The sequence below is a fragment of the Trichosurus vulpecula genome, chromosome 2, assembly GCF_011100635.1.
Source record: "Trichosurus vulpecula isolate mTriVul1 chromosome 2, mTriVul1.pri, whole genome shotgun sequence".
Taxonomy (NCBI): Eukaryota; Metazoa; Chordata; class Mammalia; order Diprotodontia; family Phalangeridae; genus Trichosurus; species Trichosurus vulpecula.
The window spans coordinates 308,208,093-308,496,450 of record NC_050574.1 but is presented as its reverse complement, the minus strand read 5'-3'; the positions used below and the strand labels follow the sequence as shown (position 1 = coordinate 308,496,450).

The following is a 288,358-nucleotide window of genomic DNA, read 5'->3' as shown; positions in this document are numbered from 1 at the left end:
CAATAACTTCATTCAAAAGATTTCAATAATGAGACAACATAGCAAAACTTATGGGATGTGACAAAAGTGGTTCTTAGGAGAAGTTTTATATTCTAAATGGTTACATTAATAAAACAGAAAAAGGAGATCAATGAATTGGCATTCAGCTAAAAAAGCTAGAAAAAATAATGTACAATCCTGAATTGAATACCAAATTAGAAATTCTGAAAACCAAAGGAGAGATTAATAAAATTGAATTAAGAAAACTATTGAACTAATAAATAAAACTAAGAGCTGGTTTTATGAAAAAAAAAACAATAAAAGAGATAAGCGTTTGGTCAATTTGATTTAAAAAAGAAGAGAAGAAAACAAAATTAGCAGTATCAAAAATGAAAAGGTTGAATTCACAACCAATGAAGAAGAAAGTAAAACAATAATTAGGAACTATTTTGCTTAACTGTACGCCAATAAATTTGATAATCTTAATGAAATGGATGAATATTTGCCAAAAATTTAACTTGCCCAGTCTAATGGAAGAGGCAATAAAATAGTTAAATAACCACATTTCAGAAAAAAAGAAATTGAACAAGCCCTCAATGAGCTCCCTAAAAAAAAAACCTCAAAGGCCAGATGGATTTACAAATGAATTCTACCCCAAAATGAAAGAACCAATAATTCCAATACTATATAAACTATTTGGGAACATAGGCAATGAAGGAGTCCTACAAAATTCTTTTTATAATGTAAATACAGTACTGATACCTAAACCTGGAAGAGCCAAAATAGAGAAAGAAAATTATACACCAATTTTCTTAACAAATACAGATGCAAAAATTTTAAATAAAATATTAGCAAAGAGATTATAGCAACTTGTCTTGAGGATAATAAACTCTAACCAGGTAAGATTTATGCCAGGAATGTAGGACTGGTTGAATATGAGAAAAAGTATCAGCATAACTGACCATATCAAGGACAAAACTAGCAGAAATCATACGATTATCTCAGTAGGTGTATAAAAAGCTTTTGAAACCACACAGCACCCGTTCCTATTAAAAACTCTAGAGAGCATAGGAATAAATGGGGTCCTCCTTAAAATGAAAAGTAGCATCTATGTAATACCATTAGCAAGCATTATATGTAATAGGGATAAGCTAGAAACAATTCCAATAACATCTGAGTGAAATAAGCTTGTCCATTATCACCCCTATTATTGAATTTGGCAATAGACATGTCAGCTTTAGCCATAACAGAAGAAAAAAGAAATTGAAGGAATTAGAGTAGGTAAAGAAGAAACTAAGTTATCACTTTTTGGAGATGATATGATGATTTACTTAGAAAATCCCAGAGAATCAAGTAAAAACTACTTGAAATAATTAAAAACTTTAGCAAAGTTGCAGGATATAAAATAAACCCACATAAATCCTTGGCATTACTATATGTTACTAAGGAAACCCTACAGCAAGAGAAAGAAAGAGAAATTCCATTTAAAGTTATTGAAAACACTAAAATACTTGGGAGTCCACCTGTCAAGACAAACCCAGGGCCTATATGAACATAATTATTAAACACTTTTCACACAAATAAGATCTAAATAAATAAAAAAAAATCAGTTGCTCATGGTTAGGCTGAGCTAATATAATAAAAATTACAATTTTACCTAAATTGATTTACTTATTTAGTGCCATACCAATCAAACTACCAAAAAATTATTTTACAGAGCTAGATAAAATAACAACAAAATTCATCTCGAAAACAAATGGTTCAGAATATCAAGGGAATTAACGAAAAGAAATGCTAGGGAAGGTGGTGTAGCCTTACCAGATACTAAACTGTACTATAAAGCATCAGTCATCAAAACTTCTTGGTACTGGCTAAGAAACAGAGTGGTGAATCAGTGGAATTGGTTACATACACAAGGCACAGTAGTCAATGACTATAGCAATCTACTCTTTGATAAACCCAAAGAATCCAGCTTCTGTACTAATTAGAATTCACTATTTCACAAACACTGCTGGGAAAATTGGAAAATGTTATGGCAGAAACTGGGCACAGGCTGATTGCTTACACCATATACCAAAATAAAGTCAAAATGGGTTCATTATTTAGGAATAAAGGCTGATACTAGAAGCAATTTGGGACAGCAAGGAATAGTTTACCTGCCAGATTTATAGTCTTTCACAGTATGAATATTATGGAAGTGTTTTGCATAATGATACATGTGCATCCGATGTTGAATTGCTTGACTTCTAAAGGTGGGTGGGTGGGGAGGGAAGAAGGGAGAGAATTTGGAACTCAAAGTCCTAAACACAAATGCTCAAAGAAAAGTTGTTTTTATATGCAACTGGGAAATAAGATATACAAGCAATGGTTTATAGAAATCTGTCTTGCCCTACCAGAAAGAAAGGGGAAAGGGAATGGGGGTTGGGTGCGAGTGGGGTGATAGAAGGGAAGGCAGACTGGGGAAAGAGGCAATCAGAATTTTTGCCATCTTAGGGTAGAGGGAGGGTAGAAAAGTGGAGAAAATTTCTAACTCAAAATCATGTGGAAATCAATGTTGCAAACAAAAAAATTAAATTAAAATCAATTAATTAATTAGAATAAAGAAATAGAAAGAGAAATCCCTTTTTAAGGTACTGTAGACATTATAAAATATTTGGGGGTCTACCTGCCAAAACAAACCCAGGAACTATATGAACACATTTATAAAACACTTTTTACACAAATAAAGTCAGATCTAAATAATTGGAAAAGTATCAGTTGCTCATGGGTAGGCTGGCCTAATATAATAAAAATGACAATTCTACCTAAATTAATTTATTCAGTGCCATATCAATCTACCAATTTATAGAGCTATAAAAACAATTAGAAAATTCATCTGGAAGAACAAAATCTTCAGAATATCAAGGGAATCAATGAAAAGAAATGTAAGGGAAGGTGGCTTACCCATATCAGATCTTAAATTGTATTAGAAAGCAACAATCCTCAAAACTACTTAGTACTGGCTAAGAAATAGAGTGGTGGATCAGTGGAATAGCTTAGGTACACAAGACACAATAGTCAATGAACACAGTAAAATCTTCTATTTGATAAATGCAAAGACTCCACCTTCTGGGGTAAGACCTCACTACTTAACAAAAACTGCTGGGAAAAGTGGAAAATGGCATGGTGGAAAGTAGGCATAGCCCAACATCTTATAACGCATAACAAAATAAAATCAAGATACGTACAATATTTAGATATAAAGGCTGATACTATAAGTAAACTAGAAGAGTAAAGAATAGGCTACCTGTCAAATTTATGGAGAAGGGAAGAATTTATGATCAAACAAGGGACAGAGAGCATTATGAAATGCAAAATGGATAATTTTGATGACATTAAATTTAAAAAGTTTTTGCACAAAATAAAGCCAATGCAACCAAGTTTAGAAAAGAAGCAGGAACTGGGGAAATAATTTTTACAACCAGTGTCTCTGTTAAAGGCCTCATTTGTAAAATACATGAAGAAATGAGTCAAATTTTTAAGAATACAATTCATTCCCTAATGGATAAATGGTCACAGGATATGAATAAGCTGTTTTCACAGGAAGAAATGAAGGCTATCTATAGTCATATGAAAAAATGCTCTAAATCACTATTGATTAGAGAAATTCAAATCAAAACAACTCTGAGGTACCATATCACACCTACGACATTGGCTAATATGACAAAACAGGAAAATGGTATATGTTAGAGAAGATGTAGTAAAAATTGGAACGCTAATGCATTGTTGGTGGAGTTGTGAACTGACCCAAATATTCTAGAGAGCAATTTGGAATTATGCCCATAGGGGTATCTAACTGTGCATACCCCTTGACCCAGCAATACCACTTCTAGAGCTGTATCCCAAAGAGATCATAAAAGGGGAAAAGGACACACATGTACAAAAATATCTATAGCAGCTCTTTTTGTGGTAACCAAGAATTAGAAAGTGCAGGAATGGGGGGCAGAGCCAAGATGGTGGCTGAAAAGCAGGGACCAGAGTGAGCTCCCCAACAAGTCCCTCCAAAAACCTATAAAAAATGGCTCTGAACCAATTCTAGAATGGCAGAACCCACAAAAAAGCAGAGGGAAGCAGGGCTCCCGCCCAGGACAGCCTGGATGGTCTCTGGGTGAAGTCCATCCCACACAGAGCTCGTAGTGGAGTGGAGCAGAGCAGAGCCCAGCGTGGGCAGCATGGACCAACCAGACCAGGAGCCAGGTGGAGCGTGCCCTAGCACCCTGGATCAGTGACCTGCAGCAGTTACCAGACTTCTCAACCCACAAACAACAAAGACAACAGAGAAGGTTAGTGGGAAAAGCTGCAGGAGTGGAAAGAGTTCACAGTTTGGCTACTGCCCTGGGGGCAGCAAAGGTGGGGCAGCTACAGAACTACAGCTGCAGTTGCTTTCAGCCCCAGGCCCACGTGGTGGGAGGAATTAAGTGGTGGATCAGAGCAGGAGTGAAGAGCCTGCTGAAGATCTAAGTCCAGTCTGGGTTGGGGGTTCTTGGGGAAGGAGGAGTGCTGGTGTGGCAAAGCTGGCACATCTCCCCAAGCTTGGAACATAGAACTCTTTAGTCTACAAGCAGTCATACCCCACTGAAAAACTCAAGGGTCAAGTTAGTTGGTTGGGAATATGGCCAGGCAGCGAAAATGCACTCAGATTCAGTCTCAGACTTTGGAATCTTACTTTGGTGACAAAGAAGACCAAAATATACAGCCAGAAGAAGTCAACAAAGTCAAAGAGCCTACAACAAAAGTCTCAAAGAAAAACATGAACTGGTCTCAGGCCATGGAAGAGCTCAAAAAAGATTTGGAAAAGCAAGTTAGAGAAGTAGAGGAAAAATTGGGAAGAGAAATGAGAATGATGAGAGAAAACCATGAAAAACAAGTCAATGACTTGCTAAAGGAGACCCAAAAAAATGCTGAAAAATACACAGAAGAAAACAACACCTTAAAAATAGACTAACACAAACGGCAAAAGAGCTCCAAAAAGCCAATGAGGAGAAGAATGCCTTGAAAGGCAGAATTAGTCAAATGGAAAAGGAGGTCCAAAAGACCACTGAAGAAAATACTACCTTAAAAATTAGATTGGAGCAAGTGGAAGCTAGTGACTTGATGAGAAATCAAGATATTATAAAACAGAACCAAAGAAATGAAAAAGTGAAAGACAATGTAAAATGTCTCATTGGAAAGACCACTGACCTGGAAAATAGATCCAGGAGAGATAATTTTAAAATTATTGGACTACCTGAAAGCCATGATCAAAAAAAGAGCCTAGATAACATCTTTCAAGAAATTATCAAGGAGAACTGCCCTGATATTCTAGCGCCACAGGGCAAAATAGAAATTGAAAGAATCCAACAATCGCCTCCTCAAATAGATCCCCAAAAGAAATCTCCTAGGAATATTGTTGCCAAATTCCAGAGCTCCCAGATCAAGGAGAAAATACTGCAAACAGCCAGAAAGAAACAATTTGAGTATTGTGGAAACCCAATCAGAATAACCCGAGATCTGGCAGCTTCAACATTAAGAGATCAAAGGGCTTGGAATATGATATTCCGGAGGTCAATGGAGCTAGGATTGAAACAAAGAATCACCTACCCAGCAAAACTGATGATCATGCTCCAAGGCAAAATATGGATTTTCAATAAAATAGAGGCCTTTCAAGCTTTGTCAGTGAAAAGACCAGAGCTGAATAGAAAATTTGACTTTCAAACAGAAGAATCAAGAGAAGCATGAAAAGGTAATCAAGAAAAAGAAATTGCCGGGGACTTACTAAAGTTGAACTGTTTTGTTTACATTCCTACATGGAAAGATGATGTGTATGATTCATGAGACCTCAGTATTAGGGTAGCTGAAGGGAATATTCATATATACATATGTATATACATATATATATATAGTATGTACATATGTATATACATATATATACACATATATATGTTCATGTATAAATATGTATATGTGAGTGTGTATGTATGTATATATGTCTGTGTATATACATATATATATAGAGAGAGAGACAGAGTGGGCACAGGGTGAGTTTTTGATGAAGGGAAGATATTTAAAGAAATAAAATAAAATTAAGGGATGAGAGAGGAATATATTGAGAGAGGGAGATAGGGAGAGATAGAATAGGGAAAATTATCTAGTATAAAAGTGGCAAGAAAAAGCAGTTCTGTAGGAAGGGAAGAGAAGTCAGGTGATGGGGAATGAGTGAATCTTGCTCTCATCAGATTTGACCTGAGGAGGGAACACCATACATACTCAATTGGGAAAGTTACCCCACAGGAAAAAAGGAGGAAAAAGAAGATAAAAAAGGGAGGATGATAGAAGGGAGGGCAGATGGGGTGGAGGTAATCAAAACCAAACACTTTTGAAAGGGGACAGGGGCAAGGGAGAAAATTCAATAAAGGGAGATAGGTTAGGAAGGAGTAAAATATAGTGAGTGTTTCACAACACAAGCATTGTGGAAGTGTTATACATAATGATACTCATGTGGCCTATGTTGAATTGCTTGCCTTCTTAAGGAGTGTGGGTGGTAAGGGAAGAGGGGAGAGAATTTGGAACTCAAAATTTTAAAAACAGATGTTCAAAAACAACAAAAAAAGTTTTTGCATGCAACTAGAAAATAAGATACACAGGCAATGGGGCATAGAAATTTATCTTGCCCTTCAAGAAAGGAATGGAAAAGGGGATGGGAGGGGAGTAGGGCAACAGAAGGGAGGGCTGACTGGGGAACAGAGCAACCAGAATATATGCCATCTTGGAGTGGGAGGGAGGGTAGAAATGGGGAGAAAATTTGTAATTCAAACTCTTGTGAAAATCAGTGCTGAAAACCAAATATGTTAAATAAATAAATTAAAATAAAAAGGACTACCTTCATGGGAGAAAATTCAATAAAGCAGGATAGGATAGGAAGGAGCAAAGCATAGTTAGTCTTTCACAACATGAGTATTGTGGAAGAGTTTTACATAATAATATGCATGTGGCCTATTTTGAATTGCTTGCCTTCTTAGGGAGGATGGGTGGGGAAGGAAGAGGGGAGAGAATTTGGAACCCAAAGTTTTAAAAATAGACATCAAAAACAAAAAGAAAGTTTTTGCTTGCAACTAGGAAATAAGACACACAGGCATAGAAATTTATCTTGCTCTACAAGAAAGAAAGGGAAAAGGGGTTGGGAGGGGAGTGGAGTGACAGAAGGGAGGGCTGACTTGGGAACAAGGCAGCAAGAATATATGCCATTTTGGAGTGGGCGGGAGGGTAGAAACGGGGAGAAAATTCATAATTCAAATTCTTGTGAAAATCAATGCTGAAAACTAAATATATTAAATAAATTAAATAAATAAAATTTAAAAAAAAGAAATTGCAGGAATGTCCATTAATTGGGAATGGCTGAAGATGTTGTGGTATATGAATGGAATGGAATACTATCATGCTATAAGAAAAGATGTGCAGGCTGACTTCAGAAAAAAGGAAAACACAAAAATTTACATGAACTGATGGTGAGTAAAGTGAGCAGAACCAGGAGAACATTTTACACAGGAACAGTAACGTTGTGCAATTACTGACTTTGATAGACTTAGCTCTTCTAGACAATGAAAAGATCCAAGACAGGTACAAAATGGTCATGATGGAAAATGCTATCCAAATCCAGAGAAAGAATTATGAAGTCTGAATGCAGATCAAAGCACACTATTTGCTCTCTCTCTCTCTCTTGGTCAAGATCTAAGATTCATCCTGCTTCTCTCCCTCCCTCCCTGCCCCCGTCAATTTGTCTGTCTCTCTGTCTGTGTCTCTGTCTCTCTGTCTGTCTGTCTCTCTCTTTTTGCTTCTTCTTTCTCATGTTTCCTCCCATTGGTTCTAATTCTTCTTTGCAACATGACTGATATGAAAGTATGTTTAATATGAATGTATGAATAGAGCCTATATCAGATTGTACACAATCTTCAAGAGGGAGAAGGGAAGAAAAGAAGAAAATATAAATTCAATGTCTTGTGGAAGTAAATGTTGAAAAGTAAAAATTAATTAATTAATTTTAAAAATCTCTTTGGGATGCAGAGCCTGAGTCAAAGGATATGTGCAATTGTTTAATCCTTTGGGCATAGTTGCAAATTGTTCTCCAGAGTGGACAAATCAGTTCACAACTCCACAAATGGTTTATTCATCTCTATTTTTCCACATTCCCTCTAACATTTTCATTTTCTTTTTCTGTTGTATTAGCTAATCTGATAGGTATGAAATGGAACCCAGAATTGTTTAATTGGTATTTCTCTACTCAATCATTATTTAGAGCATTTTTTCATGACTGCTGATAGCTTTGATTACTTTATATGAAAACTGTCTCTTCATATGCTTTGATCATTTTTTTCAGTTGGGAATAGCTCTTATTTTTATACATTTGATTCAGTTCTCCATATATTTGAGAAATGAGGCTTATATCAAATAAGCTTGTAAAACAAATTTTACAGCTATGATTATTGTGTATTTTCCTTCATTTTATGCCCCCATTTATCCCACTCATTCCTTTTTTTTCACCACATCCATCCTCAAAAGGGCTTTGCATCTGACTATTGATTCCCCCATTCCTCCCTCCCTTCTATCACTCCCCCCAACTCTTATCCTGTTACCCTTCTACTTTCTTCTAGAGAAGGATAGATTTCTATAGTAAACTGAGTATGTATGTTATTCCTACATTGAGATAAGTCTAATGAGAGTAAGGTTCAAATGCTTCCCCCCACCTCACTGTAACAGCAATGTCACTAGCAGCTGCTGTAGAGGTATAAGACCAACAACAGCAAACAGGAGGGCTGCTAGCACAGCTTCTTTGATCTGCTTTTCTGAAGGAAAGTAACTTAAAGGAGTTTACAATATCACTTTAATTAAACATACATACATCATTCACTTAGTTCCGGGGAGAAAGCACCCTGGACTTCAGAGAAAACACAAACAGAAATTACAAGAAAAATTATATAAACTTAGCAAATAACACAAATCAGCAGACAGGGCTTCTAACTGTCTGTCCATAGCAATACATACATAGTTGTCAGAGAGAGAAGCACCAACACCTGGGTTTTCAAAGCCAGGGGGCTCCTTAATGGATATCCAGAGTCTCCTCTGGCCAAATCCCACAAATACTTTTCCAATGAGTGAACCCCAAAGTAAAATAATAACCTTAGAGTATATATACACTTCTTCAGGGTCAGACAGTATCACAACCATGTGACTCAAACTCATTTGACTTAGGCTTTCTTGTGGCTTAAGCAGGTCATGAAAGACCATTGATTCAATCAAAGGCAAGACTCAATGAAAGGCACTTGAATGCTTTAGTGCTGAGAAGCACTCCAAAAGAAAAAGACAGCAAAAAGTCTCACTTTACTTGCTGTGACGCTCACTCATCTTCTCCACAGTAAAAACTCTTTCATGTTTCTTTTATGAGATAACTTATTCCATTCTACCTCTCCTGTTCCACTTCTCCTAGTGCATTCTGCTTTCTCATCTCTTAATTTTGTTTTATTTGCTCTCACCCTCTCTCATTCAACCCACTATGTATACTCCTTTTAATGACCCAATAATGAGTCTTCCCATGTAGTAATGTAAAAATTCATCCTTATTTAATCCTTTATTATGTTTCTTTCCCATTTATCTTTTTATGCTTCTCTCAAGTCATATTTGAAAGTCAGATTTTCTACTCAGCTCTGAATTTATCATCAAGAATGACTGAAAGGCTTCTCTTTCATTGAATATTCGCTTTTTCTCCTGAAAGATTACACTCAATTTTACTGATTCTTGGGTGTAATTCTAGCTCTTTTGCCCTTCCAAATATCATATTCCATGCCCTCTGATCCTTTAATATAGAAACTGCTAAATCTTGTGTTACCCTGACTGTGGTTCACAGCACATTAATTGTTTCTTTTTGGCTGCTTCCAATATTTTCTCATTGACCAGGGAGCTCTGGAATTTGGCTTTAATATCTCTTGTAGTTTTCATTTTGGTATCTCTTTCAGGAGGTCATCAGTAGATTGTTTCAATGTGTATTTTGCCCTCTGGTTCTAGAATATTAAGGCAGTTTTCCTTTATAATTTCTTGAAAGATGATGTAGGCTCTATTTTTATCATTGTTTTCAAATAGTCCAATAATTCTTAAATCATCTCTCCTTTATCTATTTTTGTCAGTTGTTTTTACAATAAGATATTTCACATTTTCTTCAATTTTTCATTCTTTTGATTTTGTTTTATTATTTTGTGATACCTCATGGAGACATTAACTTCCATTTGCCAATCTGAATTTCTCAGAAATGAGTTTCTTTGGTGAACTTTTGAATCACCTTTTCCATTCAGCCAATTCTACTTTTTAGTATTCTCTACCATGTGGCTAATTTTTCTTTTTAAGGAGTTGTTCTCTTTATTGATTTTAATATGCATTCCCATTTGATCAATTATGCTTTTTATGGCATTCTTCTCTTCTTTAAATTTTTGGCAATCTTTCCCCATTTGGTCTATTCTTTTTTTAAGGTTCTATTTTCTTCATTGATTTGTGTTCTTTCTTTTTTTAAAAAAAATCTTGTTTAATATTTTGTTTTTTTGACAATTGCATGTAAAAACCATTTTAAAATTTTTTTCAAAAATTGAGTTTGAAATTTTCTCCTTCTCTCACCTCACACTCCACCCCCACTGAGAAGACAATCAACTTGACATAGGTTATACATGTTTAGTTATGCAAAACACATTTCTTTCTGAGTCATTCTGTGAATGAAAATACAGACAAAAAACCCAAAGAAAAATAAAGTAAAGAAATTGTATCTGTAATTCAGGCTCTACCAGTTCTTTCTTTGGATATTGACAGCACCTTTCACCGTAAGTCCTACAGAATTGTCTTCGTTCTCTGTTTTTCTGAGAATTGCTAAGCTGTTCGTAATAGATCATCATGTAATATTGCTGTTACTATGGACAGTATTCTCTTGGTTCTGCTCATTTCGTTTCACTTTGCATCAGTTTATGTAAGTCTTTCCATGTTTTTCTGAGAGCATCCTGCTCACGATTTCTTAAAGCACAGTAGTATTCTATGATAATCATATACAACAACTCGTTCAACCATTTCCTCATTAATAGACATACCCTAAATTTCCAATTCTTTTCTGTCATTAAAATAGTTGCTATAAATAATTTTGTATATGCAGGTCCTTTTGCTTTTCGTTTTTTATCTCTTTGGGATACAGACCTAGTAGTGGCATTGCTTGGCCAAAGGGTATGCATGGCTTTATGGCCTTTTGGGCATAGTTCCAAATTGCTCTCCAGAATATTTGAGTCAGTATACAACATTACATATACAACATTACAAAATGAGTGTTTTCATTTTTCCCATATCCAATCCCATATTTATCATTTTCCCTTTCTGTCATATTGGCCAATATTACATGTATGAGGTAGTAGCTCAGAGTTGTGTTTAATTTGTATTTCTTATCAATAGCAATTTAGAAAACTTTTTCATATGACTACAGATAGCTTTGATTACTTTGTCTGAAAACTGCTTGTTCATATCCTTTAACCATTTATCAGTTGAGGAATGGCTCTTGTTTCTACAAATTTGACTCAGTTTTCTTTATGTTTGAGAAATGGAGTCTTATCAGAGAAACTCGTGGATTATTTTTACAGTAATGATTACCAGCTATGTAATTCCTTCCATTCTATTTTCTCCCTGCTTATCCTACTCTCTTTCTCCTTTTACCTTATCCATTCTGAAAAGTGCTTTGGCTCTGACTTTTACCTCCCTCATACTGCCCTCCCTTCTATCTTCTCTCACCCCACCTCATTCTCTTAACCTCTTCCCTTCCTACTTTCCCATATGGTAAGACAGATTTCTACACCCAACTGAGTGTGTATATTAATCCTTCTTTGAGCCAATTCTGGTGAGAATAATGTTCATCTGCTACCCTCCCTGCTTCCCCTATTTTCTCCTCCTCTGTAAAATCTCTCTCAGGCCTCTTTTGTGTCAGATCATTTATCCTATTCTACCTCTCCCTTTCCCCTTCTCCCTATGCAGTCTCTGTTCTCATCCTCTAATTTTATTTTTTTTAGATAATCATATCATCTCATTCAACTCACACCTCTACTTTCTGTCTGTGTTTACTCCTTCTAACTGCCCCAGTAATGAGAAAGATTTTAGAAGTTAAAAATATCATTTTCCCATGTAGTAATACAAATACATTAACTTTATTGAATCCTTTATGATTTCTCTTTCCTGCTTTCCTTTTTATGCTTCTTTTACATCTTGTGTTTGAAAGCCAAGTTTTCTATTCAACAATTGTTGTTTCATTAGAAGTGCTTGAAAGTCCTGTATTTCAAGGAATATCCTTTTGTTTCTCCAGATGGATTACACTCAATTTTACTGGGTAGGTGATTCTTGGGTGTAATTCTAGCTCTTTTGGCTCTTCAAATATCGTATTCCATTCCCTCTGATCCTTGAATGTAGAAGCTGCTAAATCTTATGTTATCCTGACTGTGGCTCCACAATATTTGATCTGTTTCTTTTTGCTACTTGTTCTTAGACTTTGTGCCTTGACCTTTCTTGCTACTTTATACATACCATCTCATTTGAATAAAGTATAATAACTCACAGTTTTATTGTTGTCCACTGGGGGCTTTGGCAAGGACAGTAACCAGAATGTCACAAGTTCTATTTTGACTATTTTGGATATATCCAAATAAATGCATTTTGGTTAATTTTAAAAAATGGCTATAACCTGGATGAAAACTTTATTCCAGGACAGTAAATTAAATTGCTAACATGATTGGTTGACTACTATAGCTAATTTATAAGATCTATGGTGAGGAAGAGAGGTGCTTTGGGATGAATTTTCAGAAAGGGAAGGCAGGAAGAAATTTAATGCCATATGCCAATGTGTTTGATATTGATAGGGTAAACTTCCAGAATAGATTATTACAGGTATCTGCTAGGTGATGCAGTGCATAGAGTTTTGGGCCTGGAGTCAGGTGGACACACATTTAAATGCATCCTCATACACTTACTAGCTATATGATCCTGGACCAATCACTTAAACCTGCTTGTTTGAATCCTTTCATCTGTTAAAAAAAAGCTGGAGGAGGAAATGGCAAACCGCTCCCTTGTCTTTGCCAAGAAAACCCCAAATGGGGTCAGAGTAGGTCAGACACAACTGAAATTACTCAAGAACAACAAAAATCAATGGGTGAACACTTAGGAAGAGCATGATTTTTGCTACTAAGATTTGGTTCATTAGGATCGCCCAAGGTCACACAACTAGTAAGTTTGGCAAGTGTCTGAGGCCAAATTTGAACTCAGGTCCCCCTGACTCCAAGGCCGGTGCTCTACTTACTATACCACCTAGCAGTACGGAGGCAACAGTATTGTTGATCAATATATAAACCTCAGTCTGAAGACAATATATGATATCCAGAAGTCTTAATACAGTTTTAAATTACCAAAGCTTAAAATTCCACTTTGATTTTTTGAATGCCTTTAAAATGTATGAACACTAGATCTGAATAGGAAATATCTAGGTTTAAATCCTATCTCTGTTCCAATATGTATGAGTGGTCTGAGGACAAAAGATGTGCAGTGTTTTGCCCTAGGTCATAATGTCAGAATTGAGTTTCACACTCATGATAATCCTCATAATGCCTTTATGATACTAAATTTCATAGTGCTTCAACTTCAGCTTCCTTTTCACACTTCTCACATTGCCTACCACTATTTAAATGAAGGCATATAGGGCACACTTATTAAATTGATTGATGACATGAAGCTTGGGAAAAAAATAACAATGGTTGTGGAATATCACATTGGCAATACAGATTGAACTCATTTAGATCGATGAATGTGGCTAAAAGAAGACAAGTTCAAATCTGGACTCAGATGTGGGATAACAATAAAACCTACTTCCAAGTTTTTGTGAGAATCAAATTAGATCATTGTAACATGCTTTGCAAACCTTAAAACACTATATAAATGCTAGTAGTTATTGTCAATATTAATGACAAATCTCACCTCAACCCCTTACTAACAATTCGACCAAAGGTAAGTCATTTAACCTCTCCGTATGATAATTTTTTCATTTACAAAAAGTTGAGAATTAACTCGAATTACCTCTATCACAGGATTTCTATAAGTCTCAAAGGTGTTGATATGTTGCTTTGCAAACTTGAAAGCTATATCGTCATCATCATCACCTTCATCCCCATTATCTCTACAGAAAACAACAGAAAGTATGATGAATCTGAAAATATGTAAAGGGGACCAATTTAAAATCTTCCACTTGGATTAAAGCAAGCAGTTATATGTATGTACATATGTGTTAATCCATTATAGAGGTAGATAAGTATATATACGCACAACACTTACATGCATTCATATGTGAATGAATGAATATATATATATGTATATATATATATATATATATATATATATATATATATATATATATATATATACATATACTAGAAATGCCGAAAAGTCATTTAGTTGAAAAAGATGTGGGGATCCTAGAGTCTTAGAAGCTCGATGTGAATTGGTGATATTATTTGGCTCCGAAAAGCAGTAATATGATCTTAGAAGGGACATCAATGAGATAGATTAGTTTCTGAAGAGAATGGTCAGGTACAATGGTAGGGAGACTCAATACCATATCATATGACCCCCACATGCCCCAAATGCTCCTGAATGAATATTATAACTGTATACTCACATGGAGCCTCTCATGGCTAAACTGTCTCAAAATAATTCATTATTTGTTTCTCTTTTGCCTGACACATAGTAGGTCTTTAAATCATTATTGCCTGAAATAGAGGTGGACTGCTTGAAAAAGTAGAGATATTTTTCTTGGAAAATAGAGAACTGGGGAAAAAAATTAATATCTAAAAATTCCCCCCAAAATAAGGTTATAGGTGAGAAAATGATTGGTTTCTTATTATATTAATAACCAATTTTGTACAGGACCCAAAAATCTTTTTTTGCTATTAATAACCAATTGTGAGTAGGTCAGTTATTAGCAGGGTTTTTTTTTTTCTCTTTTAACTTCCTTGTGAAGGACAGAGGTGACAATGATACATTTTCATCAGTCTTGGGTAGGATCCCACTGAACTGGGAGAACTTACTTCTGATTGAAGGGTAAAGACAATTTAATGTCAGTGAATTCTAGCCCGTTTTATTCAGGTAAAACTTGTGAAGAATAGATCTTTTTGTCTGGATTGGACGCGGGAGTGGTATGACTAGAGATGAGTCTATTTGTCCAAGAGTACTGAAATGTCCACCAGGCCCTCATTAAACAAGGCCCACCTCTCACTACAATATTCATTCTGTCATTAATTGTTAACCGATCAGAGTTGATTTTCACCATCAGGGAAAACTTCCTATCAAAAGGTACTTAAACATTCAAGTGGTTCCATGTAGGATCTTTGGTTTCCAAAAGAACCAATGACCTCAATTTATTAATTATCTGCTAATCTAATTAATCAATTGATTATTAATTACCTAGAAACTATCTCAAACTTGTCATTTCTCTCATAAGATTTTATATAGTTTTATCTATCCATATTTTTATCTATCCATCCATTATCAATAAGAATCTTATTCAGTCCTTTTAACAACCCATTTTTGAAATGAGAAAACTGAGGCTGAGTAAAGTTAAGTGATCTATCCAAAGACATGCGGCTAGTAAGCATCTAAGGCAGGATGTGAAATCAGGTTTTCCTTACTCCAAGATCAGCATACACTATGTCATAAGGCTGCTTAATGACAGTCTTGACCTAATTAAGTCCTTGTTGCCAGGGCAAAACTAAACAACAATGAATATACATTATAGGGAGGCAGATTGTAGAGCAGGATAAAGAACAAAAAAGCTTATTAGAACTTCAGATTATGCAGATGTGAACTCTATTGACTTGGTTGCTATTGTGTTCTTTCATTGAAGGCTACCACTAAAAGAAAGGGTAATTTAATCATAGGGGTAGGGGAGTACAGAGATGCCATATGAGGTTTTGTCCAATTCTAAGACTATATACTTCTATGATGTTAAAGTGAATATTAAGAAAGCTTGTTTAGAATGACACTATTTGAATAGTGCCATATTTATACTTCCTTAATGTTCTTTCACTCAGCTGGAAATCCCCTTACTTTTCCTATCTAATTCCTACCGCTTCTTTTTGAGACAACTTATTTTCTGTTTTTTTTTTCCAACTCCTCTTCAGAGTACTGTCCCTGTGTCTCTCTGACTCTCTCTCTCTCTCTCTCTCTCTCTCTCCCTCTCTTTCTGTGTGTGTGTGTGTGTCTCACTGTCTGTGTCTGTGTCTGTGTCTGTCTCTGTCTGTCTGTCTGTCTCTCTCTCTGTCTGTCTCTCTGTCTCTGTCTCTGTCTCTCTCCTATTCACGTTTTTGATTTCCTATTATTATCTAGCTTTTTAGCCTCATTTTCCCCAAAAAGATTTGAAGTGTCTTAAGGTGCTACTCAGTTACAAAATTATTGAAAGAGTTAAATGAGGTAGCATATGTGAGTGTGTGTAAAGCTTGTTATTATTATTGTCAAACATCTCTTGACTATTTATGTGTTTCCTGCAGCACCTCTCACAATGTTTCACACATGGTAGACACCCAATAAGCATGTGGTGAATGCATGAATAAATTAATGAATGGAGAAGTTAAATCACCATGGTTTAAGGAAGAAAAGTATCACCATTGTCCCTGAGGACACTTAGGTTTTTTGATACAACTTAGAATCCACTTTGACTTTTTGCTGATATTTAACTCATAATGAATGTGCATGCAGCCTCTTTATCTCTCAAAATCCTACCCAGCTGCCCCATGTAACATTTTGGCTAGCCGACTCATAGCCATCATTTAATATGCACTGAGCACATAGAGGACTTTCTATTGCTGCATAGGTCGTAAAAAAAGATTGCCCCAGCCTTCTAAAGAGGACTTTCTTGCCCGTGGAATTTTCTTTTTCAAATCTCCTGGGAAAGAGTTTAGAAGTGGTTTGACTGCAGTTGGAACAGAGTCAATCTATATAAATTACTTAAGACCTTTTAATATAATATTGTTATTACTTAACCTTTAGTGAATGGCAGCATACCAACTACTGTCTTGAACTTGTTCTGATTCTAGAAGAACTGGGAATGGAAACTAGATCTTTATATTCTTAAACCATTTTCAAGCTCAGCTGCCTTTGTCCTTGAACTCTGTTACTCAAAGGATTTTAGATTTGAATAGAAACTTAAAAATCTTCTTAACCAACTCTCTCCTTTCATAGATGAATATATTGAGGCTCAAAAAGGTGAATCAGCTTTCCCCAAAATAGCTAGTTAATAATTGCTGGAGCCAAAATTTTAACCCATGCCTTTTGAATCAGAATTTTGGTGTGATTTTTTTTTCCAAACATGCAACACTGAACATCTAGTTACTTTCTGAAGTCATGGGATTATTTAGATATCTTATTTCATCCAAAGCCAGATTTTCATTCAGGAGAAACCTCCAGAAAGAAATAAAGAAAAAAAAATAAGGACACCAGACCGATCTGGATATTGATAGTGTGGGATGAGTGTGACAACATATTGCCAATTGCTTTCATTCTGTATTGAAATGTCAGTCCTTGGAAAATCAAAAACTAAGTTAGACTTAAGAAGTCCAGACCTTTAATAATGTGGCAAGGCTGTTTGAAGGAAGAAAAAATTGATTAGAGACAGTGTCTAAGAGTAGTATATCTCTTATTTCCTTAATAGTATTTTATATTTTCCATTTACATGTAAAGATAGTTTTCAGCATTCTTTTGGTAAAATTTTGAGTTCCAAATTTTTCTCCCTCCCTTCTCTCCTCCCTTCCCAAGATAGAAAGCAATCTGATATAGGTTATACACATACAATCATGTTAAACATATTTCCACATTAATCACATTGTGAAAGAAGAATCAGAACAAAAGGGAAAAAATGTGGGAAAGAAAAAAACAAAAAAAGTGAAAATCGTGTGTTTTGATCTGCATTTGGACTCCATAGTTCTTTCTGTGAATGTGGTTAGCATTTTTCCATCATGAGTTTTTTGGAATTTTCTTGGATCATTGTATGGTGAAGAAGAGCTAAGTCTATCATAGTTAAAAGTAGTACAATGCTACTATTGCTATGTACAATATTCTGGTTCTGCTCATTTCACTCAGCATCAGTTCATGTAAGTTTTTCTATGTTTTTGAAATCCGCCTGCTCATTTCTTATAGCAAAATAGTATCGCGTTACATTCATATACCACAACTTGTTCAGCCATTCCCCAATTGACGGATATCCCCTTAATTTCCAATTTTTTGCCACTACAAAAAGAGCTGCAATGAATAGTGTTGTCCATTTGGGTCTTTTTCTCTTTTTATGATCTCTTTGGGATTCGGATATAGTAGTGCTATTTCTGTATCAAAGGGTATACACAGATTTATAGCTCTTTGGGCACAGTTCCAAATTGCTCTCCAGCATGGTTGGATCAGTTCAAAACTCCACCAGAAATGAATTAATGTTCCGATTTTCCCATATCTTCTCCAACATTTATCATTTTCCTTCTCTGTCATGTTAGCCAATCTGATAGGTGTGAGGTGAAACCTCAGAGTTGTTTTAATTTGAATTTCTCTAATCAATAGTGATTTGAAGGATTTTTTTTTTCATATGATTATAGACAGTTTTAATTTCTCCATCTGAAAACTACCTGCCTATATTTGACCATTTATCAAATAGGGAATGATGTGGAATGACTTGTATTCTTATAAATTTTACTCAGTTTTCCATATATTTTAGAAATGATGCCTCTATCAGAAACATTGTCTATAAATATTATTTCCCAGCTTTCTGCTTTCCTTCTAGTCTCAGTTGCATTGGTTTTGTTAGTGCAAAAACATCTTAATTTACTGTAATCAAAATTATCCATTTTGTACTTCATAATTGTTCTCTGTCTCTTGTCTGGTCTATAACAGCAAGCATGGTGTGACTTTTCACTGTTTTTTCTTTTGGAGTGCTTCTCAGCACAGGAAATCAAGTGCCTTGGATTGACTCTTGCCTTTCTTTCAATCAAGAGTCTTTGATTGAATCAAGAGTCTTTGATGACTTGCTTAGGTCACAAGAAAGCCTTAATCACATGAGCTGGAGTCCCATGGTTGTTCTGTCCTCTGTGGGCTGACCAGGAAGAAGTGTATCTATATTCTGAGGTCAGCATTTTGCTTTGACAATTCACTCATTGGAAGAGCGTCCCTGTGATTTCACTAGATGATACTCCGTGTAGTCATTAAGGAACCACCCAGCTTTGAAAACCCAGATGTTGTTCCCCTCTCTGTGATGACTGTGCATACATTGTTACGCTGACACAGTTAGAAGCCTGTCTGTTGATTTGTGTTTATTCGTTCTGTTTATATAATTTCTGCTTGTAATTTCTTCTTGTGTTTTCTCTGAAGTTCAGGGTGCTGACTTTTCCCCCGAACTAGGTGAATGATATATATGTTTAATTAAAGAGAGATTATAAACTCCTTAAAATTGCTTTCCTTAGAAAAGCAGATCAAATAATCTGTGCTAGCAGCCTTCTTTTCTTCTGCTGTTATTGGCCTTACACAGTCACAGTAGCTGCAAGTAACATTGTTACAAAAAGTAACATTGTTGTTACATTGTCATAAATTCTTCCCTTCTCTATGAATCTGACAGCTAAACTATTTCTTGCTCTCCTAATTTGCTTTAGGAATCATCCCTTATGTCTAAATCATGTACCCATTTCAATCTTATCTTGTTTTAGGATGTAAGATATTGGTCTATGCCTAGTTTCTGCCATACTGTTTCCAGTTTTTTCAGCATTTTTTGTCAAATACTGAATTCTTATCAGAAACAGGAGTCTTTGGGTTTATTAAGGGTAGAATATCTTGCTTCTTATACTGTACCTAGAGTCTAAGAAAACCAATGAGCATTGTCAGTATTAGTCCTGGTTTACTTCAAGTCCAATTAGAGTAATGCCGTTGCCACTTTATGCATGTATTAATTCATACTCTGTACCAATCACTTTCCTCCCCAGGTCATGATACATGAACACAAATTCTCTTTGCAGCCTCAGTCTTCTAAGTTTCTACTTGTGTTTGGAGTTCAGCATAATGAGCTCATTATGGGAATTGACTGTCAATTGTTAAGGGGCAGTTGCCTACACCTTGGAATGGTGAGTCTTTGTAAATATGTATCATGAATTATCAGACACTCAAATAATAATAGTAAAAGGAAAAACCAAGAAAGCATATATCTCTTAACATATGCATAAAAATCTTTCTATTTGTACTGTTAGCCAGCAACTAACATTTGTTAAGTGTCTACTAGGTGTGAGGCACTTTGCTAAGCCCTAGAGATGCAAAGAAAGGCAAAAAATACCCAGAACTGGGGACAGGTAATCTTAGAGGGTAGGCAATAAGATTATGAAGAACTGGGAAAAGCTTTTTGTAGAATATGGGACTTTGGCTGAGACTTGAAGGAAATCGGTGAAGCTAAGAGATGGAGAGGAGAGAGAGCATCACATGCATGGGGGTACAGCAGTAAAAATGCTCAGTATTGAAAGATACAGTATTGTGTGTGAGAAGAAAAATAAGGAGGCCAGAGTTATTGGCTCAAAGAGTAGGTGAAGGAGAGGAGTAAGAAAGAGTAAGAAAACTGGAAAGGCCAAATGGAGGATTTTACATTTGATCATGGAGTTAATAGGGATCCCCAGCATTTTACTGAGTAAGGAGAAAGGAAGGTGATGTTGACAGATCTGTATTTTAGCAAGGTCAATTTAACAGCTGAGTGGAGGATATGATTGGAGACCAAAGAGACTAGAGACTGGTTACTGCAATAGTCTAAGTGGAAGATTATAAATGCCTACACTAGGGTAGCTCTAGTGTGAAAGGAAATGAGGGGGCATAGAAGAGGTCTTAGCGAGGTAGAAATGATAGGATTTGATCATGGATTGGATATGGAGGACAAAAGTTTGGAATCAAGGGCAGCTGACGTAATTGGAAGGATTGTGGCACCCTCAACAGCAAGGGGGAAGTTAGAAAAATGTGATAGGTTTGGGTGGGAAAAATAATGAGTTCAGTCTAGATTTAGTTTAACTGTTTTCAAGATGTCCAATAGAGAGTTGACGATGCAAAATTGAAGCTAGGGAGAGAGATTAGGCCAGGGCAGCTAGATTTGAAAATCATCTGCACCAAAATGATCATCAAATTAATAAAAATGATCCATATTGTTAATACTCCTTTAGAAGAAAACATATCAGGTCAAGTTACTTCTGTCTTTTCTAACAAACAAAACAATGAAAACATTAGATGGTAATTACAAAAAAATTAAGTTTGAAGTGTGAAAAGCAGAGTAAGGCAATTGTATGAGTTTTCACTTGGAAGGAGATTTTTTTCCAATGTTTATTGGGTTTTTTTTGTTTGCTTGTTTGTTTTTTTTTTTTTGCTTTCAAAGAAGACCAATAAAATAATATTCACTGGAGAGTGAATTGAACTTAAGTGAGGCAGAGTTGCACAAAGTCATCAATCTCATACTTTCTTCCAGAATCATTGAAATTTAGTGGCACAGAAAAAGTCAAGATGACTGGTGATGGTCTGGGACAAAATGGATGACCTTGGCATCTTTAATGTCTGTTCAAGCTCCACACCACCTACTTTAGCCACCTTCATGGCCTTAGGAATAAATTGTTCTCATCCACACATTCTGCCAGGGGAAGTCTTTACAAGCTTAGAGTAGACATCCTCTTAAGTCTGGGCTTACTCAGGCACACTTTTGCTGACATAGATAGAGTGAATCTGGCAATTTGCTAATAAGCAGGGTTACGTGTAAATAAGCAGTTTCTCATAGCATATAAAATTTGTTTTATTGACAAGAATATCCATCACAATTTGGAAACCTGATGTCTATCTAATATTTGTATTTTTGAATTATTTCTTTAGTATTTTTAACTTTTTTTCTTCTAAAAAAGGATTCAAGTGACCAATACAACTGAATACTACAAAACAAATAAGAAAAAGAGCATAATAATCGATATTACTAGGTGCCTGAGTTGCAATAGCTATAACTGGACACTAAATTTAGCTTTCAGTTTCCTAGCAGCTAAGGCAAAATGAGATACACATTCAATTATACAGTTCTCCTTGTCTAATATAAGACATACTCTTGTTAGTCAAATTATGATATTGTAGGGTTGCTGGATAAGACTTGATACCTTAAAAAATAATGTCCCTCCGTCCCCAATTATGCTACTTAATTTATGAGATTTTCAGGCAATAACTAGCTGAATAGATTATATCTTCCCTTGTCATTGACAAAGTTTGGCTTCGGTTTTCCCTTTATACCCTCAATTTTTAGGGGGGAAAAAGGTATTTGCACATAGTAGGCGCTTAAGATGTTTGTTAAATTAAATTCTATATACTATTTAGAGAAAAATTCCATGAAAATGCTAGCAATTTTGACTTTATTTTAGACAGGGGAAAAAAGTCTTTGCACTCAAATGAGTCTGATTGAATACTTGTCTTGTGAAATTTCTTGAATATATGGTGTTTCCTGTGGCTAAATCAATACCCTGAGTTCATAAGAGAGAACAGCTACACTCTTTGGGAAGAAATCATCTGTCCTGTTTAATGTATGTGTAAAGTATTTTTCTATTGTAAAACTATACTGATAAAATTCTGGAAATCCATTACTGGGGAATGGGAGCTGCTGGGTGCTAGGTACAGGAGAATACGCTATGAGAAAAAGGATAAGAAAAAGGAAGGGAAAGACAGAATTGCAAGACAGCCGAGGTATATCATTAGAAAGAACCTAGGGAGGTGAGGGAAATTCAGGTAGAAATGATGAAACGTTTTACTGAGCTGAGTTCTGGTACTTAAATATTCTGAATCTGGGCAATTCACTTAACCTCTCTGGGCCATGATTCCCTCACTTGTAAATTAAAAGGATAGTGATGACCTCAAAGGATGAATAGATGACCTCTGAGGTCCTTTACAATGCGAAATCTAACAGCAAACTTTGTTGTCATTCATTTATGTTCTGTATGACTTGAGAGCTAAAATTGGCTACATTCAAAAACTTGAAAGAAAGTTCAGTGGGGAATCTCAGTATTAAAGAAAGAAATAAGACACTAACAATTTTATTTTAGCCTTTGAAGTGTATTGACACACATGTGACAAGATCAGCAAAGATATATTTGTTTAACACATGTATTTTGTCAACCACCACCACCACCTTTTTCCTTCCATTGTATGAGACACTGAAATCACATAAGGCAGCTAGAGAGGTTATGCCCAGATCATAGGTATGCCCAGATTGTAAGTCAGGTATGCAAACCTGTAATGGCACATCTGAAGGAGAGTGGTGGTGATCATGATCATTGGTCTTTATTTTCCTTAGAAATATGGCCAAATAGCGATACTCACCCAAGGCTTTGCCATACTCTATGCATGCCTTTGGATGACATGCTAGCATAGAACAATAGCTGAACATAACCTGTGCTTAGGTATAGAATTGGCATTGACAAATACATGAAGATTATTTCATCTAAAATAGGAGAAAATCCAAAAAATTCATATAGAGGCAAAATTAATATACTATATTAACAGATTGAGAGGCAGCTTGGGAGAATAGATAGCATATGGGCCTAAAGAACTAGGTTCAAATCCTACCTCTGATGCATACTGTATATATGGCCCTAGGCAAGCTATTTATCCTTTCAGTGTCCCTCAGGAAGCTCATTAAGAGCAGATCTACATTGGCATGTGGAATTCCTGACCTCAAGCCTAGATGCCACTGAAATCACAGGTCCATATTAAACACATGCACACACACACACGCACACACACACACACACCATGGTGCAGATCATGGTTCCTTCTTAAATCTGTTCTGATGGGTATACCCATGTAACACAAGTGGAAGTGACTTCTAGGTATGTATATGTTAAGTTCTGAAGAACTTTGGAAGGATCTCACCCACAACAACGAGGGCAGAGAAATGCATAATAGGACACTGACCTGGGAGGTCTTTTGACAAGATGTCTGACCTCCTTACAATCTGTGAGCTCAAATGTCAGGAAACCACCACTGCTGCCACTGATTTAGTCATCCCCCAAAGCCTACTTCCGGTTTTTGCTGTGGGTAGGCATGTGTTGTACTGCACTCCACTTTCACCCTGGTGCAATGGAACTTTCCTGCCAACTTTCTAATTGTCTTGGGCTGCAAAATTGTTTTACCCTGTCCTTTTGTGTGTTCTGCCTGCCCAATTTGTTTTGAGACATTATTTAAAGTTGTTTGGAAGGTTTGGGGGAGAACTCAGTCAAGTCCCTGCTCTCACCATCTTAGCTCTACACCTCCCTGGTGGTCTTCATGGTAAGTCTCATCCACTACCCCTGTTAAGTGGTATTTGACAACTGTGAAGCCTGAAGCCCAGAAGAGAAAAACAGAGTTGGAAACAGTCCTTATCATATAGGAAATGAGAACTTAGGTTTGATAGACTGTACTGTTAGAAATGATAAATTAGATGATCTTAGAATAACTTGGATAGACTTGCATGAAATAATGAAGAGTAAAATGAGCAGAACCAAGAGAACCTTGTATACAGTAACAATATGGTTTTAAGAACAACTTTGAGTGAATAAGTAATTTTGACTATTATAAATACCCAAATTAACTACAAAGGACAAATGAAGAAAGATCTTATCTGTATCCAGAGAAAGAACAGATAAATAGAAGTTTGTATAGAATGGTTTTACACACACACACACGCACAGACACACACACACACACAGTGTCTAATGATAGCCATTTGTAGGTTTGGGGTAGGGAAGAAAAAATTAAATTTACATGATACTTTATCCTATATTCAAAGGGAATAGCAAGTTTTACATAATAAATTTTCAGTTACATTTGCAATCACTTTTTTTCTATTCTACTATGTAACTGAAATGCTTGTTTTGCTTCTCAAATTCAGAATTAAATTTTTTTTTTAAAAAAGAATCTAAGGCCAATCACAGATTGGAAACAGCTACACAGCATTTAAGTTATACAAGATAATACATCTATCTTTTGTAAGTTCATCTATTTATACTATTTTTGTATTTTTTTTCTTTTAGTCTTTTTAATATAATTTCTTTAAAACAGTTCATCTCATTTTAGTTAAAATAAGGGAAAATCAAAGATTTATATGTAAGATCATCAATACAGTGGAAATTAGGATGTTCTTAGAAACTAGATGTAAGGAAAATATTAAGTAATGGGAAAAGCCCTGAACTTGCAGGCCAAAGACTTGGGTTTGAATCACAACTATGTCACCAACTCTTTGACTTTGGGGAAATCATTTCATCTCTCTTTGTCCTCATTTATAGATTTATAATATAAGGAGTTTGGATGATTTTTCTAAGTCCTCTGAAGACTGATAATTCTATTTTTTATACTATCATCATAGTAGGAGCAGTTGTTTCTATTCCTTTGAAAAAGAAAATGAACCCAGGGAAGGTAGAAAGATTACAGTGAAGGAAAATGAGGACCAGGCACCAGGAACCAACCAAGAAGTTTTCATATCCAGTCCCTCAAAGTGAAGATTATGACTTGGGGTTTAGCCACTGGATTATTAAGCCTTGATTTCATCCTTGATCAAAGGACTTATCACTGTACCACTAGAAATCAAATAATTTACTTATGCCACTCTCTGTGGTTAGGCCTTGAAAATAACTATACCTTGCTTGATAGAAAATAAAAACAATCCCTCAATCCATTGATTTGTGAACGGTGCCAAGTAACCAGATTTTTGTTGGGGAGGGTAAGATTGTTGTTAGTTGTTGTCATTTTTGTTACCCCCCCAATGGAATTAATTAGGTAGTTGTTTAGAAATCATATTAACACAAACAAAATGCTCTGCCCATCTGGATTTAGAGCTCTACAGTGATTTAAAAAAGAAAAACAACAACCTGACAGGGATAGAATCCTATCAACCATCATTGGCAGCACTCAGACTCAAAAGTTTGAGGGATTTTATTTTCCTGTTACACTGACTTTTCCCTGAATCTGTACTCTTGTATCAGCTTCCAGACCATCTATAGGACAGGTAGCTTATTCTCCATCAAATAAAATAATGAGAGGGATGGAGCCAAGATGGTGGCTAGAAAGCAGGGACGTGCCTAAAGCTCTCCCCCAGGACTCTCCAAACACCTATAAAAATGTCTCTGAACAAATTCTAGAACTGCAGAACCCACAAAATAGCAAAGGTATCAGGGCTCCAGCCCAGGACAGCCTGGATGGTTGCTGGGTAAGGCCTATCACGCACAGAGCTGGGAGTGGAGTGGAGCAGAGCCCAGCGTGGGCAGCAGCAGTACCAACCAGACTGGGAGCCAGGTGGAACAGGCCCTAGTGCCCTGAATCAGTGAGCTTTGGCAGTTATCAGAATTCTTAACCCACAAACACCAAAGACAACAGAGAAGTTTAGTGGGAAAAAACTGCGGGGATAGAATGAAAGGAGTTTTGAGGTTTGGCCACCTCCTTGGGGGCAGCGGAGGTGGTACACCTACAGAATTACAACTGCAGTAGCTTCCATCCTCATGCCCACCTGGTGGGAGGAATTAAGTGGTGGATCAGAGCAGGAGTGTAGAGCCTGCTCAGATCTGAGTCGCAGTCTAGGTTGGTGGTTCTTGGGGGAGGATGAGCACTGGTATGGCAGAGCTTGCTGTGTAAAACAATATATTGTTATGGTAATTAAGGTGGGACATTTTTTACTGCTTTCTCCTTTGGGATGCTGAGGTTATCAAGTACCTTTGATGAGTTTTGCTTTTCAAATGCAATGACAAGCAAAGTGAACTTTTTGTTGTCTGTTTTGGAGTGCTTCTCAGCACTAAGGAATTTTTGATTGAATCTGGAGTCTTTGATGACTTGCTTACATCAAGAGAAGACCTAATTCACATGGTTTTGAGTCACATGGTTGTGACCCTCAGCAAGCATTTAAGTCACAAGAAGACCTAAGTCATGTGGGTCTGAGTTGCATGGTTGTGACGCCCTTTGATCCTGAAGGTTATATAAACTCAGAGGCTGGCGTTTTGCCTTTGGGGGCACACTCATCGAAAGGGTGTTGGTGAGGAGACTCTGGGTAGACATGGAAGCAACCCCCCCAGCTTTGAAAACCCAGACAGCTAGAAGCCTATCTATTGATTTGTGTTGTTTGATCTGTTTATCTTTTCTGTTTGCGTTTGCTCTGAAGTTCAGGGTGCTGGCTTTCCCCCTGAACTAAGTGAATGGTATATGTATGTTTAATTAGAGTAAGATTGTTAACCCCTTAAAGTTGCTTTCATTAGAAAAGCAGATCAAAGAACCTATGCTAGCAGCCCTCCTGTGTGCTGGTGTTGTTGATCTTTCACCTCCACAGCAGCCGCTGGCAACATTGTTGTTACATATATCCATGGTGTTTCTTTGTGTTTACTGTACCCTTATATTTTGGTGAATTAGAATTCCCTATTGGGTAGTATTTAGATGACTGAAATATCCACCCGAGCCATCAGAAGTTCCCCTGGCAACTGGAGTTTTTAGTTAAGTCCACCACAGAGATAGTGGTTGTTAATAGTGAAAATGAAATTGTGGTGGAAAGATGGTTCTCTCAGGTGGTAACTTCAGACATCACAGCCTCTTATAATGGACATATGCTAGTTATAACTCTAAAACAGAACCAGTCCCCAGAGTCAAGTAGAGAACTACATATAAGTAGAAGCTTGTGAGGACTCTACAAAATGAGGAAAGCATTTCAGGGACCAGGAGTCAGTAGGTACTTTTGTCCACACGCACCTCCTTATTTTTGTACTTTTAGGGGAATTGGTGTGTATAAGAGGAGATACTCCTGATGGGAGAGGACTTTTTGATCACTACTATTATTGCTACATCATCTCAAGAAAACCCCTTTTCTAAAAGTTAATTTAGTTCTATAAAGAGATTGATAATGGAGAGCACACTGGGTAGGTATTGATGAGAGACTGATGAAAGCCCCAAACCTCAGGTTATGCCTAGAACCCTGAGGGGTGAGATAGTCATTGCCCTCTGGGGCTCAAATTTGAAAGTGTGATTGCTCATTTGGGAAAGTGAGATGAAGAGGAGGTGTCACATATTTATATCTATCTATATAAATACAGATTGATGAAAGATAGATGCAAATTGTAAGTTTGAATTGAGCCAAGTGAGGGTGCTATTTAGCTGGTTACACAAATATATATTAATGAGAAAGACAGAAATAAACAAATATATAAGATATATATATATATGTATATATATGTGAAATCATTGTTCATCTACATTTTATATTCATTAATGGATATATTAATGGTCCATTTCTATTTCTTATCCATCCAATTGCAGATCATAGCCTAGCCCAGTGGTGTCAAATTAAAATAGAAATGAGGGCTACTAAACTACACATAAGGAATCTGATCGGCCACATATTTACTTAGTTTTAAAATGTAAGGTTACCTATGTTTTATGGTAGTTGATTTATTTTGCTAAATGTTTCCAAATTACATTTATTCTAGTTTGGGCCACACTGGGCATCCACTGGGCCACATGTTTGACATCTTCTGTATATGAAATAGTGGGTAGTTAAAGAAAAATATTTTGAATTATTTTTAATTTTATTTAGGAAGTTCTTCAGTTTTTAAAGTTTGATATATCAATACCAAATCATCTGCAAATAGGAGTACCTACAAGTAGAATGTTACCTTCTACTAGGTATCATTTCCCTCATTCAATCTTCTCATGTGCACAGAAGAAAATAAGAGAGGATTCAAAACATAGAAATAAATTCATTTCAAAAAAGCCTATATGAAAAATAATACATGTGTTCAGAATTATCCATCTTTTCTTTGCTTCCTTGTAAGTTTTCTTTTGTTCTCTGCTGTGCACTTTTTTACTTTGTTCTCCCTGCCCCCCCATCTACAATTAAGTTTGGATATGTTTCTCTATGACTGTAGATCTATACATACACATATACACATATACATACATATATAGACATATACTTACCCAAACAAATTCTACTCCTGATCTTTGTTTTAATGTTTGTGCATATCTATTGTTTCCTATCCCTCCTGCTTCCTTTACTTTACTTCTACCCACTACCTTGCCCTCCTATTATCTGCCTGCCCCCCTCCAAGGATCCCTCCCTTATCCTCCCATTCCCATAAATCTAAACATCTTTCTATACCCCCCTTTTACCTATTCTGTCACCTTCCCCTCTAAAGACCCCTCCCTTGTCCTCTCCCCCCTTTCTATATCCCTACTGTTCTATTTCTTCTGAATTTAGAAGACTTTCATACTCTTCTAAATATATATGTATTGTTGCCTCTTAAACCCATTCCCGATGACAGTAAATTACCAGAACTACCAGCCCTCATTCTTTCTCTTGCATCCCATTTGTATAAAATAATTACTCATTTTAACTATCCTCAGATGATTTTACTTTTTTATTAAAATTTATTTTTAGTTTACCACATACGTTTCTACATAATTTTGAGTTCCAGATTTTCTCCCCTCCCTCCCCAAGACGGCATGGAATCTCATGTATCTACCATGTATAACTTCACATTGAATTAATTTATACAATCAAGTTGTGAAGAAGAATTACGACCAATAGAATGAATCATGAGAAAGAAGAGACAGAACCAAAAAAAAACCCCAAAAACAAAAACAAAAGAGAAGAAAAAAGGTAAGCATGTAGTGCCCCTCAATCTGTATTCAAACTTCACAGTTCTTTCTCTGGATAAAGATAGCATTCTCCATCGTGAGTCCCCTGGAGTTGTCCTTGCATCTTACGTTGCTGAGAAGAGCGAAGTATGTCAGGGTTGGTCCTCACGGAATCCATATATCTGTGATTGTGTACAATGTTCTCCTGGCTCTGCTCCGCTCACTCAGCATTATGTCGTGTAGGTTTTTCCAGGTTGTTATGAAGTCTGCATCATCCCCATTTCTTATGGCACAATAGTATTCCATTACCTTCATATACCACAGCTTGTTCAGCCATTCCCCAATTGATGGGCATCCCTTTGATTTCCAATTCTTGGCTACCACAAAAAGAGCCGCTATAAATATCCTTGTACATATGGATCCTTTTCCCGCTTGTGTGATTTCTTTGGGATACAACCCAAGAAGTAGTATTGCTGGGTCAAAGGGTATGAACATTTTTATAGCCCTTTGGGCGTAGTTCCAAATTGCTCTCCAAAATGGCTGGATCAGCTCACAACTCCACCAGCAATGTAACAATGTTCCAATTTCCCCACATCCTCTCCCGCATTTATCATTATCTTGTTTTGTCATTTTAGCCAATCTGACAGGAGAGATGATTTTACTTTTTAAATTCATATCATACTCAATGTCAATCTTTCTTGTGAGCTACCCAATTATTAATAAGAATCTTAGACTTACATTTTACATTTTACATATATAAAAAGTAAATAGTCAATCCTTATTGAATCCCTTACAATCAGTGTTTGATATGTACCTTATATTTCTCTTGGCTCTTGTATGTCAAATCGTACATTAAGTTCAGGGTTTGTTTCTTTTTATTTTTTTAACAAAGTCTTGAAAATCTGAGAGTTGATCAAATGTCCATCTTTTTTATTCAGGATTATGCTTAACTTTGCTGGGTATGATATTTTTGGCCAGAGCCCCAGTTTTTTTGCTTTTTGATATATAGTGTTCCAAGACCTGCAGTCCTTTGATGTCTCCACTGCTAGGTCTTGTACAAATCTAATTGTGGCAGCATTATATTTAAATTATTTTATTTTTGTGGCTTTTAATATTTTATCCTTGAGCTAGAGAGGTTTCAGAATTTGACTCTGATACTCCTATGAGTTTTCCTCATGGGAAAAATGGTGATAAATGGATTTTTTTTTCTATTTCTACTTTCCCCTTCTGTTCTAATGCTTCAGAACAATTTTATTTAATTCTTGTGTTGTATCAAAATTCTTTTTTATCATAACTTTCAGTTAGACTGGCTATTTTTAAGTTTCTCTTCTTAATCTGTTCTCCAACTCTGTTTATTTTTTCCTATGTTTCACTTTCTCTTCTTTTTTTATTATTTATATTTTGTCTAATTATTTCTTGAACTCTTATAATTTCACTGGCTTCACGTTGCCCAATTCTAATTTTCAAGGTTTCATTTTTCTGTATCCCTTTTTATAATTGGTTGACTTTCCTTTCATAATCTTCTTTTTCTTGGATTTCTCTTTATTTTTTTTAAGTTTTTCCTCCATCACTGTCCTTTGATTTTTAAAGTCTTTTTTAAAAGATCATCTATGAATTCTTTTTGGGCAGGCGACCATTTGACATTACTCTTTGGGGATTTCTTTATTTCAACATCCTCCTCTAAAGATGAACCCCAGTCTCCTCAATTGCCATAATAGTTTTCTATGCTTGGATTCTTTCTCCTTTGCCAGTGCATTTTTTGTGGTAATAGCTTAATTTTTGTAATCATCTTTAACTCTGGGGTATGGGGGATGGTGTCTCTTCAGCCAGATCTTCAATTCTCCCCTCTAGCCTGGAACCAGCGCCAAACCTCCAACCTCCTATAAGTGCCCACAGCCAGGGGCTTTCTGTCCTACAGCTTCTGCACTCACTCGGCATGTGCTGATTCCTTATTGCCCCCACAACTTTTAGTAGCACAGCTGGGTCTGACATTCCTTGTCATCAGGGGTTCCCTTGATCTCCCCAGGGGCTCAGAAGTCCAACTCTGCTCATTACATTAGGTGTAAAAGTTCTTGTGGCTGGGGCTGAGGCAGCCTCTCAAATCAACTAACCCCAGGGCTTGCTGTTATTGTCTAAGTGGCTTGTTAAGGAAACCTTAGCCTTGAGGTGTTTACTCTTTACCTGGACCAAACCTCATCTTGGGATTTTTCTTCTGATCTTCTCAAATTGTCTCTGGAAGACCCTTCTCATTCTCCTATTGTTATTTATTTTTACCCACACTTTGTTTACCCTAAAGTGCTATTTTATCTCTTTGGTGGGGGAAAGTCTTGAGAGCTTGGAATTTTCTGACCTACTCCACCATCTTCCCAGAAGTCTCTCCAATCCTGTACTACACATGCCAGGATGATAGAAAACATTATTTTAGGGTCATAAAATAATTGAAGTAACAAAAAAATTTCTTGTTAGGGTATTCAAGGTATTTAGTATGATTTTAAAATCTGCATTTCCATCTGCCTAGGAGGAGAACCTTTAAGATGATATTGTCTTCTACCAAATCAATGGCATTTTATAGTTAGTAAACAATACCTTTAATGGGATCCTCTAAGGGCTTCACCTTTCTTTCACTTCTGTGACTATTGACAAATATTGTATGTGAATTCCTACCTTCTTTCTGTATTTATTGGCTCAGAGAAATTAATGTGTAGAAGATATCAGATGTCAGATAATCTAAAACCCTTATTTTATAAATGAGGAAACTGAGGTTCAAGAATATAAGAAAACTTGCTCAAGGTGACACAAACAGATTAATAGAGGAGGCATTTGAACACAGACTCTGTGATTACAAATGCAGCACAGTTTCTCTTGTACCTTTTTGATGGTACATTTAAACTATCCTCAACAAGATGGGATTGGAAAGTGGTCTATTAGTTGATATATTAATATTTTTGAAGTCTCTTATTGATTAATATTTGTGATTTTTATTATTTGCTCTCTCTTTTTGTTTTGTTTTGTTTCATTTTGTTTCTTCTTTCTCATGGTTCATTCCATTGGTTACAATTCTTCTTCACAACATAACTAAAGTGAAAATAGCCTTAATATGAATGTGTATGTAGAGCCTATTTCAGACTGCATGCTGTCTTGGCAGGGGGCGAAGTGGGGGGCGGGGAGAAAATTTAACACTCAAAAGCTTGTGGAACTGAATGTTGTGAACTAAAAATAAATAGATTTTAAAAATTTTAAAAACAATATCTTTGAATTTTTACAATCATCTGATATCTGTTCCCTTCTAAATAGCATGAGAATATTTTCAAAATTGTTCTAACCACAGCACAGACTTCCTCTATGAAGACTTGATCTAGTCCAGCTAGTTTATCTTTTCTTTAGAGCCATTTCTACTTGTTGGTCCACCTATTGAGGGATTTCTAATGTTGGAATCCAAATGTGGCGGCTTCACTGAAATTGATGAATAAAACAATTTTTAGTAACATGTTAATGAATTAAATTGTACAAATCTGAAAATTAGAGATTTATGTCAGAGCCTGGTCAAAAAAACATTTGGCTTACTCCCTTTAATTCTGGGTACAACTTAACAGGTGTGTTGTCGAATTGAAACATACTAAAGGAGAGTGATCATCAGAGTAAATAGATTCAAATAGGTGTCATGTGATTAATAGTTTAGAAAACTGGAGAGGTTTAGTCTATACAAAGTCTATTAAGACTATTAAGTCTATTAAGAGGTTTAGTCTATACTAAAGGAGACATTTTACATGTCTTAAAATATTATTAATTTATAATGTGGAAGACAGTTCAGTCTTAAGCAATATGTAACTGAGAGGCAGAACTAGGACTAGGAAAATACAGAGAAACTGATTTGTCTTTGATAAAAATAATTCCATTTTATTCAATAAGCATTTTAAATGCCTGCCAGCTTGTAACGATGCAAAGACAAAAATGATGCCATCATTGATTTCAAAGAGTTCACAATTCATTGGAAGGATGAAACTTTTTTTTTTTCTAATTTGGAGGCAATTGGGGTTAAGTGATTTGCCCAGGGTCACAGAGATAGTATCTGAGCCAGAATTGAACTCAGGTCCTTCTGACTCCAGAGCCAGTGCTCTATCCACTGTACCACCTAACTGCCTGGGAAGGATGGACTTTCTAACAATTAGAGGTATCTAATGATAATTAAATTACTGTAAAAAATAGAGGTATGTTCAACACTGCAGGGTAGATATCCCTCAGGGATGCTGTACTGCTCCTTGGGGGCATATTTTTGACTTTCTTCATATACACAGTGTTTAACACAGTCCCTGTCATATAGTAATGGCTTACTATATACTTGTTGAATGACTCCCCAACCTCTACACCAAGTAGAATGTGAGCTTCTTTATGGTACAGTATGTTTCACTTTGACTTTTGTATCCTATTTCCTAGCACATAGAAGGCACTTAATAAATATTTGTTGTATCAACATACTTTGGATAAGTCATTGTGCTTGGTTTGATGAAATTATTTCTGGTTATCTCCAGTAATATAGCATCTTTTAAACATACGCTTTTGCCTATATCATTCCTCTTGCTATTTACATAACCACCAAAATCTCTCCTTACATCTGATTCATCTTCAAGGATCAGCTCAAGTCCCATCTCTTTCACAGAGTCTTACATTACCACTTTCATTCATAAGCTTTGCATTCCCTAAACTCCTCTTGCCATATATACTTAATATATGTACACATATATATGCATATATACATATATATGTGATATAAATTCTTTGTGTATACATACACATGTGTATGTGTGCATATGTATAATTTCTTGTTAATAATTATTTCTTTTCCTTTCAAATAAAGTGTACATTTCTTGAGGATTTTCTTTGAGTATCCAACACCTAGTTCAATCCTCTGTCAATGGTGAGATAACCTACAATTGATTAATTGATTCAGATCCCCTTCATATAGCTATTTTATATTGAAGATTTATTGAAATTGAAACATACAGTCCTGGAGCTCCTTTTTGTTATGGGTTCTCCTTTGCTATATTTGATCATCGCTTTCTGAATGTATGGTTCTTCCTGGAACATTTGGTATTTTTCCCTATTTTTTTTCAGAATGTCCTTGGTCCCAAGGTCTATTCATGTAAACACTGTCAGCCTGTATAACACTGAACTAGTTCTAACAATAGCACAGAGGGACCTCTTTTCCCCTTTTGGAGCTGTGCTTCTCTTTTATCTTGTTTTTGTGAAAGTCTGTCCATAAACAAGGTTAGTGGAATAATCTCCTCTTCAGAGCCAGTCGGTATGAAATAGGAACCTTTTTATTCCTGCCCTTGCACACTGATCCTTAAAAGTTGCATTGTTGCAACTTTCTTTGCCACCTTTGTCCAGAAATATGGAAGATTTCTGGGGAGTTGACAGAATATCTTGACTTTTTACATATTTCTAGAAATAGGATTCTAAAATGAAATAAAGTTGCTCTTTTACTCTAAGATAGATACTTTCAGGTCAAGTCTTTGAACATGAGGATTATGACCTGGGGTTTAGCCACTGAATTATTAAGCCTTGATTTCGTCCTTGATCAAAGGAGTCATCACTGCACCACTAGAAATCAAATAAATTACTTATGCCACTCTCTGTGGTTAGATCTTGAAAAGCACTAGATACCTTGCTTGATAGAGAATAAAAACAATCCTTTAATCCATTGATTTGTGAACAGTGCCAAGTAACCAGATTTTTGTGGGGGAGGGTAAGCTTATTGTCATTTGTGGTCAACCTCCCCCTCAATGGAACTAATTAGGCAGTTGTTTAGAAATCATGTTAACATAAACAGAATGTTTCTGCCCATCTGGATCTAGAGGCCTGCAGTGATAAAAAACAACCTGACAGGGATTGAATGCCATCAACCATCATTGGCAGCACACGGATTCAAAAGTTTGAAGGAATTTTTTTTTTCTTTTATACTGACTTTTCTCTGAATCTGTACTCTTGTATCAGCTTCCAGACCATCTATAGGACAGGTAGCTTATTCTCTTACTAAATAAGACAATGAAATAGCATATGTTTAAAGGGTAAAGCACTACACAGATCTATTAGTGTTAGTAATTGTCTTTCCTAACATACTGCACTGATGTCAACTTATGAACTTGGAAGTGACTATAGGCTCTTAAAGGCTGTGTTAAAGGATTACCAATTTTGATAGGTCCTTGTATGTTGAAAGACTACATGGTATTGGAGGATCGATGTCACTTATTTTGCCTAGATTCATCAACAAAAATTTGACTATAAGGCAACTCACTTTCTAAGCATAGTAACGCATGAAGATAGATAAGAATATATGGAGTGTTTATGATCATGGTTATTGCTTTCTGCCTCGTTTTGTATCCCCAGTGCGCAGGGCAGTTTTGGTACTTAATTGATACTTAATAAATGTTTATCAAATTGAATTGATGGAGAGAGTCACCATATTAATATTATGAATCTTGAAGATATTGAAAATATGGAATATTACTACTTTCATAATAGTAATTGTGATAATAGCTGTATTCATAGTTGCAAAAGTTATAATAGTTTAATTAGTAGGGATGGTGATGGTAGAAGTGACCCAATGGAATATAGTACCACTTGAGGTACTCACACCTGTGATATTCAAGTACAATGGTCCCTAATTTGCTGAGCATCACTTACTAACAAAGGTCCATATTGTAAAAACTGTGGCTTTTCCAGCAGCAATATATGGCTTTGAGAGTTGGACTATAAGGAAAGCTGAGCACCACAGAATTGATGCTTTCAAATTGTGGTGCTGGAGAAGACTTTCAAGAGTCCCTTATACAGCAAGGAGATCAACTCAGTTAATACTTAAAGAAATTAATTCAGGCTATTCACTGGAAGGTCAAATACTGAAGCTGAAGCTGTGAATACTTTGGTTGAATAATGAGAAGATAGATCCATTGGAAAAGTCCTTGATGTTGAGAAAGATTGAATGCAAAAGGAAAATGGAATGACAGAGGATGAGATGGATAGATGGTGTCATGAAAACAATAAACATGAACTTAGACTTTGAGAGACTGCAGAAGACAGAAGGGCCTGGTGTGCTTTGGTCTATGGGGTCATGAAGAGTCAGGTATTACTCTATGGCTAAAGAAAAAAAAAGGAAATCTTACAAAGAATTGAAATACTTTCAAACTTAAAACACTTTTTAAAAATTCTAATTCTTTTGTATAAGAACTTATTTAAAATGTGTCCTTTAATAGTTCAAGCTGAATTTAATTATCAATTGCTCCTTGAGCTAACATAGCAGTTTGTACCTCCTTTTTGTTTTTCTTTTTCTCCATTATAGTTCCCTTATGGTCATTGAATAATATTTGTGTATGTACCTCATACCTCTACCCCTACTAGATTGTAAATTTCATGAAGATATGATTCCAATCAATCTTTTCTCTCTTCCAGTTCCTAGTATGGTGCTTTGTACAAAATAGCCTCTAAATATGTAGATTAATAAATTCAGCTTGTTCTTTCTGATTTTAGATAATTATTATGGACTTCAATAACAAGTCATTTTTGATATTTCTGAGTCTGTTTCCTCCTTTGTAAAATCAGGATAAAAACAGAAATTATAGGGTTAATGTGAGTTTCAATGAAATGAGATCATATATGTAAATCAGTCTGTAAATTTTAAAGTTCTATGTGAATAGTGGCAGCTATTATTAGTGTTATGTTATTGTTATTCTAATTGTTATGACTTAGAGGACAGAGAGCCAGCTTCAGAATCAGAATTCAAGTGCAATATTTAATACTCACTGTTTGCCTTTAGGCAAGTCACTTCAGCTCTCAGTGCACACAGACCACTAACATTCAAGGATTTGTCTTCTAGAACACTAGCTGATCTGTATTGGAAAAGAGAACATGCTCAGTGAGAGTTTTGCCTATGACAATGAAATTAGAGTGATGAACCAAATTCATACAATCAATATATATGAATGAATATATTTATATAAATGTGTGTTTGTGTGTGTATAGACACATGCATATAAGACAGTTATATTACTTGTATTGCTGTTGTTTTTGGTACATGATTGACTCTGGCTCCGCTCTCTTAGGGCCAAGACTGCTACCTCATTCCTCAGGGTTTTATGGTAGACTAAAGGGTTTGAAGTTTTTCTTTTTTCTACCATAGACTGAAGCTTCTTAGGACTGGGTTGCCTCCACTTTAGAGGGCCAGTGACTAGCACCCCCATTCCACTTAACCACTTAATATGGATTAATACATTTTTACAAAGGGATACTTGCTTCACAGATATAGTAAGAGCAAACATAAATATATTCCCCTCAAAGACATAATCCTCCCTACACTACTTCAGTCTCTGGGTGTGGGGAGTAGGCACTAGGATCACAAGTTAACCTAGTTCCTATATAGCCTTGGTCCTAACAAGTTCTTTTCTGAAGATGACATTGTTATCAGCTTCTATTGAACTGGGGTCCTGAACCTATGATCCTCAGAGTACTGATGCTCAATTAGATACAATACCCTACCTATAATTCTGGTCATCTATTTCCCCATAGCATACACTCCTGGTCCAAATCAGATATTCTACTCTCTGCACCTAAAACAGAAAAGTACAAATAAAAAGACTGATGATTTCAGGTCTATTTTGAGGTGCAAGCATATGGCCTTGGCAGGGAGCAGGGAGAAGAACCCACAGCCCCCGTCATTACTTTGTGGTTCTCTCTAAGCTATTAGTGGAGTCATTTCACTGAATCAAGTCCTGTTTAAATATAATAACAGGTCTGGCCACACAGCCAATGGAAAAAAGGGGTCCTCCCAGTTATGTAGTAGGCCAATAGGAACCAGTCAAACAATATGCATGCAGACTTGAGGCTTTGTGATTCTTCTGGAAGCAGCTCTGTAGCTTTGTTCACTTGGATGATTCCATCTTAGCAAACTAATGGGTTCTGTACGTATAACAGACAGTAATACAACACCATTATCATCATCAATAGCCATCTTAAACTCATTATGTTTAAAATAACCAATCTTACCCCCCACCCAAATCCTCAATCCCACCTACTATGCCTATTATTATAGAAGGCAACATTATTCTCCCATTCCCTGAAGTTTACAACTTAGGAGTTATAATGGATTTTTCACTATCTCTCAACCACCTCCCCCCAACATAATCTGTTGCCAAAGCTTATTGATTTCACCTTTACAGTATCTTTCAAATATTCCCCCTTCCCTCTTCTCATGCTGCCATCACTCAGGTGCAAGATCTCATTATCTCATATCTGGATTATTGCAACAGCCTGCTAGTGTGTCAACCTGCCTCAAGTCTCTCCCCACTCCAATCCGCCACCAATTCAGTAATTATAAAGTGATCTTCCTAAAATGCAGCTTTGATCAAGTTACCCCCGCCACCAACACATGCACATACTTAATAAACTCTAGTGTTTTCTTATTGCTTCTAGGAACAAATACAAAAGGTTGTATTGGGCATCCAAAGCCCTTCATGACCTAGGCCCCTCCTACCTTGTCAGTCTTACACATTACTCTCTGTCACATATTCTTCAGTCCAGTGATATTGTGAATGAAATACTTCATCTCTCCATTCTAGATCTTCTCTAGCTGTTCCCCATGCCTAGAATGCTTTCCTTCCTCTGCTCTAACTACTGACCTCCCTGGTTTCCTTTAAGTTTCAGCTAAAATCTTACTTCCTATAGGAAGCCTTCCCTAACCCCTCTTAATTCTGGTGCCTTTTCTGTAATATCCCCCCCTCCCCGTTTATCTTGTATATGGTCTGTTTTGTTTATATTTTTTTTTCTTTTTTCCCACTTAATAGAATTTTTTTTTCCAATAACATGTAAAGATAGTTTTTAACATTCACTTTTATAAGATTTTGAGTTCCATTATTTTTCTTCCCTCCCTCCCCTCTTCTGTCCCCAAGACATTATGCAATTAGATATGGGCTATACATGGACAATCCTGTTAGATATATTTCCACATTACTCATGTTGTGAAGATAGAAACTTCTAGAATAAAAGGGAAAAGCCACAAGGTCTTTCTCTCCATCCTATGCCCCCATTTATTTATTCTGTTCTCTCTCTTCTTTCATCCTGTCTCTCCTCTAATGTGTTTGGCTTCTGACTATTCTCTCCCCCAATCTGCCCTCCCTTCTATCATGCCCTGCTTCTCTTATCCTCTTTCCCACCTACTTTCATTCAGGTTAAGATAGCTTCCTATGCCCGATGCATGTGTATGCTATTCCCTCTTTAAGCCAATTATGATGAGGGTAAGGTTTACTCACTCATATCACCTCCCCCCTCTTATCTTCCACTGTAAAAGTTTTTTCTTACCTTTTTTTGTGTGGCATAATTTACCCCAATCTACCTCCCCTTTTCTCTTTCTCCCACTGTATTTTTCTCTCAATCCTTAATTTTATTTTTTAGATATCATCCCTTTATATTCAACTCACAGTTTTGCCCTCTGTCTATATATATATATATATATATACTTCTCCTAACTGCCCTATTACTCTGGTATTTTCATCAAGAATGCTTGGAAGTCCTCTATCTTATTGAATATCCATTTTATATCCCCTGAAGGTTTATACCCAATATTACTGGGTAGAAGATTCTTGGATGTAATCATAGCTCCTTGCCCTCTAGAATATCATATTCCAAGCACTCTGATCCTTTAATATAGAAGCAGCTAAATCTTGTGTTATCCTGACTGGGGCTCCACTGTTTTTGAATTGTTTCTTTCTGGCTCCTTGCAATATTTTCTCCTTGAACTGGGAACTCTGGAATTTGGATATAATATTCATGGGAGTTTTCATTTGGGTATCTCTTTCAGGAGGTGATCAATGAATTCTTCCCATTTTGACTTTATTCTCTGGTTCTGGAATATCAGGGCAGTTTCCCTTGATAATTTCTTAAAAATGATATCTAGGCTCTTTTTTTGATCATGGCTTTCAGGTAGTCCAATAATTTTGATATTATTTCTCCTGGATCTATTTTCCAGGTCAATTGTTTTCCAATGAAATATTTCAAATTGTCTTCTATTTCCTCATTCTTGTGGTTTTATTTTATTGCTTTATGATTTATCATAAAGTCATTAGTTTCCATTTGCTCCATTCTAACTTTTAAGGAATTATTTTCTTCAGTGAGCTTTTGGACCTCCTTTTCTATTTGGCCAATTTTGCTTTTTAAGGTGTTCTTTTCCTGATTGGCTTCTTGGACCTCTTTTACCATTTGGCCTAGTCTGTTCTAAGGTGTTATTTTCTTCAGCATTTTTTGTGTCTCCTTTACCTAGATATTGACTCATTTTTTCATGATTTTCTTGCATTATTCTCATTTCTCATCCCAACTTTTCCTCTACCTCTCTTACTTGATTTTTGAAATCCTTTTTGAGCTCTTCCATGGCCTGAGATCAATTCACATTTTTTCTTAGAGGCTTTGGATGTAGGAGCTTTGACTTGGTTGTCTTCTGAGTGTGTGCTTTGATCTTCTTTGTCACCATAATAACTTTCTATAGTCAGAGTTTCTTTTTCACCCATTGTTTGCTCATTTTACCATCTTATTACTTGACTGTTAGCTGCTTGTTAAAGTAGGACTCTGCTTCAAGGGTGGAGGGTGCAGCATCTCAATCTTTAGGGAGTTTGTGCAGGTGTTTTCAGAGACACTTCTAGGAACCTGTAAGTTTTCTGTTCTTCCAAGGGGTAACATCTAAGAAGTGGTGTTTACTCCTCTTCTGATTTGTGCTCTGGTTTGTAAGTGACCAGAAGCATACTTTTCTGCCCTGGAACTTTGAGGAAGATCCCTGCCTCCACTGTGATGACAAGCTGTGCTCTTAGTACTCTGCTATGTTACTGCTCCTGTTTGTCCTGGGACTGCCACCCAGGACTGTGACCGAGACTCAAGTATGAGTAAAGCAACAGAGTCCTGCCTCAGTGCTAGCCAAAAGACCCCTGTAATCTCCTTCTGACCAGTTATTCAACTCCCTTACTGTTTGTGGGCTGAGAGCTCCACTCCATTGCTGATTCAGTCACTCTCAAGGCTTGCTCCTAGTTTGCTGTGGCTGGGGTTCTGCTGGGGTAGCCTGTACTGGACATTTTTCCACTCTCACCCAGGTGCCACAGACCTTTTCTGCTTACCTTCTAAGTTGTCTTTGGTGTTTGTGGGCTGAGAGGTCTGGAAACTACCAATGCTATCAGTGATTTGGTTGCCTCAAGGCCTGCTCCAGGTTTGCTGGGGTGAGGTCTGCTCTGGAGTGGTTGGTGCTGGACTGTATTCCTCTCTCACCTTGGTGCAACAGACTTTTCCTGTCAACCTTCTAAGTTGTCCTGGACTGGAAATTTGTTTGGCTCCATCTTTTTGTGGGTTCTGCTGCTCTAGTATTTGTTTAGATTCATTATTTAAAGGTATTTGGAGGGGGTTGGGGGAAAGCTCAGGCAAGTCCCCACCTTTACCATCGTGGCTATGCCTCCACTTATATTTGTTTGGTGTTTTTTTCCCCTTTAGACTGCAAGTTTCTTGAGGTCAATGACAAACTTTTCCCTCTTTTTGTATCCCCATCACTTAGCATAGTACCTAGCATATAGTAGGTGCTTAATAAATGTTTCTTTATTGATTATTGATCATTAGTGATCACCATCACCTATCATTATTAATTATTATAATAGAAAGCAGCAAGGTGGTTTAGTCAATAGACTGCTAGGCCTGGGGTCATGAAGACTTGAGGATAAATTTGACCTGAGACACTCACTAACTGTGTCAACCTGGGCAAGTCATTTAATACACTAGAAAAGGAAATGGTAAACTCCAGTGGCCAGTATTGGCATGCTATGGTCCACAGGATCACAAAGAGTCAGACATAGCCAAATGACTAAACAACAACAATATAAACTCTGAGCTGTTTATGAGGTATTAAGGGCTGTTTATACCTATGATTGATGATCATGAAGGTTTTTTAATGGATTCTGTATATTCTTCATTGTTAGGCATATAGCTACCACTGTCTATATCTATACTTATATCTATATCTATATCAACCTACATGTATGTATGCATACATCTACATATAGACATAATGACATATGTAGTTCAGTATGCATATATAATTATTATAGTATTAAATATTTATATTAATATTGTATTTATATTATATACAAATATATTTATCTTTAGCATGTTTCCTCCATATCACCAGTCTCCACCACCACCAACTTATTTTTTTCTAATGTAAAATAGCCTGGAAAAAACAGGTAGTCAAAATTATTAAAAATGTGCCAAAATTAGAGTCAATAGGCCATGAATAAAAGAGACTGAGAGAATAATCTTGTAGAAGTGCATGTTAATTGCCAAACTAAATGAATAAACAAACTCATACTGATCTTCCATAAAAGAAATATTTTGGTGTTTCAAATGTCTTTTGATTTTGTGTTTAAATTATATTACAGAAACATAAAGATGTTTTGTGAATTTCGTTTCCTGTTCTTTAGCAAACTAACTCCCATTTTGCCTTAATTTATTAGGTCATATTTTAAAATCAATGCCACTTTTTTCCCTCCATAACTGAATAGTTCAGTCAAATATATTTCAAATGCTTGTTTGACATCATGCAGTCTGAGCAATTGACTCAAGGTTGATAACACTATTTGTTGTCTTAGTTACACAATCAATGAATTAATATTTATTAAGAACCCAGATTTGTACTCAGCATTGTTCTAGGTACTGTGGGGCATAAAAAAGAAGTAATGTAGCCCTTGATTTCAGAGAGCTTACAATTTTATGGTAAACAATTTTAATGAAGTGCTAGAATATTTCCAGAAGTGCCACAGCCATTTGAAGAAGGGGGAGAGCACTATGAGACAGAGTGTATAGGGAAATATTCTGGATGAGATGAAAGTTTAATATGGAACTTAAAGGGGGGAATGACATAAAATGCTGGAGACAGACATGGACCTTGATTTCCTAGAATATATTTTCTTCTGCAAAACACGGTAATGGTAAGCCAATCTGATTCTATTTCAATGTAACTCAAATTTATTGAGCAAGGCATAGTTTCCAAACACAAGAAAGTTACTCTCATATTGAGCTATGAGTAGTGACGAAGGTACATACAAATAATTATAATGCAAAGGCAAATATAATAGTTTAAAGGAGAAGTTCCATTAAAATTTTATTAGAAATTTAAGGAAAGACTACTTTGAGGTTAGAGAAAATGAACCATCAGTGCATTTAATTCAAATGAACAAATATTGATTGGGCAACTAATATGTGTCAGGCTCCATGTGAGGTACTGCTGATACAGAAACAATAACAAAAACACAAAGTCCTGCCTCTCAAGGAATTTACCTTTTACTGAATTTTATGAATCTGAAATGCAGAAATGAAGGAGAGGACATTCCATAGGGGCAAAAATAGCATAAACTCTAATTTATTCCATTGGTATCCTATAGAGATAGCCTAAGTTATGGCATCTATTTCCCTATAATCTAGTAGACTAGACATCAGCAAGTACCCTTCAGTTAAGAATTCCTTGAAGAGGGGTGGAGTCAAGATGGCAGCTGGAAAGCAGGGACTTGCATAAGCTCCCTGCCAGGTCCCTCCAAAAACCTATAAAAAATGGCTCTGAACAAATTCTAGAACTGCAGAACACACAAAATAGCAGAGGGAAGCAGGGATCCAGCCCAGGACAGCCTGGATGGTCGCTGGATGAGGTCTATCGCACACAGAGTGGAGGGGAACAGAGCCCAGCGTGGGTGGCGGCAGGACTAACTAGACCAGGAGCCGGGCAGAACAGGCCCTAGTGCCCTGAATCAGTGAGCTGTGGCAGATACCAGACTTCTCAACCCACAAATACCAAAGACAACAAAGAAGGTTAGCGGGAAAAGCTGCAGGGTGACAGAAAGTTTGTGGTTTGGCCACCGCTGGGGGAAAGCAGGGGTGGTGCAGCTACAGAACTACAGCTGCAGTTGCTTCCAGTCCCAGGCCGACCTGGTGGGAGGAATTAAGTGGTGGATCAGAGCAGGAGTGCAGTGCCTGCATAAGATTTCCTTCAGGTCAGGGTTAGTGGTTCTTGGGGAAGGAGGACTGCTGGTGTGGCAGAGTTGGCTGTATAGAAATAGCTCTGAAATCAATGGTGCACCCCCCTCAAGCTTGGAACAAAGTACTCTTTGGTCTACAAGCAGTCATACCCTGCTGAAAAACTCAAGGGTCAAGTAAGATGGCTGGGAACATGGCCAGGCAGCAAAAACAGACACAGATTCAGTCTCAGACTTTGGAATCTTTATTTGGTGACAAAGAAGACCAAAACATATAGCCAGAAGAAGTCAACAAAGTCAAAGAGCCTACACCAAAAGCCTCCAAGAAAAACATGAACTGGTCTCAGGCCATGGAAGAGCTCAAAAAGGATTTGGAAAAGCAAGTTAGACAAGTAGAGGAAAAATTGGGAAGAGAAATGAGAAGGATGTGAGAAAACCATGAAAAACAAATCAATGACTTGCTAAAGGAGACCCAAAAAATTACTGAAAAAAATATTGAAGAAAACAACATCTTAAAACATAGACTAATTCAAATGTCAAAAGAGCTCCAAAGAGCCAATGAGGAGAAGAATGCCTTGAAAGGCAGAATTAGCCAAATGGAAAAGGAGGTCCAAAAGATGACTGAAGAAAATATTACCTTAAAAATTAGATTGGAGCAAGTGGAAGCTAGTGACTTGATGAGAAATCAAGATATTATAAAAACAGAACCAAAGGAATGAAAAAGTGGAAGACAACATGAAATATCTCATTGGCAAAACCACTGACCTAGAAAATAGATCCAGGAGAGATAATGTAAAAATTATTGGACTACCTGAAAGCCATGTTCAAAAAAAGAGCCTAGATATCATCTTTCAAGAAATTATCAAGGAGAACTGCCCTGATATTCTAGAGCACAGGGTAAAATAGAAATTGAAAGAATCTACAGATCACATCCTCAAAAAGATCCCAAAAAGAAAACTCCTAGGAACATTGTGGCCAAATTCCAGAACTCCCAGGTCAAGGAGAAAATACTGCAAGCAGCCAGAAAGAAACAATTTGAGTATTGTGGAAAAATAATCAGGTTAATACAAGATCTAGCAGCTTCCACATTAAGGGATCGAAGGGCTTGGAATATGATATTCTGGAGGTCAATGGAGATAGGATTAAAACCAAGAATCACCTACCCAGCAAAACTGAGTATCATGTTCCAAGGCAAAATATGGATTTTCAATAAAATAGAGGACTTTCAAGCTTTCTCAGTGAAAAGACCAGAGCTGAATAGAAAATTTGACTTTCAAACACAAGAATCAAGAGAAGCATGAAAAGGTAAACAAAAAAGAGAAATCATAAGGGACTTACTAAAGTTGAACTGTTTTGTTTACATTCCTACATGGAAAGATGATGTGTATGATTCATGAGACCTCAGTGTCATAGTAGCTGAAAGGAATATGCATATATGTGTGTATGTATGTATATATACATATGTGTGTGTCTATGTATGTATATGTGTAGGCATATGTATATATATAACTTCTCCACTAAGAATTTGGATGCTATACCAATTAGTGCATATATGTTTAATATTTGTATTAACTCAATGTCCATGGTATCTTTTAGCAAGATGTCATTTCCTTCCTTATCTCTTTTAATTAGATCTATTTTTGCTTTTGCTTTGTCTGAGATCAGAATTGCTACCCCTAATTTTTTTTTAACTTCAGATAAAGCATACTATATTCTACTTTAGCCTTTTACCTTTATTCTGTGGTATCTCTCTGATTCAAATGTGTTTCTAGTAAAAAACATATTTTAGGATTATGGTTTTTAATCCACTTTGCTATCTTCTTCCGTTTCATGGAAGAGTTCAGACCATTCACTTTCCCAGTTATGATTACTAACTGTCTATGTTCCTCATTCTTTTTTCCCTATTTATACTTATCTCTCGCCTCTTACCCAATCCCTCCTTACCAATTTTTTTCTTCTAACCACCACCTGCTCCATCAGCCCTACTCTCTATCAACCCTCTAATTCTTTAATGTAAAAGCTACTAAATCCTATGTAATCCTGACTGTGGCTCCTTTATTTTTTGCTGCTTGAAGTATTTTCTCCTTGACTTGATAATTCTGGAATTTGGCTACAATGTCCCTTGCAGTTTTCATTTTGGGATCTCTTTCAGGAAGTGATCAGTAGATTAATTCAATGACTATTTTACCCTCTAGTCCTAGGATATCAGAGCAGTTTTCCTTGACAATTTCTTCAAAGATGTTTTCCAGGCTCTTTTTTTAAATCATGTCCTTCAGGTCATCCAGTCCTGGATTTATTTTGTTGCTTTACCAGTGAGGTATTTTGCATTTTCTTCCATTTTGAAAACTGTTGATTTTGCTTGACTGATCCTTGATATTTTATAGTCACTAGCTTCCACTTGCCCCAGTTCTACTCTTTAAAAATTTGTTTTCTTCAATTAGTACCTCCTTTTTCATTTGGCCAAGTCTACTTTTTAGTAAGTTGCTTTCTTCAGTGGATTTTTCCCCATGTTGGTCAATTGTATTTTCTAAGGAATTATTTTCCTCAGTCAATTTTTGTCCTTACTTTTTCCAAGCTGTTGACTCTCTCTTGTATAACTCTTCTTTACCAAAATATTTCTTTGTTATTATTATTATTTATTTAATATTTTAGTTTTCAGCATTGATTTCCACAAGATATTGAATTACAAATTTTCTCCCCATTTCTATCCCCCCCCCACTCCAAGATGGCATATAATCTGATTGCCCCGATCCCCAATCAGCTTCCCTATCTCATTTTCCATTACTTTCTTGTAGGGCAACATAGATCTCTATGCCCCATTGCCTGTATATCTTATTTTGCAGCTGTGTGCAAAAACAACTTTTTTTAACATCTGCTTTTAAAACTTTGAGTTTCAAATTCTCTCCCCTCTTCCCTCACCACCCACCCTCCCTAAGAAGACAAGCAATTCAACATAGGTCACATGTGTATCATTATGCAAAACCCTTCCACAATACTCATGATGTGAAAGACTATATTTTACTCCCTCCTATCCAGTCCCCCATTATTCAATATTTTTCCCTTGACCTTGTCACTTTTCAAAAGTGTTTGTTTTTGATTGCCTCTTCCCCCAACTGCCCTCCCTTCTATCATACCCCTTTTTTATCTTCTTCCTCCTTCTTTCCTGTGGGTTAAGATACCAAATTGACTGTGATGTTATTCCCTCCTCAACTCAAATCCAACAAGAGCAAGGTTCACTCATTCCCCCTCACCTTCCCCCTCTTCCCTTCCAACAAACTGCTTTTTCTTGCTACTTTTATGGGAGATAATTTACCCCATTCTGTCTCTCCATTTCTCCCTCTCTCAATATATTCCTCTCTCATCCCTTAATTTGATTTTTTTTAGATATCATCCCTTCATATTCAATTCATCCTGTGCCCTCTGTCTATATATATGTATGTATATGTATATATATATGTATATATATATATATATATGAATGTATGTATGTATATTGCCTTCAGCTACCCTAATACTGAGGTCTCATGAATCATACACATCATCTTTCCATGTAGGAATGTAAACACAACCATTCAACTTGAGTAAGTCCCTTACGATTTCTCTTTCTTGTTTACCTTTTCATGCTTCTCTTGATTCTTGTGTTTGAAAATCAGATTTTTTTATTCAGCTATGGTCTTTTCACTGAGAAAGCTTGAAAGTCCTCTATTTTATTGAAAATCCATATATTGCCTTGAAGCATTATACTCAGTTTTGATGGGTAGGTGATTCTTGGTTTTAAACCTAGCTCCATTGACCTCCAGAATATCATATTCCAAGTCGTTCGATCCCTTAATGTAGAAGCTGCTAGATCTTGTGTTATCCTGATTATGTTTCCACAATACTCAAATTGTTTCTTTCTGGCTGCTTGCAGTATTTTCTCCTTGATCTGGGAACTCTGGAATTTGGTGAGAATATTCCTAGGAGTTTTCTTTTGGGGATCTTTTTCAGGAGGTGGTTGGTGGATTCTTTCAATTTCTATTCTATCCTCTGGCTCTAGAATATCAGGGCAGTTCTCCTTGATAATTTCTTGAAAGAAGATATCTAGGCTCTTTTTTTTTTTTGATCATGGATTTCAGGTAGTCCAATAATTTTTAAATTATCTCTCTTGGATCTATTTCCAAGTCAGTGGTTTTTCCAGTGAGATATTTCACATTGTCTTCTACTTTTTCATTCCTTTGGTTCTGTTTTTATAATATCTTGATTTCTCGTAAAGTCACTAGCTTCCACTTGCTCCAATTTAATTATTAAGGAAATAGTTTCTTCAGTGCTCTTTTGTACCTCCTTTTCCATTTGGCAAATTCTACCTTTCAATGTATTCTTTTCCTCATTGGCTCTTTGGAACTCTTTTGCCATTTGAGTTAGTCCATTTTATGTTTTAAGGTGTTATCTTCTTCAGTTTTTTTGGGGGGGAGTCTCCTTTAGCAAGTCATTGATTTGTTTTTCATGGTTTTCTCGCATCCTTCTCATTTCTCTTCCAAATTTTTCCTCTACTTCTCTAATTTGCTTTTCCAAATCCTTTCTGAGCTCTTCCATCACCTGAGACCAATTCATATTTTTCTTGGAGGCTCTTGATGTAGGCTCTTTGGCTTTGTTGACTTCTTCTGGCTATATGTTTTGATCTTCTTTGTCACAAAAAAAAAAAAAGATTCCAAAGTCTGAGTCTGAATCTGAGACCGTTTTTGCTGTTTGCCCATGTTCCCAGCTAACTACTTGAACCTTCAGTTTTTTATCAGGGTATGACTACTTGTAGAGTAGAGAGTACTTTGTCCCAAGTTTGAGGGGTTGTGCTTTTTTTTCAGAGCTACTTCTACACAGCAAGCTGTGCCACACCAGCACTCCTCCCCCAGGAACCGCCAACCAGTATTGCAGCCCAGATCTAGGCAAGGCAAAGCAGGATTTGTACTCCTGCTCTAATCCACCCTTTAATTCCTCCCAACAGGTGGTCCTGGGGCCAGAAGCAACTGTAGCTGTAGCTCTGGAAGCAGCCTCAGAGCTGCACCACCTTCGCCACCCCCAAGGCAGTGGCCAACTGTGAATTCCTTTCACTCTGTCCCAGCTGCTTTTCCCACTAACATCCTCTGTTGTCTCTGGTATGTGTGGGTTGAGAAGTCTGGTAACCTCCACAGCTCACTGATTCAGGGTGCTATGCCTGTTCTGCCCGGCTCCTGGTCTGGTTGGTCCTGGCATGGCTCATGCTGGGCTCTGCTCCACTCCCCTCCCAGCTCCATTCGATAGAGCCTTTCCAGCGACCATCCTGGCTGGCCTGGGCTGAAGCCAGGCTATTTTGTGGATTCTGCAGCTCTAGAATTTGTTCAGAGTCATTTTTTTGGTGTTTGGAGGGACCTGGGGTGGATCCTAAGCAAGTCCCTGCTTTCCAGCCACCATCTTGTCTCCACCCCTCCCAAATATTTCTTTTGCCTCTATTATTTAATTTCTGAAATCCTTTGTGTGTTCTTCCAAGAGGACTTTTTGGGCTTCACAACAATTCATATTTCCATTTGAAGATTTGTGTGTAGGAGTTTTGACATTGTTGTTGTCTTCTGAGTTTGCATTTTGATCTTACTTTTCACCATAGTAGCTTTCAATCATGGATCTTTTTACTTTTTTCGCTCATTCCCTAGCCTACTTTGTGGCTTTTAAAGTTTGGTTCTACTCTTGGGACACAAGGACCACTGTCCTGACCTTCTTGTGCTGGGGTTAGGAGCTTGGTTACTGGCTTTATGTTCTAGGGCCTCATGCTCTGGTAGCTTGCTCACTGAGCTTGGTGGTTGGGCCAAACAGTGCCTGTTGTGTCAGGGATTCTGGGGCTGGCAGTTTGCACTCTGTGCTGGGGCCTCACAGCTGACCTGCTGTGCTGCTGGCCAGCTGAGCCAGAACCAAAGGGTCTCATTTGCTGATCTGTGCTGTGGCTAAAAGCCTCCCACTGGCTTGCTGAAACACAATCTGTGCTAGGTTGTGTTTCCCTTTTAGCCAGTGAGACAGACATTTCCGGTAGTCCTTCTAAGTTATTTTAAGCTAGAAAAATTCCACTCTATCTTTTTGTTGCTTCTATTGCTCCATAATCCATTTAGAGTCTCAGTTTAATGTTGCTTCCAAGGGAAAATGGGGAGAGGGCAACTTTATGGCTTTTCTCCACCATCTTGGCTCCACCTCTATTCTCTTTTTTAAGGAATTATTATCTTCAGTATTTTTTCTGTGTGCATCTCCTTTACCAATCTGTTGACTCTTTTTTTATGATTTTCTTGCATCACTTTCATTTTTCTTCCCAATTTTTCCTCTACCTCTCTTATTTGGTTTTAAAAATCCTTTTTGAACTCTTCTAAGGCCTAGAGCTAAGTTGTGTTTTTCTTTGAGGCTTTGGATGTTGGAGTCTTGCCTTTGTTTTCTTCTGTGTTTGTTTTGATCATCCTTATTACCTTAGTAACTTTTGGCAGTCAGAATTTTTTCCACAGTTTAATCATTTTCCAGTCTATTTCTTGATTGGTAACTCTATGCTAAAGTGCAGCTCTGCTTTTGGTGCTTTGGGAGTGAAGGATGTATGGTTCTAAGCTTCAGGTTTTATGTGAAGCTGTTTTCAGAGATAATTCTGGGCATCTGTAAGTTTGGGAGAGGTGTGTTTACATTTCTGGCCTGTGCTCTAATCTTTGCAAGACTAAAATCACTCTTTTCTACCCTGGAACTATGACCAGTGTCCCAAGTCTCCTGCTGCTGCAAGCTCTAGTGTGCTAGTACTCCCCCTCACCCTGGGACCGAGCCCAATGACTGTGACCCATATACAATTATGGACAATGTAATGGAGTCCTCTCCTCAGTGCCAGCAGAAACATCCTTTCAACGTCCCTCTAACCAGTTGTCTGACCCCTTACCTTCTGTGGACTGAGTGTTCTGGAAACTTCTAACTTAGCCACTCATTCAGGCCCCTGTTTTTCTGGGGCCTAGTCTGTGCTGGGATGGCCTGTGCTCGACTGTGTTCTACTCTCATCCTGGTATATCAGACCTTTCCTGCTGACCTTCCAAGCTTTCTTGGGCTGGAAAATTTTTTCACCCCATCTTTTGTGGGTTCTTCTATTCTAGAATTTGTTTTCAGGCATTATTTAAACGTATTTGGAGGGGTTTCAAGGAGAGCTTGGTTGAGTCTTTGCTTTTTCTCCACCATCTTGTCTCCTCCTCCCATATAGAAATTTCATAGATTTTCCATTCTGGAAGCTAGATTAAGGGTTTTCTAGTCCAACAAATGAGGCCATCCCAGACCACAAAAAGTTTATAAAAATACATAACACATACACTATTATGCACTAATAGAATTTAGTAAATATAGAAGACTATTTAAAAAGTTTAGATTCTTAGGAAGTTATAGGGACATAGTATATTCTCAGTCTATAAGGTGGATGTCATTTTTGAAGTTACCAATAAACTCTCTTTTCTAACTGCTTGCCCATGTAGAATACTTACTTCAGTGGAGCATTAGTCAAAGGTAATACACTATTCTTTAGGTTCAAATATTTTATCCATTTTTTGTGGATGTAATAATGTGAAAATCCATCAAAATATGATTTTATGTTGTTCTTGAGTCCCACCTGATTGACAATAAGACATAAATATGTATGGGTATCCTGCTTCAGAGGTTTTTTTTTTTTTAATTTATCATCCTAGAATCATAGAATAATAGAACCAGAATTTAAATTAAAGATTTTCTGGTGTAGATTCCTCATTTTATAAATATAGTAGCTGGTGAACCAAAAAATGAAGTGGCTTGCTCATTTTCACAAAGGGAATTAGTGGTAAAGCAGGTTTTCCTTTTAATCCAGGTGGTTTTTAGTTGTGACTCATTACTTCTCCAAGTAATGATTATTCTAACAATACTTCTTAAAGTGTAAGAGAATCAGAATCCTTAATCTAGTTCCTAGAGGATATTAATGTTTTTGTAGCTTTCTATTGAATCCTTATCCCCTTCGCTCTTAAATGCAAAAGAAAGACAATTGCAGATTGATTAGAAAATATGTTTATTATAGGGGCAGCTAGGTGGCGCAGTCAGTAGAGCACCGGCCCTGGAGTCAGGAGGACTTGAGTTCAAATCCAGCCTCAGACACTTGACACATGCACTAGCTGTGTGACCTTGGGCAAGTCACTTAACCCCAATTGCCCTGCCAAAAAGCAAAAAAAAAAAAAGAGAGAGAGAAAATGTGTTTATCAATTAGGTTGTGTTGCTTCTTAAATAAGCTTCCTGTTCGTAGAATCCTCTCTGGAACATATTGCCTCATGTGCCTATCCTATAGTCAAAACATGGTATTTTTAAAAACAACTAGATGGTGCTACAATAAATGTTAAAAATAGTTAATGTAACTTCAGTCAAACAGAAAATATATATTGGTTGTGTACCAATTTTTGTTATCTGTCTATTTATAAAACAACCTAAGAGATATACTTGCCAGTCAGATTCAGAATGCCCATTTTAAAAATCCATAGGCATTCAGGCCAATAATTATTGAGATTTCAAATAATATAGGAACAACTACATCTTAAGTGGGGAGAAAGTTAAGAGAAATTAGTAATAATTCTTTCCTTTTGCCTACTGCAATATTATATAAGTGTCAGTCTCTATGAAAGTGGACATTTGAAAATAGAGTGTCACATCTAAAAGTGCTTAGAGAAAATGTTTCTCTTTAAGCTTCGTCCATAAGAAATTATTCAAACTTAGTTAAGTCTCCATAACCTCGACCACCAGAGAATGGCAGCATTGGTTGAGATCCTTGTTGTATAAGTCTTTATGTTTCTCTTCTCTTTTTTATTTTTCCTGGTACAAAAATTCAAAGTAAAGAAATCAGGGGAGCAGGTTGCTGGTTCTGAATTTTCCTTTTCCTTATGTATTTTTAAGAAAAACAACAACAACAGCAAAACTCACAAAGCATTCTTGAAAATGGGATTCCAAATCAGTATACCAAATGATAGCAATCAAACAATGACAAAATAATTCCTTTTTGACAAAAAATATATTATTTTAACCAATTATATTTAATTCACAATTTGGTGAGTAAAAAATGGTATTTTAAAAGATTGCAAACTCATAAAGAGGGTGGTTTATTATATATTCATTGATTTTAAAATACACCAGTATTAATGAAGTAATCATTTCCTTTACATTTATGAAAATGTCATTTGCTAAGCACATTCACACACTTATTTTCAAATAGACTGGTTTGTCCACATGGTCCTCAATGTATCTACTACATTAGGATTAATTTGGATTTCACTTTCTTTTCCAGCATTATCATGTTTTTGGTCCTTCATATATTTCATATTTTGATCTCGTGTACTATATTCTATTCACTATCTGGCAAATGAACATTCTTTAATTTTTAATTATTTCTCCCAATTTCAGACTTAGCCATTAAATCTATCCAAATATACTTAATCAAGGTATTCATTCATTCATACTTAATATTATTCTTGTTTTTGAATGCTCATTTAGGTACTGAATTCCATACATATATACTTCAATTCATCAGTGGCCATTCCCTTCACTGGTGCAGATTTTATCCCAACACCCTTTTTTTCATCATGTGTTGCTCTTATCCATATAAGAGTGCATGAAGTTATAACAGCAATGCTGCTAGTAGCTGCCGTGGAAGTGTAAGGCCAATAACAGCAGCACAGAGGAGGGCTGCTAGCACAGCTTCTTTGATCTGCTTTTCTAAGGAAAGAAACTTTAAAGGGTTTACAATCACACTTTAATTAAACAGAATATATCATTCACTTAGTTCAGGGGGAAAAGTCAGCACCCTGAACTTCAGAGAAAACACAAACAAATTACAAGCAGAAATTATATAAACAGAGCAAATAACACAAATCAGCAGACAGGACTTATGTCTGTTCATAGCAATACATACATAGTTAGCAAAGAGAGAAGTACCAATATCTGGGTTTTCAAAACTGGGGAGGCTCCTTAATGGCTACCCAGAATCTTGTCTGGCAAAATCACAGGAAGACTCTTCCAATGAATGAGCCTCCAAAGCAAAATGCTAACCTCAAAGTATACACACACACACACACACACACACACACACGCACACACACACATATCTTCAGGGTCAGGGAGTGTCACAACCCTGTGACTCAAACTCATGTGACTTAAGCTTTCTTGTGACTTAAACAGGTCATCAAAGACCCTTGATTCAGTCAAAGACTCTTGCTCAAAGCAAAGACAAGTCTCAATCAAAGGCACTTGATTGCCTTAGTGCTGAGAAGAACTAGAACTCCAAAAGAAAAAAGAGCAAAACAAAAAGTCTTCCTTTGCTTGCCATTACAAAAGTATCTATGGTATACCAGGTATGGAGAACCCCCATTGTGAGACGTCCTTTCCACTTGGACTTAATAGATGAGTCCTAGGTAGTTCTTTGATGCACATGGACAGGAAAAGAAACTTCCTCAAGGTGACACAACTGGTAATTATTTCCTAACTCCAAATGCAACACTCTATCCAGGACTCCATCATACAACTAAGACTCTTACCTATTTATTCCTATAAATCCTTTCCATGAGGTCCAACTCAAATGATAGGAGACTTTCTCTCAATTTCTTGATATCACCTAGATATCAATGGAGTACATGGTCTATTGATAGGTTATTTCCCCCCTCCATGATATGACTGTAAAGCTTCTTCAAAAATAATAATACACTGTTCTGATGACATCCTTTCTGCCATGTCTCCTGTATAAACTTCATGGATAAAATATTGTATCATATTAACTCCTACCATAGTCCTCTCCCTTGACCTTTGGATTATGCAAAATTTTAATTCTTCTTAAAATATGCTATTTTATTAGTCACCAATATTCTAATAAACATCCCACAACTGATGAGCAAACTCTCTCTGCCACCACAGAAAGAGACATTACAAATATTTTTTCTGCATATGGTCCTTTTCCTTTTCCTTTGTTCTTCTTGGGCTATAGCCAAGCATTCCGGATGGAAACAAACAAATAAAGCTGGTGCAAACTTTAAAATGCAAACAGAACAGTTGAGAAATCTAAAAAGTAAAATGTGATCAAAGAATCTTAGGGAACTAAGCAAGGAAAAATCTGCTTACATTCTAATATGGGGAAATAATACATGCATTCCCCCTGAACTCTCTCATCTTCAGAGATCACAATTAAACAAAATCTGGGAATGATTCAGAGGAGTAAAGTAGTGCCTTGAAAATTCTACTCCAATAACTTCAACTACAGCCCCTCCGATATATACATCAAAAAATGTACAAGATTTTTTGAATAGGAAAACCGAGAGAATTTTGTTCACTGACCTGAGCATGATAAAGCATAAAATAAAAAGAAACCACTTACCAACAATATTCACCACCTTCATGAGGTGCCATGGAGAATTCTAGTGGAAGATGGTAAAGTTCTAAAGATGCTACACTTCACAGGTGACATTTTACTGGTTGAATTACATCTAGAATGTTGCAGAACTTTCTGAATGAGTTTCAGAACCACTAAAAAGACTTTGATTTAACAATTCACAGCTGAAAAAAGACAAAGTGGAAAAAGACTGCCTAATGTTTAGATTGTCACCTACAGCTAGATGGGGAGGTTGTTCCTTTAATGGTAGATTGGAGGTTAGACAATAAGATTGTTTTAAAATTATAAACACAATTCATTTTCCATTACCAATGTACAGAAAAATCTCGGTCTGGACTTATGATTTAATTAATTTAGGGAATTGCTAGATGAAGGAAATCTACCATTATAAGTCTTTAAACAATCAGCCGTGTACATTCTTTAAAGTGTTGCATAAACATGTTATTGCAAACAAGCTTTATTTGTTTCATATTTTTCTTTGGGGGGGGCGATGGAAGCCAATGAGAACATCAAAATTAATATTACCTTGAATTTCTACTGTATTGATTCTGCAATTTAATTGATTTTATGCTGTATTGATTTTTATACTTGAGCCTACATCTGCCTAAAGCCACTTTTCTATGTCCTTGAGTTGAGCTCAGGAATTATATTTCCCTCTAAGCTAATTTGTAGCTATAATTAATGGGGAAAATTGTTATCTACCACACCTTCACCTCCTAGGAAAATACCCAGACATCTAGTGCTATCTTCAGTCCTCAAGCTACTTATAAGAGATACAGTGACCCTGAACTGTCCTTGCACCATTAAAGAAAGCCTTTATCTCTTTAACAAACATTTATAGGTACCAGGTAGTCTGCTAACTCATGTGCACTAACAAGGTCTGCAATATAGATAGATCTCATAAATAAATCAGCATTCATTAATGACAAATAGAAATGGTTACTAGCCCCATGGACATACTCAGCTGCTTTCCTTTATGTAATTAATCACACCCTTATGCCCATCCTTATGATGCTGTTTGCCATGTAAGCAATTGCATTGTCTTCCAAACCTACTCAACTCCTTTCTTTGTTCTTTTGTGCTTCCTAAAACTTCATGAAGGCTAGTAAGCCCTACTTCAGAGTCTTTGGTTATTGAAATAGGCCATTGACCCAAATTATTAGTTGCTGTTAGCCTAATTAATTGATCACACTCAGGAACCTTGTCTTTCTGTTTACCTTAATTTTCAAACATAACACCAATCCTTCTTCAATGGTGTCTCCAGGCCTAAATTTCAGGTCAATTGTATATTTTAAAAAATAAATGGCTCACCCATTCTTCCAATTTTGCCATCTTTTATTTTTACTCCATCATTTTTTTGTTATATGATTGAAATTTGAAGTTAAATTTCATCCATCCTAGTTTTTTTCAGGTTGCCCAATGTTTTCTTAATATTTCCCAGCATTTATTCTAAACCACATACTATATGTTTCATTAAGACTTTTGATTTCACTCCTTTTCTCTTCCTTGAATTCTTTCTTTCCTTGAATCTTTCCCAACTTTTGAAGGGTTCTTTTGGACATTTCACTATATTTTCTTAATTTCTGGCTATATTTATTTCAGAATCATTCCCTTTTCCCCAAATTTCCAATTGCATTTCTTTTAGTCTTTATTATTGCTTTACATCATATTATTGTAATATCTTTGCTTGATTATTCAGTCTTTGTGGGGTTTTTTAATCCCACACAAGGGGATTTCTATACATCATTTTAAGTATCATTATTTTTTTAAACTTCTTTTGTAAATTTCTACCTGTTTTGAAATGGTGAGAAGGAATTAAATTTATACACAATTTCTTACTAGCCATGGTATTATAAGTGTCTTCACATCATTTTAGCCTTAGTGAGTAAATGTGAACTCTATACTATAATATTTTTTCTAATGAGGACCCAGAATAACTACTCATATTTTCCATGTTTGCCATCTTTTTTAAAAAATGGATTCCTGAATAATTTTGATTTTTAAAAACTTCTACTATAATGTCATTATACTTATATTAATATTTTGCTTTGTTCATCTCTGATTTCCAGTTCATTTTTATTGTTGTCCTGCCCAGAAATCTTTCACTATTCTATATTTCCTTTTCCCCATCCCCCTAAATTTATTACTTCACCCATATGCTTAATGGTTTTAGTCCTGTATAGTACAGTCTTTTTCTCAAGTCATTTTAATGAACATTTCTTCTTTTTGATAATTATTAATTGAACCCATCAAATGGAGCACAATTTTTATAAAGCTTGTCTTCATTGTTTCTTATAGGTCAGTGAAAGAGAATTGACCCACTTCAAGCTTAGTGTGTGCTTCCAGCTTAATGTGAGCTAATTTTAGCTGTCTGATATTTTAAATCTTCATGTTACACCTATATACTACCACTAAGATTACACTGTCTTAGCTTGCAAAGGAGAGTGTCTTGTGAGGTAGAGGCAATGGGAATTCTTATTAAAATCAAAATAGACTATATTTTTGCCCCTATTGTCCTATAGCCCATTCATGGAAAACTTAAATTACTCTGGAATTATTTCGACTTTACAAAGCTAAGTTGACTATTACAGGGTATCTTGAACTCTTGTAGGAGACTGCACACTGACGTTCTTTTGGATTTTCCTGAGGTTTTATCAGTGATCCATGTGAAACTCACTGGCCTAAAGTTTCTGGAGTAAATCTATTTCAACTTCAAAGTCATCTTGGAAAAGCTACCACATTCATCCTCTTTACTTGCTTTGGACATGTTACAATCTCTACCCTAAGAATTTCAAATGCTTTATATTATCTACAGGAGCAAGTCTAAACTCTTTTTCTTGATATTCAAGGCTGTCTATGCTTTAGCGTAAGCATTTTTTTTTTCAGCATTGTCTTTTTATGACTTTTAAATGAACCTTTTACTCAAGTCAGATTGGTCTTCTTAGATCCCTCCCCAACCCTCTAATACAGTTTCGGTTTTCTTGCATCTATACATTTTTTTTCAGGCCATTCTTCTACTCACTCAGCATTCCCTTCTAGCTAATCAAGTCCTATCTCCTCCTTGAAACATTTTTTTCTCTTCCATCCACATCTGTTTTTCTTTTTATTAATGTAGAGAATGTGTTGTCTTTACCAGTAATTTGCAATTATTAATAAACTTATGATATATTTTGTTTTGTACTTTGAGAAAAAAAACTTGTTATTTAAGTTTTCAAGTTGACATACATACATACATTCCTGCAAATACATTTATGTGCACATTGAGGATCATCTCACATAATTGAGGAATGCAAGTAGATGTATATAAAAACAAAGAGAAAGCTGTGGAGAGTATGGTTGGCATTTATAACCTCACTCTAATCTCAACTGATTAAAAGAAAGAAGCACACTGAAAGACACACACATACACACATGAAAATAAGATAGAGGAAATTTAGCTCTAAATTTTATTGATATAATTAGAAATAATAGTGTGTATACATCTGTGCGTGTCTGTGTGTAGACTACTAACCAAGGTGCTTGAAAGTAGGGGCTATAACTTATTTCATCTTTGAATTCAAAGTACCTAGCACATTTTAGATATTTAGCAAATATTTATTAAATTATTATAATAATACATAGTAATAATAACTGTAAGACAAAAATAGAGAGAATTTTAGGGATTTTTATTTTTTAATTTTATTTTAATTGAAATTTAATTTAATTTAATTTTAATTCTTCCTCACTTCAATATCATCCCCATTGTGAAAGAAAAACACAACTCTTATTACAAATAACATATTTGTAATATAATACAAATAATATTACAAATAATACAAAAGCCCTTATTACATTATGAAATCAAGGAAAACAAATTTCTGTATTGGTGATGTTTTCCCCACCCCCCAAAAATTCTTATTTTGCACTCTAAATACTTCTTGCTTCTATCACTGCTTCATTTTCTGGGGAAGGATGTAGCATGTTTCATCATGAATTCTCTTGAACTGTGGTTGGTAATTTTCCCCAACATTACTTTTATTTTTCCTCTTCCTCCACACTTCATCCCTCTTCTTTTTCCATTCTTCTTTTAATGTCATCAAGACTTCACAGGACCAAACTCAGAGCTTCTTACTAATCTGACTATCTCTAAGACCCTTAATGATGCTAAAGTTTGGAGTAAACAGGTATCATTCCTCCATATTACAATGCAAGCAGTTTATCCCTGTTTAATCACATAATTTTTCATTCATGTTTACATTTTTGTTATTTTCTTGACTTCTGTGTGTATGAAATTTGAATGTAGCTATGAACTTTTCATCATAAACTCTTGGAAGTCATCTATTTCATTGAAGGTCTGTTCACCACACTGCTTCCACCAATCCACTCCCAACTACAAGGTCAATAGAGAAAATACATTTTTCCTTTATCTTCAGTTCTGTAGTATTAATGTGATTAAAGATCTTCCCCACCCATTCAATAGGCCTCAGGTAGGCCTAGGTGGGAAAGCTTGATTATATCTTTGTTTATAAGTAGGCCTAAAGCCCCTACTTACTAGGTGCTAAATGATGTGGGTGTGAAGCCCTCAGGACCCTAAGGGGAGTTGCTAAGATGAGAGCCAGTGGTATGTGCACTGAGTTCTAGTCAATCATTAATTCAGCCAATCAGAGACTTGAGTTCTAGTCAATCAGATGCTGGCGAGGACTGTATAAAAGGAGAGCTGAGAAATGGAGAGGAGCAGAATTGAAAAGGAAGAGAATTGAAGAGGAACAGAACTGAGAACAGTAGAGCTGAGAGCAGCAGAACTAAGAGCAGCAGAACTGAGAGCAGCAGGACTGAGAGGAATCCACTGAGGCAGCAGACATCAAGAGGGTGCTGAAGAACAGATGTTGAGAAAACCAGCATTGGCAGAGCTGCAGAAGAGAGTTCTGAGTGGAGAGTTAGGATTTGTGAGTGAATCTTTACAGGAAGGCCGGGGGTAGGGGTGGTGAGAGGTTACAGGATGGCTTGGTTCCTTGCTATAATACTGTGTTATAATTTCCTTGTTACTCCATTGAGGTGGGCTTACTTGTTTTGGAATATAATTGCTACTATATCTAATTGGGGGGTATTGGTTCTCGGATTTGATCCTCTGGAGTCTAAATAAATGTTATACTTCTTCTGCCTTCTACATAGAGTGTTTTTCATACTTTGTGATTCCGGACGATTTAGGCATGTTCATGGTCATCCTCGAGGTCATGAATCTTGCCTTAATGATATAAGTTAGGGACATATAAAATGATAGCAAGTCACTGACTCCAGGCACTGTTCTCTACCCACTGTGTCACCTAGCTGACCAGATTATTCTCCTATTAATCTTAGCACCTTTCCCAAACCTTTTCATACTTCTTCATACTTCCCACAGTTATTCTTCCTTATGTATGCCCTGTTAGCTGAAAACATTGCTTCTAATTTCAGTATAAAAATTGAGGTCATTCAAAAATAATGCCCTCTTCTTCACCTCCTCCTTTTATCATACTAGTCAGATAGTTTCTATCATTGTTGCTTCTTTCATACCTGCTTCATATGAAGAGTAGCCCTTTTCTTTACCAAGACAGACTGTTCACATCACAGGAAAACTCATTCTAAATCTGTTGTCTCCAGTGGATTTCCTCCTCTATCATACTCATGTCTTCACCATACCCCAAAATTATTCATTTCATCCATTTGTCCCCTTGAACTATCATTCTCTATCTCTCCATTGTGACTGAATTCCTTGAAAAGGAAAAGGTTTTTTCCAATTGGTGCATCCATATCCTTTCCTCTTACTTCTCTTGACTTCAGTCTAGCTTCTGACTTCATCATTCAATGAAAACTGCTTTCTTGACAGTTGCTAATGAGGTTGTAATTGTCAAATATGATTGGTTTTTTTTTATCAGTGTAAATCCTTCTCAATGTCTTTCTAACATTTGACATAATCTATCAGCCTCTTCTTTGAACTCCCTTTTCTCTAAATTTGTATGACAATATTGTCTCCTGATTCTCTTCCCACCTTATTGATTTCTCCTCAGTTTCCTTTGCTGGATCTTTATACAGGTCATATCTACTTTATCCATTTATTCCCATGATTCCCTCCCCCTCTCTGAACACTCTGTTTTGGACTCTCTTCTCTTCTCCATCCATACTATTTTCCTCAGTGATTTCATTAGTTCCCATTGATTCAATTAGAATCTTTATGCATACAAGTCTCAGAACTCTTTATTCAGCCCTAACCTCTCTCCTGATCTCCAGTGTCACATATCCAATTTCCTATTGAATATCTTGAACTGGATTCCCATAGACATCTTAAACTTATGTTGAAAACTGAAATGATTATCTTTCCCCCTAACCTTCCCTCATTCTTAACTTTACTATTACTCTCAAGGACACTATCACCTCTTAGTCTCCCAGCCTAACAACCTCTGTGCCACTCTTTGCTCCTCCTTCTTACATCGCACAAATCCAATTAGTTGACAAGTTATGTTTTGTCTACTTTCACAATACTCTTCTTATATATGCTTCTCTCTCCTCTGATACTGCCAGTATCCTGGTACACTCCTTTATTGCCTCATGCCAGAACTTATGACAAAGGCCTGCTGGTTGCCTCAGGAGTCTTCCCATTCAAATTCAGCCTCTACTCAAGTATCAAATTGTACTTCCTATAAGGCAGATCTAACCACTTCACCCCTCTAAATCAGTTAACTTCAGTGGTTTCCTACTACCTCCAGGTTAAATATAGATTTCAAAGTCCTTCACAACCTGGCCCTCTCCTACCTTCCAATCTTCTAATACCATAATTTCATCATGTCACTGTTCCAGCCACACTGTCCTCTTTACTGTTCCATCACCACAACATTCCATTTCACAATTTCATGTATTTTTATTGTATGTTTTCCAAGCCAGGAACTTTCCCCCCAGTCATCTCCATCTCCCGGGTTCCATGGTTTCCTTTAAGTTTCAGTTCTTGATCCACCTTAAAGCTAGTGCCTTTCCTCTATCAGTTATTTTCAATCTATTCTGGCTATAACTTGTTTACAAAGAGTTCTTGGATTTCATCTCCCTGTGAGATCCTAGAGCAGGAACTATTTTTTTAATCCCCAATAGATCCCCAATAAATGTTTATTGCCTTGACTTGAAAAGACAGGAGCTATCTCAATTTTGTCTGTTTTGTTGTTATTCAGTCATTTCAGTCATATCTAACTCTCTGTGACCTCCTCTGGGGTTTTCTTGGCAAGTATACTGGAGTTGTTTGTTATTTCCTTTTCCAGTTTATTTTACAGATGAGAAACAGAGGCAAACAAGATTAAGTGACTTGCCCACAGTCACACAGATAGTAAGTGACTGAGGCTAGATTTGAACTCAGGTCTACTTGACTCCAAGGCCAGCACTCCATCCAATGAGTCACATAGCCTCCTCACTTTTGTCTGTATCTCAAATATATATTAAGTTACTAATGAATTTGTGTTGATTGTTTTCCAGGGATTAAATGAAGTCAGTCATATAGTACCTTAAGGTTTACAAGTATCTGTATCTCCCTTAATCTTCATCACAACCTTTGCAATTATTATCCCCAAATTAGATAAGGAAAATGAGTCATAGAAGATTTAAATGACTTCTCTAGGGGCCCTCAGCTAGGGTCTGAGATGGGCTCTGAATTCAGGTCTTCCCTGAATCCAGGTTCAGTATACCCCACTTTATTATAATCTCTGTACCTGTCTCTCTTACTTTTGCTGTCTCACTGTCTCTGTCTCTGTGTCTCTCTCTGTCTCCCTCTGTCTGTTTCTGTCTGTCTGCCTCTCTGTTTAAACCTTAGGTATGATTGTATTGGTAAAGGGAAACCCTCAAAGTGTTATAGTTCTTTACTCACCTTTTTTTTCCCTCCTATTTATAAAGAGACTGTGCTTCTGGTTCATGCAGCAAAAGGCAGAGTTGTAGTGGCACTTGAAGCAAAGAATAGGAGATCTCAAAAATCTCCGAAATTGAATATCCTGAATTCTAGAATTATGAGTTTTCTTTATGTCTGTTACCTTTGGAATGCTAACATAAGGCCATTATTCCTTTTGCACCAGGTACCCTAGTAGACAAGAGAAAGTTGCTTTATTCCCATGGGGTAGAGAATCAGACAGGAGAGAGGCAGGCTAAAGGAGAGCTGTTTGTTTGCATCTTTCCATGGCAAGTGTCCTAGCATTCATGTAACTAGATGGCAATTCTCCCACACCCTAGCAAAAGCCATTTTCAAAGACAAGGCCTAATTCTCTCAGTCCTTTTCAAAACAGGCTTTCAGCTCCTAAGAGAGTGATGGCTAAGTCTGAGCTGCTGTTTTTCCCAGTCAGAGCTGTCATTAACTTTCCCATTCCCTTCTCTATAACCCCTCCCTTTCTGTCTGCTACAGATGGATTTTACATCCATAGACCTCTAGCTTGGCAGTTAGCAGCCACAGTAGGATGGTGTCAGAACTATACTTATCCATGACTTTGATTCATTCATTCAACATTCTTTTCAACCCAGTCTGAGCCAGATTTATGGAAGCTGAATAATCCTTTACTGGATCAAATGAAAGCATGTCGGTTGGCATTCTTTCTCTCTGGGCTAACAAAAAAAAAATAAAATCCATCCCTATGCATTAAGAAAATCTAGTGTCACTGGTTTCTATTTTTTATGCCATGTATCTGCACAAATCAAAGGTAATATTATCCTCTCACATCCCTATGCCTGATACCAAATACAGATGTGAAAAGAAAGATGTTAACTTATATGTAAAGTTGGTTATATTCACCTTAGTACTTAATTATACCTTGTCATTAATTCTCTTATATTTTTCATATCTCTCCAAAGGGTTTTATAGCACCTGAAGAGGCAGAAAGTTTTTGTTAAGATCATCGAATGAATTGCGTTGAAAGGACCAGTAGAAATTATATAATTCAATTCCACTTTATAAATGAGGAAACTAAAGCCTGGAGAGGCAAGTCATTTGACTTACTCAAGGTCACATGCTTAGTTAGTAATAGAAATAGAACTGAGCCTTGTATTATTTCTCCTACAAGAGAGGATCAAATAGGTATAGATTTAGATTGGAAAGGAATCTAAGAGGTCCCCTAGTACAGGCCAACTCATTAAAAAAGGAAACTGAGGCACAGAGAGATTAAGCCCAAAGTAATGCAGTCAGTGACAGAGCTGGAAATTGAACCCAAGTTGCTTGACCACCAAATCTGCATTCCTCCTGCACCATCATTCTTCCTGCATTCTCTACATCCCTGAGACTCTGATAGGTACCCACTAGAGAACCAATACAAAGGACCTGAACTGAACAGTATTTAAATCATTTGTACTTATTTTCTCTCTAAATCCATACCATCAAAACAAGGAGCAAGACAAATAGAGTCTGAAAGCTGACTAATATGAATGTGAACTGAAGAGGTCATTTAGAAAAGGCATTGGGCATTATGAGAGGAGTTTTGTAATCAGAACAACACGGGAGAGCATACGTAGACTTTTTTTTTATCAAACTGACACATTGGGAAGCAGGTGCTCCAGACCAAGATTAATCAACCAAGTGATGAGAGATCTTGTGACAGCACTTTTAGCCATGTTCAAAATCAATAAACTCAAGGAGTGGGAGTTTCATGTTTTACCAGAAGCCCCATAGGTCATGTTGTCTGGGAATTAACAGTCTAAAGGAATGAAAATGAGAGTTGTGGGATTAATAGCTTGGCTGTTCATTAACCTAAGAAAACACAGCAGGACACAGATGTCTTCCACACAAAATCATACAAAAGTCTCTCTTTATTAAATATACATTATTTACAGTTTAAGTCTTTCTCCTGTACAACAATAACCATAGAAAACAAAAGAAGCTAAGGCTAACCTTTTTTCCCCATACAGTGTATTAAGACATGTTACATGGTCTACAAAACTGACTCAGATTGAGGCAACATCCCTTGGGACTGTTAAAAAAAATCCAGACAGTGGAAATAAAATCTAGACCTTCACAAAGGACTTGGGCAAGGGTACAAGGAGAGGTGAAGCTTATTTATTTATTCATCAGTTCATCTATATTTATTCATTTTTACTGTAACTGAGACTTTTTTAACTTTTTTTTTTCTTCCCCACTGATTGAAAATGACTTTTCTTCTCTAATTCCTAGAAGTCAAGGGATCCTACATGATGGTGGAGATGAATTCCCTGACTAAAAATGTCATTTACACAGTGAGGACTTATTGTTCATACCTCATCTGATAAGGCAATGTTTCTTTGGAGGCTTTCAATACCTGTACCTGCTAATAACGTGGGTACCTAATCTAGGGGCTAAGAAGAAGAGAATTCAGCCAGGTACAGCAGGCAAAGGGAATCATTTGGAAATAGTGTCCCCAGATCCACAATGAAAATGTTTCTCATTCTGATACCTCAGTAAATAAGGAAGCTGTCCCTGCACCCTTGTTAAGTCACTTCGAGTGAGGTTTACTGTTTCCCTGAAGGCAGATTTGAGGCAGAATGAGGTTACAAAAGTTGAGACTCTGCTGTCATTCAAAGGGAAGAGATTGTGTTAATATTTCATTTTAAACTTTCAAAGGATATTTTTCTTGTCAGCATGTATGACAAAGCAAACTCACTTAGCCTTATTATCCCTTTAAGACATATCGAAAAGGACCACATTCACGTGAGGTGCCAGCAAATATAATGTGATGCTTATGTTGTATACTGCATGCCTTTCTTTTTCTTCCCGCCTCTCCCTCTCTGATTATACTATTAGAGTCTAAGCCTTGTTAGAGCATTGCAATGAGAAGAACAAGGTCATGAGCTTAGTTCCCATATAGGCCAGCTTAGTTCATATAATTCTGTATACAGAGTCTGTACCCCAACCCTATCTGGCTATTTGGGCCAGTGTGCCCTAGATCCCTGACAGGATTGGGTGTTAGAGTATAAACAGATTAATGCAAATCCATCACCACTTCTAGAAAACCAATTCAAAGAACATCCCTCTCACCCCCATCCCTTACTTAATTAGAGTAGGGAAGACAATCCTTAAAGAGGAAAGCCGATATATCATCTTTATGCTACTGGAGATAGCAGCACCCATAGAAAGGGAGAAACTATCACACTAAATTGGCCTGAAACACCATTGGATATGACAATATTATTCTGATTCAGTACAATAAGCCCAGGGAATAAAATGTGAAGGCTGTCCAGTTTTGTAAACACAAAGCAATAAAATTTCATTTACAATTAACTTTGGTAAAGATGGACTTCAATTTAGATACTTTACATGACAAGGGTCTTATGTAACAGCAGTTAACTTGACTAAATAAAGTATTCAGCTGACATATAGGAGGAGGATGGCTCAGGTTGGATTCTAAGAATGTCATGCAGAAGTGAATAAATAATTCCCCATGCAAAGCCCTTGGTGTTTACTAAGATATAATACGATTATTCTAAAGGGCTACAGACACTCCCTAATGCATGGGGCATTTTGTAATGGGGATGGCTACCACTAGCATGATAGAAAGAAAGCCCTGTCCATGTCTGATCCTTCCAACACTAGCCCAAGTATTCAAGAAATATGTCTGATGTGTCTAAATAGTTGCCTTAGTCCTTACTTAGATCTGCTCAGCCATTTGTAGACTCCAAACATTACAAAAGACAGACAACCAGATTACAAAGTACAATATTTTCACTGAAAAGTGTGCTTTTGTTCCTCCTCAGAGTACCTTAATAGGGAAAAAAGGAGGGGAAAGAAGAAAAAAGGGAGAAAGGGAGAGAGAGAGAGGGAGTTGGAGAGGGAGAGGGAGAGGAAGAGAGAGAGACAGAGAGAGACAGAGAGGGAGGGAGAGAGAATAGAGAGAAAGAGGGAGGGAGAGAGAGGGAGGGAGGTAGAGAGGGAGAGGGGGAGAGAGAGAGAGAGAGCGAGAGAGAAAGAGAGAGAGAGAGAGAGAGAGAGAGAGAGAGAGAGAGAGAGAGACAGCGCCAAGGGGAGGGGAGGAGAGGAGGAAGAAAATTGTAAAAATAAAAACTGGATTTCCAAACTTTATTTGCATGTAGGACTAGTCCAAAGTCCTAGCAAATTGGTCATAGTTCCAGTCACCAGGAGTAAGGACCATTTCAAATCTTGAAAAAAAAAATTATAAGTCTTAACAGAACAAAGACAATTTTGCTCAGAGGTCTAACACTGCTAGGGCCACTCCTATAGATTTGAAAAAAAATGTATTTTTAATGTTTAAGGTGATATTGAATTTCATGAACTAAATAGGAAAAAAGTGCAGTATTTCTTGTAGAAAACTTAAATAAAAAGCTTAAAACTTGAGTTTTTTTTTCTTTCTCTTTCCCAGTGCATTCAACAACTTTGAATTAGTGAAAACATATTTGAGAGTCAGAGAAAAATGAAAAATAAAAATAAAGTTTAAGCCTGATAACTGTGAAAGAGTTTTTGGGGTTTTTTTTGCATTTTTTTTGTAAAGGGGTGGGGACTTAACAGCACCTGGAAATAATTTATACCACTTATCATTTCAAGGAAAATATCACCAAAATTGCATGAAAAACCTGAACCAGCACTCAGTTGCTTTTCAGATATTTAAATTTAATATTGGATTTACCCATGATTCCTTCTATTGGTCGTTATTTAATCATCTTTTTTTAACATTTTTTTTTTGGTGAGGGGAAGATCTAAAGTGACCTGCAGAAGACAAGAGAGACAGAGGAATAAAAACACATACTTTTAGGTAATGAAAAGAAGTGACAAAAATATATTGTCCAAATGCCCCACAGTTAGCCAGGACTATTATTTGGATTTATCTTAATAAAAGGACATGCAAGGAAAAGCAGGACTGACAAGAGGTCAAATTGTCAAGCTTGTGGGGAGGAAAGACAGAGCATGAATCCATGTGACCTCATGTCTTTCATCCTATGTGATAGACAGCTCTTTCTTGCATGTTACACTCCTTCATTGAAAAATACCCAACTGCCAAGGCAGGACACCTGTGGACCACTAGATAGTAAAGGATTGTTTCCGGATGTTACCTTGCTTTGTGAAAATTCACTTCGTGAGACAGGTCCCGCTAGGACTGTTACTAAAGAATATTTTCTGTGTGGTACTCAAGGGCTATCTCAAATTAGTCTTCTACTGAGGGGTGGAGGAAAAATGGAAGAATAATAATAATACATCAGGAAATAAATCAAATTCATTCCATCTATGTCTCTAGCATTCTTTGCCATTGTAGGAACATTGGTAAAAGGCCAGAATAACAAAAATAGAAATTGCACCACATTAGCAGAAAAGAGAACTCCACAGTGAAGAGAGAACAAAGGGGTTATAAGTTCTGAAAAGTATTATGCATGGATGGAAATTTATGCAGGTGGAAGGAAAAGAGGTCAGAGAGGAGGACATGGCATCTGAAACAGTGTTCCCAGGACTTCAGTTTTATGTTCAGTTATATAAGTTCAGATTTATAAGTAGGAGTATTTTGGAGAATCATGTAATGACTTCCACAATTTGTATCTGCCCAGGTAAAACAAAGCAGAGAAAAGAGAAAAAATGCTCAAAATAATTCAGACTCCAAAGCATGCTGTAGATTCATGGAGGATCCAGACTGACTATTCATAATAATTAGATCTGTCACATAGTTTGTCAATGACTCTCTCCAAGAACTTGTATTCATATATAAGGCATTAATTGCCTAAAATAGATGATTATAAGATGATAAGAAGTGGGTTAGCTGACATAAAAAGTGACCAATTGGTATTAATGCAGAAAATAATCCTTAAATCTTCATTGTGAAACTTGTAAGAAGTAATGGACCTCAGATATGTTACTTAACTTTTTATTTTATTTTTACCTCTGATGCTAATCATAGGTATAGGGTAGTAGATCTGATATTGCAGAAGGGAAGGAGTTGTTAGGTTACTTTTTTTTGCCTGTAAAAACATAGATGTGGATATAATTCATGAAGCAGTTTCTCCTAAAGTGAATGCCCAAAATACATGTGATAAAGAATACAGGCATCTAAAATATCTGTACAATAGGCTTTTGGAAAAGGTCCCTTGTCGTTATTCTAGATGGAACTCTCATAGTAAACTTGGAAGTATAACCTGAGTAAATGATGCATGGTACAGTGAATATTAAAAATACTCCTAGGGTAAGCGAAATACACTACAACTTGGTGTGGACTAAGAAAATCGGAGATTTATTTGGTCAGAATAATATTAGTGATAGAGCTTCTTTTAAATGTGAAATGATACAAGTTTTTTTTATTAATTTTGTCTATTTTTGGTTTTGCTGTAAAGTGACAGTATTTATATTTTTTTGTAAAGTAATTACTATGGACTAAGGGTCTAAATGGAAGGCTGAGGTGACTCACAGAACCTCATTATGCAGTTAGGAAATCTATCTATTGGGCAAGAGGGAAGAGTGGGATAAATATAGGATTATATGATATCCTACAGACTGTACATGTGTTTCTAGGGATTGTGTTTAATTACCCAAGGGATGCAACAGTCTTGAACTTTAACAACTGCATGAAACAGCAGGGATGTATCCTTCCAAAGAGAAAGTACAGGGGTGAATCAGTGCTCACTTCTTTCCACTGTGAATCCCATTTGACTTTAAAGAGCGTAGCTTACTTATTTGCTATTCAATTAGATCCACTGAAAGATAGCTCTCCACAATTAGATCAATGAGATTTCAAGTACTCTCTTAACAAACTTGATTTTGCCCTAAGTCTCACCTGGCATGAGTGACACAGTGACAGTGCTGTGTGCATGAACCTGTCTTTAATCCAGGGTATATATGATGTACATCTGGTGTCTGCAGATGCCCTGATGTGTGTACATGCACAAGTGTATATGTGCTAGTGATATAGCCATGTTGGTGTTCAATCTCTATAGCTCCTTTAATACATACAGAAGTAGGTGAGAAAATCAAATTGTTCTACTTTGGCTTTCATGGGACTTTCATTTTTTTTTCATCTAAGCCATGTCAGCAAAAAAAGCAGCCTCCTCATCCAGAAGCTTGAATAATGAAGAAATTCAGCTTTATTACTCACACACTCCCTTTTCTTTCCATTTCATTATTGGAGATGCTTCAGGCTAGACTTCCTATTCTTTATTTGTGTCTTTTATTTCAGGAAAAGAAGAGTATGTAGCCTAGCAGAAAACTGATTTATGCTACATTTTTAGAATTAGAAAATTCAAAACTGACAGTCTGTGGGGGTTGGTAGATGGGGAAAACATACAATTAAAACAACGTTTTGTTCATTAAACTCAATTAATTTCAGACGAGGAAAGAAATCTTGCATCCTTATAAGAATCGCTTAAAAAATATTTACTAGGGCAAAGACATAGTGAAAACAATGAGGTGCTAGAGGAGTTCACAGACATTGAAAAATAAGAATAATCTTATTCTTTAGTATAAGACCCCAAAGCAGAGAAACCCAAATGAAAGAAAGATCATTTTTTCTATGATTTCAGTCAAGAAAAGTAAAGAAAACTCTGAAATGAATGGAGCTAATGAGCTCAACATTGGGAGTCCTGTCACGCAAAGGGAGCATTAAATAATCAAATGTAACATAAACACTGAGGACAAGATGGAGCGTCTGCTAACTGTCAGGGCCTAGAAGCAGCAAAGCGGTAACTGTTTTCAAAATCAAGTTTGTCTTGTAAACAGAATCAGTAAATGCCATCCACATCTGTGGATCATTCCATTGGTATTTGGTGGGGAGGTCCCCCCACTCCCTCCTTTCCTTTTCTCGATGTTGGTCAAGGGGCAAAAGGTTACAGGCTTTTTTTTTTTTCTTCAGTGTGATTAATATAAGAATAAAACAAATGAAAAGAACCACCAATAAGAATTTACAAACAACTGCTTCCTCTGGAGGCTCTAACCCTTGGCTTACACACAGGTCTATCTTTGGGACTTTGTGACAAGGAAGGTACAACATATTTTAAGGTGTATATAGTTCTCATCTCATATGAAAACCACTAAGTCAGAAAGATTTCCAATCTACACTTCCCCAATGATATCAGCATAACCAACTCATCTAATTATAAACAGTATTTTGAAAGTGGTCAGGATAAGTGTACATTTCGAATGAAATTGAATCTATCTACCCAAAATGGTTAATGCAATTTAATCCTTGCTTTACTCCAATCTTAAGTATTTATTTTCTTTCATGCAGTTCTTCAAGTTATGTAGTGAAGGTATGCTGTTTCATGATGCTGAGTATTTTAGAAATTTTACCTGGATTTTCTTACGCCATCACTTCTTGGACCTCTGACACCAATAGGCAGTAGCCTAGCTAACATTTCATATAAAATTGAAAAGAGGCATCAGTGCAGTTACAGAAAATCTAATTTTAGCAGCTTTCTTTTATTTTTCCCTTTTAATTTCAAGCTACTATTTTTTCCCATGCTTCACCTAGATTTATACTATTGTATGCTGTTCTAAATGATCAACACCACAAGAGGGTGTTGAGTGAGGTGCACATTAATTTCTTTGTACCTGTTGCTACTATCAGTAATCCTATATTTGCAAATTTTCAGAGCCTAAAAGTTACAGTAAAAAGGGGAGGGGATTGGGGAAGGAGCTGCTTATGGTAAGTTAACAACAACAACAAACAAAAATCTCTCTTGGACCTTTTAAGGTGCCACAGAAATAAATCAGGAATCCAGGATTTCTCTCTTGTCTCTACTCCACAAACAGAAGCATGGGGGTCAAGAAGAGGTTTCTAAATGAACTTCTATATCACTAACCACATAGTGCAGATGCAGATCTGTGAGACTAAGTAGATGTGGAACATAAGAAAGTACTTCAGAAACTGTGGAAATAGAAAAACCTCAATAGGCAACCATGCACATATGTGGCTCTTATTCGATCTAAAGTAGTATAGCAGGTCTCTTGAGTGGTCGTTGTCACCAGGACAGGCTTGTGCAGAGGAGGTGGTGTAATAGTTGTTGGGAGTCTCTTCAGGTTGTGGTAAGGGGGAGGGTAGGGTCTTCTCAAAAGAAAAAAGTAAAATAAATCAGGAGGAAGGAGAAAACAGAAAGAAAGGGGAAAAAATAATTTGTGGGGACCATTTAGTCCATCAGATGAAATACTCCCGTTTACACTCGCTTACTGTGTTCTGCAAGTCAATGTCATTTCTAAAGGAATTGTCCAAATTTTCTGGGTATTCTTTCTCCTTCATCTGGTTAGTTCGATGTGAGTGTTTATGTTGGTAAAGGAATCGAGTCATGATACCAATGATGCAGAAGATGATGAATATCACCACTGCTATTACACCTAGAAAGAATCAGGAGAGAAACACATTAAAAATCACACCTTATTCATCAAGCAGAGAGTTTGAAGGGTCATGGGGCAGAAAAAGAATTTGCAGTCAGAGGACCTGGGTTCCAGTGAAAGCTTTGTTACTTCATACCTTTGTGACTTTGGGCAAATCATTTAACCTCACTGGGCCTTAGTTTACTTGTCTAAAAGTAAATGTTTCATTAAAGGCCTTCTGCGGATACATCTAGCTCTAAATATATGATTCAATGATATCTAACCTCCCTCTTGCCTCCTCATCCAATAAAAATCCAGTTAAGGGATCAAGAAAAGTTTCATGAAGAAGAGAACTTTTGATTTAGACTCTACAGTGTACATGGGATATCAGCTATTAGATGTGGGAATGGGGAATGAAGAAATTAACGTCAAATAAAGGGAAGGAGGTAGGAAATAGAAAAGAGTATTTAGAGAATCAATAGTAGGCCAGTTTACTTTTATTTTCAGGGGAGTGGTAGGTGAAAGTCTAGGAAAAAAATATGTTGGGGCTAGAGTAGAGAAAGTCTTGAATAGCAGGCTCTGATAGTCTAACATAATTTAGTAGGCATTAAGAAGGCATTGTTAGATTACAAAATGGCAGATTAGGGGCCTCCAACTAGCTGAATTCTCCCAAAAGTCCCATCTAAACAACCTTAAAATGATACCTCAAATCAAATTTTGGAGCACCCGATCCAAGAAAAGGTCACAGTGAGACACGTTTTTGGCCTAAGAAACCTTGATGTTGGCAGAAATCTGTGGCATAGGGATTGAGGCTTGTCTGGAACTCAGTTGCTACAGCAGCAGCTTTAGGAGCTCTCAGACTAGAGACGATAAGGGGATCAGATGACTAGTCAGAAAAAGATTACAGTGGACCCATTGCAGGGACTGGTACAGTTGGCTCTTCTGGCAAACCCATTGCCCATACTCAGTTCTGGGTCTCATTTCCAAGGCTGAGAGCCATGCTGGTGGTCAGTCACAAGGGAGCAGGTCCTTGGTCACAGTTCCAAAGCAAGAAAAACCACGAGCAATTGCCACTGCAGAGGAACAGAGTCCCTTCCATAGGAAATACCAGATGGCAGACCAAGAAAGCAGTAACTACATGTCTCCTATGATCACACAACCTTGGAAGCACCAAAAACTTGCAGACCCCTAGAACTAGCTCTGAAAAAAGAAGTATGAAAAAGTCTGAACCTTGGACAGTTTTTGCCTAACCCCAGGTGAGCAGAATTCAATTTTAAGATAAACTAAAAAGCCAAAAAATAGGCTGAAAAACAACAACAACAACAACAAAAAGAATTTGACCATCAAAGACTAACACAGTGAAGTGAAAACAGCTACAAAAAGCCTCAAAGAATAATGCTAGTTGGACTCAAATCCAACAAGAATTCCTGAAAGAGTTAAAGAAAGAGGTGAGTCATGGAGGAAAAATTAGGAAATGAAATGAGAGTGATACAAAAAAAGTCATTCAACAGTGTGGTAAATGAGGCACAAAAAACACTGAAGAAAATAAGACCTTAAAAACAGAGTTATAGGGAAACTAGGTGCTGCAGAGGATAGAATACTGTCTCAGAATCAGGAGGACCTGAATTCACATCCATCTCAGACATTTACTAGCTAGGAGAACTGGGGCAAATCATTTAGCCTCAATTGCCAAAACAAACGAAAACAAAAGCAAATAAACAAAGCCAGAGTTGGTTAAATGGTGAAAGAGGAACAAAACAATCCACTGATGAAAACTCCTTAAGAAGCAGAATTGGTTGCATGGACAAAGTGGTACAACATCTCAGTGAAAAAAATAATTCCTTCAAAATTCAAATTGGACAGGTGAAAGTTACCGACTCTATAATTCATCAAGAAACAATAAAATAGGGGCAGCTAGGTATAAGCTTGGTATAAGTCTGGTATTATGTTAGAATGATCTCCAAAAATAAAATGATAAAATGAAAGGGTAAGAAAGAGGGATGCGCTGAATGAACAGGGAAGGTAGAGGTAGAAAGGAGATCTATTTCTCATAAAAGAGGCAAGCAAGAAAGAGCAATGGAGGGGAAAACGGGGGTGGTGGTGGCAGGCAACACTTGAACCTCATTCTCATTGGAATTGATTCAAAGAGAGAAGAAATATATATATATATATATATATATATATATATATATATATATATATATATATATATTACTTAGGTATAAAAAAATTATCCAATAGAGAAATAGGAAAGGAAGGGGATAAGACTAAGGGGTGGAGGAATAATAAAAGAGATAGCAGATTAATGGAGGCAGTGCTTAGAAGCAAAATAGACTTTTGAGGAGGGACAGGATAAAAAGAGTGAGAGAAAGGTAAATAGAAGAAAATAAGATGTACGGTAATGAACTGTTAGCAATCATAACTGTGAATGTGAATGAGATGAGCTGATCCATAAAATAAAACCAGACAACAAAATGGATTAGAAATCAGAATCCACCAATACACTGTTTATAAGGGACACACTTGAAACAAAAAGACACACAGGGTTAAGACAAAGGGTTGGAGCAAAATCTAACATGCTTTAGCTTAAGTTTTAAAAAAAAAAGCAGGAATAGCAATAATGATCTCAGAGAAAGCAAAAGCAAAAATAGACCTCCTTGAGATAAATAGGGAAACAATATTATGCTAAAAAGTCCCAGAGACAATGAAGTAATATAAAAAATATGTTTCTCTGATAAAGGCCTCATTTCTCAAATACGTACTGAACATAGGACTGAGCCAAATTTATAAAAACAATAGCCATTCCCCAATTAATAAATGGTCAAAGGATATGAACATGAAGTTTTCAGAAGAAGAAATCAAAGCTATCTATAGTCATATGAAAAATGCTGTAAATATCTATTGATTACAGAAATGCAAATTAAAACAACTGTGAGATACCACCTGGCAACTATAAGAAATGACAAATACTCAAGGGGATGAAGGAGAAATAGGTACAGTAAAGCAATACTAGTGGAGTACTAAATAGGTACAACTACTTTGGAGAACAATTTGGAACTACAGACAAAGGGCTATAGAACTGTATATACTCTCTGATCCAGCAACATTACTACTCGATTTGTATCCCAAAGAGATCAAATAAAAAGTATGTATATGTATAAAAATATTTAGAGCAGCTTTTTTGTGACAGCAAAGAACTGGCAATCAAGTGGATTCTCATCAATTGGGGAACGGCTGAACGAGTTGTGGCATAATGATCATGATGGACTACTGTTGTGCTATAACAAATGATGTGAGGGCTGGCTTCAGAAAAGCACAGCAAGATCTATATGAACTGATGCAAAATGACATGAGAAGAACTGGGAGATCATTGTGCACAGTAACAGCAACATTGTAATGATGATCAGCTGTAAAAGACTTGGTTACCCTGATCAATATAGTTATTCAACACAATTCCAAAGGACTCATGATAAAAAAAAATGCTATCTAACCTCAAGAGAGAGAACTGGAGTGAAAACTGTGATGTGCAAATTGAAGTATAATGTTCTCACCTAATTTTTCTTGCTTTTTTTTGAAATATGATTAATATTGAAATATGTTTTGAATGATTTCACATGTATAATTGAAATCATTTTGCTTACCTTCCAAAGGGGTAGGCAATGGTAAGAGAAAGAGGGAGAGAATTTGGAACTCAAAGTTTAAAAAGAAAAGAATGTTAAAATAAATAAATTAAAGTGTTAAGAAAAATATATTAACATAAAATTAGATAATTTTAATGATGACAATTCACATTTATATAGTGCCTTACATTTTTGAGCAATAGCTTAGCATGTTCAGAACTGTACTTTAGTAAGATGACCCCTGTAGTAGAATGTGAAATACCTTGAAAGTAAAGAGGAAAGTGGCAGAGGTTAGTTAGGAGACTAAAAATAAGGCAACCCACACAAGGAATAAAGACCTGACATATTGTGATAGTCCTGAGGTTGAACTGAATGCATGGAGATGACGGAGGACCTAAAGAATTTTTATGTCCGGGTAAATGGAAGAAATAATGGGAAAGAGCTGGTTTGAAGGAAAATATGAAGGTAAATTTCCTGAAGGCTCACTGTTTCAGGGCTGCTTCACCATCACAATAAGAAGAGGTATTTAGTGAAGAACTGATGGATCAGATTTCACGGGTATCATGTCAAGCAAATGTGTATGTGACTGAATGAGGTATTTGATTAAACTCCTGCCTTGCATATGTATGTGCTGTTTTGAATGTTCTTCCTTTACTAGTTGAGAGTTAAATGCCTTACTTCTCTCCTTTAGGGAGACAGTACTAACAGTAGAGTGAAGAGTGGGACCTACCAGAACCCTTTGTCAGATTCCTAACTCAAAATGTTTCACTGATGGTGGTTTGTAATAAAAAGTGAGTATATAGCTTGAAATGACAAGATACAAACTCTTAAAACACTTTTAGGTGAAATACTCCATAGGAAAGAAATATTCTGGGAAGCTAGATGGAAACGTTAGAACAGCACCCAATATATTCCTTATCATAGAAGATGTTATGGCCAGGAATACTCACAAAGAGAGTGGAAGGTTGCATATAGGGTTCTTCTATTCTAGATGATGTTATGCTTTTAAACATATATATTATTTGATGTTTAATAGGGAGACTGGTCAATGAGATCAAGACTTTAAACATGCACAGTTTTGCCTTCCTTGAGAGTTAGATAGATGGAGTATTCACTATGTTCTCGGTCTGATTTCAATCCAATAAAATACAGGCCTGATTATTCTGCTTCTAGTAATAAGTGATTAAGGGGCTGGTGCTATGGAAATGAAATTGACCAAGGTAAAAGAGCTGATGTTCAATTTAAAAAAAAAATGTGAAAACTGTTTCTCACTTTTTTCCCTGGTGGTTTTCAAATGAAAAGAATTTTGTGAGCTTCTGGGGAGGGGGAGGGGAACAGGATGGCAAGAGAAGGGCATACTGCAAGCTACTCCTCTCATCTCACCCAGATGCTATGTATTTAAAAATGCATCTAACCTGTTTCATTTCTATGTATTCGTTTTTTAAGTTAAATAAAGATAGATATTTAGAAATGTAATGAAGAAGGTAACATCCTTGTTAGTTTCAAAATATTGGAAGAGCTATGAGAGCTCCCCTCAGCAAACAGAGTCAGTAGTAGAGACCACCAGAACTGGTAGCATCTATAGCTGAGTTTGTCAAGGAGTTTAACCTGAGGAACAACCTTCTTGACTCAGCCCAATCATCAATTAATTCAACTGCCAAGATGGTTGATCTTTTAAGAAGTTTGCCCAGCAGAGTAAGAGAGTGATGAGTCCATCAGTGACACTATATGCAAAAACAAACTTGGTGGTGATTCCATGAGGGAAAGAAAAGATTCCCAAAGCAAAGAGCCATGAGGAACAAAATACCCATGTACCTGTGTACCTGACCAACTTCATATTAAAATGGTTGAACCCACTATCCCCAGGAATTAGATGTATGTAGAGGGTAAACTACATGGTTGGTATAGCATGTTTTGTAATTTGTGAACTTGCCATAACTTCTATAATTTTTATCCATATCTATTTAACTCAGTAAGTTTTATATGTCTGAGAAGAAAAACTCCATGACAACAACAAAATTATTTTTGGAATATGATCTCTTGATTGTGCCTCAGCTGAAAAGCTTTTATGTTCAGATCCATTAATATTTTATTTTATTTAATAAAGAATCATTTAGAGAATCAAACACCTATTGCATGAATAGTCTCATAGAGTAGCATGTAAAAATCAGGACCTTAAACAACTAAAATTGGTCTTTTCTAGGACTTGGCTCTCTGCATTTGATAAATCAGAGGGACAGATTCTTCCAATAAATCTAGTAGAGAAAGATGATGTGGTTAAGGGAGAGTGACATCAAACACAAGTTGCTGGTGAGCTTCCAGGCCTAGGCTTAATATTCAGTACAAGTCAAGCAGAGAATCTTACACTAACTTCAAAGATAGGGTATTTTTTCTCCCTGTACCACTTGGGCATGAACTTTCACCAGTGGGCAGGAAAAAGAAATCAAACAAATCATTCACCGAGGAGTTAAAATGAAAAATTTCTCTTGAAAGAGATGTGGATCACCCTCTGAAAGACTTTTAAGAACAGGAGAAACCCATCTGGCATGGATTGGTTATTCTAATCTAGCCAAAGGCGGGGGTCCATTTTCAGGGTTATGATTTCTTATGTAAAAGAACTTAATTTCCAAAAGAAATCTTACATGAAAGAAAATAATGAGGTCCTTTTTGTTATAAGATTTACATGAAAAAAATCAAGGCACTCCAGGGAACAAATGAAATAAAATAGAATAAAGAGAAGAGAGAGAAGAGAAGGTGATAGGCATAATTGTAGAGGAAAGAACAAGAAAGAGGAGAGAAAAAAGGAGGAAGAAAAACAGAGAAAGTGAAAATGAAAGAGAACAGAAAAAAATAATGGAAAAAGCAACAGATAAATACAAATGTTTGGATAGAGCAGATGTACATTTTTAGTTCTACAGCCATATGTTCTGCTAGGCTTGAAATTGAAGTCCTGTGGGCTTCATCCCGCTCATTAGATTTAACCAAAAGCACTTGGTTGAAAAAACCCGAGAGAAATGTAGTTTCACCCATCTGTCTGCTCCAACATGGCTCCTTCCCTGTGTGCAGCTTTATGGGTTTGCTTTTTTTTTTGTTTTTTTGGATTTTTTGCTTTAGGAAAATTGACAACTAGATGAGAACAGGTTACAGGATGCCTATCTAGATGTAAACACTCCAGCTGTTGTCTCTGTGCCCATCTGCCTGATGGATGAGGCATGGGGGAAATTTGGTAGATCTGTTAATACTATGGGAGATGGTTTCCTTTGATCATTCTTCACAGTGTACATAGGCATCTGTAGGTACAATATAAACTCTGCATGTGGAAAGGCTGGTATATTCAAAAGGAGAACATTAGGTGCAACTTCTTCCTAACTTTCAGGAGTACATGCCCCTTGGTATCTGCCTGATTTACTTGTTTATTGCTTTCAGTGATGAGAAATGGATTACCTCCAATGACAGCCGAATCACTCCTAACTGCATTGGTGAGGGGTTCCCGTTCATCTGTCTTTCCAAAAGGATCTGCAATACATCAAATACAAAAAAAATTATACTCCTCATTTTGAATACCTGAAGCGTCTCCAAACTCTGGAAATGATTTGCATGCGCATTTGGTTCCGTTATTCTCTAATGTATTATCTGGCTCAGCAAAGGGACAGGACAAACAAGTAAGCTTGAAACTACTGTCTGTTTACATACACATCACATTAATTAGTACAGTCTCTCTTCATGATACTATTTACTCAATTTTAGCAGCAAAAAGTGAAGATGGGGGTTTAAACAATCGTTTAATGCCTGACAAAAAGAAATAGAACATTGGGACACTGAAGGCTACATCTAAACCCCTATCCTGTTGTGAGTTCCCACATAGTGAGGCTTGAAACACCAAATGCAGAATTTGTGTAACATGAATTAATGTCAGCATCACAAAATTTCAAACTTGGATAGGCTATCAGAGATCACGTAGGCATAATACTTGAAAATTAATCAACTCTAGAATTTATCTGATAAATGATCATTCCCACTTTTGCAGGGACAACACTAGAAAAAGTGAACCTATTAAATATCTAAGTCACCCCATTCCACCTTTCAATAGCTCTAAATTTTAGGAACTTTTTTAATAACATCAAATATCTCCTAAATTAATCTTTCCCTTTACATTTCTCTCTCTATAAGTTCATTCCATTGCTATAGTTTTGCCTTATAGTGTGAGGAAAAACAAATAGCTTATGCCAGTCCTTCTAATATATGAAAAAAAAAAAAAACTTGTTTGCCTTAAATTTTATCTTCTTCAGGCTAAACAACTCCCATTCCTTCAACTATTTTCCATATGCTGCGAATATGAAACTCTACTCTCTTCGAGCTCTGCGTCTCTGGAAAAAAAAGCTGCATATTTTCAGCGTATTAAAGAATTCCTAAAATGTAATACATAGCTTTAAATACAATGTTCTCGGTGTAGACTAACTAGTGTAGAGCCAGATAATCATCTGTCTAGTCTTGGACATGATATTTTTTCTTACTGCTGCACCTACGTTCACACTATTTTAAATGTCATTATTTCAGTTAAACTGCTATCTAATCATATCTTTCCTATCTTGTGGTTATGAAAATGGTTTTTAAAATCTATGAGATACAAGGCAATATTTTCCCACACTAAATTTTAAAAATATACATTCAGCCCAAAACTCTACCCTATCAAAATACTATTGGATCCTGACCATGTCAGTGTGTTAACTATCTTTCCTAAGTTTATATGATATGCAAATTTGGTTATGTACATCATTTATACTTCTAAGTCATTAATAAAATGTATCAGACAGAACAGTACCAAGCAGAAATACATGAGGTACTACAAAAGAGGCCTCTTCCTAAGTGGATCTAGCCATTCAATCAATTTTCTCTCTATCTAACCATTCTACTGTTAAATCTATATTTTAATTCGGTTGACAGGAAGTAGAAGATAGATTTTGTTAAATGTGTTGCTGAAATCTAGGTAAATTATAAAACCTCCTTGAAGTACATTTCTAATTTCTCTCAAACAAGAGACTAAGGTTAGCTTGACCTGGCATTCTTCTTTAAAATACATTTTATGGATGTTGTTTGTCTTTGTAACATTGTTATTTCGCATGTCACTTCCATCCACCCCTATTGAAACTTCCTTTCTAGAGACTGAAAAATACCTAGGAAAAAATATCTGATACAAGACATGTTTTCTAATATTGTATAGTCCATTCTGTGCTAGTTGTTCCCCATTTCTATGCTATGAGGGAGGAAGTATGTTTGACTGAGCCTTCTCCAGAGCCTTCACTTTATTTCTACTAAAAGATGTTTAATGTCCATTCAATTGTTATAATTACCATTACTGAATATATCCTCATCTTTGGATTTGTATTAGTTCATATAAGTCTTCCTACCTTGCTCTGAATTTCTTATTATTGCACAGTCATATCCCATTACACTTATATAACTATTTGGAACCAATCATAAGTCAGTTGGCATGTGTTTTAAGAGGGTTACAATGGAGATTCAGGTACATATCACGACTTCGTTTGTGTCTTTGACTTTATCCCAGTAGGTAGATCGTTAGGTCAAAAGGTACGGATAATTTGGTAACTTTTCTTATATAACTTCAAATGAAAATCCATAATGATTGAGTCATCTGCAGCTCAACCAAATGTATGACAGTATGTCTGTCTTCCCATATCCTCCAATGACTTTTCCCGTTCTTTAAACCGTAAGAGTTGGACCACCTCCTCATTCGTTTATTGTCTCTCCAAATCCTACCCATCTCCTGAGACTTTCCTGAAGATTCAGATGCTTAGTCATTCTTCCTTTCTCAGAATTCATAGGCTTTAAAGTCTAACAATTAATTATGCATGGTTTTTTATCACATTTCCTATATAATTACTTTCCATTATTAACTTTGAGGCCAGGGATGTAATTTTATATATAAATTTTCAGCTCCCTACAAACTCTAATATATTCTTAATCTATATTCCAAAATTGATGGATTGCAGAGGAGTGGCTTGTTGCCACATTCGCCATCCCTTCTTCAGATCCTCTTCTCTCTGTATTCCAATGACATAAGTAGCGGAGTAGGTAGCAGAAGATGAAAGGTGATGAAGTATAAAAGAGAGAAGGTTTTAGTTATGCCCGTGTATGTTAACTATGTGATGAAGGGTTTGTGGTACACATAAGTATCATTCATTTAATATTTGAACCACTTTACATTAGTTAATACAGACCTTTTTAAATAGGCAAATTACTGTCAAATTATTTGAGCTCATTCTGCTTGCCTGGCCCTCCTTAGTTCTTTTGATTACTCAATTTCAACTTTATAAACCCATCAAAAAACAAACAAACAAACAAACAAACAACAACAACATTTGGTCTAAGATCTCTTGATTGTTATTATGTCTTTCTATTCACTGAGAAGAAATCTAATGGAAAAAATATAAGATCAGAGAATCTGATCTTAGAGATGGATAAGAACTCAAGAAATCATCTGGAACTAGTCAACATTTATCTCTTTTCAGGAAGATAATATCTAACTAGCCTCACTTTAAAAATGAGTCTTATGAGTCTCAGAAAGGTTAAGTAATATACCTAAGGGCACATAGTGACTTTTTGGCTGAAGGAGAGAAAAGGAATCAGAATTGATGTCGTCTGACACCTTTTGCACTGTTTCTTCTATATCATGGCACTACGTGATAACCACTATCACTCTCCAACCCCCAAATAAACAAACAAATGAATAAATAGAAAAATAAATGAATGGACTTATATACATCAATGAATGAACAAATAAATAAATTAAGAAATCAATCTATCACTAAATTACTTTAGCTTAAAAGAATTTGTCTAGGAAGAAAATTAAATAACAATTGAGAGTTACATCATAGTAGAAAGAGCTCGGGACATTTTTCTGTTTCTGGCACTGTATGGAATTAATTGTATGATCTTGTTACTCAGTGACATACAATTATGTAACCTTAATTGGCCTCAGCAAAATGAAGGGAGTTGTGCTATAATCACTTTAATGGTTTCTTCTAGTACTAACATTCTATGACTCTAACATAAAAACCCTGATTTGTCCAGAATTGTAAACCAAAGCTTGTTCTGTTCAACTTTCACATAGAGGGGAAAAATGGTGCTAGGGTTGTTTCTTTTCTTCCAATAATTCTCTCATTTCTCTAATATCCTCAGCTCAGAGCTGGCAGGTAGACCACTCTAGGAACACATTAATTATGCCATACTCCAGGCTGCTCATTTTGAGAGAACTACATGGAATTTGAAGAAAGGCAGAAGCATTGTCATACTGTCTTTACTGTTAAAGGGATTCCTGCTTTAATGAAAGACCTGGCTTCCTACTGACTGATAATGGATGCTGATTAACTTTTCCTCAGACAAAAGGAATGTAATGTCCAGACTCTGGTTGTTGGACTCAAAATTTTATAGCACCTGCTATGGAGCAACTGGCAGAAGCCCTAGGCAGAGAAAATGGGGCAGATGTAGCATTTAGGCAGAATTTCTATGCCAAAGAAACCACAAATTCATTGAAAACTAAGCATTTTCATCCACATAATAGTTGGAAAACTCTTCATCAAAAGACAAGATCTAATTATCTAATCTCATCAATATAGTTCAGCTACAGTGTAGATAATTCTGACATTTTTTCTAATGATTGAGACTGCAGAGGAAACAAAGGAAGCTGTATTTTCATTGTGTTAAGAAGAAACAACCTATGGGTAAATAGTTAATGTTAGTATCTTGTGTTCATACCATGCTTCCTTTCTTTCCCCTCTTATAATTTATTTTTTATAAACTCTTTGAGGTAAGAAAGGAACTATTATTTCTATTTAATATAGCAGGAAATTGATGTATTATATATGCTGGTGATTTGTCCAAGGTCATACAGTTATGTGTAAAACCAAGTAATTGGTTAGTGGTGAAGATGAAACTAGAAATCTGGCCAACTAACTCTTGAGTGTGCATTCTTTATACCAGACCATTATGACTTCCAGTAGCCTGCCAGTCACTGAAACTAACTGTTAGATTTTATCCTTAATTTATGTCAAGGTGGTAATAGAAGTTAACTTGGTGTGACATTAATCTAAATAACAAATACAAAGCCAGTGGCTTCTATGACTCTTAGCTGAGAAAGAGCTGTTATTAAGATGGTGGCTTTAGCTTAAATAGAAGTTATTACGCTAAGGTCAATCCCTACATCTTATGACTATTTGGAGTAAACAATTTCATTTCATGAAATCTCTTCCATTCTCATCACAAACAGGAAATGAAGACTAACTAGCCTCCAATAGCCTCTTCTCCTGAACTGTCCAAGGATACAATTCTTGGTAGCTCTCAGCCTAACTGGATGAATGCAAATACTATTGCAGACTTTGTGCCCTGAATATAAGCTCATAGGGTAAGACCCAGAGATTTTACCTAAACAGTGAATCACATTTTTAAGTGACACACCCATACCCACACTCACACACCCACACACACACACAAATGCATGTTTATTTACATATACGTATCTACATAAGCATGTATGTATATACGTAGATAGGTTGGAATATTCTTTAAATTTTGTTAAAATAGATTCTAAACAACCAACCTTGTTTTTTGTTTTGTTTTGTTTGTTTTTGCTGTATCAAGTCTTTGTTATATTGACTCTAGCTTGAAATAAGTAGGCCATTCTCTCTCATTTGCAAATAAGTCATTTTGTTACGTGAACCACATAACAAGAGACATCACAATATAATAAAAGAGACTAGCCTCATAACCAGGAAGACTTGGTTTTAAGTCCTGCCTCTCACATTTATTAGGTGTATGATCCTTGGCAATTAGCTTAACTATCAGTATTTTAAGCAACTTCCTTATTAGACTTTCAGTTCTAGAGAAGGTAAGATTTTTTTTAGCTCAAGTTATATCTATATCAATGAAATCACAGGTCCTATTCAGTCAGGCAGCTATTGTGCTCTGCAGTAATATACCAGTGGTATGTGACCTCCAATATACTAGTAGATTTGTTTGTGATTTTATGTAGTTATCCCTTTCAATTGTATAGATATACAGATGACAACCCATCTATTCCTCTCCATCCTATGCAACTTTTGTCCATATTCTGCCATAAGTTCACTTTAAGAGTTATTGAGACCACAACCAAGATCTCTTCATATTATACTAATGGAGCATAGATTCTGTCAAAGCGATATTAACATTAATCAGCCTTGGTTTCCTCATAGTTGCAATAGTGATAACAATACTTGTAATGTCTCTCTGTCAGGATTAATGGCTCTATTCCAACATAATGCTAATTCTTAGAGGTTAGTAACTGTCAGCATATATATTCTTATTTAACGCAATGATTGGAATATAGTTAGCCTTTAATAAATGTCTTTCATTCATTAATTCCTTTTTATAAAGTTATTGAATATAAAAGAAAATGGCAGAGATAGCCAAATAGCTATTGCTATTTTTAATGGTATTTAAGTCAGGTCAACACAATACACATATGTGTATGCAGGTATGTGTACGTGAGAAAATAAAGAAAAAATAAGGGAAATATTTGTGTTTATGTATATATATATATAAATACACAATGCATAGCATTTGTACATTTATGTGTGTGTACATATGTGTATATATGTGTTGTTTATGTGTTTAGAAGTGTATATGTGTGTGCATATTTTTTTTCCAAAAGAACTGTCAATACTAAAATATTCCTGGAGGAGGACAGATGATACATGACAGCTGAATTCCCCATTGGAATCATGTGAATTTAGAAGTATTGTTTTCCCTCAACTCTAAAAAATGACACTCTAATATAAACATTTCCCTATTTTCATCTAAGAACTGTGTCATTCCCAAATGAAAACAGTCAAAGTCAGAAGATATTTATACAATGATGGGAATCATTTATATGCTTAGGAGACAATTCATTAGAAATTTATGTTATCAAATTTCAACTGGACCCTCACTACGGCAAGGCAGCTTTTTTATTTCTTCCTAATTGACTCTTAATCTCACTCCCTACAAAAGCTATTCCAAGCCATTTATTCTCTCAAGCTTCTGTGCCTCCTTTCCATTTGGCCAATTCTAATTTTTAGAAGTTGTTCTCTTTAGTCAATTTTTATGTTTATTTTTCCAAGTGTAACAACAGTGCTGCTTACAGCTGCTGTGGAGGTGTAAGACCAACAACACCAGCACACAGGAGGGCTGCTAGCACAGATTCTTTGATCTGCTTTTCTATGGAAAGCAACTTTAAGGGGTTTAAAATATCACTTTAATTAAACATACATATATCATTCACTTAGTTCAGGGGAAAAAATCAGCATCCTGAACTTCAGAGAAAAGACAAACAGAAATTACAAGCAGAAATTATATAAACAGAGCAAATAACATGAATCAGCAGACAGGGCTTCTGTCTGTCCATAGCAATATATGCATAGTTACCAGAGAGAGAAGCACCAACATCTGGGTTTTCAAAGCCGGGCAGCTCCTTAATGGTTACCCCGAGTCTCATCTGGCCAAATCACAAGAACATTCTTCCAATGAATGAGCCCCAAAGCAAAATGCTAACCCCTAAGTATATATATGCTTCCTCAGGGTCAGAGGACTTCACAACCATGTGACTCAAACTCATATGACATAGGCTTTCTTGTGACTTAAGTAGGTCATCAAAGACTCTTGATTCAATCAAAGATTCTTGATTGAAACAATGGCAAGACTCAAAGGCACTTCAAAGCACTTCAAAAGAAAAAAACAGTGAAAAGCCCCACTTTGCTTGCCCTTACACCAAACTGTTGATTCATTTTTCATAATTCTCCTCCATAATGCTTATTTCTTTTCCCAATTTTTATTCTGCCTCTCTCACTTGATTTTTAAGTTTCTTTAGAGCTATTCCAAGAGGACATTTTGGACTTAAGACCAATTCATAATTTGCCTTTGAGGCTTCAAATGTAGGCATTTTGACATTGTCTTCTTCCAAGTTTGTGTTTTGATCTTCCTTGCTGCCAAAGTAGCTTTCTATGGTCAGGGCTCTTTTCTGTTTCTTACTCATTTTTGAGCCTGTTTCATGACTTTTAAAGTTGAGCTCTGCTCCTGGGGGACAGGGGCACTGTTGCAAGCTTCTTATGCTGGGAGCCAGAGGTTTGGTCGCTGTTTTTCCATGCTGGGGTCTCAGGTACTTGGGGCTTGTCCACTGACCTAGTCATGCCTGTTGTGCCACAGTTCCAGGTCTCACAATTTGCCTTCTGCACTGGGGCTGGAGACCTCACTGCTGCCCTTCTGAGCCAGGACCAAGAGGCCTCAGTTGCTGATCTATGTTGTAGATTATAGCCTCCTACCAGCTTGCCTGGGTACTGTGTGAACTGGGCTGCACTCTCCTTGTACCTAAGTGAGACAGACCTTTCCTGAAGTCCTTCTAAGTTATCTTAAGCTGGAAAACTGTTTCACTCAGTTTTTTTGTGGGTTCTGTTGCTCCAGAATCCATTAGATGCTTGATTTAATACTGTTTCCAAGGGAAACTGGGGAGTACTCAGGCAATTTCCTGGTTTCTCTCCAACATCTTTGCTCTATCCCCATTATTTTCTTAAGTCCCTTTAGAGTAAGATTTTTTTTCTGGTTCTATTGTGTCAATGCATAAACATATTTAAGTTGTAAGTAGGAACGATAGCAACTAAAGGACAATAGGGCACAGTTGATAGTGACCTGGCATTGTGGTTAAGAGGGCTTAAGGTCAAGTCCTACCTATGACACATGATATCTGTTTAAGCAAAGGCAAGTTCTTTGACCTCTCTATGCTCCAGGCAATTCTCCTGAATGCAAAATTAAAGACAAATTGCTTTTATGCAATCATAGAAGGAACTTCTATATTGAGAGTTCCCTGTGCTGAAAATGTAATATCATCCAAAACTTCCTTGCTCCACTTCTAAGAAAAATAATAGTGACTAGGAATATTAATTTTAGAGTAGATAAGAGTGTAAAATGAGTTTTGGTTGCCTCCATATTTTATCTGCTTAACAATATTATTATGAAAATTTTTATATGAATAATAAGAACCTCTATGGTGAATTATACTAATCATCATCATTATCATGATTGTCATCATCATGGTGGTCATCATCATCATGGCCATTGTCATCATAAATATCCAACATTTATATTCTGCTATGTCTTTTGTGTGCCAAAACTTTGCTGAGAATTTTACTAATATAATTTCATTTGATCCACAACACAACCCCATGAAGTGTTATTATCCCCATTTTATATCTAAGGAAACTAAGGCTACTAAGTGTATGAGGGAGGATTTGAACTAAGGACACTGGGCCTTACATCAGGAAACCTATCTACTACACCACCTAGCTTTATTCACACACACACACACACACACACACACACACACACACACAAAATGAAATGATATACATTATGATTAGTTTCCTTCCCTATAAAAAGGGGTGGTGGTGGAGAGAAGGTCCAAGCAGAAGAACTCTAAGGTTTTTTCCAAAGCTTTTATGACATGGTTCCATGACTAACACCATCACTTATGTACTCTCTGACTTCTAAGAACATGATGTTCTTTAAATACTGGTAACTTGTTTCTTCTAATTTGGTCCTGAATATGGGATTATAATACGAATGATTTAGAACTTAAATGTACCTCCAGGTCAACTAGTCCACCTCTATTTTAGAAATGAGGAGATTGAGGGAGGCAGGGCAAATTGACTAAAGTAACACAGGCTTTATGCACCATAGCCAAGCTTTGATCTCAGGTTCTATTACTACTAATCTAGCACTCTTTCTGCTATACCACACTGATCAAAAGGCCAGTCAGAGGCAGAGAGAAAATACTGTCAACTCCACTATTCCTGCATTCCAGCACCCATCAGCTTGTAGAGAGAAATTACCTGATACCTGAAAGTCTGAGAACTGGGATGATGAATCTTTATTCTCTAGTTTTTCTGCTCTGCTAGGACTTAACTCTGCTAATTTTAATTTATTAATTTTAAGGGCATAATCTATTTTCTGTGGAGTGCTGTGGAGGAATTAGATAGTAGAATAGATTGTAAACTCCATGAAAATAACTGTCATGCCATATCTGTATTATGTATTCCCTCTACCACCTAGGCAATGTTCTGTATTCCTTAGGCACTTGATAATGTTTCCTGAAGTGAGTTGATTAACAGAACTGGATGATACACCCAGAGATCATAAAATGAATCACCTTGCCCTCTGATCAGGTTCTACCTAACCCTTCACAGATAGCAGTATAGTTTATTTTTCTTCCCACAGAAGGAGATTCCACAATGTCCATGGCCAATCTGTTCCAAGATTTCACAAGAAAAGAGAATGTTATGAAGCATTTGCTATCACACAAGGCTAAATGCCACCCCAAAATACTAGAAGGAACAGATAAAGGTCCTTCGGGAAATATGGAAACAAAGGAACAAAGTCATGATCATTGAAAAAAATACACATGATTTTTATCTATATCATTTCTATTTGGATTCCCATACCCACCTCCCAAAACCACATTCAGGGGAAATAAATACTTGGCCTTTTGAAGTAGTAACCATAACAATTCTACTCCTAGGTGCCTGGTACAATACTCCTTCAACCAAATATAGAGGAACCATTAAAAACTCCAGAAATGCTACTGTCAAGGAAGAATGAATGTCAGGGTAAGGGCCCAAGTTTCCTTTTTGATTGAAAGGGAAAGTTTAGTTCTAGAAGGTGAATGTATACTGTTCATGACTGGGAAATATGTGCTTCATAGAATAGGAAGTATCAGTCTTGAAAATATAATGACTCTCCATGATTCGAAGAAATTATTTTTCTATTTAGAAAAGAAACAAATGGGGGTGGAGCCAAGATGGCAGCTGGAAAACAGGGACTAGATTAAGCTTTTCACCCAAATGCCTCCAAACACCTGTAAAAATGGCTCTGAACAAACTCTAGAACTACAGAACCCACAGAATAACAGAAGGAAGCAGGTCTCCAGCCCAGGACTGCCTGCATGGTCACCGGGAAGGGTCTATCACACTGTACTGGGAGCAGAGCACAGCCCAGCATAGACCATGCCAGAAACGACCAGACTGGGAATAGATCAGGAGGAGCAGGCCTTAGGGCCATGAATCACTGAGCTGTAGCAGTTACAAGACTTATCAACCCACAAATTCCAAAGAAAACTTAGCAGGTCAGTGGGAAAACTGCTGGATCTGGGTAAGAGAAGTGGTGTTGGTGCAGAAGTAGCAGCAGCAGCAGGAATTTCCTGTGACTGCTTGCAGAGCTCCAGCTGCAGCTGCTTCTGGTCCAAGGCCCACCAAGTGGGAGGAATCAAGTGGTGGATCAGAATGGGAGTGCAGGGAGTGCTTTGCTGGCACAGAGGCATGGTTCTCTTGCCTTATCCTGCTTGGATCTAGGTCACAGTCCTGGTTGGTGGTGCTTGAGGGAGGGGTAGCACTGGTGTGGCAGAGTTTGCTGTGTAGAAATAGCTCTGAAAACAGCAGTGCAAGTCCCCTGAAGCTTGGGACAAAGCACTCGCCACTCTGAAGGCAGTCATACCCTGACAAAAAGCTCAAGGGTCAAGTAGTTGGCTGGGAACATGAACAAGCAGCGCAAAAGGACTCAGACTATAGAATCATTTTCTGGTGACAAAGAAGATCAAAACATACAACCAGAAGAGTCAACAAAGTCAAACAGCCCACATCAAAAGCCTCCAAGAAAAATATGAATTGGTCTCAGGCCATGGAAGAGCTCAAAAAGGATTTGGAAAAGAAAGTAAGAGAAGTAGAGGAAAAATTGGGAAGAAAAGTGAGAGTGATGCAAGAAAATCACGAAAAACAAATCAAAAGCTTGCTAAAGGAGACCCCAAAAATATTGAAGAAAATAACACCTTAAAAATAGACTAACCCAAATGGCAAAAGAGCTCCAAAAAGCCAGTGAGGAGAAGAATGCCTTAAAAGGCAGAATTAGCCAAGGGGAAAGGGAGGTCCAAAAGACTACTGAAGAAAATACTACCTTAAAAATTAGAATGGAGCAAGTGGAAGCTAGTGACTTTATATGAGAAATCAAGAAATTATAAAACAGAACCAAAAGAATGAAAAAATGAAAAAAAGATTATTATTGTAAAGATTATTTTGACAAGTGTGTGGAGGATGAATTGAAGACTGGCAATTTCAGAAGCAAGAAGACCAAATGGAGGCTATTATAGTATGTCTAAGCAAGAGATAATGGAAATAATAAGGTTTAAAAAATAATATCCTTATACATAACGTAATAGTAATTATGGTGGGACTTTTTGTTGTTGACCTTTAATGATTCTGGCCTTTTTATGAATGGGGCAGATAAAGTGGGATGTTTATGTATTTCTCAGCACCAAGCAATTGATTTGTATCTGATGTGATACTGTGGGTGGAGAACTTTTCCACGCCCATCCTGGGTGAGGTCAGGCCCCTTGGAACTCTGAACAGGATATATAAGCACAGAGGTTGGCATTCTCTCCCGGAGCTCTGAGCCACAGCAGGAGTAGTGTGTGACTCTGGGCCAGCCATTATAATGAGCTCCCCAGCTGAACACTCAGATGTTGGTAACTATGAATTGTATCTGGTCTGTAATTCAGGGTGCTGGTTTTTTTCCCCTTAACTAAGTAAATGATATTTGTATGCTGGATTAAAGTAAGATTGTTAACCCCTTAATGTTGCTTTCCTTAATAAAGCAGATCAAAAGAACCTGAGCTTGCAGCATTCTGTGAGCTGGTTGTTGTCGGTTTTACACAGCCACAGTAGCTGCTAGCTGAATTGTTGAAACACATACATAGAAATGTTTTCCTCCATCTATCCAGTTTGCCTTCTGTAATGTCATAGATAATTCTGGTGAATCTGCTCTATTTTGTAAACTTTAAGAATTATCAACTCCATACTTTTAGTTACAGTAGTTCCCTCTGAGAAAAGGTAAAAAAAAAATTAAATTTATCTGGGGAGTTATTTGTTCTGTTTGAACTATTCCATTTGTAAAGAAACAGCATGCTTTAGTGGATCAATGGAAACTAACAAGATTTGGCAACTCATTGGATATAGGGAGGATGAGGGAGACAGAAGAGGTGAGGATGACCCTCACAGTATCTCTGTGACACAGGTAGGGCACATATGATTCTTCTGACTTAATAAACAAGAGTACTGAGGCCTAGACAAATGCAGTGGCTTACACAGGGTCACAAACAGAGCCATGACTATAATTCAGGGCTTCTTTGTCTCTGTAACTCAAACATCTAATATAGTGTCAGGCATGTTGAATTTTCACTCTTCATCCAATGGATGTTCTATTACCTCACAAAACTATTAAATTCATATTGTAGGTGCATTTCCCCTCATTCACTTTTTCTAAATAGGAAATTTCATCAATGGAAGGAACTTTTGGTGAAGATACTGCTATACACAAATGCTAGTTAGTAACTTTCTGGCAACTCCAGATTCTCAGAGAATTACCTAGGGGTACTGATAAATTAAATGACTATTGTAATAAGGCCAGCATGTGTCAGAGGCAGCATTTGAACCCAGGACTTCTTGATTTTAATACTGAATTGTTCTCCCATAAATTATGCTATTTCCCTGTAAGTTGAAGAATTAGAATGAAACAAATACTTTCCTGAATAAATTTTAAAGGTTTTCCAGTTACCCCTGAGACATCTATTATAACTAAAAACATTTAACTTATAAGTCTGAAAGTTTAAAAAATAGGGCAGATTCACCAGTGTTAGCTCTGGTATGCCTGAAGGCAGATGGATGGAGGAAGGTATTTCCATGTGTCCATCTCTTATTTTAACTGTATGAAGAGTAGAAATCTGGCAGCCACTATTTGCTATATAATATTTGGTATTCTTCTTCAGACTTGGACTTCATCACATCAGCATATTAAAGACTTGTGTATATGCCTATATGGTCTGTAATAAAACATACCTAGGTACAAACTAACATGGATTCAAAGTATTCTAATTTTTCTGAAAACATTGAGACATAAATTATTCTAGTCAGGTTGTTTTTTTTTTCTGTCCAGACAACAGGTTTATTTCTTAATCATTTATTTTTAATGGTTTGGTGTCATCATCAGGGGATCAGTGATTATATAGTAATGCGCTGAGATAGTATATTACAGTAGAAAGAGCTCCAGACTTAGAAACAAAGGACTTGACTTGATATTTTGCCTTAGTTGATTCTTACTTAAGTGACTTTGAACAACTCACTCCACATCCCTGTTATTCAGTTTCCTAATGTGTAAAATGAGGTTGTTAGGTGAGATGATATCTAATATCTCATTCTGCTTTAAATCTGTGATTTTATGATCTAAGGTATATAGAGATTATAAATACCATGCAAGACAAAAAAGGCTGTTGGTCTTGGATCTATTTGCAGAGCTATTTTTCTCTGCTGAGACATACCTGATGAAGAGTATACTGTTGTCACTGTGTTTACATCTGCTTCCATTACAGATCTGCAATTAGCCTCTGCCAAAATGCCTTTCACAGTGACAGGCGCAATGCTGGGGTGGCGCAGGGCTGCCTTCAGTGGTGCTATGTGGTTATATTGGACTGATGACAGGCATCCAACAAATCCAATGGTGTTCGCTTTGGAGACTTCAGCATCTAGTACCAGGCTATCTGCAACATGAAGCACAATCAGAAAGTTGTTTTCTTTCCCCCTCTTCTGGGTCTTTGTGCAAAATATTGAATTGCAAAATCACTTTAGTTTGTCCAGTGGAGAAGACTGAACATTTCATCTTATTAATCAAAACACACTTTCATATTCCTCCCCATTCATCAACACATCTTGTCTAAAATTGCCTGATGCTTCTTAGCTTTAAGGAATAAATGTTTCAAACTCCTGTCACTTTAGTCAAGGAATTTTTTTTTTCCAGTCTAACTCTAAACTTCTTTATAGCTTTTTTCCCTTACCTATGATCTCTGGAAATTTTGTCATACACATCATAGTTGTTCAACAAGTCATTATCCATTTGAAAACCGAACATGAGAGATACACTTTCAGGCAGCCTTCATGAGTATATTACATAGCAACTCTCCCTCAAAGCTCATTAATGACTTGCCCTACTCTTAACCTTCTTTACATACTGTATTCCATTGGTCTTTTTTTCTATATCTCTCTCTCTTTCTGAGGAACTGAATGCTAATGAGCTAATGACCCTCCAGTTCTTGTTGACCAAATTTTAGAATATCTTTGGATGCTTGGTGATATTAGAACAAGGTTGAATGCACTGAGGATTTTCATCAGGCCCACTGTCCCATTGCTCATAGGATTACACAGTATGAGCCTCCTTCAGGAGTTCATTCATTTTAATTAAGGGCAACCAGTTAATAAGGTGTTCGAAATCATTGCATAATTAAAGCAGCCGGTGAAGAAGTGGATAAACTTTCATGTCTGGATTTAGGAAGAGATGAGTTCAAATGTGGCCTTGGATACTTACTAACTGTGAAACCTTGGACAAGTCACTTAAACTCAGGTTCCTTCACCATAAAATGGGGGTAATAATATTCTCTACCTCCCAGGATTGTTATGAAGATCAAATGAGATAATATTTGTTTTTTAACTGTAGGCTCTAAAATAAATGCTTATTCTTTTCTTTCCTTCCCTTTCTTTCTGCTTTAAGTTGTGCTATTTAATAAAATCATAGGTCAACTCCAGATATCATCTTTATGAGGGACACAGTTAACTTTATCTAGTCACATCAACAATAATTTAAAAGTTTGAGTAGGAAGAAAGGAATAAAGAAAAAAGACATGAAGACTCTATTGATTACCTTTCTTCATTTTGATTTTATCTCCTGATGCAAACTTCACTAGCATCTGTATTTTAACCTGCTGTCTGGACAGTAAAGAAGCCAGTATGAGATCTCATAGAATCCTACCTAGAGTTAATTCTTAAAATCAAATGCTACACTGAATCATTTCATAGTGAAAGTATATTAGGTGGAAACGGGAATCAACAATACCCAAAACATTAAATTTTACACAGATACACCTCTTTCAAAATCAGGGGCTTTGCAATTGGTCCCCTTATTCCAGTAGTGAGTTCCTCTTTAAAACTACATTTTGAGGAAGGGACTAGGTCAGCCATCCTTTTACTCTACAAAGTCCTCCACCAGGATATAGTTGAACTCTCCCTTGACTTCTGTGCCTTCCTTCTGCTGTTGGTGAGTTCCTACTGGATCTGGTATCTTGAGGAAAATCCCCAGCCAGAATATAAAATCCTCAAAATGGCATTTAGCAAATAATTGTTGACTTATCTTGGGACATATATACCACCATCATGTATGAACAGATCATACTTCTCTTTTCTTTTCTAAGCCCAAAGGACTACATCTCTTAAGAAAATAAGAACAGAAAGTTTTTATTAGATTTTAGGATAATACACAGCTTTAACACATCCATTAATTTATTCAAAAATGATTTATTAAGCACATCCTAATTGCCAGGCAATGTCCTAGGCAATGGGGATCAAAAGACAGAAACCAGATCACGAGTATTCAAAAGTAGCTTACATTCTGCAAGGGTTTAAAAAATGTACTTAAAAATTAAATATAGAGTAAATACAGAGCAATTTGTGAGGGAAGATCACTAGAAATTGGTAAGTATAAGAATAAGTTTCCTTCAGGAAAGGTCACTTGAGCTGAGATGGGAAGAAAAATAGGGAATCTATGAGCTAGTTATGAAATGAGAAGATGTTTCAGAGTTGGGGTGGGGGGTCATCTTCTTCAAAGGCACAGAGATGGGATGTGAGAGATTAATGATGGAATTCCCTGTATATTAAACAGTAAACAGCTTGTCCAAAAAAAAGGACCCTATATATGAAGGCAAATTCAATAATCCCAGAAAGTGTCACTGGGCCTAATAAATTTATCTTTTGTTATAGTTTGCAGGAAAGACGGAGCTATTGTTCATTGCTTTTTAACTAGGTAGCCCCCTGTAGTATGCCATATTTCAGAGTTCTATTGCTGTTGTTGTTTTTAGATGGTAAAGAAAAAACCACTAAGGGTAAAATATTTGGTTATTTGTTTGTTGGACAGATGGGATGAATTTTTAAATTTTGGGATTTGAGTGTATCAACATATGATACTTAAGTGTATCTGTGCCTTACAGATATTGGATATTGCTCCAAAACACAAGAGCTTATTCCCAGAGCATTGTTGGAAAGAAATCTCTGGTGGTTCTGGGATCTTTAGAGGGCATCACCATTGTAATTGTCACAAAGCCAAGCTTTACAAACAAGAATAGGCACATAGGCAAATTGGGGAAGTGCCAAAAATGACATTTTACTTTTCAAGAGAGAGACTTTTAAACGGCGCCTCATCTCCAGGGAAGTGTGTTTATCCTAGATGTATAATGATGATTGAAACCTCCAGGAGTTATTGAAAAGAAACTAAGAAAACAAGAGAATCCCCAAGTTGAGGAAATGCTCCCAGTGTGAGGCACTGCTGTAATGAATTCTTAGATAAGCATATTCTTAGAAGGTAGAAGGACAAACCCATCTGAGATTCCTGTGGTTTTGATTTTTGTAATATTGAAAAGAGAGCCAAGACAGTGGGAAAACTGATGACCAAAAGAAAATCCTAGTGGAGAATAGCATCAGTTTATCTCCAAAAGCCAAAAAAGAGGGTTTGTGGAATTTTAAGGAAATGAAAAAATATTTAAAAATAAATGCTTCCCAACAATCATTCAGTTGAGTTTCACTGGGGTGGAAAGAATTTCCTAATTTATTCTAATTCTAAAGTTACAAATGCATTATATCCATAAGAAGTTGGAAGGTGAATGTTTGTTCTCCAGTTCTATACATTGACCTTACAAAAGAAAGTCATTGATATGCTTGACAATGAAGCTGACTATTCAAATTGTGATTTCCATTGTGAGAATGCAAACCCAATAAAGCTCTTCCTAGGACTGTCTGTCTTTCTTTCTCTTCTCCAGAGGAATTGCTGACAACATTTCCTATTCAATTTATGTATATCACTATGAGAATTACCATGTGTCTTTCAAAAAAAAATTCTAACTTTTCTTATATCCGCTAGTGCACAGTTCCCAGGTTTTCTGAACTGAAGTTGATTCTAGGACCATCTAATCCAATATGTACCTGAATGAGAATAATCCCCTTTACAATATATTCAAGGAATGATCATCCAGCTTTTGCTTACAAACAGCCAATTGAGGAGAACTCACTCCCAGAGTTTCTTTTCTTTTCACTTCAGCATGTCCAAACTTTGTATCTGTAGCACAAGATCTGGACTCAATCAATAACCCCATACAACTTAGCTGTAGATAATATTTCGAGTCACCTTGGAAATTCAACAAATATCTGTTTAGCTATTACTATAGTCTTTATTTTAAATGTCTCTAACAGTTTAACAATGTGATCTGACTTCTATTTGGAATCATTGTTAATATATTAAAGGTCTCTGTTTTAGGCCTGTGACCATTTGAAAACATTATTTTGTCCAATTCTCATATCATCATCATCATATATTGTTCTTTGAATCTTTAAATTGCAAGTACATTACTAGATTAATCTTTTTCAAACAGAACCTTCATAATGTCATTCCACTGCTCAAGAATCAATTGCCTAAGCAATTTAGAGCAAAAAATAGTAGGCTATATATGTTTATCACAGGGGAAAACTTGTAGTACCTATTAGACATCTCAAGCTGAGTTTTCAGTAGACATTTTAAACTCAACATGTTCAAAACAATTATCTTTTCTCATAAATCTTCCCCTCTTCCTAACTTTCTTATGTTAGTTGGGAGGTAATACTATCGTCTTTGTCTCCTAGGTTCAAAACCTCTCTTATCCCTCCCCATATCTACCACATGTCAAATCAGTTGTCAAGGCCTCTTATTTCTACTTTGGTATAATTTATTGTGTATACCCTTTTTCATTTCTCACACTATACCATTCCAGTTTAGTCCCTCTTTGCCTAACACCTTTACTATCACAATATTGCACTGGTTGGTTTCTCTGCCTCAAATATCTGCCCATTTCAATCTGTCCTAACCTGAGCTGTCATGATTATTTTTCCTTAAACATAAGGCTGAACTTGTTATTCTTCTCCACATTCAAATCCAATGATCCCTTATTACTTCCAAAATCAAATATAAAATCCTATCTTTAATTTTAATTTATAACCTGGCTACTTCTTACCTTTCCATTTTTTTATACCATGTTCCACCTACATACACTGTGATTCAGTAACACATCTCCTTTCTGTTTCTCATATACACAAAACTTTTATCTTCCAACACAGAGTGTTTTCACAGGCTGTTGCCATGTCTAGAACTCTCTCTTTCTTCATCTCTATTTTCTGACTTCCCTAGTTTCTTTCAATTCTCAAACAAAGTCTCATTTTACATAAAAAAAAAAATCTCTCTGTGTCCTCCTTAATGCTAAATCTCTTAACAGTCCCTCTGTTGATCATCTCCATGTGTTTGTTAATTTGTTTTCCTGATATAATTCCTTACATAATTTCCAGATATAATTCTGTTCTTTAGTCTGAGACTTGATCTTTAACCTAATCTGACTATTTTAAAGTAGTGACTTAATAGCAGTGGGAAAAGGTAAAAAAAAAAAAAACCTATCATTATTCAGAAAAATCAGATTTTGATCTTGTAGCCACAATATATGATACCATATTAGACTTTGAGGAAATTTAGAGATCACTTTGTCTAAGGTTAGCTGTAAAGAACCACAGAGCTCATCAAATCTACCTCCTTTTCCCCATTTTACAGATGAGAAAGGAGAAGCAAAGAGATTTTACATGACCAGAACTAGTTATAAAGATATTAATTAAGATGAGAAATCTGTAGCTTAGAAAAGTGAACTCATTTAGCCAAGGTCAAACAGCAGTTAGTGCCAGTCATAATGAGAATGAGACATTCCTTACTGAAACCAAATGAAGCTCACTCTGGGCAAAGTAGAACCTTAACTAAGTTGTTTCTACCTTAAAATTCAGAATTGTCAACCATCCTACAAAGTCTTTTACACTGATCCCTGCATCTAGGGCTACGAAAACAGGCCTGGAAGAGGAACAATGAAATTAGCAACATAGTGTAACACCATTGCACGGTGAAGAGACATTTGCAGTCAGAGCACATGGGTAAGATTCTGAGTGCTGCTTCTTATGATCAATATAATTTTGGTCAAGTTATTTAATCTTGTGGGGCCTCAGTTTCCTCTTTTTAAAAATCAGGGATAAGGCTAGATGGTCTCAAGGTTACTTTCCATTCAGTTCAAATTTATAATCCTATGATATTATGAGAACAACTGACTCACAGGAGAGACATTGAAAAATACACCCATTTGTTAGGAATCAACTCAAAAAAAAGGTGCAATTTTTAAAGGAGTATTATTTATGAGTATATTTATGTCCTGATGAATTTATGTTAGAATAATCACTATAATTATTTTTCAATTTAGAAAAAAAAATGTGTATTATTCTTGGTTTTTAGAATTTTGCATACCATAGTTAACATGTCAAGAGTTAACATTTTACAAAGTTTTAGGTTGTCTGGGAGTCAGAGCCAAGATGGTAGAGAGAAGCCACAAGTTTCCTGAGATCTCCCCAGTTTACCTCAGAAACAACATTAAATCAAGCCTCTAAGCAGATTTTGGAGTGAAAGAACCTACATCTCCAAGAGATGGAGTGAAAATATTTTCCGGCTTAAGATAACTTAGAAGGATTTCCAGAAAGATCTGTCTCACTTGGGTAAAAAGGGAGGAGAACCCAGTTCGGACTCCAGGAAAGCCATCAGGAGGCTCTTAAGCACAGCACAGATCAGCAAGCAAGGCTTTTAGATCATGGCTCAGCAGGACAGTAGCAAGTAGGCTAATCTCCAACCCTCGTGCACAAGGGAAATTGCCAGCCCCAGAAACTAGACAACAATATGCATGACTAGGCAGGGCTACCCTAGTGAGGTAAACAAGCCCCAAAACCTGAGGCCCCAGCTCATAAAGCCAGTAACCAGGCCCCTAGTCTCCACCACAGGAAACTTAGGACAGCGCCCCTATGGCCCAGGAACAGGGCTCAATTTTAAAAGCCATGAAATCAGCAAAAAATGAGGAAAAAACAAAAAAGAGCCTTGGCCATAGAAAGCTACTATGGTGACAGGTAAGATCAAAACAGGTCACAAATTCAGAAGAGGACAACATTGTCAAAATGCCTGTATATGGAACCTCAAAGGGGAATGTGACTTGGTCTCAAACTGAAAAAGTCCTCCTCGAAGAGCTCGAACAGGATTTTAAAAAGTAAACTAAAAGAGGGAGAAGAAAAATTCAGCGGAAAAATGAGAGTTACCCAAGAGAGAGTCAACAGCTTGGAAAAGGAAGGACAAAAATGACTGAAGAAAAAAAAAATCCTTGAAAAATACAATTGGCCAAATGGAGAAAAAAAATCCACTTAAGAAGCCAAAGAAGTACAAAAGCTAACCAAAAAAAAAAAAAACAAAAAACCAAACAAACAAACAAAAAAACCCCAATTCCTTAAAAATTACAATTGAGCAAGTGAGAGCTAATGACTCTATGAGACATCTAGAATAAGTCAAATACAAACAAAACAATGAAAATTGGGGGAAAATGTAAAATATCTCATTGGAAAAACAACTGACCTAGAAAACAGATAAAGGAGAGATAATTTAAGAATTATTGGATGAATTGAAAGGCATGATCAAAAAAGAAAAAAAGAGCCTGGACAGCATTTCAATAAATTATCGGGGTAAACTTCCTGATATCCTAGAACCTAAGGGTAAAATAGTCATTGAAAGAATCTACCAATCATCTCCCAAAAGAGGTCCCAAAATGAAAATTCCAAGAAATATTGTAGCCAAGTTCCAGAATTATCAGGTCAAGGAGAAAACTCTGCAAACAGCCAGAAAGAAACAATTCAAATTCAAACAGTCAGGATTACACAGGACTTAGTAGCTTCTATATTAAAGGATTGGAGGGTGCATGTAATATGATATTCTGGAAGGTAAAGGAGCCTAGATTACACCCAAAATCAATTACTCAGTAAAATTAAGCATAATCTTTCAGGGGAAAGATGAATATTAAATTAAATAGAGGGCCTTCAAATTTTCCTGATGAAAAGACCAGAGGTGAACAGAAAATTTGATCTTCAAATACAAGATTCAAGAGAAGTATAAAAAGGAAAGAAAACAAACAAACATACTACCCAATAAAGTTAAACTGTTTACATCAGTACATGGGAAGATAATACTTGTAACTCTTGAGGACTATATCTTTATTAGGAAAGTTAGAAGGGGGTATACATAGACAGAGGGCATGGGTATAAGTTGACTTTGATATGATATAAGAAAAACAAGGGGTGAAAAAAAGGATTGTGCTGGAAGAAGAGGAAAGGGGGCAGAACAAGGTAAATTATATCACAAGTAGACACACAAAAGACCTTTTACAGTAGAGATAAAGAACGGAGTGATGAGCATTGTTTGGACTGTATTGTCATTGGATTTGGCTCAAAGAGGGAATAACATATACACTCAGTTGGGTATAGAAATTTAGGTTACCCCATATATAAGGAAGTCAGAGGGGAAAGGGAAAAGAAAAGAGGGGGGCTAGTAGAAGGGAGGCCAGATTGAGGGAGGTGGTGGTCAGAAGGAAAACTCTGGTGAAGAGGGACAAGGTTAAAAGAGAGAGAAAAGTATAACCATGGGGGAAATAGGATGGAGGGAAATACAGAGTTAGTAATCATAACTATGAATGTGAATAGGATGAACTCTCCCACAAAATGGAAGTGGATAGCAAAGTGGATTAAAAACCAGAATCCTACAATATATTGTTTACAAGAAACACATTTGAAGCAGAGAGATACATACCTAAAAATTGTATTATAAACTGGCAATCATCAAAACTATTTCGAACTGGCTAAGAAATCGAGTGGTAAATCAGTGGGAATAGTTTAGGTAGACGAGACACAGTAGTCAGTGACTATAGTAATCTACTGTTTGATAAACCCAAAGAATCAAGCTTCTGGGATAAGAACCATTTGACAAAAACTTCTGGGAAAACTGGGAATAGTATGGCAGACCAACATCTTATACCCTATACCAAGATAAAGTTAAAATGTCTAGATGATTTAGACGTGAATGTTGATAGCATAAGCAAATTAGGAGAGCAAGGAATAGTTTTCCAGTCTTAGATCTATAGAGAAGGGAAGAATTTATGACCAAACAAGAGATAGAGAACATTATGAAATGCAAAATAGATAATTTTGATTACATCATATCAAAAGGTTTTGCACAAGCAAGCCAATGCAACAAAAATTAGAAGGAAAGCAGAAAGCTGGAAAACAATTTTTACAGCCAACTTTTCTGATAAATGCCTCATTTCTAAACTATATAGAGAATTAAATCAAAGTCATTCCTCAATTGATAAATGGTCAAAGGACATGAACAGGCACTTTTCAGATGAAGAAATTAAAGCTATCTATAATCATATAAAAATGTTCTAAATCACTATTGATTAGAGAAATGCAAATTAAAAGAACTTTTGAGGTACTACCTTATACCTGTCTGATTGTCTAACGTGACAAAAGAAAGAAAATGAAAAATATTGGAGAAGATGTGGGAAAACTGGAACATTAATGCATTATTGATGGAACTGGGAACTGATACAACCATTCTGGTGAGCAATTCAGAACTATGCTCAAAGGGCTATAAAACTTTGCATACCCTTTGATCCGACAATAACACTATTGGGTCTGTCTCCCAAAAAAATCATCAAAAAGGAAAAAGGACTCCTATGTGCAAAAATATTTATAGCAGCTCATCTTGTGCTGGAAAAGAATTGGAAATTGAGTAATTGGGGAATGACTAAACAAGTTGCAGTATACAAATGTAATGGAATACTATTGTGCTATAAGAAATAATGAGCAGGAGGAGTTTTGAAAAATCCGGAAAGACTTATGTGAACTGATGCTGAGTGAAGTGAGCAGAATGAGAAGAAATTTGTGCACAGTAACAGCAACATTGTTCGATGAAACACTATGACAGACTTAGCTCTTTTCCGCCATACAATAGTCTAAGACATTTCCAAGAGATACATGAAGAAAAATGCTATCCACAGCTAGAAAAAAAAATAAAAACTATGAAGTGTGAATGAAAATTGAAGCATACTATTTTCACTTTTTTATTTTGTTTTTTCATTCTCATTTTCCCCCTTTGTTCTGATTCTTCTTTCACAACATGACTAATGTAGAAATATGTTTAATATGATTATACATGTATAACCTATATCAGATTACTTGCCATCTTGGGCAGATGGTAGAGGAAGAGTGTAGAAAAAAAAAATTGGGACATCCAAATTGTATAAAAGTGAATGTTGAAAACTATCTTTACGTGTAATTCAGAAAAAATAAAATACTCTTAAGTTGGAAAAAAAAACGTTTTACATTTTCTGGTCACATGGCTAGTAAGCTCCTAGAGGGCAAGATTATTTTATATTTTATCTTTGTGTCCAGGGCCTAGAAAGGTATCATGTACAAAACAGGCATTAAATAACTGATAATTAAACTGAACTCAATTGTTTCAAAGATCTACAAAAGAGGACATCCTGTTCATTATGTCTTCTTCATGATGTATTCTTTTGTTATTTCAATATATATAGTACCAATACCATAGTGGCCAACAGGCACTGCTAGTCTAGTGGGATGAAATTTTATCATTCCTATTTTGCTTGCAGTGAAATATATTCAGAAGGGACTGAATCTCTCTATTTGAAGCTGCACTTATTTTCTTGAAGTACTGCTTAATAAATTATTATCTTTTTAATTACACAGGCATTGAACTATAATCTATCTTTATATCTTGTATATATGAGTCAAGAGAGGGAAAAACATAGTACTTCCTGCCTAAGATGACTCTGGGGTCAATGCTGGGGAAAAAATGTGTTTGACAAGACTTCTGTCCCACAAATTAAGCCTATATTTCTAGTAGCCTTAGCAGGGAAAGTTTGCTTCCAGTACAAAGTATGCATCAGTCAAATATTAAAATATCTTACTATCATGAAAGCAATAGAAGACTGGTAAAGTCTATTTCTGCCTAAGCATGTAAATTTGGAGAAAGGCATGACTTTGAAAAAAAGGTTAAATAAGTAATAATCAGTTGCATCAAGAGTTATTGCTTTTAGCTTCTGATCATCCCATAACTCATTATGAGACCTACAAGAGATCATGACTTGTCTAAGCCACATTTTTTTTTTGCCTGCAAAATATTGTAGTTGGAATAGATCAACATTTTCCAAACTGTTCCATGAGATCTTGGCATATTACCTGATGGAAAAAAGATGTTCACTGAGGGCATATCTATATCTTCTAAGACATCAAGAAGGGATATCCCCACCCTGCTTTTGACTTAGCAGAATGTTTGTTTCAAGTAACAACAGAGGTCTCTTTCCCATTCCCAGCTTCAACCTATAACCCCCACCCAAGGTCCAAAGGGATTGTCATTGTTGAAGAAAGGCAAATCCTGGGACAAAAGATATATTCTTCTCCTTTTCTTCCCCATCAATTTTCTCACATAGAGTCCTAAAAATTCTCCTGGGTTTCTTTCACATATAATTCTGCTCCTCCCCTACAATAGGAAAAAAAAACCAAAAGAAAACAAAAACCCCAACAACAAAAACATTCCAGCTACAGACAGAGGGATTGATTTCAAGTCCTGCCTCTGATACTTACTACCTACTTAAGTGCCTTTGGTTAAGCCAACTTTCCCTGGGTTTTAGTTCAGGGTACAGAGTTGTACTAGAAGAAGTCTGAGGTCCTTTTGAAATCTTTATCTGTGACATTAGGGTCCCTCTCAGTAAGGCCAATCAGTAAGTGAAAGTCCCCACCCATTGAACAGGCCTCAGGTGGGGACAACAGAGAGAGGCCTGATTAGAGGCAGGCCCACACCTTTGTGATGCCAATCAGGGATTAAAGACTCTTCCCACCCACTCAATAGACCTCAGATGGGAGGACTGATTAGAGGCAAGCTCACACCCTTTCACTAACTAGATGTGAGGCCCCAGGCCCACATCGTTTTGCTAAGTAGGCTCTGAGTCCTCAGGGCCCTGAACAGGGTATAAGAGCTCTGAGGCTGAAAGAGTATTGGTGACAAGACTCTGGGTAAGCTATTGAAGCAGCCCCCTCACCCCGGCTTTGAAAACTCAGATGTTGCTGCCTCTCCGGTAACTATGTATTGATTGATTTGTGTTTATTTGCTCTTTTTATATAATGAATGCTTGTAATGTCTGTTTGTATTCTCTCTGAAGTTCAGTGTACTGATTTTTTCCCCTGAGTTAAGTGAATGGTATATGTATGTTTAATTAAAGTGAGATTGTTAACCCCTTAAAGTTGCTTTCCTTAGAAAAGCAGATCAAAGGATCTGTGCTAGTAGCCCTCCAGTGTGCTCTTGTTGTTTGTCTTTAACCTCCAAATCAGCTGTTAGCAACATTGTTGTTACACTCTCCCAAATACAAGAAAGATGCTGAGGAATGGAGGAAGTACATCCTTATGAAAAGAAGGAAGGAAGGAAACATTATTAAACATCTTATATCAGTCACTGGAGTAAGCATTGTGCAAATAAAATTTCATTTGATCATCACAACAATACTGAGAGGAAAGTGCTATTATTATCCCCATATGACTTTTGAGGAAATTGAGGCAAACAGCCATTAAGTGGCTTGTCCAGTGTCACATGCTAGTAAGTATCTGAGGCCATATTTCAAGTCAGATTTTCCTGACTCCAGACCTAGCATTCTATCCACTCTGCCAACTGGCTGCCCCAAACTTGTTATTAGTCAAACATCAATCTACTTTCTTTTTATGTCATAACTGGCCCTAGAAAATAGAACTAGTACCTCAATCCCCATTCATGGTAGTCTTCTATTTTTCTATTTATGAGTTCTGTCAATACGTAAAACTCAAAAGTAACCTATGGCCAAATCAGTTAGAGAAACAGTGCATGAATAGTTCTCTAAGGGGCTTTTAGATAGGAATTTTGTTCTACATTCTAAACAGCATTATGTCTATATTCCCCCAATTTTTCTCTTCCTTCAAATTTCATGGTAGTTGTTTACATTAAATTTGGAGTGAGAAAATAGCCATGATTCAACAGGGCCCCCTGCCCCGAAACAGATATTCTCACTATTTCAAAATCCAACTATCCCACTGAAAGTGAATCATTATAATAGGAATGGAAACAATGCTGGAATTATTTCCACTCTGTGCTACCTTTCTGTCTATGTGGTGTGAACTTTTTCTAGGGGCGATTTGGGGTTTTGGTGGAGTAGAGGATGTGAGGAGGAAAAGAAAGGTCTATAGAGTGAAGCTTGGAACTAAGATATTTGCTTTTCACATATGTAACAAATCTCTCAAATAATTCATCCAGCCCACATATGTTCCTTTAAATAGTACAATTAAAACCCCATAGGGAATGCTTGATAAATAAACGTTCCTTTTCCTTGTATTTTTTAGTGAAAAGAGGCTGATGTATTAGAGACAGATAATGCAATGTGTATGTGAGTGTTTCTTTTTTACGCTATTCTAAGCTCTCAATATCTAAAGCACTCATTCTGTTCCCTTCAAATTAACCTCCTGCATCTATTTGCAAACAGTATTTCTTCAAAGTAGAGCTATGATATTACATGAAAGAAGCAACTTCTCTGATGCCAAGGTAAGGAGAATGGCCAATTTTAGCCACAGAATACAGTGACAAGCACCTGACTTGAAGAGGGTGACTCAGCCAGTGTGGGCTAATTTTACCCACAAGGTTTTTAACTTTCTTTTAAAAAAATACTTAAAAAATCAACTAGCTACTAAAAACAGACATCTGCTTAGGCTGTAATGTGACATTTGTTATATGTCAAAGGTCATTCAACATTAGCAGTCCAGCCTTATTCTACGGGGTGAACAATAAATAAAATGTTGCACAAACAAAAACAATGACACACATTCAGGAAATATAGGCATCAAGCTGAAACATCACATGTTTCTCTTGAGGGTACAGAGGGACTATGAGGAAAGGAAGCAATTGCCTAAAAAAAACAACCTGTTCCAAGGGTCACGCAAATGCCACAACTGTACCCTATAGAGAAAGGGCTTCCACTACCTTTGTTAATGGCAGTCAAGAAGACAAAGCAGTTTGTGTGTGTGTGTGTGTGTGTGTGTGTGTGTGTGTGTGTGTGTGTGTGTGAATGTGTATGTGTGTGTGTGTGAATGTGTATGTGTGTGTGTGCTCTAGTGTGTGCAAAAAAAGGCTTCTTTAGAATTAACAATTGTTAGACTTAACAATATGTATTGTATATTTTGATACTTGTATACCAATTGAAGTGTTTTTCTCTTATACTATCTCATTTGTTAGAGCTGAGACTGTTTTTTAACTAGAACTATGATCTCATTGCTGGAACTTTCCTAATCAGGAAATCCCTCTATCAATTTAGACTGTTACCTTATGTGGCACATATAGATTTAGAGAAATGCCTGGGGCCTTGAGAAGTTGTAACATGCCTAGCATAACATAGCCAGTAACTCTCAGAGACAGGGCTTGCTCCTAGGTCTTCCTGAATTCTGAGACAGCTCACTATCAATAACTTACTAGCTGGGTGACCTGGGTGACCAAGGTAAATAATCTCTGTCAGCCTCAGTTTCCTCTTCTATAGAATAAGGATAATAAGAGTACCCACATCACAAAGCTGCTGCAGAAATCAAATGAGATATGCAAAACACTTTGGAAACTTTGTAAGTGTTTAAGTGTGTATATATACATATATATATATGTATATATGTATATATATATATACACACACACACACAAACACATGATACCTTATCTATCTATTTTATGATAGTACATAAATATGTGTGTATTCACTATTGTTATTATGCTATGTTAGGATTATTGTCCCCATTTGATAAATAGCCCCATTTTCAGAAGAAAAGCCACAGACAACTGAAGAGCTTTATCAAAGATCGCATATTTAGCCATTGCCAGAGACAGAAATCGATTTGAAATCTCTTCATTACAGGCCTGGCCCTTTCCCAATATTCTATTTTAACCACTAATATTAGCATTATCAAATTCCATTAAGGACGATATGTCAGCAATGAAGTCTTCTCTAAGAGACCAATCTTGGTATGAAATGATGCTATTTCTTCTTTGAATGAATATTCTGATTTCTACCCTGTTTCACATGATTTCAGTGACATAAAAACACAAGGAATTCCCATGTCAATGATTCATAGAATTTTAGAGCTGGAATGTAATTTAGAGACCATCTAGACTAACCTTCTTATCTTATAAGTGAGGAAATTTTTCCTCTTAATCTCCAATCCTTAATTTTAATACTTAATCATTTTATAACTATTTCATAAAAGCTTTTCATAATACTTCTTTGGTCACTTCACAATAAAATTACCTTTACATGTATAGTGATGTATACTCAATTTTAAGCATGTCTAAACACTTCAATTATACCTATATGATTCTTAAAATCAAAAGTCATCTCATTAGAGGCCATCAAGTAAAGGACAGATAAATAGCCTCTAGAATGCCTTTTACCTCTTCAATTAAATGCTTCTCCTCAAATACTTAGGTGGACCACTGATTTTAGCCATGGAATTATCACTTCCACTAAAACGAATTTCAACCCCTACATAATTTCTCATTCTGCATGACTACAGCCCATTTTACTTTTCCTTCCCCTAAATCCTTTGGGGATTTTCCTCAAAATCTTTTAGTATTTCAAGGGTAATAATGTAGTATTCATTCTGCCTATGTAATTTTTGCTATATAATTTGCCAAATTCATTTTCTAGATATACAAAAAGTTATAGAATTACATAATTTCAAACAAACTAGATCACAGAAGCCATCTCATCCTATCTATACCAGGAGGGAAAGGATCCCCTTCCCAATATACATAAGTGGCCATCTATCACTTGAAGACCTCCAGTGAGAGTGACCCAGCATCTTCCGAGATAACCCATTTCACTGTGAATAGAGTTTATGTCAAAAAAAATAGAATATACTTTATGAGAATGTAACACCCAAATTTGCTGAAATTAGTTAAATCAGTAAAGCAAGGAATGTCTTTATTTCCATTGCCAAATGAAGTTTTGTTTTTATTTTTAATTCAATTGTGTACTTTTTAACAAAGATGGATGCCTAGAAGAAGTGTACTTACCTCCCCAACAGCTACTTCATTAAAATGTAAAAGTAACAACAGACCAAATAATAATTAAGAAGTCAAATGAAGATCTAATAGTGATTCTGGTCACACCCAAGATTAATGCAAAAAGTCACCCCATAAACAATGGAAAATGTAGCCACCACTGAAGCCACCATCAGCAAAGACAAACAAGCCCACAACTCTCACTTGTACTAGAAAAGAGCCTGAGATACATATTACCAGCAGGACTTTCTCCAGAAGCAGCAAGAATAGTGGGTCTTTCAAAAACAAACAAACAAACAAAAGAAAACCACAACACTGCAGTGTGTTTGGAAAACCCATAATGGGGCCTTTGGGGAGCAGCATCAATTGGTGTAGATATGTCCACAAACACAGTGCTCAGACATAGGCTGTACAGCTTCTGAGGCTTTAGAGTTCCTATCATTGTGCCATGTGACTCCTTAGAGTACACTAAAGATTGAACACTCTGTACCTCAAAGATCTAGGGGTTTTCTATTCTTGTGGGCACAGGGACATAGAGAGGGAACAAGTAGCAACTACTATTCCACTCAAAAGCACTGAGGGAGATGAGGATAGCTTGGTCCTGATACAAAGATCCAATTTAGGAACTGAATCTAGGAAGGTGAATAAATTCAAGAAAAATACCTCAGTGTCACAAACTGTTATAGAAAAGGTGAGAGAATAAAAGGAGGGGAGCCAAGATGGGAGAGTAGAAAATCTCTCAGCCTAGCTCTCCCAAATTGCCCTCAAAACAACTCTAAAATAACTCCTTAAGCTGAATTCTGGAGTTCCACAACAACAAAAACAAAATCAGATTAAACAGTTTTCCATTCCAAGACAGCTTTGAAGGCTGGCAGGAAAGATCTGTATCACTGAGTCACTAGGTGGCACTGGGACCTGAGCAAGCCTTGGAGGTGACTGCACCGGCAATAGCAGTACGTTTGCAAGTTCTCAGCCCACAGATGTTGAGTGTAGGGCAATAGGTCAGAAAGAGATTTCAAGGGAACTTTGCTGGCCCAGGGTTCAGGACCCTGTCGCATTGTCCATATGCAGTTCCTGATGGCAGTCACAAGATCAAAAGGAGCAATAGCATCTTTATCCTCAGAAGAACAGGGAGGTCATGAACCAGGATGTCATAATTCCAGGATGGAGAAGAGTGCTCATGGAGGGACACAGACAAATAGGGACCTTGCATTCAATTCTGAGGCAAAGGGGAGAAATAGCAATTGTGGTTGCAGGAGAGTGGGGGACCTGGTCACAGTTCCAGAGCCAGAAAGAGTATTAGTAATGGTGGATACAGGGAAACAAGATGAGAACACGGTAGATCATACTACCTTAGAGGCACCAAAAACCTACATATATTCAGAGCTAGTGCTGAAAACAGTTGCATTAAAGACCTGAAGCTTGGGAGAGTGCCCTTCCACCTGGGGAGCAGATACCAACTTTAACATGAAGTTAAAAATCAATAAGTAGGCTGGAAAAAATAAGCAAACAACAACAACAATAACAAATAAAGAAACAGACTATAGCAAGTTAATATGGTGACAGGAAGATCAACACACAAACCCAAAAGGAAACAACTCTGTTAAAGCAGCTACAAGCAAAACTTCAAAGAAAAATGTAAATTGGATATAAGCCCAACAAAAATTCCTAGAAGAACGTAAAAATTATTTTAAAATTTAAATAGATGAGGCAGATGAAAAAGTCATATGAGAGTGATATAAGAAAATTATTTTTTAAAGACTCAACAGCTTCATTAAAAAGACACAAAAATACTGAGGAAAAGAACACCTTAAAAAAAAGAGAATTGGGCAAATAGTAAAAAAAGGGACAATAATGCACTAAAGAGAAGAATGCCTTAAAAAAGCAGAATTGGCCAAATGGAAAAAGAGGTACAAAAACTCACTGAAAACAATAGTCCCTTAAAAGTTAAATTGGACAAGTGGAAGCTTGAAGATACCAAGAAATTCTAGGAGACAACATGAAACAATAAGACAAAATCAAAAGAATGATAAAATAGAAGGAAATGTGAAATATCTCAAAGGAAAAACAACTGACCTGGACAAGAGATAAAAAAGAAATAATATAAGAATTATTAGAGTGGTTAAAGCCATGATAAAAAAAAATGAGCCTAGATATCAAATTTCAAGAAATTACCAAAGAAAAATGCCCTGATATTTTAAAACCAGAAGATATATTAGAAATTTAATGAATACAACACTCATCTTCAGAAAGAGATCCCCAAATGAAAACTCATAAGATTATAGTGAAATACCAAAGCTCTCAGGTCAAGGAGAAAATATTGCAAGTAGCCAGGAAGAAACTATTCAAATACCATGGAGCCACAGTCAGGATATCACAAGATTTAGCAGCTTCCACATTAAAGGATCAGAAGGTATGGAATATAATATTCTGGATTGCAAAGGAGCTAGGATTACAATAAATGATAACCTATCCAGCAAAACTGAACATAAATCTTCGGGGGGAAATATATTTAATTAAGTGGAGGACTTTTATGCATTCTTAATGAAAAGACCAGATTTGAATAAAAATTTGACTTTCATATACAAGACTCAAGAGAGGCATAAAGGTAAGTATGAAAGAAAAAAAATAAGGGAGTTAGGTTAAAATGTTAACATTTCTAAAGATGATAATTTTAACTCCTAATAATTTTGTTATTATTAAGGTAGTTAGAAAGATTCAACATAGAGAGAGGGTATGGGTATAAATTGACTATGATGGGATAATTTTAAAAGGGAGTGGGTGAAAAAGAGAGATCTACTGGGTGAAGAGGGAAAGGAGAGGAAGAACAGGGAAGATTATCCCACATAAAAGATGTGAAAGGAAGAGCTTTTATAATGCAAAAGATAGCAGGTGTCAAAGGAAAGGCTTGCATGTTACTCTCATCAGAATTGGCCAAAAAGAGGGAATAACACATATTCAGTTGGATACAGAAATCTATCTTACCGTACAGGGAAGTAGGAGAGTAGGGGGATAAGAGAAGAAGGGATGGATTAAGGGAGGTAGCAGTCAGAAGCAAACAAGACTTTTGATGAAGTACAGGGTAAAATGACAGTGAGAAGGATAAAGAGGGGGAAATAGGATGGAGGGAAATACACAATTATTAATGATTGCTCCTAAGATGAATGGGATGAATTTGCCCATAAAAAAGAAGTGGATAGCAGAATGGACTAAAAAACAAAATCTAGCAATATGTTGTTTACAGGAATCACACTTGAAGCAGAGAGACACATACATAATAAAAATAAGGGGCTCGAGGAACATCTATTATGCCTCAGATGAGGGAAAAAAAGGGGAAGCAATCATGATCTTAGATAAAACAAAAGCAAAAGTTAGATCTAAAGAAAGGAGATGAGCAAGGAAATAACATTTTTTTTCCTAAAAGGGGACACAGATAATGGGAAGTTACGTGGCACAATGATTAGAGTACGAGGCCTGAAATCATCTTCCTGAGTTCAAATCTGGCTTCAGGCACTTACCAGCTATGTTATCCTGGGCAAGTCACTTAACTCTGCTTAAGTTTCCTCATTGCTAAAAGGAGTTGGATAAGGAAATGGCAAACCACTTTAGTATCTTTGCCAATAAAACCCCAAATGGGGTCAAGAAGAGTTGGTAACAACTATACAACAACATAAATAAACAATGGCATGATATCAATACTAAGCACATATGTACCAAATGGCATTGCATCCAGATTTTAAAAGGAAAAGTTGAATGAGTTGTAGGAAGAAATAGTAAAACTATACTAGTGGAGTGCCTCAGCATTCCTCACTCAGAATGAGATAAATCTAATCATAATAGAGAAAGAAGTTAAGATTAATAGAATTTAAGAAAAGCTAGATAGACCTCTGGAGAAAATTGAATGGGGATAAAAAGGAGTTTACATTTTTTCACGCTCAGCTGTACATGGCGCCTTCACAAAAATAGGCCATGCATTAAAGCCTTACAACCAAAAGCAGAACAGCAGAAATATTAAATGCATTCTTTCCAGTGCATAATGTAATAAAAATTTATTTAATAAAGAACCATGGAAACAGATTAAAATTAATAAGAAACTAAATAATCTAATCCTAAAAAATGAGTGGGTAAAAATGAAATCATAAAAAGTAAATAATTTCACTAAAGAGAATAACAACACTAAGACAATATGTCAAAATTTATGGGATGTAGTCAAGGAAGTACTTAAGGAAACATTTTATATCTGTAAATACTTACATCAATAAAATAAGTAGATTAAATAATGTGGCATACAACCAAAAAAAATAGAAAAAGAACAAATTCAAAATCCCCAATTAAATACCATGTTGGAAATCCTAAAAATCAAAGGAGGAAAAAAAATTGAAAATAAGAAAACCATTGAACTAATAAATAAAACCAGGACATGGTTTTATGGGGTGGGGAGAAGAAGGGGGGAAAATAAAATAAACAATCAGTTAATTTCATTTTTTTAAAGAAAGATGAAAGCCAAATTACTAGTGTCAAAAATGAAAAGGGTAAATTCACCACCAAATGGAGAGGAAATTAAAGCAATTGTTATAATCTCAAAGGCCCACTTTTATGCCAAAATATCTAACAATGTAGTGAAATGGATGGATAATTACAAAAATATAAATTTCTCAGATTCACAGAAGAGGAAATAGAATATGTATGTAACCCTATCTTAGACAAATAAATTGAACAAATCTATCAAGAACTCTGTAAGAAAAAATCAACAGGACTAGATGGATTAACAAGTGGATTCTACCAAACATTTAAAGAACAATTCATTCTAATACTACATAAACTATTTGGAACAATAGGCAAAGACTGAATACTATCAAATTCATTTCATGACACAATATGGGTTTGATACCTAAATCAGCAAGAGTAAAAACAGAAAGAAAACTGTAAACCAATTTCCCTAATAAATGTTGATAACAAAAGAAAAAGTATTAGCAAAGAGATTACAGCAATATATCACAATGCTCATACACTATAACCAGTTGGGTTTTATGCCAGGAATGTTGGGCTGGTTCTATATTAGGGAAATGATCAGCACAACTGATTATATCAATAAAACCAATAAAAGTAATATTATTATCTCAATAAATTCAGAAAAATCTTTTGACAAAATGCAGCACTTACTCCTACTAAAAACACAAGAAAATCTAAGAATAAATGGAGCTTTCCTTAAAATAAGTCATATCTTTCTGAAACAATCAGCATACATTATTTGTAGTGGAGATGAGCTAGAAGTCTTTCCAATAAGATCAGAAGTGAGGCAAGGATGCCCATTATCACCGATATTATTAAATATTGTCTTAAAAATGCTAGGTAGAATGGTAAAAGAAGAAAAAGAAGTTTAAGGAATTAGAATAGTCAATGAGAAAAGAAAACTACCACCCTTGGCTGATGATATAATGAATGATATACCTACGGAATCCTAGAGAATCAATGAAATAACCAGTTGAAATAATTAAAACTTCAGCAAAGTGATTGGATATACAATAAACCCACATAAATCATCAGCACTTCTTTGTATGATCAACAAATTCTAGCATCAATAGATAGAAAGATAAATTCCTTTTAAAATAACTGCAGACAATATGAAATACCAGGGCGTCTGCAAACCCAGAAACTATATGAATATATTAAAAATGCTTTGAACACAAAGTCAGATATAAACAATTGGAGAAATTAATTGCTTATGGTAGGCCAAATCAATATAATAAAAAATATAATTCTACATAAATAAATTTATTTATTCAGTACCATACCAATCAAATTACCAGAAGAAATATTTATACAGCAAGAAAAAAATGACAAATTTCACTTAGAAGAGCAAAAGGTTAAGATGATTAAAGGAATCAATGAAAAAAAATATGAAGGAAAGCAGCTTAGAAGTACCAGATCTCAAAACATATTTCAAAGTGATAATCATCAAAACAATCTGTTACTGCCTAAGACACAGAGTGGTGAATCAGCTGAGAGCAGAGTTTCAAAGTGAATAAAATCTTAGGACTGAGAGGGAAAGAGAAGCCACCATAAAACCACCCCTGCTATTGGCCCTTGCCAAAACATGTGACCTTGGGCAAGTCTCAGAATTTAAGATAAGTTCAGGAAAAATCAGATCTCATCCTTAGGTTTACCTAGGATCCTGACTGAAGGCTGAGAAGATATATTAAAAGCTACCTCAAGGTTGCTTTATGGGCCTCAATGTCTATTATTAACCACCAGGAGAAGGGAAATATCTCCCTTGCCTACAAGAATTAGTAAATTAATATTTGTAGAATTTAGAAAGACTTAGGGCTATGAATGAAGGGGTTCTAAGTGATTATTAAACTAGTAAAAATTCAAGAGAAAAGAAATGGAAGCAAAGGGTGGTCGAACTTTTATTTGGGGCATTTTTAACACACCCTACAGGCTAGTCAGCACCATAACAGAGTTTCTGTTGTGTATAATTCTGTAGTTGGAACTAGAGAGAGGCAAAAAAGAGAGAGACACATAACCTTTGGCTTGTGATCTAGTTGGGCAAACAAGACACAAACATGACAGAAGATACTGAGATGGAGGATGATATGTTTTGCATGACTGCACATATCCCTTGCTTTCTCAATGAAGGGTGAGGGGAAAGAGGTAGGTAGGAAGGGAATTTGGAACTCATTTTTAAAAAAAAAAAAGTTATAATTGCTCTTACATGTAACTGGAAAGAATAAAATATAAAATATTTTTTTTTAAAAAAGGAATAAATGTAATTCCCCAATTGCTAAATGGCCAATAGATACGAGACTAGGGACGGCCCTGGATGCAGTGGGGGACCTTGGCCTTCTTAATCTAGGGTTTTTAACAGGTCTCAATTCAACTGAGGAAATGTCCATTCCATGATTAAGGGTAGGTAAGAAATGAGGCAAAGAATGGCCTCTTTTGCCTAGTCCAAAAAAAATCCATCTGGGAGGGAAAGACCCTCAGAGTTTCTGGTCAAAACAGAAAGAATGAATGAATGAGTGTATGAGAGTGTGTGTGTGTGTGTGTGTGTGTGTGTGTAGGTGGCCTTCTCAAGGAGGGGAACATGAAGGAAGGGTAGAGAGAATTTGGAGCTGAAAATTTCATAAAAGAATGTTTTTTTTGTTTTGTTTACATGCAATTGAGGAAAAAAAAAGTTAAATACAAAAAAAGGATAAAGATAAATCATAATAAGTGCAGAGATCCAAAGGGGAAAAACTTGAATTTTCCACATTGACTATATGAACATTTAGAAGAAATGAAGTGAAGTTTAAAAGATGAATTTAATGCAGAGGGGGAAAATTGCAAGGAGAATAAGTAATTAAGAAAAGATAGTGGTAAACCTTACCCAAGAAATGGAATCCTTGGAAACAAGAAATACTAAATGGAAAGCAATGACTCAATTAGACAGTAAGAAATATTTGATCAAAATCTAAAGATAAAAAAAGAAAAAATTACAGCATCAAAAATTAAAGAAAATAACTGACCTGCAAAACAGATTTAGTAGAATATATTTAGGAATCAATGTATACTTGGAAAATAATTATTCAAAAATAAATAAAGTCTGATAATTAATTTCAAGAAATCACAAATGAAAACTGCCCAGCTCTGTTAGAATGAGAGGACAATGTGAAAATAGCAATCCATCCACACATCATCTTCTGAAAGAAACTCTGAAAGGGAAAGTCCCAGGAAGGCTAGAGCCAAAATCACAGCTCTCCTGTCAGAGAAAAAAAAATACTATAAACATCTGTAGATGCAATTTGATTACCAAGGAACTACAGTTATGCTCAGATAAAACCTCATAGCTTCTAGAATAAATAAGAAATTTTACAATACAATATTACTCAAATTTACAAATACATTCTCATCTCTCTAGTAGTGAAAATCATGCTGACCCTGACCCCATTGTTCCCAGTCTTGGTTGTAAATAAGAGTTGAGGGAGGCTCTGTTTGAGGATGTGTCATCCAGTCTGCAGCTTTTGCATTATCTGCTGTCTACCAAGAACCAGGTCACCCCTTACCTGTAGTAAGTCATCTCTTATCTATTGGCCTTTACATAACAATTGAAATGGTGCTGAGACAAAATGGCCTATGCTCTTTTGCTGATATGCACCTATCTTAATTGTCTTTATCTCATCACAAAAGTTATCAATAAAAGTGGTTCCATCTTGAAACCTTTGCTGATTTCCAAGATCAGTCATTCAATGACTGGACACATTTTAATAAAGTTTTAATTTTCCTTTTTCTTGAATTTTGCCTCAATAATAAGGGCCAAAGCCCACATGAAGAATTTTCCTTCTAACTCTAGGTTTTCGCGACATTGCTCTCTCCTGGTTCTCCTTTGGCCTCTCTGACTGCTCCTCAGTCTCCTCCACAGGATCTTCATCCAACTCACTTCTGCTAAATGCATATGTTCCCTAAGGCTCTGTCCTGGGTTATTTCTTTTCCTATCTATATATCTATAAATCTGTATATCTACATATCTGTATATCTATATATATATATATATCCTATTCCTATCTATCTATATACATATATATTCCTATCTATATATTTCACTTGGTGATCTCTTATGTCCAATTTAATCATATCTATGGAGATGATTCTGAAATCCAGTCATGTATATCTCTCCTGACATCCAGTACCACAACTTCAACTATCTGGAGTTCAGTCTGGATTCCCAAAGACAACTCAAATTCAACAGGTCCATCCCCTGCCCCAAGTACTGTCCTCACTATATTCAATACTATCATTGAGGTTACCACCATCCTTCCAGACACTCACACTCAGGTCATACCTGAATTTTTTTTACTCTCTCTCACTCAATCTCCATATCTAATCAACTGTTAATTCTTGTTATTTTTATATTTTAACATATATTGCATATTTCAATATTTCTGTTGCAGGCCACCCTCCTTCACTACTAGACTATTAAATTAGCCTATTGGTTAGTTCCCTGTCAGGTCTTGTTACTCCAGTCTATCAGGTTTCAAAATAATCTACCTTAATCACAGATCTGACCATGCTTTGCACCCTGCCCTCACATATTTAGTAAACTCTGCTGGCTCCTTATTACCTCAAGGATCAAATTAAACTGGATCCCTATGATCTTTCCATTCTTTTTTTTTTATACTTTATTCCCCTCCAAGTACTCTGCAACCCAATAACATTTCAGTGTCCTTAACTGTTTATCAAACTACACATTCCATTTTCCGACTCTACAGACTACATTGACGATAGTCTCAGAGGAAAGGCACTAAGATAATAGAAGACTAGAAAAGGCTTCTTGCAGAGGGTAAGATCTTAGCCAAGACCTGAAGGAAGCTAGGGTAGGCAAGAGGTGAATGAAGATGAGAAGTGGAATCATTCCAGGCATTGAATACATGCAAGAAAAATACCCCAAGTTGGGTGATGGAATGTCTAGTTGTTCACAGATTGTCTCCTAGATTTTAAGTACCTTAAAAACAGATATTTTCCTTTGCTTTTCTTTGTGCCTTCAGTGCTTAACACATAATGCTTACATAATCACTTATTAACGGAGTGACTAGTGCCTAGAAATACTCTCGTTCAGGGTTGGGGAATCTGAGACCTCGAGGCCACATGTCACCCTCTAGGTCCTCAAATATAGCCCTTTGACTAAATCCAAGTTTGGCTGCATTTAAGGACCTAGAGAGCCACATGTTCCCCACTCCTGATTTAGATGTTTTCTGATGGGAGAAGAGTACAACAGGATTATCACTGCTTTATTCTCTAAAGTCATGCCTCACAGTGAGATCTAAGATCACACTTATACAATGACTAATTTTGAGCTTACCCTTCACTAAAAACTAGATTTTTTCAGAAAAAATTTTCCCTAGTCTCAAAAATTGATTTTTGGACCCATGTCTAAGGATTTACATTGTTAATTTTATCTTAATTATCTTGTTAAATTCATCTTAATTTTATCAGTGATTAAGTTTTTTTATATTGACTTTCATCCATGAGTTTGCTAGCTTTTCAGATATGTGTAATCTGAAAACCTAATAAGCATGTCATCTATATCTTTATCCAAATAAATGATAAAAATATTAAACAAGGAAAGGTCAACATTGATCTAAGACATTCCATTGGAAATCTTTAATTCCAGTTGATATTTGAAGCATCAATTCTCTTTTGGTCCATTTAGTTAGCTAGTTGCAAATTCACCTGTTTCCAAGCATACCTGTCACTCTTTTCCATAAGAACTGAATACAAGAGTTTTATTGAATGGTGTGGCAAAATCTAATTAAAACATATAGCATTCTGTTGTTCTACAACTTTAGTAACACTGTCAAAAAAGGAAGTATCACTTGTGTTCTTGATGTGTTCTTGATAAAATAATGTTGGCTCTTTGTGATCAACATTTCCTTTTCTATATGTTTAATTAAAAGTTCTTTAACAATAGATATCTGACAACAACTCATCAATATTGCAGTCCATTCAGTATCCTAGGCAAGAGATCATCTGGACCAGATGTTATTGTTCAGTTATTCAGTCATGCCTAACTCTTTGTAACCCCAAGGACTAGGCCTTTTTATCCTCCACTATCTCTCAAAATCTGTCTAGGTTCATGTTATTGTTTCTATGATACTATCCCATGATATTGTCTATCATTTTCCCTCCATCTCTTTTTTCTTTGCCTTTAATTTTCCCCATCAGGTTCTTTTTCCAATGAGTCCCATTTTTTTTCATTATGTGTAATGTATTTAAACTTCAGCTCTAATATTTGACCTTGCAGTACATGGTCTGAATTAATTTCCTTAAGTATTGACTGATTTGACCTCCTTGCTGTCCAAGGAATTCTTGAAAGTCCTCTCTAGCACCACAATTCAAAAGCATCAATTCTGCAGTGCTCAGCTTTCCTTATAGTCCAACTCCCACAGACATACATTACCACTGGAAAAACCATTACTTTGACCATGTGGATCTTTGTGGACAAGGAGATATCTTTTCTTTTTAGTATGCTAAACAGGTTTGCCATATCTTTTCTTCCAAGAAGCAAGTATCTTTTAATTTTGTGGCTGCAGTCGCCATCTACAGTGATTTTTGGGCCCAAGGATATAAAATCAGACACTGCTTCTTTTTCTCCTTTTGTTTGCCAGAAAGTGATAGGAGCTGTTGTCAAGATCTTCGTTTTGGTTTTTTTTTTAATTTTATTGTAAGCTTCAAGTCAGCTTTTATACTCTCCTCTTTCAACCTCATCAAGAGGCTTCTTAATTCTTCACTTTCTGCCAGAAGAACACTATCATCTGCATATCTGAGACTGTTGATATTTCTACAGGCAACCTTAATTCCAAATTCTGATTTACTTACCCTGCTACTTGATATGATGTACTCTGCATTTAAGTTAAATAAAGTGATAAGATACAGCCTTGTTATACTCCTTTTTGCATCTTAAATGGAACTGTTCCATGTCTGGTTCTAACTGTTGCTTCTTGGCCTGCATACAGGTTTATCAAGAGACAAGGCCAAGTGAATTGAACTAAATTATAAAAGCTAGATATTATTTTATTAACTCATTAATTATCTTGGATATTAATTCTCTTTAACCATTTTTTCTGTACTTTCCAGTCAAAAGATCATTCTCCTGAGCAAAGAAGTACAAAAGAAGACTTGAGCAAATGTATCTACTCTCTATTCACCACTCTAAGCAAAGATTTCATCTTTATGTTGATCTCTCTTATTTTCCCCAAATAATGGAACATATCTAACAAACAAATATGTGACATCTTTCTTATCTTTTCTCATCAATTTAACCCCATTTTAAGATGGAGTACATCTTGACATTATTCTTACAGGTGTCCAGATTTCCTCATGTAAGTGTATCTTAAAGAGTCTATCCTTTTCTCCTCTCTTCCCTCTATTCTCCCTTTTACATACACATGCCATTTATTTTAAACACAGTATACAGTTTTACAGACATGGGTATCAATTTACCAAATTGTGTTGACATCTGTGAAGTTAAAATTGTCTCCTGGCATTAGGAGCTCTAATTCCTCTTGAGTTTTTACTATACTTTGATTATTTTCATACAGACAATTGTGGCAAATAGGCAACTTTATCACTAGCTTTTTGTCTTGCATTTTGTGTACTGTCAACTACTAGGTGTTTCAAGTGCTATACTTCATTTTTCATAGTAGTTCCACTGTACGGTAGCTATATTGGTTGCTATACAAAGAAAGTTCCTTCCCCTTTTCATCTTCAGTTAGAAGCCAACTTGCAAGACGCAAATAAACACATTCATATAAATCTTTTTTTAAGTTAACTTCATCCCTGGTAAGGGGCCTATAGTTCCTATATTTTAAGTGATGGTTAAGGATACAAAATCACATAATTTAGATTATTTTATGCCAGTTTTAGATGCAAATATTCATAAGTAAAATGTTGGAGCTTACTTAAGTCTACTATTAGTCCTATGATGAAACTGATACTCTTTATGACTAAGTGACTTGCCCATGGTCACAGGGCTGGTAAGTATATTAAGCAGGTCTCAAATGCAGGTCCAGCATTCTAGTCACTATGCCATGCTTCCTCTTGAGAGGGATCCAAGAACTCAGCATTCTCTGATCTGATTCTATTTTAAAACATGATTATTTGTGGATTATGTGCTATAGAAAAGGTATTTAAATGTAAGATATTAGTTATTACTATTAGTATGATGCAAAACAAAGCATGAAATAGTCATGGATTCTGGAAGATCTGGATTCAAGTCCTTATTAACTAGAAACCTTAAACACTTTATAGTCTAATTGTAAAGAATTATAGAATGTTAGAGCTGAAAGCAACCTTTAGTATAATTCTCCCCTGTTGCAAATGAGATAACTGGGTCCCAGAGAAGTACCCTGATTTACACAAAGTCAGCCTCTTAGTCCCCATGAAATTATCTAAGACTCTAAGTAAGTCAAGTTGTCAGTCTGCATTGGTAGAGAGTTTCCATCCTGGCAATTTTCTATATTGATAAAAGCTCAGGTCCACCACAAAATAATGGGAAAACCTTACATTTAAAATATTCTAGAAATACTTAGATATGCTAAATTGGGATAACTGCTTTGTCCCCACTCCTCTTTTTCTCTCAGGGACTTGAAAGGATGGAATTGCATGACAGAATATTGGAAACAAATTAAAAGGTTCGACTATAAGATAAATTGTGTGATGTTTTAATAAACTCATTTTGTCCCATTCAAAGTAATCACAGTGGGAGGTGACATTTATCCCATAGGCAAATAATTTGCATAAAGCAGTGATGGAGATCCCCTCTCCTGTGGGGGGAATTGCCATCAGAATCTGTGACACATTCTTTCGGATATTCTTAATGGCAGCAACTTCTGATTTTTTGAGAGTTTGATTTGATTTTGAGATAGGACCTAAAGTCATCCACAAGTAAATCTAGTAAAGTAAGTTCTTCATAAAACCAGGTGATATCATTTGTGATTTAAAAAAAAATGAAGAGATAGCTAGGTAGCAAAGTGTGGATCTGGAGTCGGGAAGATCTGGGTTTAAATCTGGCCTCAGATATTTAACAGCTGTGTTACCCTGGGCAAATCACTTAACCTCTATTTGCCTCATTTTTTTTCAACTGTAAAATGGGGATAATAATAGCATCTACCTCTTAGGATAGTTATGAGCATCAAAAGAGATATTTGTAAAGGGCTAGTCACAGTTTCTGGTACATTATGAGTGTTTGATAAATACTTGTTCCTTCCCCTTCCTTATATTGTGAGAGGCAATAACATTAGGTTGGACTTGATGGTCCTCAAACTCCCTTCTAGCTCTGTTCTGTTTTGGTGTTAGTTGTTATTGTTGCTGTTGCTGCTTGCTTAGTTCATAAACTAAATCTGAAGACTTTAAAACAAGGGTTTTACATCATCTATATCTGGTGCAGTGGATAGAATGTGGCCATGGATTGGCAAAATTGGCAGTCTATTTCATATATCTATTAGTTATATGAACATTGGCAACTCACCTCAGAGTCTCAGTTTCTCACTTGGAAATGAGGATAATAATATTTGCATGGCTGTTGTAAAAAAAAATACTCTCTGGAGGCAAATTTTAAATTACATCATAAATGTTATAATTAAAGGAACTGGGCAAAAGAAAAATCATTTCATAAGTGCATAGTCCCTCAAGATGGCATCTTTGACTCAATTTATCAACAAGTATTTATTAAGTACAATTTGGCGCCAGATACTCTGTTATGAATTTGGGATTCAAAGACAGAAAAGAAATCCCTGCACTTGAGGAACTTTTATTCTACTGGGGAGGGGAGAAGTGAGAGGGAGGGAAGAAGAGAGGGAGGGAGGGGGAGAAAGGGAGGTGGGGGGGAAGAGAGAGAGAGATAAGAGAGAGAAAAAGAGAGAATATACACAGAAATACCCATGTAGATATATGTATATGCACATATTCATACACATGCATGCATAATATGCATTAATATGTACATACACATACACACTGAATATTTTGTTTGGGCAGTAAAGAGCTGCCAGGGAAACCACAAAAGGCCTTATATAGGAGATGGATCTAGAAATAAGTTTTGAAAGAAAAGGCAGAAGTGAGGGGAATAAATTCAGGCAGAGAGAAATCTACAAAATGGAAAGTCTTGAGTGAGAATTAGCATGCAGCCCACAGCATTCATTTGGACCTGTAAGTTAGGGTTATAGTTGCCAAAAATCAGTCCAGTGACTTTTATCTCAAATTTCCATTAACATTTAACACTTCAATTTTCATAACTAAGGAAGCTTTTGATCTAGAGACCAAATCCATAATTCCAAGAGTCCATGTGGGATTTAGTAAGGCTTTTAAATGCATCCAAGGATAGACATCTAGTTTAGAAACTTTTTGAGGTCTTCCTATCAATGGCAGAATTTTAAAGGCTAGAAAGCAAAAAAGAATGTGTAGCTTTCCTCTTGCCAAATTTATTTTGGCCCAAAATATCACAGGAGAATTTTCTTCCATTTTAAGACTCAGACATTCCTTCTGTGGCTAAACCTTTGTCCTCAGGTCTGGGACAGAGCAAATCCTATCACTTCTTGTCAGATGCATCCCTGTAGATGGTCAGGGAAAGAACAGCAGACTCTCTCGAGAAAGGTGGTCAGATTAGCTGCTGAGCAATGAATGGAAGCTAAGTGTGTGCTTGCTGTGATAGGCAGGCAAGTCAATCCAGTCCTGTACTGGATGCATGTAAGAAGAATAGAAATAAACAATTCTTAATTGCCTACAGGCCTCTAAAGAAATTTTCTTAAGAGAAGAAATGAAGCAGTGAGAAGATTAAAGCATTATATTTGAATTGGAACAGGGTTATTCCAAAATGAAAACTGTTTATAACACTATTGATATTCTAGACACCCACTGCATCCATAAAATATCAGTACTGAAAGGACTTTGGAGTTCCAACTAATCTAAACCCTTTATTTTTCAAATGGGAAAGCCAAGACCCAGAGTGGTGAAGTGATTTATCCAAGGTCACACTGTGAGTTTATAGCCATCTAGACTGGACTCCAGAAATTGTTGCTCCCAGTTCAGTGATCTCTCTAACATGTAATAACATAAATCTTGCTTGAAAATAAAAAAAAATATTTGCTTTCTATAAATAAGAATATCTACCTAATATTTCTTTTTGACTGATACCAAGAGGGATGAACTACTAAGTCCTTAATACCTTAGGGAGAAAATATTTATCTCATCTCTTTTCCTACCTTCAGAAGGCAGTGGAAGTATGGTAGATGATAGGCTCCTTTCAAGAAAAAAGTTGGATGGAACAAAAAGTCATGGGAGAGAAGAGACAAAGGAAAGGGGGGAGGGAAGAGGGGGAGAAGGAGAGAGAGAGAGAGAGAGAGAGAGAGAGAGAGAGAGAGAGAGAGAGAGAGAGAGAGGATTATCTATGATCTATCTAGCTCTATATTTTCAAATGAGTATATGAACATGGCCAAGGGAAGGGACTCATGGGGAACGCAGAATGGTTATAGTGAAAAGAGCAGAAGGGAATCAGCACTCTGACTTCACATATGTCAGAGAAGAAGAGTGGCATGAGGTTTAGGAATGACTGAGTAGTCAAATATCTTTAAATAAGCAAGCCATCATAATCTAAATTACAAAATTCATGAAACATATTTAAACTGGATTCATTTTCAAACTCAATTTCCTTCTCATGTGAAAGGTAAGTTTGTTTGCAACTCAGCATTTCATCATTTTGGGTCACTGAAACTATGTTTTCAGTTTCCCTTCATTTTAAATAGTTTTATATCTAAGTTTGTGACTAATGATATACTTCTGAGTTGGTATTTTTAAGATCCAAATTATGAGGTTTCCATAAAATATACTTCCATATGTCACATATGTATAGAATATGAGAAAACTGAAAGGGACCTTAGAGACCATTTCATCTAATACCCTCCTTTCACAAATCAAGCAACTTAGTGCTAAAGAGACAAGATGATCTGTCCAAGATCAAACAGAACATGAGGAATAAAATGAAATTTCAAGGTTCTGAATCTAGTACTTTTTCTATTCATTCCAATTACTAAATATGCTCCTTTGAGCCAAGAATTGCTGTAGCCTTTGAATTAAAATAGCCACAACCCAACAAGTGATTTATTTGAATGTTGTTATTGTCAATAATTTTGTAATATGCCAATAAATAAAGACAAAATTATAAAGAATGGGAATATAAAAATTTTTAGAGTGAGCTTGTCAGTATACTGAGCTCAAAGAAATATCATATATCATTCAGAAGAATAAAGCATGAGGTGAACCTCACTTCTTATAAGTGATTATAATCAAATGACCTCAATCAAGGACATCTACCAGAGAGTCAGTGTGAGCAGCAGTTCAAAAATATTATCACTGATTGAGTGAGGAGAAAGATTTTAGAAAGCAGGGGAACCTTTTGAAGACTATCCACTACTATTTTTAAATGTGTTAGCAAAACAAAATTAGTCAAGAAAAATGGCTAGATCCTACATGGCAGCTGGATATTTTTTCTCCATAAAGAAAGCAAACAAGGAAAACATACGGAGTCCTTTGGATTGCAATATTTTTTAAGGTCTCTCTGAATGAAAAGCACCAATATTTGGCATTGCAGGTAGATAATAGAAAGACTGAAAACTCTGACCAGAGCTCCCTAGATCTATTGATAATTCATTGAATGATTAAGCATTTCTTAAGTAATCACAATAAGCAAAGAATTGCACTAGGTGCTAGAAAAAGATGCAAAAATTTGGATAAGATGTAGCTTCAACCCTCGTGGAAGTCAACAGGGTGAGAAGACACAAACACATATAGTTACAATACAAAATCTATAGGAAACCTTTCCCAGTACCCCTTAATAACAGTTCCTTTCCTTGGAAATTGAATCCAATTTATATGTAGTTGTTCGTATGTTGTCTCCCTCATTAGATTGTGAACTCCTTGAGGGCAGAGACATTTTTATCTTTGTTTCCCAAGTGATCAATGCATTGTATGACACATGGTAGGCTCTTAAAACACGCTTGTTGACCTGATTAAACGGCCTGAATTGAGAAACAATGCAAGAGGAAAGTAAGATGATGTCAAGACATAGTTAAAAAAAATACTACACAAAATGCAGAGTAGTACAATATTGGCCATGCACATAACAAGCTTTACACAGATGAGCTTAGAACCCACTATATAGTCAGTCAATGATATCTTCCCAGAGGAGATATGTTAAAAATAGGGTTTGAAAGAAGGAAAGAACATTAGCTCACTGGCTAGAAAGGAAGAAAACAAAATTATGTCACAATGAGAGGAAGGAAAAGTAAGCTGATGGAGGGAAGGTCACTGGTTAAAACAGGAGGATATGCTTTTGCGTAAGATTTGACGTATGGTTATAGGTTTTCTTATGTGTTTGGCTAACCATGTAAAATTAGCAGATATAAGAATCTCAGCACCTTCTATCTTCTGCTTTATTATCATTAAATATTTCAATCACCACAGTTGCGTTTAGCTTTGGATGTCATAAATTTTTTCAACGTCTTCACATTAATCCTCTTAAAAAAAATCCAGGGGTCCTCTAATTCTACACCATGCACAGGTGTTGTGTGCCATTCCCTGAAGGTAATTCAAGCTCTGGAATCTAAGATCAACCTGGTTACACTTAAAGAGGAGTAACTTCTTGCTAAGAGACTGAAATTAGATGACGCAATTTGAATCTGATTTCTTTATATTTGCATATTATTCAATCATTTTTCAGTTGTATCTGACTCTTCACAAACCCATTTGGGGTTTTGGCAAAGATACTAGAGTGGTTTGCCATTTCCTTCTCTAGCTCATTTTATAGACAGTAAATTGAGGCAAACAGGGTTATGTGACTTGCCCAGGGTTGTATTTCAACAACCCAGCTAGCAGCTATTATAGGGGTGAGAAACCAACACAAGCCCAACAACAAGAATGCTTCCAGCATAGGTTCTTTCGATCTGCTTTACTAAGGAAAGCAACGTTAAGGGGTTAACAAGCTTATTTAATCCAGCATACAAATATCACTCACTTAGTTCAGAGGAAAAAGCTAGCACCCTGAACCTCGGAGCAAATACAAACAAATTACAAACATCGGCAGACAGAACAAATACAATTCATAGTTACCGACATCTAGGTTCAGCCTGGGAGCTCATAATAAGGGCTGGCCTAGAGTCATGCACACCACCACTGCTGTGGGTTAAGAGCTCCGAAAAAGAGAAAGCCAATACTGGTTTTATATCTTTGTCAGGGTCAAGGGTGAGTCACACATGTGACTCACCCACGTGACCTGAAATCGTGACAAAGAGGAGACTTAAGCCCACGTGGTCTAAAAACCTCTGATGTCCCTAACATGCCACTCAAACCCATGTAAACTAGGCCCTCCCCTGAGGCAAGGAGGACACCAAGGACTCCCAATTTAATCAAGGAAACAAAGGCCAAACTCTTCAAGGGTACTTGGTTGAACTGAGTGCTAAGAGCCCACTTTGCTTACCAACACAGGTTGTTGTTGTGTTTGTCCTTTGTTTTTGAGGAGTACCATGGCATCAGGGAAATGTTGACACGACTTGCAGTTGACTTTGATTTGAGTGAGGGAGGGCTGTGCAAAGTCACCAGCCTCACGTTCTCCTCCAGAGCTTTCTGGATCCAGTGACCAGATATTCATCAGGATGACTGGAGATGGGCCAGAACGCAATGGGAGACCCTGGCACTTTTAAGCTAAGGCCAGGGTCACACAGTTAGTAACGGTCTAAGGCTAGATTTGAACTCAGGTCTTCCAGACTTCAAGCCCTGTATTCTATCCACTGTGCTACTTAACTGTCCTTTGCATAGCACCTTTTAAATAAAAGGATGCCAAAATCTCTTATCAACTAGAAATCATTTCTTGCCTTCATTTCACAGTTTACACACCTGAGCTAACATTACGAAGTGATAAATACCCCTCATTGAGGTTGGATTTGTAGTGATACATTCCATCTTGAAACTATCACAGCATTTAAATCAATGTCACACAGTTTCATATTTAATTGCTCTGTTATTTGTTTTTCCTGAAGCTTCCTTTTAGCTTCTCAAGTAGATGTAGGGTCCCTTGGAAACAAAGACTGTTCCTTGTACTACCTTGGGATATTCTATAATACATATCAAAGTACTGAGCACAGGGTAGGCACTCAACAAATGGTAGTTGGTGGGTAAATCCATCAAAAATGTCATGCTTAGAATTATGTGACCTGCACATATCTCATGAAACTCTGACTAGCCAGTTGTTTTGACCTAAAGACCTCTGTGGAGGTGATGGCTTGATTCTTCATGGATAATGAAAACTTAATTAAGCAAATATTGTATTAGGGAGGCTAAGTAGAGCAGTGGATAGAGTAGGGGGCTAGAGTCAGGCAGACTCATCTTCCTGAATTCAAATCTGGCCTCAGAAATTTATTAGCTGTGTGACCCTGGGCAAGCCACTTAACCCTGTTTACCTCACTTTCTTCATCTGTAAATTAAGAGGGAGAAAGAAATGGCAAACCACTCCTGTATCTTTGCTAAGAATACTCCAAATGGGGTCATGAAGAGTTGGACACAACTGAAAAACAACTAAAAAGGAAAAGGCAGGGCCATTAGCTTGGTGTTAAAGGAAATAGAAATTGCCTGAGGTACTTTGGACAAGTGATTAACCTCTCAATCCCTCATTTTCCTCATCTCTAAAATATAGGGGATTGTCCATGTTATTCATCTTCTGACTGTACTCTGGCACAATTTTTTTAGATGAATCATGAATCTTATAAATTAGACTTGCATTCACATGGATGAGTTTCCCATAAATTATATGGAACTAATATTTGCAACAAAATTTGCATGGGTGAATCTCTTGACTGGACTTTATTGTAGCATGCTGTGATTTGTCAGGGTAAAGAATAGTATTCTGCCATGAGGGAAAAAAATATAAACATTATTCTAGATGACCTCTATGTTCCTTCTGATTCTAAGCCTGATTATCTATAATAGGATTGGTCAGGCCAACAGTGTATAGTCTAAAACAACAGAACAGAAAACAAATTTCTGGCCCACATGGGTGTCACACTTTTCATGACCGACTATGTAACAATATGCTTCTACCACCTAACTTAAGTAGACAAAGGTTAAAAATATAGGAAAAAAAACATGACTCAAAGGTGAAGGAATGGAGAGAGGGAAGGAATGGGAGAGAGGGAGAGAAAGAGATAGGGAGAGGGAGAGAGGGAAAGTGAGAGGAAGAAGGAGAGGGAGAGAGGGATGGAGAGAGAGAGAGAGAGAGAGAGAGAGAGAGAGAGAGAGAGAGAGAGAGAGAGACAGACAGAGACAGACAGACAGACAGACAGAGACAGAGAGAGAGAATTATTTTTCGAATTAAAGAGATTGGACAATGTCTTTGCTCCTGACCAAAGCAGATTTATTCAAATAAACTCTCTTAAGAATGAAAGCCCAAGAGCAAAACAATAATGGAGCTTGCCCTTTCTCTCAACTCACCAAAATCCAGTCAAAGTCAGATTGATTCTTCAATTCCAAAGCAAAGCCACCAATAATCTAGTTTAGATTCTCATCAATGCCAGCCTGTGCTGTTTTAATAGTCTCCTCAATTCAACACATATTTATAAATATCTATTACATGTAAGCCATTGTATGAGAGATTTTAGCTGGTGAAGGTGGAAGAGGGAGGATATACTTACAATGTTATGTACAGAGTTCTTCCTCTATGCAAGAAGATCAGAAATTTATCTGTAAACTATAGTCTAGTCTTAGAAAGTTGCCTGTAGAATAGATAGGTTATATTATTTGCCCAGTGTCCCACGGACAGCATGAGTCAGAGGCTCAACTTAAACCTGTGTTTTCTGACTATGAGACCAGATCTCTATCAATGACCCCACGCTATGTCTTGGAAGCCAGGGATATAAAGATTTGTCTTTGACAATGACCAATCGCTACCCTCTAGAAACTTACACTGCATTGGAGAGATATAGCACGTAAAAAACTAGTACATAAGAATACATTTGATGGAGAAAAGTAACTATATCCTGGGAATTTAAGAGAATGCTTTGATGAAATAATACCTGATCTGAGCCTTGAAGAAGAAAAAAAGCTATTCTGAGAAGCAGAGATGAAGTTGTAGAGCATTTGAGATATGGAAGATACCCCATGCAAGTACATCAAGATGGGAGATAGAAAGGGGAACTAAGAAAACAGCTAGTATCCCATATTGGTTGATATGGAGAGTTCATGAAAGTGAGTATGAAGAAATAAGGTACGAAAGGAAGGGTGGAGGGTGATAATTTAATCTATAAGCATTGGAGAGCCAATGAAGATATTTTGAGCAAGGAAATGACAAAGGCAGATCTATACCTTAAAGGATAACTTTGTATATGTGTTTGTGGTGGTTTTGAGAAAGCAGAGAATAAAACCAGGAACGATGATCACACGGCAATTATGGTGACCCAGGGCAGAAATCATAGAATCACATGAACTATCATAGAAATTGGAAGGAATTTGAGAGGTCATCTAATTCAACTCCTTCACATTACTGTATCAATAAAGCAATAATAACAATGTAGATGATAATTGTCAAAATGCCCGTGTAGTTCTGTGTTGCAAAGTATGAGAGACTCTCCATAAAGAAGGTAGAAGTATAACATTTATTCAGACACCAGAGAACCATATCCTACAAGCCATTCATCCAATCTATCAGAGTAGTAAAACATTCCATACATAATACCACAACATGGAGCCTCTCCATCCCAAAACCTCTCAGACCCCCTGCTGGGGTCTCCCCCAAAACAAACTCATAGTACAGCTAAGTCAGCCTGTTCAGTTCTAACAATCATGAAGGAGGCCATTAGCAGCCATTAGCAGCTGTAACTGCTCTCTCCCTCTCTCTGCATTTCCTGTGACATAACCTCCTTTTCTTGTCAGGAAGCTCCTCCTACCACATGTGTTTTAGGCTTCCTGTGATGTAAACAGGTCACATGGCCTATTAATGGGTGGGAAAGATCATCAAATCTAAATTGCTACTACAATTACAAATGAGGAAAGTGAGGCTGAGAGAAGTTAAGTGCTTTGTCTAAGGTGGTGAGTGATAGAGAAAAGATTCACAGCTAGATCCTTTGGAAAACGGGCTAAAAAGGAGTGACTGCTCTGTAGGTATAATGAGCAGGATGCTTTCAGATACTGGTAGCAGAATGAACAACTTGACTTGGCAAACGTTGGGATATGAGGAATAAAGGAGACTAACAAGTCAAAAATAACTCTGGATTTAGAAAATAGGGAGACGAAGATGTTCTTAACAGAAATAAAGTATAGGAAAGAGAATGGTTTAGAAGAAATGATAATTATTTTTGCAAAATGTTGATTTTGAGTTTTCACCAGGTCATCCAAAAAAAACTATTAGTTCAGTAAAGGGTATTGGAGTTCATGGAAGGGCCAGGCCTGGAGTTAGGAAGACTTGAGTCCAAATCTAGCCTCAGACACTTATTAGCTATGTGGCTCTGAGCGAGTCATATGATCTTTGTTTGCCTCAGTTTCCTCATCTTTAAAATGGGGGTAATAATAGCACCTACATTTTAGGGTTGCTGAGGGTAAAAAGAGATGATTATTGTAAACTGCTTAGCATAATGCTTGTAATATATGTGTTATATAAATGGTAGTTCGTATTACTATTAAAAGTGTTAGATGTATGGACTTGGGGGTTATTGCCATTGAATTAATAATTCAACCCATGGGCTCTTACGAGTCTATCAAAAGAAAGTGAGAGAAAGTAATGTGAGGAAATAAGGAGGAAAAATTTGAAGGAAGTCCATGAAGAATGCTCACTCTAGGTGGGTAGGAGGTAAATGACGATAAAGTAAAGGAAACAGAAGAAGCAGACAGACAAGCAGGAGGACTGAGAATTAATTAAACCATGCACACCAAGGGAAAAAAGGATCCAGAGTGGAGGGGTGTTAAAGAGGGTCAAATGCTGCACAGTCTCAAGTTAGATGAGAAAAGAGAAAACCCTATCAAATTTAGTAATTAAGAGACTATAACATTAGAGATAAAATTTTTCAAAGCAGTGGGATTAGTGAAAAAGGGGAGATCCAGCCAAAATAATTTGGGACATCATGAGGAAGAACCAATTACAGTGATAATATTGAGACATAATGAAAATGAAGAGATATAAAAACAGAAAAAAATACAAATGGAGTCCCTACACACCTATAACCATAAAATCATAGATTTAAAGCTAAAACATATTTTAGAGACCACTTATTCCAACATCTTCATTTTATAAATGAGGAAATGTAGCACATGTTAGGTGCCAGACATTGTGTTAAGCTCTGGATATTCACAGCAAAAGAAAAAAAATACAAAACAGCTCTTGCCCTCAAAGAGTTTACATTTTTTGGATTTGCAACATAAGCTTTTAGGGGCACAGAGTCAACATTGAGTAACAGGGGCAAGCACCCAACTGAACTCTCCTAACATAGGAATTGGAAGGAACAACTTTAAAATAACTCCATGAATCAAATTTGGGGGTGGCAGAACAAACATACAGTCAGGGTGAGACATTTTTACCCTGAGACATTTTTTCCAGACTAAGGAAACCTAAGAGGTCAGCAAGTCTATGACACTGTAGTGGAGTTCTGTCCAAAGCCCATACATGCAAAGGTGGGAACAATGGCAGCAGCAGCCTCAGTAGCTCTCAGTCCAGAAAATGTCAGGGGGTCAGACAACTGGTCAGAAAGAGATAAAAGTGGACCTTTGCCGGCACTGAGCACAACTGATTAGCAATGCTATAGCACACATGTAATTCTGCATCCCAGTTCTAGGGTAGAGAGGAACAGTGGTGGTCAATCACAAAGGAACAAGGGCCCTGGTCACAATTCCAAGGTAAAGAGGAGGACCAGGTCACGGAGCTGTAGGGGATCAGAAGCTCTTCAATGGTAAAGACCAGAATGTAGACCAGAAGAGCAGTGACCACACCTCTCCTAAGATCATACCACCTTGGAAGCACCAAAAACTTGGAGACCCCCTTACCCCACCCCAAACTGGAGCACTAAAGCTTGAAGCTTGGGATAGCACCTCCCCAAGCCCAGGTGAGTAGAGCCCAACTTTGACATGAAGTTCAAAGTCAAGAAGTAGGCTTGAAAAATGAACAAACAACAGATTTGAACTCTGGAAGATGAGTCTTCCTAACTCTAGGCATGGCACTCTATTCATTGTGCACCTAAATAGCTTATAAGGATATGCTGCTGACTGTGCTTTCACTTTCTGACAAAAATGGCTTGGACTTTACTGAGTGACAAATAATGTATAGAAACCATCAGTCTCTACCATAAAAGTGATTCATTTAAAGTTTCACCAATGAAACTGCTTTATCAATCAGGATATAGCAAACTTTACATTGTATGAGAACAATCTATTGAATTTCCCAATGGGGAAAAAAGCGTTCATCTTATTGATTAGAAACAACAACAACAATATACCATATAATCTAGTTGGTATTCATTTCTAGTTAGTTCCAAAATGCCGACTGTGAGATGTGTGTCTTTGGGAAATGGGGAATATTATTGAAGTCATCTAGTTAGACGTATTGCAAAATATATCATTCATTTCATGATGATGGGGGTCAGATGTGGTTAATGAATTTGAAATAGAATGCATTACTCATACAAACAAATGATTACTAAGAGTCTTTCAGATTCAAAATGAGACAATTATATACTGGGAGTAGAAATCATTTGGGGAGGAAGAGGCCTGTGGTTTTGCAATCTTATCCATTAGCATATAATATGAATATTTTTTAAAAAATTGTTTTTAACATGCATGACTACTGTTCTTTAGAGTCAATACCATGGGACAGGACAAGCAATTCAGAAAGATTCCATTGCTCAAAACCCTTTGGGAACTTTGCTTTCAGAGAGGTTCAGCATCACACAAGCAAACTTGTTTCCTTACTTTGAAAAGCTGGCAAGTGCATGAGGGAATAAACTCATTCTGCCTGGCTGCAGAGGGCAGAACTAGGAGCCAGGAATTGAGGCTTTAGAGTAGATATTTAGCTTGGACATAAGGAGAAAACCAACAAGTCGTCTCCCCCTCCCCTTCCCCCTTTCCCTCTCCCCCTCCCCCCTTTCCCTCTCCCTCCTCCTCCTCCTCCTTCTTTTTCTCCTTCTTCTCCTTCTTCTTCATAGTGCTATCTCAAAAGTAGTATGGGCTGAACTTGGAAGGTAATAGCTCCCCCCTTCACAGGTATCCAGTTTGGGCTAGGTTACTTATGAGATTCAGACATGGTGCAGACTAGATGGTCTCTGAGGTAAAATACAATTCTGGGACTTTGATTTAGTCATGCTTTATTTTTATTGCACACAATGCTAGACATATTTGCTTATATGTGATACCGTGTGTGTGTGTGTGTGTGTGTAGTATAGTGCATATCATGATTATGAGAGAGTCTCAGAGAGGGATATAGATACAGAGAGAGAATCTTTCAGCTAGATCACACTCCTCATTCACCATGACTTTTGGCTGTTATATTTTTAAAAAAACTGGCCTTATAAGATGAAGATTTTCCACCACTGAAGATATTCATAAGAATGTGATATAGTCTCTGAAGGCAATTATGAATACTGACGTCTAAGAATGTTTTGAGAAGAAGCCATATCATAAAAACTACTACTAGTCAGTAAAATAACTGTTTTAAAAGGCATAAAACCTTACTTTGTTATGCAAGGTCTAGTGTTATTTGATTTTAAGCAGTCAAATCACATCTGATCTAAGACAACAGGAAATTATTTTAATAGAAATTCAGTGAGCAGAGTATGCTTTACTGATGGTCATGATGTTTTAAAAGACAATAAGGGTTTGAGCAGAGAAAGAAAAAAACAACTTGGTAGACTAATGTTTGGAATGCTGCATTCACTATCAGATGTTTTCACTGAGATGCTTTGTATTATGTAATGGATTTTCTTTTTTTCTCTTTTTTGGTTATGAGAAAGGCATCTATTATGAGACTATGGTGAAATAACAATGGTGAAAAAGCAAAAGTAAAAGCATTAATGATACTGCACAAAAATGAAGAAAAGGAAAAATATGGAACCCTTATTACATACAATTAGACATACTTCATCTCAAAAGATCAAACCTAGATGCAAATGTACATAAGTTAGATTGCAACTGCAACTACTAGACTGATTAGATTACCTACAAGCCTGAGAGCCAAATCTGCCAATTACTTTTGTGAGCTTTCTGAGCCAAGTGAATATCTGCCACTGTCTGGGCCAATGGCCAACAAAATATAAAATGATACTTACTACAGGTGTGATCTTTGGCCCACTAAACTGTTCAATAGGTAAGAGATTAATAAATGTTTGCTAGGTAAAGAAATAATGTTGTCAATATTGCCCCTACTGAAATGCAATTTCTTTCCTGATTCAGAAACCAGATAACTGCTAACAGAAATACTTCTTTACACCGTAAACTGCAAAACATTTTAAAATATTCAATTAATTCATAAAGTATCTGCTTTCAAATCTCTCCTCTATGATAGTAACATTTTTGGATCCTGTTCTTTGTGTTTCTCACTCTCACATTCTCCTGAGAAAATTTTCCTTGTTTAGAAATTGTAACAAATTTTCTCTATTAAAAACACCCAGAGATATTTCTTGCTCCTCCTTCCTGCAATCCCCTTATTCATGTACTTATTATTTATATTCTTTTCCTTTTGCTATCCAAAGTTCCTTACATCAGGACTCTACTTAGGCATGTCCCATTTTCCAAAAGATTTCTCACCCCTTCTCTCTTTTTTTTTTTCTCTCAACCACACTCTACTCAATCAAATTTGCCTTTCTTAACTCCTACCTCCTTAGAGTCCTGGTCTTTGCCAATAGAACAAATTAAGTTATGCTGAGGGTGTTAATGGCTAATAATACATTAATTCTGGGCTCCCCACAAGAAAACTAGAATTAAGCCAACTCTCTCTCTCTCTCTCTCTCTCTCTCTCTCTCTCTCTCTCTCTCTCTTTCTCTCTCTCTCCAGCTGAGAAAACCAAGGTCTGGAGAAGTTGACCTTTAAAGGTTACCAAGCTGGTAAATATCTGAAAGAGGATTCAAATTCAGGTCCTCCTAATTATGGGTCTACTATGTCACCTAAGCTGCATACTGGTAACATATACCAGTAGAACCTAAATCCATAACTGGGACATTATGAAGCTAATGCTAAATCCACCTTTCTGTAGTTGACTAAGATTTTCACTGTAGAAGGAAATAGTATCTCTTTCCCTATTTTATTTAGAGACCTCAACAGTTAATAGCTCCACTTTCCACCTGGTTATCTCAAGACTCCCAGGAAATGAAAAGTAGATATTCTTTCTAAAAAGTCTGGAGAAACATGACAATATCCACTCTTCCCAAAGAGCATCTTCATTCTTAATTTAATAGCTTAACCCAGAGGAAGGAATGATATTAGCATATCAGGCATCTTATAAAGGGACCTAATTTTGAGGAAAGGGAACCTCCTTAGGATATTCCTAAATCATACCATGTGGACAGCCACTGGTTCTGCCTATGTGTTGAAAATAACACTCTCTGGGGGCAGAGCCAAGATGGCAGCTGGACAGCAGGGACTTGTTTAAGCTCTCCCCCAAATCCCTCTGAACACCTGTAAAAAATGTCTCTCAACACATTCCAGAATTGCAGAACCCACAAAACAGCAGAAGGAAACAGGTCTCCAGCCCAGGAGAGCCTGGATGGTCACCGGGAAGGGTCTATTGCACGGTGCTGAGAGCAGAAGGCAGCCCAGCATGGGCCACACTGGAACAGAACAGACCCAGAATCAGCCAGCTGGAACAGGCTATGGGGCCATGAAACAGTGAGCTGTGGCAAATACCAGATTTCTCAACCCACAAACACCAAAGAACAGGTTAGGGGGAAACTGTGGGATTGAGTTCAGAGCAGTCCTGCTGCCAGCTCTGGGGATGGAGGAGGTGGTGCAGCAGTGGCAGTAGAAGCAGCAGGAAGCTCCTCAGGCTGCTTCCAGAACTCCAGCATCAGCTGCTTCACGAGTCCCTGGCTCACATTGTGGGAGGAATGTAGCAGTAGATCAGAGTGGGAGTGCAAGGAGTGCTTTGTGGCAACAAAGGCAGATTCTCTTGCTGTGCCCTGCTTGGATCTGTATTGTGGTCCTGGTTGGCAGTTCTTGGGGGAAGAGGGACACTTCTGGCACAGAGCCTGGGGTGACAGTAGCTCTGAAAACAGCAGTGCTTGGACCCTAAAGCTTGGGACAAAGTACTCTCTACTCTACAAGCAGTCATATCCTGACAGAAAGCTCAAGGGTCAGGTAGTTGACTGGGAACATGAACAGGCAGGAAAAACAAACTCAGACTCAAACTCAGACTCAAACTCAAACTCTAGATTCCTTTTTTGGTGACAAAGAAGATCAAAACACACAGCCAGAAGAAGTCAACAAAGTCAAAGAGCCTACATCAAAAGCCTCCAAGAAAAACATGAATTGGGCTCAGGCCATGGAAGAGCTCAAAAAGGATTTGGAAAATCAAGTAAGAGAAGTAGAGGAAAAATTGGGAAAAGAAATGAGAGTGATGTAAGAAAACCATGATAAACAAGTCAATGACTTGCTAAAGGAGACCCTAAAAAAAAATACTGAAGAAAGTAACACCTTAAAAAATAGACTAACCCAAATGTCAAAAGAGCTTCAAAAAGCCAATGAGGAGAAGAATGCCTTGAAAGGCAGAATTAGCCAAATGGAAAAGGAGGTCCAAAAGACCACTGAAGAAAATAGCACCTTAAAAATTAGATTGGGGCAAGTGGAAGCTAGTGACTTTAAGAGAACTCAAGATAGAGGGCAGAGCCAGGATGGTAGCTGGAAAGCAGGGACTAGCATGAGCTCCCCGCCGAGTCCTTCCAAAAACCTATAAAAAATGGCTCTGAACCAATTCTAAAACTGTAGAACCCACAAAACAGCAGAGGGAAGAAGGGCTTCAGCCCAGGACAGCCTGGATGGTCTCTGGGTGAGGTCTATCCCACACAGAGCTGGGAGCAGAGTGGAGCGGAGCGGAGCAGAGCCCAGCATGAGCGGCGTGGACCTACCAGACTAGGAGCCAGGCAGAGGGTGCCCTAGTGCCTTGAATCAGTGAGCTGCAGCAGTTACCAGACTTCTCAACCCACAAACACCAAAGACAACAGAGAAGGTTAGTGGGAAAAGCTGCTGGAGTGGAAGGAGTTCCTGGTTCGGCTACTGCCCTGGGGGCAGCAGAGGTGGGGCAGCTACAGAACTACAGCTGCAGTTGCTTTCAGCCCCAGGCCCAACTGGCAGGAGGAATTAAGTGGCGGATCACAGCAGGAGTGAAGAGCCTGCTGAAGATTTAAGTCCAGTCTGTGTTGGGGGTTCTTAGGGAAGGAGGAGTACTGGTGTGGCAGAGCTGGTGCATCCCCCCAAGCATGGAACATAAAACTCTTTAGTCTACAAACAGTCATACCCCACCGAAAAACTCAAGGGTCAAGTTAGTTGGCTGGGAATATGGCCAGGCAGCAAAAACGCACCCAGATTCAATCTCAGACTTTGGATTCTTTCTTTGGTGACAAAGAAGACCAAAACATACAGACAGAATAAGTTAACAAAGTCAAAGAGCCTACAACAAAAGCCTCCAAAAAAAACATGAACTGGTCTCAGGCCATGGAAGAGCTCAAAAAGGATTTGGAAAAGCAAGTTAGACAAGTAGAGGAAAAATTGGGAAAAGAAATGAGAAGGATGTGAGAAAACCATGAAAAACAAGTCAATCACTTGCTAAAGGAGACCCAAAAAAATACTGAAAAATACACTGAAGAAAACAACACCTTAAAAAATGGACTAACTCAAATGGCAAAAGAGCTCCAAAAAGCCAATGAGGAGAAGAATGCCTTGAAAGGCAGAATTACCCAAATGGAAAAGGAGGTCCAAAAGACCACTGAAGAAAATAATACCTTAAAAATTAGACTGGAGCAAGTAGAAGCTAGTGACTTTATGAGAAATCAAGATATTATAAAACAGAACCAAAGGAATGAAAAAGTGGAAAACAATGTGAAATATCTCATTCGAAAAACCACTGACCTGGAAAATAGATGCAGGAGAGATAATTTAAAAATTATTGGACTACCTGAAAGCCATCATCAAAAAAAGAGCCTAGATATCATCTTTCAAGAAATTATCAAGGAGAACTGCCCTGATATTCTAGAGCCACAGGGCAAAATAGAAATTGAAAGAATCCATCAATCGCCTCCTCAAATAGATCCCAAAAAGAAATCTCCTAGGAATATTGTTGCCAAATTCAAGAGCTCCCAGATCAAGGAGAAAATACTGCAAGCAGCCAGAAAGAAACACTTTGAGTATTGTGGAAACATAATTAGAATAACTCAAGATCTGGCAGCTTCTACATTAAGAGATCGAAGGGCTGGGAATACAATATTTCGGAGGTCAATGGAGCTAGTATTAAAACCAAAAATCATCTACCCAGCAAAACTGAGTATCTTGCTCCAAGGCAAAATATGGACTTTCAATAAAATAGAGGCCTTTCAAGCTTTCTCAGTGAAAAGACCAGAGCTGAATAGAAAATTTGACATTCAAACACAAGAATCAAGAGAAGCATGAAAAGGTAATCAAGAAAAAGAACAAGCAAAAGAAACTGCAAGGGACTTACTAAAGTTGAAGTGTTTTGTTTACATTCCTACATGGAAAGATGATGTGTATGATTCATGAGACCTCAGTATTAGGGTAGCTGATGGGAATATGCATATATATGTATATATGTGTATATATATATATATATGCTTATGTATATATATAAGTGAATGTGTATGTATGTATATCTGTATGTGTATATATATATATATGTGTATATATATATATATATATATATGTAGAGAGAGAGAGAGAGAGAGAGAGAGAGAGAGAGAGAGAGAGAACGGGCACAGGGTGAATTGAAGATGAAGGGAAGATATCTAAAAAAAAATCAAATTAAGGGATGAGAGAGGAACATATTGAGAGAGGGAGATAGGGAGAGATAGAATGGGGTGGATTATCTCGCATTAAGGTGGCAAGAGGAAGCAGTTCTGTGGGAGGAGGGGAGAGGGAAGTTGAGGGTGGAATGAGTGAATTTTGCTCTCATCAGATTTGGCCTGAGGAGGGAATACCATACATACTCAATTGGGTATCTTACCCCACAGGAAAGAAGAGGGAAGAAGATAAAAAAAAGGGGGGATGATGGAGGGGAGGGCAGATGGGGGTGGAGGTAATCAAAAACAAACACTTTCAAAAGGGGACAGGGTCTAGGGAGAAAATTCAATAAAGGAGAATGGGTTGGGAAGGAGTAAAATATAGTTAGTCTTTCACAACATGAGTATTGTGGAAGGGTTATACATAATGATACACATGTGGCCTATGTTGAATTGCTTGACTTCTTATGGAGGGTGGGTGGGAAGGGAAGAGGGGAGAGAATTTGGAACTCAAAGTTTTAAAAACAGATGCTCAAAAACAAAAAAAAAAGTTTTTGCATGCAACTAGAAAATAAGATACACAGGCAATGGGGCATAGAAATTTATCTTGCCCTACAAGATAGGAAGGGAAAAGGGGATGGGAGGGGAGTGGGGTGACAGAAGGGAGGGCTGACTGGGGAATGGGGCAACCAGAATATATGCCATCTTGGAGTGGGGGGGAGGGTAGAAATGGGGAGAAAATTTGTAATTCAAACTCTTGTGAAAACCAATGCTGAAAACTAAATATATTAAATAAATAGATAAATTTTAAAACAAAAGAGAAATCAAGATACTATAAAACAGAACCAAAGCAATGAAAAAATGGAAGACAATGTGAAATATCTCATTGGAAAACCACTGACCTGGAGAATAGATCTGGGAAAGGTAATTTAAAAATTATTAGACTATCTGAAAGCCATGATCAAAAAAGAGCCTAGACATCATCTTTCCCGAAATTATCCAGGAAAACTGCCCTGATATCCTAGAACCAGAGATTAAAATACAAATTGCAAGAATCCACCAATTGCCTCTTGAAAAAGATCCCAAAAAGAAAACTAGGAATAATGTTGCCAAATTCCAGAGTTTCCAGGTCAAGGAGAAAATACTGAAAGCAGCCAGAAAGAAACAATTTGAGTATTGTGGAAACATAATTAGGATAACCCAAGATCTAGTAGCTTCTACATTAAGGGATCGAAGGTTTGGAATATGATATTCCAGATATCAAAGGAGGTAGGACTAAAACCAAAAATCACCCACCCAGCAAAACAGAGTATAATGCTCCAAGGCAAAATATGGATTTTCAATAAAATAGAGGACTTTCAAGCTTTCTCAATGAAAAGAACAGAGCTGAATAGAAAATTTGACTTTCAAATACAAGAACCAAGAGAAGCATGAAAAGGTAAACAAAAAAGAGAATTCATGTGGGACTTACTAAAGTTTAACTGTTATGTTTACATTCTTACACGGGTGAGAGAGGGAAAGGCTGATTGGCAAACGAGGCAACCAGAATATATGCCATCTTGGAATAGGGGGAGGGTAGAAATGGGGAGAAAATTCATAACTCAAAATCTTGTGGAAATCAATGTTGAAAACTAAAATATTAAATAAAAAAATAAATTAAAGAAAAGAACATTCTTTGTGTTTCAACAGTATAAATTTTATAGAAACAAAAAGGTTCAGAAATCAAACCAACTAACTAGCAAAGTAACATAAAACTATAGAACCAAGCTATTTAAAATCGGGCAGGCAAGACAGTGACCTACCTGTGACTTTGCCCAATGTGAGAGACCTTACAGCCCGGAAGTCAACCTCTGAGGAGAAGTTATACCTGTATTTAGGATGTTGGTCCACCTGTAAGAGTGTAGCAAGCAAAACTTAATTAGTGGAAGGACAGATAAAGGGTACAGAAGACCCCAGGTTGAAAATGTCTTAGAAAAGCAGAGAGCTCCTGGCCCTCTCTGGGATTGTCTCTCTTAGGGAGTTTAATAGAAAGGTCTGACTAATTTTGCCCAGGTGTAGATGAAATTCCCCTTTTATTTCCTCTTTAAGAACAAGGGGATTTTCAGGCAGGCTTTTTCCCTGGGAAGTTCTGTAATACATTTGACAGGTATTTATCCCCCCACAGAGACTTTCTCACTGCATTTATTGCCCTGAATGCCACAAACAAACAAACAAATGAAGTCTTCCCAGGAAGGTGCTGTGCAGGATTAGCATTGAAGAGGGAACAGAACAGGATTTTCCCTTGCCTCTCATTTTTCATTTCCTTACTCTCTGTCCTCACCGACCAGCTCCCTCTGTATTTAACACACAGCACAGCAGAGTTATCTCCAGCTAAGAGACTGTAGGCGGCTTCTGTTGTAAGGGGCTGTGCCTTTTCAAAAAGACTCCGATTCAGCCCACTGGCATAAAGACCCATGGTCCCTTTTAGCCACACAGATTCTTGCTAACACAGTGTTAGAAAGTTTCAAAGACAATAGAATTTTATTTTTGCTTTTTAAGAGTACAAAACCAAATCTGCTGCTGTTGTTTTTGTTGTTGCTGCTGCTGCTGTTTGATCTGGCCAATGAGATCAGATTCAAAACAGGTTCAAAACCTGTCTCTGACATTTACTATGTGAGTGACTTTGACCTCATCACTTAACCTTCCTGAGAGTCTGTTTCTTTAACTATAGGATGTGGGGAAAATAAGATAATATCTAAGTAATATCTAAGGGTAATATCTAAGTTTCCCTCTAGTTCTAGATCTATTATCTTATGATTTTTGATTTCATTTGTATAAGGAATTTCCAGCAAGGAAACTTCATCTTCCAGTGCCAATCAGTAACTGTTCTACATCTTAGAGTCAGAGAGCTGACTGATATATTGGGAGGCAGGTCCAGTCAGCATATGGCAGCGATAGGGCCAGGGGTATGCTGGCATGCTTAACAATTGACTCTAACATACACACACACACACAGAGCATGACATACTTTTAAGTTTAATCTACAATATTAAAATTTCCACCATCACTTTCTTATGTCTAGATGATCAAAAGCACAATAAATTAAGCCCTGATTTGTAAACTTTGCTCATTTTCAAGGTGTAAATTCTCACACTGAAAATTTAATAAATGACTCTTAAACACTAGTTTGAGCTGGCTGCAGCATACCTTTAGACAGGAGTTGAGTCGCTTATTAATAATAACAGCATATTTCTTATATTGCTTAACAAATATTTCAAATACATTAGGTCACGTCAGTCTCATAACAGCCCTAGAAGATAGGCAGTATGGGTGTTATGTTGTCTATTTTATAGATGAAACAAACTAAAACATAGAAAAGGTAAGTAACTTAAGGTCACACAACTGATAAAGAAGAATAGACCTTCTATTCCCTAGTATAATGCTCTTTCTTTTAATCCTCATTGGGCCTTAAGTACATGCAAAAGCTATGGAAATTCTGTATTTTTAGACTAGACCTTTCAGAATCCTCTATTCTACTTAGGCAAGTTTTATGTCCCTTTAGAAAAGCATCCCCATATCCACACATATATGCCTGTTGCTCCTTTCTGAACTGATTTCCCTCTTTGCCTTATCTTTAGCCAAATCCTCCTCATCTTTCAATGTTCAGCTATCTTAAATAGCATTCATTCTGAATTCTAAGTCACCAGAGATCATTAGTCCCAATTTCTCATTATACAAACAAAGTAGAAAGGACTCATATACATGATGTGACTTGCCTAGGTCACACGGCTAGTTATACCACAGAGTAAAGCTATATTGTTTTCTGACAATTCTGACAATAAAAACTGTCAGTCTTCTGACTTCTAGAGCAGAGTTTGTGCCCCTACAACTCACTGCTTATTTCCAGTTGTTTCTCCAAGAAATCCTTACTAGGAGCTCAATATCCTCTTGATCTTATTGCTCTTAGAGCTACTGTACCACTTAGTTATCATGTTACTAATTATTATCCTTCAGTTCAATTTTTCCATCTCTTTCTTGTTTCCCCAGCTATATCTCAACTACAGTCTCTTTAAAGATATAATTCACAAGTGATTTGTGGTTGTGCTGAAAGAATAAGATTTGTAGCTGAAATATGTTCATAGAAATTGCCATTCAGTCACTTAGTAGTCATATGGCTAGGGCAAGTCAATTAACTTCATTGAGTCTCAATATTCTCACCTGGGAAATGGGGAGACTGATATTTATACTACCTATAGCACAGGGTTGTGATAAAACTGCTTTGTAAAACATAACATCTTCCATAAATATGTATAGATGAGAACTATTATTATTCACCAGAGCATCAAGCATAGGTCTGGCCTCACAGCAGTATTCAATAAATACTTGTCTATGGATTGATCGGTTGAAGATGCCACATCTGACGTGTGGATGAGTATTGACGGCTTAGAGATTTTTTTTTCCTCTGTTTTCATTATGCCAGGCTTCTGTCTGAAAGCCTTCAATGGCACCCTTGACTATATGATAAAATACAAACCCCTCAGCCCGGCATGCAAAATTCTACATAATCAGCTTCCAAATTACTTTTCTTGCCTAAACATAAATTATTTCCTTATATAGATCCTCCAGCAAAACTAGAATGGACTATTGAACAAACCTGGACCTTTTTTTTTTACCCTCAGTATTTTTGCTAATACCCTTCTCAGAATATATACCCTCCCACTTGCCCTAAAACTGCTTAAATTCTAGGTATCTGTCAAATCTCAATTTCCCTTAGCCCCCTCCTCCATTAATAGTTTCCAGCCCTCAGTTATCTCTCTGTCTTAAAACCATTAAGTCTTGAGCTTAAAGAAAGTCACAGGAGACACATTAGTATACTGCACATAGTTGACAATTAACTGTCTGTTGAATTGAGTTTCAGGATTAGTATGGTATCATGGACATACTAATGAATTCAGAGTTGAGTGAAAGATACTGAATTGACTTAATAAACATAAAATATGGTCCAAAAAAGTTAATAAAGATGAATTTGAATTCTAGTTTTGCTATTTACAACCCATGCTGCCTTCTATAATATGCTTCAGAACTCTGGGCCTCAGTTTCCTCATTTGTAAAATAGGAGAGTTGGACTTGATCCATTAGGTTTCTTCCAACTTTAAATCCAATGATTGTAGAGATCATCTAATCTTAGATGAACAGAATCATAGATTTAATGTTAGAAGGAATGTTAAAGACCAATTTACTGTAGTCTAGCCAGCTCACTTGAGAGATAAGGAAAGTGGGGAACAGAAATTCAAGGTCACAACCCAAAGTCTGATTCCAAATCTAGGATCCTTTCTACTCTATGAGAGGGATGACAATAACTGCCTCAACCTAACAGCTTCATTTTATGGATTTAAAAAAAAATAAGCCCTGAGAGGTTAGTACTCTCCCTACTGGCAAAGACATTATTAGGACTCAAAAGAACTTCTGATTCCAAGCCTAATGTTCATTTCACTTTGCCAAATTGTAAACAATGACTTCATAGAGAAAGCTTCCTGTTTGAATAACTGACTGATACCTGTAAACCATATGGCTATGGGAAGTTACTTAACTTATTTGTGTCTCACAACAGTACTGTGAGATAGATAAATGGCATATTCCATTTTACAGATATTGAAACTAAGACTCAGAATAGATAAGTGATTTACCCAAGTTATATTCTTCTGCTTCCCTGTGACTCATAATCTCTGACCCTTTCCTACCACTGAAAGCTTCCCCCTCTTCTCTCTCTTTGCCTACTTCCTAGTAAAGAGATTTTCCTCTTTGTGCCACTTTATTCTTCTGTCCTCTTCCCTAACTGGCTTAATTATTACATATTCCACAACACACACACACAGGTATACGATGTATACAGGATGCAGGGGCTACAAAGACTTAAGTTTTGGGTGAGTAGTGAGGACAATATGTGTAGCTCTGAAGATAGGGTGAAAGTCTCCTTGCTCAGGCAGTATCACTATTCCTTTCTCCTCCCAAAATTCTGTTTTCTACTAATAAAAAATGCTATTGATACTGTATGTTTAGTGATTTATCAGACTATTCTAATACCACTTAATATCTCTGTGACATTGGAAAAGTAATTTAGCTTCTCTGGCCTCAGTGTTCCCACTGAGGAATTGGCCAGGGTGGTCTCTTGGGTCCCTTCCAGCTCTAGATCTATGATTCTTTGATGATCCTGTGATGTGAGAGGACCTTTGACATCCCTTCTTACTCTATACTGATTATCCTAAGCATAGATGAGATGAGTCAGAACTCATAAAAGTCACATGTTAATAATTTTTCTAAAATTATAGTAAGGAAGAAAGTGGAAAAGTATGATTCAAATGGAGGATGGAGATTTCTGCTATATTTGGCTCTACCTGCAGTAGTAAAAAGCATACTGGATTAAGTACTGAGAGACCTGAGTCCTAAACTTATCACCTACACTGAGTTATATATCTATGGGTAAAGTCACAACATCCTTGGATTCAGTTTCCCATCATCCAAATGAGAGAGCTGGACTAAATTATATCTTTATCTCTAAAATTCATTGATTCTATTTTTTAAATGCCCCACTGTATCTTAAATATGGTAAGTAGGCTCCCAATAAATATTTTGTGAATGTAGAATCTAATTCTCTAAATAAAATTACTTGGTGATTTGACTAGTGCTTTATATGTTGAAAAGAATACTAAATTAGCTGTTGTAATTGTTACACTCTAATTAGGTTTCTATATCTATCTTCATGCATGATCTTGAACTAGTCACTTAACTCAATGAATCTTCATTTACCTGTCTATAAAGTGGTATAAATATTACATTATCTGCTTATCTTTTATAGTTGCTGTAAGGATCAAATAAGGTGATGTCTATGAAACTGGTTTGTGAATTGAAAGGCATTTTTGTTTTTAGGGGCTGAGCTGCATATAAGTAGAAAAAAGAACAAAATCCCTTTTCTCTCTTTCTGGTTCTATCTTTTCGTTCTTTTCCTTTTTTTCTTTCCGCTGACTTTGTCATCCTCATTCATTCATTCATATTTTCATTCAATGAAACTGAATTCAATGAAAATTCAATTCAAAAGAAATTCAAAGAAAAATTCCCTGGCCCCTTATTAAAATAAGAACAGGGAATATGTGGGGGCAGGGAGAAGATCAGGATCATATTATCTGACTCTCCTCTACTCTACTCCCCAAATGCCTCGCTAACCACAATTGTCAAATGGATGTGAGATATGAAATGAATTTTACAACTATATGAAAGAAAGATGCAGTACCTGAATAGTGAGCTCTTTCCCATCTCTGTTAATCTTCACATGGTGAATTTGTCTGTTGGCAAAGTTTTCCACATCGATGGTGTATACATGGACTCTCTCCTTACTCAGCTGATATCGAACCTGTAAATTTCCTTAAAAGCAGAATGTTTCCATTTAGAATTGTGGCCTACAGAAAGCACAAATATGATTCATCCATTACATTTTATTATAGGACATCGTTACTGGCCTCCAGGGGAATGTTTCTCAAATCTTTGTTACTTCATTAAAATTAAAAAAAAAAACTGACTGAATATACTTGGTGACAAAGCCACAGGCATATGTAAGGGATGATATTAGTATGGGTACAAATTAGATGTAATGTATTCATATGTCATCAGAAATACCATGTAATGTCTTTGGAAACAAAAATACTTATTTTATGACATTTTAATTAACTATATTCAGGGTCTTTCACTTTAACTCTCTGTCCCTTAAGTTCAGAGACATAAATATGAAAACCCACTGCTTGCCCTGAAAATTCATCCATGATATACTATATCTCATATAAGGAAGATGCAGAAAGATATAAATAGATATCATTTACCTGCTTATTGTTTATCTGGTTGTAAGATCAGCCCATAGGATGTGAAACCTCTAAATATCTTTTCCCGTCTAAGTTGCCATCACCATAGATTGGTAATAGTGAGGAAGACTATTAAGGATGAATGACTCATGTGAAATATAAGAATGACCTTGCCAACTAACAGCAAATTAGAAAACAATGAGCTGAAAATGGTATCAGGTGATGGCTTCACCTACCCTTTAACCTCCCTTAGAACTTTAGTGATCATGGTCTTTCTATTTCCCTGTGGGCACCCCTAAATAATGATTTGTAAGTTAATTCTTGTTGCATTCAGTGTGACCCATATCATCCGGCATCTGATTTTGGAAGGTCGAAATTCATGAATTTGATTATAATTTTGTTGTTTGGAACTTGGTACTATTTACCTTTGTTATAGGGAGGGATTAGCGTCCCAGGCTAGCATAAAAAAGACTGATTCTAGCAAAACTATCATGACAGTCCTAATTCTAAATCCCAGAAATAGGGAAATTTTTTTTCCTCTCTCATTTTTGAGTGAGTAAAGGGTCAGCCATAGATAGAGTATTGAAATCTCCAAAGTTTATATTTGGAACACCCCCACCTTCTTTTCTTTACCCTCTCCTACCTCTTAGAGTTTCTTTCCCCAGACCTAATAACTGTTAAAAGAGCCTCACTTCACTACTCATCTCAGGTGTAAACTATCTCTGCTAAAAGTGTTTCATATATCACCTTCCAAACTATTTCCAAAATATTCCTATTTGCATTTTTAAAAGATTCAGCTTTTTAAAATTCTAATCAAATTCTAATAAATGGAATCACTCTTAGGATAGCCCAGTAAAGTTAAAAAAAAAGCAAGACAGTTCTGAGGAGAATTTTTTGGGTCCTAAAGACCACCTTGTAAATCATGGTAAGGCATCAGCTCATCTAGGACTCCGCTAAGTGGTTTAATAACTTGACAGTTTTTTTTCCTCTTCCTCTGAACTGGTAGAGACAGAGAGACATATGTATAGATATTTCAAGGTAGAGACAGATTCATAGATTTCTCTGTCTGTCTCTGTCTCTGTCTTTGTCTGTCTCTGTCTGTCTCTGCCTGTTGCTCTGTCTCTCTCCCCTTTCTTATCTTTTAAATATTTTATAGCCAGGAGTGGTAGTATATATCTATAATCCCTACTACAGAGGAGTCTGAGGCTGCTTCCAGCCTAGGTGAGACAGGAAGGCATAGATCAAAAATCAAAGAAATGAAAATCAAAAGAAAAACCAAAGAAAACAATAATTATTTAAAAATTCAATGTCAAATTTTAAAAGTCACATCTGAAATGTCAAAAATTCCATCTTCTTTAAACATAAGCTTCTTTCTGGCAGGGACTGTATATTCTGTATTTCTTGCATCTATCATAGTGTCTAGCAAAGGGTCACTTGTTTCAGTCATGTCAAACTCTTCATGACCCAGTTTGGGGTTTTCTTGGCAAAGATACTGGAATGGTTTGTCATTTCTTTTTCCTGCTCCTTTTACAGATGAAGAACTGAGGCAAACAGGGTTAAGTGACTTGCCCAGGATCACACAGGTAGCAAGTGTCTAAGGCAGGATTTGAACTGAGCAAGATGAGTCAATATTCCTGATTTCAAGCCTGGCACTCTACTGTGCCAACTAGATACCCACAAACATGGTAGGTGCTAATTATATAGTTGGTCCATTGGTTGAAAATTAAAGAATTCTTTAAAAATACAAAAGTATTTTACAGTAAATGCTTTACATCTGTTAACATTTGTCTAACATTCCATTTTCTTCCAAAAACCTCTGCTCCTCATCTTGCCTACAAAATACTCCCAAAGGAGGCCGTCCTGTACCTGGCTCATCACTTCTCCCAATGGCCCAGAGACCTTTATGCTCCTTCTGCCCCACTGCAATGCAATCAAGTTGCTCTATGCCCTGAAGGCAGTTCATGGGAAAATGAATCTCTTCACATTGTGTCATACACTTAGGAACATCTGTGAAGGATTATTTCTGACAGTGTTTTCAGGATACTGGGGTTGAAGAAGAATAATCTCACAAGGGTCAAGGGTTTGGGGCTCATTAACTTTTACTTTCTCCTGAATGGTCTTCAGATGCTTGGTTGGAGAGCCAGGGAGTGACTTTTACCTTATTTGTTTCTCACCTCATTGATTCAGCTGATTACTATCAACTTCCTGCTGGGAGATGCTGCCTCTTCCCTGGCACAGAGCACCTTGAACTCATAGCAGCCTGCCAGCCTCCATATACACTCTTCATAATGCTCCATTTGTCCACCTTTCCCCTCTCTGACTTCCCCTTTTTCAGCTCCATAATGGTAAATGTGGCAATTTTTATCATTCCATATACAGTGAATTGACTGAGGAAAGTTACTGGCCATAAATCTAATGCAGCAAAAAATGGATTGTCATAGCTGGGAATGCTTTGCAGTTCCTCTATAGTTTATGATAAATTACTCTTCTATTTGGAATGAAATATTCCTGTTAGTGTACATTAACACTGCTACCTGAAGGAGGTCATGTGCAAATATACACAAATATAACATTTACACTGCTCAGAAATTAGAATCATCAATGTGTTGAATTCAAATTTGATCATCTCTCTAACTCTTTTTGAAAAAGAAAAAGATCCTTTAAAAAAAAAGTAGTTCAGAATTCAATGACATTTGGTCACTAGTGGACTTTCTATAAAAGTTTAAAAGAAAACTATTAATATTATAATAGTCAACTTGCATTAACCCCATAATTTTAAGCCTACTGGCAAATATATATTTCAGAATTTTCAGAATTAAACACCTGGTTTTTTAATACTACTGCTTTATTCTCTCTCTCTCTCTCTCTCTCTCTCTCTCTCTCTCTCTCTCTCTCTCTCTCTCTTTCTCTCTCATCAGCTACTTGAGGGGAAAAGCAACTTTAAGATATTTTATTCAAGCCTCAAAATAAGAAATTCTCTACAAACCAAGGAAGCAGCACATACACAATAATGCTAGTACAGCCTCAGAATTCTTCACTTCAATGACCAAAACATATCCATTCCTGGAAATTTTCATGTCCTGATGTTGTTCAAAGGTTCATTTATATTAGGCACCATCTAACTCTATCCGATCTATACCTTGGTAAATTCAAAGCACTCCTCCGAAGCTCTAGAGCTAAAAAATCAGTGAAGGGTTCAGAAATTTCCTGTTTTCTAAGGGGAGAATACCTAGAACTCATCTTTTCCTTGGTTTCAGACAGGCTGAATTTTGATAAAAGGAACAGAATACTAAACTTCTCTTTAACAAGTTTTCATTTTTGATGCTAGCCTTCCTGCACTGTCTCAAATAAGGGAAGCTAGGATTAATGAATAGATTGCAACATAGAAGAAAGTTTTCACATTGGAAATTTTTTTGGAACCTATTTTCAAAGTTGCTATGAAGCCTAGCAAAGTATATCCAAGTGCCCTTTAGCAAAACATCACACTATTTATAAAAGCTAAGCAATTGATCAACTATATTCAAGAATTAGGGAAGGCTTGCTTCATTGTACTAGGCCATGGACTAGCATTTTTTGGTTTAGGAATTCACATTTTGTTTTTGATGATAATTTGCAATATAATACTAAGCATATTTGTCATCTACATCCCCCTCTTTCCAGATAATTCCATAATGGATTACCAAGAGTAAGCTGGTAATGTGTAGAGAGACATGTCTAAGCTTGTGAGGTTGTTATTATTATCACCATCCTCATCATCAGTTTAAAACATCTGCTAAGAACCTACCCTATATAGTGGACAATGTATTATGACATGGGTGAATAAATAGCTGTCAGACAACATAACCGAGGCTTATCTGTGCATATGTAGCTCTCCTAACAAGGAGGCACTGTTATGGGCCTTTGGAACATATCCAGACTGCTTAACATAAGGGTCTCTGAGTCTTCTACCACTTGAAGGTGGGTGTAACCTCCTTTGATTCACTGCCTGAGTCTTTAAAATTGGCAAAGTTGAGCTCTTCACTCTCTTCTCTGCCTCTCCTTCTTGCTGTGTACAGGGGGGTGAAGATTCCAGTTAACCCAGTGTGCATGCCATAAACTGAACAGGTGAGAGGGAAGGGCTTCTTTCTCCTTTTGTTCCAGTGAGGAGAAATGGGCCTGTGCTTTTTTCTTTTCTGTTTCATTTGTCCTACGGGTTTGAGCCAGGTGATCTTGAAACCAAGCTTACAGGCTTGACAGTGTACCCAAAGATTCTAGGATGGAAGCCCTGAGAAGATTCAAGCCCAAAGTGGATTTTAAACTTGGCACTGATAATATGCTTTATAGAACTTAAAAGAAGCTATGACTCTAATCCCTTCCCTCTCCCTAGAAACTGAGAGAGGGGAGGAAATGAGGATTAGGCCTCCCATGCATTGGGGGGAGTAGGTTTATATATTTATGCTTAATCCTTTTGAAGTAAATATTTCTTTGCCCAAACTAATGTGACTTTCTATGGTAAAATGGAACTGGGTTGCAGGAGAGCCCCCTATAATTGAGGCAGCACTATTAGTGAGGGTTGGAGCCATCTGAAGGGAACCTAGATACCTCCTCACCCCCAAATGCCCTTAAACATGCCAGAGATACCTGGGAAAAGAATGAAATCTAACCTACCCTGGTCTTCCAGGAAATAGAATTCAGGGCAGAGTGTGTTACAAGAGAATTACTGACCTGGAGAAATTTACAATCTAATTGGGATTGTTGAAGTTTAGGGGTGCTGGGACCCCGAAATAGCAACACATGGGTCCAGCCCAAATGAATTTGTCTCAAGCCTTCTTTCAGCCAAAGAAAAACAAGATTTATTAAAGATCCACCATATTGGCCAGACCCTTAAGGAATCTGAACATTTGTATAGACAACGTAAGCTAGCCAGATTGAATCTGAGCCCCTTAAAGGAAACAAGATGGATCTTATATACAGGAAGACTGTGGGAGGGATCTAGCTGTGGCCAAGTGTGTGTGTGTGGGGGGGGTGACTGGAGGAGGGGTCTAGGGAGGATCTTGATGGGAGTGGCCAGTAGGCTGGGGTGACTGGAGGTTGAACACCTGGGCAAACAGAGTGTGATCTAGTTAGGATCAAAGGTAGGGAAGTGATCTGGAGGTTAAGGACAATGAAGGGCTGGGCTAGGTTAGGGGTAGCAGAGAATTAGGAGATTGGGCTTGCACCATGAAAGGCCAGGTGAGAGCATTATAGCCTCATGTTTTATTTTTTTTGGGGGGGGGCAGGGCAATTGGGGTTAAGTGACTTGCCCGAGGTCACACAGCTAGTACATGTGCAAAGTGTCTGAAGCTAGGTTTGAACTCAGTTCCTCCTGACTCCAGGGCTGGTGCTCTACTCACTGTGCCACCTAGCTACCCTTATAGCCTTATGTTAATACCAGAGACTCAATCAAGTAGGAAAATTCAAGGAGAGTTCAAGGAGATTTCCAGAGCATATACCCCATAAGGATGACAGATCATACGCAAAAAAAAAAGCAAAAAAAAAAAACCAAAAGATCACATGTAAGTTAGCATAAATTGACTACATGGAATGCCATATTGAATATATTTTAATAAAAAAGATCACTAAGGAAGCATAAGAGGGATACAATATTTCAGAGCAAAGAATGATATGAAGGGGAAATTGATTTGAAAGGGTTTATGGTGCAAATATATTTGAAATGGTCCTTAAAGGAGGGGTGAGAATTTAGCCATGCAAAGAGGAGAAAAAAGTCATTCCAGACACTATTGTGGCAGTACAAATATATGGAAGTGGAGATATGCATAGTATATTCAAAGGTAGAAAAAAATAGAAATGTAGAATTTATGTAGGGCAGTCAAATCATGAAATTTAGAACTGGAAGGGACTTTTGGTATCATCTCCTCAGACTCTTTAATTATAACAGATAAGGAAACTTAGGCATAGACAGGAATAGAAATTATGTTTGATGGGGTAGGTAGGGAAGGATCTTGAATGACAGGCTAAGGAATTCTTACTTTATCTTGTAGGCAATAAAGGAACAGAAGGTCTGTGAGCTGGGCATCCAGGGGTCAGGATATGTGGGTGGCATTTTGGGAAAATTAATTGGGCAGTGGAATGAGGATGGATGAGAGATTAGAACATTTATTATAATGTCCCCTAAACAATATACTTACTAGTCAAGGCAGAATGCTAGACAGACATAGGTATGGCAATTCTAACACTATTTTTGTGTTGGACTTAAAAATAATTATTACCACAACAAAAACACAATAATAATTCTAGCTTCCTATTGCACTAAAGAATTTTTTTAAAAAATCTATCCCTTCCTCCTCATTCTTAAAGCCATGTTAACAAAAAATAAGTGCTCCCTCTATGCCAGTTATTGCCCTAAGTCTTTAGGATACAAAGGAAAGCAAAGACAATTCCTACCTTCAAGAAGCAATCTTTCTAATGGGGGAGATCGCATGCAAATGAAGTAGATAAAATATTATCTAGAGAGTAGATAGAAGACACTCAGAGAGGGGAAGAACTCAGCTATTAGGGCATTAAGAAGACTTCTTGGAGTAGGTGGAATTTGAGTGAGTCTTACAAAAACCTGGCATACTAAGAGGTTTGGGTGAGGGGGCAAAGCATTACAGCAAATAAAAAAGCAGAGAGGTAGGGCATATAGTATCATGTTAGCAGAACAGCCTGTAGTTTGCTGTGGCTTCAGCATCAATTACATTGAAAAGAATAAGTTGTAAGAAGACTGGGAAGATAGGAAAGAGCTTTAGGAAGAACTTTAAATGTTAAAAAAAGAAGTGTTTGTATTTTATCATCAAGTTAATAGGAAACAACTGGGGCTCATTAGGTGGGGGGGGAGGGAGGAAAGGGAAGGGAGGGTCAGACCTTTGTTTTAGACAAATAATCTTGGTAGCAGAATGGATGGAAAAGAGAGAGACTTGAAGGGAGACCAAAGAGAAGCCTTTTGCAATAGTCCATCATCTTTTGGTGATCCCATGGTTTTACTTAAATTCAGATTTAGTAATTATTTCACTGGTTTCATTCTCTGTCTAATCCATATAAGAAAATATTGCCAAATTAATCTTCCTAAATATCAATTTATAAAAGACAGTATTGCCTTACTCATGACCTCTAATAACTCCTCACTATCTAAAGAATAACATCCAAATACCTCAATTGGCCATCTAAGACTTTCTTCAATTCACTCCAACTTTATTAATACTGTCTAATCTCCAATTACTTTCCTGCATAAAACTGCCATTGAACCCAGGCCAGTCCCATGACTGACTCTCATATACAATATGCGTATTTCCAGCTCCAAGGGTTTAATCATGCTATTCACCAACTTGAAACAGCTTTCCTCCTTTTTTGCTGCTCTTCAAATCCCACCCATATTTTAAAGATCCATTGAAGTCCCACATCCTCCATGGAGCCTTCCCTGACTACCCCATGCCACTTTTTCCCCTTGCACAAACTCCTAAATCACTCAGCCTATAAGAACTTATTAAGTCCTTAATATATGTCAGACCTTATGCTAAATATTGGTGATATGAAGAAAAGCAAAAAAAACCATTATCCCTGTTCTCAAAAAAGAAAAAAAGTTTTTACTTTCCAAAGAGACAACACATAAATAACTAGGTACATTTAAGATCTATACAGAGTAAATGGTAGGTAAACTCAAAGAAGGCATGAAGAACTGGGGTTGGGGGTAATACATGAATTGAGAAAGAGATATTTATCTTCAGTCTTCTTCAAAATGAGACACAGTTTTATGGAAATACACAGTTGTACAACTAAATATTGGTGAATGGAAATGTCTACTCCTTGGTCTCAGTTAGCAAAATAAACTTAGTCATTGTTCTGTATAATAAGAAAAACATTTTCCACATCACTATTAGGAAAAATTAATATTTTAAAAACTTCTGAGGTTTCACCACAGACTCAGCTAATTGTTAGAGATGATCAAGATGGAAAAGGTCCATGCTGGTGAGACTGTGCAAAGGTAGACACTATGTTATATTAGTGGTTGAGTTTTCTATTGTTCCAACAATTCTGGAAAATACTTTGAAGTTATGTGAGAAAAATCATTAAAGTTTTCCAATGAAGTGACCCAGGGATCTCCCTACATGGCACATACCTCAATGATATTAAAAACAAACAAACAAAAAAGTCATATGTACCAAAATAATGGTAGCAAACAAACAAACAAAATATTGGAATCAAGAGAATGTTCATTAAATAGTGAATATCTAAATAAATTGTGGTATATCAATGTAATAGAATATTTTTGTGTTATAAGAAATAACACATAGAAGCAATTCAGAAAAAAAAGTCTGGGGAGATTTGTAGGAACTGATGCAGAGATAGATAAGTTAAAACAGAAGGACATTATACATGATGATAATTTAACCGAAAAAAATACTAAAAGGAATATTAAAAATGAGAAATTTTTACATCTGATACTGGCCTCTTAGAACAGAAAAGTAATAGAACTTTCCTTGTTTAAGTACAGAGGATTAAGGGATTGCAGGTGTACAATCTTGCATATATTGTCAGACTTGGGTACTATTTTGGTTGTGTTTCTTTAACTCATTTTGTTTTAAAATCTGAGCGCTTGTGCAAAATGGATAATTTTGATTACATTAAATTAAAAAGGTTTTGCATAAACAAATATAACCAAGATTAGAACCTAGAAAGAATTATATGAACTGAATGAGTGAACTGAGTGAAGTGAGCAGAACCAGGAGCACATTGTGCACAGTAACAGCAATACTGTGTGATGATCCACTATGATAGACTTAGCTCTTCTCAGCAATACAATGATCTAAGACACTTCCAAAGGACACATGATGGAAAATTCTATCCACATGCAGAGAATGAATTACGTTGTCTGAATGCAGATCAAAGCATGCTATTTTTTACTTTTATTTTTCTTTCTTGTGATTTTTTCCCTTTTGTTCTGATTCCTCTTTCACAACATGACTAATATGGAAATATGTGTAATGTGACTATATATGTACAGTTTATATCAGATTGCATGCCATCTTGGGGAGGGGTGAGGGAAAGAGATGTGGAAATTTTTAGAACTTAAAATCTTATGAAAGTGAATGTTGAAAACTAAAAATAAATAAATTTAAATTAAAAAAATAAAAACAAAAAGTAAAAATAAAATTAAATAAAATTAGAGTACTAATTGTGAAGCATATATGGAAATGATCGTTGAATAAAAAGGCATTAATAATATATTAAAATAAATCAATGAATAAATAAAATTAAAATCACCCCCATACCCATTTTTCTGAAAATAAGCAATGTAGGGAAAACAAACAAAGAAACTCTGTAGTAGGGTCTAAAAGTTGAGCCCAGTGTCTCAAAGTTAACCCTCATGTTGTAGCCCTTTATTTCGGTATCTTCTGTTACTGGCTGTAAAGTTAATACAGAAACTTATAAAGTTCATTGAACTACTTAGGGAAAGATTCACTGTTTTTTTTAAGGAGGAGGACTCAATATGTAAATAGGTGTTTGAGGAAGACAAGAAGTAGGGTTCAGTGCCAAATGTGAATATCAAAGTTTTTCTCCATACTTTCTATCTTTGGCAAGGTAAGCCCAGATTGGAACTGAAAAGAATAGGCTATCCAAAAGAAAATATCCTCAGCTATTTCAAACTTTCTCATGAGTCAGTAAGTGAAATGTGCTGAGTGTTTTCAGATCTACTGAGCTATGATGGTTTTCTAGGGCTTGATTCCTTTCATATTCAAAAAATAACCTTGAAAACTCTCAGAGGAAGCAATAAACAGGTAGCAAATCCTCTAGTCTATTCAACAGCAGGTTCTGGTTTACTTTGTTCAACCATATTCTAAGCACCTTAATAAGCAACAATTATCTTCTCTCCCAGTGCTTCTGTTTACGTTTGCACAAAATATTCCAGTACCTGTCTTACTCTTATCTTTATCTCAAAAAGCTACATACAAGACAGGTTCCTTTGCTGAAGGGAAAAAAAAAAAAAAACATCAATTGCCACCAACTTTTTGATTCTAGGGCTTTTTAGTTACCTTTTTCTTTTCCTGCTTAACAAAATATTTGCAAATTTTCAATAAGGATTTGAGACAAAAATTGACTGAGGTCTAGATTTCTTCACTTTTAGTTAAAATACATAAATCAAACCAAAACAAGTCAGCAAGGGATTTCTTTATTCACTGAACAAGCACTTACTAAGCACATACTATGCTAATTCATTCTTGTTAAACTGGATATCTGATCTTGCTCCCCTTCTAAAGAAGAGGGCATAATCCTAAGTATGTGTTTATTCATGTGGTGAATTGAGTTTAATTGGGGCAGGGATGGTGGGGGAGGGAGGGAGGTTCCTGGCACAAATAATTTTGAGAAAGAATTTAATATGGAATGCAATCATATAAGGAGGAGGACTCTACCACCTTGGCCAATATCCACTAGCCTATGATTCTAATCCCTGTGATTTAATGGGGCTTGCCTTCCTTCCCAAACAACAAAGAGGTAGAGAAAATCAGAATATTTTTAGGCAAATGGATAACAGACCCTGAGCCACTCCCCAAGAAAGCCTCAGAAAAGGCCAAAATGCCCCACCTTAATTACAGTTCTAGTTGAGGTTCAAGAAGGGATAGAATGATATCAAAATAATTCTACTAACCAGCATTGTCCTTATCTGGCCTACTCATTTTATAGGAATGGTGGCATTCAGCAGTGCCCAGGGCGGTTGATTAGTCTAGATTGATGCATAGGTAAAATGTTGCCTTTCTAAGTCAGTATAAAACTTCACAGTTCCCAAGCCCCTGGTCCCATCAAAATCAGCTTAAAATGATCTGGGCAGGGCTGGTTACCTGAAAGGCATTCTAGCTCATCTCTTAAAACCAGCAAAAAAAAAAAAATGAGATTTGGATTAAAGAAAGGTTAGGTCCACATGTATATTAACTATCTTTTGTCAGCTAGGTTGATTCGGACAACATTGATGAAGCCCTGCTAAGATGTGAGTATTACACTGTCTCTGGGATTTCTAATTGCATATTTAGAGTAATGGTATGTACACTACATTGAAAAGGCTGTTAGGGAGTTTCAAGGAATATTAAGACACAGTCCATGCCCTAGGGAGTGAAAAATCCACTAACATTATTCTTACAGTGATAGTCTCTCAAATACATATTCTAGAAAAGAAACTCATGAATCCCTTAATGTGTTTTAAGATTTCATTCACTTATGTACCATGCATACTTTCTCTTCTTCAGAGACTGAATTTGAGTTCACTTTTTTTATTCTCTACCCTAATTTGCATATGATTTACAAGATTTGAAGGAAGTTGTCATTGTGATTCAACATAGTAATTAGTTTGTAAAGTATTCAAGATGAGTTAGCTCTGAAATTTTATGTATACTTTTTTATGATCCAATTGCTTTCGAATGCTGATGCTTTTGATCAGGGTACTATAAAACTCAAGTGTTTTGGAAGTAAAGTAAGTTTCGTGTTTGTTTTTTTCTATTGAAATTAAGCTCCAATGCCTAATTGTTAATGATAATATAAAGATAAGTAGGTTCAAAGATGTATTTGTTCAGGAAATCTGATTTGCTAGTTGACTGGAATATGATTAACAATTTTAGGGGAATATTAGTCATAGGAACACTGGACTAGGAGTCAGGTGCCCTCTGTTCTAATTCTAGTTCTTCAACTAACTAGACACACAAGTGTTCACAAATTGTCTCATGTCTCTGTTTCCTCATAAGCAAAATGGGCATGATTTTTCCTGGCTTATCAACCTTATAGGATTTGGGTGAGCATTAAATACAGCAATACATGTATAAATAAATTAAAAAGCATACAGCACACAGTAGTAAACAAACAAACAACAAAAAGAACTTCAGAAGAGGATACAAACAAGACAATTTTGTTACTACATTGTTAAATTGAAGGCACACTTTAAAATTTTTATTTAATCAAATTTCATGGTTTTATATAGGATTTTTTTATTCTTTGTATATTGAAAAGCATGTTGATGATTGCTGTGAAATCTATACTAATAAATACATTTTTAAGGGAATCTTTACACACACACAAAGTGCGTAGCATTCAACAAAGGACAACAATTACTACTCATTTGCTCAGAAAATGGACAATGTCTATCTCTTTACTAAGGCTGAACTACATTCATGAATTGCAATTATACAACTCAAGAAAATATTTAATTCACTGAATATCTGCTATGCAGACTGACCATTAGGTTTAGATACTTCATTCAGGTTGTATTGACCTACTCTTAATGCTTATATATTGTGGAGTCTGATCTATATACCATTCAGCATTTTATTAGAAACGCACATACATTTATCTGCTTGTCAGTGTTTAAAAGATAGTCATATTTATGCAATGTTTAGATTTAAAGGGAATTTAGGTTATTTTTACCAAGTAAGACCCTTGTAAGAAGATCAGTATCTACTAGGGCCCCATCCTAAACTTCCCATCAATATTGATTAGGATTACTTCCTTATGTGGCTTCCTGTTCACCTAGGTACACATAACAGTATAGCCCCTATGGAGTTGGGGCCCATCAGATTTGATGGACGTCCCAAGGCCACACAAAATCACCACATACTGCTCTGCTGACCATAACTGTTTCTCTGTAGAAATGAGGGATGCCACATCTACTCCAGCCAAGATATTGAGTATCCTTTCTGTTATGACTAAATGAAATGCCTTTTCTTAGTGATTGAATGACTTATCAATGATTCATTTCATTACAATATGGAAACTGACCATACTGGTCTGGTCAGTCCTGGTCTATTATACCCATCACTTTGTATGTAAGAAAACTGAAGTCTCAAGAGGTTATGAGTTACTCAAGCTGACACAGTTAGGAAATGACAAAATATTACTTAGATTTATAGAATTATGGAATCTTGGATTGGTATGAACCTCAGAAGTCTACATCAGCCCTTAGCTGAAATGAAATCTGAAAAACAGCATCCTTGATAGTCACTTAGTCAGTAAACAAGTATCCAATTCTACCCAAAAGATCTTTGAACGAATTCACAACTTTCTCAAGTCTCCCAAATCACTTTCCACTCATCTTTATGATACTTTTTTTTTCCTCCATAGAATCAAAACATCTCTTGAATTAAGTAACTATTGTGCTTAAATTACCCAGGCCCAAATAAAACAAAATGACCATGTCTTACCATAGAAAAGCGATATATTTCAGTCAAAAGAACACTAAATTTGTAGATAAAAGAGATCTGAACTCAAATCTTGGACCTGACATTTAAGTAAGTTAGTTAACATCTCTGAAGCTCAGTTTCCTTATCTCTGAAATTGGAAGAATGATTATGCAGGATGCAGTTTAGAAGGTTGGGGGAAGAAGATACCATACTTTGTAAATGCTGTCAAAATGTGTGGTTATTTATTCTATGTGAGAAGTCTTTAAAAAAAAAAACTTGAAGGTGACTTTCATGGCAATATGGCATAATAGAGAAGCATGGGAAGACTTAAATGAATTACTGTAGAGGTAAAAAAGAGGAACCAATAAAATAATAAATATGACTTCAACAGCATAAATGGAAAGAACAATCACAACACAATTAAAATCGAACAGTGAAAAATGACAAAGGATAGGCATGGCCCTGAAGATGATATTTGAGAAGACACATCTTCCCCAACTCATTTGAAGATGATGCAGGTTCTCACATGTAGCATAGAACTCTGCTTATAATTTCTAGACTTTATTTTACACGTTGATTGGTTTTGCTGATTTTTTCTCTTCTTCTTCTTTAATATTTATATTTTAAAGTGACAAATGTTATATGAGATGGCTCTCAGGGAAAGGAAGGAAAAGGTCCTGGGGCAAATTGGGACAGGTAAGAACAAAAAGATATCAATAGAAATGTTTTTTTTTAAAAATAGGATGTTATTAAAAGAACACTGAATCTGAGGTTAAAGGAGCTCATTTCAAATTTTTCTCTGTATGAATGTGAGCTTCAATTTCTACCTGGTCATGGCTTTCACTAACTGCACCATTAAGATCATCTCCTTCCTCTAGATATGTTACAACTCTTCCATGTCTTCTGTGTAATGTAATAGCCAAAAGTAAACAAAATATTACAGGTGCAGACCAAACAGGACAGAACACAGTGCTTCTAACTTACCTAGTTCTTTATATTATGTTCTTTTGAAGCATTACACTAAAACTACCTAGTCTCCTCCCCTCTTTTCTTACATGAACTATTGTCTTAGTGTATCTTCTATATCCTTTGTGCCAATGATTTTTTTTGAGCCAAATGTAGAACTTTACATTTATCACTATTACGTATCATCTGAACAGATCTGGCAAACTTCTACTCAGACAGTGATATGTTTGAATTCTGATTCAGTCAGCTAGAAAGGCAACGTGATAAAGCAGGAAGAGTGATTGATTTAGATGTGTGAAGATCCGAACTTGAATCTCACCTCATATGCTTACTAGTCATATGATCTTAGGGCAGTCATTTCATTCTCTGATCCTGCAATGTTTGTCCATAAAATGGCAGGGGGCAGTGTTTAATAATACCTATAAAGCTGACCTCACAGGATTATTAAAATAAATGAGATTAAAGTATGCAAAACAAATTATACACTTTAAAATGTTACATAGATTTCAGATACCTAACACCTTAACTTTGCCACTTGCCTTTGAATCATCCAAGATTTGTTAAACATGGCGTGTTTATCATTCATCATACAAACTATTGATAATTATGTTAAATATTACCCATAATAAAGAACCCTATCAAAGTATGTACACTAGAGATTTTTTCTAGGTCAGCAGTAATCCATTCCTAAATATTCTTTGTGGCCATTCATTTGACCAATTCTGAATCCCTCATGTCTATCTAACCTGTTCTCTTTAAACACAGGTATACTATTTCTCTGGCATTCCTTCAGTTTCTAGGCTGGGAATCTTATCTGAAGAGGAACTGAGTTTAGTCTGGAATAGCTTGTTATTTATGTACCCATATTTTCTCTTCATATTCATTCTTCGGGCAGCTAGGTAGCAGATAGAGTGCTGAGTCTGGCATTAAGAATACCCATTTTCATGAATTTAAATCTGGCCTCAGACACTTACTAGCTGTATTACCCTGGACAAGTCACTTAACTCTGCTTCAGTTTCTCATCTGTAAAATGAGCTGGAGAAGGAAATGGCAAACCACTTTATTATCTCTGCCAAGAAAACCATAAATGGGGTCATGGAGAGCTGGACATGACTGAAAAATGACAACAACAACAAATTCATTCTTTGCTAATGACCTTCATTGTAATTTTAAATTCTTCTTGATCAGTTTCACAAATCTTTGACCAAATACAGGATATCCAGAAGTCTCAGAGCACTTTGAAGCTTTTTAGTTTTTAAAACTTATTAGAGTATAAAACTGAACTAAAATTTTTGGGACACCTCAAATAATTTCCTTGGCCCTGAGGAGACTTACTCCATCCCTGAATAGGGACTATATATATACATATATGTGTGTGTGTGTGTGTGTGTGTGTGTGTGTGTGTGTGTGTGTGTGTGTTAAGTCCTTATCGAGATACCTGTTTTCTTTTTCACATTTCATTTTGTGTATAATTTCTTTAATGAAGCACCACCTTCGATCAGTAACAACTATGAAAATAACATCTGTGCCCATAAGGCATCCAGTTTCCTGACAAATTCTTTATAATCCTTAAAGTTCCATCTTAATTCCTTTTGGAAGGATGGTTTGTCTCCAAATAAATCAACAAAAAGGGTTTGATCATCAGAATCAAATAGTATTAGTAGGCTTCCCATGGCTTCCTTGATGATAGGCTCATAGGATTTTTAGTTTTAAAGCAAAAAGGTGCCATTAAAATCATCTAGTCCAATCTCTTGGCTTTACAGATCAGAAAACTGAGGCCCATAGAGATGAAATAAATTCCACAATGTCACACAAATACTAAGCACTGGAATTCAAATTAGGAGGCTATAGTCAATCAATTGCAACACAATGCCTCTTAATGCCTTAGAGAGATAATATGCTCTACAGTTTTTCATATCAGGTTTACTTATGCCTACCTTGGCTATCCTCAGCAGGGTGTGTTATGACACTGAATTCTGAGATTATATGCTTAGGCATATAGAGATGCTGGCCACAATAGTAAGTTAGGGGATGGGGGTTTGAGAACAGATGAGGACTTCATTTTACAACATCTGGAGCTTTTTCGTATTTGATAATCTCTCTCTCTCTCTCTCTTTTCTTTTTAATCTCAGTGATAACAGGGAATGCCCAAAGAGACAATGATTCCTTAATATAATAAGGCAAAGAGAAATATAATTCCATTACTATTTTTCCTCAAACTCTAGTGCCTTTAATACTTTTTTTTGGTTAATGTCTGTCAATTATAGTTCCAAGGTTTTTCCAAGTGCATGGAATATAAATACATATATATGTATTTATGTATATATTGTATATGTATAGATGCATGCATATACATGTATATAGGTTTATAGATATAGTTATATAATTAGTTCCAGCTTCATGCAATTCCATAAATAAAATTATAAATGATGGACAATGAGCAATGATTTTATAAGCTGCTTTCAGAAATCATTAACAAAAATTAACAACAACAAATGTATCGCCAAGGCAGTATTCACAGTGGTTGCTATTACTATGAATATGCCAGCATGGTTCTGAATTGCAAAATATAACAGACTCTCTACATAGAAGACAGAAGCAAAACATTTATTCAGACCCAGAAAGCCAAATCCCAGCACCAGTAAACTGAATCCGTCATAGCAACAAAGAAGTTAAATCACACTATCACTACAGAGAGCAACTCCATTCCATTGCCTCCCCTCCCAGCCCCATCCTCCCCTTGCTGGGGCCTTCCCACAAACAAACACTCCTAAATCCTAGTTGACTCCTTGCCTGGGTCTACTCTCTCCCACCATTCTAACTGCTCTGAGCTTTTCCTGCTCCACCCTTCCTGTTCTACTGGTTCAGCAAGCTCCTCCCACTACATGTGACTTAGGCTTTCTGTGATGTAAGCAGGTCACATGGGCCTATTCACGGATGGGGAAGATCTTCAAATTAAGCAAAAACTACATTATCAATACACCTATATAAATGCTAACATATTGCTTAACTTAGTGGGTAAGGGAGGTAGTGGGAGGCATGGATAGTATTTGGAACTCAAAATTAAAAAGAAAAGAATGTCACAAATAAATTAATAATTAAAAACCCAAAAAGATATATTAACTTATTATTATTACCATTTCCTTTCTTAGTAACAATAATTTTGTACCCGGCACAGTTAAAAACGACTTCCTCAAAGAAGTTTAATTTTATCTTCCTATAGTTTTTAACATAGGTACGTTGTAACGTCCTCAGATTTTCAACTTTCTTGTCTGGAAAATGAAAACAATGATAATCCATAATGAAGTTTATATAATATGAGGATTTCTTTGTTTTGGGATTGTACATTTTTTTATGCTTAGAAAAATAATAGTGACACATGCTTAGGTCTTTTGAGATGGGGCCTTAGAAACCAAAGGCATTATTCAATGTTTATAATTCCTTATTTGTAAAATGCTTGGTGATCTCCAGGGAATAACAGGAATATAAATCCAAGATACTGATAGAATTAATAACTCTTCAGCAGGGATTATGGCCTCTTGAGGTAAGTGCATATTTACACATTGACATGCACATGAGATAGTTGAACAATTTCAAAACATCCCAGGGTTTATTCCCCTTGGACAGTTGGCAGGATTCATTGTTAAGTGTCTCATGAATGTGGATGGGAACTATTATAATCTTGGCATATTTTCATTCCACCTTCTCCCAGAGGATCCCAGCAATGAGCAGGGAGAAGAATCATTTTGTCTACCTTTCATTTGAATGTAGACACACAAGAGAAACAGTATTTATCAGATCCAGATAAATGGACATGGTTCTTCCTGAGAATTCCAGTCACAAATAAACAATCAATACCACTCTCTTTCTATGAAAAAACCCAGAACACAAAATTGTCTTGTGCATTTTAATAGCAGCATACGTATGTACACATGCCTATACATGATAGTATTAAACGGAATATGTATAACTATATTTTACATATGTATACATACATACATTATACATATATATATACATATATATATATATACACACACATATATATGTGTGTGTGTGTGTGTATGGAGAGAGAGAGAGAGAGTTTACAAAGTACTTTGTAAATTTCATTTTACTCTCACAACTTAGAGGCAGGAGCTATTATTATCCCTATTTTATAGAATGGGAAACTGAGGCAGTCAAAGATTAAATGACTTGCCCAGGTCCCACAACCAGTAAGTGTATGAGACAGGATTTGACCTCAGGTCTTCTTGATTCCAGGTCTGGAGCTATGCTTTCCTTGCCAACTAGCTCCCTAAGGATGGTGATAAGTTATTCTTATAAAATGAAATGCTGATTTCAGTATCTATCCATATGCATTATGTTCTGTCTAAGCAATAACAAACAATATTAGTGAAAGTAGCAACTGTAGTAATGATGTCACACAGTATTTTGTGGAGTAGTCACAATACTTTTCAAAGTGCTTCTTCATCTATTCTCATTTTATATCAACAAAAAGGTGAATTGCTTTCTGTAGCAGATACCACCAGAAGCCATCATTTGAAAAATATAGTTAGTAGATAATCTTTCTTTCAAAGTCATGAAGATAACCATTTGTGTAAAAAACTGGAGCAAATAACAATAAACAAGCTTGCCTGCTACTTCTACTCGAATTAAGTAATAGGGTTAGAAAGAAGCAGGAAAAACCAACAGAAATTGGTTCAAATCTATGAGAAATCAGCCAATAGGTAGAAAATGAATGTTCCCTTCCTAGTAGCTTAGTTTACATGGGAAACATATTGTTGCCTGGTTCCCCTCACTAAAAATGGCCCTTCATTCCCCTGACCATTCAAAGCACTTAGGAACAGAAGTTTATTGATTTGAAGTTGGAGAGGACCTTCAGGATCATCTCAGTTCTTCTCCTCATTTTACAGATGAGGAGCCTGAGGTTCAAAGAGATTAAATTGACTGTCCAAGATCATACAGGTAGTAAGGAGGAGGCTTTGAATTTGAGTGATTCCATCCTTCCTGCTCTTGCACCCCTTTATAAATCTCATCACACTTTCATGTTCTACTGTGTAGCAAATTACATTAAATTGATTTGCTCATAATTTTATCTCCCCTAGAAGACTGTAAGCTATTCAAGGGAGAGGTGGCTATGCACTATTACTTGTATTTTCATAATGAACAAAATAATCTTAGCTTTGTAAGCACTTGATAAATATTTATTGAAATTTTATATGCAAGACAATTTAGGAAGCCATAGGAAAGAAAATGAATGGGGATAGAAAGAATGTACCATTTGTCAGCATCTTACACTGGGCAGGTGTACTGTAGTCAGTGGATTCCATTTCTAGTTTGTCACTAAAATAGCTGTGTTTGGCCTTGGGAAATTACTTATCTTCCTTAGGTCTCATTTTCTTTATTTGTAACATGATGTTATAATACCTGCCTAGTAAAGTTGATAGGAGTACAGTAGGGACCTTCATCTAATTTAAAGACAATTAAAAGTGGGGGTTTGGGGAACTATAAGACTAGATAATAGAGTCAAGACTTGAAAAAATGGCTTTAGAAACAGAAAGCTGGACTGAATTCTATCAAGATAAATTTAAGAAAAATGAATATAAAGTCTCATGCTTGATTAAAAAAATCCACATTGCTAGTACAATATGGGGAAGGTGTGACTAGATTACAATTCATATGAAAAAAGATCTGAGTGTTTTAGTGAACTGCAAATTTAATATGAGGTAACAGTACATTCCAGTTGTGTTGAAGTTGTATCTTTTTATGGTACCCACAACACCCCACCCGTTAGTATAGTTTGTATGTAAGTAGCTAGTATAAGGTAACAAAAAATAAGACACTGGAAATAAGAGAGTAAAGAGTATAATAAAAGCTACTTGCTAAAACTGCCCAGTGAATCAATTGAGACCACATCTGCAGAATTGAGGGAAGCCAAGTAGGCCCCAATAAATAACCCTTGACCTATGGCAAATAAGCATCAGACATGCAGAGCAAAATCAGAAAAAAAAATGATATGTTAATAAGGGAATCAGTAAGGTGGCACTGATATGCTAATGAGGCAACTTTATGGCTGTACAGATAAGACTTAATTTATACCCCTTTCTAGAACCCTATAAAGTTATAAGGCCCCCAAACCCTGACTCTTGAGCACTCTGCCACCTGCTACGGGCCCATGCTGACTAAGTGCTCCTTACTCCAATCTGCCACTATGGAAGCCTATTCCTCATGCCATCTGCCTCTGTACTACCTGTACCCTATTAAAAGATGACTGATGCCTTTCTTTTTGTTTGCTGTAAGTATGATACTTCCCAATCTGCAGAACCGAGCTTATTCATCTTGACCCTTCTTTAGGCATATACTAGACACCAGGGATAGGTCTAGGCCCTTGGTAACTCTATCTACTATGGAGGATCATGTTGATAAGAAATTATGAGTAGAGGTCTGATGATTGAACCCTGTGTCCCTCCAGGTAGGGACCTTCCTCCTCCCAACCCACAAACAGTTGGGTTTAACAGAAGAACAGTCAAGAGCTGTTCTTAGGCTACATTAATGGAGGCATAGGGATTGGCAAAGTTATATTCTCATTGTACTGTTCCTTGGCCAGACTGAACCTGTACTATTGAGTTTGGTTTGGGTAATTACATTATATGAAAGATTTGATACTCTGGTGATTGTCAGGAGAGAAACAATGAACAAAGTGAAAAGGCCTCTTTCAAAAAAAGAGTTTATGCGATATGATGGGCAGTTAAAGAAACCAGCAACGGTTAGCTTAGGAGCAACCAAAACTACCAGGAGAGTATTCCAGGAAGATGGCAGACTAGGTCAGAAAATTCCAAGCTCTCAAGATTTTCCTCCACAAAAGAGATGAAATAGCACCTCAGGACAAAGTGAAAATAAATAAGAGTATGGACAGAACACTGGTTCTCCTGGGACAATTGGAGAATATCTGAAGAAAAATCTCAGGATGAGGTGTGTTCCCTGTGAAAAGTAAACACTTCCAGGCTAGGGACCACTAAAAAAAAACAAGGGCCAAACCCTGGGGTTACCTGGGTTGGGAGGCTGCCTTAGCCCCAGCTGAACTGAGGAAGATAGAGGGAACTTCCACTGACAAGAACATCAGACCCAACTGTGCTGTGGAGACATATTTAACAACAATGCTACTTGCGACTATTGTGGCTGTGTAAGGCCAATAACATCAGCACACAGGAGGGCTGTGAGCACAAGTTCTTTGATCTGCTTTTCTAAGGAAAGCAACTTTAAGGGGTTTACAATCTCACTTTAATTAAACATAAATATATCATTCACTTAGTTCAGGGGAAAAAATCAGCACCCTGAACTTCAGAGAAAACACAAACATAAATTATGAACAGAGAAAATATAAACAGAGCAAATAACACAAATCAACAGACAGGCTTCTAGCTGTCTGACCAAAGCTATACATACATAGTGACCAGAGAGAGAAGCAACAACATCTGGGTTTTCAAAGCCCAGCAGCTCCTTAATGGCTACCCAGAGTCAGAAAATGCTAACTTCAGTGTATATATATATATATATATATATATATATATATATATATATATATATATATATATATATATACATATATATATATATGCCCTTTTCAGGGCCTGAGGACTTCACACATCTCCAAGGCTTCACATCTCTCATGACCTAATTAGTAAAAGGCAAGACTCACTCAAAGGCACTTGACTGCCTTAGTGCTAAAGAAAAAAGAAAAAAATACACTAAGAAGTCCCACTTTGCTTGCCCTTACAACATGGCAGAGGTAAGAAGGAACTAGCACATTCCCATTGAGTACAGAAATAGTGGAGAGGGGACTCCACTGACTGTGGGTAATTACAGGAGGCAGGAGGTCTTTGTTTGGTTTCAAGGTCAAAGGGGAGAACTGAAGAAGGATCTGAAGCTAGAAGCACCATCTCCCATACCTCAGGACTAGAGGTGACGACAAAAACTAAACTATTACCCAAAAAAGTACACAGGCAAAGGAGAAAGAATCAAACCATAGAGAAGACAGGGGTTCATCTTCATAGGAAGATACTGAAGCAAAGAAACCCTCTTCTACCCAAAAGAGTAATGCCAAAGGGTCATCTGCCCAAAAAGAATTCATAGAAGAACTATTTAAAAAGACTTTAAAATCAAATGAGAGAGACTGAGGAAAACATTTTAAAAATCTAATAAAAACAAGATTATGAAAAGAAAGTCAAACAATTAGAAAAGGAGATCCAGAATCTTAAGGAAGAAAATGACTCCTCAAAAATCAGAATTAGGCAAGGGGAATCGAGAAAAGTTATAAGAGATAAAGAAATAATAAAACAAATATATGAAAAAATTAGAAGAGAATGTGAAACCTCTCATAAGAAAAACAACTGATCTGGAAAACAGATCAAGAAGAGAAAACACAAAAATCATCAGATTACTTGAAAACTATGATAAAAAAAAGAATTTTGACATAATAATACAAGAAATAATTAAAGAAAATTGTCCTGAAGCATTAGGACAAGAAAGGAAAGTAACAAAGAAGAAAAATCCAGGGGGGCAGAGCCAAGATGGCAGCTGGAAAGCAGGGACTTGCATGAGTTCCCCGCCAAGTCCCTCCAAAAACCTATAAAAAATGGCTCTGAACAAATTCTAGAACTGCAGAACCCACAAAATAGCAGAGGGAAGCAGGGCTCCAGCCCACGACAGCCTAGATAGTCGCTGGGTGAGGTCTATCACCCATGGAGCTGGGAGTGGAGGGGAGCGGAGCCCAGTTTGGGCCACGTGGACCAACCAGACCAGGAGCTGGGCAGAACAGGCCCTAGCACCCTGAATCAGTGAGCTGTGGCAGTCACCAGACTCCTCAACCCACAAAAACCAAAAACAACACAGAAGGTTAGTGGGAAAAGCTGCGGGGAGTGAAAGGAGTTCGTGGTTGGGCCACTGTCCCGGGGGGCAGAGGAGGTGGTGCAGCTACAGAACTACAGCTGTAGTTGCTTCCAGCCCCAGGCCCACCTGGTGGGAGGAATTAAGTGGCAGATCAGAGCAGGAGTGCAGAGCCTATTTAAGATCTGAGTCAGGTACGTGTTGGCGGTTCTTGGGGAAGGAGGAGTGCTGGTGTGGCAGAGCTGGCTGCATAGAAATAGCTCTGAAAACAACAGTGCATACCCTCAAGCTTGGAACAAAGTACTCTTTACTCTACAAGCAGTCATACCCCAACAAGAAACTCAAGGGTCAAGTAAGTTGGCTGGGAACATGGCCAGGCAGCGAAAATGCACTCATTTTCAGTCTCAGACTTTGGAATCTTACTTTGGTGACAAAGAAGACCAAAACATACAGCCAGAAGTCAACAAAGTCAAATAGCCTACATTAAAAGCCTCTGAGAAAAACATGAACTGGTCTCAGGCCATGGAAGAGCTCAAAAAGGATTTGGAAAAGCAAGTTAGACAAGTAGAGGAAAAATAGGGAAGAGAAATGAGAAGGATGTGAGAAAACCATGAAAAAAAGTCAATGACTTGCTTAAGGAGACCCAAAAAAATACTGAAAAAAATACTGAAGCAAACAACACCTTAAAAAATAGACTCACTCAAATGGCAAAAGAGCTCCAAAAAGCCAATGAGGAGAAGAATGCCTTGAAAGGCAGAATTACCCAAATGGAAAAGGAGGTCCAAAAGACCACTGAAGAAAGTACCTCCTTAAAAATGAGATTGGAGCAAATGGAAGCTAATGACTTTATGAGAAATCAATAGATTATAAAAGAGAAGCAAAAGAATGAAAAGTGGAAGACAATGTGAAATATCTCATTGGAAAAACCACTGACCTGGAAAATAGATGCAGGAGAGATAATTTAAAAATTATAGGACTACCTGAAAGCCATGATCAAAAAAAGAGCCTAGGTATCTTTTTTCATGAAATTATCAAGGAGAACTGCCCTGATATTCTAGAGCCAGAGGGTAAAATAGAAATTGAAAGAATCCACAGATCACCTCCTCAAATAGATCCCAAAAAGAAAACTCCTAGGAATATTGTCACCAAATTCTGGAGTTCCCAGATCAAGGAGAAAATACTGCAAGCAGCCAGAAAGAAACAATTTGAGGTTGTAGAATCACAACCAGAATAACACAAGATCTAGCAGCTTCTACATTAAGGGATAGAAGGGCTTGGAATATGATATTCCAGAGGTCAATGGAGCTAGGATTAAAACCAAGAATCACCTACTCAGCAAAAATGAGTATCATGCTCCAAGGCAAAATATGGATTTTCAATAAAATAGAGGACTTTCAAGCCTTCTCATTGAAAAGACCAGAGCTGAATAGAAAATCTGACTTTCAAACACAAGAATCAAGAGAAGCATGAAAAGGTAAACAAGCAAAAGAAATCACAAGGGACTTACTAAAGTTGAACTGTTTTGCTTACATTCCTGCATGGAAAGATGATGTGTATGATTCATGAGACCTCAGTATTAGGGTACCTGAAGGGAATATGCATACATATATATATATATATATATATAGACAGAGGGCACAGGGTGAGTTGAATATGAAGAAATGATATCTAAAAAAATAAAATCAAATTAATGGCTGAGAGAGGAATATACTGAGAGAGGGAGAAAGGGAGAGATAGAATGGGGTAGATTAGCTCGCATAAAAGTGGCAAGAAAGAGCAATTCTGTAGGAAGGGACGAGGGGGCAGGTGAGGGGGAATGAGTGAATCTTGCTCTCATCGGATTTTACCTGAGGAAGGAATACCATACACACTCAATTGGGTATCTTACCCTACAGGAAAGAAGGAGGAAGAATATAAAAAAGGGGGATGATAGAAGGGAGGGCAGATAGGGGGAGGAGGTAATCAAAAACAAATACTTTTGAAAAGGGATACAGCCAAGGGAGAAAATTCAATAAAGGGGGATGGTTTAGGAAGGAGCAAAACATAGTTAATCTTTCATAACATGAGTATTGTGGAAGGGCTTTACATAATGATATGCATGTGGCCTATGTTGAATTGCTTTCCTTTTTAGGGAAGGTGGGTCGGGAGGGAAGAGGCGAGCGAATTTGGAACTCAAAGTTTTAAAAACAGATGTTCAAAAAGAAAAAAAAAGTTTTTGCATGCAACTAGGTAATAAGACACACAGGCAATGGGGTGTAGAAATTTATCTTGCCCTACAAGAAAGGAAGGGAAAAGGGGATGGGAGGGGAGTGTGGTGACAGAAGGCAGGGCTGACTGAGGAACGGGGCAAGCAGAATATACTCCATCTTGGAGTGGGTGGGAGGGTAGAAATGGAGAGAAAATTCATAATTCAAACTCTTGTGAAAATCAATGCTGAAAACTAAATATATTAAATAAATTAAATAAATAAGAAAAATCCAGTGATCACTACCTGAAAGAGATCTTACAAGGAAAACTCACAGAATATTTTACTCAAATTCTGAAACCACCAGCTCAAGGAAAAAATGTTACCAGCAACAAGAAAAAAACAATTTACATATGGTGGTGCCACAGTTAAATCAAACAAGATCTAGCAGCAGCAACACTAACACAGTGTAAGTCTTGGAACAGTATATCAAAGAGCAAAAGAACTGGACCTCCAGCCAAAAATATCATACCCAGCAATGCTAATCATGATTCTGAATATTTTTTTTAAAAAATCAACATTTAATGAATTGTCAGACTTTCAGGTCTTTGTTTAAAAAAAAAACCAGCAACAACAAAAAACTGAACTTAATAGAAGATTTGACATACAGGAACCAAGAGAAACATAAGGTACATATCAAAGACTGATCACAAGGGATTCAATAAGGACAGACTACCTACCTTTTATGTGTGTAAAATGTAAAATGTATGTCCAAGATTGTTACTAGTAATTGGGCAGTTCATAAGAAAGACTGGGGTAGAACTGAGCATGATACAACGTCAAAAAGTAAAACTGTTTAGGAACAGCTAAAAAGAGTAATTATCGCATATACATAAGATGCAAAAGGAAGAACAAATACAGAGGAATTAAGCGGAGGAGGAGTACTGGAAACCTACTTTCATCAGGAATGGATTCAAGAGGGAACAATACATATACATCTAGAAGAGTATAAATGTCTTCTAAGTTTAAAAAGAACTAAAACACTAAGGGCATAGGTAGCGGGGGAGAGGATAAGGGAAGGATTTTTAGAGGGGAGGCTGAGGAAATAGGTTAAAAGGGCATATAAAAGTATGTTTAGATTAATGGGAATGGGAGCATAAGGGAGAGATCATTTGGGGTGGGCGGAGCAGGTTAAGTAATAGTAGGGTAAGGTAGGGGCTAGAAGTAAAGTAGAGGAGTCAGGAGGGATAGGAAATAAAGAGATATGCACAAACATAAAAAATAACGATTAGGTGTCTCTGATAAACATCTCATCTCTAAAACATACAGGGAACTGAGTTAAATTTATAACAATACAAGTAATTCCCCAATTGATAAATGGTCAAAGGATATAAACAGGTAGTTTTCAAAGGAAGAAATTAAAGATATCTATAGACATATGAAAAAACCACTCCAAATCACTTTTGATTAGAGAAATGCAATAGTATTCCATTACATTCATATGCCACAACTTATCAACTGATCCAGTCTTTCTGGAGAGCAATCTGGAACTATGCCCAAAGGGCTATAAAAATGTGTATGCTGTTTGACCCAGCAATACCACTTCTAGGGCTGTATCCCAAAGAGGTTATACAAGTGAAAAAAGGACCTGAATGTACAAAAATATTTTTAGCAGCTCTTTTTGTGGTGGCAAAGAATTGGAAATGAAGGGGATGCTTATCAATTGGGGAGTGGCTAAACAAGTTGTGGTATATGAATGTAATGGAATATTATTATGCTATAAGAAATGAAGAGCAGACAGACTTCATTATAACTGGAAAGACTTACATGATCTGATGCTGAGTGAGAAGAGCAGAACAAGAAGAAAATTATACACAATTACAGACACATGGTATCTGTGATGACTGACTTTGATAGACTTTGCTCTCCTCGGCAATGCAAGGTTCTAAGACAGCTCCAAAAGACTCATGATGGAAAAAGCTATCCACATCCAGAGAAAGAACTATGGAGTCTGAATGCAGATTGAGGCAAACTATTTGCTCTCTCTCCCTTTTTTTTTTTGGTTTTGTTTCTTCTTTCTCGTAGCTCAATCCATTGGTTAGAGTTCTTAATTACAACGACTATTGTGAAAATAGGTTTAGTGTGAAGGTGTATGTAGAAACTATATTGGATTACATGCTGTCTTGGGGGGGAGGGGAAAGGAGAAGTAGGGGGAGAAAATTTCGAACTCAAAAACTTGTAGAACTGAGTGTTGTAAACTAAAAATAAAAAATAAATTAAAAAATAAAGATTAAGAGTACAATCTGTTAAGGAAAGTATATGTATATATATGTATGTGTATGTATGTATGTGTGTACATATGTTTATGTATATATCTATATATAAATATATCCACACAATTGTAGCCTGGAGGGTAGGGAAGGAAGGGGGAAAAAGAACAAAATAAAAAGTGTACAGCAGACAACAAAAGAAACCTACAAAGAAGCAAAGATGGACAGCTGTCAATGTAACATTTAGTATTTATTATATATAGGTTTTTTTGAAATGGAAATTTATTTCTATATATTTGAATCTTCTTATGTTCTGCTGTGCACATGACATGTTTTTTATTTCTTTTTTAATTTTATATTTGTTTTATTAAGTTTGTAATATCTTTCTTTTTCTTTTCAAATCATGTATTTAAGTTTTATCATTTAAGCGTAAAATTTAAAAATTAAGATTAAAAAAGAGAAACTACCAAAAAGTATAATGGGCTGCCTTTTTATTGTACATCTTTAATCAAAAGCTGGATGACCACTTGTCAGGCATATTGTAGACCATATCTTTTTTTTTTTACATATATGAGATGGACTAAATAACCTCCATCACTGACAATCTATGATTCTAACACTCTAAAAAAGATAATGAATATGACCTCTTAGTTCAACAAGTCAACCGTTCATTTCAGTAGACACTTATTAAATGTGCAAAAAATTGTCCTGGGTGTTGGGATACCATGCCCTCTACTCCCCTCAAAAAATACAACCCGTATCTTCAAGGGGATTATATTCCGCTGGAAAGATATAATATGCATGCAGATTTATAACTACAAGGCAATTTGAAGAGGGAGAAAGCATTGCCATCTAGTGGGATAAGGGAAACCATTCTCTTTGGCTTTCTCTTTTGTATGATTATAAACTTAGGCTCCTCTTTTTCCATTCTTACTCAGGTGATCTCTTTCACTCCTGTAACTTTAATTACTGTCATCATTAATATGATAATCAAATCTATATGTCCAGATTTATTCTTACCCCCTCAGTTCTAGTCCCATATTTGTAATTATCTCCTGGGCCTCTCTACTGCTTGCTGTACATCTATAGCTAGATATCCTGCTGGCATCATGAACTTATCATGTATAAAACAGAACTCATCCTCTTCCCTAACTTTGTTTTTGCTCCCAACTTTTCTATTTTTATTAGGGGTACAATCTTCCTAGTAACTGAGAGTCAAATACTTTAGTGTCATCCTTAAGGCTTCTGTCTGTAGATTTCAATATCCATTCATTTGTCTAGTCCTTTATTTGTTGTTGTTTTTGTTCAGAAGCTTCAGTCACATCTGACTCTTCATGACTCCATTTGGGGTTTTCTTGGCAAAGACACTGGAGTGGTTTGCCATTTCCTTCTCCAGCTCATTTTACAGATGAGAAAACTGAGGCAAACAGGTAAGTGTGACTTGTCCAGGGACACACAGCTAGTAATTTTATGAGGCCGAATTTGACTCAGGTCTTCCTGATTCCAGGCCCAACAATTTTATCTTCTGTGCCATCTAGCTGCTCTCTTATCTATTCTACCTCCACAAAATTTTCTCTCTTGTGCCCTTTCATACTACAATGACTCTAGATCAGATCTCCATCACCTTTTGCCTAGACAATTATAAAGGTAACTCTCTTTTACACAATGCTTTAACATCATCTTGACTGGTTTCCTTGTCTTTTCATTCTCTAATATACCCTTCAAAGCTGCTACAGTAATCTTCTAATGCACAGGTTTTGTCACACCTCAAAATATCATGTGACTACCTCTTGCTTTCAGGATAACATACAGATTCCTTATTCTGGAGTTATTACCCTCCACAATTTGACTCCAATTTACCTTTCCATTTTTGTGTCACATTTCTCCCCTTTATACAACCTATGTTCTAGCTAATATGGATTACTAGATCCATTTTAAACATTTAAACACCATTTCTCCCACCTCTACACCTTTCTGCATGACATTCCCCATTCAAAGAATGTATTCTCTTCTCCTGGTGAAATCTTTCTCCCTCAAGATTCAAAAAAAAAATGCAACCTACTATATGAAGTATCAAAAAGGATCCATTCCTCTTCAAATTTCCCTAGAAAACTTTTGCAGATATTAAATGTATCCCATCTCGCTGTAATATATTATAAGAGTTTAAGAGCAAGGACTGTTATTTTTAAATTTTTGCATGCCATTGTTCAGTATTTAATAGGTCATTAATGAATGCATTTTGAATTGAATTTCTTTATGTTAAGATAAACTGCAAATAAAGTATAAAAAAGCTGAAGTCAAAACTTTGTTGTTATTGTAATATCATTAACTACTACTACTCCTTTTACTACTACAACTACAACTGCTGCTGCTACACTACTACTACTACAACTACTACCACTACTACTACCACTACTACTACTACTACTAATAATAATAATAATAATAATAATACTACCACGATGATGACAGTGACTATGACTTTTAATATTAGAAATGGGACCACGCAAATACAGTCTAGCCGACTTGTCAAAATATGAGTGAATCTGGAGAAGCCTAGTGTTTACTAGAGGTATTCAATCTATCTAAACATATAAATATGATATTGCTAACCCATTATAATAAGTCACAGTTTTGTGAGGAATAATCTTTGACCTCTCAATCAGTGTTTCCCTTTCAGTACAATACTCTAAAGTTTGTAAACTGATTCCCCCACAATAACCCAGAAAACTAGCTAATGAAAGGCAATTATTTGCATTTTATAACCAAGGAAGTAAAGGCCCAGTAATGTTATATTATTCGTCCAAAACCATACAGGGTACTTATACCAGTTGGAAATGGAAGGTGAACCCACATCCACAAACTCAAAAGAGATTATTCTTTTCACTCACCCCATACTTTGTGCATCAATGAAAAGGTTGGTGAAAGATGGGACACAGTCAGGGGCTATGGCAAAGAGCATTGCTAATAGGACCATTTGGGACTGAAACTGTAACCTTAACATCATTACTCCCAAGCATTAGCTAATGTAGTGAACTCAGCAGACCAGTTTAGTTAAGTGTAACTGAAGACAGGCTATTTAACAGGCTTCTCAGAATGGAGACAGCTATGCCAAAATGGCCTTTTGTTATGAACTTAGACAAATACTGTGACTTCTCCTGTTCTGAAATAGCCATGCTAGACACACATTGAGTAAGTGCATAAAAATCAAGTACAATAAGAGAAGCTGTTGATTAAACAATGGCAGCAGAATATAAGGGAGGCCATTAATGCCACGCTGCACTTGAAATCTGTTATTACAGTTTTGCACAGAGAGCACTCTGCGGTGATTTAGGTGAACACGTTGCCCCGTTACTTACTGATCACACAGTGCCAGACACCCGTTTCCAGTGCCATTCAATAAGAAATATCTTCTGGCAGCTTGCAGCGTCCTCGTGTTGCCATACTTTCCCCTTTATAGCCTGGATATTTAAACATGAACTACCTCTTTCTGCTTGTAACAGCTGGCTAGGAAGCCTGTTCCTTAATTAGCAGTTTCTCCCTTGAGATTTTTGCTCAGTAAATTCACTCTTCAGAGAAACTACAGCTGGTGATGTGAAACAACTGGACCTATCATCTAAAGAACTTTTGTTTTAAAGAAAGACATTTATTTCTGCAAATATATGGCTATAGTGTATAGTAACATATTACTTAGTTGTAGGTCATTTATCTGCCCTCATATATTTGGAAGACATCTGAGAAATAGGAAGCATGTCCAAATAGAATTATAAAGGAGACTATGTGAAGAATAGATTGATGTCCTAGATGCCAGTTCATGTGGTTTACTTTAAAGAAAGTGTTTCATGTCATCATTCAGAACCTAGTTATTCTTACTTTAAGCATAATTCTAATGATATTAATTATCTAGATTTGAAGTATTTAATTAGGTCAAGGAGATAAGTACTAGGGGAAGGCACACCAACATCAAGCAGATATGACATCTCATACCCTGATTGTGGTTACTAAAAGCAAAAGTAGCACCTCAGAAAGCATAGCATCAGTCTGAGGTCACTGACTATAAGATCAAAGAGCCCTATACAACTTTAATGGTACCCTGAAGGCAAGACTGTAATAGAACACAGTAGAGTAGATTTTCATAATGATGATTCCAAGTCATTAAAAAATATGAAATTATGTTCAGTATACTCAATTTACCTAGAAAATGAATTATGCAATACATTTAGATGAATTCTCATGGTTGAAATTAAAAATGGCCTACAGGAGCTAGCTTCAGTTAACTGGAAATTTCACTTATGTAGATTATCTTATTACCTGATAATATTAAATATACACAGACATTGCCAACTTTTCAAGTCATGAATCAGCATTATTTAGAACCTCTCACATGAGCTAGGATTTAAGCTCTTCTCTGATATGGACAGGGATAAGAGTGACCTTTAACTCTAGCATGTGATGAGAACAGATGCAGGATGTATATATAAATGGTCAGTTTCAGGCAATCTGGATATATTTATCTGCCAAGGGGTCCATGAATGTGATAATTAATCCTCTGCCTTTTAGCTGGTGGAGCAACTATTCCATTATTTTTATGAGAATATTTGCATATATTACTCCTCCACAAAATAATGTCTAAATGAAAACCTTGATCTATACACAAAATAAAACATGTCTAATTTGAACCAACAGTGGAGAAGGCTATTAGTAATAGAATGTCTGAATCAAACAATGTGTTCAAATTATGCCTTTCAAGTACATTCAATAAAAAGAAGGCTGGCAAGTATTGCCAAGTAAAGTTTATTTAGAGGACATGCTTCAATCAACAAAGAATGATGAATGATTAGGGCTATAATTGTTTGCAAGTGTTTTGCTTTATAATAATTTCACAAGCTTAATCTCGTTCGTCTATTTTGTAAGTTCCTCAAGTTTAGTGGCCATGTTTCCTCTTTTCTTGCATGCATAGATTGTTTCTATTACAGATCTGACAAGATAAAACCCACCTCACACAGTTGTTGAAAGAAAAAAACAGCTCATTTGATTTAAAGAACTATATTAATGTTCTTTAAAATAATTTATTGACATTTTTTGACATCCACCTATATTTCCCAATCTATGTCTCCTTCTTCCTTCTACTTTCCAAAGAACTATCCTTTATACAACAGATTAAAAAAAAAAAAGTATGTGTGTGTGGGAGGGGTAGAATTCAGAAAAAAAAAAACTAACTCATATCAGAAAAGACTGGCATTCATTATATCCATAATAATTTTAATCAGTTCCCCAATTAACATGGGGATCTTTGTTTCTAGTTCTTTTTTATAATCATAAGAGCTTATATAAATATTTTATGCCTCTGTTTCCATTTCCATCTTCCTTGACTTCTTTGAGGTATGTATCTAATAGTGGTATTATTACATCAAAGGGGATTTAAAGGTTAGTAAATTTTTTTGGCATAGTTGTAGATGATATTCCCAAATGAATGGACCAGATCACAGCTTCACCAGCAGTGAAATAGTGTGTCTGTTTTCTCACAGCATCTACAACAATTATAATGTCTTTTTTAAACATCTCTGTGAATCTGATTGGTGTGAGGTGGAACTTCAGAGTTCCTCAAATTTGCATTTACCTAATTATGAGAGATTTGGAGCATTCTGTCATATAGTTATAGATAGATTGGATTCCTTCCTATGAAAATTGCCTATTTTTGTGCTTTGAACATTTACCTAGTGAGAAATGGCTCTTATTCTTACAAATGTGAATCAGATCTTGATATATCATGGGTACAAGACCATTACCAGAGAGTCTTGCTGCAAATAAATTGTCCTAGTGAACTATTTCCCTTCTAATTTTAATCGCATTTCATTTGTGCAAAAACTTTAAAAAATATATGTAATCAAAATTTAAAATTTTGTGTCAAATACTCCCCTCTATCTATTGAGAGTCCTGATTACTTCCCCTACATATAATTTTTAAAGACAATTACTCAAATACAACACCCATTCCTAGTGGGGGAAAAACAAACTAGAAAGCATAGGAATAAATGCAGCTTTATTAAAATCTAAAATAGTATATATCTAAAACCAAGAAAAAGCATTACCTATAATGGGGATAAACTAGAAGTCTTCCAAATAAGATCAGGGGTGAAACAAGGATGATCATGATCACCATTATTATTGAATATTGCTTTAGAAATACTAGTTGTAGGATTAAGACAAGAAAAAAATATTGAAGGCATCAAAATAGGAAATTAGGAAACAAAAATATTACTCTTTGCAGAAGATATGATGGTATCCTTACAGAACGCTATAGAATCAATTAAAAAATTAGCTAAAACAATTGACAACCTTAGCAAAGTAGCAGGATATAAAATAAGTGCACATAAATCTTCAGCTTTCCTATATACTACCGGGAAAACTTAGCAGGAAGAGATAGAAAGGGAAATTTCATTAAAGTAAGTGCAAACAGTATAAAAGTATTGGGAATCTTCTTGCCAATAAAAAGCCAAAGACTACATGAATACAATTACAAAACACTTTTCACACAAATAAAAAGAGATCTAAACAATTGAAAACATATCAATTACTCATGGTTAGGCCAACCAATATAAAAATGACAATTCTACTTACATTAATTTACTTATTCATTGCTATACCAATCAAATTTAAAAAGAATTATTTTAGAGAGCTAGAAAAAAATAATACAAAAATTCACCTGGAAAAACAAAAGGTCAAGAATGTCAAGGGAATCAATGAAAAAAATGTAAAGGAAAGTGGCTTAGTACCAATACTTATCTATTCTGATCAAGATAATGATTCAAGAAAATTCCAAAGATCCCATAATAAAAAATGCTATCCACTTCCAGAGAGAGACAGAGAGAGAACTGATGAACTTTGAATGAAGACTGAAGCATACTTTTTTTGCCTTATTTTTCTTGGATTTTTTGGTCATATTTTCTTTTGCAAAATGGCCAAAATGGAAATATGTTTTGCATGAATTCACATGGATAATTGATGTCATATTGGTTTTCTTCCCAATGGGTGAGGGAGTTGCAGGAGGGAGAGAAAGAATTTAAAGCTTGAAAATTTTTAAAGGACCTATATGCACAAAAATATGCTATATTGTGCTATAAGAAATGATGAACAGAATGGTATCAGAAAAACCTGGTCAAAACCCCCAACAAAACTTTGGGGTAAGACATTTTTTTTGCAGTTAAAGACAACTTACTCAATCGGAAGGAAAGGTTTGTGACACTTAGGTGAGGCCTGGTCTGGGGTCATGCTGTACATGTGACAACAATACCAGCTATGGTCCTTGAATGCAACTGTGATAGCAGCAGCAGCAGCTTCAGGAGCTCTCAAGCCAGAGATGGTGAGGGGACTGGGCAACTGATCAGAAAGAGATTGCAGGGCACACTTGTGTTGGCACTGTGGACAGGGACCTGGCACTGTCCAGCAACTGTATTGCCCATACTCACTTTTGGATCACAGCTCCAGGTTGGAGAGAATCAATTGTGGTTGTGAGGGAGCAAAAGCCTGGAAAGCAACAGTGCTTGTAGCTAGAAGGGATTAATGTTTCTTCCTAGGTAAGGGCAAGATTACAGAGGAGGAGAACAGAGAAAACACCTCTCTTTGCATCACACCACCTTGGAAGTACCAAAATTGTCTAACCTCCTAGAACTAGCTCTGAAAACTGCAATGTGGAAGAGCCTTGCAGATTGGGACAGCACTCTCCACCCCACCTGAGGTCCCAAGGTGAGCAGAAACCAACTTTAACATAAAGCTAAAATTTAAAAATTGACTGGAAAAAATGAGCAAACAATAACAACAACAAAAGAACCTGACCATAGAAAGGTATTATGCTTACAAGGAAGATCAAGACACAAACTCAGAAGACAACAACATCAAAATAGCTACAAGCAAATCCTCAAAGAAGAAATGAAAATTGGATTCGAGGTTACAAGAATTTCTGAAAGACTTAAAGAAAGAGCAAAACAATAATTTCAAATATAAAATAAAATAGGATCATAGAGCAAGAACTGGGAAAATAGGAGAAATGCCAGAAAATAATGAAGGGAATTAAGAGCTTGGTAAAAGACACAAAAAATGAAGAAAATAACACTTTAAAAAATAGACCATAGGGTAACAGGGATACAAAACTTCACTGATTAAAAAATAACTTCTTAACAAGCAGAAGTAGACAAATGGAAAAATAGTCACAAAAGCTCAGTGAAAAAATTCTGTAAGAATTAGAATTGGGCAAGTGAAAGTTAATGACCACACAAGACATCAAAAGCAGTAAAACAAAGTCAAAAGAATGGAAAATAGAATAAAATGTGAAATATTTCATCAGAGAAAACAACTGATCTGGAAAATAGATTAAGGAGAAATAATTTAAGAGTTATTGGACTGCCTTGAAACCACAATCAAAGAGAAAAAATACATGTATTTCAAGAAAGTATAAAGGAAAACTGCCCTAATATCCTGGGACAGAAGAGTAAATTAGAAATTGGAAGAATCCATTGGTCCTATCTTGAAAGACATCCCCAAGTGAAAACTCCCAGAAATATCATAGCCAAATTCCAGAACTCCCAGGCAAAGAGAAAATGCTGATAGCATCCAGAAAGAAACAATTCAAATATTGTACAGCTACATTTAGGATTGCACAAGATTTAGAAGCTGCCACTATAAAGGTGTAGAGGACTTGGAATATGATTTTCCAAAAGGAAATGAAGTTAGAATTCCAAAAGGCAAAGAAGCTAGAATTCCAACACAGAAAAACTTACCCAAAAAAGCTAAGTATAATGCTATTATGAAACTAGATACATTTAATGAAAACAAGAACTTACAAAAATTTCCTCATTGTCTATTCCACACATAAAAACACAAACAAACAGAAAAAACCCCAAATCTTTCCAGCTTGATAACATGCAACCTCACTTTTGAGAGATTTGGTTACAAATGACAAATATTTTAGCCATGGAAGCCCTTAAGAGGTTGTCATATCATTGGCGGAAAGAGAACTTAAGCAAGGAAACTGTGGATTTTTCAAAGTATAATTTTATCAATAAAATAATATAGTGTAACAGTAAAAAATAAATGCAATACAAGTAACATGAATATCAGAGGTTGTAGCTGAAATAATGAGAACATATAATAATATTTTGTAATGCTATTACATTATACTTGTCTCATTTTTGTCTGAAAACTTATATTTTATTGCATTTGATATAAAATTAATGAAGATATAATTTTTAAAAATTAAAATATATTTGAAGTGGCAAAAATGGTGACAAAAGTAAAAAAAAAATAAAAGTGAAAGGAGGTGAAGAGGGATAATTTCACAGTGCTTAACAACAAGAAGTTCATATTAAGACAATCATAGCTACCTGTAGCTCAATAAGTGAAATCTATTCTAGACATTAACAAATTCCAATATTCCTTAACTATCTTTGTTTAATGTATCTTTTTTTGTTAGCCTTTCAATATTGAGTAGATAGATGAACACTGTGATGCAGTACTTAGGGAGAGCAAGAAAATGTAACATGAAGTCTTAAGGTTTAACCACATGGATGTTGAAGTCACTAGTCATGATGAATCATAAGATTTAGATTTGAAAGTAACATAAAAACTCATCTAATGTAACACCCTCATCTTGCAGGGTCCGATAACATTTGGAAAGCAGATACGTGGGTTCCAGGCATGGCTCTGACATTTATTAGGTGTTAACTGTGGACATTTTACTGTAACTCTCCAACCTCAGATACTACGTGTGTAAAACTAAGGGAGTTAACCTTTCAAAATCCACACAGGGAAATTCTTTGCAAACAAAGCGCTACATAAAAGAGAACTATTTTTAATATTTGTTTCTGTTCTTCACTTTTTTAACTCTGGATCTCTGTTTCTTTTGTTTCCACCGTTTTTCCTTTCTGAGACTCTTCTTAATTTTTCTTTTCACTCCCTTTACTAGACTTCTAATTGCCTTTTCTCATTTAGTTACTGAATTGCAATGGAAAAAAGTTGTACATCTGCAGCGGGTACATAGCCTGATACACACAAACTCACTCTGCCTTTTTCATCTGACTATTTATTAAGGGAACTCCTACTCTCCAGGGAGGGCATCTTATGCAGCTATCTAGGCCAAATGACTAAAATTGAATTTCTCTCTCAACAAGAACCCCAGGAGCTTCTCTCCCTGTCTCTGTAATAACCAACTAGGCAATTAACTATTAATCTGTCCATTGGCCTTTGCTTTAATTTTTGTTGTCATAGCTGCCATGAACCTGTAGAAAGTCCCTAATAAGCCAGTCACAAATAGGGCAAAGATTAGAAGTTCAGGGGTGAGGCATTCATGACAGTTTCTAGGGAATAATGATCTTTGAGGAAAAAGCACTGAAGTTGTATATTTTCATGATGGTATTCTCAGTACATATTTCTCATAGATGCTTCTTAAGCGTGTTGGAACATTGCCAACAAGGGATACTCTGTAGCCATAAGTCAATATCATTAGGACATGGGCACTTAAGAAGAAGACATGACTGATGCAATACACCTGCTTGCATGAGAAGACTGCTTCCTAGCTCCGGGGAAATAAGTTTCCCTATTGGCCATTTCTATTCGTTTTTACTTTGCCCTTGATTTATTGCCAGTCCTAGGCTTTAGCATGACAAAGACTTCAGCTTTCAGTGCAAAATGATATTCCAGACTCCACTAAATATATTTGTAAGACAAGGGCAGGCGACAAAATTAAACTGCCGGCACAAAGACCGGCTGTTATTTAAAGCTGGAGGGAGATTACACTGGATTATTACTTTATCAAAAAATATTTCAGCTACAAAAGGAATGCTTATTTTCCCACTACATTTAGCTGTGTGCTAATTTATCTCACACCTTCCATGGATTTGTTCTTTCACTGCCAATTTATTGAAAAGCCTGAAAAATGTCACTACCCTATGCTGAGGGACACTGGGGGCTTACTTAGTTATTGCTACCCTGAGTTTGAGATCAGGGACTGCAGAGGAGAATTACTCTCACTATTTCTTTTATTTTTATTGTCATACATCTCATTTCTACTGTCATATGTTTTAGGCTTATTACTCTACTCTGAGAACCAACCAAAAGATAAGGAGAGAGGGTTTGCAAAAAAATAAAATAAAAACAGTGATATATAAAGAAAAACCAACAAACAGTGGCTGAAATGTTGGGATTTACTTAGCATCCAATGATACATATAGATTCGTTTTGTTTGGGGAAGATGAGTTATTTCAAAATGTAGCATGGTAATAGGGACTGGACCTCAGATTTCATTCCTATAAGGAACTCCCAGAAAAAGAAACTCCCCCAACTAATGAAGTTTGGCGCCTTTGCTGCAACTTAGAGATGCAAAACACTGCAAAGTGAAGGGACTTGCCTAGGATCTTATAGTCATTACATGTCTGAGGTGGGATTTGAACCCAGGTTTTCTTCACTGCAGGCCAACTCACTAACCATTATATATCATGCTGCTTCTTTTACCTTTATATAGCGATAGTGTTGTATGATTGTAGTCTTGGAACACTAGAGTCTCTGAAAACTTAAAATTAAGCTCCACCCGGTAGACAACGAAATGGTACATGATAATGTAGGCCGTTTGGAACACATTATAAGCAAGTAGACCAGACTGTGTTCAAAGTCTACTGCCTCCAAATCTAGTGTTCATGTTCTTCACAAGTATTGTGCCTCAGTGTTATGTCGCTTTAGGAGACAAGAAAGAGCTGGACAGAACCAAGATACCATATAGTTCATTCAGGATGGACAGAATTTGAGGCACACATGGGGTGGGTAGAGAGCAGAAAGAATAGAAGGGCACAGTCCTGACCTCCACAAATATCATTGTCGCAAATGAGATAACATTAGCAAAGAGCCCTGTAAATCTCAAAGTATGATAATAATACTATTATTATTTATAAATAAGAAAATAAAGGCATAGAGTATCTAGGCCAACCCCTTATTTTATGGTTGAGGGAGGTAAGACCTAAAGATATGAAATATCCAGTCCAAGGATATTCTCCATGGTCATAGCAAAGTGGGGAGCCAAACTGAACTTTCTTGATTTTCAAGCCCATTGCTCATCCTTTGGGAGGAGTCTGGCATGGTATAGAGTGTTGAAGCACAAAATCAAGGAAGACCAGAACTTTCCCTTTGGACTAACATATAGAATGGATGATATTATTGACACTGTTTTTTAAAATCATCCATTAATTTCTTACTCTGATGCCTTGTTATGCGAATAACTCAATTGTGTTTTTGTTTTTGTTTTCCCCAAAGGTTAAGTGAAGCTCAAGTTCTGCCAAATTTCCTCATTAAATAAGTAAATAAATAAATAAAATAATAGTTATAGTATTTCATAATACTTTAAAGATTACAAAGGGCTTTATATATATTATATTATTTGATTCTCACAATAATCCTTAGGTATAGTGGGTTTATGACTTTCATCAGTGGAAGAAGTACCCACACTGACAAAAATAGGAAATATTAAAGATATTCCTTTGAGTTAAAGAGCTTACCTCCAGGGTCTTCTGATTGGTAAAAAGGATTTCTTAGGTGTACTGATAATTTAACACAGAGAGTTCTTTGTGCTATTTGATTATTACGAATTTTCTCTTACTGTTCAGTTTCCCCATTCAACCAAACAGGGACTACTGCATTTATCTCAACTTTTGTGCAGGGTAATAAATGTGATTACCCAGTCTCCATCTCTGAACTTCAAGAGGTTAGGTTACTGTGGGTGACAACTATCAACCTAGAATGCCAATGAAGAAAGGAATAATGATTTTACAGTGTCTCTAGGTAACTTCCCAAAAGAAAAAAAAACTGCACAGAGAACACTGAAACCAGAGCTTTGGTTCTCTGATAACTGTGTTCCACATCTCAAGATGCCGATGTCTGCAAGTCAAGTGATCCTTAAAACGGGGATGATACTATGCTTTGATCAGAGAAAAATGATTTTTATAAATACTTCGACTGATTTCCTAACTCATTAGGTTCTAATTTTAATTTTAGCCCCAAATCAGAACATTTACTCTCCCTTAGTATTTTTATTCATGTTGCTCATTATATGAAAAAAAAACTTTTGAATTTGTTTTATATTAGTATCTCTTTGTATTTCTTTTTCATCTTTTATCTGAGATCTTTGAAGGACTTTTTAAATAAAAGCTCATTAATCATAACCTCAATTGATCACTCAATCAGAAACAACTTATAATTATGCCATTTGATCTTCACAACAAGGTCAGTGCTATTAGGTAGATGCTATTATTAGAATCATTTTATAGATGGGAAAACTGAGGCAGAGAGCTGTTACTCAACTTGTCCAGAATTACACAGTTCGTCAGTGTCTGAGGACAGATTTGAACTCATGTGTTCTTGATTCCAGGTCTTGTGTTTTATCTTCCTGTTCAAAATTAAGCAAATGTGGGATGGAGATACATGTAGAGCCATATAAAACTGTATAGAGCTATAGAAATCTATACACACACACACAAACAAACACACACACACACACACACACACACACACACACACACACACACAACACACCCCACAATGTTTGGTGAAGCTTAAAGAAGCCCTTTAAGGAAAGGGCTATTGAAGGAGGTGGCGTGGTAACATTTGCATGACATGTGGTGACAAAGGAGCGTAGGATTTTAAGAGGTTGAGATGAAGTGAGAGTGTGTTACAGGTATGGGGTGGGGTAGAACAGTCAGGGAGCATGATTCAGAGGATAATTTAGGAAATATGAAAACAAAAGCTATTAGTAAATATGTGTGTGTGTGTGTGTGTGTGTGTGTGTGTGTGTGTGTGTGTAAAACAATATGATCTTTAGAGCTGGGACAGTGTTGTTACATATCTTTGTACTTAGCATAGTGCCTGGCACATAGCAAGTGCTCAATAAAAGCTTATTGAATTTCTAGCTTTAAAAAAATCTCAAATTTCAGAAAATGTTTCTTTGAGAAAACTGACACCATTCAGGCAGAGGTGATTGGAATTGTCATTCCGGAGAACTAAGGTGTTTCCTGAATAGTCTGTCTCCACTGTTTATAAGGAACACTGTTTCTTTGCATAGCTGGGGCACCTGTTAGTTTCAGAGTAGGAGAGGAGAGATATTAAATTTTGAAGAGCTGCAGCTTGAGGTATTTTTAGGTCAGGCCCAGCATTGGTAAACAGCTGTTTGAGCAGCGGCTTCGAAGACACTCCAATGCTGGATTTCTCCTTATCTCTGTCTCCTTGGTGCCAGGTGTGTTAAAAATGGAAAATGCCTCCATTCATCATTATTTTCACCAATGTACTCATGATTGCAAAGGTAGAGAGGGTGTCTTGTAAATGTATGTGTTAATATTATTGATATAATAAAAGGCTGAAATAAAGTGGGAACTTAGATAACATCTAACTAATCTCTACAGTAAAGCAAACTAAAATTCTGATCCTGCTTCTGTGCTAAGAGGGTATGTTGTTAAGTGGTGTTCTTGGAACATATGGACTAATTTCAACTCTTATCTTTACCATCAAGAGAACAAGAGGGACAGATGATGAAAGAGAACAAAATGGAACTGATTTCAGCAAAAGTCCTTTCATAGATTGTGTAAAGCATATAGAAACAAAAATCACATACAGTCAATAAAATATTTTACTTGTGCTCAAAAGGACCGAGGGGCTTTGAGGACAACAGGGATGGCTCAGGTCAAAACTATCAAGTGACATTTGTCTTTAAGGTGCTTTTCACATTTTTGCCCCTTTTCTCACCTCTTCTTCCTCCCTCTGTCCTACCCACCAGGCTAAAAAGGCCCTCAGGCCACCAAAGATTCTTAGTATTTCACCTCGGCCACACTATAATCTGGCTTCAGAGTCTTAAGTCCAGAGTTAAAGTCCTGGATTAGACTTTAAAAAGCTATGTGACATTGGACAGATAATTTCACCAATTTGAGCCTCAGTTTCCTTTTGTGAAAAATGAGAATAATAATACTTGTACTATCTGAAAGGTTTGTGGTGAAGAAAGCACTTCATAAGCCACAGAGTGCTATATAAATGTGTTGCTACTGCTACTACTACTAGTACTACTGCTACTACTACCACTACAACTACCACTACCACCACCACCACCACCACCACAACCACCATCACTACCACCACTACTACTATTGCTACTACTACTACTACTACCACCACCACTTACCACTACTACTACTACTACTACTACTACTACTACTACTACTACTACTACTGTTATTATTTACCTAAATACAGCACTGGGCCACCTAGCTGCCTATAGGCAGTAGAGAGATATTTTGGAGCTGGAAGCTCTACTTTCAAAATTTGAAGACAACTCTTATTTAGCCCGCTAAATCTCATCTTCTAGTTATTTCCTTCTGTTGATCATTTCCAGTTTCTTTTGTAGACAATTTTCTTTTCAGAAATGGTTATTATCATGTATTCTCTTTCATTTTCTCTGAGATCCTTGGGAACAGGAACTGTATTCTGCTTTTCTTTACACTAACAGTACTTAGCACAGTGCTTAACACATAGAGGGCACTTAATAAAGGGTTATCAACTTATTTCTCTTTGCAAAGACTATCTTGTTTCTATAATTACATGTCTAGCACAGTGTTTCACATATAGCAAATACCCATTAAAGAATTTTTGAATGAAAGCATGAAGTGAAGTGAGTACACATCCTTATAGTTCTTTTAATCATTCTTAATGGGATATATTTTATATAGCTCCTCATCATATTAGTCACTATTTTCTAGACACACTTAGATCATAACACATTGAAGCTACAAATCGTTCTGATCATTCTGAAAAAAAAATTAGAATTATGTTAATAAAATTACCAAAAATATCCATTCCCACTGACCCAGAGATTCCATTGCTAGGCATATACCTCATAATGCACAAAATATAAAGAAAAGTCCTTATATATGCCAAAATACTTATAATAGTACTTTTAGTAGCAGAGGAAGGAAAACAAGAAGATGTCTAAAGAGCTGAGAATGGTTAAACAGATTATGGCATATGACTATGATACAATACGACTGAAACATAAGAAATTACAAATATGAAGACTATATAGAATAGAAAAGTTACATGGACTGCTACAAAATGAAGTAACTGGGCCTGACTAAACAAGGAACACAATAACCACAACAATGTAAAACACTCACAGGAACAACTTTTTTTTGAAAAAAGAGGAAATAAAATGCTGTATAATTAAAATTACTAAACTTAGTGCAATAGGATATGAAATTATCTTCCCTTCTTTCTTTTCAGAGTTGGGAGACTATATATAGTCAGATTTGTTTGATGTGTTGATTTTGCTGATTGGATTTCTTTTTAACTTTTCTTTTTCACCCTGTTACAAGGGATGATTTCCTGGGTAATGAAGTGGGGGAATGCATATTTGGAAATAAAGTGGAAACTCATAAATGTCTTTTTTTTTTAAACATACCAGGTTGACCAGTGTTTGCTACATAGGCTCTTGATGGGGGAGAGTCTTTGTGAAAGTATACAATGAGACAGGCACACAAAATCCAAGGGCTAGAAATAATTTCACAGGTCTTCCTGTCTCTTACCTAAATATAAGGTGACCTACAATTACTCCACTCCACAAAAATGAACATTTATCTCTGTCATTAAAAACCTCGAGAGAAAGAACTTGTCCCCACACCCTATAAGATTTCAGTCACTCTAACCACTCCTGATCTTCTAGTCATTACTTAACACTGAATACTAGAGTATTCAAATAGTTTTCATCAAAGCATATCAAAACACTTTGACAAACATCTTTAACACAAAAATAGAATGATGTGCAGAAATTTCTTTAACAACTTTGAAGAGCATTAGCTTTTAAATAAGAATCCAATAGCATGAAATAAATTCCATTGAGATGCAAATATAAATCTTTAATTGCTTATACCATTATTCAAAGGTTGAACATATGAGGTTCTGATATAGAGTTCCAAAACCAATTAACCATCTTTTATTAAGTACCTACTATGTGCCAAGCACAGTGCTGGGGATATGAAGGGAAAGATGAATATCAAAATATTTTAAATGGATGTAATCTTGGAATAATTAATTTGTGGAATTAAAAAGGATCTTAAAGTTAATCTAGTCCAAGATCCAATTCAGCAAAGATACAGTTCTTAAAACATGCATACCATATAGTCAGCCAGTCTCTGCTTAGAGGCTTCTTGCTATGATGATCTTGATCTGAGATAATTCCATTTTTGTACATTATTATAACATTCTTGGTTGTTTTAAGGAAAAAAAAATCAATAGCATCATTCTTTGTAATGTCCAAACATTCGGTCCTCTGGAACAATTCAGAAAAATCATTGAGGTAGCTAGATGGTTCAACAGATAAATCTTTGGGATTGGAGTCAGGAAGATGGACATTGATATCAGGCTTCAGATACTTATTACATGTGGCATCCTAACCAAGTCATTTAAACTATAACAGGTTTAGTTTCTTTACCTGTCAAGTATGTCATTTGTACTCAATGGACTCTTAGGTCCCTTCTGTCTGTAAATATAGGATCTTACAACCCAATGATCATCTTCAACATAGCGGTTCTCCAAACATTTCAGGGTAAATTTTTACAAATCCCACTGTTTCATTTCCCTTGTGCATGTCCTATGTCATGTTTCTCTGCTCATTTCCTAAAGTGCTTGGGACAGAGTCTTATAAATAGTAAACTCACCACAAATTTCTTTTAGGAAAAGGTAAATGGGCACAATTTATTACTCTTATGAAATAGTTTGCTTATCTTTCTCATACTTTTGGTTACCTTTTTGTAGATGTGTTATTTTGTCAAAGGTTTTCCCAATACATGGCTCTCAAAAATAAACATAGTATTTCAGATATCACGTAGAACAATTTACAGTACCCAAGTATTTATTACTTTACATGATGGGACTGTATGTCTATAAATGTAGTTTAAGTGTGCATTAGCTTTTTCTTTTCCCCAAAACAAGCCCCGTGAGAAAAGATTTCAGTAAAGAAGACAAGATATATATGGCCAAAAGTCTTCACAGGATTGCAGCTATTCATAAGATTTTTTTCCTTTATACTTAATGGGCTCCAGCATGGAATAAATAATAAAGATTACTATTCTACAGTTGAGTCAAATTAAGGTTGCAGCACTTGAGACTTCAGCACTGAAGTAGTTGTTGGCCTGAATACCAATTTGTGAACCATAAAGCTTAATGTCTCCTAGTTGCTCTTGTCTGAAAGTAGGCAACATCAAGGGAACTAAATCCAAATAAGGATTAACTAGAAATCCAGAGGGCATCTAGTGTCATTCTAGCACCATGTTGGCATCCATTCAACCCCATAACATTAACACTTACCATTCCTGGACAGAAGAACAGCCAAGTAGTCCTGAGAGTAAGAGTCGATGAACAACAGAAGGCTGGGTGTCTGGCCAGTCAAAAAATTAAATGCAATATTCTCCTTAGATGATGGCATAGCATCCACATAAATGGCTGAGGAGGAAAGACTTGTATTCTTGGTCACTGGATAAGGCTCTTGAAAAACATAGGTAATAGAGGTACCAGCTTCAAAAATTGCAGAAACCTCTGGAAGATATAAGAGAGGCATTACATTTGGAATTAGTCCAGTGTTTCACACAGAATAAATGCTCTATAAGTGTTTCCTTCATTACATTAACTATATCAAGAATTATAAATTCTTTAAAATTGGTCATTAAGGTCCTGAGAGGTAGTCTGGTGCCACGAAAGGAGATTTGGGCTTGTCAACAGACCTGTTGTGACACTTAAAATCTGTATGATGGTGAACAAGTGTTTGAATTGCTATGAATTGTACCTTCCTTAGCTGTAAAATGAAAATAATATTCAAATTGTCAAACTCTCATGTTTAGTGTAAAGAAAGAGCTTAGTAATACTTAAGGTACTTTATAAATGTGAATTATTATTATCATTTCTCTGTCATGTGGGAGATTTGGCTGTGGAAATGCAGAAGCTTATGAATTAGATGCAACAATGAGAAATGTTTCTTATTGGCAGAGCCATAACGTTTGAGGACCTGAGGGCCAGATCAGATGACCAAAGTCTGTCTCTTCTACCTCTAAGTCTATTATGCAAGGTTCTTATGATTCATGCAAATTGAGCAGGAAAGGAATGGTAACAGCAAAGAATCTATGTGATACTGACAACTTGTGTAGTACCGTAAGTATGCATGGAATAGTTATGCATGCAATAGAATATGCCTGGGAATACCAACCATCTGGACTAAATTTTGAAGAAATAGTCTTATAAGTAGGTTTGGAGATGCCAATAAAGTAGCTCTCCATACCATAAATTTGTTTATAAACAATCATTCGTATACTTGTACAGAGCCTTGCTTAATATATAGTAAATGAATGAGATGATAGCCCTTGGACTTTTACTTCGGTAGGCCCCACACCTGAAATTCTGGAAGGAGAATGTGAGTGCTATGGACTGAGAATAAAAAGGTAATTAGCCTTAGAAAATGAGCCTTTGCCCCTTCACTCCCTTCAAAAAAAAAAAGAAATAAAAACCCTCTTGTAGTGGAATCTATTCTTCTACCTTCTGAATGTAGTTACTGAATTTTGTATATCACAGCTAATCCTTATATTAATTTTTAGCTGGAATTCACCTGTAGAAAGAGGTTGGGGATAGAAGGAAAGCTGTGGTACAGTAAATAGAGTGCCTGGCCTGGAGTCAGGAAGACTTATCTTCCTGAGATCAAAGATGACCTCAGATACTTACTAGCTGTGTGACCCAGGGCAAGTCACTTAACCCTATTTTCCTCAGTTTTCTTATATGTAAAAACGACCTGGAGATAGAAATTTTAAAAATCTTGCCAAGAATGCTCCAAAATAGGGTCATGAGGAGTTGGGCACAAGTGAATACAAAAGAGCTCCACCACTAGGACAATGGAATATTTCCCTAAAGCCACAGACATACCTGGAGATCACTCCTTTTATAATTCTCAGTAAAGTCTTTATTAATTTCCCATTTTATGTGCAAAATGCTTATTTTCGTACCTCCCTTTTCAGGTTATCTATTTGGCTCTATCAATGGACCTAAACATGAATTTTGCCTTATATTGTCGGGACACATTATTGCTACTTCTTATAAAAAAAGTAACTAAAAATATCCATAGCAAAAACAAAACAAAATAAAGTTAAATATTTATGTGTGTTTCTTAGCAAATTAGAGATGTTACATCTTTTTACCATGATTTGGAAAAGGGATTGACATTTCTTATTTGTGTCACGGTATTAATACTCCTGCTTATGAAGACATGCAGTGAGGATATGTGACATGTGAAGTTTTTGGTTTATCATCAGCTGGATTCTAGCAGTTTCCTGAGTGCATTTCCTCAGGGAAACTCTGCCCAAATTTTAGGGTACTGTTTCCTACTTAGCAGAATAATGGCTTTTTTATTTGATCCTTCCTTTTTTTTCTTTTGTTAAAACCTTAGGCTACTTCAAGGCAATCTACTAAGAATAGGACAACAGCTACAGGCATAGATACTATGTGATCATAAATGTTTTCTTTAATTTTTCTTTGTACTTAGAGTAGTCAGTACCCCAAACATGCATTTTTTAGCCAGAAAGGAAAGGCAAGACAGATCAGTTGTACTTTCCAGTTTTACACTTTGGGTGCATTTTTGTTGGGGCATATATTCTGTGATCTTAAAAAAAAAAAACACTATTCTGAGAAGAGAACAAGAGGCTCCACTGGACAAAGAGATACATGACACACATAAAGTTAACATAAAGTTAACTTAACATAAAGTTAAGGACCCCTGCTGTATGGGATATGACATATTGAAAAGGAAACTAAAGTTCCTTGAGCTATAGGTCATCTATTTACACTCCTTCTCCCATTTAAGATTGAGATTTTGCAGAGAAAAGAAGACATGGAAAGTGAGCAGCCATTTATAGAAGACTGACAGGACACAATGTGTATTGCAGAACTGTCAAGTCAAGATTATTGTTTAAGACAGAGAATGACAGACTCTAGAGTCAGGGATGGGAGATCTTTTCAGAGTTGGAGAGAATATGTTCCCTGGAGATTTGCCTTTCAAAGGACATTTGCCTTTCTTTAAATTGAGAATGGAAATATCAGTAGTGAGGCAAAGAAATCTGCCCCAATAAAACATTATATCAGGATACTTTGTGATATATCAGGTACATAGAATAGCAGTAGGGTTCAGTAATATAATTATTCATAGGAGAAAATAGTTGAAAAAGGAAATAATAACACACAAGGTTTCAGGTACTTATATTCCAATACACAGATTATTATTAAAAATGAAATTATGATTTTAATATACAATTATTTCTTAAGTATTACCAACACCAAGTAAGATAGGAATCATGATTAAAATATAGAAATAAAAGGTATATCTCATTCAAAACAATAGATATGACAGAAAGGGAGAGAGGTTATGATGCAGATCAGGAATATTTACATCTATATTGTATGTATTTACGTGTGTGTGTGTGTGTGTGTGTGTGTGTGTTGGAAAAGGGAGCATACTAGAGAATACTGGCCTTTAAAACCCTTTACAACCTGGGCCCTTCCTACTTTTCAAGTCTTCATATAGTTTATCCTTATCAATATACTCTCTGATCCAATAATCCTGACCTCCCTGCTCTTCCTCCTACAAGATACTCTTAATTCCTGTATTTGTGCTTTTCCACTGCCTCTCTTCCAGGATATCCTTCTTTATTTCCCCACAACTATTTCTTTTTTTCCAATACTTAGTTAAATCCAACCTTCTGCAAATGGATTTTTACAGCTTCCCTCTTCCCTCGCCAATACCTTCCTTCTGTTATCTCATTTCATTTACACTGAATATATATTGTATGTGCAGGGTTGTTTTTGGGAGGGGGTTAATGCCATCTGCCCTATAGATTATGAGTTCCTTGAGGGTGAGCACATGCTTCTGCCTTTCTTTGAATCCTCATTGCTTTGCACAATGCCTGGTACTTAGTAAGTGCTTAATAAATGCCTGATGGAATTACTAGATGAAAATAAAGGGCTAGAAAAATAGCAGTATCAGTGTCGATGCATTTGGCAAAGACTCAGGCTTGATGAAAGAAATGGATCAAACATTCTCAATTTTAGAAACTAATAATAATAACAAAACTAGCTCAGATGCAAGCCATGATAGTGACAGAGATTCCAACTATCCTGACATTAGTTGATAGACTTAGCCCACTGACAGAAGAGCTTTTGACAAAGTTGCAAATTACTTTGTAGATTGTTTTTAATCTCTCATATGGTAGACAAAACAACAAAGTAAATCTAAATCCTAGAGGGAATTGGTTCATGAAATGGAAAGATGAAAACCTTGCAAGAAAAATATACCTCTCACCTTGAAGTTTTGGTTAGCTAAAATTTGGGGGAGTACTAGAAAGTCGCATTCATATTCTAAGTGATCACTCTGAGACCCTAAAAAGGGAGATAGCCCAGGAAGAATGCATAGGATTCAGATCTAAAAGGAAACTTAGAAATTTTTGTAGTCCAACCCTTTCATTTACAAAAGAGGATATAAAGAGTAAGAAAATCAGTATAAGGAGGATGGAACCAAGATGGGGGAGAAAATGCAGAGACACACCTTAGCTCTTCCAAATTCCTCTCTAAGCAACTTTAAATAATGCTTCAAAATTAGTTCTGGAGTGGCAGAATTCAGAAAAGGATGAGGTGAAATAATCTTCTAGCCCAAGACAACTTAGAAGGTTGTGTACTTTGTGGTAAAAGTAGAGCCCAGTTCAGTGTAGATAACACTCAGCAACCTAGTAGCAGGCCTTGGAAGCAACTAAATCTGCAGCAGTGGCTTCAGGAGCTCTCCACCCACAGATGGTAAGGGGTTTGGACAACTGGTCAGAAGGATATTATAGGGGTCCTTTTGCTGGCATCGGGTGCACAGCCCACACACAGATCTGAGGTATAGTCCTGGGTCACAGTCCTAGGTAGTAGACCAGGGTGAAGGAGAGCACTAGCACATCAAAGCTTGTGGCTGCAGTGGAGTTTGGAACCTGGTCACAGTTCCAGGGCTTGTGGTCACTCATAGACTAGAACTTAGGCCAGGAGAGTGGTGAACACACCTCTCCTTACCTCATACCATCTAGGAAGAAGAGAAATCTTACAGGCATCCAGAACTAGCTCTGAAAAAAAGCTGCACAAAAAACCCTGAAGCTTGAAAAAGGGACCCCTCAACTGCAAAAAGCAGGGCCCAAACTTAACATAAAGTGAAAAGTGAAGAAATTGGGTGGAAAATGAGCAAACACCAACAAGAACCTAATCATAGAAAATTACCATTGTGACAGGGATGATCAAAACCACAAACTCAGAAAAAGCCAACAAACTCAAAAGTACTACATCCAAAGCCTCAAAGAAAAACATGAATTAGGCTCAGTTCCCAAAAAGAATGCATGGAAAAGCTCAGGAAAGATTTTTAAGAATCAAATAAAAAAGGTAGAGTAAAAATTGTGAAAAGAAATGACAGTGATGCAAGAAAATCATGAAAAAATAGTCAAGAACTTGGTTAAAGGAGGCACACATAATAATGAAGATTATAACATGGTAAAAAACAGAATAGACCAAATGGTAAAAGAGTCACAAAAATCCAGTGAAGAGAAGAATGTCTTAAAGAGCAGAATTGGATAAATGTAAAAAGATATACAAAAACTCAATGAAGAGAAGGACTTTAAAAAGTAGAATTGGTCACATGGAAAAAGATGTACAGAAATACATGGAAGAAAGGAATTTCTTCAAAAGTAGAATTGAGCAAATAAGGGAAAAATGGACACAACATTGCTGAAGAAAGTTGTTCCCTAAAAATTAGATTTGTACAGGAAACTAATGACTCCATGAGATATCAAGAAGCAATAAAACAAAATCAAAAGAATAAAAAGAAGAATAAAATGTGAAATATCTCATTAGAAAAACAACTTACTAGGAAAATAGAACAAGGAGAGAGAATTTAAGAATTATTGGACTACCTAAAAGCTATGATCAAAAAAAGAGCATAGAGATCATCTTTCCAGAAATTATGAAAGAGCCCTGATATTGCAGAAAGAAAGGGAAAAATAGAAATGAAAAGAATCCACCAATACCCTACTGAAAGAGATCCCAAAATGAAAATTCCTGGTAATATCATATTCAAATTCCAAATCTCCCAGTTCAAGGAGAAAATATTGCAAGTAGTCAGAAAAAAACATAAAATAAAATGTCATTTAGCCACAGTCAGGATAAGACAAGATTTAGCAGCTTCTACACTAAAGGATCAGGGGGCTTGTAATATGATATTCCAGAGGGTAAAGGAGCCAAGATTAAACCCCAAAATCACCTACCCAGCAAAATTTATTATAATCATTAGAGAAATGTTTCTTATTGGCAGAGCCATTAAGAGGAAAAAATAGATATTCAATGAAATAGAAGATTTTAAGCTTCCTGATGAAAAGAGCAGATGAGTAAAACATTTGACATTGAAATATAAGACTCAAGAGAAGCAAAAAAAGGTGAGCAGGAAAAAACCAAACAAACAAAAGGGATTCAATACAGTTAAACTCTTTACATTCTTACATGGGAAGATAATACTAGTAACTCCTAAGATTTTTATTATTATTAGGGCAGTTAGAAAGAGTATACATGGAGCCGGGGCGGGGGGAGCCAAGATGGCAGCTGGAAGCAGGAACTTCCCTGAACTGCCCCCCAGGTCACTCCAAACACCTATAAAAAATGGCTCTGAACAAATTCTAGAAGTGCAGAACTCACAAAATAGCAGAGGGAAGCAGGGCTCTGGCCCAGGACAGCCTGGATAGTCCCTGGGTAAGGTCTTTAGCTCGGAGCTGGGAGTGGGAGCTGGGAGTGAGAATTAGGAGCAAAGCAGAGACCAGCATGAGCTGTGCCTGGACCAAACAGAATGGGAGCTGGGCGGCACAGACCCTAGCACCCTGAATCAGTGAGCTGTCCCAGTTACCAGACTTCTCAACCCACAAACACCAAATAAAACAGAGAAGGTTAGTGGGAAAAGCTGCTGCAACAGAGTGAAAGGAGTTCACAGTTCAGCCACTGCCCTGGGGGCAGCAGGGGTGATGCAGCTCTGAGGCTGCTTACAGAGCTACAGCTGCAGTTGCTTCTGGCCCCAGGCCCACCTGGTGGGAGGAATTAAGTGGCGGATTTGAGCGGGAGTGCAGAGCCAGCTTAGATCTGAGTCCAGTCCCAGCTGGAGGTTCTTGGGGGAGGAGTAGTGTTGGTGTGGTAGAGCTTGCTGTGTACAAATAGCTCTGAAAACAACAGCGCATCCTCTCAAGTTTGGGACAAAGTACTCTATACTCTACAAGCAGTCATACCCTGATGAAAAACTCAAGGGTCAAGTAAGTTGCCTGGGAACATGGCCAGGCAGTGAAAACAAATGCAGATTCAGACACAGAATTTGGAATCTTTCTTTGGTGACAAAGAAGACCAAAACATACAGCCAGAAGGAATCAGCAAAGTCAAAGAGCCTACATCAAAAGCCTCCGAGAAAAACAAGAACTGGTCTCAGGCCATGGAAGAGCTCAAAAAGAATTTGGAAAAGCAAATTAGACAAGTAGAGGAAAAACTGGGAAGAGAAATGAGAGTGTTGTGAGAAAACTATGAAAAACAAGTCAATGACTGGCTAAAGGAAACCCAAAAACATACTGAAGAAAATAACACCTTAAAAAATAGACTAACTCAAATGGCAAAAGAACTCCAAAAGGCCAATGAGGAGAAGAATGCCTTGAAAGGCAGAATTAGCCAAATGGAAAAGGAGGTCCAAAAGACCAATGAAGAAAATACTACCTTAAAAATTAGATTGGAGCAAATGGAAGCTAGTTACTTCATGAGAAATCAAGATATCATAAAAGACAATGAAAGGAATGAAAAAATGGTAGACAATGTGAAATATCTCATTGGAAGAACAACTGACCTGGAAAATAGATCCAGGAGAGATAATTTAAAAATTATTGGACTACCTGAAAGCCATGATCAAAAAAAGAGCCTAGATATCATCTTTCAAGAAATTATCAAGGAGAACTGCCCTGATATTCTAGAGCCAGAAGGTAAAATAGAAATTGAAAGAATCCACAGATTGCCTCCTCAAATAGACCCCAAAAAGAAAACTCCTAGGAATATTGTCGCCAAATTCCAGAGCTCCCCTATCAAGGAGAAAATACTGCATAATATGTTTAATAGGAATGTATATGTAGAGCCTATATCAGATTGCATGCCATCTTGGGGAAGGGGTGAAAAGGGAGGGGGAGAAAATTTAAAACTTTTGGAAGTGAATGTTGAAAACTAAAAATAAATTAACTTACTTTAAAAAAAAGAGTATATATAGACAGAGGGCAGCAGTATGAATTGAATATGATGGGATTGTATCTAAAAAATAAATTTAAGGGGTGAGAAAGAGGAATGCATTGGAAGAAGGGAAAAGGGAGATTAGAATGAAATAAATTGTCTCATATCAAAAATGGATGAAATATCGTTTACATTGGAGGGAAAGATGAGGAAGTTAGGAGGGAATGCTTGAACCTTATTTTCATCAGAATTGGCTTAAAGACTTAATAACATACATACAGAAATCTATCTTATCCTATGGGAAAAGAAGAGAGGAAGGGGAAAAGAGAAGGCAGGGGAGAGTGCTGATAAACATGAGGGCCAATTATGAAAGGTAATAAAAGTAAAATACTTTTGAGGATGCACAGGGTATAAAGACAGAGAGGATAGAATGAACAGAGGGAATTACAGGATGGAGGAAAATATACAGTAATCATAACTGTGAAAAAACTTTACAGTAAGTTTCTCTGATAAAGGCTTCATTTCTCAAATATATAGAGAACTGAGTCAAATTTGAAAAAAAAAAAGCACCATTCCCCAATACCTAAATGTCAAAGGATATGAACAGGAAGTTTTCAGGTGAATTAATCAAAGCTTTCTATAGTAACATAAAAAAGTTATCTAAATCACTACTGATTAGAGAAATGCAAATTAAAACAACTCTGAAGTACAATTGCACACCTATCTATCCTAATAGGATAGAAAAGGAAAATGATAAATATTGGAGGGGATGTGGAAAAATTGGGACACTAATGCACTGTGAGTGGAGTCATGAACTAATCCAATCATTCTGGACACCAACTTGGAACTATGCACACAGGATTATGAAACAATTCACACCCTGTGACCCAGCAGCACCATTACTAGGTCTGCATCCCAAGATATTAATAAAAAGAAGATCTACATGTAAAGAAAATATTCATAGCAGCTCTTTTTGTGGTGGCAACAAAGGAAATTGAGGTGATGCCCATGAATTGGGGAATGGCTAAATAACTTGTGGTATGTGATTGTGATGGAATACTATTGTGCTATAAGAAATGATGAGCAGAATGCTTTTGCAAAGATATACATGAACTGAGGTAAAGTGAAATGAGTAGAACGAGAACACTGTATTCAGTAACAGTAGTATTGTAATGATGATCCACTGTGAATACCAACTATTCTCATCCACACAATGATCCAAGGTAATTCTGAAGGACATGTGCTGAAAAATGCTATCCACCTCCAGAGAAAGAACTAAAAGTCTAAATGCAAATCGGAGCATACTTTTTTTAAACTTTCTTTACTTTTCTTGTTTTTTTTGGTCTATGTTCTCTTTCATAACTTGACTATTATGGAAACATTTTGATTGACTGGATATGCATAACCTCTATCAATTTGTTTGCTTTCTCAATGAAGGGATAGGGGAGGAGGGAGAAGATTTGAAACTCAATTTTTTAAAGTATGTTAAAAATTGTACATGTAATTAGAAAAATAAATATATTTTTTAAAAATATGAATCCAAGGTATTTTGAGGTTATGGACTATCTCTCTATCTATCTACATCTATTACATATCTATCTATATCTATTTATACATGTATATATGTGTATATATACATACATATATATATAGCAAGTTTTATTTATTTTTTAATATATTATATATGTAGGTAAAATGAATGTTAATCAACTAATTAATAAATTTCAATTTATCTGTAGTAATATAATATCTAACTTTTCATGATACATTTATGGAAATGCAAGGAATGACCTTTAAGAACCACAGTTTAGTCATATTATTATGTGATGAGGGCAAGCTGGCCAATTAATTGATAGTTTTTAGAGCATGCATAGACACTTCATTGTCTGCTTCATTGCCTAAAATATAGCCTTTAGAGGGTACACTATAAAAATCACTATACTCTAATGAATGTTTGATTAGTTAAAAAAGGAAGAGATCATCTCTTGAGATCATAAAATCTTAAATTTACAGTTGGAAGGGACTTTAGAGTTCAATTTGTTCATTTCACAAATGAAACAGAGGCCCAGAGAAGTAAAAACAAACAAAAAACCCAGGATTAAAGGACTACAATATATTTGAAGCAATATTTGAAGTTGAGTCTTGCTGACTCAAAAACTTTATCCACAACATCATGTCTTTGCTCTACCAGCCTTGCCTTTTTTATTCCTTTTTACTTATTTCTATTTATTTAATTTACTTATTATTGGGGAAGGGGCAGAGTTGTATTAGAATAATGATATTGACATAAAGTATCTATATTTAAGCAACATAACTGGTGATTTTCAGCAATATCTTTGTGTAGTCAAAATAGAAAATAATAGTAGAATTAGATTGTTTACAACTTACTGAGGAACTATTTTCAAAGAATGCTGGTAATCAATTGATTTCAACACAGAGGAACATCTCTGATGGTATGTTGGAAAGCTTTGTTCTTAACTTCATTCCATTTAATATTCTTATGAATATTAATTTTAAATTAATATATAGCAGTTTATCAAATTTTCAGATGACATAGCTGGGAGGGACTGCCAATATACTAGATTAAAGAAAATTTCATTTAAATCTTAATGAACTAGAATTGTGAACTAGGGCTAAGAATGTGGAATCTAAAACGGATAAATGTAATTTTTTACACTTAGGTTAGATATACAACAACTAAACGATTATATAAGTATAGGCTGGGTATACATGTAAAGTACCTGGAGTAGAGGATGAGATGTTTGAAGCCTTAGAAGACTGAAGACTATACTATATTTTAAAATTGAAAAAATAAAATTGAAGGTGGGTGGGGAAGAGGAGGCCTACTTCTAGAAGTGCCTGATGATGTGGCAAAATGGGGTCCAGTTCTTCACTTTATAGCAGCCTAACTCTAGGAACAAACCTGCATTGCCTGATGTCCATTACAAACAAAAGCATGTGTGTATATACATATATCGAGAGATTGAAAGAGAAAGAGAGAGAGAGAGAGAGAGAGAGAGAGAGAGAGAGAGAGGGAGAGAGAGAACCAGAAGGAAGTGAAGATTCCTACTATATTCTGTTCAGGTCAGAAAACATCTGTAGTGTTATGTTGAGTTCTGGGAGCTACATTTTAAGGAGGTCATTGTGAAGCTGGAGTACATACACATGAATGTAAATTTTGCCTTATTATAAGGAAGGGTATTATAATAATTAAATTTGCCTGAAAATAGAAAGTGCTGTCATATTAGGTAAGGGATTTTCTGATGAGGCTTAAAAGTAGAAGCTGAATGACCACTTATCCTGAATGAGTAATGGGGATTTATGAATTAGCTGGTAGATTTGGACTCTAAGCTTATATATTTCTAGGTAAGCTCTTCTCCTGTCCCATTGCTTAAATGTTCAGTTCCTGAAGGCATCAATTACTGAATGGCAGGATGCTATTTAGATGTGATTAACCATCAGGAAGAGTGAATGATGAGGTAAGGTGAAAATTATTCAGCACACATACATTTATGCCAAGATGGCGGCTGGTAAGCACAGACTAGAGTGAGCTCCGTACCCGAGTCCCTCCAAAAACCTATAAAAATGGCTCTGAACCAATTCTAGAACGGCAGAACCCACAGAACAGCAGAGGGAAGCAGGGCTCCAGCCCAGGACAGCCTGGATGGTCTCTGGGAGAGGTCTATTCCACACGGAGCTGGGAGCTGGGAGCTGGGAGCTGTGAACGGAGTGGAGCAGAGCCCAGCCTGAGCGGCGTGGACGATACAGACCAGAAGCCGGGCGGAGGGGGCCCTAGCGCCCTGATTCAGTGAGCTGCGGCAGTTACGAGACTTCTCAACCCACAAACACCAAAGACTGCGGAGAAGGTTAGTGGGAAAAGCTGCGGGAGTGGAAGGAGTTCGCGGTTCGGCTTCCAGCCCCGGGGGCAGCGGAGGTGGGGCAGCTACAGCTGCAGTTGCTTCCGGCCCCAGGCCCACCTGGTGGGAGGAAGTAAGTGGTGGATCAGAGCAGCAGTGCACAGCCTGCTGAAGATCTAAGCCCAGTCCGGGTTGGGGGTTCTTGGGGAAGGAGGAGTGCTGGTGTGGCAGAACTGGCACATACCCCCAAACGTGGAACATAGAACTCTGTAGTCTACAAGCAGTCATACCCCACTGAAAAACTCAAGGGTCAAGTCAGTTGGTTGGGAACATGGCCAGGCAGCGAAAACGCGCCCAGATTCAGTCTCAGACTTTGGATTCTTTCTTTGGTGACAAAGAAGACCAAAACATACAGCCTAAAGAAGACAACAAAGTCATAGAGCCTACAACCAAAGCCTCCAAGAAAAAACATGAACTGGCCCCAGGCCATAGAAGAACTCAAAAAGGATTTGGAAAAGCAAGTTAGAGAAGTAGAGGAAAAATTGGGAAGAGAAATGAGAAGGACGTGAGAAAACCATGAAAAACAAGTCAATGACTTGCTAAAGGAGACCCAAAAAAATACTGAAAAATACACTGAAGAAAACAACACCTTAAAAAACAGACTAACTCAAATGGCAAAAGAGCTCCAAAAAAGCCAATGAGGAGAAGAATGCCTTGAAAGGCAGAATTAGCCAAATGGAAAAGGAGGTCCAAAAGACCACTGAAGAAAATACTACTTTAAAAATTAGATTGGAGCAAGTGGAAGCTAGTGACTTTATGAGAAATCAGGATATGATAAAACAGAACCAGAGGAATGAAAAAATGGAAGACAATGTGAAATATCTCCTTGAAAAAACCACTGACCTGGAAAATAGATCCAGGAGAGATAATTTAAAAATTATTGGACTACCTGAAAGCCATGATCAAAAAAAGAGCCTAGATACCATCTTTCAAGAAATTATCAAGGAGAACTGCCCTGATATTCTAGAGCCACAGGGCAAAATAGAAATTGAAAGAATCCATCGATCGCCTCCTCAAATAGATCCCAAAAAGAAATCTCCTAGGAATATTGTTGCCAAATTCCAGAGCTCCCAGATCAAGGAGAAAATACTGCAAGCAGCCAGAAAGAAACAATTTGAGTATTGTGGAAACCCAATCAGAATAATCCAAGATCTGGCAGCTTCTACATTAAGAGATCGAAGGGCTTGGAATGCGATATTCCGGAGGTCAATGGAGCTAGGATTAAAACCTAGAATCACCTACCCAGCAAAACTGAGTGTCATGTTCCAAGGCAAAATATGGATTTTCAATAAAATAGAGGACTTTCAAGCTTTCTCAGTGAAAAGACCAGAACTGAATAGAAAATTTGACTTTCAAACACAAGAATCAAGCGAAGCATGAAAAGGTAATCAAGAAACGGAAATTGCAAGGGACTTACTAAAGTTGAACTGTTTTCTTTACATTCCTACATGGAAAGATGATGAGTATGATTCATGAGACCTCAGTATTAGGGTAGTTGAAGGGAATATGCATGTACATATATATATATATATGTATGTATGCATGTATATATATATATGTTTATGTATATATATAAGTGAATGTGTATGTATGTATATCTATGTGTATGTGTATGTATGTGTATATGTATATATATATATATGTGTTTATATATATATGGATATATATATGTAAAAGAGAGAGAGCAGACACAGGGTGAGTTGAAGATGAAGGGAAGATATCTAAAAGAAATAAAATGAAATTAAGGGATGAGAGAGTAACATACTGAGAGAGGGAGATAGGGAGAGATAGAATGGGGTGGATTATCTCGCATAAAGGTGGCAAGAGGAAGCAGTTCTATGGGAGGAGGGGAGAGGGCAGGTGAGGGGGGAATGAGTGAACCTTGCTCTCATCAGATTTGGCCTGAGGGGGAATACCATACATACTCAGTTGGGTATCTTACCCCACAGGAAAGAAGAGGGAGGAAGATAAAAAAAAAATAAAAGGCGGGGGGGATGATGGAGGGGAGGGCAGATGGGGGTGGAGGTAATCAAAACAAACACTTTGGAAAGGGGACAGGGTCAAGGGAGAAAATTCAATAAAGCGGGATGGGTTGGGAAGGAGCAAAATGTAGTTAGCCTTTCACAACATGAGTATTGTGGAAGGGTTATACATAATAATACATGTGTGGCCTAGGTTGAATTGCTCAACTTCTTAGGGAGGGTGGGTGGGAAGGGAAGAGGGAAGAGAATTTGGAACTCAAAGTTTTAAAATCAGATGTTCAAAAACAAAAAAACGTTTTTGTATGCAACTAAAAAATAAGATACACAGGCAATGGGGCATAGAAATTTATCTTGCCCTACAAGAAAGGAAGGGAAAAGGGAATGAGAGGGGAGGGGGGTGATAGAGGGGAGGGCTGACTGGGGAACAGGGCAACCAGAATATAAGCCATCTTGGAGTGGGGGGGAGGGTAGAAATGGGGAGAAAATTTGTAATTCAAAATGTTGTGAAAATCAATGCTGAAAACCAAATATGTTAAATAAATAAATTGCATTTAAAAAAATATATAAAAGGGAAGCAATGGAGAGTAGAAAGGATATACCAACATGTGCTTGTGAAAGATATGATTTCAAGGAGAGAAAAAAAAATTAATAGGAGTTATCAGGAAGAAAGGAACCAGAGAAAAAATTAAGCTAAATTTAGAACAATAAGATCTATGAGATGGCTGAACAACATAGCTAGAGAAATGCAGAGGGGTTCACAATACTATTTATTTGGACGTAGGACCTGAGCATATATCACTTGAAATGACACTATTATATGTCTTGGAAAGGGGACTTTAGTAAAGCATTTCTTCAATACATGAAACTTCTAGGAAACCAGAGAATTCTATGAGCAGAATCTATATTTTTCAGGAAGAGTAATTCACAGGCAAGTTCTAGTAGAAAGACATTAATGTTTTTACTGTCATAGCCCAGATTATAAGTCTGTTGCGATAAGATCTGACTTTTTTCAAATTTCCGTGCAATGGTCAGCACATTGTTATTTTACATTTCTGCGATATTCCTAAGGAACACAACATACTCCTCAGAAATTATTATACTACACAATGTCAAATCATATGGGGAGGGGTTAACAAGTTAGAAGTCGATCTGAATTAATGCAAAGCCTGAAATATAGCATATGGATTTGACCACTTAATCCACTGATAATTGAAAACTCCCTGATGAGAAAGTTCCCTCTATCAATGGCAGACCTGCATTTTCTCTAAAACTCAGAATCTTAGAGAGTTGCCCAGAACAGAGTTTTCAAACCCTCAGCATTGCAGTCTGCAGCAATCTCTGGAGAGACAGAACCAGATTAAAACATGATTGGGAAATTTTTAACAAAATTAATGAAAATAACATAACATAAGAAATGTTAATATGTGCTTTTGGAAGTTAATATGTGTACTCCCCTGGGATCCTTATATATAGTTGACTTGCAAGCATTTCTATCTGAGTTTGACACCACTGTGCTAGGTTATTGAGAGGTTGAGAGGCTTGCCCGGAGTCACAGAGATTGTATGTATCAAAGACTAAATTTTAACTCAGGTTTCCTGACTTCTAGGCTTGTTGTCTCTTCAATCTGCCTCTAGCAGTTGAGTAAATTATAAAGGATTATTAAATCAAATCAATTTTATTACTTTCAAATTCTAAGCATTACAGGAAGTAGGTACGTAAAGTATTAGTTAGTAGAGGACTTTGGAGTTTCTTCTTTAGTGAATAAACTTATAATTAGCATACGAAATGTTTGAATATAAATGTTGCTTTAAAGTGATTGAAATAGTTGCTCTTTATGTCACCTAATCAATACCCTTCAATTCTGGCTTATCCTCTATCCATAAAGATCATTTTTCATCAATGCAATTATTTTAAAGATAATTCAAAGTTAAGCTGTAATCAATGCTGTTGCATTTGTGCAACAAATTATGAGAAATTCTAAATTGATGGCATCAAACTAATCTGAGATTTCTGTAATAATATTCACCACCACCCCACCAATGGCATCATCATTATTTAGGGTAAGGGAAAAGAACACAGACCTCACGGTTGACTTCTGATTTTGGTTCAACTGTGTGGCTTTGATAAATCACAACTTCTCTGGGTTTCCTTAACTGTAAAATGCTAAAATTTGGACTAATTTTTCTCCAATGTCCCATCTAGCTCTAAAACATAGACAAAACAAAAACACTATGATTCTGTATGACCGACTTCATTTTTAAGGCCATAGAGATTAGTTAATGCTAAAAAAAAATCCCACAGCTTAGTCAGCAACGAGAATGGAAAGAGGTGCCTGACACTCAGCCTAGTTTTCTGTATCCTAGATTTTGTCGTCTTGCAAGTCTCATGCTGTATGTTTAATAAATGGGTGTTAATACCAGGCTGTAAAATGAATTGCTCTGGGTGACTCTGAAATTTAAAAAAAAACACTGAGAAACAGAACAGTATTTTTATTACTTACATGTTCATTCATCTCATCTTCTAACATTTTATCCTCACAACAATTGTGTGAAACAGGTAGGTTGCTAACATCCTGTATTTGATTATCCAGTTCTTCATAAAATGCCTTCTATCTAATTTAAGCCTATCCACTTAATTTATCTTTATATATCAACTGAGTAAATTGAGGCACAGGGAGATTAAATGATTTGCCTATAACCACACAGAAGTTTGGTGGAAGCATGGCTTTTGTGTCCTGATTTGAGTCCAATGGGTCCTGTACTGCTCCATGCTAACTCCCTATTAACTGTAAGAATGAAGCCTACCTTTTTTACAAAAGGGTCCTTCATATGGAGAGTTGGTACAGTCACAGAGGTAGCCATTATACTTCTCTACACACTTCCCTCCATTGTGACAAAGGTTGCCATAACTGCTGCAGTGTCCAGGACATCCAGGCTTGACTCCAGGTGTGACCTTGGCCTTTTCCTCAAGATCAAGTTTCTGTCCATTTAATTGCAAAGAGCGAATACATCCTAGGAATCCTTTTTGCCTTGATGCTGTGCCACCTGAGAGAGAGAGAGAGAGAGAGAGAGAGAGAGAGAGAGAGAGAGAGAGAGAGATTGAGATTAGGGTGGAGAAATCAAATTCTGTTTCTAGGATGAGTTCATATAACAAGTATAGGCTTATCATTAGCAATAGTCAGATAGATATTGATTAAAGAAACTTTGAGAGGAACTGTGTAGGAAACAAGCTTCACCAAGGTTGTACTCTTCTCACCTATTTCAGTCATTTCAAGAAATTATTTTTATGCTTTAAGCATAGTTCTTGGCTGAAAGGCCAATCCTGTGTTGCTGGTGTGTATCTAGAAAACTTGAAATGAAAGCATTACTCCCATTGACTTGCATAGCGAAGGAAGATAGCATGCTTCTCATTCCCCTCTCTAGAAAGTGAGGTCAAAAAAAAGATTGCATCCTATAATGTCCCACCAGAGGTAGCCAGTTTTGTTCCTCATAATCCATGGACAGAGAATTTGTGACTCATAAATACTGGTCCCCAGTTTAGTCATACAGGTCCTTCTTCTCCCACATTCTATTTTCACTCCCATTTCTGACATTTGCTCATCTATTTCTTCTTAGAATATCTTTTCAGTCTATTTAAATTGTAAGCCTTTTTCAAATCCTTCATGGAGGCTGTGTGACTTGCCTAGCTCATGGAGACTTCCTTTCCTTCACCTATTATTAACCTAAAGTTAGATCAACAAATTTCATGGAGTTATTTGGTAAAACCTATGTTTGGGCACTTGGAGAAATAGGAAATAACTAGAAGGATTCCTCACTGCTCTTAGATCTTAGATTTTAGAGAACAGTATTCCTGAAAATATCTTCAATGGAGGTCGCAGCTACATAATCATTGTTGCAGGGATGATCAGTAGAAATCAAAAGGAGAGACAAAGAATAAAGGTCCAAAAGAAAAGACCAGAAGTGGCTACATGAATAGAGGGAAGGGCATGCATGTATGTGGAAATAGAACTAGAAAAGATTTGGCAACTGATTGTATATATGGGGAGGTGAAGATGACATAAAAGTTTTGAACCTGAGTGACTGAAAGAATGATGCTGCACTTCCCAGTAATAGAGAACTCCACAAGAAGAGTGAATTTGAAGGTAAGAAAATGTAATGAGATATATGATAATGATCATAACTTTATCCTAGTCAAAATCAAAAAGGGGAAGGTGAAGCTCTTACCCGTTTACTACTTCCTCAGAGCAGAGAGCACAGATGCTGATAGATGCCTGTTGTAGACAGGAAATGATCTGGGAAAAAGGGGATAGACATCCTTGGGGGAGAGAATTTTCCCAAGGGCTTCTCTCTAGCAGCTGTTATAGATGCCCAAGGAGTAATTAAGTTAAACCTTCCTTGAAATGATGACAATATCAGAAGGGGAAGATTGTGAACTTGCATATATCTCTTGCGGTCAAGCTCCCACCGTGGTGACCGTTTTTATAGAACATCATGCCTTCATAAGACATCCCAGCAAGAATCATTTGATGACCCCTGCTATATCATCACAATTATTCATCATTATATCTAAAACATTCTATTTTCCAGAATAATTCCTCACAAAGCCACATAACCTGGAGAATTTAGCAGTATACAATATAATCATCCTCATTTTGCAAATAAGGAAATAAAGGCTGAGAGGTAACGTGACTGGTTCATATTCACACGACAAAGGTTAGCCTCCAAGTCCAGTGTTCTTTCCAGTATACTTTTCTGCTTATTTATCACTTTAATGTATAGTTGATCTAAGCCATGTCCAAAGAATAGAAGTAGGGAGAGTCTAGCAGTATGAAACCTCATTCAATATTTGGCAGTGCTTTAAGAGACTGTATTGTAGCTTTTCACTAAGTGGAGCTTCCACAGGGCACAGTGTCAAACCTAAGCTGTATTCTCCTGTCTATCTTAATATTTGGAGAGAGAAATTTTTAGCCACAACAAATCAATGCTAAGCCCAAGCAGAGCATACTGTGAGGTTTATTGTTTCATTCCTGATGTGTTTGGGCAAGGGGTAGAGGATTGGTATCAATGACATCTCTCCTCACCCCCAAACAAACACATGCCCTTGTCTGGGTGACAGCTGATTTAATAGTTTCAAAACTCTCCAGATTTTGAATGCAGATAACCTCTTATGTATATCATTAGGCTAGATCACTCACAGAGGTGGAGAAGGCAAGATATATTGCAAATCAACTTGCATGTGACTTGGTTGAAGCTTTTATAAATGGGGAGGAAGGTCAGTGGGGCGGTCTCTCTGACAGAAATACATTTTCTGTGGTCTGAGGCAGACTAAGGAGTGGTGGAAGGCATCCAAAATAAGCACATCATTTCACTGACCTAGATGCTGACAAAACACTTTTCAAACTCAGTGGCGACATGAACTGAATGATACAGTTTTCCAGTGATCGGTTTTTATTCTTTCTAACAGTGAAAAATATATTTCCTCCTATTTGTTTGGTAATGTGAATCCCACATTGTAAATGCCTCCCTGGGTCAAAACAACGGCCTGAATTAATAACCCGGGCTTTGTCAATGGTACAATGAGATGGTTTGTAGGATGGCACAGTCGTTCTCCTTGACAACCTCCCAATTTGGTTGAAGAAATAGATCACAAGATATCCAATTTAATTCAACATATGCACATACATACATACACACATACACACACATGTGTATATACACACATATATGTCTATATATCTATATCTATCTATCTATCTATCTATCTATCTATCTATCTATCTATCTATCTATATCCTGTCATATACAAAGGTAGATGAGACATGGAGTGTGCTCTGAAGTAATTAAAAACCGAACCCCGAGAAACAGGGGTGGGATGGGACTAGAAGACTGACAACTATACAGAAAATTGACAGAACATGCAACTCAAAATTAGGAAATTCTGGGTTCAAGTCCCTCCTCAGATATTTATTAGCTATTTGTTCATGAGTAAATCATTTACAATCTCTTGGTCTTAGTTCCTCATCTATAAAACAGGACTGTTTGTCTAAATTGCCTCCAACTCCAAATTCATGAACCTATGATATTATGATCCAAGGAAGGAAGTTATTAGGCAAAAGAAAAGAGATGCAGACAAAGTATTTTAGGAAAATTTGGTAATGAGGAAACACTTTGAACTGAAAGATTGAAAGATACCTTCTGGGAGAAGATGGTGCCTAAACTACAACTTAAATAAGAGAAAAGTTTCAATAGGTAGAGATATAGGACGTCCAACTGAAGCTTGGAAGATGATCTTCCTGAACGCTCAAGGGAAAAAAAGGAGAGGAAAAATAGGGAAGTAGTTATCTTGTTTGGCTAGCAAACAAAGAACTTGAAGTAAATAAAAAGTCTCCTGAATACAGAGGTCATGTCTTTTTTGGCATCATGACCTAGAAGATCAATTTTAATTAATTACATATTCAACAAATACCTTATGATGAAGATAGTGGCAATGGTGTTGAGTGTCAACTATCTTCTTAATGTCAAGTTAGATCTTAAGAGTATAGTAAGTAGACATTATAGGAAAGATTTAAAAAACAATAATCAGGTTCCCTTTTTTCAAGAAACATATTCTAGGCAAGGGGGAAAAATATATGAAATCATGCGCAAATTTTTTTAAAAATCATTGACATACATTATCTGGTAAAGAAACTAAATGTCATAACAGTTCAGAAGAAAAGGAGGTCAATAGTGTGGCTGAAATTATGGAAACCTTTTAGGATGAAGTAAGAACTGAAAGGGATACAGACGTGAGCAGGACAAATGAAAAGGCGACTAGGTTCCCTGGTTTGCTAAAAACTCTCCATGTGAATGTGAGCAATTTACTGCAAGTCTCCTCATTTCCTCATCTGCAAGAGGCAAAGTTGGTATACATAAATGTTAAGATTTGGACCAATTTTTAACTGTGTAATTCTAGATACAGTAAGAAATGTGGAAGAAGGTGAAAGTAGTTCCTTTCATGTTTTTTCTAAAATTATGTCCATCTGCTTTGAAGAGATTCCTTTAGTTCTAGAAACCATTATTCAATGAAATATTAAAGTATAGTGTACCTGTAACCGTGATGATTTTAAAAAATTAAAGCATTTGTTTTTTTCAGACTTCATTTTTTAATGTTGAATAGTGTTTTTTTAATTGCCTCTAATAGAAACCCTCTCCTCTATCATTATATATGCCTTTTTATAAGTTTTCTCTTATATTTTAGCCAGGAGAAATGCACAGTCCTCCAATCATGAAATTCTTAAAACTCAATCTAGTTTTTAAGTTCCTTAAGGGCAAGAGCTGTGGATGTCTTCTACAAAATATCCTTCACTTAATAAATATATTCCTAGAAAGTCATACATGAATTGATTTTTTCTGTAAATTTAATAATACTTTATATGCACTAGGGGAGCAATATTTTAAAAGGAATCATTCATGCATTTATTCAATAAATATTTAGTTAATGCCTACTCTGTGTAAAGTTAATGCCTACTCTGTGGTAATATATATATATATATATGTACACTATATATATATGTACACTATATATATAGTGTGTGTGTGCATGTATACACACACATATATATACATATATATGTATACAGACACATATATATTGCTTATGTATACACACAAACACATACACTCACAAACAGGGAGTGTTCATTCTCTAAAGTAGGCAATCACCTCTAATTTGTTTGGTTAAAAATGAATTATTTTAATGTTTATAACAAAATATGCTTACAATTTACTTTATGCCCTTTTTTCTCCTTAAGTTTATCTAAGGGGTTTTTTAGCTGCTTTGTGAAAGTCAATAAATATTGCCAATGATTAGACCATAGAGACACACATGAGATGGTGCAAGAGAAAGTATACAGGCACTACAGACCACTGAAGTTAGATAGGGCTCCACCATTTCCCAGCATTGTGATGGTAGGATTGTCATAGATCTTTTCTAAGCTTGTTTCCTCATCTATTAAAGAGGAATAATCCTTATTTTATCTACTTTAGGAGATTGTTTTTAATAAAGTGCTTTGTTAAATGGAAAACATTTTATAAATCTGAAACTATATAGAAGAAGCTTTATAGATAAGATGATGATTTCTTAACTACTCATGTTTATGATTTGATATCTTTCATAACAGGATTATGGTCATGCTGAACTCAAAAGCAATTTTTTTTTCCTCTGGGGCAAACCTTGCAAATTTTTCCACATGAAAGCAGAATGAAAGAAATCCTCTTTTGGGGGGTTGGGGAGGTGGTGCCATTATGTAGGAAGAGTACATAAATTTCCCAAGGTGCTGAGGCTCCTAATGGATACTAGGCTTATCACTCTTTCAGAGTAGTTAGGATATTCATTTGCTTCTCAGGTATTTCTTTTTCTGGTAATTAGGTGCTAGAAAGACAATATGGTATATCCAGAGCTAGCTTTGAAGTCAAAAAGACCTGGGTTCAAGTGCTGCCTTTGATACTGTGTAGTCAACCCTATGTGATCTTGGACCAAATCATTCTTAAATCTCAGTGACATAGACAATTATCCTTTGCCCTCTCTCCTCAGGGACAAGATTCACCTTGAGGGAGACACAATGTTAGCATTAATGAAGTACACTCTTTGGGTGAAGAAACCAGGTTACTGAGTCAGGTTCAGCCCTCCCTCTTCATCCCTATGCTATCTCAGAACCTGAGTCTCATCTTGAAGGGACCCTGACTCAGGAATATTATAAGACAATCATACTGCTTCCTTAAAAAAGAGTCGGTTTTCTCTTCAATTTTCACCGAACTTTCTCAGGCTTCTGTCACTGTTTTTTTTTTTTTCTTATATGAATTCAATTGCTTTTCAACCATTCCTTTAAATCTTCTACTCTGAGATACATTTCCAACCTTTAGTTAATTTCCAATTCTTAGGCAAAGCTTGAGCTGCTTGCCTTTCTTCCATTTTCTTGCCACAAATAAATTTAAACAAGAGAACGAATCCAAGGAATTTTCTAGGCTTTAAGTAAAAGATAGAAGACATCTCCCTCTACTTTATGGAGAAGAGGGTCTATGATGTGGAATATTACATATATTCTCAGATTTTTTCTACGTATCGATTAATTTTGTTGTATAATTAATTTTATAAATCTTTTATTTGTAGTTTATGATTTTTTTTGTTATGTAGAATAGCTCTCAGTGAGTGGGAAGAGGATTTAAATGATGTAAAAATAAAAGATAATCAATTAAAAAAAAGATTAGCCAATTGTTTGAATGAATAAAACATTTTGCTTACCATATGCAAAGTTCTGTGATAAGTACTGGGAATACAGATGGAAAGTAATACAGTCCCAGTTCTCAAGAGCTTCACATTCTATTGGAGGAGACAAAACATAGGGAAGGACCGATTGCAAGTCAGATAGAAAGGTCCCATGGTCTTCAGAGTACAGTGACAAATCAGATATTAGTGGACTCATATAATTTCCATTATTTTTAAATCTTGAATAATAAGACAATGTCAAGGACTTTGGTGACAAGAATTTTCTTACCTTAGTCTTCAGTATCTATAACAATAGCACCTATAGGGGCATTCGTTAGGGTGTATCTCCACAAAATTTGCTTCTCAGGATGCTAGATGAGGGGACTGGACTGCGAGCATTTCTATTTCCAAGGCTCTTAGATTCAGGGTTTTGGGACATTTCCATTAGGATTTGAGCCAAGATGATGGTCAAGGTGGTGATTTGAGTTGACTGCCACAGAGTATCTTCTCTCTCTCAGAATGTCTTGCTACTTTAACTAGGCTGGCTTACCTGACCTATGTGTGGCAATTGTTTAGCATCTGGCAGAGATGACTGGCCTCTTCTCCACAGGAGTTGCTTCCTAGATGTCTGTGATGGTTAGATTCGAAAGCAGGACCAGTAGTTTGGGAGATGCTACTACTCCAAGTGTCCCTGTACTTACTGAATTTGCCGAGAGTAGACTAGTTCAGCACAAACACATGATAACTACTAGAAAAACGACTTAAATTATGGAATACTCTAGACATATGTCCCATTGATAGAAGATTGGTAGGGTCATCTTTAGGGAGAAATATTAGACATGTAGTATATATTTATTCCAATTCTGTTGAATATATATATATATATATATACACACACATATACATATATGTATGTACATGTGTATTTGTACATACACACATACATATATACATATTCACACACATACATATATTTGTGCATACATTGTCATTTGGTACTTGTGTTTATTCAATGAATAGACATACAGCATCTTATTTGTCATTATGTATAGTTTTTCCAAGAATCCTTAGCTAACAATAAGAGTTATTCTTATTAATTTCCATGACTTTTGATTTTCCTCTTTGGTATAACATTATAGTATGGTCTGTACCAGGTTTAATTTCCCCTATCACCTAAATGCTTTCGCTTTTATGCCACCATTTCTTTCACTCATCATAAAATATGGATCATCTCCCTTGGGTCACTGTTCAGGTATCCAGGATTAAAACATACTTCTGGAAGATGCTGAATCATAGAGACCTTGTTTATTAAAGAGATATGTTATCTCACATCTTGATATTATTGATTTTTCTTTTCTTTCATCATAGGAAGTCTAATGGATTATGCCTCCATAATATTTCCTAAATAAGTCTCTTCCTTTCTCTTTCCACTGCTACCATCCTATTCACATCATCAGTATATCCTACTAGGATTATAACAGTCTCCTAATTGGTTTCCTCATGTCTAGTTTCTTCCTTTTCCACCTATACTATTCAAACCTTCCATACAAGTCTTTAAAATCCACCTAATATTGTCCCTCATAAAGAGGTATCTACCACTTCCTAGATTAAGTTCTAACTCCTTACCCAGACATTTAAGCCTCTCTATAATATAAGGCCAACCTATTTCCTCACTTTCATATACTGTAATAGCCCTGAATATAAGCCACCATTCAAGATTTTCACTCTTTTCTCATCAAACTCAGTCTCACTTCCATTTTTAAGTTCATGAATTTTTCCAGACTTGGATACTTTCCTTCCCCTTTTAAACCTAAGATTGAGCAATTTTTAAATCCAAGATAAAATCTCATTTTTTTAAATGAAGATTTCTCTGACTATTCTAGCCTACAATGACCTCTTTCTTCACTGAACACCACTGTCACATTTAACCATAGGTTCAGGGAACCATGGGGTCATTGCATTTAGAGCTAGGATTATATAACACAATCCCCTTATTTTATGGATGAGAAAAACACATTAAGTAACTTGCCGAAGGCTACACACCTATTAAGGTATACACAATTCAGCTTAGTTGTTCAACAGCATTGTTTTCTAATTGTTTCAAGAATGTAAGAATTTTCTCTTCAAGTATTTTGCCAACTTGTTAAGGGAACTTATACTACTTTGTATTGGCTTGGTAGGCACTCCACGACCAACTAAATAACTGATTTATAATTGCTTGGTTTATTATATTGAAGTAGACTAGGCAATTATTATTGAGAGAGTTCCTCTTTTAGAAAATGTACTGGTATTGGGGATGGTTGCAGTGTCCTACTGTCAACGAAAGAGAGACAGAGATAGAAGAGAGGAGAGGAGGGGGAAGAGAGAGAGAGATCATGCTAAAACCTGGGCCAATTAGAAGACTGAGAATAGGATCTTCTGAGCAATTTCATGAACTAAGAGGTCTCAAGAAGTTCCTTTTTAATCCAACATGTTGACAATATTTCTGACATTTTAGTCTACAATCGCAGAATATCACATTTGAAAATGACTTCAGGGACCAACTTGTCTAACCAATACAAATATCTTCTTTTAAGCAAATATCTTTACAAGTGGTCTGGTAGCTTCTTCCTGAAGACGTCCAGTGAATGGCAAACAACTATACCTTAATAGGGCCCATTCAAGTATTTGAAAGTCAAATCTTGGAAGTTTCTCCTTATATCAAGCCTAAATTCACTTCTCCATGCTCTATGACTAGTAGAGTATAGTGAAATTGATATTACAACTTTCAGGAAATGGTAGTTTCCTCTTCACTGGAATATTAACATATTTAATATTTTTGAAAGCTAAAATACTATTTTTATAGAGATTATTTAATTTGACAAATGTTGGAATAGATCTTTGTTATTTACAATTCGAGAAGAGGTATGCATGCATATACATACACACACATGCACACTTTCTGTCTGTCACACAAACCCACACAATCAGAAAACCCTCCTGGATCTCCTTTTTTGTTTTTATTATTATAATGGTTCCTTTGGGTTGTGGTTACACCTAAGTTTAGCCTTCCAGATTTAGCTGGCCAACTCTTGTACCCACAGGCATCAAAACAGAGAAACCTACAATACCATCTCCATTTTTCAAGATAAATGAGATTGCTTTAAAATTAATCTCAAGGGAAACTTTGGGTGGAAGAAGTGACAACACAGTAGCCTGAAGGGAGTATATAGAAAAGGGAAGAATATCTGGCACCTGAATGAGAGTGGCAGGGCAGGGCAGTGGTTTTTACCATTTGTAGACTGACTAAATTAATATGACTTTCAGGTGTTTTCTGGAACCAGCTGGCTGAGCCATTTCATTCTCCCCTACCAGCTGCCTCCCTGAGCTGCTGTCCAGCTGTTAGAAATGTGAGAGCCTCCCAAAGCTCAAGGCCTAGGGCAATAGACCAGATTAGCTAGACTCTAGGGATGGGTCTGCACATAACAGATATTTACTTGGCAGAAGAATTACCTATCACTTCAAACACAGAAAATAAAGACTAAGGGAATGACATGAGAATGATAGAAAATACTAGCTTTCAATAACTCCTTCTTTTCTACTACATTACCTGACCCAGTGTGATTTTTTAATTTTTTTCAACAATACCACCTATATAGGATAGGTGATAGGATGATAACATCATCTTGAGATCTCGTGACTTCTTTGTGCCTTTGTGTAGAATTACTGCACCTTAGATTGAGTGCTTTAAGGGAATTTAGAGATGATCTGGTCCAACCCCTTCATATTTTACAAGGAATTTGAGAACTAGAAATGTTGAACGATCTGCCCAGAGACACAAGGATAGTAAGTGGTAGACACAGGATTAAAAGAGACAGTTAGGTGGTGCAGTGGATAGAGCATTGTGCCTGTAGTCAGGAAGACCAGAGTTCAAATTAGGCCTCAGACATATACTTGCTGTGTGATCCTTGGCAAGTTACTTAATGCTGCTTGCCTCAGTTTCCTCATCTATAAAATGAGCTAGAGAAGGAAATGGCAAACCACACCAGTATCTTTGAAAAGATAATGGGGTGATGAAGAGTCAAACATGACTAAAACAACTAAACAGCAACAGCATTCAAATCCAGATCCTAGGTCTCTAAGACCAAAAATTTTCCATAATATGCTAACTCCTTTTCCTCAAACACCTTGGCAATCACTGTCAAGCAGAAAAGTATGGGATGTGTTGGGCATACAATGCCCCTTTAACTATGTATCCCTCACCCAAGGTTAAATTCAGGGTCAGGAATTCAGAATAACCCAGGATCCAAGTTCCCTCATAACAATGAAAATGCTTAAAATAAATAAATAGAAATAAGATTGGATAACATTTACATAAGACTTTAATATTTACAAAGTGGTTTACTCATTTGATTGTCATAAAAATTCTGTGAGGTAACTGCTATTATTACTCCAATTTCACACATAATAAAATTCAGACTAAGACAGCTTAAGTGATGTGTTTATGGTCACACAGCTAATAAGTATCACAGTTACTTTTGAACTCAGGTCTTCACAACTCCTAAATCCTTTATTCTATCGTCTTAGTAGCCTAGATTACTAAAAGATGCAGGACAAAAAAAAATTTATAAGATATAGCAAGGCTCACTTGAAGATAAACATGTCAATTGACATGAAAATATATTTATGATACATGTATTCTTTCTCTGATCTGTGGATATTTAAATAGAAATAATAAAAAGTGCATCTTAGAATATTGATTTGAAATATATTTTTCAACCTACTGTCTCTATTTTCTTTTTCTTGTGATTAAAAAAAAGTATTGTGTCAATTCACATAGTCTGGTTATTTGAGGCATTCTTAAATTCCAGTTTTATTAATGTGTCCCCTAACAGCAAACAACAACAACAAAAAATGAAGGGAATTGGCACTCCATGGATTTGGAAGGAACCTTAGGGATTTTCTACCTCATCCCCAGGCATAACAATCTTCATCACCACTGAATCTGAATTATCTGTTTTTAATTATAAGATATGATTTTGTAATTATCACATTTCTGCTTATACTACTCAAGTTTCATCCTACTGAAGAATAAGATTAGTGACAATAAGTAACTTTTTAATGGAAAATAATGGTGGCACAAGATCTAGCTAGAATATGAAAATGCTTGTTTTGCTTAGTTATTTGTTTATTTATTGTTTCTAAGTCTTAAAAAGTAAAACCCTTTCAACACAGGGATTTTCACTTCTTTTTTTGATTTTTTATTTTTAGCTTACAACACTCAGTTCCACATAACTTTGAGTTCCAGATTTTCTTTCACCCCTTCTTCCCCCTCCCTCCCCAAAATGGCATGGAATCTGATATATCTTCTACATATAATTTCACATTGAACTTATTTACACAATAGTCAAGTTGTAAAGAAGAATTATGACCAATGGGATGAATCATGAGAAAGAAGAAACAAAACCAAAAAAAAAAAACAAAAGAGAAAAAAGGGGGGAACAAAGGTGAGCATAAAGTGTGCCTCAATCTGCATTCAGACTCCATAGTTCTTTCTCTGGATGTAGATAGCCCTCTCCATCATGAGTCCTTTGGAGTTGTCATTGCACTTTGTATTGCTGAGAAGAGCGAAGTCCACCAAGGTTAGTCATAACAGAATCCATATATCTGTGGTTATGTATAATGTTGTGGTTCTGCTCCACTCGCTCAGCATCCTGTAGGTTTTTCCAGGTTATTATGAAGTCCGTATCATCCCCATTTCTTATAGCACAGTAGTATTCCATTACCTTCATATAACACAACTGGTTCAGCCATTCCCAAATTGATGGGCATCCCCTTGATTTCCAACTCTTTGCTACTACAAAAAGAGCCACTATGAATATTTTTGTACATGTGGTTCCTTTTCCCACTTGTGTGATCTGCAGGGTCAAAGGGTATGAACTTTTTTATATCCTTTTGGGCATAGTTCCCAATTGCTCTCCACCAGCAATGTAACAATGTTCCAATTTTCCCACATCCTCTCCAGCATTTATTATTTTCCTGTTTTGTCATTTTAGCCAATCTGACAGGATAGATGTGGTATCTAAGAGTTCTTTTGATTTGCATTTCTCTAATCAGTAGTGATTTGAAACATTTTTCATATGCCTATAGATATCTTTAATTTCTTCCTCTGAAAACCACCTGTTCATGTCCTTTGACCATTTCTCAATTGGGGAATGACTTATATTCCTATAAATTTGGCTCAGTTCCCTGTATATTTTAGAGATGAGGCTTCTATCAGAGACACTGTTTGTAAAGATTTTCTCCCAATTTTCTGCTTCCCTCCTAATCTTTGTTGCATTGGCTTTTTTATACAAAAACGTTTAAATTTAACATAATCAAAATTATCCATTTTGCATTTTGTAATGCTCTCTATCTCTTGTTGGGACATGAATTCTTTTCTTTTCCATAAATCTGATAGGTAAACTATTCCTTGCTCTCCCAAACTGCTTATAGTATCAGCCTTTATTCCATAATTATGAACCCATTTTGACTTTATTTTGATATATGGTGTAAGATACTGATCTATGCCCAGTTTCTGCCCTAACAGTTTCCAATTTTCCCAGCAGTTTTTGTGAAATAGTGAATTCTTAGCCCAGAAGCTGGATTCTTTGGGTTTTGCTATAGTCTTTGACCACTGCATCTTGTGTACCTATCCTATTTCACTGATCCACAACTCTGTTTCTTAGCCAGTACCAGGTAGTTTTGATGACTGCTACTTTATAGTACAGTTTAATATCTGGTATGGCTGGGCCACCTTCCCGAGCATTTCTTTTCATTAATTCCCTATATATTCTAGACCTCTTGTTCTTCCAGATGAATTTTGTTATTATTTTATCCAGCTCTCTAAAATAATTTTGGTAGTACGATTGGTATGACACTGAATAGATAAATTAATTTAGGTAAAATTGTCATTTTTATTACATTAGCTCGGGCTAACCATGAGCAACTGGTATTTTTCCATTTATTTAGATCTGACTTTATTCGCATGAAAATGTTTATTAACTACGTTCATATAGGCCCTGGGTTTGTCCTGGCTGATAGACTCCCAAATATTTTATAATGTCTACAGTAACTTTGAATGGAATTTCTCTTTCTATCTCTTGCTATTGGGCTTTGTTAGTAATGTACAGGAATGCCGAGGATTTATGTGGGTTTATTTTATATCCTGCAACTTTGCTAACGTTGTTTATTATTTCAAGTAGTTTTCTACTTGATTCTCTAGGATTCTCTAAGTAAATCATCATATCATCTGCAAAAAGTGATAATTTAGTTTCTTCTTTGCCTATTCTAATTCCTTCAATTTCTTTTTCTTCTCTTATTGCTACAACTAACATTTCTAGTACCAAACTGAGTAGTAGGGACAATAACGGACATCCTTGTTTCACCCCTGATCTTATTGGGAATTCATCTAGCTTATTTACAAAAAATGCTTGTCGATGGTTTTAGATGGATGCTATTTATAATTTTAAGGAAGGCTCCATTTATTCCTATGCTTTCTAGTGTTTTTAATAGGAATGGGTGTTGTATTTTGTCAAAGACTTTTTCTAATCTGTTGAGATTATCACATGGTTTCTGCTCATTTTGTTGTTGATATGATCAATTATGCTGATAGTTTTTTTCTAATATTGAACCAGCCTTGCATTCCTAGAATAAATCCTACCTGGTCATAGTGTATTATTCTCATGATAAGTTGCTGCAATCTTTTTGGTAATATTTTATTTAAAATGTTTGCATCAATATTCATTAGGGAAATTGATCTATAATTTTCTTTCTCTGTTTTGACTCTTCCGGTTTAGGTATTAGTACTATATTTGTGTCATAAAAAGAATTTCGTAGGATTCCTTCTTCACCTATTTTCCCAGATAGTCTATAAAGTATAGGAATTAATTGTTCTTCAAATGTTTGATAGAATTCACATGTAAAACCATCTGGCCCTGGAGATTTTTTCCTAGGGAGTTCATTAATTGCTTGCTCAATTTCTTTTTCGGAGATGGGGTTATTTAGGAATTTTAATTCCTCTTCTGTTAACCTGGACAATTTATATATTTTAGATATTCATCCATATCCCTAAGGTTATCAAATTTATGGGCATACAATTGGGCAAAATAATTCCTAACTATTGTTTTAATTTCCTCTTCACTGGAGGTGAGTTCACCCTTTTCATTTTTGATACTGGTAATTTGATTTTCTTCTTTCTTTTTTTTAATCAAATTGACCAAAGGTTTATCAATTTTATTGTTCTTTTCATAAAACCAGCTCTTTGTTTTATTTACCAATTCAATAGTTTTCTTAGTTTCAATTTTATTAATCTCTTCTTTGCTTTTCAGTATCTCTAATTTGGTATTTAATTGGGGATTTTCAATTTCTTCTTTTTCTAGCTTTTTCAGTTGTATGCCTGCTTCATTGGTCTCTTTTTTCTCTATTTTATTCATGTAAGCATTTGGAGATGTAAAACTTCCCCTAAGAACTGCTTTTGCTGCATCCCATAAGTTTTGGTATGTTGTCTCATTATTGTCATTTTCTTGAATGAAGTTATTAATCATTTCTATGATTTGTTCTTTGGCCCACTCATCCTTTAGAATTAGATTATTTAGTTTCCAATTAATTTTCAGCTTATTTTTCCATAGTTTTTTATGACAAAAAAAATTTATTGCATTATGATCTGAAAAGGATGCTTTGACTACTTCTGCCTTTGTGCACTGGACTGTGAGGTTTTTATGCCCTAATTTAGCATCAATTTTTGAGTATATGCCATGTACCACTGAGAATAAAGTATATTTCTTTTTATCCCCATTCAGTTTTCTCCAGAGGTCTATCATATCTTCCTTTTCTAAAGTTCTGTTCACTTCCTTAACTTCTTCCTTGTTTATTTTGCAGTTATATTTATCTAGTTCAGAGAGGGAGAGGTTGAGTTCTCCCATTATTATAGTTTTGTTGTCTATTTCTTCCTGTAACTCCCTTAACCTCTAGCAATTTGCATGTTGTACCACTTGGTGTGTATGTGTTAAACAGTGATATTGCTTCATTGTTTATGGTGCCTTTTAACAGGATGTAGTGTCCTTCCTAATCTCTTTTAATCAGTTTTATCTTTACTTTTCCTTTGTCTGAGATTAAGATTGCCACCCCTACTTGTTTTTTTTTTACTTTAGCTGAAGCACAATATATTTTCCTCCAGCCTTTTACCTTTACCCTGTGTGAATCCCCCTTTTTCAAATGTGTTTCTTGTACACAGAATATTGTAAGATCATGGTTTTTAATCCATTCTGCTATCCACTTCTGAGTTTTCACTTCTAAGGCATTTTTTCATAGAGTAGAATTAAATGAACTATGCCACCTTTTATTTCTTCAGTGATTTTTATCATTTTTAAAGCAATTTCACATATATTATTTCATCTGGCATATTAGAAATGAAAGTGATCTTAGAATCTTCTAGTTCAAGCCCTTCATTTTACAACTCTTACAATTTACATCATAATTCATGATTGTGAGTTATGAGAAAGAATTACATAATCTGAAACAAGTGTAACAGATATGCTTGAACACGATGATGATAAGGAAAAGTGTAAACTATGAAAGCAAAAGAAATAAATGATTCCAAGCATTAAAAAAGAGCCATCAGTAAGGTCTGGAGAATTATGGGAAATACCCCATTTACCAAGTCCTGAAAGGCTGCAAATTGGAGAGGTAGCTCTAGGTATAGTTATCATGGATGATTTTTTTTAACCTGGAGTAAGCAGTAAGTAAATGGAAAGGAATTAGGGATCAGCTGTGTCTCCTGGATTGTGGTTTGGGGGGAAGAAGTCCAATGAGGTTTCCATATAGCTAAATAAATGCCCACTGATGATAGATTTGGCTGATGGTACAGGGATACAAAGACTAGGAGGAGGAAGCATACCTTAAGATATCAGATATCTAGGATACTAAAAGAGAAAAAGCACCCCACAATAATATTGTTATGACTGGTACCAAGTGGACAGAGGGAAAGTAGGCCCTGGGTCAACGCTGATCAGCACCCTCAATGTTTCTAAGTCTGATACAAAGTTCTAATAGTTCCTTCCTAGTTAAAATTCTTTTGAAAAATTAAAGTGATTTTGCCGATTGGAATATTTAAAATCTCAGAGGCTCAGATATATATAGTATTAGCCAGTAAACTTCCCATCGTAATCAAGGGAAAAAAGAAATACCATCTCTCTTCTTTGACATCTCATACCATCCAAATTTTCTTCTATTATCTATATTCTTCTGTGACTTTCACTACCCTTAAAGGATTTTCTTGATGTTAATTTTAAACTGTTCTGGAGGGCACAGCCAAGATGGCAGCTGGAAAGTAGGGACTTGCATGAGCTCCCCACCAGGTCACTCCAAAAACCTATAAAAATGGTTCTGAACAAATTCTAGAATTGCAGAACCCATAAAATAGCAGAGGGAAGCAGGGATCCAGCCCAGGACAGCCTAGATGGTTGCTGGGTGAGGTCTATTGCATATGGAGCTGGGAGCAGAGGGGACCAGAGGGGAGCAGAGGGGAGCAGAGGGGAGCGGAGCCCAGCGTGGGTGGCAGCAGGACCAACCAGACCAGAAGCCGGGCGGTACAGGCCCTAGCAACCTGAAACAATGAGCTGTGGCAGTTACTAGACTTCTCAACCAACAAACCCCAAAGACAACAGAGAAGGTTAGTGGGAAAAGCTGTGGGGGACAGAGTGAAAAGAGTTTGCAGTTTGGCCACCACCCCATGGGCAGCAGGGGTGATGCAGCTACAGAACTACAGCTGCAGTTGCTTGTGGCCCCAGGCCCACCCGGTGGGAGGAATTAAGTGGCAGATCAGAGCAGGAGTGCAGAGCCTGCTTAATATGTGAGTCAGGTCCTGGTTGGTGGTTCTTGGGGAAGGAGGAGTGCTGGTGTGGCAGAGCTGGCTGTATAGAAATAGCTCTGAAAACAACAGTGCATCCCCTCAAGCTTGGAACAAAGTAATCTTTACTCTACAAGCAGTCATACCCTGACGAAAAACTGAAGGGTCAAGTAAGTTGGCTGGGAACATGGCCAGGCAGCGAAAACACACTCAGATTCAGTCTCAGACATGGGAATCTTTCTTTGGTAACAAAGAAGACCAAAACATACAGCCTGAAGAAGTCAACAAAGTGAAAGAGCCTACATCAAAAGCCTCCAAGAAAAAACATGAACTGGTCTCAGGACATGGAAGAGCTCAAAAAGGATTAGGAAAAGCAAGTTAGACAAGTAGAGGAAAAACTGGGAAGAGAAATGAGAATGATGTGAGAAAACCATGAAAAAGAAGTCAATGACTTACTAAAGGAGACCCAAAAAAATATGGAAAAAATACTGAAGAAAACAACACCTTAAAAAATAGACTAACTCAAATGGCAAAAGAGCTCCAAAAAGCCAATGAGAAGAAGAATGCCTTGAAAGGCAGAATTAGCCAAATGGAAAAGGAGGTCCAAAAGACCACCAAAGAAAATACCTCCTTAAAAATTAGATTGGAGCAAGTGGAAGCTAGTGACTTGATGAGAAATCAAGATATTATAAAACAGAACCAAAGGAATGAAAAAGTGGAAGACAATGTCAAATATCTCATTGAAAAAACACTGACCTGGAAAACAGATCCAGGAGAGAGAATTTAAAAATTATTGGACTACCTGAAAGCCATGATCAAAAAAGAGCCTAAATATCATCTTTCAAGAAATTATCAAGGAGAACTGCCCTGATATTCTAGAGCCAGAGGGTAAAATGGAAATTGAAAGAATCCACAGATCACCTCCTCAAATAGATCCCCAAAAGAAAACTCCTAGGAATATTGTTGCCAAATTCCAGAGCTCCCAGATCAAGGAGAAAATACTTTAAGCAGCCAGAAAGAAACAATTTGAGTATTGAGGAAAAACAATCAGGATAATACAAGAATATCAGCTTCTACATTAAGGAACCGAAGGGCTTGGAATACGATATTCCAGAGATCAATGGAGCTAGGATTAAAATCAAGAATCACCTACCCAGCAAAACTGACTGTCATGCTCCAAGGCAAAATATGGATTTTCAATAAAATAGAGGACTTTCAAGCTTTCTCCGTGAAAAGACCAGAGCTGAATAGAAAATTTGACTTTCAAACGCAAGAATCAAGAGAAGCATAAAAGGTAAACAAAAAAAAGAAATCACAAGGGATTTACTAAAGTTGAATTGTTTTGTTTACATTCCTGCAAGGAAAGATGAATTGTATGATTCATGACACCTCAGTATTAAAGTAGTTGAAAGGAATATGGATATATATATATATATATATATATATATATATATATATATATATATATATATATACATATATATATTTATATATACATATATTTATATATATATATACACACACACATATATGTGTGTGTATGTGTGTGTGTGCGTGTGCATGTGTGTGTGAGTGTGCATGTATGTATATGTGTAGGTATATATATATGCATATATATGCATATATATATATGCATATATATATATATATATATACATATATATAGACAGAGGGCACAGGGTGAGTTGAATATGAAGGCATGATATCTAAAAAAATAAAATCAAATTAAGGTATGAGAGAAGAATATATTGAGAGAGGGAGAAAGGGAGACATAGAATGGGGTAAATTATCTCACATAAAAGTGGCAAGAAAAAGTGGTTCTGTAGGAAGGGAAGACGGGGCAGGTGAGGAGGAATGAGTAAATATTGCTCTCATCGGATTTGACCTGAGGAGGGAATACCATACACACTCAATTGTGTATCTTACCCCACAGGAAAGAATGAGGAAGAAGATAAAAAAGGGGGGGATGATAGAAGGGAGGGCAGATAGGGGAGGAGGTAATCAAAAACAAACACTTTCAAAAAGGGACAGGGTCAAGGGAAAAAATTCAATAAAGCGGGATAGGATAGGAAGGAGCAAAGCATAGTTAGTCTTTCACAACATGAGTATTGGGGATGGATTTTACATAATGATACACATGTGGCCTATGTTGAATTGCTTGCCTTCTTAGGGAGTGTGAGGCGGGGAGGGAAGAGGGGAGAGAATTTGGAACTCAAAGTTTTAAAAACAGATGTTTAAAAACAACAAAAAAAAGTTTTTGCATGCAACTAGGAAATAAGATACACAGGAAATGGGGTGTAGAAATTTATCTTGCCCTACAAGAGAAGAAGGGAAAAGGGGATGGGAGGGGAGTGGGGTGACAGAAGGGAGGGCTGACTGGGGAATGGGGCAACCAGAATATAGGCCATCTTGGAGTGGGTGGGAGGGTAGAAATGGGGAGAAACTTCATAATTCAAACTCTTGTGAAAATAAATGCTGAAAACTTAATATATTAAATAAATTAAATAAAAAAAACTTAGAAAAAACTGGTAAGACCTGTATGAACTGATGCAGAGTAAAATGAGCAGAACCGGGAGATCATTGCACACAGTAAAAGCAATACTGTAATGATCCACTGTAAAAGACTTGGCTGCTCTGATCAATACAATGCTCTAAGACAATTGTGGTAAGACTCATGGTGAAAAATGCTATCCATCTCCAGAGAAATAACTGATGAACAAACTGAAGTATATTTTTTCACTCTATTTTTCTTGCCTTTATTTTTTAAAAAAAACTGATATCGTTTGCCTTCTCACTGGATGGAGAAGGGACTGCATGGAGGGAGAAAATTTGGAACTCAGAATTTTTAAAAAATAAATGTTAAAAATTTATGGAAAAGTAAAGATTTCATGACCCAACAAGAGATAGAGTGTATTACAAAATGCAAAATGGATAATTTTGATTATGTGAAATTGAAATGTTTTTTGTACAAAAAAAGCCAATGCAACAAGAATTAGGAGGGAAGCAGAAAATTGGGAGAAAATCTTTGGAACTAGTATCTCTGACAAAAGCCTCATTTCTAAAATATACAGGGAACTGAGCCAAATTTATAGGAATATAAATCATTCCCCAATTGAGAAATGGTCGAAGGATATGAACAGGCAGTTTTCAGAGGAAGAAATTAAAGCTATCTATAGGCATATGAAAAAATGCTCTGGATCACTACTGATTACAGAGATATGCAAATCAAAACAACTCTTAGATACCACATCTATCCTGTCAGATTGGCTAAAATAACAAAACAGGAAAATGATAAATGCTGGAAAGGATGTGGGGAAACTGGAACATTGTTGCATTGCTGGTGGAGTTGTGAGCTGATCCAGCCATTTTGGAGAGCAGTTTGGAACTATGCCCAAAGGGCTATAGATATGTTCATACCCTTTGACCCAGCAATATCACTTCTAGGGTTGTATCCCAAAGACATCACACAAGTGGGAAAAGGACCCATATGTACAAGGATATTTATAGCAGCTCTTTTTGTGGTAGCCAAGAATTGGAAATCAAAGGGATGCCCATCAATTGGGGAATGGCTGAACAAGTTGTGGTATATGAAGGTGATGGAATACTATTGTGCCATAAGAAACGGGAATGATGCAGACTTCGTAACAACCTGGAAAAACCTACACGACATAATGCTGAGTGAGCGGAGCAGAGCCAGGAGAACGTTGTGCACAGCCACAGATATATGGATTCCGTGAAGACCATCCCTGACATACTGCGCTCTTCTCAGCAACCTAAAGTGCAAGGACAACTTCAGGGGACTCACGAAGGAGAATGCTATCCTCATCCAGAGAAAGAACTGTGAAGTTTGAATACAGATCGAGGTGCACTACATGCTCGCCTTTTTTGCTTCTCTTTTGTTTTTGTTTTTGGGTTGGTTATTTTTTTTTTTGGTTCTGTTTCTTCTTTCTCATGATTCATTCCATTGATCATAATTCTTCTCCCCAACTTGACTAGTGCATAAATTAATTCAATGCGAAGTTATACATGATAGTTATATGAGATTCCATGCCGTCTTGGGGAGGGAGGGGGGAGGGAGGGGAGAAAATCTGGAACTCAAACTATGTAGAACCGTGTGGTAAACTAAAAATAAATTAATTAATTAATAAAAAAAATAAAAAAAGTAATTAAAAGTTTTTAAGGAGAAAATAAAAATTTTAAACTGTTCTGTTTTCTCCTTTCCAAAGCATTGAGGAGGTGGATATACAGCACAATTTACTTAACACACACACACACACACACACACACACACACATACACACACACACGCACACACATATACCCCAGTGCTTAGTACAGTACTTACTATGTGCCAGGCACTGTACTAAGCACTGGGGCTACAAATGAGTAAGCAAGATGGTTTCTTTCCTTTAGTTTCTAATAAGAGAAATAAATACATAAAGGGGTGCTAGAAAAGTGAATGAGGCAGCAAGGTGGCGCAGTTGATAGAGTGCTGAGCCTGAAGTTAGGAAGACTCATCTTCATGAGTTCAAATCTGGCTTCAGATACCTGCCAGCTGTGTGACCCTAGGCAACTTCTGTTTGCCTTAGTTTCCTCACCTGTAAAATGATTTGGGAAAGGAAATGGCATACCACTCTAGTATCTTTGCCAATAAAACCCCAAATGGGTCACAGAGAGTTAGATATTACTGAAATGACTGAACAACAAAAAGAAAAGTAAGTTGGTATGCAAAGATGAGAATTTTTTGCAGATGATTGGGAATTGACAGGGAGCCCTGCCTCCAGGCAAGTTAAGTCCTATCTCAACTATCAGACCCTGGTACTTAGGTGGAAAGTTCAAGGTTGTAATGGGGCCAGGATGACTATTGTGGTCAGAGTGTAGGTGGCACAATATGAGAAAATGTCCATATAAGGCCCTAGTAGCAATGTATTGGGTCAGTCAATTAATCAATAAATGTTTCCATCGTTCATCAATATAAGGTGATGGGACAGAATTTGGAAGATTCAAAGTATTTCTGAAAGACTTCTTCAACTAGAAGAGGAACAAGAGAGAAGAAACACTATTTTGAATATAATTCCTACAAAAGGCTGAAGGTTAAATCTAACTATTGAACAGATAATGCTTTTTTTAATGTTTCTTGATTGCTCATTTTCTCTCATGATGTGGCATTTTGGCTGCCCACATTGGTAGAATTCCAGAGAAGGCCATCGTTAGAGAAAGAGGTCAGTCTTAGTTGAGCTCTTTGTTAGTCAAGTAATTGCCACAGTCTGCTTTCACCCTGGTTCTTGAAACTGGATGTGGCATTTAATTGCAGATGAACAGCAAAGCTTTTCTATGTAAATCAGTTGTCATTAGCCAGTCACTAAGACTTTTGCTCCACTTTGGATTCATTGGGTTTTTTTTTGGTTGTTGTTGTTGTTTTAAAGAGACAGAAATGATAAGATATTTTTTCCTCAAAGGTATGACTGTGTAAAGATATAGCTATAGATATGTAGATGTATACAGATATATACTGTGTATGTATATATACATGCAGAGAATAAAAGGCATCACGAAGGGAAAAAAATGGAACAAAAGATCCCAAAATCACATGTATGCAGACAGCCCTGATCAGTCTTGGACACAGAAAATAGATAATAAAGTACTTCCATACTCTCAGTAGCAAGAGGAGGATGTCAGATGGGACTGAATTGGCTGCTTGTGCTTACTTTTCTTTTTTGGTATGTTGGAAATCGAGGGTTTAACTGTGCATGTTGTGGAGTGTATATTATGAAAGGAACAGGATATATAAAAAAACACACATCAATAAAACAATAAAATTCACCCCTTCTCACTGTTTTGTCTCATCATTTCTAATACTGCAACTGCTGTGGTACAGGTGAGGAAGGCAACATTTTAGGCTATCTGAGGTAGTAAAATAACAATAAAGTGAAATAGCTGCAATTTCACAGAATCAAATAATTAGGAGATGTAGTATCAGAATTTCACTTATATCTTAAGGTCAAGTCTACAGGAATAAAACTATACCCAGGCCTATTGGAAAGGCCACTCTATCCCCTATTCCTTCTACTAGCCCAGCTACTACTCCAGTAGAGCTTTCCCTTATCTTTGTGAAGTGAGAGCATTAGCCCATGAATGTTTCAGGCTCCTGACCTTGTGCAATTCTTGAATGGATCGATACCATCTTTTAAATGTCACATTTGATCCTAGCCAGCAAAGAAGCATTCAGTAATCCCACAGGACATGTTAAGTACAGATAATTTCCCATTGCAAATGGCCAGTAGTATGGAGTTTGTGTTCAATCAGAAACTGTGAGGAGCTCACTACAATATCAGGAGGGACTAACTAGCTCTTTGCACCAGGCCATGGGGTGCACTGAGTTTTTAAGTGGGTATTACCTAACCTGACATCCCTTTATGTTCAATCACATGAATTAATGAAGTGTCTTTAAAGTCAACCTCCTTTACTCCTGTGCCAGTAGGAAATGTGCTAACAAAATGAAGACATTGGGAAAAACTGTCAATAACACTTGACTGAAAGGTCAGATTACATGTTCCCTATCCATTTTTATTCTCAAGTATTTTCATGCCCCAAACATTTAAACATCAGCTTCTTATACAAGCCAGTAGAAGCCAGGGTGGAATCACAACAATTCCATTAAGCTGTAAGAAAATTTTTTAAATCAATGGGTCTCTCTCCACTTTCCTGTTTCCATCCTGGGGCTTCTCTAGTGGCTGAGTACTTGTGATGGATTTCAAGATCAAATTAAATTAATAGTATCCTGGTTTTGGGAAAGGAAAATAACATCTTGTGTGCTTCTCAATGCAGCTTCTAGTTTAGAACACTCAGAAATTCTACATGATTTTCCCCCCAAAGTCCTTTTTCTTCCCATATGAAGCATGACATAGAGGGTATCCTCCTAATGTTTTTTGTCCTGTTATATGGAAGTATATTATATCATGACATATGCCAGTTAGTCAGCCAGCAAATATTTATTAAACACTATGTGCCAAACAGTATAATAAGTACTTGGAATAAAAAGAAATACTCCAAATAAAACAAAACAGACAAAACAACTCCAGCCCTCAAGAATCCTATACACTGACAGCAATGAGGAATTTAATATTGCTTGATACATAATGGTGAGTTTGTTTGTGAGGACAAACTCTCAGGAACACTCAACCCGGCCTACAAAAGAAAATAACACCATCTTGCTCTTTCCATTTTGAAAAGTGCACTGCCTCAAGGTAGATTTTGACAAAGGCAAAAAATACCCACTGTTCAAAGACGTTAGGCATGGTGGAAAGAGAACTAACTTGGGAAGAAGAGAGTGTGGGTTCAAATACTGCCTCTCTGGATTCAAATCCACTTCCTATCTGTATTACCGTGGGTAAATTGCTTAACCACTCTGAGTCTCTGTTTTCTTAACTGTAAGATGATGTGGACAATGTAGATGCCCAGTGAGGTCTCATCAATCTCTAGATCTATAATTCCTATGATCTTATTATGCAATGATGCTTTGTGATCTATCTCTGTGGGTACAGGAAGAGGCACAAATAAAGAAATGAACTTAAATGAAAGTAGGGAAGATATCAATTGGACATGAGGAAGGCTTTCTTGACCATCAGGGGAGAAGGAAATAAATTATTACAGCAGGTCATGAAAGGAAGTTAATCTTGAAATCTTTAAGAATTTAATAAAGATCCTAAATGTTTTAAATATTTGCACATCTATATGGTGTTTGCTAAGCCTGACTGATTGTACATAGTATTTTATGGTTTCATTATGATCCATGGAAAACCTCAATAGGATCATCTTAAAATGAAAAGAGTATTGTGATAAGAGGGGATAATGCTTTCTATTCCTATCTTCAAACTTTCTGAGCTGTGAGAAGTTGGGCAAACAAAAATTTCTCTGAGTTTCCTCACCTATAATACAAGGTCCTCCTAAAGTCTGGACACATAGGCAAAAATGCATATTTCCAAGAAATGAAATGAATGAAGTTTTTGACATTTTATTTAATAGAAATATTAACAAGTAACATCTTCAATATGATTTCTAACATTTGCAATGCAAAGGTTAATGTGCTTCGCAAGGTTCACATGAATTCAACGCAATAACTCCATATTGCCATCAATTTTAGCACATTCACTCTTTATACGTTCAATCAAGGGTGTTGAATCTGTGATTTTCATTGAATACAACTTCTCCTCTAGCATACCCCAGAAAAAGAAGCCAAGGGGGCCAAGGTCTATTAATATTCCAAATATTTCAAAATATGCATTTTTCCCTATGTGTCCAGACTTTAGGGACACCCTGTATGAAGATGAAAATGCCTTAACTACCTAAGGTAGGAAACTAGACCATATGATCTCTTAGTGTACCTTATTTATTACTAATAACGCTAGATTTTTGCTTCTCTTATGGATCTAAAAATTAATAAAAAACAAATTTACTTGAATATAAACAGAGCAGATGAGTCTAAGACTAGAGAGGAATAAGGCTTTGAATCAGAGAAGGAGATGAAATTAAATGTGATGGAAGTAAGATTCACAACATTACTGAGAGCCCTTGTAAAAATCTCTCAACTCATCAGGTTTCTAAATATGCAAATATGTTAGAGGAAATGACATATAATTTGAGGGAGATCTTTCTATTTGTATAGGTAAGGATGAATGTCAATATTACTCCCACAATGGTGGGTCATATTCAATTGGGAATATGAGTAAAACAGTGATTTTTTTTATACTTTGCAATGTTATGAATAGACAAGAGTTAATTCAGAGATATGTTACTTCTTCATCCTTAAGTTATGTGACTCAATAATATTTAAAAAAACTTAGAAACTACCACTAGGATTCCTAATTATGATACTCTGAGATTCTATGCATAAAAGCTTCGGGGAGTATCATGATTACTGATATTTCCTTTCTCTCACTGAGAAAAGCTTGGGATTCCAAAAGGTAGAAGAAAGGATGGAAAGCGAGTCAGGAATGAGACATAATCTTCAGAAAGTCATGAAAACAGAGGAGAAAACATGAGATATGGAGAATTTCAAGTAGGTCACTTTGGTGGAATTACTATAGACATATTGCTTAGATTAACATATTGAATCATTACCACAATCATAATCATCATACTCCTCATCAAAATCCTCCTCATCATCATCATCACCACCACCAACACTGTGATTACCAATACTAGTATTATCATCATCACCTCCATCATCATCACAATTAATACCACCATTACTATCATCATCATCATCACCATCACCATCATCTATAACAATAACAATATCTGTGTCCATATATTTCCAGCCCTACATTTGTTGTAGACTGGTATAATGCCATATTTATCTTTTTTTCCCATTTTCTAGTACAGTGGACATAGTATATTATTACTAAATGACTAAATGCTTCCTGAACGGAAAACATAAATTTCCAGCGCCTCCAGATTTCCAATCTAATGCCTCCAAAATGAAGGCACAATACTCCCTTATTTTGTTTTCCTTTTTAAAATGGAACACTGAGAACTTAAATAAAATACGAGTCTAATAATGTTTAGGAATTTGACCTATTGCCAGATTCCAAGATTTTACATAGGAGCAACATTTCATTTATTAAATAATAAAATTAGCCCATCAAATTAAAATTATTTTATATACTAGATTGATTTCTGTGTTTTGTATATTTCAATCAACTTGAGAAACATCTGAGATAACATCTTCATGAATACAGGTGCAGTAGTGATTTCAATCCCATATGACCTTGGCTCTGGCGCCAATAAGACATCTTTCCCAAGGCTATCAGATACACCAGACTTCCTTGAATTTTAGGTTCCATTTCAACTGAAATTTCTGAAGAGAAACACATAACATGAAACAGCTTTCTTTTTTCCCTTTCTGATTAGAAGGAAAAAAAAAGTTTACCAGAGATCCAGAACATGTGATAACTTCATAGTTCTGCAAAATTTGCATGAAATAATATTTTTAAAAAGTTCTACTACATTTATATACACCATTCACTCAGATTGATCCATACATAGTGCTTAAAGATAAATTAAGCTCTGGCATGAAATATAATTTATGAAAATTGCAAAATACTTGAATTGATTTTACCGAAAAAGATATTAAATCTTGATGACTAGTAAGCTTCTTGAGAGAAACGAAGTGCTATGTTTAAATAGAATAAAACAGCCACATAAATTTTAAAATGTATTTTTAACAGCAAGTCCTGTTACTTATATGGGTTATTAATTAAGCAAATACCCTGTAATCATAGAGACCTTTTAATCACTTGAATCTTAGTTTATGTTAGATATGCAAAATGTGACAGATGAAGAGATAAATATGGTACAAGTTATGAAGGGAAAGTATGGCATTCTCATATTTTATTACTCCCTTTCTTTCAGCTGATATGTTCTTTATAAACTATTTAATTTAGATATAAAATGCAGCACTGAATCAGCCTTGAGGAGTGAAAGGTCCAGAAGGCATGGAAGAACATTTATTCCCAAGGAATAACATTTAATTATTACTAGTGTAGCTTTGTGTGGGGGCAGAAGCCTGTGGATATATTTTTTTTTAATCTGAGTGGGCTGGTACACATTTGTCTTTATTTTCAAGTCTCCACTAAGCATTAGAAATTCAGATTTTTGTCTAAGGTCAGTCTTTTGACTTTGATAATATTATATTATCTCCAAGGCTTAAACTTTCACTTCATATTTAAAAGTTTTATTAAAACTTCTTAGAAAGAAGCTGTTTAAACAACTTCCAAATAATTTTCTCCATGGTGAAGTATGGTTTGCCTTGCCTAGACTTCCTTTTACTTTATTTTCTAACTCTTTGTCTTAAAAATGCTCTCCAAGTCTGAAAGGAATTAAAGTGAAAATAAATATATCAACCTAAAAGTGAAAACTTGGTTAATAAAGAACCTGAACCTTTTAAAAGCTGAATATTTTCCCACTCCCACCACCACCACTAAAAGTGGCAAAATCATACTTAACAAGCACCGTAAGATACGGAGTCCCAACAAGTTATGGAAGGCCTCTGCAAATTAATATGAGGTTGGTAGGATGCCATCTCTCCTGATCAAAAGAAGGCAATTAGTCTGCCTTCTAACACTATCACCATAGAACCATTGGTTACCTTCTTGCCTTTTATTGTTCCAAACAACAGCTACTTCACCTTCTCACTATTATCTTAAATTCTTGTGACTGTGACAGTCAGTTAGTCAAAAACCATTAATAAATAGCTTACTAAATAAATGGTTTAATAAAGAGCTTACTTTGTGCCACACAATCTGTGAAGCAATGGAGATGTTAAAAGATGGAAAAGACAGTCACTGCTCTTAAGGAGTTCACAAATTAATGGAAAAGACAACAAACAAACAAATATGCACAAACAAGTCATATATATGGAATATATTACTCGTGGAATAGAAAGGAGGCCAGTGTCATTGGAATGAAGAATATGTGGTAGGAAGTAAGTTATAGAAAGACTATACAGTTAGGAGTTGTCTAGGTTATGAAGGGCTTTGAATGATGAACTGTGGATTTTGTATTGATCCTACAGGTAATTGAGAGCCACTGGCTATGTGGGTGGCATGATCATACCTGCATTTTGGGAAAATCACTTGAGTGGCTCAATGGAGAATGTATTGGAGTGGAAAGGGACTTGAAACAGGCAGACCCACCAGCAGGCTATTGAAGTAATCCAGGACTGAAGCTGTGTGGGCCTCAAAAAGAATGATGGCAGTGTCAAAGGAGAGAAGAGAACATATTCAACAGGTGTTGCAAAGGTAAAATTGCCAGGTTTTGGCAACTGGCTGGATATGGGAGTGGGGGGGAGTAAGAGACTCCAGGGGTTAGTGCAGAGCCAAGACAGTGAAGAAAATGCCATGACTAGCCTGAGATCTCCCTAAAACCCCTCTGAACACCTTTAAATAATGCCATAAAACAATTTCTGGAGTGGCAGAACCCACAAAAGGCTTGAGTGAAATAATTTTTCCAGCCAAAGACAACTTAGACGGTCAGTAAGAAAAGTCTGTCACACTGGGGTGAGAGTGAAGCACAGTCAAGCACTATCTGTACCAGCACAGGCCTGGCCCCAGAAAACCAAGAGTAGCCTTGGGAACCACTGAATCAGCAGCTCAGCAGTCGCTTCTGGATCTCTCACATCATAGGTGATAAGAGGATCAAACAACTGATCAGAATGAAATTACAGGGGTCTCTTTGCTGGCAACGAAGGCAGGATTCTGTTGCTTTGCCCATACTCAGATCTTGAGTGGCAGTCCCAGGGTGAGGAGGATCAGTAGCACATGAAAGTATGTTGGCCACAGTGGAGCAGGGACCCTCATGCCCAGTTCCATGGCAGAAAAGAGTGCATGTAGTCACTCACAGGCCAGAGCACAGTCTAGGAGGATAGCAAATGCATGTCTCATTAGCTCATACCACCTTAGAAGAAGTGAAAACTTACAAGTTCCTAGAGAGTGTGTGTGTCCTCCACCCATGAAGCAGAGACCTACTTTAACAAAGATTTAAAAAATCAAGAAATAGACTGGAAAAAGAGCAAACAACAGAAAAAAAAGCTTCTGATCACAGAAAGCTCAAAAGAAGCTCAAAACACACACTCAGAAAAAGACAACAAAGTCAAAGCTCCAACATCCAGAGCCTCTAAGAAAAATATGAATTGGTCTTAGGCTATTGAAAAACTCAAAAAGGATTTTGAAAATCAAGTAAGAGTGGTAGAAGAGAAATTGGGAAGCTAAATGAAAGTAATGTAAGAAAATGATGAAAAAAGAGTCAACAGCTTGGATAAGGAGACACCAAAAAATACTGAAGAAAACAACACCTTCAAAAACAGACTAGGCCAAATGGCAAAAGAGGTACAAAAGGCCAATGAGAGGAATGCCTTTAAATTGGCCAAATGGAAGGGGGATACAAAAACTAACTGAAGAAAATAATTCCTTAAAAATTAGAACTGAGTAAGTGGAAGCTAATAAATTTATAAGAAATCAAGAAACAATAAAACAAAACCAGAAGAATACTAAAACAAAGAAGACAGTATGAAATATCACACTGGAAAAACAAATGACTGGGAAAATATATCCAGGATAGATCATTTAAAAATTATTAGATCATCTGAAAGCCATGATTAAAAAGAACCTTATCAAGGAAAACTGTGCTGCACCGTACAACCAGAGAGTAAAATTGAAATTGAAAGAATCCACTCATCACTTCCTGAAAGATATCCCCTAAATGAAAACTCCCAGGAATATTATAGCCAAATTCCAGAGCTCTCAGATCAAGGAGAGAATACTGCAAGCAGCCAGAAAGAAACCATTAAGGTATCACAGAGTCACAGTCAGGATACCACAAGAGTTAGCAGCTTCTACCTTAAAGGATAGGAGATCTTGGGATATGATATTCTGGAAGGCAAAGGAGCTGCTTAGATTACAACCAAGAAGCACTTATCTAGCAAAACAGTATAATCCCTCTGGGGAAAAATAGATATTCAATGAAATAGAGGACTTGCAAGCATTCTTGATAAAATGCCCACAGTTTTTTTTTTCTTAGTTTACAACATTCAGTTGGGTTACAAATTTTCTCTCCCTCCCTCTCCTAACCCTACTTCCATAACAGCATGTAATCCAATGCTGGTTCTATATTTCCCTTCACATTGAGCTTATTTACATAATAGTCCAGTTGTAAAGAAGAACTATAACCAATGGAATGAATCATGAGAACAGAGAAACAAAACCAAAAAGGAAGAGGAAAAAAGAGAGAGCAAAGAGTTTGCCTCCATCTGCATTCAGACTCCAAAATTCTTTCTCTGGATATGCATAGCTTTTTCCATCATGAGACTTTTGGGGCTGTCTTTGAACTTCGCATTGATGAGTGGAGTCAAGTCTATCAGAGTTAGTCTTTATAGATACCGTGTGTCTGTAGTCGTGTACATTGATCTACTGGTTCTGCTCCCTTCACTCAGCATCAGTTCATACAAGTCATTCCAGGTTATAATCAAGTCTGTCTGCTCCTCATTTCTTATAGCACAATAGTATTCCATCACATTCACATACCACAATTTGTTTAGCCATCCCCCAATTGATGGGCATTCCCTTGATTTCCAGTTCTTTGCCAACACAAAAAGAGCTGCTATAAATATTTTTGTACATACGGCTCCCTTTCCCACTTGTGTAATCTCTTTGGGATATAGCCCTAGAAGTGGTATTGCCGGGTCAAAGGGATACACATTTTTATAGACCTTTGGGCATAGTTCCAAATTGCTCTCCAGAATGGCTGGATCAGTTCACAACTCCACCAACAATGTAGCAACGTTCCAATTTTCCCACATCCTCTCCAGCATTTATCAATTTCCTGTTTTGTCATGTTAGTCAATCTGACAGGAGAGATGCAGTACCTAAGAGTTTTTTTGATTTGCATTTCTCTAATCAATAGTGATCTACAGCATTTTTTCATGACTATAGATATCTTTAATTTCTTCCTCTGAAAACTGCCTGTTCATATTCTTTGACCATTTCTCAATTGGGGAATGACTTGTATTCCGATAAATTTGGTTCAACTCCCTGTATATTTTAGATATGAGGCCTTTATCAGAGACACTGGTTGTAAAGATTTTTTTCACAATTTTCTGCTTTCTTCATAATTTTTGTTGCATTGACTTAGTTTATACAAAAACTTTTCAATTTAACATAGACATAATTATCCATTTTGCATTTTGTAACACTCTTTATTTCTTGTTGGGTCATGAATTTTTCCCTTTCCCCTAAATCTGACAAGTAAACTATTACTTGTTCTCCCAAATTGCTTATAGTATCAGCTTTTATTCCTAAATCATGAACCCATTTTGACTTTTTGTAGAAAATTTGCCTTTCAAATACAAGACTCAAGAGAAGCATAAAAAGGAAATTAAGAGCAGCATGCTCTCAGAGGAACCTGGGGAGACTTGCAGGAGCTGATGCAAAGTGATATGTACTGTCTACAAAAGTAACAGCAATGTTGTGGGATGATCAAGTATGAATGACTTAGCTATTCCCACCAATGCTGTGATCCAAGACAACTCAGAAGGACTTATGATTAAAACTGCTATCCAACCCCAGACAAAGACCTCATGGTATCTGAATACAGGTTGAGGCATGCTTTTTTACTTTCTTTATTTTTCTTGAGGTCTTTGTTTTGTTTTGAATTTTTTGGTCTGTGTTTTCTTCTGCAACATGACTAATATAGAAATATGTTTTGCAGGATTACATGTATATAGACTGTGTTGAATTGCTTGATTTCTCAACAAGGGGCACGGTAAAGGAGGAAGAAAGAGAATTTGGTACTCAAAGTTTTGAAAAAAATGTTAAAAATTGTTTCTAAATGTAAGTGGGGGAAAATAAAATCCTAAACAAAAAGAAAGAAAGAAAGAAAGAAAGAAAGAAAGAAAGAAAGAAAGAAAGAAAGAAAGAAAGAAAGAAAATCACTTTGGCAACATAAAGGATGTAGTGAAATGGAGAGAAACTTTAGGCTAAGACCAATTAGGAGAGGTGATGAGAGCCTGAACTAAGGTTGGTAACTGTATGAATGAAAGAAATGATGTGAAATTGGAGAAATGATGTCATAGGAGAGACAGAAAGACTGGACAATTGATTGCATGGATATGTGGGGTTAAGAAGGGTTTAGAGTCAAGGATAACACTGAGTTTGATAACCTGAAAGAATTAAAGAATAAGGGTGCCTGCAACATTACTATGGAAGTTTAGAAGAATGCAGGTTTTGGGGAAAAGGTAATAAGCTCTCTTTGATCAGATTTGAAATGTCTCAAGGATATCTATTTTGAAATATTCAAAAGACAACTGATGACATGGAACAGCTCAGGTGAAAGATAAGTATGGAGAGTGAAGAAAGGAGAACCAGGAAAACAACATACACAGCAACTATAGTAATGAATGCAAAAAGACCACTAAAATAAATGTTGTGTAAGTATCATGGCCAATGGTAGCTTCAGAGAAGAAAATGAAATACAATTTCCTCCTTTGTTGGAGAGTTAAGGAACCATGAGTGTGAAATGGTGGATATACAGAAAGAAACACTGTCAGATTTTTATTTGTCTGTTTGCTTTGTTTTCTTTTGTTTTGACTTAACTATTTTCCATATCTACAAAGGAGAGTTCATGAAATTGGGTGGGTGTGTGGGCAATGGCTGTAATTTTCAAGTAATCAATCAAACTTATTTTTTTAAAAAAAAATTAAAACAGATACCAAAAAAGTGAGGATGACTTTTAGGACAACACACAAGTCTAGGAGACTGGAAGGATGATGTTTCTATCACAGGAAATTTTGGATAAGGGAAGGAGGATTTAGGTGGAAAGATAATGAGTTTAATTTTGGATATGTTGAGTTTAAGGTATTCAGAAGTCTGAAAGACAGTTGAAGATGAGAGACTGAAGGTAAGCAGAGAGGCTAGGGTGACAGATTTGAGAATCATCAGGATATCAATTTTAATTAAATTCATAGGAGCTGATAAAATAATTCAGTGAAGTAGTTGGTAGGGGGTGCAGGGAAGAACAGGGCCCAGGATATAACCCTGTGGGACACAGACAGTTAGAAGCTATAATATAGATGAAGTTCTAGCAAAGGAAACTGAGGAGCAGTCAGCTATGTACGAGAACTAGGACAGAACGATGTCCCGAAAATCTAGAGAAGAGGGTAGAAAGGAGGAGACTGTGATGAATACTGTCAAAGGCAGCAGAAAGGTCAAGAAGAATGAGGATTGAGAAAAGGACTTTGTATTTAGCATCTAAAGGATCACTGGTAATTTTGGAGAGAATAGTTTTGGTGGAACTATTAGTTGGAATCTGGATACTAAGGAGTTAAAAAGAAAGTGATAGGAAAGTGGAAGACCCTCTTGTAGATGGCCTTTTTGAGTTTAGCCACAAAAGGCATAAGAGATATAGGATCATAGATAATAGGGATGACTGGGGACATAGCATTTCACTGTATATTCTGAGCCAGGTTTTGATCAAGTTAGTCTAGGGATTCAGGTTCAGGATTAAGTTGAAATAAGGCATACAATTGTGGACCATAAAATGTAATATAATATTAAAAAGGGTGCAATTCCTAAATTTCATAAGGAACATAACATAGAAAAAACAATATTCCTCTCCATCAGCTCAATCAATACAATAATCAGCTATACTAGATTAGAAATGAATTACTGTAAGGTAGTGGGAATGCTGCAAAAGAAAGAATACACAGTTACTAATGCCCCAGGGGCTAACTTCTCAGGAAGCAAAGCAGCCAAACCTTTGTCCCCTTAATGGACCAGTTCAACCCACATAAAACAAGATCAACCTACCATATTCCATACTTCAAAAGAAAGGAAACTTATGATACAAGTACATTTGGTAGAAGTAACACATTCATTTAAACTTATTTACATAGAGATGAGAAGGAATAAATATATAGATACTTTCCTGAGGCCAAGTTTAGGTAGGGAAGATTGGTGAAAAAAACTGGAGGTGAAAGAATGCAAGATGAATATTAGCGTTATGAACATACACTTTACCAATTTCACAATATTGTTAAATAATTCCCGCATTTGGGTGAGATTTAGATAATGCACTAAGACACTTGGATGGGGGAATTGAACTGGATCTTTTCATATTTTTTAAATGCTTTAAAGTTTGGTTGGATAAGATAAGAGGCTCAGAATGAGTCAATAGTTCTCTTGATTTGGACTTTGATACTTAGTGGTCATAACTATGATCTTGGGAAGTTGAACATATTGTATATTGATATTCTATGACTGCTTGAAATAAGTTCCCTACCTACAAATAATGAACTGGTTAGCTGCAATCGAAACTGCCCCTCCTCTTGCGTCTCCAGTATCTTTGCTGGAAGGTCATCCACCTGGAGCAAAGTCTGTTTGAGATTTCTTTCAGCCCGTATATAATGCCACTGGTTGTCATTCAGGGGGGATGGAGAAAGAATTGTGAGCTCCATGGGGCCATTCCCAACATCAATGGCAAAAGTGACTTCTGAAGGAGCTGGAACAGAAAATGGGGAACATTAGAAAAGGCTATAGGAGTACATGAATAATCAGTACATGAAAAGGCACATGGATAATCAGTTCATCAAATAAAAAAGACTATCACAGAATCACAGCATCTCATAATATGAAGTGGCTTTAATGTCAACTTTTCCAACCCATTTCTGAACAGATATTCCATCTGCTGTATCATCAATAAGTGATTATTCAGAATCAAATAATAACAAGCATTTTAAGGATTCTCAAAGTGCTAAACAGATGTTATCTCATTTGATATTCAAAACAATCCTCTGAAGGTAGGTGCTTCTATTATTACCATTTAATAGATGAAGAAACTGAGACAGATAGAGGTTCAATGACTTGCCTAAAGTAAATACCCCATGGAGAAGGAGAATCCATTACTTCTGGAAGCAGCCCATTCCACTTTTGGACAGCTTTGTATCAAAAAGATTTTCCTTATATTGTTCTTAAATATGCTTCTTTAGTTCCTACTGACTGCTTTTAGATCTCTTCTCTGGGCTTAAGCACGATGTATCTAATTTGTCTACATGGCAGTCCTTTAAATAATTGAAGAAAACCATGATGCCTCTTTTAAGACTTTCTGTGAAGCTAAATAACAAAATCTCAGAGCTAGAAGGGAATTCACAGGCCATCTAGTTATATTCATCCTGGATGAAAAATCCACTTTATAATATCCCTGACATATGGTTATCCAACCTTTGCTTGAAGAACTCTAATGACATGTAAACCACAACTTCCATTCCACTTTTACATAATTCTAATTGTTAGCATATGTTCCCTTACTTTCTTTTTTTTTGTAAAAATTCACCCATTGCTTCTCACTGTATACTGTGGGATCACACATGGCAAATCTGATCTCTCCCCCGCGTGCCCTAAGGAAAACTTTCCTAGTTATTTCAACCAAACTTTATATGTTTAAAAAGGAAGTCTGTCAGAAGCTTGTTCACTCTAGTCTAAAATTTGGAGCCGATACAATGCTTCAGGTCTGGTATTACTAGAGCAAAATGTAGTGGGGTAGTCACTTTGTCTTCCTATGTTAATGGAGATCTCATTAGCTTTCTGGTGGTCACGTCATACTTAGGAATCATAGTAATTTTCTTATCCCCTGAGAACCACAGCACTTTTCACCTGAACCACTGGCTATTCATTCTTCCCCCATCTTGTATTTGTGGAAGTATTTTGTTTTTGCTAAATCAAGTTTAACATTTTATAATCATTCTCATTAAATTCCATCTTTATAAATTTTGACCAATGCTATAATCCTTCAATAAATATTTCAAAAAATTCTGACCCTATTGTCCAATTTGATACCCATCCCTCTTGGCTTTAGTGAATCTTAAGCTCTAATAAAAATACGATCCATGCCTTTATCCAAAAAACTGGAAAAATGTTAAACAGCACAAGCATAAGCACAGAAACTTGGAAAAATCTGTTGGATATATCTTTCAAAGTTATCATTGGATAATTAATGATTATTCTTTGGGTCCAGTAATTCAGTCCTTTTTAAAAGTGATGATATTATGTTATAAATTGTATTTCTACATAATTTCTATAAAAGGGGCATGAAAGCTTTAATCAAATCTAGGTAAGATATGTGTATAATTTAATAATCTGATCATAAGGAAAACAAAGTTATTTTGGCTCTTCTTGTTGAAGCTGCACTGGTTTTCATGATCATCACTTTCTCCTCTAGATGCTCACTAACCATCTATTTTGTAATGTGTTGCAGAATTTTACCAGGAATCGAAGCCAAGCTCATTTTTCCATAGTTTATAAATAAATATTGATTGTCCTCTTCCCTTTCAGGGTCAGGGTGGTATAGCAAATAAACACACTGGATTCAGAATGAGAAGACCTGTGCTAAAATCCACCCCTGCTACTTATTACTTGTGTAGCCATAGGCAAGGTAATTAACTTCTTGAGGACTCTGTTTCCTCATCTGCAAAATGAGGGGATTGGACTAGATGGCTTTCTTATGTCACTTATGAGTCTAAATTTTTAACCTCATAAATGTAAGTTTACTTTTCTTCAGTCTTACAACCCCTATCCTATTATTTTCAATCTTTAAAAAATAAATTACTAATAGTGGATCGGCAATCTCATCTGCTAATTTTTTCTGTGCTTTTGGATGCTAGAACATCAACTGGGCCAGAGACTCTTGTTATGACCGCCTATTTCTTGGCTTTCAACTCCTTTTTAAAAATATGAGCCTTTTCGTTTTAAGCAAATTTATTATTATTATTATTCATTATTGGCAGAAAAAACAAAGCAAGCTCAAGTATATTGAGGTTAACATTTTATTGAACTGGTTCCTAAGCACAAATCAGAAGAGAAAAGCAAAAAAGAAAAAAGGGTATTGGATAATAAAGAATCTCCTCTAGGGTTCTCCAGCATTTTCAGCCCCCTAAAACTGACAGAAGCTTAGAGCTTGGAAGAGACCTTGGTGATCAACAGGTTCAATACCTTCATTGAAGAAATGAAGGCACTGAGATTTGGAAGGGGTAAAGGACTTGTCCAATGACACATTCAAAGTGGGCCTTTTGATTTTCAAGTTGACTGCTTTTTCTATAATACCTGAAATATTAATAATTTCTACAGCAAGAGAGGTATTATGGAATCAAGTGGGAAGAGAGAAAGTGGGTTGTAAGCTATGTTGTGCAAGCTAGATTATTGGGTGGTGCATGCCTGTTGTCTTTGCTGGAGAGATTAAGGATGGTGGATAACTTGCACTCAGGAGTTCAGAAACGTGCAGTTCTAGAACAAATTATGTCCCTAGTAAGTCCAACACCTTTATGGTGAGGCCCCAAGGGTGGGAGGAGGGGCAGACACCGAATTGCCTAAAAAGAGGTAAAATGGATAGCATCAGAAACTGAGCTGGCAGAAGGCTCCAATCTGATCTGTAGTTAGAACAGGGAGTGAGTGGCCCTTCTATTTTAAGATAGGGAGATGAGCCTTGGAGAGAGAGAGAGAGAGAGAGAGAGAGAGAGAGAATGAATGATGAGTGAAGATGAAGTAATTTCATTTTAGAGAAAAGTAGAAAAGGGAAGAGATGAAGAGATGGTGTTTCTTTGATCATACACTTGGAGTCTATACAACCCACTCTCTTATGCACCCTCCTTTTCCATAAATATTCTTTTCCTCTTTCCTGGGTCCTCCTTCCTTGCCTCTAGCTAGAAACGATTATACAACACTGTATTCAAAGATGAATTTATAGCATTGTTGATAGTATTAATTCCTGTGTCTAAATCAGGAACAAAGCTAAAACTTTTTTTTTTCAATGTCTTCTCTCCTTCCCCTAAACCTTAGACTGAAAAGTACTCAGTTCACTGCTTTTCAAAGGTATCAAGTCTTAATTTGGAAACAAAAAAAAAACACTTGGGTAACATAATTTTCTGCCAAATGTGAACTACATCACTATTTTTATTTATGGTCTTATTGACCCAGGTAAATCATCATGTACTCACAGACCCAAGCATGAAAGAAATTAAGCCTGGATAAATTAAAATGCGTGATTTGCAACTGTGGATCTTCAAGAAAACTGAAAGTACTCTTCAGGATGCTGGTACCTGTGCTGAACTTCTAGTTTTCAATCAGGCAATTAGTAATGAATGATCATAAGACTAACCCTTCTTCTCAAGATCAAGTGGTAAAAAAATTGTGGATGACTGGTCAGTAATTTGCAAAACACATCTGTATAAACATAGGCTTGGTAGTATTAAGTTTCCTTTGCTTCCCTCCCCCTTTTATATCAAACCCTATGCATTTATTTTACTTTTTATTATCATGAAGATATTCATCAGGAATCCATTATCTCTGAAACTAGTACATAAGATATTCAAGCATAAAAACCTGATCTTATATTAAATCAACTTAACGATTAGCCTATGCTTGGCACTGAGGCCAATGCTTGCCCCGCCCCTCCCCCCTGCCCCTCCAATGTGTAAGACAACCTTGCACTCAGGAAACATATAGCCTTTGGAGGAAGTTAAGGTTAATAGGTATGAAACAGATATCATGAAAATAATTTTTAATTGTTTCAACTATATCCCCCCTGTAACCAGAATGGCCTTTGTTTTCTTTGAGTGACTCAGTTTATCTCATTGAGCCTTGCTGAGTGCTGGGCCCCAGGTGACTCAGTTTATCTCACTGAGCCTTGCTGGGTGCTGGGCCCCAGGCCCAGAGCCCTATGAAGCTTTGGTGGGGTAAGGCTAACTCCAGGGAGGGCCTAGTTTACATGTCTGGGATAACAGAGGCTTTTTTCCCCTGAACTAAATGAATGTTCTGAAGTTCAGGGTGCTGGCTTTTTCCCCTGAACCAACTGAATGCTGTCTGTATGTTGGATTGAAGTAAGCTTGTCAGTCCCTTCACCTTGCTTACCTTGGTTAAGCAGATTGAAAAAACCTGTGCTTTCCCGGTCAACCCCTTCACCTTGCTTAAGCAGATTGAAAGAACCTGTGCTTTCCCCGGTGTACCTTACACCCCCACAGAAGCTGCTAGTCAGATGGTTAAAAACAGCTTCCGTTGGAGCCAGAGACAACTTCAGCTACAGCCGAAGCTGAAGCAGGAGCTGCCGGTAGCAGAGCTGACCTACGTGTGGATTGAGGACTGCTTGCTGAACAAGGATTTGAGGCCAGTGGGTAATCTTTTTACCATAGAGGGGAAGCATGTATATGATTTTGCTTTATACCATCATGCTTCTCTGTGGCCTCCTGGTTACTCTTGTGAGGCGGACTTATTGGGCCTGGAAGCTTTTGATCAAAATATCAAACTGGGGATGCTGGTTTGTGGGTTGGTTACTGTGGAGCCTAAATATATGCTTTGATTCTTCTGCCTCCTACTTTGAGAATTCCTTATATCCAGAGGTTCCAAACCTTTCAGACATATATAAGATTCTTTTTGAAATTATAAATTCTGCCCTCATAATACACCCCCCCATTTATACCACCTGGAATAGAATACTCTCTAGATAGATAGATACAGTAGATAGATATATGATAGTTAACAAATATGTATTGACTGAATAATATGATATCACCATTCAACCTATATCCAGTTCTATGTCTTGGGTGAGTCATTTAACTAAAATCCTATATACCTCTGTGTCTTGTGATTTATTGACCAGAGTTTATTCATCTATAACATAAGTGGGTTAGGCTAAGGTCTCTTCAAGGTCTAATATTCTCTGAGTATGAGGAGTTTGTTTTCCATTTATCTAGGAGATGATCAAAAAGTTATAGCTATAGATCTTAAAGAGGCACTGTGGTAAAAATGAGGAGAGCTACTTACTTGTATGATGCTGGAAATTTGGATTCTAATATAAGATATACCACTAATTCATTAGGTGATGTTGAAAACTCATATAACCCAATAGTCCTTGGGTTTCATAAACTGGAAAATGAAAGTATTAGAATCGATATTCGCTAAGGAATCCTTCTTCTTCTAAAACTTTATTCTATGACGATATTAAGAAAATGTACATCTAGGCTGACCTCAAATTCAGCAGTCTTGCCCAGGATCACTGTCTCTGACATCTAGAAGCTTAAGTACAGTGGTCTACCAATAATACAGACAGAACATGGTCAGGGACTGTTCCTTTTTTGTCTTTCTATCCCAAGTGCTTATAACAGTATCTGTCATTTAAGAAATGCTTGTTGAGTGAGTGATTGTATATATCCACGGGCTGATAGAGGGTATGCTGGATGTGTTCCTTTTCTCCCTTTCAACTTATACTCTCTATACATACATCATTATATCCCACGAAATATTTAGATAGTCACTATGTATGCTGAAAAGCAACTTAGAAAGGGGAAACAGTTCATAGTTAAGTCTATGAACTCTATAGCTCAAGGACATGCGACAGCATAATTACAGCTCAATCAAAAAAAAAAGTCCTGAGTTCTTTGTACTTAGCAAATTGATAATATTTTGCTATATTCACAACTGTAGTAATAAGCAAGTTGCCAAAATAGATACGACTTTTTTGACAAATAATTAGATTCTCTTTGCTACTGCAAAAAAAAAGACATCCATTAAGGCTTGAGGACATATTGAAATGTCTCCTTTTTTCATAAAATACTCAATAATCCCCAAGGCTGCTAAATTCAAATGTGCTAGTTGGAAGTGACCCAGAAGTCAATGGATTGAAAAATACATAGAAACCTGTTGTTTCCTGTCCAACAAATTTGATGTACCAAGTTTAGAAGCTGTTGCTCAGACTGTTAAGGGAGGAACACTCCAGATAGGGGAAAAATTCTATTCTGAGTCTTTGCATCTGTTAAAAGGCCATTTCCTTCCCAAGCAGCTGATCTGTTGAGGGTCCTTGCTATAAACCCTTTAGGCAGAAAATTGCATCTGGCTGCAAGATACAATGTGATGATATGCTAAACAGGAACTCAAGATTTGGGGGAAGGGGAGTAGAAAGCAGAGGGATCTTGAAACTTCCCAATATTTAAATCCATACTTGTTTAAAAGTATTTGTTCTATAGTATACTAATATGTTTCCACTAAACAATTATCTCAGTGGATTTCAATGTTCTGCCACATTTAATGTTGAGCTGCATTTTTTAAACCATACTAAGGATGAAGTACAGTATCACAAAGTACAAACAAATTGGACTTAGATGTGCAATTAACACTAAATCATACCTCATTACCTTGTGGTAATGCACCATGACATTTACCACTGTGTTAATGAATCAAAAGGCTGTGGGGCATGATTTTATTAAATTTTATGTTAAGGTTATTATAACCATACTATGAAATGTTTGGTACTCAATTCCACATTTTCAGTGCCCAGCAGAGTTGAGAATGAAGGATCCTATTTCACATCCAAAACCACAATTGCTTCCTTCCATTAACACCTGAAATCATGGGAGTAAAAGGAGGTTAAAGCTACCAATTAATGAGATCTCTTTCCTTTTGTGCACTGTGTTGGAATTGCAATAGAACCACTTAGTATCCCTGTGTTTAGCAAGAGCCCTATGGAATCATCAGAAGTAGTCTCCTTAGGCAAGACCTTCTATTTGCTCTTTGGGGGGGGGGGACGGGCGGAGAGGAAGGATGGGGAGTGGGGCTCTCAAATTTCAAAGTGTATTTTGCTTAAATACTATTTACATTGTCAAGGGTATTTATGCAATTAGGTCATTGGTGCAATCCAGTCAATTAATTCAATCTGACTGTGCAAGGGCATCGAGCTGGGTGCTAGAAATAGAAGGAATATCTATTTACAACCAAGAGGGTATAAAGGTGAGGTAGCAAAACCTCCCTGCAAACAAGGTTGCAACTAAACAGTCAAGGGCTAATGGGGTGATGACCATGAGCTGCAAACCTGACCCTGCAGTAACATATCCATGATGTTGGAAAAGAGATCAGGCAGTCTCCTTTTGATACAAGTTTCAGACTACAAGACCAAAATGGAAACAATTAAAATCAGAAGAGAAACTCAAGCTTTATAAAGAAATTCAAAAGATTCGTGATTTCTCCAATGGTGGATAGTTTCTACAGTGATTTTTAATGGTAACTTCGAAGTAATTTTGGCTTAAAAATTCTCTTTGAGCCTGTCATTGAGCCTGGTCCTCAGATAAGAGACCGAAAATAAGTTGTCATGAATATACTCAATTTTCTTTTCTCCCGTAGCAGGACCTGCCATTGTTGAAGGCTGCTATTCTTCTGTGTCAGTCTCCAAGAATACAGTTACTTGCAGTCTTCATTAAGGCATATGAGTAGGGGTAAGAATATCATGGAGTACTGCTTTATAACATCACTTTGAAAAGGTGGGCAAAACCTATGAAAGTGAATGTTTGCTACTCTCGGTTGGAACACTTTCTCAAAGGATCTCATGGAATGAAATAATCTAGTGGGATGTTGTTAGGTAGGAGGTGGTGATGTTTACCATGGAATCATAGAATTTTAGAGCTGGAAGAGATCTTAAAAGCAGTATAGTTCAATCCCCTTTTTCTACAGATGAAGAAACTGAAAGCCAGAGTTAAGCTGTCTGACTAAAGTTCATAGAGGTAGTAGTTAGTCAAGTCTGCATGTCTTCATTCAGATGTGTCATATATGTCAAATTCCTAAAACAGTCACTTACAGCTTATTTCCAGTCGAATGAAGTCTTTAATGCCCAAATTTTCCAAGAAGATGCCAGACAAAGCCGTGGTTTTGAAAAAGAATGAAATATCAGCACTGAACTCTGCATGAAAGGTAGGGAAGTGAAGGCAAGAGGCTTCTGTATTAAAAGAGGCTGCATTCCAAAAGTGCCCTGGGGGGGAAAAACAAACATCCTTCATTGGTATGGATAGTAGTGGTTGCATGGAATGAATAAGAATATCCTTTACCAGGGTTCCTTATTATGGAAGGGGGTGTGAGGGTTTAGGCAAGTAAAGCAAGTAATGGTAGAAAGCTGTGGATGGCCCAGGATGGAAAGAGAGTGTGAACATATGAAAGTGGTGAAGCATCTCAAACTTACATAACATGAACCAAAAGTGTCTTTTGGTTTATTACTCACGGTCGCCATAGCAACGTAATGGGCCAATTCTCCAGGCGGCTTCTGAGTTTGATCTGTTGGTATCAGTGATAACTATCTGGGTGACAGGCAAGTGGTCTTTGAAGGAAAGAAGGCCAGTATCATTTGTCCTAAAAAAAACATAAATACAGAATAGATCTTTTACTTTTAACCATTTTCAAGGTTGACACTAGAAACTTTTCAGCATCCTGCTTTTCCAATATGGTCTCTGAAGCTGAAGGTAAGTGGGCAGTAAGGAAAAAGGGTAAAATAGGAAAGAAGGACAACGCTTCGCCACTTCATTAGCAGTCTAAGAATCTGAGAAAACCTGAAAACTGAAATCTTAAAATCTACAACCAGTTTCCAAATACAAGCAGATTTTTATTTTTGCTAATAGTTTTCTGAAAGACAAAGAGGTTTCAAAGATTACAGTTAACTACCCAAAAGACTTAAGAACACCTACACACATACAGCTATCAATTTAAATAGTTGGCACTAATGCTGGATTAAAGATCACTTCCCTTGTCCTGTAAAGAGATCCGCTACCTCAGTAACTATCTCACTGCCAACAGTACAAATCCTACTTTCCATAACTCCAAAGGTTCACTTCAGACAACTGGTGACAGGTTTTAATCAGCCTTAGACCCTGATCATTGCTTTTATCTCTTGACTGAAATAGATCTTAATATAGCATTCCTTTTCTATCTTCAATCTTTTTTCTTGGAAAAAAAAGTCCTGGAAAACATGGTTATGTTCTTTTATTTTTTAAAAAATGCTTATTACACATTGATTCATATAGTTCCCTCACCCATTAGCCTTTGTCAGATAAAATGGGAACTCACAGCTTTAGAAACTTGTCCTAGCTCACTTCCTTGGGCAAATAATTTAAAATCCTTTGGGCCTTTGTTTCCTTATCTGTAAATGTGTGATTTCAACTAGATGTCCTACCAGTAATAAACCTATGACTCTATGATCTGTTTTCTCTATGCCCATTTTAAATTTTGATTGGGGTTTCCTCTAAGAATATTAAATATTTCTAATAAAGGGAAATTAGGAGAGATTAAGTATATGGTTATTTAGGTTGTGAATGGGTTTAGGGAGGTGTATATGTAAGCATTTCTGTCTTGAGCAATGTGTACTACAATCACAATTATACTTGAAAAATTGAGGAGGGGAAAAAAGTTTACTTTCTCTATACATGCAGAAATCAAGCAGTATATCTGAAAACACCCAGCAAAACTAAGATTAAAAGTCAGTTCCAATCTACTGAATCATACTGCTTCCCTGAAAGAGTTCAGTAATTGAAGTGGGGGCAATAGATACTAAAGCATTTCCAATATTTCACAAAATTGCATAATTTTATTATTAGATAGAATATCAGAGGAAATCTACTCCAATTTTCTCAGTGTATAGATAAGGAAATTGAGTGGGAAGAAGTTTAAATGATTCATGTGGCTTATAAGAGCCACATTGGATGGGGAATGTCAAGAGCATTGAAGTAATTCCAGGCTCTGGTAGCAACCTGCTTGTTGACTGTGGCCCTCTTCACATGTACAAGGGCAGAGGTGGCCCAGATTAGCTGTAAGGCTCCTTCCAGTTGCAGTTTGATTAGTCTCTGATTTGCTCAAGCTCACATAGTTTCCTGATTGCCAATCAAGAGTCCTTGGAAATATTCTATAATGTTACATATCCCTTTCCCTTTCCCAAAAGGAAAATCCAAGTTCCTGCTGACTGAAGTTAAAAAAAAATCATTTGGTCATTGGTTAGTAGTAGAATTGGCAAGAATATTGAAGTTCTTCTAGAAGCGTAGTTGGTCATAATGTGTCAAGTTTCAGTGAAACCCATTTGCCTAGGTATGCTAGAGTTAGCAATTAAGCAAAATGCAACAAAACAAAACAAAGGCTGAATAAGCCACAGAAGGTGAAGTGGAGGTACTGAGGGTCTTTAGATCTCTCTCCTTAATCTGACAATTCAGTCTACCTGGCAACTGCAACCTGGCATCATCACTACACAATCTTTTGCCTTGTTTCTCCTTTGATCTTGCCATCTCCATTTTTATTTGTAACCTAAGTATCCTGAATCTTATTCCTAATCAATGTTATGCTTCCTCTTTCCATTTTGACATTATTCTTTATGCTTCAGGTCCCAACTAAGTAATATATATGGCTTGACTTTAAAGTTCTCAACCATTGATTTCCATTAATCAAGGTAGAGCCATTCAGAAGCAATGGTCAAAATCATTTTTATATCTCCTAAATATAACCTAATTTATTGAAATATCCACTGGTGTTGAACAATTTGAAAATGTCTCTGTAGAAAATAACCCCTTTACCTTATTACACACATGGTGAGAATCAGGCAGAGAAAGGGAAGAGCACTAGCCAATGAATAACACTGGCTTCAATGAAATGATGTGTTCTGATTGCCTTGATTTCCCCAAGGACTTCAGTTTCATATGTCTTCAGTATAACTCTTCCATTACTTTTATCTCCCCTGTAAATATATGTTCTCTCTAATAAAAAAATAATTGTCTCCTACAACATCTCCAGGTGTTACTGATATTAGCAATGATTCCCCTCTCTGGCTCAACAAAGACTGACTTATAAAAAACTTTTAACCAGATTAATTTTTATCTCTAAACTGGTGGGAATTAACCTCAGATCCTCAGCGTAATGAAATGGAGCCCTATGCTCATAATCACATGTTACAGACCTTAAAGATAATATCATCTTAAACCCTTAATAATTATATTTAAATTCTTCAAGAAATTGATTATGCACAATGAATCAGTGTTTGAGGGATCCATTGAGTTCTAAAAATGTGAAGTGGTTTGACCACTGTTACACAGATGACATACAGCATTACATTGGGAGAGAAGGAATTTAAACCTAGCTATTCTGACTCTAAATGAAGCACTCCTTCTGCTTTACCATATTGACTCATCTCACTTCCATTTAAATGCCTTCCTGAATGGGCATAATCAGAGATATTGCTTTCAGCTTATCACAGGACTTGAGGCCAAGTCAAGTGAGTTTGGCAAAGGCTGGTACACATATTGAGGGTAGATTGCTCTGTTTTAGTAGGGAGTTGGAAAGTACCTTGAAACTTGATGGTAGAAAATTAGCTTTTAAGGCTGCTTTTTTGAAAATGGCTAGGGCAATTTTCTGTTTCTGCAGTAAATTTCCCTTCCTTTGCCCCCCAAAACACATCTTTAAAACTTTGTCCATGTGGAATAGAACAACCATGCAATCATGCAACTCTTCACACAAACTTTGCACTTCATCTCACAATGTGGCAGACTAATTTTAAAGACTCCTGTCCCCAACTCTTCCAATATCCTGAGGATCATAGATGGATATATTGTTATACCTAGTGTATATATAAGAATGATGGGTAGCTCAGTGGCACAGTGGATAGAACATTGGGCCTGGAGTCAGGAAGACTCATCTTCCTGAGTTCAAATCTGGACTCAGACTTAGCTGGGTGACCCTGAGCTAGTCACTTAACCCTATTTACATCAGTATCCTCATCTGAAAAGTGAGCTGGAGAAGGAAATGGCAAACCACTCTAGTATGTTTGCCAAGAAAACCAAATGGAGTAGTGAAAGTCAGCCATGATTGAAAATGACTGAACAACAACATAAGAATCCATATCAATCACATGCAAGCAGCCAGGGTGATTGATATGAGACTGGCTTCAGTTTTAGGAACACATGGGCTGAAATCTCATCTCCATATACCTATTAGCTTTGTGTCCCTAGGCAAAGCATTTAACCTCTCTCAGTGTCTTTTTCCTCACCTGTAAAATGCAGGATGATAATACCTACCTGACTGGATTATTGTGAGAATCAAATGAGATAATGATGTAAAATGCATGTGAACCTTAAAGCAAAACAATACAAACTGTTGCTGCCATTGCTATGTTAAGTTTTATTCATATAAAATTTTAAAAATAAGGTGGAATCCATTGATGCTAATTCCTGCAAACTCAGGTTTTCATGAAAACTTCAAGAGAACAAGCCCAAGAAAAATCAGTGTCACAATCCAAGAGTCAGAAGGATAACTGGAAGTTTTGCATTTCTTTTCACCCTCAGTCTTTATTTTTAAAGTTAAAGCAAAAATGGAGGATTCTAAAATCTGTCCATCCCCAGTAATTATTTTCTCACATATTTTGTCATGTTTTCTGCATGAATTTGATGTTTTTAGGCTACAATATTTGATGACTTTCAAAGACTAAGAATCAAAATCTCTATCAAATAAAAGGGAAAAAATGATTCAAATTCATCAAACTGAGATGAATTAATTTGAATTCAACAAACATTTAAAAATGAAAACTTGGTCTTTTCTGCAGTTACTGCATTAGGAAAATGCTTTTATCAAGAATATTTATAAACTTTCAAGGTGTCACATCAATAAATGACAACTTAATTTAACTTAGTAGTAGCAAGAACAGCATTCGAGTATGTTTAACTGGCGATGAAAGTTGTGCAGGTTCAATGCAAGACGTTGGACAGAGACCATACAGTTTCATCAAAGTGCTAAATGTGGCCTGTCCTCACCAATGCATGGAAGAAACCATTTGTTTTCAGTCTATTCTTAAAGAATTGCCAGTTGGCTAAAGTAAGTAAGATTGTTCTCTTTGTAGAACTGAACTAATGAAAGGGTCTCAATGGCTAATTAGAAATGACAATTTTATTGACCTCCATTTATTCCTTTCTACTTACAAATATTCCCATGCCTCCCTCATGCTCAAAAAACCCTCACTTGATCCATCGATCTCAAAGGGCTAGCCTGTATCTCCCTTCCCTTTTATGGATAAATCCCCTAAGAAGGTCATATGCAATAGATGCTTCCACATCCTTTCCTCTCACTCTCTTAATTCTCTACAATCTGGCTTTCATTCAACCAAAACTGCTCTCTCCAAAGTTACTAATAATGTCTTAATTATAATATCAAAGGGACTTTTCTCAGTCCTCATCTGTCTTGACCTCTCTGCCGCATATGATACTATTGGTCACCATCTTTTCCTTGATATTTTCTCTCTAGGCTTCTGCGATCCTATTCTATCCTGGTTCTCTTCCTTCTGATCTCACAACTCTTTCTGTCTTTGTTGTTGGATTTTCATTTAGGTCACAGTGCTACCTGTGGGCATTACACAGTGATCTGTCCTGGGCCCTCTTTCTTCACATTCTATAAAACTTAACTTGGTGATCTCATCTGCTAACATGGATTCAATTATCTACGCTATGCTAATGATTCAAATCAATTTATCCAGCCTTAATCTCTCACTGGCTCTCCATTGTAGCATCTCCAAATGTCTATTGTAAAACTAGAACTGTATGTCCCATAGACATCTTATACTCATTATCTTTTATCCAAAACCCTCACCCCTTCTTAGTTTCCCTGTGACTTTTGATGGTAACACCATCCTCCCAGTCACCCATAGTTGAAACTTAATGTCATCCCCCTATTCTTCCTCTCCCTTCTCCCAGGGCATCCCTTTTTCTTGCTCATCTTTTTTTTTTACATCATCCTGATATAATAGACTCACTCCCATCTTCACTATGTAGAATCCATCTAATTGCTCTAATAATGATAAAATTCTTAGAAAATATATCATCTTCCCATATAAATATGTGAACAGTTTAACTTTATTGAGTTTACCTTTTTGTATGTCTCTTAAGTCTTGTATTTGAAAGGGAAATTTTTTATTCAGCTCTTATCTTTTCATAAGGAATGCTTGAAAGTTTTGTAGTTTATTAAATTTATTTTTTCCCACTGAAGGAGTTACTTTTATAAGTTATTCTTGGTTGCAATCCTAGCTCTTTGCCTACCAGAATATCATATTCTTAGCCTTTCTCTCATTTAATTTTGTAGCTGCTAAATCTTGTGTCATCCTGACTATGGTTCCATATTTGTATGGTTTCTTTTTGGATGCTTGAAGTATTTTTATTTAGCTACAACTTTCATGAAAGTTTTCATTTTGGAGTCTCAGGGTATAATGCGTACATTCTTTTAATTTCCATTTTACCCTTTGGTTCTAGGATATCAGGGGATTTTCTTTGACAATTTCTTAAAATATGATATCTAGGTTCTTTCTCTTATCATGCCTTTCAGGTAGTTCAATAATTTTTACCTTGTCTCTCCTTGATCTGTTTTCCAGGCCACTGTTTTTTGATGAGATATTTTGCATTTTCTTCTATTTTTCATTTTTTTCATTCTTTTGATTTTGTTTTATTATTTCTTGATGTCTCATGGAGTCATTAGCTTCCACTTGCCCAATTCTAACTTTTAAAGAATTTTTTTCCCAGTGAGCTCTTGCACCTCTTTTTCCATTTAGCCAACTCTCATTTTTAAGGAGTTATTTTCCCCCCTCAGAAGTGTTGTATCTCTTTTTCCATTTATTAATTCTGCTTTTAAGATATTATTTTCTTTAGTAATTTTTGTGCCTCACTTATGAAGCTAGTCTTATCATAATTGCCTTTCCTCACTCTCATGTCTTTAATTCTTATTTGATTTTAAAAGTCATTTTAGCTCTTTCAGTATTTCTTGTTGGGCTTGTGCCCAATGCACTTTTTTTTTCTTTGAGGTTTTACTTGTAGCTGTTCTGACTTCACGTCATACCTGTTTTGACTTCACTATCTTCTGATTTTGTTCTTAATCTTCCCTATCATCATAATACTTTTTATGATCACTTTATTTTTTTGGTTGTTTGCTCATTTTTCCAGCCTATTTCTTGAGTTTAAATTTATTTCAAAGTTGTACTCTTTTACTGGCATGGGGGTGGTGGTGGTTAAGGCACTGTCTGAAGCTTCTGGCTTTTTTGCACTATTATGTTCAGAGCTAGTTCTGGGAATTTGGAAGTTTCAGGTACTTTTGAAGTTGGTGTGATTTCAAAGAGGTATATCCAGGAAGGGGCATTGATCCCTTGGGATTGTAATTGATACTGCTGCTCAGGGTCCCTGCTCCCTTGAGACCAGAAGTGACACTGCTCCACAGCAGTGCTTTTAACTAAAAGTGCTCCATTCTACCCTTGAACATTAACCCAGAAATGGATATTCGTAATATAGTTACCAGTTTTCAGCGCTGCATTCAGTGGTAGCACGGGGGGGGGGGGGGCCTGTAATCTCTTTTTGACTATTTGGCAGATCACCTTACCATCTCTGGCTTGAAAGTTCCTGAAACCATTGATGCTTCTCTTGCTACCATCTAATCCCACCAGTGGTGTTTCATCCACATGGTTTCCAGGCCAGTTTCCACCCCTATGTCATAGATCTCTCCTTTCAACTTCCTAAATTGTCTTGTATTGGAAGAATGTTTCACACTGACGCTTTTGTTGGCTCTCCCACTCCAGATTTTGAGTTAAGGCTTTACTGTGAAGTTGTTTGCAGGGAAATATTGGGAGAAGTTGGCTGAGTGTTTCTTCTACTGAACCATCTTGGCACTGGCCCTGAAAATCTCATCAGTTGACTCTTGACTGAATAAATTCCACCGCAATTGATTAAATGTCAAGAGACCTAGAGTAAGGGCCCTAGCACATTGGGTGATCCCTTGGGGAGGGTTTAAGGGAAGACATGAATAAGACTGTCAAAGAATGAGAAGCCGTAGATGAGTCACAAACTCACCCTTGCTGGGATTACTTATAGCAATGATATTATGGAAGCATTTCAGCATAGTAGTACTTTCACCTCTGATCTCAAGTGTGGCATCTGATTGGACTCTATCTCCTCTTCATGTTGGAGCAATTCATGAAGAAGAGTTGAAATTTGTAGAGTTTTCCTTTCTTCTGAGACTCTCTCCACTCTTTCTAAGATCTAGATTTTTCTGCCTCTCTGATTCCTTATTCTTTCTCATTCTTGACCACTTTCTACAGATCTTCTTTCTTTTTACAACCTTTACAAGTAAGTGTTCCTTGACATTTTCCTGGTCTTTTTTCTTCTCTGTTCTCTCTCTCCCTCTGATGTCTCATTCATTTCCATGGTTTTATTTTTTTTTAAAGTCCCAAAACTGTTTCTCCATTCTCATTTCTCTTCAGAGCTACTGTTTCTCATTTTAATCTGTGAGAAAGAACTTTTTTTCTGATTGACTGGATATTTTTTTCTTGACCTGTGATTACATTGGGAGACTGTCTAAGAAAATTGGCTGTGACAATGAGAGGTTAAGTATCTTGCCTAAGGTCAAACAAGTAGTATTTGGCTGAAGTGCTGCTTAAAGAAGTCTTCCAAAATTTTTTCTCTCCCACAACACCATATCAGTGGTAAGCAATGATTATTCCACTCCATACTTGCCCTTTCAAGAGTATATCTCTTCCTTTCAGTCTTCTGAATCTGCTTATTTATATTCTTCTTTCTGAAATGCCCTTTCTCTTCTTATAGCTCCACCTAAACTACCCACCCTTAAAGTCCCAATTCATATGCCCCCAGTTCCATGAAGTGTTTCAGGATCCTCCCAATAGGTCATCATGTTGCTCTCATCTGAGTCTCCATGCTTGGATATTTGCATTTCTTTTATGAGACTTATAATCTGCCTCATACGATAATTACAGATATACTTATTTTCTTCCTCCTACTTGAGGGCAGGAAACATATCTCCTGCTGTGGTCTTCACAATGTAGTGGGTCAGTAAGCATTTCTTGAACTGCTATATCAGATATGAAATAATTTTCTTGTAAATAGTGTCTTGTTTCCACATTTTACTTTCTTTTGATATGTCATTTAAAGCATTTGATATTCCCTTTAATTTTTCCTCCCCTATTCTACCTCCTCAAATACATCCAGTGAAGTGCTTAACAAATAGAATATCCAATCTGAAAGAATGAAGCAAAGAATTCAGAGAATGTGAGACCCTGCTTTGGTCTTTGAATGAACATAACAACAGAACAAATAAATTAGTGCAGGGTCCTCAACATTCCCATCAACTGCATTGATTTTTAGATACCTTATATTTCCCTTGTTGATCAACGTTGTTTGAAAATTGTATCTTCCCTTTCCTTTTGTAGTAAATGCTACTACATGGAGGAAGAAAAATGGGAGGAAGAAAATGGAGGAAGAACAAGGGTCACTTTAATATTGCTTTAAACCTCTCTCTCTCTCTCTCTCTCTCTCTCTCTCTCTCTCTCTGTGTGTGTGTGTGTGTGTGTGTGTGTGTGTGTGTGTATACATATATGTATATATATATATATATATATGTATATATATATATATATATGCAGATTTTTCCTATAATTCTAGTGGTTACTTAAATGCTATATGGGACTTGGAGGAGACATAGTAAGGTAAATTAAGTTTTTACTATACCAAAGTGCTTTGCAGATCTGTGATTAAATCTGTCTGGAAATTACCTCTCCCAAAAAAGATAACAACTATCAACATCTGAATAGATAAATTTTAAGGAACTGCCTGTGGAACAGAGAGGTTAAATAGTTTGTCCATGGACACAGAGCTTAGAAAGAATAGTGGCTTTTGCACACTGGAATCATTGCAAACATTTTGAAGGAAATACTCAAAAGCATGGCTGTAGGGAGTTATTCTCTCTAGGAAGCATTAAATATAATCTTCAGCAATCAACCTAAAGACCAAGAAAATAAAATGTAAAAAAAACACCTAATTGTGCTGCCTGAGCTTATTTTTACCTTTTGAATTTTGTCATCCTCTAAGACAGATCTCAAGTTTATTCATTCCACAACATTTACTAAATTTCTGCTGCATCAGTCACTCAACAGGCATTTAGTAAGTATTTATGATGTGCTAGACATTGTAGTAAGAGAACTACCAGACAAAAGGCACTAACACTAATAAAGATCTGAAAAAGCCACTCATTTCAGAAAGTAGTATTGTAGCTGAGACTTAAAGGGAGCCAAGCAAGCTAGGAGGAATAGATGAAGAGGGAGAGTATAGTGGCATAGGGGACAATCAGAGAAAATGCTCAGTCAGGAAATGGATTGTCTTGTGTGAGGAACAGCAAGGGGGCCAATGTCACTGCATCACAGAGTTTATGGGATAAGTAAGGTATAACAATACTGGAAAGTTAGAAGAGTGGCAGGTTATGAAGGACTCTGAAAGTCAAAGAGATTTTTACATTTGAACCTAGTCTGGAATGATAAAATGAGTTCAAATCTGGCCTCAGACACTTAGTACCTGTGTTACCCTGAGCTAGTCACTTAACCCTGATTCTCTTAGTTTCTTCATCTGTAAAATGAGCAGGAGAAGGAAATGGCAAACTACTCTGGCATCTTTGCCAAGAAAATATCAAATGAGGGCACAAAGATTTGGACATGACTGAAATTACTGAACAACAACAAAAATCACATTTATCCAATCATATCACCTCCAGGCTAAATAGTTCCTTTTCCTCTGTTTTGTAAAATGTTATTTTGGGTTATAAGCCTTTTCCTCTTTTCTTCTGTCTCTTGTATGTACCATTCCAATATTGCTTCATACTCTTGTATGATTTTGATTATAATTCCTTTGTTCTAGAAATCTTTATTATGTAACCTTGCAATACTTTTTCTTTGATTAGAACATTTGTAATTAGCTATTACATTTCCATCTTTGTTATATATTTTTTCTTTTAAAAAATGTATTTTATTGCTCAGTTAACAAGCATTTATTTTTCTTTTCCTCCCCTCCACTGGAATATGGATTAGTTAGGCAAAATGAGTCCCCCACATTTGCCATGTTAATCTGAACCCTTTGTCAGAGGGTAAATAGCATGCTTCATCTTCAGTCTTCTGGATTCATAATTGGTCATTACAATGATCAGAATCCTTAAGGCTTTCCAAACTGTTCTCTTGTTACAATGCTGTTATTATATAAATTATTCTCCTGGTTGAGTTCACCTCACTTCATAGCTATTCATACAGATCTTCTGTTTGCTCAATTAGCTATTTCTTTCAGGCAGTGTCTTTCTATCTTATTGACTTGTTATTCTAATAGTTCTGAGATATTCTCTTTCAGTATTTATTGAAACATATTTATATATTTCTTGTTTTGTTTTTGAAAGAGTCCAGTATTCTTTTTTAATTATCTCTTCTCATTCTGTTTTCCAAGTAATATGTTTTCAATATTAGGTAAATTATTGTGTTCTAATTTTTCAAGTTTTTCCCTTTATTTTACTAGTTCCTGTTCTGTCTTTAGAATTTTATGTACTCTTTGCTCCTTTCTATTTTTCAGCATGCTCACTGCCTAGGAAGGTATTACATTTCTCTTCCAGGCTGTTTATTTTCCTTCTAAGTGCTATGCTTTAATACTTTATTTCTTTTTTTCAGCTCCTTTTTTTCTCCCATCTGCTTTTTTTATCTTTTGCTAGTGTTTTCTACTTATATTTATTAGGTATTTGACTTGTCTTTTAGAATTTTTTTTCTTCTATAAGGATTTTTTCTTATCTTATGCTTTCAATCTTTCCATTAGAAATATTTAGCTAAGAAAGGTCCCTTTCTTGATCAAGTCATTCAAAATTTTCTTGGTTCTATAATTGCTACAGTTATTATCACTCAAGTCCCTTTATTTAGGATCAAAGAAGGACTTGAAGGAAGACCACATGGAGCCACAAGAAGTTTTCAGTACTGTATTGGCAACCAAAAATGGGCTCCTTAGCACTTAGTCAACAAGTGCCCTTGACTAGTTTGGCTTTTTCCCCTGAACTGAATGCTGTTTGTATGTTGGACTGGAGTAAGCTTGTCGGCCCCTTCACCTTGCTTCCCTTGCTTAAGCTGATGGAAAGAACCTGTGCTTTCCCAGTCAACCCCTTCACCTTGCTTAAGCAGATTGAAAGAACCTGTGCTTTCCCCGGCGTACCTTACACCCCCGCAAAAGCCAGATGGTTAAAAGCAGCTCCTGTTGGAGCCAGAGGCTGCTATGGCTATAGCCACAGCCGAAGCAGGAGCTGCCAGTAGCACAGCTGACCTACGGGAGGAAGCTGAACAAAGACTTCAGGCCAGTGGGTAATCTTTTTACCATAGAGGGGGAAGCATGATTTTGCTTTATGCAATCATGCTTCTCTGTAGCCTCCTGGTTACTCTTTCAAGGCGTACTTATTGGGCCTGGAAGCTTTTGATCAATATATCAAAATGGGGTTGCTGGTTCATGGGTTGGTTACTGTGGAGCCTAAATATATGTTTTGATTCTTCTGCCTTCTACTTGAGAGTTTCTTATATCCGGCGGTTCCGAACCTTTCAGACATGTTTATGATCCTCTTTGAGATTATAAACTCTGCCCTCCTACTACATTTGGCGACGAGGATGGGATCGCTAGGTATAAGATCTCTATTTAGAAGCAGAACAATTCCAGAGGAAGAGATGAATATCCCAGGATGGGAGGATCCATTTTATTCCTCCCTAGCAAAAGAATTGGCTAAAAAAGCTGGACCCTGTGAAAACTGGGAACCAAGGCTACGGAGAGGAGATCCTAGGGATTTAGAAAAGTGTTTACAAGAAGTTGGGATTCAGTCAGGGGCATCACTATCTAGGCAAAGCTGGATAGTGTTATCAGCCTACCGGCTAGTATACGAAAGATTGAGATTAAGTGAAAGACATGGGGGCACTCCTACCCCACAGCAAGAAGGGGAATCTCAGATAGCAGGAGACCAAACTGACTCAAATGAGAACTTTTCTATTAATGTGGCTAAGAGCAACAGGAGACCAAAAAAGCCCAGAGTGCATTTCAACCCAGCCCAGAAAGAGCCTGACTGCCTGCTTCGTCCTAGCCATGGTGGCAGAGGAAGTGAGTGGGGGGAAAATGAGACAATGTTAGGGGCTGAGGCACAAAACACTACTGGGGTTCAGGATGTCCCTCACACAGAGAACAGGAGATGGTTAAATGATCAGACAAGGGCTCGACCCATACAAAGGAGGAAGACAGAAACCCGAGGTGAAGATTCAGTTACAAGGGAAATTCAGGAAGATTTCTCACCGCAAGAGGTCACAGATATTTTGAGTAGATTCAGCCAAAGAATAGGAGAACCATTGATATCTTGGATGGTAAGACTCAGTGATCAAGGGGCCAGTGGAATATCAGTAGATAGGACAGACTGCATGAGATTCATAGGTATCAGCCATGATCCTCTAGTTCAACAAGCTTTTAGGGAACATCATCAGCAAGGAGATGGTGATAGCAGGACTACTCTGTTGGCATTAGCCGCTGTGGGATGCAATAAGAGATATGCTACTGATTCTATGTGGCCCACTGAGCACAGACCCTGGTATTCACTTAGAGATTGTATCATGAGACTAAAGGAGGAGGTAATGAAGACTGCCATTATGATAGGAACTGCAGACAAATATTACAATGATCCAATGGGACTGCCTCATAGGAATTTAATAATTAGGACAGCTCCCCCTGCTTATAAACAACTAATTTTGAATTTATTACTTGGAGAAGTAGGGAGCCGTCTTACAACAGTGATAAATAAGATTTTACAGTTACATGACTTAGGTGACTGGGGAAGGGATAGATCTCCTCGAGAGAAAAGGGTGAATAACCAGCAAACTTGGCGCCAAAGGAGAGTAACAAGGAAAGAAATGTTTACTGCTCTATTGAGAGCAGGGGTAGGTTTTGAAATGATAGATGGAATTCCAACCAATGAACTATATAGAATGTATAGAGATAAAGGACTTGGTAACAGGAGAAATAGGGAAATAAGAACTGCTCCTGCAAGCCCACAAGCCACTCAGAGTGAAGGTGACCTTGTGTGATTAACAGATGAAAACTTGTACATTTGAGGAAAGGCTGGGAGGACAATCCTAGTCTCTATGTAGGATGGGATCCTCTTAGTTTAATTTTCCCATTGTGTTTCCTTGTACATCTGGGGAAAGGCTGAGAGGACAATCTTAGTCTCTATCTAGGGTGGGATCCTCTTGGCTTCCTCATTATGTTCCTTTTGAAAAGAAACATTTCCCACCTGAGTTTGGCTCTGATGTTGGATCTTTGCATAACTGAAATCTCAACCAAACTTGAGATGATTTTATTTGAAGAAAATAGTCCATACTTGTCTACTCTTTTTGTCCTTTGTTTTGGCTAACCTTGTTGCTAGTTTTGTTTCCTTTAGGCTTAAGCACCCTGCACTTTCTGGTGACTGCCTAAGCACATCGCATTCTTGGAATTCCTGCCAGCTCGTTAAAGAACTGACCTCTGGAATGGGACTTTTTGGGGGCAGGGCCATCTCTACATCCAATTTCAGCATGAAGAAGCTATGGAAAATGAGATCTTCACCCCTTGCCCCAAGATTTTGAGCCCCAATCGTTCAAGGGGGGTGGGAATGATGAGAGTGTTCTGTTTACTTATTTTGTGTTATCCTTGCTGTGTTGTTTTATTGTTATGATATTATTGATCCTATGTAATGGATACAAGGATCTAGGGGTGGACATTTGAATTATTAATAATTATTTTTGGGATGATTGATTGAAGAGATTATCTTGCTGGGACCTAGGGGTGGATCACATTTGAATCATAAACCAATATTTAGGAATGTCACCAAATGATATGTTTTGCTTTATAATGAATGATATGTTTTAGTTTCCTTTGTAATTGGATCACAATGTATGTTCTAGGATACATGGCTGATTAGATTATGTATCCTATAACAAGGGGTGGAGTGTATTGGCAACCAAAAATGGGCTCCTTAGCACTTAGTCAACAAGTGCCCTTGACTAGTTTGGCTTTTTCCCCTGAACTGAATGCTGTTTGTATGTTGGACTGGAGTAAGCTTGTCGGCCCCTTCACCTTGCTTCCCTTGCTTAAGCTGATGGAAAGAACCTGTGCTTTCCCAGTCAACCCCTTCACCTTGCTTAAGCAGATTGAAAGAACCTGTGCTTTCCCCGGCGTACCTTACACCCCCGCAAAAGCCAGATGGTTAAAAGCAGCTCCTGTTGGAGCCAGAGGCTGCTATGGCTATAGCCACAGCCGAAGCAGGAGCTGCCAGTAGCACAGCTGACCTACGGGAGGAAGCTGAACAAAGACTTCAGGCCAGTGGGTAATCTTTTTACCATAGAGGGGGAAGCATGATTTTGCTTTATGCAATCATGCTTCTCTGTAGCCTCCTGGTTACTCTTTCAGGGCGTACTTATTGGGCCTGGAAGCTTTTGATCAATATATCAAAATGGGGTTGCTGGTTCATGGGTTGGTTACTGTGGAGCCTAAATATATGTTTTGATTCTTCTGCCTTCTACTTTGAGAGTTTCTTATATCCGGCGGTTCCGAACCTTTCAGACATGTTTATGATCCTCTTTGAGATTATAAACTCTGCCCTCCTACTACAAGTACTTACCTATCATAGAACAGCCAGTTAGCCTGGCTAATAATAGTTTCTCAGTGCTCTCCCTTCCTGAAGACACAGTGTGTGACACTAACCATGTAACGGTCATGAAATGGTAATAAGGAATATTTGTGATCAATAGAAAGGATAAGATTGATGGAAAAAAGAGGGATGTATCACCAAACAAAATATGATCAGCCTTCTACTATTTTATAGGTTCTACAAACAGGTTCTTTTCATAGAAATATGAACAAATTGGGAATTCATAGCCTGAGAAAAACACAGGGAACTTGGGAAAGGTTTTGGAGGAAGAGGAACACCAGATGGCTAACAGGCCTAAAAGCAGCATCTGTGATGAAACACTAAAACCCAAACCACTTAGGATTTATATAGTGCCTCCCTGCTAAGGACTTAAAGTGTTTCTACCTATTGTCTCAAATGCACTATTATTGTGAATACTAAGTGAGGGGCAAAGTATTTCTAGGCTCTTACTACCAATAACAGCTGACATTTTTCAATCCTTTAAGTTTTATATACACAATCTCATTTAAGGATCACAAAAATCCTCTCAGGTAGGTACTATAAGTATTATCCACATTTTACAGATGGGAAACTGAAGCTTTGAAAGATTATGTTACTTGCTCTTGGCCCCACAGCTAATAATTTTAAGAAATGGGATTTGAACTTAGGTCTTCCAGATTCCACATCTGGCATACTAAGCTATGTTGCTACTTGAAGAAATAAAATCATTTCTTCCTAAAGGTTCATCTCTATAGTCATGTTAAAAAGATAATTTATGATATAGGATGAATATTGTTTATCACTTATATAGATATGAAATTCTTTGTGGAATATTGGATAGAGAGTTTGCCTGTCATTCAGGAAGACCTAGATTAAAATTCCACCTCTGGGACAAAATGGTTACATGACCCTGGGCAAATCATTTAATCTCTTAGCATCCAAGGTGCCTATTTTAAACTATAGATTGTGGAAAAAAAAGATATAGATCTTAATCCAATTAATCAGCAAGCTTCTATCAAAAATTTGCTACTATCCAAACAATGCACTGAGCATTGGTTTGCTGGAGAGAGTATTTTCTTGAGCTTTTCCCTACACCAATAAAATCATGGATCCAATAACAACAAATAACAAAAACTGGATAGTTCTACACAAAGTTAGAGAGCCACACATGAAGGCTAGTGAACATTTCTTTAAATGTATGGATTCTAAATTCTAAAAGATAGCTGTAACTTTTTTCAGTTCTTTAAGGGAAAAAGAAGAATATGTGTTTTTCCTTTGTTATCAAAATAGGCTCCAAATTTCAGTGCCCACATAATTATTCTATATACCTACAAATGTATATCCATATAAAATTATCATGTAAACATTGACATTATATATACACATGTGTATATATCTGTGAATATATATATATATATATATACATATATATGTGTTATATTTGGTGTGGTAAAAAGGTTATATGGTATGTATATGTGTGTATAGACACATACCTTAATACTATATATATATAAAAACACATTCCACAGTGCACAAAAATGTCATATATCATACATATAATAAACACAAGTGTGTGTAATTTCAGTGTAGATGCATATATATACATACATACATATATCATATATATGATGTCTATCTATACATAATGCCTAGGGAATTCGTGTGTATATATACATGTACATATACATTTACATATGCATATACATACATTGCATGTTTGTATACATGGCCTATACATTATATACAATATATACATGTATAGGTACCCCTATATTATACACGTGTGTATCTAGATAGATACAGATACTCTCTCTCTCTCTCTCCCTCTCTCTCTCTCTCTGTCTCTCTCTCTCTCTCTCTCTCTCTCTCTCTCTCTCTCTCTCTCTCTCTCTCTCTCTCTCCCTCTCCCTCTCTCCATACAGTTTTATAAGAAAACGGCATGTGCATGGATGGGAAATGGAAGACAGTGCCATTGTTAAAGATAAAATAAAGATACATGTATTTCTGTAGCAAAACAATTACTGAGGAAACAGGGGGGTTAGGGGAAGGAACATCAGACTGGGAATCAAAAGAACAAACTCCTACTCTAAGCTTAGCTACTATGACCTTGGACAAGACACTTCCCCTTTCTGGGCTTCAGTTCCTCATCTGTAAAGAGAGTTAAATTAGTATTGATCTCTAAGATCTCTTTCACCCCCAAAAAAATCTCTCTAATGTTCTTTATCTGGGGAAAAGAGCTTCTGATTTGATTGTACTAGGAATAACTTATTTAAACTGTGGGGCATTAAAAGGAGATAACCTTTGGCTATTAACACTGAATTTCCATTTCTTCATTCACTCTCCTTCCCCCACTCCTCCCGCATCTCTCTAGTACAAGGACATGACTGTTTAACCCATCTCCCACACAAACAATTCACTCATTTGCTATTTTCAGTGAATATGGAACAGAGTTGTCACCATGTCTGCTTTCCTTTTCTACTTTCAACAACCTATCAGTCTAAAAGAGTAGTGTCAGAAAACACCCAGTTCCAATGCTGCTGACAGTCTGAGTCATTAAAAGGAAAAGGAAAGTTCTCCACACAGTCTTTACTATTGCTATTTGCCTTTCCTCTCCGCTGGAATGGCAGCCACTCAGAAGACTGCTAAACAGGATGTCAGAGGTAGCATCTGGCTCAGGTGCTGAGTTAGGCATTACTTTTAATCATTTGAGCTCAAGAAGAAGTGAATTTGTTTCTGATGTGATTGGGGCTGTTATTTCTTCCTGGTTTTTTTTCTCCTCAATTCCCTCAAACATACTTCTCAGAAGCATGCACTTCAATAAAGATTTGGATTCTAGTCTGAACTTTGTAACTTGCCATGTAGTGACCTTGGGAAAGTAATTAAAACCCTCTGAGCTTTAGTTTCTTCACCAATTAATAAATCATTCAACCAATAAGCATTTATTAAGTACTGTTACGGGCCGAGTTAGAGCTGAGCCTTGCTCTCCTCAGACCTCTGGGCCCAGGGGCCTGCTGAGATAAACTCAGGGCTTTGGGATGTGGGTGGAGCCAGGAGGAAGGGTCTCGCCTTTGTTGCCTCCCTGGCAATTCCAGGTCGGACCTGCCTGACCACGTGGAACTTCCGGCTCTCTGGCAGAGCATGTGGAACTTCCGGCTGCCTGACCACGTGGAGTTTCCGGTCTTTGCCTGGACTAACTGCCCGCAGGGAGCTTCGGGTAGCACGGGAAGAGAAGGGGAGGAGAGTAGGTGGAGTCAGGGCGGTCCTAGGACCCAGGTGTATTGAGTTTTCACCTATCCTTCACCCACGTAACCAAAGAATGTACCTACGTCACTAAAGGTATAAATGTGCTGCTTGCTGAAATAATAAACGGAGTCATTTCACCATCTTGTTCGGCATAGTTCTGAGGCTTCGGAAGCTCGTAACAAAGTACCTACTAAAGTACTAAGCACTGAGGTTACAGAGAAACAAATGGAACGGCCACTGCTCTCATTGATGAAATGTATACACATTTAAGTACACAAAAACATACACACACACACATATACACATAAACACGTGCAGGTGTGCATTCACAAACACACCACAAATATACAAACATACATAGTAATTTCTATGGAGAAGGAGAGGTACTTGCAGATGGAAGGGATCAGGTAAGGCTTCATGTAGAAGGTGGTCTTTACGCTGAGCTATGAAAGACATTAATGATTCCAAAGAGGCAGATGTGTGGATAGAGTGCATCCTAGGTGTGGAAACAAGCTACACAAAGTCACGGAGATGTGAAATAGTGCATATGAGCAACAGTAAAGCCAGTTTGTCTTGGAAAGGTAGGCTGCAGTCAGATTGTAAAGAGTTTTAAATGCCAAAAGGAAATATGGTGTAGTGCATAGCATTAGATTTAAAGTTAAGAAAACCTGTTTTCAAATCCTGCCACTGCTAATTACTATCTGTTTGAATTTGAGCAAGCCTGGGGCTGTCTCAAACTGGATATCTCAAGACTTCACAACTTACCATACCTTGTCCTGTTGACCGAATGAGTCTTCCCATGGATGTAGACAAGCCTACTTGAGATATACTCAAGCTAAGAGTGGTTCTTGTTTAATCTTTTCTCTGTTGAAGTTAAGTAATTATTTAAAATTATTTTAAAAATATTTAAGGGCCTGTATGCATCCCATTTCATTCTAACACAGAACCTAAACCAATAGAGAGCTAGCTTTTAAAAGAGCCCTGTCCATTATATCCAGCATAGCTGGTAACCGGGATGAGATAGCATCATGGCTCACCTCATGGTTAATGTAGGAGAATGGCTATGCAAATTTGACGCATGAGGTGATCAAATGACCACATATGATACTGTAGCATCTTTTGACATGAATCCATCTAGTAATATATTGAGAGTCTTCTCAATGGAACAGAGAAATTCCTAACTGATGCAGAACTATTAGGTCAGGGGAGGAGTGGCTGAAGGAACCTGCTAAGAAGGGTAAAGAGAGTGCTTTGTTCAACATTAATTGGTTATTGTTGACCATTGTGCAGCAGTTGGATTGCCAACTAATCTAAAATGTGTGAAGAAGAGTTAGAAAGCCACTGTGCCTGGAACATACTGTATGTGAAGGGGAGTAATGTATGATAAGCTTAGAAAGTTAGTCTACAGAGAGGTGTCAAGGGCTTTAAATGCTAAGAGGCAGTATGTCATCGTGAGTAGAGATAAATTCACAGGGTACTAGCCTGAATAAGGCCTGCTCATCACAGGTCTAAAGAATCGGCAAGTGTTGATTAGGGGTATATGTATATGTTTAGTGGGTGATGAGGATCTTGAAAGGCTGCTGAAAGGATGATTTTGACTGGAGACCTCAAGGGTCAGCATATGGGTACTGTGCACATAGATTAAGGGTAGCACTTTGAGAAGCCAGAGGTTGTGACAGGAACAAAAGAAAAAAAATCTGATTACTTCTTAGTTTTGTCTACATTTAAGAATTCCCTAAAATGCCTAGTTAGTTATACAGTTATAGTGAGGTCCTATTCCATTCAAGCAATTGCCTAAAAATAAATAAATAAATACACATTTCAAACTCAGTTCATTTCCCAGCAGGTTCCTAGGCTGACTGCTTCCTTGCTGCCAGGGATTTAAATTGTAGAATGTACAAAGCCATTTCATTCCATATCAGCCTGTTTAGAACTTAAGCTGTCTCTGTCAGGAATTTTTCTCCCTGAAACCAGAGATCTGAAGATGATTTCTTGCTCTTAGACAAGTAAAACACAGAATAGCAAAAGCAGGAGCTTAGCCTCAATTCCCTAATGAGAATGACAAACAGAACACCCTGGCCTTCTTTTTCACTTGGAAAAGGTTACTCTGCTAGACTTAGCCATATGCTAGAGGACATATGTGTGGATTGAGAATTCATGTAGACTACAAGAAAAGAAAGGGGAAGAGGCAATTTTACTCTTCTCTGGCTGGTTGGGTGATTGATTGATAACTTGGTAAAGGATAACCTCAAGATAAAACTGTATCCTCTCCAAAATTGCACAGCTGTAAGAAGCATTATAAGGAGATATTCACTTAACATATGAGTCTTCTTTGAATGATAATTTGGATGGAGGTTAATAAAAGAAGTGTACTATATAATGTGGGGTTTAAACCCTTTATGCTACTGATATTGAGTTTTATGGTCATTTGGCTAATGCTTAGAAGAGTTGCGAGTACAGAAAGGATAAATGATGGAAGAACAAGTCAGATGACCTGGGTTCTAGTCCTGTCTCTGTCAGTAACTAATGTGATCTGGGGCAACTGTCTACAGTTTGCTCATCAATTATCTTCTGTTAAAGCTCATTACAACATTGTTGGACTATTTCAAATACCTCCTAACTGTTCTTTCCGTTTTTTTTTTCTTTCCCATCACCATTTCACTATTCAGAAAACAATTGGAACAGTCTTTCTTACAAATGGTTGTGTTCGCATCACTCCAATGCTCAAAATTCTTCAATGACTCATTTCTACATACCCAATAAACTTCAAACTCCTCCACAATATAACACCAATCTAATTTTCCTCAGGTTCCCAATTTATCTGCAAACTACATTTTTCCCCTCTTCAAGTGAATGGAAAAGGAAGGAAAAAAAGTGACAATAAACAGAATCCCTCCCCTAAGTGATTCAGTTGCAACTTTCCACTTGTTGCACCTTGTCTTTGCTGGGCTACCTTGTTGATCTTAGTGACTAAGAGAATAGGCATATATATCATCAACATATATCAGACTGCGGCTGTCCTAAACAATAGCAATACTGAAGAATTAGACTTAGTTCTTTAACAGTGAAAGAACTGGCCTTCCTAAGTCAACTAAGTAGTTATCTTGACTGCTGCATAAAATGTTATATACACATGCCCAATTATCCTCTCTACAAGAACAACCATATAGTATGATTCTCTATAGAAGCACTTAGCATATACACATAGTGATAAAGAGCTGAACCTGGAGTCCGGAAGACTTGGGTTAAAATGTAGCCTTAGCCATTTAATGGGTGTGTGGCCCTGGGAAAGTCTCTTAACCTCTGTCTGCCTCAGTTATATCATCTTTAAAATGGGAATAACTTTATGAACCTTAAAGTGCTATACACACGCTAGGTTTTAAGAGCTATTATAATGAATGTTGTCATTATTATTGTACCTACATTCCCATTGCTGCCAATGCAGGGCCTCATATCTTTGATCTCTACCATGAGAAGACCCACTATCAGAGAACATCCTCCCACCTACCCCCCCCCAACACACACACACACACTTTTTCCTGATCACTAAGCAGCACAAGGACTCCTGTTTTCAGACCTATTGTATCAGTAAATATCAGAGCAATTATTCTGGTAATTGTGATACCATATGAGAATGACAATACTCCCTTTAAGGAAAAATAATATTTGAATATCCCTTTTTTGAGCTTCTCTGAGGTAGATGGACATACATATATATATGTATATATATATATGTATATATATATATGTATATAACTATATACACAGAGAGAGAGACAGAGACACAGAAAGAGACAGAGGGACAGAGAGACATAAAGAGAGACAGAGAGAGAGAGTGAGAAGAGAGAAGAAAGAGGGACAGACAGAGAAAGAATTACAGAGACAAAGAGGGAGACAGAAAAAGAGGGAGATCTTATTGGGATTTGAAGGAAAATTACAATGGAAAATTACAAATACAAAATTACAATAGGGAGTATCATTAATATAATCACTCAGTGACCTGTTCTCTAGCCCTCATCAAGGATACCAAGAACATCTTTTTTAACATATTTAAAATATAGCAACTTTCTTGAGCACCTAGATGAGTGTCCAATACTACCTCACAAACCATGCCACTGACTACTCAGGTAACTGGAAATGGGAATGTAGAATTTCAGGAGGGAGAAACATCTACAAGTCATAAAGGAGGACCTATTCTCTTAGCACTGTTAAGTTTGACATTTTTGTCAGTGACTTGAATGAAGGCTGAGATGGCATGCTCAGCAACTTTACAAATGACAGAATGCTGGGATGGATATCTAACACTTTGGATGATTGAATTAAGATCCAAATTGATTTTGATAGGTCAGAACTACGAGCTGAACCAAATACAATGACATTTAATAGGGATAATTGTAAATTTAATAGGGCTAAATATAAAGTTCTGCAGTTAGATTCTCTCAAAAAAATCAATTACACAAATATAGGCTGTTTGAAATGGCTAGACAATGTTCATTTTGCTAAAGTATCTGTTTAATTATAAACTCAGTATAAGAGACAGAGTAGTGTCATGGAAAGAAAACTATATATAGAGATAAGAAGATCTAGGTTCCAGTCTGAACTAATCCATATAAGCTTTGTGACTCTGGGCAAGACATTCAAATTCTGAGTACCTCAGGTAAAAAGACTATAAATTACAGAGTAGGTACCAATATACATTAGTCTATCAAGTGTCACCTTTTCCAAATCTGTATGCCAATGAAATTATAGGTCCAGACAACCACCAAAAACAACAAACCAAAAAATAAAAAAAAACTTCAATATGAGCTAATACCATCGCATCATTGTAGCCAAAAAATAAACAAACCTTAATGTGATCTTAGGCTTATTTTGAGAAGGATATTATCTAGATCAAGAGAATAGCAAACATAGAATGTGAGAAGAGCACTCTATCTGTAGTGTTAGGACCTATGTGGCCTTGGGCAAATCACTGAACCTCTCTAGGCCTCAGCTTTCTTATCTCTAAAATGAGACAGAGAGTATTGATGGACTCTAAAAAGTTTTTCAGTTCTGGATCAATGATACAATGGATGATGCAATTCTTCCTAGTCAGAACACATGTGGAATATTGTATTGGGTACTAAATAATATAGGTGGCAAAAAGAATGAAATCATTTTATTAGTATTGGTTGAAGAAACAGTATTCATTAACCCGTGGAAGAAAAGACAAAAGAGAAATATATCTTCAAATCCTTAAAAGGTTATACTGTGAAAGGGTTAGAACTATTTTGCTTGGACCCAAAAAGCAGAGTTAGGAAAAAATGGGTCAAAGTTAAAGGGAACATTTAAATAAAGAATATTCTCTAAAAATTAAAGTAGTACCTAAAAGGAATTAATGACTCTTCAAATGATTTTTTAAATGAAAAAAATTCTGAAGCCTGAACGAGGTTTTAGAGGTTGGCTAATACGTAAAGTAAATCATTTCACTAGTGTATACCTCCCTATCTAGACCCTTTTTTTGAGAGCGAGTGATGACATGGATAGGTCAAGACTTGTGATTTCATCAATGAAGGGTAATCTATGTTGTTTAAAATCTCTATACTAATCAAAATTTGAGACTCTCTCTAATTAATAATCATAGAAGTTTTCCCAGTGAAAATTTGACTTGCCAAGGGCTACAAACTATTATGATGGAGAGGCAGAATTTGAATACATGTTGTAATTTGTTTCTAATATAAAGAATAATTCTATTTTCTATTATGTTGTCACCTTTCATATAGATACAACATACAAAATTTTCCATTATTAATTACTAATCGAGTATCAATATTAAAAATATAATGCCTGAAATATGAGCTATAAAATGTTTACATATTTTTGACTATGCATTTCAGGACACATCCATATTGGTTAGTTTGCTTTTGAACTTTGAAGAGTTATACTTATTGTATATATAATAGTAACCACATACATAATACATTAAGATTTACAAAGTCCTTTCCTCATAGCAAATATTAAAGATGGGTATTATACCTACTATGGTCATCTTGCAGAAGAGGACATTTTGGCTTTGAGCAGTGAAGTAACTGACTCAGTCTCACAACTAGTGTGAGAGCTCAAATTTAAAACCAGATCTCCCAAATTCAAACAGTTTTTACTATTATACAAAACTGGCTGGAATCTCTTTTTGTTAGTATTGATAGCTTGGGTAGAATTGACTGATGATTATGTCATTGGTCAAGGAAGAATAGAAAGAAAAAATATAGCAAATTACTTTAAAAATTAAAAACAAACAAAAACTCAATATCCATGCTTCACACACTATAGAAGGCTGATCTAATTCACAAAGAGATAAGTAGTACTCCCAAACACTTACCACGGAATCATGCTCAAATATTTTACTTCACAACAGGGGAGCTTCAGATCACCAAGAAAAAAATATTTAACTCTTACAATGTATTTTCTTTTTGTTATAAACCTCATTAATAATTGTGAACAATCACAGGAACTGGCAATTCTTCAAGAAGTTTTCAAACTAAGGATGTGGAATCTAAATTTTAACAGTATCTCATGCTAAGTTTCCCAGCTATGGCTCTTTCAAAAATTAGAATTAAAAGCAAATAACCCTCTTACCATTCTTCTTTGTCTGCATCACAGTTGCAGAAGTGCCTCATGTCTATGCAACTCTCCTCTAGCCCACATGCACATTGCTGGACCCCTGGAAGGGAACCTCCCCAGTAGGGATGCCTTTCGTTGGCTCTTCCAATCCACCACGTAAAAGGCATGCCATCTGGAAGACAAAGATCACACAGATCAGAGAGTGTAGACTCAATGGATCTCTCTCCCTCTCTCCCTCTCTCTCTCTCTCTCTCTCTCTCTCTCTCTCTCTTTCACACACACATTCATACACACACACAAACACACACATACAGAAATTACAATTCTCATTTCCTAAACTAGATGAGATAGTATAAGTGAGTATAGTTTTGTAATCTCAGTTCTGGATTTGGGTACATATATATGGGAAGAATTTGAAAATTGGAATGATCAGAGTGTATAACTCATATTTAGAGATAAAGCAATATTAGACTGAAATCATTTTAGCCTTAACTCTGCTTATTTTAAAATTGTTTTCAATTTTTTTCAAAATTGTATGAATGCATTTTCTTGTCTTATTAGAGGCAATTTAACAAACATAATTTAATTTTTCTTTATGGTTAAGGATCTTTTAAAACCTTAGTATTAAGGTCCTGAGCATTGCTAGCCACTGTCTAGGATTTTATATGAATAAGATAATGAGTGCAGCAGAAAGAGATTGAGCAGTAGGCACAATAACCAGAGGATTTCCTCTAGAAAATGGTTTTAATACATCCTAGACAGTATTACATTTTCTTATAATTGGCTTCATTGGATCTTATTTTTATTAATATCTTTGTTTTTTTCTTCACCTTCATTTCTGAATATACCCCTACCCTCTTCCTAATGTAGTAAGCCATCTCTTGTAATAAAGATTTAAATAGAAAAAAGCAATTTCATAAAACCAACACATCAACAATAATATAAGCAACATTCCAAAAATTCATAGTCGCCTCCCATTCTTTTTTCCTGAAGTGGGATAGGAAAAAAAGAAATTTGGTTAAGGATCATATTCAATTGGCTTCTGATTAATCAAGGTTGTATGGTGAAGACAATTACTGACTTATAAACAAGCAACTATTAAAAAAACTATATAGTAAAAAATTCCAGTGTAACTTGCTCCTATTTTGCCACCACTATCAGGGTAATCCCATTTCTCTGTGATGGTATAGGAATCATTTTAGGAAAACAAAATTGAATAAACATACAAAGGTCAAGAAAGCAACAGAACTTCAAAAGAGTTGGCATATCTGGTTTTTAGGCCTTTAGATATGTATGTCTACACATGCACAAAACATAGATGGATATACACATATATTTACATATATGCATATAGACATATAGACAAGCATATACATACATATATGTATATATACACATCTACATACATACACACACTTATATATCAGGTAAAGGGCTTAGGGTAACATGAGGGCAACTAAAACCCTGGGAAGAGATGTGCTAGGACTTGGGAAGGGTTCAAAAATTAAGGGAAGAGTATGACAAATATAATCTTAGCCCTTTTCTAAATTCTGATTAGAATCAGCCTTGAACATAGGTTAAAGGGTGAAAAATTTTCCTACTCTTTTCTCCTTTATTGCACATCCACATCACACCCCACAAGACCCAAGCTTAGTACTCAGCTTTAGCTATAATATGAATAAATTAACTAATTGATTGATGAATAAAAAAGGATTTATAAAGCATTTACCCTATGCTAAGTATTGTGCCAAGCCCTGGGGAAATAAATTCAAAATTGATATAGCACCTACTTTCAAGGAATCGCCATTCCATTTGAAGGAAATAACACATTTTGTTGCTCTTCCGTCATTTCAGTTGTGTCTGACTCTTTGTGACCTCATTTGGGATTTTCTTGGCAAAGATATTGGAGTGGTTTGGCATTTCCTTCTCTAGCTTATTTTACAAATAGGGAACTGAGGCAAACAGAATTAAGTGACTTGCCCAGGGTCACACAGTGAGTAAATATGAGGCCAGAATTGAACTTTAGAAAATGAGTCTTTCTGATTTTAGGCGCATCACTCTATCCACTGGGCCACCTAGATGACCCAGATGACACTTATGGGGGGGGTATAGTTGCTGGGAAGATGGAAGGATCTAATGGTTCTTCAGATACAGTAGAAGACCAAAGGGAAAGTGGTCTTTTGTATACAAGAAGGTAGCTCTTATGTTCCAGTGGTCCTTAGGGAGTAGTGTCAGGGTAGCTAGTAATGCCAGTTATCCTTCATCTTCCTAGAAAGCTTGTAGGGATATAAGTAGTCAAGTATCCCCCATAACCAGAGGTTATGGTCTATGAAAAGGATATTAACCCAGAAGTTAAGAGTAGAACAGATATTTCATGGAGATAGAGACGGTGGGTGTGTAGGGTCCAGCCAGGACCCCAAAGGGAAAAAGTGAAGAGGGGTTTGTAGGAATTAAAAATATTATGGGTTCTGGACAGAGAATGCCCTTGTCCAGGCTGTTCTCTTGGGCCTAGTAGTGACTAGGTTTGGATGGGCTGGGAAGGATTCCCAAGTTTGGTTAGCCTCATCTGGGAACTTTACCCCCATTGAAATCATTGGAAATTGGATCAAATTTCCCATGGAAACACACAACTTATTTACAAATGAATTTCTGGTACACAAATTGCTTTTTTATGCTTTCTCCAACCTTTATTTTTTTTTGTTTTAACCTGGTAGAAACCAAATGAACTGCCTGGGGCTTAATTTTGTTTCTAAATCATCATTCTTTGTGACACCCACGAGAGTCCAATGTTTTCCTTCTAATGACCTAATAATGGTTTTGAATGTGTGTCAATAGATTGATTTTCAACAGAATGTTCAGTCCTCTAAAGTGACTGAGAGAAAAGAGAAGGGAGAAGGCAAAAAGTAATCTATTGTAAAGTTCCATTTCAGTTTTCTATTTCTCTCCCATAATTATAATGACTTTTAATGTATCTCATAATATAAATATATTTTACCAGTACCTAACATGTGGATACTATTTTTATCCTCTGTACCTAGAAGGCATTTCATAAAGGTTTGTTGAATCTAATTGGATTATTTTCACAAAACCGGTTCTGTGTTACTATTAACTCTATCTGACAGGTAAGGAAACTGAGGGTCAGAGACTTGTTCCCAATCATACCGCTAGTGGTTCAGTCATGACTAAGACTCGATTCTGATTCCTAGACCATAGTTTTTGTTCTTGTTTTTTTCCCTAATTAGAACATACTACACATTTTTTAAACTTTCTCTTCAGATTCTCCCAAATGTGAAATAACAAAAGAATATTTATTGATTAATAAGAAAAAAGATTTCTTCTAAAATACGAAAAATGTTAATTGTTTTTGAACAACTGACAAAGCTAATTATAATATAAGCCACAGAAAGCACAGGTCAGAGAAAAAAAATTGTAACAGTTCACATCGATATAGTGCCTTAAGAAAGGCTTGCAATGCAATTTACATTCATTATTTTAATTGATCCTTACAATGACTCTATGAGGTGAGTGCTACTATTATCCCTATTTTACACATGAGGAACTTGTGACTGAGAGCTGTTAAGTGACTTGCCCAGAGTCACACATCTAGGAATTATTTGAAGCTCAGTCTAAGTTTAGCTCTTCAAGATGAGCACCCAATTACTCTACCAGGTAGCCACTACAATTAGAATGCTTCTCTGAATACTATAGGCAGGGTTTTAAAATGAAAGATTTGAAACTTTGAGAACTCTTTAATAGGAAGAATAATAAAAATGTTGACTCCTCGCTGGCAAGGACTGTCTCTGCTTTTGCTCTTGTATCCCTAGTACAATCCATGGCAAATGGCAAGAATTTTTTTTCATTATTACTCAGTCATTCCTCCATTCATTTACTCATCTGAAAGGCCGGTGTGCATTCCACTAAATGTTTGTGCCTCCCTAGTAACTTGCTGAGGCAGGACCTGATGATAGAGGCAAGATTTCATCTAGTTTTTGCGTCTTCTACAGCATGCTTACTCTCTTATCCTCTTCCTAAAGCCCGCTTTGGGTTATGTACTCACCTTCAAAACCTCCAGAAGTGCCTCAGTGCTTCTAATGTAAATACAAACTTTTCTATTTAAAATTTAAAGATCTTCACAGTTTGGTTCCAGCTTCCCTTTCCAGACTAGCAGTTTTAATCCCCTTTATATACTCTACCATATAAACTGACCTTATAAACAACTGTTCCTCATAAGAAGCAATTCCTCATTCACAATATTATTCCACTTCCCATATCTGTTCCTTTGAAGAGGCTCTCCTTCATACCTGTAACATACTCCTTCTTCTTAAAATCTCCAGATTTATCCCAAGTCCAGCACAAGTGCTACATCCTGTAGGAGGCCTTTTCTGATTGCTGCAAGTGCCAGAGATAATTTTGAAAGAAGCTCAAAAACAACCTTGTCCTCAGAAGTAACCTTGTACTCTGTGCATGTATGCATTATATATGTATGTATGTGTGCATTTGTGTATATATATATATATATATATAATATACATATATGTGTGTATGCATTTATTCATCATGGTCATTGTTGGATAGTTGGGAGGCAGCTGACCTTTTTATTCAGAAGCACAGGTCCCTGGTTTCTAGTCACTTTTCTGGAACATTCTCACTGTGCGACCCTGTGTAACTAACTAACTCAGTTCTGAAGCCTGCTCTCTAAGAAAGTTTCAGAGCAACTTCTAATCTTCATTTACAGGAATTGCCTTATTATGAAGTCCCTGCAGAGGAGCTAGGTGCTGTTTTTCTTTCTTTCTTTCTTTCTTTCTTCCTTCCTTCCTTCCTTTCTCTCTCTCTCTCTCTCTCTCTCTCTCTCTCTCTCTCTCTCTCTCTCTCTCTCTTTCCCCAGTTTACTTGTTTGGAAAACACATTAGAAATCATCAAGGATAAGATCAACTCCATTTTATCAAAGAAGAAAGCCTAGTGAGATAAATAAAGGTTTCCAAGGTCCCATAGCTAGCTAGAAACATAATTAAGACCAAATTTCATAACTCTTAGATGTGAAAATACTTTATCCTCTAAAACAATATTCCTATGTACATGTGCCTAAATGTGGTGGATAAAAATTTTATCTAGAATGTGGTTTGGTTCCTAGAAGATCTAGGCAGATCTTGATTAACCAGAAGGTTTTTAGAGGAATAGGGAAGACTGGGAAACTGAAAACAAGTACTTTACACTTTTGGTTTCACGTGATTTTTGTAGACAAACAATGAATGATTGAATAAACGAAAATGAATTTAAGTGTTTGTGCCAGAATGGAACAATGCAGGAAAGATAATGTGGTGGGGAGGCTGGGAACTTGCTAGGTATAGTGAGTTCTGGCCAATCACCTTGGCCTCAGAACAGTAGCCAGCAGAGAGGTTGTATATCACTGAGGCAGGTTTGCATGGCAGGAGCCTGGGTTTAGGTCTTAATTATGCTATTCACTGCCTATGTGACCAATGGTAAATAAGGGTAAATACTAAATCCATAATCCTAAGATTATTTATTGAGCATCACTCTGGCCTTCTGAACAGAGACCTGCTTTGGTTTTTGGGAGATCTGGGTGCAAATGCTGACTGTGACAGATACTCTCACTGAGTGAGCAGGCAAATCAGTTAATTTCTCAGGGCTTTCTCTAAGACTAAGGTATAGAACAGCTTTTGATTTACATCATTGGAGGGAATATCCACACAAACCTTACATTCCCTGGAGTAATGAAATCATAGATATGGACCATAAATAAATGAAAGAACAATTATTTATAACATAATATAATGACCTAGAGCAGGAGTGGGGAACCTGCTGCCTCAATGCCACATGTGGACCTCTAGGTCCTCAAGTGCAGCCCTTTGACTGAATCTAAACATCACAAAACAAACTTGATTTGTGAAGTCTGGATTCAGTCAAAGAACCTTGAAGCTGCAGTTCCCCACTCCTGCTGGAGGCAATGAGTAGGAGGAAATATGTGGAAGATCAAAATGGTATTTTATCAAGTATTTTCTTTGTCTTTCCTTTCCTTTTTTTTCCTTTTCTGTCACTACAGTATACCTTCCATGACCATGCTGTTCTAAACTTGCTGACAATTAGTTAATGATCTGCCCTTACTGAGTATTTATTACTTATCAGAATTTGGTCTGAATAGAGAGAAGGGAATAGTAGTGCATTAATAGATGAGAATCAGAGCCAAGGAGACAGAGCCTTTGCTGGAGACTTCTGATTTTTGCTCTACAATATGACTTCTGACCAGAGCCATTGTGTGGTCTAGTGTCAAGGACATATGCCTAGTAGGTTAGGCTAGAAGCCTTGGATGTTTATGCCAGCTTTGCCAATCGCTATCTGTGTAGCCATGAGGGATAATGATATCTTTCTGGTTTTCTTTCGTGGGCATCATGTTTCAGGTTAGAAGAAATGTGTTCAATTGCTCCCCTCATACCTCTGCCCCAATACATTTTAGTAGCATGACCATAAATAACTCACTTAACCTCTCTAAGTTTTAATTTGCTGATATGTTAAATAGGAACAATAATTAATATCTATGCCATCTAACCCTTAGAGTTGTTTTAATAATCAAGTGAGATTAGATATATGAAAGTACATTGCAAATAATAAAATAGCATAGCAACAGATTGCTGAATTAGAAGACCTAAAGATTTCCAGAATATTTGACTTTCAATTTACTAAGATCATTGGGATGTGATACCCCCTGGCCTAGAATGTGTTTATTACCTTGAAGGCAAGAATTATTTCATCTTTGGCCTCTGTATCTGTGGGACTCAGCACAGAATGGATCTGTGGTCTCACTGGTGTGAGAAACCAACTATTCATTGTACAAAGCACAGCCCTTCCACACTTACTCCTCTGCTGGGATTCTTGATCTACTCTTTTCCCAAACCCCCACAAGACCTATAATGCTTATGTACTCCCTTTGATTTTGTAATATTGCCCTATTCATTTAATAAATGCTTATTTATTGATATTCTCTAACCTAACATGATAATAATCCCTAGGATAAATTTTTAAAATATTCAAGAATCACTTGCTGATGAACTGTTGAACAGGCAGGTTCAGATCATTCTTTCTGCAACTGAAATTATCTATCAACCATGCATATTTTGTCTACTCTCAGACACTTGCTAGCAGGGTGAACCCGGGAAAGTCACTTAACCTGTTTGCCTCAGTTTCGTCATGTATGCTGGATTTGGGGTTAATAACCTGTATCTCAGGGTTGTTGTGAGGATCAAATGAGATATCTGTGAAGCACTCTGCAAACATTAAAGCACAA

General features: G+C 36.5%; 1 protein-coding gene across 1 annotated transcript; it reads right to left on the bottom strand.

The window, feature by feature from the left end:
* Positions 1–73,148: 73,148 nt before the first annotated feature.
* On the bottom strand, positions 73,149–287,137 carry LOC118837074 (contactin-associated protein-like 5). Its single transcript, XM_036744078.1, has 12 exons — positions 287,125–287,137; positions 281,074–281,230; positions 255,953–256,080; positions 255,536–255,706; positions 247,208–247,426; positions 212,070–212,309; positions 195,390–195,617; positions 148,966–149,096; positions 143,501–143,588; positions 94,430–94,648; positions 80,431–80,502; positions 73,149–73,387 (listed from the first exon to the last, which is right to left on the bottom strand). Exons 1-12 carry the CDS (start codon positions 287,135–287,137, stop codon positions 73,191–73,193), a joined length of 1,863 nt encoding a protein of 620 aa, XP_036599973.1. The 3' UTR covers positions 73,149–73,190.
* Between the last annotated feature and the right edge of the window lie 1,221 nt (positions 287,138–288,358).

Coding starts and splice junctions, on each gene's coding strand:
- LOC118837074 (XM_036744078.1), bottom strand. Junction 256,081..281,073: donor GATGCAGACAAAGAAGAATG/GTAAGAGGGTTA, acceptor TGTTTTTTTTAG/GACAAATGATACTGGCCTTC. Junction 195,618..212,069: donor AGGACCCTTTTGTAAAAAAG/GTAGGCTTCATT, acceptor TATATCTTCCAG/AGGTTTCTGCAATTTTTGAA.